This window comes from Phyllobates terribilis, unplaced genomic scaffold (assembly GCF_046119375.1).
Source record: "Phyllobates terribilis strain yellow unplaced genomic scaffold, ASM4611937v1 Scaffold_2__4_contigs__length_985480577, whole genome shotgun sequence".
NCBI lineage: Eukaryota > Metazoa > Chordata > Amphibia > Anura > Dendrobatidae > Phyllobates > Phyllobates terribilis.
In genome coordinates this window covers 809,642,204-809,864,852 of record NW_027362762.1, presented here as the reverse complement: position 1 = coordinate 809,864,852, position 222,649 = coordinate 809,642,204, and the positions used below count along the sequence as shown (strand labels likewise).

Here is a 222,649-nt window from a genome sequence, read left to right as displayed (position 1 = left end):
GACCCAAAACATACAACCAAGGCAACAAAGGAGTGGCTCAAAAAGAAGCACATTAAGGTCATGGAGTGGCCTAGCCAGTCTCCGGACCTTAATCCCATAGAAAACTTATGGAGGGAGTTGAAGCTCTAAGTTGCCAAGCAACAGCCTCAAAATCTGAATGATTTAGAGATGATCTGCAAAGAGGAGTGGACCAAAATTCCTCCTGACATGTGCGCAAACCTCATCAACTGCAAAAAACGTCTGACTGCTGTGCTTGCCAACAAGGGTTTTGCCACCAAGTATTAAGTGCTGTTTGCCAGAGGGATCAAATACTTATTTCTCACTGCAAAATGCAAATAAATGTACGGTATATAATTTATACAATGTGATTTTCTTGATTTTTTTGGGGGGATATTCTATCTCTCAATGTTAAAATTAACCTACCCTTAAAATTATAGACTGTTCATGTCTTTGTCAGTGGGCAAACTCACAAAAACAGCAAGGGATCAAATACTTATTTCCCCCACTGTATATAGTTCTGCCCAAAACAGTGCCATCTACACAGTGCCCACATTAGATGAGTGTCTTGTGGTAAGAAATATAGAGGGTCACATAGATACAGGGCTGCACGTTATGCTGTGAATGAAAATGGCAGTCAGATTGTCAGTGTTGTGTGTTCATATTCCAGTTTTCTATATCCACTTCTGGTGATTTTATCCATACACTATTAAAATGTTATTTGATTTATACTTGTGATACACACTTTTAATACAAATCAGAAACTGATCCTCACGTTTTACTATAGAACATAATTCTTTCTTGGACTGTGACATCTTCAATGTTTCAGGGTTTTTTTATTACTGTATTTGCATTTGTAATAAACTTAAGAATGACATTATTTTTGTGTGTGTACTTTTTTTTTTTTGTGGTTTTATAAATGGTATAATATATATGTAAATATATACCTGTGCATGACCACTGGCACTGACAGAGGGTCCAGAAGATCGCGCAGTCTGGTTACACTAACTCCTGCACTGATTAGAACTGCTTGGCCATCCTAATAAATAGTGCAGATTTTCTTTGTTCTGTCATTGCAAGGGTTAATCAGTTTAGTTGATCTCCTGGAGCTCTCCATCCTGAATTGCCTCAGCTGTTCTGTGTTTGCCACTCCCCTCTGGTATATATGCTCCCTACTGGTACTTGGGAATTGTCAGTGATAGTTTCAACTTCCTGGTTTGGTGGCGAAGGAGAGTTCTGAATTAGTAGCAGTCGGTTGGTGTAGTTTACAGAAGATATCTGTGTGTACTTGGTATTGTGTGTTTATCCTAATCCTCTCCCATTTGGTTCACCCCTCGATTTCCACTCTGTTGTGAGTGTATTTGTATGATTGTAGTTTTCTTTTATCCCTGTCTGTTTACCCCTGTCTGTCTGGTTAGTGATTCCAATACACACTTCGGTCTCACAAATAATAAAATCCTTATACTCACCTTTCCGGAGATGTCCCCCGCTGTAATCCTCTGATTGCTGACGCCGGGGAGAATGAGCCGCTCCAGCTGGAGCGGGGCCATGCACTGAGCGGAGCTCACTAAGTGACAGGACACCACTCCTGAGCTCAGCACAGCCCCAGGGCCCGCTCGCTGTAGCGGCTCATTTTCCCCAGCTCCTCGGCGTCAGTGGTCAGAGGATTACAGTGTGGGACATCTCCAGACATGTGAGTATAAGGATTTTATTATTTTATTCTTATTTTTACATATGGACACAGCAGAGTACTACTACTCCCAACATTGTTCCTTGCTCATGCTGATCACAGCGCGAGCAAGGGACAATAATGAGGGCAGCAGCGTTCAGCACCCGGCACTTGGGAACAGCGCTAACTGCACCGCTGATTCCCAGGCGCCGGTACATGTCACACTGATGACACATGGAGACATTTTGTGGACCGTGCGTGTAAAAAACGGACATGTCAGCGTGTGGAGTACAGGGACACACGGTCCATGGAAACACACTGACATGTGCACAGACCCATTCATTTGAATGGGTCTGCGTGTATCAGTGTCTCCAGTACGTGTGGAACCTGTCACCACACGTACTGGACACACTGACATGTGAAAGAGCCCTTAGTGGGGTTACGTGACAAAACTGCTGTGGTCTTACTGTGATCAAGTGAAAAAAGTGAACATGTCCTAATCATATTTTTTTCTGTGCCAGGATTTGTTGTGATTATAATGCATGACAATGTTCTGATAAATAGGCCCTGATTCATCAAGCAGTTTTTCTCGGGTAAAAAAAATTTCTGCAAAAATGTTGTAATGTTGTGTTTTTAGTCCAGTTCTGACTAGCTCTGTCAACTTTTTGAAAAGTGGGTGAATATTAGCTAGGAGGGGGTGGATGGTTGAGTGAGGCCAAATTTATGCCAAAGAATCGGCGTAAATTGCAGCAAAAATGTACTGCAGACTGCAGTCCCTGTTATATGATGGGTTTTCTCCAAGGAACTGCTCGCTTCAGGTCCTTCCACAACATTTTTATAGGATTAAGGTCAGGACTTTCACTTAGCCATTCCAAAACTTTGGACCCGATTCAATAAGACTGGTGTTTTGTATGCCAGTTTTAATGAAGGGCGTGTAGAAGTAAGATGCGCCTAATTCATTGGGAGGCACATTGTTGATCAGTGTCATCCTGACGGTAGACTCCAGAACATTAACATGAAAGAGGCCTTTAGTTGCTTAGAGGTTTACTTGGGTCCTCGGTGACTTCACGGTTATTATATGCCTTGCTCTTAGGCCTCTTTCACACGTCAGTGTCTCCGGAACGTGTGGTGACAGTTTTCCAGACGTACTGGAGACACTTGCACACACACGTAGACCCATTCAAACGAATGGGTCTGCGCACGTCAGTGTGTTTCCATGAACCGTGTGACCGTGGGCAAAACACGCTGACATGTCCGTTTTTTACAAGCAGCACGGGCTGCAAAACGTACTGTACACGTGCACACTGATGACACACGGATGACATCAGTGTGACACGTACCGGCGCCTAGGAATCAGCAGTACAGTTAGCACTGTTCCCAAGCACCGGGTGCTGCATTCATCTGCTGGCGCTGGGATCAGCCCAAGTAGCGGACAATGCTGAGAGTAGTATTCTGCCCCCTCTGTGTCCAGCAAGTGTAAAATAAGAATAAAATAAAAAAAATCATTATACTCACCTTTACACTTAATCCCCTGGAAACAAACCAAAAATAAAAAAGAACAATATCCCTCACCTGTCTGAAGTTGAAATAATCCAGTGTCCCATGCCGTAATCCATCTGACAGACATTTCTTCATCAGCGTGCGCAGTGGCTTGAGGCGACCGCACACGCTGAGGAGAATGACTCGCTGCAGTGAGTGGGCCCCTGAACTGCGGTGAGCTCAGTGAGCGGTGTCCTGTCACTCAGTGAGCTCAGCGCAGTTCAGGGGCCCACTCGCTGTAGCTGATATTATCAGGCTGGGAAGGTCCATAGTTATTGGGCTCTTACCAGCCTAAAAATAAAAGCCCACAGCCAGACTTGGTGCATCACATTAGAAGCGCCAATTCTAGCTCTTTGCCCGGCTCTTCCCGATTGCCCTGGTGTGGTGGCAATTGGGGTAATGGTAGTTGGGGTTGATGACAGCTGTAATTTGTCAAACTCACAGCTGGCATCAAACCCTGGGGTTAGTAATGGAGAGGGGCCATGATTTTCCCCTCACAATTCACTCTTCATATTACGGTGGCATCCTCCCCCTGCGCTCCCTTAAGATCCGTGTGCAAGACAGTGATCGGGGCCACAGTCTATGGACATGAGAAAATATGAGTTTTTATTCTTCAGGTTTAAGAACGTTCACAGTAATTGCAGCTTGAATGAAGGATTGAAAGTCAAACTTATTATAGACTGGGGCGGGGAACCTTTTTTCAGTGAAATATTCCTCCTGCTACCAAGTGATGTAAGAAAAGCTTCTAATAATGTGACTTGTCCCAAATCTTTCGTTCTCTGGGTGCAATATTAATATATTAGGTGCTATTTCAGTTTTAGGCTCCATAAACACCCAACTGCACACTGTGCAGCCGCAGCCATGTGTGTCAGTCTGGTCACAGAGCAGAAATCCTCGTTATCAGCAGCTTTCCGCCGCCCCTGAGCCGCCCTCTTTTCTATTGTATAGTACCTCGGCCAGTGGACTACATATCCCACAAGCCTTTTCCTTTGCAGCACGCCCAGTTCACGCTGCGGGGGCTTGTGGGGCTTGTAGTTTCTTGGGAGCGGATACAGAGCGCTCCGTATTTGGTGGTACATGAGGTACGTGCGGAGTGTCGCGAAGAGGTCAGGGGGCGGGGTTTATAGTGGAAGGATTGCGTCATCGGAGGGCGACTCCATCAGGAAGTGATTAGTGAGAAGTATGCGGAGGAGCGGTCCGGTGGTCAGCGCCCAGAGACCCCGAGCTGAGCTGCCGCTGTAGGGAGTGCAGAAGGTGAGTGCGGCCGCCATACTGCCGGCTGTAATGCACAGCTCTGTCTTTATGCTGTGTATATGTCTGTATGGCCATGACTATATACATATGAGCCCGGCATGGAAAGCCTTGTTTTGCATTAGATTCTGGGTGTTGCATGTGATGCATTGTTCTCCCCCTCATGTTGGATCCTCTTATAAGGGCTCGTTCACACTCTGTTTTTGCAGTGTTTTTTTTTCACTGTGCGTCTTTCTAGTAGTTGCAAAATAAATGTAATTCCCAAAACATCATCCACACTCTGCTTCTTATTCTCCCTGAGAGTGTAAACCATGAATGTGTTCTTCACGTCTGCGGCATTTGTCAGTGTTTCTGCAGCGATTTTTTTTTACCCGTTCAACTGAAGAAATATAAATACGCCGGTAATGCACTCCTGACGTGCAATGCACTTGTAATTCTCCCTGACAACACTGTTTTTCATGCATAAAACTGTAACAAAAAACGCAGCATGTGAACATAGCCTAATGCTGCATTGTGCTATTCCTTTTTTTTTTTCCTTAGAAACTTTATGAATTTATTGATGATGGTTTGTTACCAATCAATTGTGAAAGATGTGTCCGAACAAGTCAGCTCTGATTGGATAATGGCAACTCACCAAAAAGACATAAAAAATACTACAGTCTCAGTCTGACCATCACTGATGTAAACCAGACCCTGTGCACTTCATGTGTGTGACTGGAGCCCTATACAGCCTGATCTGTGTGCGTTTATAATTCTGGGCAAACACCCATCAGTATTTTACACCTGTGCGGTCTCCGCCTTTATTATAGGGGTCTGCTGCCTCCTATAAGTGCATTAATATTGTGCGTGGGTAAATGCGGTGGGGTTTTTTTTTTTTTGTCATAGGACATTCAATAGCACGCCGCAGCTGGTAACATCCAGTTGTCAATTTCTTAGGTGTAACTTTTATTTTTTTATTTGCATGTATTTAAAAATGTAAAAACAAAAAGTTTCACTAATTAACTTTTACCATCATTATATATTCACTGCACCATTAATAATTCATTGACACTGGGTCATTTCCACAGTTTAACTGTATTAAAGTCATGTTTACATGAATAATTGCTAATACGCTTGTTCTGGTCCCAAATACCGTGCGTTATTTTCATTTCGTCCCCTGTTTTCACAGAGCAATGTGCAGCCAATAACAATATTTATGCCTGATAATGAAATCACACAACAATGTAACAGTTTGCATGTGGATCAGATGGGTGTCAGCATGTTTACGCCGTCAGGTATTCTGGAACGAACGTTCCTAAATTCACCAAATATTTGCTCCTATTAATTAGTGTCGTTATTTATACAGTATGGTGAACGCCATGAAAACAAAATTCCTGACTTTATGTTTTTCACTGACCTTGTCTATCCTAAAAAGTTGTTGTAGGAAACTAAAAAAAAAAACAAAAACCTATAGCTTGCTGCAAAAAAGTAAATAGAAAGATAAAAACATTTTGGGCCTTTGAGTATGGTGAAAAAAGTCAAACGTTTTTTTTTTTTGGTTTTTTTTCATTTTAACTTCTCAAAACATAAACCGAACAGTACATGTAGTACTTATCCTGACCCATTTAGTAAAGTGACAAGGTCATTTCTGTCAAACCCTGAACAATATTAAAACTAAACTCAATAAAAAATGACAATTACTGTTTTTTTTTTTAATCTAATCCTATTTATTTTTTTAATGGAGCCATAAACTTTTCCCACAAAAGACAAACCCTCATGTAGTTGTGTCAATGTAAAAAAAAAAAAAGGTAAATGCTTCTCTCTTGGTAAGCAAGGATGAAAAATGATGGAAACGAAAGTTAAGAATTAAAAGTAAAATCAGAAAATGGCTGTAAGAGCAAGTGGTTAAAGCATACTTATTGTTTTCTAGATTGTTATAAGTCTGTGATTGGTGTACAGTTTTCCCATTGCCCTAATCTTACATTCTTAACCCTCAATGATGCACCTCAACCTGGATTTGAGGGCGTTCTTTTGTACAATTGTGGTTATTTCCCCACATACCACAGGTGAAATAAGTATTGAATACATCACCAATTTTCTTATCAAATAGATTTCTAAATGTTCTATTGACATGAAATTCTCACCAGATGTCAGTAACAACCCATCTAATCCTCACAGGCATAGAAATCAAACCATAGCTGTCCATAAATTAAATTGTGTAATAATCAGAAAGTACTAGTGTTGAGCAAACGTGCTTGTAGAAGGCGTTATCCGAGCGCGCTTGTGTGCTAAAAGAGTGTCTTCGGCGTGCTAGAAAAATGTTTGAGGCGCCGTAGCTGCGTGTCTCTCCGCAACACAAGCGAGATTGCCTGTTTGTTAGACAGCCGCAACACATGGAGGAATTGTCTAACAGCCGCGGCGATGCAAACATATTTTTCAAGCACGCTAAAGACTGTTCGCACACGAGCATGCTCAGATAACGCCTTATCCGAGCACGTTCGTTCAACACTAGAAATGATACAGGGAGAAAGTATTGAACACGCTTACTGAAATTTAATTAATACTTCGTACAAAAGTCTTTGGTGATGACCGCTTCAAGACGCCTTCTATATGGAGAAACTAGTTTCTATGTCTCAGAGCAATTACTCTTAGCAACTTAGAATGCAACTTTGACCGTTTTTCTATAGTTTTGAATTTTTTAGTTGGCTCCTGTTCACACTACTTTGGATGTACTGGTCATTTTCGCTATTTGTAAATACGCTTCTACATGCTTTAAAGGGGTATTCTCATTTCCAAGATCCTATCCCTATATGTAGTAGGTGGAATAGTAATATTAGCAAACACCTTCAATTAGAAATGTAGTATAGGTTTTCTGATTCGCTATGTGGCTTACTTCATGTGCAGACATTGCAGGACCCGTCTTACGTGTTGAGCGTGCATACAGGCCATGGAGGTTGAGTGCATTACTTATTGTTTTCTTTGAAACTATTGTACCTGGTGATTCCAGGTCTTTCTGTAGCTCTCCATCTCCAGCTTGGACATCTGTTCTGATAATTCTTTTCACTCCTATGTCTGAAACCTTGTGGGGAGCACCTGGTCGTGGCCGTTTTATGGTGAAATTATGTTCTTTCCACTTCTGGATTATAGCTCCTACAGTGCTCATTGCCACAATAAGGTTGCGCAGGTTTTGAGACGGCTCACTGGTTTACCCATCATGAGACGTTTCTTGTGTGACACCTTTTTATAGGCCATCAGTTGAACCAGCTGATATTTTTCACTAAATGGCGGGATTACTTTCTAATTACTGATAGATTTCAGCTGGTGTCATGACTTTCCATGGCTTTTCGCACCTCTTTCTTGTGTCCAATACTTTTCCCCTGTGTCATTTCTCATTATTACGCACAACTTAATTTCTGGACGTTTATGGTTTTATTTCTTTGCCTGTGTGGATGGGATGGGTTGTTACCGACATCTGGAGAGAACTTCATGTCATTAGCACCTTATAGAAATATATTTCATTAGAAAATTGGTGAAGTCTTCAATACTTATTTCACCCGCTGTACATCAATATAGTAAGTCTATGAATGTCATGTATGCAAAGACCCAGACCTTTCATCGGGAGCTCACACATTAGAGTCTGACCCCTTTACATGCCTAGTCCCTCAAATTTCAAAGGAAAAATGTCAAAACTTGCTGCTGTGCTCATAGTACTATAACCCCCCCCCCCCCATCATAATATTTGGAGCTTTTTTTGGTGTAGATTCTGGATTGGATCAGCCTAAAAAAACATTGTGTGTACAAACCCTAAAGCTATGTGCTGAAAAAGCACAAAATAAACGCTTTTTTTTTTTTTTACATATTCATAGTAATGTCAAAAGGAATTGCTGTACATATGATCAGTCTTCTCAGCTTCTTTTAACCACTTCCAGTTTTCAAAGACATGAAGCTTTTGAATGGACGACCGTTCCGTTCTTCAGGCAGCTTCCACTTGGAACTTGTTTGCTAAGTTATACAGAGAAGTGGGGGGAAAAAAACAGGGCTGTGGAGTCTGTAAACCCAACCTCCGACTCCTCAACTTCCCTGACCCGGACTCCTCAGCCCGGCCTCACTACTGAGCGTGTACATAAAGTGGAGCACAGATTCATCTCAACTAAAAGCAGAGATCCTCAGATCAGGAACAGAACAGACATTTGTAGGACATTTTTATAACTTTCCCAAATTCTTATGAAAAAATGTACAGCACATCCTGCATTGTACTACTGTACCCAATTTATTATATATTTTAAGAGTCTGTCCATGATTTTATACGGACTCTGACTCCACAGCTCTGGAAAAAAATGAATGCTAAAAAAAAGATGCTTTGGGAAAAATCATAGGCAGCATTTTCCTGCAGTGTTTTTAGCCTGAAGAACTAGTTGAATACACTGGTGTCTAAAAGACAACGTGAGCACCTACCCTAGGAGCTCAATCAAATTGGATGTGATTTCAAGACAACTCTTGGCCACTGTGTATTTGCAGAGGAAAATATTCAAATTCTTCTGTTCCTTCTCTTCTTGTACTACGCTGCTGCATTGCACAGATATTTACATATTGCGTTCCAAAAGCAACGCGATATCTCTGCTTTGTAGTCCAACTGGGTACTTCTTCAGTCTCCTTGGGGGACGCGCGCTTTCACCCTTCCCTCCCAGAAGCTGTCAGTCGCAGCTGAGCATCTAATCTAGCAGTCTTGACACTACCAAGGTGTGATTGGCAGCATCTGGAAGGGAGTGCGCAAGAAAACTCTGAAGAAACACCTACTTAAATTACAAGCAGATATTTCACAAATTGCACTCCAAAATGTTAATATCTCTGCAATTAAGCGTGCAGCGCATAGCAAAAGAAAATCGGGGGAGTGCAGTAATTTTTATAAGGTATTTAACTCAATTTTTTTGAGCAAGTCATAGGTCCACTTTAAAGGGAACCTGTCACCTCAGAAAACACTACACGCCTGCAGATTATAGGCTTAATTTGCAGGTAACCAGCATCACAATGCTGCCGTACTGAAAGTGCAGCTACCGGGAGAAAATGAACTTACTTCCTCCCTGGAGTCGCTGGCTTTGTCATGGGGCCTGCATGTGGTGGCTACGGTCACTGCTTACAGTACAGATCACTATACAGAGAGTGTCAGCTGTAGGCATGTCCCAGCACTTTGATGGACAGCCGGTTCTGCAGCACACCTGTGCACACGAACGGTCAGTCAAAGTGTCGGGACATGCTTGCAGCTGATGCTCACTCCCTGCATCCCCCATGACTGATTTTCCCAGGAGGAAATAAGTTAATTTTCTCCTAATGGTTGCACTTTCAGTAATCCAGTTGGGCAGCATTGTAATGCTATTTGCAGATTAAGCCTATATCTGTAGGTAATTTTCGGTAGGCATTTTCCAAGGTGACCGATTCCCTTTAAAGATTACCCATCACCCATCTAGGGCTGCCCTTTTTCTTTAATAAATCAGTGATCAGCCCCAGATTGATGATCTGTCTAATATAATCTAGTAACAAAATCCTTCAGAAGTGTCCCTAATGTTCCCCGATAAAGTCCAACTTTCTTGCAAAGTTGGGCCTGAATTTCCAGGTTGTAAGATCCTGGCATTCAGATATGGATCCCTCGACCCTCTGTGGCCGCTCCTGCAATGAGAACAAGATCTCATTCCTCCCAATGACTGAGTGCTGCCGCATACTTTATTAAGCTAGTACCGAATTGTAACTGCTGTAATGATGTTCAGTGACCGCTTTGTAAAGTACGCGAGAGCTCTCGGTCATTGGAAAGCGAGCGAGATCTAGCTCTTACTGTGAGAGCGGTGACAGAGGGATGTGGGATCCAACAACTCCGGCATTCGGGCCCAACTTTACAAGAAAGTCTGACCCATTCAGGCAACATTAGGGACATTTCTGTGTTTTGTCTAAATATATTCTAGCAAAAAAAAAAAACAAATCACCAAACTGGGGCTGAACACTGTTTTATTAGATGAAAAGGGCTGCTCGAGATTGGTGGTAGGTGCTCCTTAAATAAGGTGTGAAACAGCGTTTTTTCTTTGGGAGAGCCTGAAAGAATTCCATACAAAATCACAATTGCTTTTTAAGTTGCTTTTGCAATGAAAGCCTCATTCAGGGGGTTGTTAGATTTCAAAGATTATTACTCTTAGGCACAGGGATGTAAAAAAAAAAAAAAGTAGCTTTTATTCAACCAACTGCTCAAATCTCTGATCGGTTGCATCAGTGATGTCATGTCGATACCTCAGTGATTGGCTGCAGCCGATCGACAAACCTGGAGCAGCAGTTGTAGGCAGCACTGGACAGTGGGACGGTGAGTGAAAGCTCCATAATTTTTATTTTTTGCATCCTTGCTGTCTGTTTCCCATCAAAATGCATAGCAAACAAGGGAAAAGGCAAAATAAAGCAATAGACACCTCAGAATGCCCCTGTGTATTTTGCTATTGATACCTGCAGAAAAACACCCACTGTGTGCACGTGTCACTTAGAATTGTAGCCGAAAGTTTTATGGGTTTATCTTAATAATCCAAAATAAAAGGATCCTGATGATGCAGCCCTGATCCTCAGCGGTGCTTCCTGTCTTTGTTGACATTCTGCGGGTAAGAGACCTCTGCAGCAATTATGTGCCACACTGGTGGCATCGTGGCTCCCATCACGGAGCGGCGATGCCAGATAGTGCAGCATGTGATCACTGTGGCCACTTATTTGCTGCATGTAAGCAAAGACGGGGACAATCACTGGATTATGAGGGCAAAGCATAGGCTAGTACTGTGTCTTTAGTGTTTTTTTTTTTTCCAATATCCACTGATTGTAATGTTTGTACGTTGGACAATCCGCTTAAAGGAAATCTGTCAGCTGTTTTTTGCTATTTAATGTGAAAGCAGCATGGTATAGGGACAGGGAGCCTTATTCCAGGCACATAATAGGATAATAGGATGTGTGCTGTAGTTTCAAAGTTTCAATACAATCATTTTATCAGCAGGAGATTATCACTGCTGGACTAGGTGTCACATGCATTCCAGTCCAGCTAATCTGTGTATCCACGCCCCCACCACTGATTGGCTGCTTGCTGATGATGCACAGTGTACACAGGATGCTGCCAATCAGGGGTGTGGGCGGGGGTTATACACAGCTCAGCATTCTGAGCACTGCTACATCTACAACAGAGAAAACTGGAATTCTATTCACACAACACCAAGCAGTCCAGTAAGTGATTCATCCCTGCAATCAGGGTCTCTGGACCTACATCAGGCTGCTCTCAAATTACATGGCAAAAACCTGCTGACTGATTCCCTTTAACATAAAACTCTTCACAGGTATAGGATGAGATGACGCTGACATGTGAAATCCCCTTTAGTAAAAACTCCCTGGCCTTATTACTCTAAATAAATAATAATTGCTTCTAGTTCCTTATAAATAGGCTGGCATATCACTACAACACGCAGAAGCTCGGGTGCAGTATAGTAGTACATGACACATTTAGGTGAGAAATTTGCTAATTTTTAAGACCTTGTACACACAGGGGAAATGTGTGGCCTCAATTTGTCATTGTTTCTCCAGTTTTCTGGAGTAGTTTGCTCTCTGTTAATGTGCCTTATTGACTGTCCTTCAGTTTATTTTTATTTGTCCTCAACAACTTTGCTTATCCAGATGTTTTCAACAGATTCACAAATTGTGACTTCTACAAAATGTCACTTTTTTTTTATGTATCACACTCCAGTCTCTGCCTGAAGTAAGGTTTCTGGTGGGGTTTTTAATTTACAGCATTTTTTTTAAAGTTTGCAACATTTTGCACAAAAAATGTAATTAAAACAGTATTTTTGATTTTGCACCATATTCATGAACTATGTGCATTATTTTCGATAAATGCACCCAAAAACCCCCCAAAACCTGGCGGCTAATGCCACAAGACAAAAAGTAAAATGACTAATATTATTATTATTATTATTATTATTATTATTATTATTATTATTATTATTATTATTATTATTATTAATAATAATATTATATTATTATTAGTTGTGCTGATCCCATCAATGTGCAGGACAAGTGAGCTAGGGACCCCTTCAAGGGACAGAATAGTTATTCTTAGTCTCAGGCTGCCAATGTGGGATCTGCAGGTGTTATAATGTCTGGAGGGCAATAATCATTTGATCGCTGCAGATCTCATCAGCTGCCTGCAGTCGGGGACAGCTTTACTGACAATCTCCGCTGTTTGCTCCCATGTTCATTACTTTATCTGACTGTAACTTTGCACTTCTATATCGTTCTCCACCATAGTGCTCTGTGCCGCTGACTCTTTGCTGTGACTATGGTGGATTTTTGTTTTCTGAAAGATTAACTACTGTTCTTGTTACCCATAGGACCCAATCAGTGCGGTTACTATGAGCAAAATAGATAAATTCGTTTCTCACCACTTTTCCTGAGTCTGCCTATTATCCTGTTTTCTGCCAGCACTGAGGTCTGTGCAGTGTATTGGGGGATTACTAGTACAGGCGTTCCTCTCCACATCCCCCTATCATCATTACTGTATGTTCTCTGCTCCTGAGTAACTACTGCAGACCCCTTCAGAATATCCATGCACACAGGGCACATTGGTTTATATTAGGGCACCTGTTGGATACTCCTCACACCTTTTCCTATGTATATTCCTCACTTTCTCTGTTGTACATTTGCAGCTGCTGTTTCTGTGCTTGTGAATATATCTTATATGCTGCCATTGCCTTGTGCTTGTGTTCTCAGTGTTTAGTAAAAGCGTCTTTTTCATTATATATATTATATTATATATTTTTTTCTTTCCTTTTGTAGGTTTGTCTCTGATTGAATAAGACCACAAGACCACATTATGGTGAGTAACACTTTCTCACATTTTGCTTTCCCACATTTAAAGTAGTTATCCGAGACATTGGTTATTTTTTTCGTAGGGGGCGAAGGACTTTCTGATGGGTAGTTGTTAACTACCCGACTGTTCTTCCTACGACGATCTCTTCCAGATTAGGCAGTGATTTTCCTACTTTCTTTGACCTCATTTAGACAGAGCAGCTCCTTCTTTTCCGCTCTGCTCTGTTGATGGGGCATCACTGCCGACGTCCTGCTGATTGACAGCTGACTCCCCACCTTTAGGCAGTGAGGGGCCTGCTGTCAATCAGCATGACGTCACAGTGACTCTCCGCTGACAGCAGAGCACAAATGAAGGAGCTGCTCTGTGGATGTGACGTTCCCAGGAAGCAGGGGAATCGCTAGTAGGGGGGGCCGGTCCCGGTCTGCGCTGAGCTGGAATAGGTTTTTGCAGAACAGACAAGTAAATAGCAATTACCTGCCGGTAAGTTCTTGGCCCCATGCCAAAAAAATAAGCAAAGTCCCAGATAACCCCCTTTAATTGATAGGTACTTATCCTATTAATGGGAGATTCCTTTTCATGATCTCCTTGCTATTAGAGTGGAGGGTGCCATGCCGTACACTTATGGGTATTTCACTCAATGGAAACTATATATTGCTAGATTTCTCATATTGCATTGATTGCAAAAGTTATTTAAAATTTTTTTTTTACAATCTGTAATTATAATTTCTAGAATTGTCAGTCTGGGGGGGGGGGAGGGAGAAGGGTATCTTCTTTCTTTCCTCATTAACCATTATCCATGTTGCTTTTGCACCCTTTAGCATTGTCAAAATGTGGTAATTGAATCCTTGGAGGTCAAAACCCCTGTATTACCCCAGTATTTGTGCTAGTCCTGGGGTTTCCAGGCACTGTTTGTAGGAGATGGAGTGAGACTCCTTTTATATTGCCCTAAGAAAATCACCTCAGGACTGTGTGAGAAGGGTGAGGGAGCGTAAAAATCAAAGCGAAAAATATGCGAGATGGTTAAAGGAAACCTGTCCGTCAATCCATGCTGCCCAAACCACGGGCATCACTTTGCAGACAGGTATGTTTTTTTTCTGAAATGCTCCAACATTTCAGAAAAAAATTATTTTGAAGATTCAGTCGTCTTCTCCCTGTCCCTCTCCAGATCTCTTCCTTTTGTACACATGTAGGGGAGACCTGTCAGTCACCTATAGTGCGGCAGAAGCCGGCCAGTGACAACGCCGGACTTGTCTCATCTCTCCCTATAGTCCCTGGCAAGATGTTTAAACTTGATTTCACTGAAACATCAGAGCATTTCAGCGAGAAGCATACCTGGCTGCACGACTCTGACTCATGCTGCTCATGGTTTGGGTGTCATGTATCAGCTGACAGGTTCCCTTTTTAAAAGGGATTTTTCTAGTGACGCTTATAACCTATCCACAGAATAAGTAATATCTGATCACTGAGGGGCCCTTGTTTGACTCACAACCAAGAGCTAGTGTGCCACATTCCCTGTCCCTGCACAATGCATGGCCACATTTAAAAAGGAGTTTGATAGGAGCTACTCTTGGATGTGCCATATTTTTCGGACTATGAGATGCACCTTACTATAAAACGCACCCCAGGTTTAGACAGCAGAAAATAGGAAAAAACTTTTCCTATTAATTAAAACTTCCCTAGCGGTGCAAAGCGTAGGGGTCATTATCACTAATTTTAATGTACTAGCGTAGAATAGGGAGGTAATGGATCTATTGTTAGGGTCTCTCTGCAGTGTGTATTATACACACAGCTCTGTTGCATATAAATACATGCACGTGTAGACGCGCACAGCTCTGCCGCGTGATGACGTGTAGACGCGCACAGCTCTGCCGCGTGATGACGTGTAGACGCGCACAGCTCTGCCGCGTGATGACGTGTAGACGCGCACAGCTCTGCCGCGTGATGACGTGTAGACGCGCACAGCTCTGCCGCGTGATGACGTGTAGACGCGCACAGCTCTGCCGCGTGATGACGTGTAGACGCGCACAGCTCTGCCGCGTGATGACGTGTAGACGCGCACAGCTCTGCCGCGTGGTGACGTGTAGACGCGCACAGCTCTGCCGCGTGATGCCGTGTAGACGCGCACAGCTCTGCCGCGTGATGCCGTGTAGACGCGCACAGCTCTGCCGCGTGATGCCGTGTAGACGCGCACAGCTCTGCCGCGTGATGCCGTGTAGACGCGCACAGCTCTGCCGCGTCATGCCGTGTAGACGCCCTCCTTGCCCTGGAGACTGGTCAGTAAACGTGACACTGAACCGTAAGCTATAACATGACAAATCCCTCTGGTCTTGAGAATGGAGAGTATGCTTAGTAAGAAAAGTAAACTGCCAAATTGCTTGTGTTTACATCCGTTTTGCAATTTAAACCATTCATACACATTTCTTTCCATGGAACAGGTCATGGCAAACCTATTTTTTTTTTTTTAAATTAAACTTCAAGAATTGTGCTTTGAAATCGCAGACATTACGTCAGCTTTATATAATATTTGTCAATAGTAATGTGTAATGTTTGTTTTTTTTCTAATATCAATGCTTGTACAATTCAATGTTTACCAACCGTTGTACGTTTATTTAGCTATATTTAATTAGTTGAATGGTGAGTTTCCAGCTTCTGGTTCCTTCACAAGTTCTTAGTAAAGAAGGAGAACTAGTCACTCCATTTAAAAAAAACCAAAACGATTAACACGCACTAGGTTACTGACTATAAAGTAAATGGGACATATGAAAATGTAAGTAGTCAATAAACCCAACAATTCTGGGACTATCCCACTATTTGCTGCAGAGTTTTCTACAATCTGTGGATTGTGGTGCAGATTTGCATTTGAAAGTAGATTACTAATAAGAAGGCATTAATGTGCTTCTCATCTAAAATGACTTGGAGATGGCGTTTCACATAAACTCACCGGGCGAGATATTACATAACATGAGGAAAAAGTGCATAAACCAGACACTGTACAAGGTTAGGAGACATAATAGAGAGTAAGCAAATGTTTTTCACCTTTGTAATAGAAAGGGCAAGCACCCAAAGGAGACAAGTACAGTAACATATTAATCACGCTGCAACCTTGATTTGTCAGTCATTAACAAGCACCTTGCGGATCCTCTCATCTGCCACAATCCATGCACTATCTATAATGACCCGGCTGCTCACTTTGGGAGTTGTGCGCTGATACATAGATAAACTATTGCACTTTAATACATTGTGAAACGTGAGCTTCCCTTTGAATTGCATTGGCTTTTGCATTTTAATTGGTTACGTCTCCATTGTTTGTTTTTTTTACATCGTAGATACTTAAGTGTCCGACAACATGTTGCAAAGACCCTCTAAAGGGGATGTAGCAAGACCTCACATTACAGCTGTCAGTCACACAGCAGGTCTAAGGTTAATGCATTCTATGTCTGTACACTCGGTCTAAAGTACACCCCAGGAGCTTTTCCCATAAATGCGGTGCTCCGAACATTCACAACACTAAAGGCCCCGTCACACATAACGAGATCGCTAGCGAGATCGGTGATGAGTCACGTTTTGGTGACGCAATAGCGATCTCGCTAGCGATCTCGTTATGTCTGACAGGTAGCAACGATCAGGCCCCTGCTGTGAGATCGCTGATCGTTACAAAGCTTCCTGGACCATTCCTGGGTCGTTGCGCTCCCGCTGGGCAGTGTGCATCGCTGTATTTGACACCTTGTCAACGACCTCGCTAGCGATTCAGAACTGAGACACATTGAGGTGCATAAATTGGACTTTTCTGCGTTCATCGTCCCTGATTGGTGGTCGCTACTGCGTCCTTGTTTTTTCAGATCCCACCAGCGTTCTCCGGCTGTGACTCCACTTTGAACAAATCAGACATCTTTAGCGAGGTAGGTATTGTTTGGGGTCTCAAATGAGTTTCCATTTTTAATTCATTTATAGGACATCTACCAATTATCTGCTATCATTGCTCTTCAGGGAGGGAGGGAGGGCTTGGCTTCAATAGCGATCTCGTTAGCGATCTCGTTATGTGTGACCGGGCACCAGGACCGTTAAAATACTGGCAGCAGTTGTCGCGGCAGGTCTTCGCATCGTGGGTGTTTCTGCCATGTCCCACTGGTTGAAGGCCTGCAATTGCAGGATCGTTTGCACTTCATTCACCGAGCTCCACTTCCTCATTGGCTCGGTCCAGAGTCCACAAAGCCAGGCGGACAGTACGTAATTGCATCACGTCGACGAAGAAAGTTTTGAAGCGTGCAACAGGCCAAAAGAACAGTCTATTGATTTAAGCTTCATGTTAATTGGCGTATGAAAAACTCTGAAGCGGTTGGCCACGACAGCGTGTCAGAAAACGTGCTGTGTGGGTGTGTGTGCACGAGACCCCTAAAATATCTGCCCATGCAAAAGCATATATATACAGATAGAAGCCAAGCCCTCCCTCCCTCCCTGAAGAGCAATGATAGCAGATAATTAGTAGATGTCCTATAAATGAATTAAAAATGGAAACTCATTTGAGACCCCAAACAATACCTACTTCGCTAAAGATGTCTGATTTGTTCAAAGTGGAGTCACAGCCGGAGAACGCTGGTGGGATCTGAAAAAACAAGGACGCAGTAGCGACCACCAATCAGGGACGATGAACGCAGAAAAGTCCAATTTATGCACCTCAATGTGTCTCAGTTCTGAATCGCTAGCGAGGTCGTTGACAAGGTGTCAAATACAGCGATGCACACTGCCCAGCGGGAGCGCAACGACCTAGGAATGGTCCAGGAAGCTTTGTAACGATCAGCGATCTCACAGCAGGGGCCTGATCGTTGCTACCTGTTAGACATAACGAGATCGCTATTGCGTCACCAAACCGTGACTCATCAGCTATCTCGCTAGCGATCTCGTTATGTGTGACGGGGCCTTAAAGCTACAGATGGAGTGTAAAAATACATGGAACATTTTTGGACAATCTTTTTGCCCTACAGCAGACTGGGCATAGGGATGGGGAACCTGCTGCTGCACCCAGTTTTCTATTAACTATAATATTTAGATCTAGGACAGTGGAGTATGAGGGGGGTTATGGCAGATCCCTTCTGACAGATTTCTTTCAGTTTTAAAGAAGAGCTGTCAAATATGTACAGTATTTGCTCTTATTTCATTCCTACTGCTCCCCTGAGTATTCAGTTTTTTTTTTTTTTTTTAATAAATCCACCATATGGTTCATGAGATATTGGCCTTTTTATTTGGTGGCTCGCGGGGGTTCTCTGGGGGAGGGGGCGTGGCTCACGGGGGGGATTCTCTTGGTGGGGGTGTGGCTCGCAGGGGTTCTCTGGGGGAGGGGGCGTGGCTCACGGGGGATTCTCTTGGTGGGGGTGTGGCTCGCAGGGGTTCTCTGGGGGAGGGGGCGTGGCTCGGGGGGGTGTCTTTAGACTGCTTTGGTAAATACTATAAAACTTATATTGGCAGCACTAAGTATAAAGATCCAAATCTGGAAATGTATGGCAATTAAAAAAAAAAAAAAAAAAAAACTACTCCGGATCAGCAGGGATCAGATGAGAGTAAAAACTGGCAAATTCTCACCTGGTCCTCTTTAAGGCTTCATTCAAATATCAATGTTTTTTCATGTGTGCAAAAAAAATGGGATTGGTGTTTTTCACGTCTGGATAAATAAATGACAAAGCCTCTCCTATCCTTTGTCATGTAAAGCACAGACAGCACACTGATGGCGTCCATGTGTTGTAGGTGTTTTTCACGGACTCATAGACTTGTATTGGCCCTTGTCATTCGTGCTGCTGGATCGCTTGATGGTTTTTGCAACTGTACTTGGGGACACATTCAAAGTTTGCCCAATTTTTCGCACTGACTGACTTTCTTAAAGTAATGATGGCCACTTGTTTTTCTTTACTTAGCCACTTTTTTTTCTTGCCATAATACAAATTCTAACAGTCTATTCAGTAGGACTATCATCTGTGTATCCACCTGACCTCTGCACAACACAACTGATGGTCCCAACACCATTTATAAGGCAAGAAATCCCACTTATTAAACCTGACAGGGCACACCTGTGAAGTGAAAACCATTTCCGGTGACTACCTCTAGAAGCTCATCAAGAGAATGCCAAGAGTGTGCAAAGCAGTCATCAAAGGAAAAGGTGGCTACTTTGAAGAACCTAGAATATAAGACATATTTTCAGTTGTTTCACACTTTTTTGTTAAGTATATAATTCCACATGTGTTAATTCATAGTTTGATGCCTTCAGTGTGAATGTACAATTTTCATAGTCATGAAAATACAGAAAAATCTTTAAATGAGAAGGTGTGTCCAAACTTTTGGTCTGTACTGTATGTATATTTTTTTTAACGGGTATTCTTTTAATTTTCTGTACTTGTGTCTTTTTGGGGAGAGCATGAGCCGTAGTATTGTGAATTGTGAGGCCGCACCGCCTCCTGTAAACTTGCTGTGCAGGTTGCTGTATATAAACAGTAAAGTAATCTCCCTCCTAGAATTGAATGTACAGTATGTAAACATTCCTGTACATGACCCAACGTGAGAAGGGTGACTTTATATTAACCTCTGCACTGCTGCCTGCTCTGACATGAGATGGCTATCATGAGCTTCTCCTTTCGCACAATGACAGGAGTATGTGAGCGCTGAGGTTTCACCTATACTTAGTCACACAGCTATTTAATTGATGGTTGGGAGAATATCCTCTCTGGGTCCGGGTCCCAGCTGGTAGGAAGCTGGGCAGCTCGGGATATTGCAGGAATGTATTTCAGGTCTATGTCTGTAATTTTACTGGGTGTGTATCGACCTTGGTTGACATGAGCAGCCATCACAGGCAGGCGTTTCTCCACACTGCTTATCTGCGCTGGTTATGTAATCTTGATGATCACATGCGTTATGCCTTAGCCCCCACCCCTTCACAGGCTGCAAGACAAAATCAGAGGTTTTTGGTGGATTTGAAAAAAATAAATTAAAAAACTAACAGCATGAAATATGATAAAATAACAAAAAAGAGAAGAGCACCACTTTTGCTGCGATGGCCCCTGCTGGTCTTTTCCCTACCTCCCTGCAGTGATGACCTCAGATACATCCATGTGAGTGTGCAGCCAGTCACGAGCCTCAGCAGTGATGATGACATCAGATGCAGCCAGTCACGAGCCTCAGCAGTGATGATGACATCAGATGCAGCCAGTCACGAGCCTCAGCAGTGATGATGACATCAGATGCAGCCAGTCACGAGCCTCAGCAGTGATGATGACATCAGATGCAGCCAGTCACGAGCCTCAGCAGTGATGATGACATCAGATGCCGCCAGTCACGAGCCTCAGCAGTGATGATGACATCAGATGCAGCCAGTCACGAGCCTCAGCAGTGATGATGACATCAGATGCAGCCAGTCACGAGCCTCAGCAGTGATGATGACATCAGATGCAGCCAGTCACGAGCCTCAGCAGTGATGATGACATCAGATGCAGCCAGTCACGAGCCTCAGCAGTGATGATGACATCAGATGCAGCCAGTCACGAGCCTCAGCAGTGATGATGACATCAGATGCAGCCAGTCACGAGCCTCAGCAGTGATGATGACATCAGATGCAGCCAGTCACGAGCCTCAGCAGTGATGATGACATCAGATGCCGCCAGTCACGAGCCTCAGCAGTGATGATGACATCAGATGCAGCCAGTCACGAGCCTCAGCAGTGATGATGACATCAGATGCAGCCAGTCACGAGCCTCAGCAGTGATGATGACATCAGATGCAGCCAGTCACGAGCCTCAGCAGTGATGATGACATCAGATGCAGCCAGTCACGAGCCTCAGCAGTGATGATGACATCAGATGCAGCCAGTCACGAGCCTCAGCAGTGATGATGACATCAGATGCCGCCAGTCACGAGCCTCAGCAGTGATGATGACATCAGATGCAGCCAGTCACGAGCCTCAGCAGTGATGATGACATCAGATGCAGCCAGTCACGAGCCTCAGCAGTGATGATGACATCAGATGCAGCCAGTCACGAGCCTCAGCAGTGATGATGACATCAGATGCAGCCAGTCACGAGCCTCAGCAGTGATGATGACATCAGATGCAGCCAGTCACGAGCCTCAGCAGTGATGATGACATCAGATGCAGCCAGTCACGAGCCTCAGCAGTGATGATGACATCAGATGCCGCCAGTCACGAGCCTCAGCAGTGATGATGACATCAGATGCCGCCAGTCACGAGCCTCAGCAGTGATGATGACATCAGATGCCGCCAGTCACGAGCCTCAGCAGTGATGATGACATCAGATGCCGCCAGTCACGAGCCTCAGCAGTGATGATGACATCAGATGCCGCCAGTCACGAGCCTCAGCAGTGATGATGACATCAGATGCCGCCAGTCACGAGCCTCAGCAGTGATGATGACATCAGATGCCGCCAGTCACGAGCCTCAGCAGTGATGATGACATCAGATGCCGCCAGTCACGAGCCTCAGCAGTGATGATGACATCAGATGCCGCCAGTCACGAGCCTCAGCAGTGATGATGACATCAGATGCCGCCAGTCACGAGCCTCAGCAGTGATGATGACATCAGATGCCGCCAGTCACGAGCCTCAGCAGTGATGATGACATCAGATGCAGCCAGTCACGAGCCTCAGCAGTGATGATGACATCAGATGCAGCCAGTCACGAGCCTCAGCAGTGATGATGACATCAGATGCAGCCAGTCACGAGCCTCAGCAGTTATGCTAGCATTTTTGTCACACTACTGTAAGCCAGTGATTGGCTGCAGCAGTAGTGTGGCTGCACATGATTATTTTGCTGCAGGGAAGTAAAATGACAGTCGCTGTAAATGCTTCTTTATTGTGTGAAGGGTACAAAATGTTTGATTAGGGGAAAAAAGAGAACTGATCTCTAAATAAAGATGTTCTATTTAAAGGTTAGTGGCTCAAGTTTCAAACAATAATGCCTTTAAATCTCCTTTTTGCTGTTGGTGGCTATATGGTAATATAGCTCAGTATTTACTTCTTTTCTCATACTTGCTTTTTTCTAGGCTCCATTGCTTAGGCTTGGGACAGCCTAAAATCTCTTACTACAGTATGTAAATGTAAAAGGGGATATATGGTATCACCCCTATAGAACTCTACAATTGGGTCATGTAACATCTTGTTTTATAGATGTGTGCATCTTAATTTGGAAAAAATTTTCATTCTCTGTGAAACAAAATAAGGGATTTCCAGTAAAGGAGTCCTAACGTGCCTGGCACGCATGTGTCCTCCCATGTATCCTTGACCTCCAGTATTTTATGACTGTAAACAAGGATTGGCTTGATACAGTTATTAAACTTTACCTTCTCGAGATTACTCACACGAGTAATTATATCTAAAGAATGTGCTGTTTATAGAGAAATTGCACAAGGTGAAAAATCATTAGTGTGCACACCACTAATTGGATCAGTCTGTCGGTGGGGTACACGGCAGCATACTGACTAAAAATTTTGGGGTCTAAGCCTGGCATGAGGCTATGTTCATATGGTTCAATGGACCAGTCACACCCACAATTTGCTGATTTGCCTTCATGTAATGTATATGGACACAGATTGTTGTTCAACTGTAGCACAAATTCTGCAACCAATACCATTAGTTTTTAAAGGGGCTATCCACTACTTTGAAAGTTACACCACCCTGGGCCCATTCATTTTAAGAAATAATGAAAACCTACAATCTCCTCCCAGAACAACAACAGTCCTCCGCACTTGGTACTGTGTTCCCTGCAGTCTGTCATCAACATTTGGTGGAGGAGACTCATGTGGGTGTCCACATGTTTGTTAGCATTCCTTGATTCATTGTTATCAATGGAGATAAGCCAGTGCTGTGGAGTCTGTGTCGACTTTGGTGGAATCGTTATAAAATGGACCAACTTCTAAAATATATAATAAATTGGGTATAGTACTACAATGCAGGATGTGCTGTAAATGTTTTCATAAGATTTTGGGAAAGTTATGGAATGTCCTATAAATGTCTGTTCTATTCCTGATCTAAGGATCTCATCTTTTAGTTGAGATGAATCTGGGCTGCACTTTATGTACACGCTCAGTAGTGACCACCTCCTCTACAGATCAGAGGAAAAAGGCACTGGCAAGGAATGCCTGCTCTCATCTCAGAACTGCTAGAGTAAACAGGAACATTTTTATTTTATGTTCTAAATAGCTTGATTATTGTATCATAATTGTGATGAAAAACCTCAAATTTACCATATTAAAATGGTAACATATCACTTAAACATGAGCCATATATGAGGACGTCTGAGTCAGGGAAATTAAGGAATTGAAGGTATGGCTTGCTGACTCCACAGCCCTGCTGAATGCAGCTACTTTCCTTCTCCCTTTTGAGAACACATGTACACTCAGCTGAACACATACAGTACAGACCAAAAGTTTGGACACACCTTCTCATTTAAAGATTTTTCTGTATTTTCATGACTATGAAATTTGTACATTCACACTGAAGGCATCAAAACTATGAATTAACACATGTGGAATTATATACTTAACAAAAAAGTGTGAAACAACTGAAAATATGTCTTATATCCTAGGTTCTTCAAAGTAGCCACCTTTTGCTTTGATGACTGCTTTGCACACTCTTGGCATTCTCTTGATGAGCTTCAAGAGGTAGTCACCGGAAATGGTTTCACTTCACAGGTGTGCCCTGTCAGGTTTAAGAAGTGGGATTTCTTGCCTTATAAATGGGGTTGGGACCATCAGTTGTGTTGTGCAGAAGTCAGGTGGATACACAGCTGATGGTCCTACTGAATAGACTGTTAGCTGCTTTTTTCTTGCCATAATAGAAATTCTAAGTAAAGAAAAACGAGTGGCCATCATTACTTTAAGAAATGAAGGTCAGTCAGTGCGAAAAATTGGGAAAACTTTGAAAGTGTCCCCAAGTGCAGTTGCAAAAACCATCAAGCACTACAAAGAAACTGGCTCACATGAGGACCGTCCCAGGAAAGGAAGACCAAGAGTCACCTCTGCTTCTGAGGATAAGTTTATCCGAGTCACCAGCCACAGAAATCGCAGGTTAACAGCAGCTCAGATTAGAGACCAGGTCAATGCCACACAGAGTTCTAGCAGCAGACACATCTCTACAACAACTGTTAAGAGGAGACTTTGTGCAGAAGGCCTTCATGGTAAAATAGCTGCTAGGGAGCCACTGCTAAGGACAGGCAACAAGCAGAAGAGACTTGTTTGGGCTAAAGAACACAAGGAATGGACATTAGACCAGTGGAAATCTGTGCTTTGGTCTGATGAGTCCAAATTTGAGATCTTTGGTTCCAACCACCGTGTCTTTGTGCGACGCAGAAAAGGTGAACGGATGGACTCTACATGCCTGGTTCCCACCGTGAAGCATGGAGGAGGAGGTGTGATGGTGTGGGGGTGCTTTGCTGGTGACCCTGTTGGGGATTTATTCAAAATTGAAGGCATACTGAACCAGCATGGCTACCACAGCATCTTGCAGCGGCATGCTATTCCATCCGGTTTGCATTTAGTTGGTCCATCATTTATTTTTCAACAGGACAATAACCCCAAACACACCTCCAGGTTCTGTAAGGGCTATTTGACGAAGGAGAGTTATGGGGTGCTACGCCAGATGACCTGGCCTCCACAGTCACTAGACCTGAACCCAATCGAGATGGTTTGAGGTGAGCTGGACCGCAGAGTGAAGGCAAAAGGGCCAACAAGTGCTAAGCATCTCTGGGAACTCCTTCAAGATTGTTGGAAGACCATTTCCGGTGACTACCTCTTGAAGTTCATCAAGAGTGTGCAAAGGAGTCATCAAAGCAAAAGGTGGCTACTTTGAAGAACCTAGAATATAAGACATATTTTCAGTTGTTTCACACTTTTTTGTTAAGTATATAATTCCACATGTGTTAATTCATAGTTTTGATGCCTTCAGTGTGAATGTACAATTTTTCCCCTTCTCCCATGACAGCACCACCTGAGAGAGGGTATCCGCCCACCAAGGACAGGAACCTACTGAATAAAAAAGGCGGTACCTCTCCTCCGCATCAGTTTTTGGTTCCTGTCCCTGATGGGAGCCTCACCAGGTGGTACCTCACGTACCTGGATTATGGACGGTGCGGCCTGGAGGCCGTGGAAGCAGCAGATGGTCCCTGTTCCCAGCCCGTCTGGCTGCTGCCCGGGTCTGCGTGTGGGGAGGAGGTGCTGTTTTCCTTCGGATGCCTCCCCGCGTGCGCCGGGGCCTGCGGCCGGGTCTGCGCCTCGCAAAGATGAACTGAGCGCGCCGGCCGGCAGGTCTTCCGGGCTGCGCACATGGGGGTCGCGTCGCACCCTCTGACGGAGCGCGCCGGAAGTCCGGGCTGCGCACGCGCGGGGTGCTGACGCGCCCTATCACGGAGTGCGCCGGAAACCGGGTCTGCGCATGCGCGGGTGGGAAGCTGTCATCCCGCTGCAAGCGCGCCGGGTGCCACTGGGCTGCGCACGCGCAGAGGCAGGTGGATCTGCGGGTAGCGCGCCAGCTGGCTAAAAATTTTTTAAAAAAAAAGAAAAAGAGAGATGAGCACGCTGCCGGAAGGGGAGGAGCCTAAAGGAGGTGGAGCCCTACTGCTTTTAAGGATGGGGAGCAATCAGGATGGCGGTCTCTGCATCCCCGCCATGATGAATGAGGAACCGCAGTCACCTGGGCAGCAGCTGTCACCGCCACAGGAAGTACAGCAGCAGCCACAGCCATCAAAGCAGCGCAAGCAGCTCAAACAAATGGAACGGGAATCTTCCCATCGACAAAGTCACAGCAGTGAGGGGCGTACGAGTTCCGGCAAGACTGGTCAGAAAAGACTTCGTCAGTCCACCTCCGCCAGATGGGAGCCCTCATGTGAACGGCAACCACCGCCTCCGGAGGCGAAGAAATGTAGTGCTAAAAATAAAAACAGGGAGTGTGCTTTATGCAAAATCGGTCTTCCCACCTCCTATGCCAAAAACCTATGCTCAGACTGTATTCAGAAAACCATTGCAGAGGAGTCCCCCAGGTTTTCTTTAGAATTAAAGGATCTAATCCAGACAGAGGTCAGAGAGTCTTTAAGAGGCTTAACCTCACTCAAAAAGAAGAAGCAAAAACTAGTTTCTTCAGAATCAGAGGAATCAGTGGAGTCCCGTTTTACGAGAGAACTGCCTTCCTCCTCTAATCACTCCTCATCGTCATCGGAGTCTTCGGATGATAATGGGGGGGGCAGACCTTGTTTTTTGGTTGATAATACTGAGAGACTAGTTAAAGCCGTCAGAGGGACTATGGGTATTACCGATACCAAAGTGCCCAGAACAGTCCAGGATGTTATGTTCGGGGGCTTAGACCAAAGGAGGAGACGCTTATTCCCGGTCAATGACCGGATTAAATCTCTGATAGAAAGGGAATGGAAGAAACCGGAGAGGAAGGGTCAGCTGCCGTCATCCTCCAAGCGGAGGTAACCCTTTGAGGATGAGGATGCGGCTAAATGGGACAAAACCCCTAAGATTGACGTGGCCATTTCAAAATCTTCAAAAAAATCCACTCTGCCCTTTGAGGATTTAGGAGCCTTAAAAGACCCGCTGGATAAAAAAGCGGAGTCCTTCCTTAAGCAAACCTGGGAGTCGTCAGCAGGGGCCCTTAAACCGGCAGTAGCAGTGACCTGCACTGCTAGATCTATGATGATCTGGCTTCAACAATTGGAAGACCAGATCAGGGGGAATGTGTCCAGGGAGAAAATTCTATCAGACCTTCCTCTTGTGCAGGGAGCGGCTGCATTCCTGGCAGATGCATCGGCAGATTCAGTTAGGCTGGCTGCCCGGTCTGCAAACCTCTCTAATGCAGCCCGTAGGGCGCTATGGCTCAAGAGCTGGCCAGGAGATGTGCAGTCAAAGTCTAAACTGTGCTCAATCCCTTGTGAGGGGGACTTCTTGTTCGGCAAAGGTCTAGATGACATCCTAGATAAAGCCGCAGACAAAAAACATGGATTTCCCATGGTGTCTGGTTCCCGATTTAACAGTTCCTTTCGGAAGAGAAAATACAGCCGCAGTAAAGCTCCCAGAGACCAAGGTAGCTGGAAAGACCGAAAGCCGTATAACAGAGGCTTCATGTTTGGGAGTCCCTCCTCCGAGAATAAGAAAGCCCCTAAGTGACAGTTCCCCCCAGGTGGGAGGAAGATTGTCCCACTTCCTGCCTGCCTGGAAGAAAATTTCATCCAATTCTTGGATCTTAGGGATAATCAGGAGGGGGCTCACACTAGAGTTCAAGAGCAGGCCCAAGAACACTGTCAAAATATCAGCCCCCAGAGGTTTAGCGGAACAGATAGCCTTACAGCAGGAAGTTCTCTCTCTGCTCAGGAAAGGAGTTCTGGTGGAAACACCTGCACCCGAGCAAGGAAGAGGATTCTATTCGACCCTCTTCTTAATAAAGAAGCCGGACGGCTCCTTCAGGACCATTGCGAACTTAAAGAGACTGAACGACCATTTAATCTACAGGCCTTTCAAGATGGAAACAATAAAATCAGCCATAAAGATGTTATTTCCGGACTGTTTTATGTGCGTCCTCGATCTGAAGGACGCCTACTACCACGTCCCGATTTTGCCAGATCATCAACAGTTTCTAAGAGTAGCTGTACAATTCGGCAGGCACGTAAGGCATTTTCAGTTCGCAGCTCTTCCCTTTGGCATTTCCATGGCGCCGAGAGTCTTCACAAAAATCATTCTGGAGGTCACAGCGCACTTGAGGGAAAGAGATATTTTAGTCATCCCTTATCTGGACGATTTCTTAGTAGTGGGCAGATCAAGTCAACTCTGTGCTCTAGCCCTGGCGGACGTCATGGCCAGTCTAAGACGCCTAGGTTGGCTGTTAAATCTGGAGAAGTCAAGGCTGGAACCAAAGAGGGTTCAGTCTTTCCTGGGTCTCATTCTGGACTCTGAAAACCAAACCTGTCTTCTGCCAGAGGAAAAGAAACTGAAGATCAGATCCCTAACATCTCAGATTGTCAGCAATCCGACCATCACCCTGAGGAGTGCAATGTCTCTGTTGGGTACAATGACGTCTTGCATTCCGGCGGTTCAGTGGGCCTAGCACCATTCCAGATGTCTTCAACAGGAGATTCTGGCAGCGGACAGGCGGCTCAAAGGTCGCCTGAATGGGAAAATATCTCTTCCAGATGTTGTGATCAACTCCCTGGACTGGTGGACATCTCCGGTCAACCTATCTTTGGGGGTTCCTTGGACCTTCCAGGTGTCGGATACAATTACAACAGACGCAAGTGCGGAAGGTTGGGGAGCTCACCTAAGGAATCGTTCTGTACAAGGCCTCTGGTCGGACAGCGAGACAAGCCTCTCTTCCAACATGAAAGAGCTGTTGGCAGCCAGAAACGCGCTAAAAGAATTCAGTTCTGTTCTTCAGGGTCCTCACGTCAGGATAATGTCAGACAACAGATCAACAGTCGCCTACATCAATCATCAGGGGGGTACCAGGTCTCTCCCTCTGATGTTAATAGCGGATCAGATCTTCAGGTTTGCCGAGAGTCGGCTGGTTACGCTCTCGGCACTGCATATAAAAGGGGAAGAGAACATAAAGGCCGATTTCTTGAGTCGTCACATCTTGAAACAAGGAGAGTGGGAGTTGAATCCAGCCGTTTTTCAGCAGATTGTGGATCGGTGGGGACAGCCCCAGATAGATCTGTTTGCAAACAGACACAATCGGAAGACCGAAACCTTTTGCTCCCTGAATCCAAAAGAGGGGGCGTTTGCGGTGGACGCGCTGCAGATTCAGTGGGATTTCACTCTAGCTTATGCCTTTCCCCCTTTAGTACTGATCCCTACTATCCTGAGGAAGATCCGAGAGGAACGGGCGAGGGTTATATTGATCGCCCCGTTCTGGCCCAAGAGACCATGGTTCACTTGGATGAAGAGAATGTCCCAAGCAGATCCATGGGTTCTTCCGGACATCCCGGATCTCCTCAGGCAGGGCCCAGTCTGTCATCCCCAAAGAGCTGGCCTGCATTTGACGGCTTGGATTTTGAGAGGTCGCTATTGACGCAAAGGGGGTTTTCTCCAGATCTTGTTACTACCCTTCTAGCAAGTAGAAAGCCGATAACAACTAGAATCTATGGTAGAACCTGGGCTAAGTTCTTGTCTACCTCGGGTCAGTCTGCCAAAGGGAGGGTTCCTATTGAGGCCATACTAGAATTCCTCCAGAAGGGGTTAAACATGGGACTAGCTACCAGTACTCTTAAGGTACAGGTATCTGCTCTGGGGGCACTGTATAATTATGACTTTGCAGCAAATAGATGGATCATTAGATTTATTAAAGCCTGTCATAGATCCAGACCTATTCCTGTTCCAAGAATGCCTCCTTGGGACCTTAATTTAGTTCTGGAAGCATTAACCAAACCTCCCTTCGAGCCCTTAGAGAAGGTTTCAGAAAAAATCTTAACTTTAAAGACTGCGCTATTGGTGGCCCTGACATCAGCTCGTAGAGTCAGTGACTTACACGCACTATCCATTAACCATCCATTCACTCAAGTATGTATGGATAGAGTAATCTTAAGACCAGACCCGGCCTATCTTCCAAAGGTAGCCTCCAAGTTCCATAGGACGCAAGTAATCACTCTCCCTTCCTTCTGTCCTAATCCTAGGGATTCTGAGGAATATAAGCTTCACACCTTAGATGTTAGGAGGGTGTTAGTCCAGTATTTGGAAGTGACAAAAGCCTGGAGAAAGAGTGACGCTTTATTTATATCCTTTCAGGGGGCTAGGAAAGGACTTAAGGTTACAAGGGGGACCATAGCTAGATGGGTCAGGGATACTATTACCTTAGCCTACTCTTCTAGCAATCTGCCGGTTCCTGAGAACCTGAAGGCCCATTCCACCAGAGCGGTAGCTGCTTCCTGGGCTGAGAAGGCGGATGTGCCCATCGACATTATATGTAAGGCGGCAACTTGGTCATCCCCTGCTACATTTTACAAACATTACCGTCTTGACCTTTCCTCTTCTACTGATCTGTCCTTTGGTAGAAGGGTGTTGCAAGCGGTGATCCCTCCCTCTGGTATTTGATCTCTATAAATCTCTCAGGTGGTGCTGTCATGGGAGAAGGGGAAAAGATCCTAGTTACTTACCGGTAACGGGATTTTACAGAGCCCATGACAGCACCCTATTAATTCCCTCCCCTTTATCACTGTGGTGTGCACTTTTTTTTAAGGTGTTTAGTACATATGTTGAGGTGGTGGTTATGTATTAACCTGTCTTCGGAGGCCCTCTCATGCTCTGAAACAAAAAACTGATGCGGAGGAGAGGTACCGCCTTTTTTATTCAGTAGATTCCTGTCCTTGGTGGGCGGATACCCTCTCTCAGGTGGTGCTGTCATGGGCTCTGTAAAATCCCGTTACCGGTAAGTAACTAGGATCTTTCATAGTCATGAAAATACAGAAAAATCTTTAAATGAGAAGGTGTGTCCAAACTTTTGGTCTGTGCTGTACATGCGCACACACACTCACTCACTCACTCACTCACTCTTTGTCAGGGTTATGAAGCATTTGCTAATGTTAGGTAGCCTCTATGTATTTTGAGCTTAGATGAACAATTACAAGAGAAAAAAGGGATTTTTAAAATCATTTGTAATTAAGGAAGTAAATCAGGTGAAATTACTTTTGGAAATTCCATCCACCGAGGCCAATGTAAATGTGTATGTGGGAGTTTGTTCTGTAACCATGTAGGACTTCCTTATACATAAATTCTCTGAAATCCGCAGCTTAGGAAAGAGAAGATATTGAGACGCGGCTACCCTTTGTGTGTACTGTATATATGTTTTGGAGGTTCTCCAGTGTAGGAAAAAAGTTGAAACGGATTTCTTTCTGAAATTCTGTCATCTCATTGAAGCATACTTCCCTCAGTCTGTACCAGGGCCAAAATGGCTGTGAGACCCAAGGACCTTTTTAATTTTTGGGCATCTCCATTCAGTAAGTTTTTTAACTGGTGTGACATTTCTTCTCACTTTTTGAGTTTTGAAGTTTTTTTTTCATTCTTCTTTTTTTTTTTTTTTTTAAATGTTTTTTCTGATTTTATTTCATTTCTGATGATACAGACCCCTTTTAAAAGCGAATGCGTTTTCTGTACACATCCATGATATGGCTATTTGGAATAGCAAGGTTTTTTTGGCTCAGTTTATAGTTGAGTTTTGAAAGGCTTGTTATGATCACTGTGTTTAGATACAAACCTTGGACAGAACTATTCTTTTCAATAGAGTTGCAAGGTGTCACCTATTCATACTTGATTGCTGGGGGTCAACCTCAGGGACCATAAGTGATTTGGAGATCAGGGCTGTGAAGAGCTCCATCTCAAATGAAGCAGATCATTGTGCTTCATTTATCTCTACTTTTCTTATAGACAATGAGTGGATGGGCCAAACCTCAGACAATTCGTGTTCCATTGCTTTGGGATATTTTGACTGTATTCTACTGCATAATACCATGTTTTGCTGTGTCTGCCCTGCATGGAAGATTTTCTCTATCCCTAGCATAACTCTTGGGCCTTACTAAATGTCTGCCAGAATATTGTGTTCTTTTTAAAGGGAACATATGGTACAGTAAGGAAATTTTAATGTTTGCCTCTATATCTGCAGAATCCTAGATGAGTTCTGACCGATGGCTATAACATCACGTTGCAGACTCCTGGAATATATATATTTCAGGTCAATTAATTGAGCAAAGAAATAATTAGTATGCAGGGACTATTGTAGAAAAGCAAATGTCTTTACACTGACTTAATTCCTCATACTTTATTTTCTTTATATATACATACGGTATATCATGAATTGTATCTGTGTCCTGTGCTTGGCCGGTATATAAATGTGGTCCTTTAATGCTTCCTGTTTAAACCTAGCAGTTAATCTAGTTATGCTGAACCATGGTACTTCAAAAGATCTGACCAAAGGGACCGTTCCACCCAGTTTCTGTGTGGTAAGTTGATATAGTGGTATGTTTTGGGCACGGCTGTGGAGTCTGTGTCCATTTTGGTGGAGTTGGTATAAAATGGACCGACTCCTAAAATATATAATAAATTGGGTTCATTAATACATAAGAATTTGGGAAAGTTATGAAATGTCCTATAAATGTTTGTTCTATTCCTGATCTAAGGGTCTCGGATTTTAGTTGAGATTAATCTGTTCTCCAGCCTTAAAATAACTAGATCAGATTTGAGGTAATCTACAAGGGGCGTTCATTAAAATTTCCCCTGACCCACTTCCTGTGGACTGAGAGCAATGATACTTGGCACAGTTATTAGTCCTTCTCTACATAGGTGCCACCTAGGGACGCACACTTCTCCCATCTCTTTAAGCAACTGTAAACACCTCGCTTGTAGAAGTCGACAAGTTGCTCCAAAAGCCACATTGTGGCTTCAGAAATCAGAGTCTCATCATCTGGAAAATTCTTGCCTTTCAAAAATAACATCATTGTTAGAAAGAGGTGGAAGTCCGATGGTGCAAGGTTGAGTGAATAAGGGGGATGCGGTAGAATTTCAAAGTCACAGGAGCATGCTTCCATTTGGGCAACATGTGAGTTGTGAACTGGTGCATTGTCTTGCAGAAGGTGGACACCTTTGGTGAACATGCCACGTCTCTTGGTTTTGATGGCCTCCTGCAATATCCGCAGCAGTGAAGCATAGTATTCCCCAGTGATCATGGTACCCTTTGCTAGAAAATCCATCAATACTACTCCATGCTGGTCCCAAAATACTGTGAGCATGACCTTGCCTGCAGAGGGTTGGGCTCATGCCTTCTTTGGAGGTGGTGAGTCATGATGCTTCCATTGCATCAACTGGACTTTAGTTTCAGGATCATAGTGATGGACCCAGCTTTCATCCTGTTTGATCAGTCTGTTGAGAAAATCCTCCTGGTTTCCATGGCACATTGTCAATAGAGCCTGAGAGCATTCGACTCGTTCTTGCTTCTGGAAAGGTGCGAGCGGATACATTATGCATGTGAAGATGGTCTTGGATGATTTTTTTTCCACAGACTCCACACTAATCTTGACATTTTGGGCTAGATGGTGAATGGTTACGCGGAGATTTTCCAGAATGGCGACCTCCACTTGGTGGATGGTGTGTTCATCAATAGAGTGGGGTCGCCCTGGAATTGGAGCTGTTTGCACCAAAGTCCGACCACATTTCAGTTGACGATGCCAGTTCTTGACTACATCATATGATGGGGAATCATCACCATAAACCTCTTTCATCTCATTGAACGTCTCCTTTGGTGTGCGGCATTCCAAGTAAAGGAACTTGATGACTGCTCTGTATTCCACGGGTCCATTATCAAACCTCGCACCACTTCAGCACCTGTAAAATCAAGACCGTTATCAGTTCTGAGTTGCAAATTGGCACTTAACTTATAGAGACTTATATTATCACACATGTGAAGTTTCAGCGTCTTGTGATTAAATAAAAGTGGGTCAGGGGAAATCTTTAATGAGCGCCCCTCGTATGAAGGAGGATCTGATGCAGCCAATACCATTTCTCAGAACAAATTCATAGACTGCACAAATGTTCAGTATGTTTTTGTTGAAAATAGTTTTTTTTCCCCACTTATTGCATATTAATAAATTGGTTATTTATTAATATTGCATATTAATAAAGAGGTTTGTTGTATTCTAATATATTTTATGTTCTATCTTAATAGCTTGATTATTGTATCATAATGGTGATTAAAAGCCTGAGGTTGCCATTTTACTACAGTAAATATATCACTTAAACATGAGCCATGTATGAGGGAGTCAGGGAAATTGAGGAGTCGAAGGTTTGGCTCACCGACTCCACGGCCCTGGTTTTGGGCCATCTTATAAGTACCACCCTTCAGTGTTTTGATTTAGTACTAATAGTGCTTATAACTGTTTGCAAACTCCTATAGAGAACTGAATCCCACCAGGTGTGAGATCAGCTCGCTGTCACACAGGTAGAATCCAGAAGATAATTCTGTGCACGGATAGAGAATTGCTGTCAGACATGTATTGGAGGGCCTTTAGTGGTACTCTGAAAGATTATTAAAGGCCATCTATCTTTATTCCTCTAATGGGTTAACACCATGTAGTACCCATCATTACGTGCACATTTCAGACCTATGACGGGTAACTTCCTTTTTTACGTGTTTGATTTCAAGCATGGAGACTGTACAATGACTGAGGTTTGGCACTGTAAAAAAATATCCACATTAAAGTTTAATTAGATAAGCTGGTTGAAGTTGATTATAGGGGAGTGTCTACATGGACAGACCAGCGGCACAATATGACCACAGATCTGTAAACTTTTACCAATCAAGCGTCCTTTAGTAACCTATGCCTGTATATTCAGACCAAATAAATGATCGCTCAGTGCAATTTGCATCCAATATATTTGATCTTCCAGAAGACCATTCCACTAGAAGACTGTTATGATGTTCAGTTTTGACTGTTTGTCTGTATATACGTGTAATATAATCTTTTTTTAGGAGTAAACCAGAAAGTGTTAAAACTTTAAATTCCTCAAAGTACCCCTCTTATAGTCTGACAGCTTTACATGCCCTTGGCATTCTCTCATGGAGGTTCATCAGTTAATCACCTGGAATGGCTTTCAATTTACATGTATGTCTCATAAAGAGTTATTTTGTAGAATTGCCAACTTTCAGAAAGTGTGACCATCCGATGTGTTGGCGCACAGCTCCGTACAGTGTGGAGCCCTAGATCAGTGGAAATAAGTACTGTGGTCAAACTTGAGATTTTTGGTACCAATAGCCATGTCTTTGTAAGGCTCAGAAAAGGTGGGCGGATAGTTTCTACATTTCTGGTGCCCACCATGAAACATGAATGTTGTGGTAGCCATTCTCGGTAAGTGTGCCTGAAATTTGGAGTAAATTCCCAACAGTGTGTTGGTGTGGGGTTGCTTTTCTGGTGACACTGTTGGGAATTTACTCCAAATTTCAGGCACACTTACCGAGTATGGCTACCACAACATTATGCAGTGACATGCCATACCATCTGGTTTGCACTTACTGGGACCATTATTTGTTGCCACATGATCCTAAACACCTCTCCCAGCCGATGTAAAAGGGTATGTGGCCAAAAAGGAGAGGGATGGAGTACTGCGTCAAGGACTAGGCCTCCACAGTCACCCCACCTCAACCCATTTGAGATGGTTTGGACGTGTGGGACATGAGAGATGAGACCAAGTAGCCAACAAGTGCACAGCACTAGTGATGAGCGGGAGTACTTGTTTAACCCTTTCACCGAGCACGCTCGGGTGCTTACCGAGTGGCTTCGGCGTGCTCGTATATTATGTTCGAGTCCCTGCGTCTGCGTGATTTACAGCTGTAAGACAGCCTGAGCATGTGCAGGAATTACCTGTTAGGAACTTCAAGACTGTTGGAAAGACATTCCAGGTGACTATCTGATGAAGAAAATGCAAAGGGTATGTAAAGCTGTCAAAGTAAGAGGGATATTTTGATTTAACACACGATCTGGTTTGTGTTACACGTGTTTCTTCTTGTTTCCATATGTGTTCTATCGTGGTTTTGCCGATTTCAGTCTGAATTTAAAATATGCACATTCCAGTAAGAACAAGGAATACCATTGCATAAACAGGTGTGTCCAAACTTTTGACTGTGTGTATATATAATTTTGCGTGTGTGTGTATATAGCAGAAAGGTCTTATTTCTGAATTCCAGGGGTTCTCTTTACAGTTAATTTACACCTTTTTGTATGTAGCTCAGCCACAGTAGTATAGTAATAAAAACACTGTAAAATATCACACTAAAAAGGGAAATGTATGCATTGACTCACTCACTGGTTACCTATAAGTGCCATTTATGGGAAAAAATTCTAGACCATATACAAAAAACGTAGTGTATAGAATATATTATGTAAACAAATTAGAAATCGCAACATAAAGATGCAAAATTCGTGGAATTATGGTAATCACAGGATCGATAGACATGAAGATATGCAAATGATGAAAAAACAAATTGGAACAAAATTTTGAAAACATCAACTTTTTTTTTTTTTAAATAGTATAGAGTATTAGCTCCACACACACAAATATACGCACTTGCACATCTTGGCATGCGATCAGAGGTGAATAATGGTTGTCTGAGGAATGTTCTGTCATGGTAAATGCACTTGGAAAATCAAGATCCACAGCTGGCAGCGCCTTTGCAATTGCTGACCAATGACTTCCCAGATGTGCTCGATGGGACACTAGTCCAGAGATGCTGAAGCTATGATAGCATGCTTATGCCACAAGGGCTGCTCACAGTAGCACAAATATCATACAGACTAACATTGTTGTGTTGAAAAACTGATGCTTTCATTTTCCTTCATGAAGGGCTCTTCATGGCGTTAGCCATGTGGCCTTCAAACCAATCCTCAACTATAATTGTGTGCAAGACAAAAACAGAGCTCATTGTTGAAGCGGATAGACCTCCACCATTCCTGCCTTCATTGCCGTCTTGCCCTGTACCATGATGGTCTTTGAGAGCAGAGATGTGAGGTCATTGGAACATCTATGGGCGAATGTCTGGCTCGTAGCCCAATGTAATGCAAATGCTTGAAACTCTGATTTATATAGACACTGTTTGATGCCTTACTCTTGGTATGTGATATTTAATTTCATTTGCAGTACATAATGGATCACTATGTGCCATTGTTCCAATCTGATTAGTCCATGTGGGCAATTTCATGAGTAGACCTTAACGAGGGAACATCGCACCAGCCCTACTCATGGGATTATGCCGTGGGGTGGTATAATGTACAGTCGCTGGATCCCTCTAGACTTTATTCAAGACACACTTAACAGCTCGGCCTTTAATTGATTTGGGTGTGGAACCAGCCGTTCTTCCTTTCTCCAGAAGCCGTTTTTAGCATGACAACACCAGGCCGCCTGTTGCTTGTGCTATTGTGAACAGCCTGTGTGGCCTGAATGTGCCACCATGTCTTACAGCATCTCTGCTTGTCTCACATCAAGCACATCTGGGACATCACTGGTCAGCAATTGCAAAAGGAGCTGCCAGCAAAGGATGTTGATGATTTGCCCAAGCGCTGTAGAGCATTCATCATACAGCCATTAATAACCTCATTGATGGCAGCCAAGGGGTGTAAGTGCGTTGATTTCACTGCGTGGCGCTCATATTTGATTCTGAATAAATTAAGATGTTTTGCAAAAAAAAATAGTTTTTTTTGTTGTCATTTGCAAATTACCATGTATATTGATTCTGTATTTATTTTTTTCAGAACGCCACAGCTTTTTTCTTTGTGTTGCAATATCAATGTTGAGTGATGCATGATATATCCCACATACTGTCCTCAACATTGGAACTGCAAAGATAAATAGCAGTTTCTAGTTATTTTATATTTGTGCTCACTACTATAAAATAAATAAAAAAATGCTGTATTATAATTTAAAAAAATAGAGACAAAATGAATCTGATGCATGGAGGTTGGGAAATCGCTGCAAATGTGAAAGATGACCCATCATTGGCTTGGTGGACGTGTACATTAGTAGTGTGGCGTAATTCCTGACCTGTGGCCATAAGTGGTCACCATGTAGGTGTGGATCTCACCACGTCACATGTATGTGGTCACCTTGTAGAGACTGCAGATGGTATTGTACAGTGCGGTATGTGCTGGCCTCCATTTATCAACCTCTGGTTTAGGTAAAATGAGCAAGCATTTTCTGGATTCCTGAGCACCACCTTCCACATCTTAGCTCTGTTACCGTCTGTAGTTGTCAGTGTTCAGGCCTGGTTCCCCAGCAGATGGGAGGGGGTGTGTGTGCCTGACTCCATGCCAGAGGAGGAGGCATCAGGCAGCACAGACAGCTGAAGCACCTGCTCCTCCCTCCACCTCCTCCCTTTTCTGTGCGATGGAGAGTCTGCAGTGAGCTGGCTGTGGGTGCAGAAGCAGAAGAGGAGACGCGATGGTGACACCGGCCCAGCCCTTGTGTGCGAGCTGCGGCCGGACCGTGCAGCCCCTGTCAGCATGACTGAGCCTTCTCCGCGCCCCCACTGTTCGGTGCTCAGCTGCTTTGTGAGTCTGCTATTCTTCTACATGGTGGATATGTTCTGGGAGAGGGGTTGGTAGGCTGCTTCTGGAGTCCTGTACACCTTCTGAGTAAGATCTGACACTGGGACATGGCATTTATTGCACACACCCACAAAGATCCTTTAGACTTGGCGTCTTATAGCGACCAGGCCTCCGCTGCGTTCTGTAGTCAATAGTTTTTAACCACTCCCTTCAAGGGAAAACCCTGCTTTTAGACGTGCCTTTTGTTTGTGTGCCTATTGTATACGCCGGGGATCCCCATCATGCCCTGTAAAAGGGTGTGTGTAGACGTGATTGCCCATAGTCGCTGGTGGGCACCTTGGCCGTGGCGTGCGTGACAATGGAGGTAAATCTCTCAGCCGCTTCTTATATCCATTCCCAGGCATATTGTGTTCTGCTTGTTCATGATTGATTGAGCTGGAGAAAGTACGTATGGTTTTAGTGGTGCAGAGGTCTTACCTGTCTAGGCCCAGTGACAGCAAACCATCTGTCAGCCAAGTCCATCGTCACTTGGCAGGTTGCGCTGTTTGGACGTCGTCCGGATGGAAATGATTGCTCTGCAAACCTGTCACATTTCCACTAATTTACCAGGATATTTAACCTTCCATGGTATATGGAGAAATGTCCGGCTTTCTCATAGTGAGGAGGCTAATAAAGATCAGGAGAACTTCATTCCCCTCACTTTCCTAAGAGCCTATGGATCCACAGTTTCCATCCTTTCTCGTCTGATTTTGCAGGTCTACTTATAGGGAATCTATTGCATAGCCATGTAAATGCTGTAAATATACTAAACCTCTGACTTAATATTAGTAAGAATGTGAATGCTAGGGGTAGGACAGGATAATAAAACACCAAGATTATCAAGCATATCAAAATGTTCATTTTACTTGGTAAACTCCTCTATAATCGGGTTATTCATTTCATTAGTAGTAATCGTGCCCAAGCGATTGTCTGTGTCCTTTTCCCCCATCGCTTCTTCCATCACAATTTGTAACTAAAATAGGTATGACACCACAGCGTAGAGGAATGGGAAAAGGACTCCTGGGATTTCTTCCCATTGACTTTATGTGCGTAGCTATTGATTGAAAGTCGATTGAAGGAAATGCCCTCTTAGTATGATTTGTAGTTTGCATAGATTTTATCCCCGGATCTGGGATTTATTCCTAATGACCTGTTGGTATAATTCATGGATGAAAAGGCAACCTGCAGCACTTGTGCATTATATGTAACATACAGATCTTGTGCTTCACATCTGACTGATAAGATGGGTTTTACTTGTTAAAGGGAACAAGTGTCTTTATTCATGCTGCCCAAACTACGGTCAGCATGAATCAGTCTGGCTGCACGATTGCCGACATGTTTGTTTTACTCTAAAACGCCATGCTGGGCCATTGGGGGGAGACTAATGTGGTCCTAAGACAGATTCTCTCTGCCCTGCTTTAGGTGATTAAAAGGTCTTTCTGTGTATGTACATAGGGAGAGACCTGTCAATCACCTGGAGAGGGGCGAGGAGAGTCCCGTCCGGTACCACATCAGACTCCTCTCACCTCTGCCTACAGTCCCTGGACTGTTCACTAAACTTTATTTTCTCAAACACTGGAGCATTTCAGAGTAAACATACTTGTCTGCAATCGTACGGCCAGGATCTGATTCATGCTGCCTGTGGTTTGGGTACCATGAATTGACTGTCAAATTCTGTCTCATGCTGCATACAGTCTTGATGACCTATTCTTTGTAGACATCTTAAACTGTAATACACAAGACCCTGTAAGTTACGTATTCCTATTATGACTGGGGTAACACACTGACTTTGGCCGCAACAACTGTCGTGCAACCAAGTTCAGTGCAATAAGTGAATGTGGTCGAATTGCAACATTGAGGGTACTGCAACAAGCAAACTGTCTTGCTTGTCTTTGTAATTCAACCCAATTTACTTGTCTTGCGCTGGGATGTAGCAGCGCACTGAGTGAACCTTGGTCACACATCGTATGTTGCAGCCAAAGTCACCATGTAGCCCCAGCATTATACATATATGTCCCCTATTTTTCTAAGTATATTGGGATGAGCAGCTTTTCTTCGAGAGAAATGCTTTTTTGAACATCTTTATTTATCCAACGTCTGCTGCCTGAGCCATTCACCCTTCAATAGTTAGCTGCTGAAGGCTTGTTTGGCCGGCAGCTAATTCTCCTGCTTTCTCACACATGCATACTCTGCTACACTGAGCAGGCATGTCATTTCAGTAGGAAGAGGGGAGCAAGCTGATAACACACTTCTGCTGCCGGCTTATCTCTATGAGAACAAAGGACAAAGGGTAAGGCATGTTGAAATCCAACATGCCTGATCCTTTTTGTTTTTTCCCTTCTGCCATCATAAGATTCAGTATTTCCCCCGTGCGCATTAGATTTCCCTATTTAAATCATCTGGGTAAATGTTGGGACTGACACACTTAATGTGCATGGGAACCTTTTAGGTCTGTCAGCTGAAACAAATATAATTATTCTGATTGACTTGGATCTATCGGCTTCTATTCATTTATGTAGTAGCCAATCTGCAGGACCCGTCAGTGGCCAATAAACTGTTAAGTGAGCTGGGTTGTTCAGATCCGCAACCAGCCGCTGCATAGAACAGATCATTGTGGAGGTGCCAAGTGTGTGACACTCACACACTCACACACTCACACACACTCACACACTCTCACACACTCTCACACACTCTCACACACTCTCACACACTCTCACACACTCTCACACACTCTCACACACTCTCACACACTCTCACACACTCTCACACACTCTCACACACTCTCACACACTCTCACACACTCTCACACACTCTCACACACTCTCACACACTCTCACACACTCTCACACACTCTCACACACTCTCACACACTCTCACACACTCTCACACACTATACTCAGCTGTATTGTGTTTATAGAGCAAACTGTAATATTGTTCTTAAAGGAACATTAACGATACAGAAAATCCAAAAATTAAAATAAAAAATCCCCACAACAATATTTCCTTTTTTTTTGATCGATTGCTCTCATTGCAATTTTAATTAAGAAAAATATAATTAAATGTTAGCTTTCTGTCCATGCAGCTCTGCCATGTGTCCTCTTTCCATCTGCTCACTGTATAGCGCTCATACGCATTAGATACATGATAAAGGTCCAGCAGATCCCCTAATGTGGGATTGTGTCCTGACCCCTCTGATGGCACTTACCAGGATAAAGACGTGTTGGTTACAGTTCAGCATGTTCAATGCTTCTTTCACTCCTGATGATACTGATGTAAAATACTGAACGTGTGAACATGACGTAAGAATCGCTTGTTGACTGTACAGCAGGTCGCTTAGCGCTTGTTTACCTGCTTGTTTAGACAGGCAGAGTAATAATGGGAACAACACTATTGCTTACAGGGTCACTGCTCCCATATACTCTCTCAATGTTATCGGCAGCACATTGCCTGTTTACCTGTGGTGATGTGCTGTCAATTCTCATTTGTCAGGTGATCACTGGATTGAGTGTTCCTACAGATCCTCGTTTGATTATCTACCTATCCAAATGCACCATAAGCTTCATGCACTCAGCCATTACCCAGCAGAAAATAAGACAGAAATGTACCCCTTGGTTTTTTTCTGCTGGATTTCTAGACTATTCCAATATCCTTTAGATTGACAGTCGCTCTTCAACAGTTTATCTTTTGTTGACTCTGAAAGGAACATTAGACCTAGACGTGAATGACAAAATTAGTGACATACATTAAATCACTTGTATCACTCTTACCTTGCTTTTTTTTCAGGGTGAAGAACCCCCCAGTCTGGAATATATCCAAGCCAAGGATCTGTTCCCACCCAGGGAACTAGTGAAAGAGGAGGATAAGTTACAGGTGAGATTGTAGGATCTTGTTATCCCAACATATCGCACTGACCGCTGTAAGCACCAAAAAACTGCCTCCTGACTGTACATTGCCGATGCCCAGCACTTGTAAGCAGGGCTGTGGAGTCGGTGTCCATTTTGGTGGAGTCGGTATAATATAGACCGACTCCTAAAATATATAATAAATTGGGTACAGTAGCGCAATGCAGGATGTGCTGTAAATGTTTCCATAAGAATTTGGGAAAGTTATGAAATGTCCTATAAATGTCTGTTCTGTTCCTGATTTAAGGATCTGGGCTTTTAGTTGAGATGAATCTGTGCTCCACTTTATGTACTCGCTCAGTAGTGAGGCAGGGCTGTGGAGTCAGGAGTCAGGAAAAATGAGGAGTCAGAGGTTTGGCCTACCGACTCCACAGCCCTGCATGTAGGGGGCGCTCACGCTGGAAGCTCTAGTGATCAATATACAGTGTTAACCGCAGTGTAATAGTCATACTCCTTTATTACATTATGCCGCACTTTATCACACGTACACGTTCTGTGCATTTTCTTTCTTTTTCCTACTGGATCTGGTCATTTTTGGCTTCACGTGTCTGTACATGAGAGGAAATGAAAAACACCTCTGATTCCAGGATGACAGTCCTGCAGGAATCTGGGCTTAATGTCCCCCTTGTCGTTCACTTCTTCAGATGATAAATAACTGCGGTGGCTGTGCCGTGTCTTCCCAGCACATACATATACACATACATAGTACTGGACCAGAGAAACGAGGCGAGAAAAAAATGCTCTCCTTATACACCAATAAAATGTTGCTGTAATTATTTTGGCAATATAGAAAGAAAATTCTATTTTTGTTATTACCTGTTAGAATATGGATGATTTTCATAGCTGTAACCTGGATGGAGAGGTCTGTGCTTCGTGCTCCACCTTATAAAACGTTTTCTCCTCTACAGATCAGTTAATTTATGGCAAGGTAAGGCTCTGTGCACACAGCGTTATATTTGACGCATGTGCAGCAAATGCTCCATTCACCCATCAAAAGCCTGGTGTTCTTTTCACCTTCACTTGCATGGCGTACGTGGTAATGTCCTGCAGACTGCACTTCCCTATAGAAGGGACGTCTGCAAAAAATGTGTACATTGCACTGTTCTAGCTGCATAACTAATCCTATTTATAGGTGGCAAGTAGTGGTCGGGCATGACATAAGAGCAGTTTAATGTCGCTCTCCTACAGTTATACAGCCCTGTAGAGCAGTGTTACCACTGGCTCAGCCTGTCTGCACTCTCATGCCAGCAGCCAGGATCGCCCGTGCCAGCAGCTGATCTTGGCCTCACGTTGGAAGCTCGCCCCCCATTGACTACTAAACTTGGCTTGCTGATTCTATTGTTCGTCTCTAAGATAGAGAAGCCTGCTTGTGTGTCGTCGTCCCCCCTCCCCCCTTAGTTTTAGTTTCTTTAATTCCTATTTAGCTATAGAGAAGAACATGGCACTTGCATTTCATAAACGTGACCTCCCTATGACGAGTCTCTATGTACAGACAATGGCAGCATCTAATCATACATCTAACAAACTGCCTAGTTTATTATATACATTATATACATTTGTGAATAATAAAATATTGGCATGTAGCTGCACAGTGGCCCCCAGAGTCGATGCTACTGGCGCCCATGTACCCCAATCTGACACTGCCTGTATAGAAATGTGGTGCTGTTTCTAGCGGAAAACAGCTTTTGTATTTTCTAGTTTCATGCAGCCAGTTTAAAGGGAGTCTGTCGGCACAGAATGACTGTTCAAACCAAGCACAGGCGCTCAGTGCATCTTGGCAGGACCAAACATTTAAGTGCACCTTCCCACCTGCTTGTTTTTCATCTACCTCTCCCTTTGTATGGCTCTCTCGTAAGAGCTATCAATCAAAGACGATGGGGTGGATATAGATGGAAAACAAGCAGGTGGGAAGGTGTACTTAAATTGTTGGTCCCACCATGAAGCGACAAGCGGCTGTGGTTTGTTTGAACAGTCATTCTGTGCAGACAGTCCCTTTAAGCAAAATGGATGTCAAGTTGAGGGCAAAACTGTCCTTGGGTGTTTTAATAAAAGTAAATGCTTAAAACTTGGGATGCTGGGTAGCAAGTATGCTCATTGAGGAGAGGTGCTGTGGCATTTTATGTTAAAGTATAGTAAATTCAGTATAGTAGACTGAACATTGGAATAGCTTCTAACAATGTGATGGAGAGCACGCCATTGAGGCATTTGTGTGCTTTTATGCCAGTATCTCTTTAAAGGGCTTATCCGGGAAAATGAAAATGATATGCCAATGATCTTTTTACATAGAATAGTGTGACTTCTACGTACCGTATTATTCAGACTATAAGACGCACAGCACCATAAGACTCACCTAGGTTTTAGAGGAGGAAAATAGAAAAATAAATTTTAGCAAAAAATGTGGTCATGATGTACTGTTATGGGGGAGAGGGTCTGCTGCTGACATTGGTACTAGGGTAATGTCCCCCAATTCTGTTAATATCCTCCTTCCTGTTATACGTGGCCCCAATCCCCAATCCTGGTATGCATGGCACCCCTCATCCCCAATCCTGGTATGCATGGCACCCCTCATCCCCAATCCTGGTATGCATGGCACCCCTCATCCCCAATCCTGGTATGCTTGGCACCCCCCATCCCATGCTGCACACAAAAAAATAAACACCGCCGGAATAGTCACTGCTCCCCACGCCGGGACTGTGTGCTTGGGGAGCAATGACCATTCACTCTCCCTAATAGTGTGCACACTGTACCCGCAGCGCGGCTCCTGCAGCGGCCGGCGGTATGTGTGCCCGCTATTAAAGTTCATGAATATTCACTACAACCCATGGGAGTGGGTTGTAGTGAATATTCATAGACTTTAATAGCAAGCATACTGAATGCCGGCCGCTGCAGGAGCCGCGCTGCAGGTACAGTGTGAGTGCTATTAAGGAAAATTAATATTCACTGCTCTCCACGCCCATGGGCGTGGGGAGCAGTGAATATTCATTTTCTTTAGTAGTGGGCACAGTGTAGGCTGCAGCAGGTGGCTCCTGCCTCCTGTGCCCGCTGCTCCGCCACTGCCGCTCCCCCCCACCATCCACAGCCACCCATATACATTCGGTCTATAAGACGCACCCCCCACTTTCCTCCAAAATTTTGGAGGGAAAAAAGTTGTTTTATAGTCCGAAAAATACGGTATATATGTTGGTCCAATAGGATGCAGATTCCCTGTTTTGGTGACTTACATGTCACCTGAAGACTTAGTTCTTGCTGCCTTAACTACATGCTGACACCGGCCCACGTGGCCTGCTGTGTTGGCTCGTCATCAAAGTATGTGACTGCTAAGTAGATGGCACTGTGTGATGGGAGAGGAGACAAGCCAGCCCCCTTCTTCCACAGCATTTCCTGGTGTGTTTGGCCACAGACCTCCAGAGTGATGAGTGGGGGGTACGGGAGATGAGCCAGGAGATCAAGGTATGAGCAGACTTAGTTGTTGGTGTTGAAACTGCAAGTTTCCCTGAAAGCTTGAAATGGGGGTCCGGAAATTCACAAGTGACACAATTGTTTTTGTACTATACTATGTGTAAATGTGTTTACAAGTAATTGTAGGGGGGCAAGGGGCTTTTGGTCTTTGAATAGCAAAAAAACTGTCCTGTGTTCAAGGTCTTATTTATTTGGACTTTCGGTGTTACTGGCCCTTTACGCCGTTATGCTCGGCTTCCTGATCCAATCTGCTACAGTGTATTTTTATTCCAGGCCAGTTTATATTGTTAATTATTGATGAACACAAATGTCTTCTGCTGTGCCCGTACATTTATGGAGTAATTACCAACATAAAGATTCTCACTGACCACGATACAGCTCTGTGGTATGGAAATTGGGCACATGGACAGTGGGTGAAATAAACCAAACTGAAAGGGAGTCTTCTACTTCAGACAGACCCTATTTAGTAAGAATAGTCCTCTGCAGCACCATCATAGAGGGAACCCGGTATTGGGCAATACTTTTTGAAATTGTCAGATTATGAAAGAGGATGCAGAGTAGAATTGTCACTGGATAGTCTTTCGCATATATTATTGTTTCATGCATGTGTTCTAGCCGTGATTTTCATACGTAGAACACGTAACTGTTGGACATGTGAAGAGCCCCATAGACTATTTGTTTTTTTTTTCCCCCTTCCAGACCATGGGCCCGAATTGCTTACACTGATCTTGATGAGGGTGTGGTGGTGGAGTCAGACCCTACTGATTCATGAAGAGTTGCACGCCTCTTTGGGAATCTTGAGGGTCTGAGGAGTGGCATGCACCATTCCAGAAATCTTACTCCAATCAGATACTGGAGTGAGATTTCTGACGTTGGGAACACAACTCGTCCTGAATTTGACAACCTGTGGCATCTAACCCTTGCTGTCCCCCATCCCACCCTAATTCCACCTATTTTGGCAGCGTTGGGAAAAACTGGGCTGAAAACTGCAAAAATTGCAATATTTTGGAGCAACTGAGTCGTTCTCAAATTTTGTGACTTTTCACAGCTTTTATGGCAGAATTCTAGCGCGAAAGCTTTGATGAATAAAGCCCTGTGTGTCCACTTAAAAAATTCTGGAGACATGTCCGCTCTTTATCAATACCACAGGTGAAAATCACTCCTTCCGTTGTGTGGGTACATGAATGTGACTTATAGCAAAGAGATGGCATCAGTGTGTAATCCGGGTACGGTCTGTGATTAATGGTGCAATGTATAGGAGAAGATTTAGACTTTATCCACGCATCCTCATGCAATCACTGATGGTAAAAGCGGACACTGACCAAACACAGATTAAATTCTGATACAAAGCACTGATGACCATCAGACTGTCCTTTTTGTGTACGTGAAAAATCGCTGACATCTGAATGAGACTCTAAGGTGTGTACCTTGTAGTGCACCAGTCTTAAAAATGAAATGGGCACTTGTGCTGGAGTCAGATTTATTTTTTAATAAACTTTAATTCATACAAATTAAGAAAACTGCACATTTCTTTTGTTTTTAATTTATCAGTCTGTTGCACATTGATCTCTGTATTAACGCTGTGCTCACATTAAATTCTTCTCATCGTGTTCCTGGTGGCCTGATATGCTGTGAGGAAACAAAACGACAAGCCCATAAAAATATATGTTCATGAAACTAGTTGCCATCACCATGATCCATTGATGGATCAGTTCTACCACCAGGATTGACACTGCTAAATCTCCATGTTTGTGACTCTGTAGCGTCACCTCTCTTATTTTAGGCCAGGATAGTTACTGGCACACCCTTGACCCTACCAGTACCTCCCTCTGATTTCCACCTGTTTGGAGGGGGTCTGTTTTCTGTTGGTTTTACACTTGGATGCTGAGATGATACAAGGAGAGAATTTATAAAGTTCTGTACTCCACTTTACTGGCAAAAAATAATTGCAAAAATTTGGCTTTTTGTTCTTAATTTTCAGAAGCAACAAGAAAAGTGTACATTTTTTTTAGTGGAATTGGCGAGGCAAATTTACTAGAATTTAAGTCAGAAATTGGTGTAAATTATAATGTAAATCTACTGGTAGCTGGGGTAGATGCCCTATTCTACCAGGTCTACTAAGGAGCATATACCTCTTTAATTTGATGCATATTGGCACTCAATCAGGCGTGTGTTTCATAGTCTGCAATGTCATTGAGCAGCATTAATCTCCCGTCGAGTTGCATTTAAATATCATATAAATTGTGAAATTGTCTTTTTCTTAATATATGACAATTTATATGATATTTAAAAGGAACCTTTGTCCGATTCGGCTCCCTGGCAGCGGCTCCTAGTCACCCCACGCACACTGTCCCTGGCCGGCTTTGCAAAGTGTTTTCTCTGATACTCTGCTGCATTTTAGGGTAAAACATGAGTGTAATAAAGCAGCCGATGTCTGATTCATGCTGCCTGTATTTCGGTCTCATTAATCTATGGTCACGCTCCCTTTAATTTAGAGGCATAGCAGGGAACGCATTTAGTTGTGCGAATTGTTCCTCTCTTGCCCCTCACCATACCTTTGGTGATTATTACCTTTTATTGCCAGGACTGACTCAGTTGTAACAATGGAGTCCCTATGTTCTTTTCCACAGTGATATGGAACCCTTATCTATGACGTGCCTTTATTTATGTAGTAATCTATCCCATTGGTCAGGATTCACCACCCATTGAGATTACTAGACATTGTTGTGTTTCTTACTGTTTGGACAGATGGGTTCTCTACTACTGGACAACCAGGGCTGTGGAGTTGGAGTCTGTGTCCATTTTGGTGGAGTTGGTATAAAATACTCAGACTCCTAAAATATATAATAAATTGGGTACAGTAGTACAATGCAGGATGTGCTACAAATGTTTCCAGAATAATTTGGGAAAGTTATGAAATGTCCTATTTCTGATCTAAGGGTCTCGGCTTTTACTTGAGATGAATCTGTGCTGCACTTTATGTACACGCTCAGTAGTGAAGCAGTACTGTGGGGTTTGAGTTGGTCGTTTTGGCTTACCAACTCCACAGCCATGTAGACAACCCTTTATTTATTGTCCCAGTGTTCTGCATAAAGAAAAATGTATACTTTTAAACCATGTCACGTAACCACTGCAGCCAATCACCAGACCGTCACAGCCACTGCAAAAAGCGGTTTGGTGGGGGTTTTGAACCCCCTGATTCTGTCATCAATATCTAGGTAGTGGATGCCCACTTTAAAAGGAACTAGTGAAGTATGAGGTCTTATTCAGATAATAATTGGGCAGTTGCTACCTACAATAGGTAGTCGCTCTTATGAGAGTTTTCTTTCTGGAGAGCGTTAATTTGTATGTTTGCCCCATTAATCATTACCGATACAACTCCATACTTCACTAGTTTCCTTAAAGGGAAACTAGTGATCAGTCCTAGTACAAAAATAAGACGAATACCTGTTTTTGTAATAATCTGATCGGAGATTAAAGTGCCGAAAAATCAAGCTTTGAAGAAATATACAAATTAGCTTGAAAGTCCATTGGGGGTATGGTTGGTACACTCCATGTATTTTCACGCCTAATTTGCATGAAAACTTGATTCATCAGTGTTGACACTTTGTATTAATAAGATGGGTATCCTTTTCCCTGTTGTGGTAGGATTTATACAGCCATACAGAAATTCAGCAATAAGGTTGCCCTATCAGGTACCTTATGTGCATCCATCTGCCTAGCCCCTTCCCAAAATATAAGAAAAAATACTACATGGCCAAAAAATATAATGCAGCTTTTGTAAAGTGTCTAGAGAAATGTTAAGGTACTGAGGCCACCAAATTTATTACGACACAGGAGAGAAATTGGCAGCAATCTGCTCCCGCTATGATGAAGGCTGTTTTTGAATAAAGCTCTTTGACAGGGATGAAAATAAATCAGCTGCAGTTACTGGATGTGTCGTCTGAGCGAAACATCAGGATGGTATATGGTTCATGCAAATAAGAACGCCATGAAGCTGGAGCTGCTTGAATTAAAGATGGTCTGTGCAGAGCGCGGCAGTACATTATTAATCAGCTGAAATCATTTCTCTTTTGCGTGTAATTATGTTTCCTTTAGAGAGAATCTCTTTGTCGTCCAACTTTCTTTTTTTTTTTCCCTACCACCCAGGTACCTTTCCAAGTGCTGCCGGGCGAGAGCGTGGAGTATTTAGGAAGTGCAAATGATGCGGTCATAGCAGTCTCCAACTACAGGCTGCACATCAAGTTCAAGGACTCTGTCATCAATGTAAGTTATCGTCAGGGTGGAGGAGGCCCGTAAGGTTTAATTCAGATGCCACTAATTTGTGGCCAAAATTTTTGAATATGAAAATCGGAAACGCACAGATTTCTGCAGACCTCATTCCAATATTTGGGACAATCGCAAACACTTCTGCAACAAGTCTGCAGCTTGTGAATCCACCGTAATTGTCCAAGGGATAAAAATAACTTTGCAGCAAAAGGTTCTCAGTCTCTTCAGTAATTGCTCTTTGATTCGTATGTTGTCTATGGAATTCTGTTTCTCCAAATCCTTAGTAAATCGGGGCCATAGTTTGTTGACCCTTGCTTGACATTTGGATTAATGAATATTTAATGAGGTAATCCCATGAACAGCATATATCAACTTTCCAAAGGATTATACATTCCACCCCTCACCCACCGCCACCTCCCTTTCCCACCGATCACGAGATCAGAGGTTATAAAGTGCTCTGTATGAATGGTACAGTAGTGAGCATGTGCGACCACTGCTACACTTACTGTCTATAGGAGTGGTGGTCATGCATGCTCACCACTGGTCTGTTCACACAGGGGACTTTGGGGATCCCAAAGTTTGTACCCCCAGCAATCATGCCCTTATCGTCTATCCTGTTGATAGGTGGTGTATGATTTAGACCACCCTCTAATGAATAAACATTAGTGATGAGCGCAAGTGCTTTGTTACTTGAGTTTGCCTAAGGTGCTCGGATATGCAGAGTATCGCAGGTGCTCGATTGAGATGTTCAAGTCCCTGCGCCCACATGTTTCACCACTGTTAGACAGCCACAATTTGCCAGGCAATCCCCTAACGTTTTGTGGCTGTCTAACAGTGGTGAAACGTGGGCATGGGGACGTGAACATGTCATTCGAGCACCCGCGATACTCGGTGCATACCCGAGCACTTGCGCTCATCACTACTAAACATCATTTGATAAGGTTTTCATACTGGTTCTTTGCCTCTGATAAAGGGCTGCTTGCGTTTTTCTGCAGCCACAATATAGGGACTCTGCTTTCATTGATTTAGTATCCTTAGCTTGACCCTTTTTTAAGGAGTTTTTCTTATGAAGACCCCAGTGCACTAAAAGGTCACATAGACCTCAAAGGGAGGTCTCTGCTCAGGACACCCTCCTTAATGAGCCAGAATGGAGAGCCTCTCTAATACAATGGCGACTTCAGTCTGCTGCTTGAATAATTTGATGACCATTCAGATGACCATGTAATGCTACATTTCCTCAGTAGGGGGTGCTGCAGGGAAAATACCTGGCTGGCCTCGCAGGTGTGATCCACTCCATTATGAATGGGGTTTTTATCTTCTGGGACTTTATTTAGAGTGTGTCCTGTATATATTCAGGGCATCTATGTATTCCCTCATGTGTACCAGTCTCTTTAGGTTTGTATTCCTTCAGACAGGTATAGTCGTCTCCTCATACACAGTTAATAAATGACAATAAGTGAAAGGTGGGCTGCTTGTCATATAGATCATGTCTGATCCTGTACTACAGTGTTTCCAGAACTCCAGTCCTCACGGCCCCCAACAGATCACGTTTTCAGGATGTCCGTAGTATTGCCCAGGTGATGGAATTATCATCAAGACATCAGAAACTGTGCAATACTAAGGAAATCCTGAAACCGCCATCTGTGTGGGAGACACTGAACAGGATAGACCGTATATATGACACAATACTACATTTCTGATGTTTTTTTCCAGGTGCCTTTAAGGATGATTGAGACTGTGGAGAGTCGTGATATGTTCCAGCTGCAGATTATATGCAAGGACTCCAAAGTGGTCAGGTAAAGCTGGTTCTGTATCCTCTAGAATTTCCATTCTGCATGAAGTCTACAAGGCTGCTGTTACCTGCTGCTTTGTATCTAGATGCTCATGGTTTGTTGTCATGCATGTTCAGATGTTGAGTTTACGGAAATATTAGCGGCTTTCTCCTACTTCCAACACATGAGCTAAGTTTTATGCCGATACTAGTTTTTATAACACAGGACCCCACCTAGTGAATAGTGAAAACCCATTTCTGTGGGGTTCAGTACGTGCTGCTTAAATCCTCTTCAGCAGTCAGTATCCACTCAATGATTTCGGCAGGCAGCCACATTGATGTCCTTATTTGAAGGAGCCTTCCATCCATCATTTATCAGCAACCATTCTCTTGCCTGTGTCATTACCGCCAATAGACCTGTATAGGCCGGCCATGCACTTGCTTGGCCACCTCTCCATACAACTCCTCTCCTATTCCCATGCCTTCTGCATCATTCAGCAACTATTACAATAAAGAAGATTCTCATATTTTTTTAGATGTCACTTTTCCACCTTCAAACAATGTCAGGAGTGGCTAAAGAGGCTGAGCAGAGCCTCGGCTCGTCCAACCAAACAAGAAGATCTGTTTGCGTTTGCCTACCATGCCTGGTGTCAGGGGATCTGCACAGATGATGAAGAGCACAATGTCCACCTCTGTCGTCCAGGTGAGCTGCATCTCTGCTACTACAAGTTGGGGGAAATTGCTGTTGATGGCATTCAGGCAAGGGTATTTCCTTTTCATAGAATCCATTAGTTGTCCCGCTTTATGGAGAAAAATGTGTAAAAACTACTATGATATGATGAAGTGTCAAAGAAAAACAGCCTGCTTTGCTCTTTTCTATGGCGATCTAGCTGCAGGGCTACCGGTCTTTATTTACAAGGGGCTGGCACGAAATTGCTGAAGCTAATCTTGAGACTTAAGAAGTTGCGTGCCATATTACCAGCGATACTGCCTCAATGCCAGTTATATGGCACATGGCTGCTAAAGCCTACGATAAGTTGTAGTGGTCAAGTGCAGGCTACTTGTAGACTAAAACCAATGACCGCTTCTTCACTGAATGACCGGGGAGAGAGAGGACTAGATTTTATTCTATCACATCAGCGTTGGTCTTAGCAGTCGCAATAAAATCTGAAATCTCTACCACTGTAAAGGTCCATTATCTGTCTGGTGAGTCCCTCGTGTACAATGTTGTGATTGGCTTATTTTCAGGTGACCATGTGAAGGATCGCTTCCAGATGGAGCTGTTGCGGATGGGTTTTGATATGCAGAATGCCTGGCGAGTGTCTGACATCAACCACAACTACAAGTGAGGAATTACATCCATACATCATGCTTAGTTAAATGTTAACACTTTTTTTTCTCCCTATGTTTTGGCACATGTTACACCAATTTAATTTAGAGTGCTAACCCCCCTGTAATTATCATTGGCACCACGGAGGGGAAGGAATGTGCTGCAGGCTCAGACTCGCACATAAAGGGGACATTTAGGAAAAATGGTTAGGAGGAAAAGAAATGCTGTGGATTTTGGCAAAAGATCAATTTGCTGCGTGACATTTCGTTTAAACATCAGTATAAAAATCTGAATCTGATTGTTGCTGAAGTTTCCCTCCAGTTTGTTTATATTGGAAGCTTATATATATTTGTCCTCTGTATTAATAGACAGAAATGCTATATGCATCATGTAATCTATAGACCAGCACATACCTTTTTAAGAAATTGATGAATTGTACAGCCATACTTCCACGTAGCATAAGGGCGCTTTTGCCACGGAAAAAAAACACCGCTTTTTTTCTTCAGGATCAGCAGAGTGAATGAAATTTCTAAAACCTCAAGCACAGCTTTGTTTGTTTGTAGTGTATAGTATATGTAGTGTAGATTATTCGGACCAATATGTTTAACCAATGGTGATACATTTTTATTGATTGATCTTTAGACTGTGTCCAAGTTATCCACAGAAACTGCTGGTTCCCGTCTGGATCACGGACAAGGAGCTCGAGAATGTTTCTTCTTTCAGATCGTGGAAAAGGATTCCTGTCGTGGTGTACAGGTAAAACTAAAGGCCGCATCTTATTTGGAAGCCAAAACCAGGAGTGGAACAATCAGAGAAAAAGTAGAATAGAAACACGTCACCACTTCTGTATTATCACCTATGCCTGGTTTTGTCTTACAAATACTGAGGTAAAATGCTGACCGAATTCTGAACGTGTGAACGTGGCCTAACAGTCATGGTAAATCTGTGTGTAAGGAATAGTTCTCGTGAAAATGTTGATTATGTAATGACGTGTATCTTACTATTCGGCTTACCAGTGTAGAGAGACTTATTGAAAGTAGGTTGATGCTCAAGTTGCTGCTTGGTTTTTCCAGCTGTAGACACGGACCTTGCCACAGCTTACATGTCTAGCTGGACACTACTTTCCCTAGCAAAACTGGTGCTTGTAGCCAGGACAACTCCCTTCAAACTTTTTTAACCTTTTCGGGGAGATGTAGTTTTTTCTTTTTTTTTTTTTTAATCAATTACATTGATAATTGATTAAAGATTGATAAACAACTATCAATTATTACATTGAAAAATATTTATTATAAATATCAATGATATTTATCAATTTATTTCTCTATTGAGTGGAGTCTCTCTCCTGAGCTTTTGAAGAAGGAACCCCATGTTTTTGAGAGTTTCTGCTGAATAAAAAAACAAAACTTTTTGAACATTCCTTTAGATTCCCTTTTCCAGGGGCTATACAAGTGGATGGTCTTTGTTTATATAGCATCTTTTACAAAAAGTAAAGGAGGCAATAGTATTTCTCTACAATGTCATGTGAGTGAAGGGAATGTCCTTTATAAGTGTTTGACGACCATATCTAGTCCTCATACACCGTTACTTTGTCTTGTAGACATACAAGGACAGGCGCAGTGATTGCACGGTGTAGTCAACCAGAGATCAGCTGGTGGGGCTGGCGCAATGCCGATGATGAGTATCTGGTGACTTCCATAGCAAAGGCCTGTGCCCTGAATCCAGGCGGACGTGCTGCTGCTGCAAACTTCAGCAAAAGTAGCAATGATGGAAATGAAAATGGAGACACAGACTTTGGTAAGAAACTGAATTACGTTACCAACACCTAATTCTTCAGTTTTTTTTGCTATTGATGAAAGGTTGACAGCTTTGATTGCTCCTTACAGACTCTTCTCTTACTGCCTGTCCTGGTATTGAAGGGAGCGGGGCACCTCAGAAGCTCTTAATCCTGGATGCAAGATCTTACACTGCTGCTGTTGCAAACAGAGCCAAAGGTGGAGGCTGCGAGTGTGAAGGTAACTGAATGAAATAAATCTCTGCACTGGATAGGTTTAGATGGGTGAGCGAAGGCTCCTTTTTGAAGAGCTGAAGGCAATCATCCGACAAACAAAACACTTGTTCTTCCATTGATTTGGATCATTCTTGCCAGCACCATGTGCTGTGTACGTGCTGCCGATAACCAGGATATTCTACGTTCCTAGAACGATCAAATTAACAATTGTTCTTTGCACACAGAATTCTAATTTGCCTTTCTAAACAAGCCATAACAGGTTGAGTTATAGGAGCCATTTCTGATTGAGAGCTTGGTGTCTGGCGTCCATGCTTTGCAGAGAAGTGGCCATGCACAGTCACTCTCCATGGTGTCATTCAGACACTGCACAGCAGACTATATATTACGAGGAGACTTCTAAGTTCAGAGAAGGGTGGAGATGGCATGCTTCACAGGGAACACCCACGGAGCTCAGAGCTTGTAGTTATGTGAAAGAATGTCTATAACTAGAGAGAGGTAGGGGAAAATATATTTATGTAATTTGTGTGTGACATACCCATACACATACATTTATTACTAGCAAGTAAGGAATTCAGCACTCGAATTGCAGTGAATGAAAGCAAATTCTTTTTAATGGCAATCCAATTGGTTAACGCTTCGATCTTGGCAATTAGACCTTCTTCAGAACAATTGAATTTCTAACAGAACAGAAGGTGCTCGTAAGCTTTAAAGCTACATAATGGTTAGCTCTCAGTAGAACACTAGTTGTCTGATTAGCCAAAGTAATCTTATTATATTAAACAGTATTGAAGGTTTCCTGCAGACAACACTGGTTAATGTCCTACAAATCGGATACAGCTGAAACCCCTATTAGAACTGGGATGTGATAAAGTGGATATCCAGACATGTCTGGAAAATTCCCAGGATGTGTCAAGAATGGGGGTCACCCGGGTTGGGTTATAATTGCCTTAGCACTGCTCACTGCCAATAGAGATGTGAAGGAGACTGGATAACCCCTTTTTAAAGATCTTTTTTATTTTTGAACTTTTCTGCATTTTTACCTCATTTGAAAATATTAAAATGTATTATATTGTTCTTTTGCATTGTAGAGTACTATCCTAATTGTGAAGTTGCATTTATGGGAATGGCAAATATTCACTCCATCCGGAATAGCTTTCAGTATTTACGAGCCGTGTGCAACCAAGTGCCTGATCCAGGAAAGTAAGTTTTTCTTTTGGAATTTAGTTGTAATGTATTAGTGGAACTTTTTTTTTTTTTTTACTCTAGTCAATGGGGCGACCGTTAAATGACCACTGATTGGCAAATGTGTAGCTAATTGTTGGTCGTTTGATCGCCTGTTTAGACAGGCGGCTGCACTTCCCCTGCACTTCCGATCAGTAATAGATTGTGTGCATACAAGGTCATTGTTGAACCAGAGGTTTTTGTGGATAACTGCAATCGTAAAAAAAACATTTTTTTCCCAGGGAACAAGTGTTCTGCTTGTTCATTGGGTGACTGGCGGGCAGTTTAACCTGGCTGATTTTGATGAATCCGGCATTCCTAAGAACTTTCATTCACAATAATCGCCCAATGTAAATGCACCATAACTGCCCTCTGAACTGTAGGGGTAAACGTCTAATATTATATTCATCTTTTATTGTATGTTCTTAGCCAGTAGTCCATTAAATTTAAGACCTTAATCTTAGTAAATCCTAATCCACTTGATAAAAAAGGCTCCACTGCCCTATTGGCTCAAATCAACAGTTCCCTGCACTGTGGGCGGCCAAGGCAGATGAGGTTTTGTGGGGAAACGCCAGGACTGCGATGCATGCAGAGGATGGACATTAATTGAAAAGTGTTGTTTCCATTTAGACAGTAACATATAACCAGGACCATTTAAAGGCTAATTGACATGACTGCATACAGACTTTTTATTTCTGGGCCTCAAGTGCTGGCTGACGAGATCTCTTGACCCAAGTTAGTCTATAAGGTTGTTGATTTAGGTTGAAAGATCCATGGTCAGGCCAGGACTTGTGGCAGTAACTCGGGTGAGAAAATACAGCTGGTATGCAAAAGTGTAAATGTAGCCTAAAATTAAAGAGGTTGTCTACTGTTTTAACATTGATGACATATCTTTAGGATCGGTCATCAATGTCTGATCGCTGGGGGTGCGACACCCAGCACCACTACTGATCAGCTGTTCTCGGTGCCGGCGGCGGCCGGAAGTGCTGAGTTACAGAGCTGTTCCATCTGATAGTGGCCACTGCCATGTACTACACATTCACCCCTTTATTGATTTGAGTAGGTGGCAGATGTGCAGTACCCAACTGCACCCACTATCAGTAGGGGGAGTAGCTCTGTAACCGAGCACTTCCGGCCGACATTGATAACAGCTGATCGGCAGGGGGTGCCAAGTGTCACACATTCACCAATCAGATATTGATGACCTATCCCAAAGATAGGTCATCAATTTTAAAGTAGTGCACAACCTCTTTAAATTAGACTTTAACATATATATGGGTTTTTTATTTCCTCATGATCCTTAGCCTGATCATTTTTTCATTTCCATTGACTAATACCATTGTCCTGATCTTTCCCTCTCAAGATGACAGCTGTCTGATTGTGAGATCCTTTGTGTGTTTTGTAGCTGGCTATCAGCATTGGAAAGCACTAAGTGGCTGCAGCACCTCTCTGTCATGCTGAAAGCTGCCACTGTTGTGGCCAACGCAGTGGATCGAGAAGAGCGTCCGGTGCTGGTTCACTGCTCCGATGGCTGGGACAGGACCCCACAGATTGTATCCCTGGCAAAGCTTCTACTGGATCCATATTACCGAACACTGGAGGTGAGCCGTTTTGCCAACGCAGAAATATTTTAGTCTGCATTTTGCAGTGTTAATCATAGTAGGGGTTTTTGCCTGTTTTTTAGGGATTCCAGGTTTTGGTTGAGACAGACTGGCTAGATTATGGACATAAGTTTGGGGATCGTTGCGGTCATCAGGAAAATGCTGAAGATCAGAATGAGCAATGTCCGGTCTTCTTACAGTGGCTAGACTGCGTCCACCAGCTTCTCCATCAGTTTCCTTGTCACTTTGAATTCAACCATACCTTCTTGGTAATAAGTCACTTTGCATTAATCAATTTTTTTTCTTTAATAAATTAGCTTTTTTTTTTTTTTTTTTTTTTTTTCTTAATCAGTGCTCAGTAGGTATACTGAAGAAAAAAGTACCATTGGTTATTGTGAATTTTAGGTCAATTAAAATGTTTAGGTAAATTCTTTAGCAATGCCATGTTATGTGACCCCAGGTGAAGCTGGTGCAGCACACTTACTCGTGTCTCTACGGAACGTTCCTCTCCAACAATCCATGCGAGCGAGAGACGCGGAACATCTACAAAAGAACCTGCTCTGTTTGGTCCCTATTAAGAACTGGCAACAAGAACTTTCACAATCTACTCTACATGCCTGGCGGTGAGATGGTAAGTCTACTGCAGGAACATATGCTGAAAAAAATACGTATTTTATCCAAAAGCTACAGAAATTTCCCAGAATCCAGGCTCATCAGCAGGGTCACAGATCAGTCTGTTATTGCTATACTAATGTATCTAATGCTATGATTTAAATAGTGCAACTTCTCCGTTGAGCCTGGTCTATCCTGTGTGATGTTCTGCAGCTTAGCTGGCGTACCTGTGTTATGTGGGTTGCTGTGCTGTCTGTCTTTTTTGCACGTGTACCTATCTATAACGCTGGTGTCACTAAGCCCATCATGTTTCATACAGTGCTGATGCTGTCCTATAATCACATTCATACAGAGCTGCTATTAGTTATATCTACGCCTATAGTAATTTTAGACAGTACTAGTTATCCTGTTATCTAAGGCTAGGCTCCCATACTGAGCGCTTTTAGTGGGGGGTTCCATCCAACTTTCCAAAAATAGGTTTCAGAAGGAACCCCTGACAGAGGCAGCCACTATGACGAGACAGATGTCACTTTGGTCCCGATTCATTAAGACTGATGTTGTTCTTGAGAGTTTTAATGAGAAGGCCATTGTGGTGCAAGATGATGGATTCATTAAGAGGCTCACACCACGTAATGAATCGGGTGCATCTTATCATTAGTCAAGAACTGAACTAAGATTTCTGGCGTACGGTACGCCATTTCTGGTCAGGAATTAGATGCTTGAGGGTTGCCCTGCCCCCGTTCTGCCCATGCTCCGCTGGCCAGGACTGGCATGAAAACCCCAAAAATTGTAACCTTTTTCACAACTTCACATTGCACAAAAATTTTGCAACTTTTTAAAGTGAATTAAGCCATTTTTCTGGCATGAATACTTTGATGAATTAGGGCCTTAATTCTCTTTCTGGCCCTAGTTCCAGGGGAGCCAGTCTTTTTGGGAATGGTCTACCACACCTGAAAAGATGGGCACCACCACAACGGAGTATGTTGGCTCAGTCTGCTTCATTATTGTGATTACCTCTGTGGGGTTTATCCATCTGAATCATATTTTTGGGGGAATTTGAATGGAACACCTGATGCAGTTCAGTGTAGAGAACAGTATGAATGTGAACTGGTCCTGAGCCTGTGATGTTATACTGTATTCTGAGCAGGTCTACCATAGCCTCCTGTGTGATGCTTAGCTGGTGTACTGAAGTACATTATGCAAAGTACTGAGCAGCTGAACATATGTATCATCAACTGTGCTGGTGAACCGGTATATCTGAGCCTATTGTGTGATAATGTTTGATGCGTCTGGGTATCCAATCACATAATTTGACATTTGTTCTTCAAAGCCATGATCTAATCCCTTCTTAATGTGATACAGTGCAGAAGAAGCGCACTATATAGTACTGTCATATGTGATACAGGATCTTCTGGTTCTACTACCTGGCAGCGGCTTTACCCAGTAGATCAGCAATTTGCTTACAATTCGTTATGCTGTGCAAATGACTATCAGGTTTTTTTTTTTTGTTTTTTTTTTTCATTTCTCAATAAAGAATTTCTAGGATAGAAAATAACTTTTGTCTCCCAAAACTACAACAGTTTAATAGACTGCAGATTAGCTCTCCTCTAGAAAAACATATATATTTTTTGTCTGTCCTGTAAGTCGGTGTCTGGCCCATAAGAGGCTTAAAACATGACTAAGGGTCTATAGCCAAACCAGAGTTTAATTCACAAGTCCTGTTCCAAAGCCCTCGGGTGGGTTGGATGTTGAGTGTGGATCAAAGAAGTCGGCTTTAAGTTTTCAAGACTATTGACATCCGGAAGTGAAGGAGAAATATATAGATAAATCTACACAAACCATTTTTCCTTGTTGAACAATTACGGCTCAGTTCACACTCAAGAAACAAATCAAAATGAAATGCATTACCATTGAGAATTGCAAACTCTACTTATGCAGCACTGTTAGTCATTGGATTATGTGGCCTTGTTGGGTGTCTTGATATGAGCATTTCGAGGGCGGCTTTGATATGACCAAACTGTAAACATTCTTGTTCGGTAGGTTCTGCACCCAGTGTGTCACGTCCGGGCTCTTCAGCTCTGGACAGCGGTATACATTCCTACATCTTCACCTTGTATGCCTATTGATGATGGAATGGAGCTCTACCTTTCTCCAGCTTCTCAAGGACAAGACTTTAATTCTCGATCTCTAGATAGGTATTAAGATTTTACTACCTCCCACTGCTTTCAATTTAAATGTTCTTTAAATTGTGATTTATGCCTGCTATGTCACTCCACTCGTGCTGCCCACTTTCTGCTAAATTACACAGAGGGCATATAGGAGGGAAAAATCTTGTAATTACAGAATTAATTTTTACCATATAGGACCTGTATACACAAAACGGTAAGATTTCTTCTTGATCCTTTTTTATTTTTCATTTAATTCTTTGCCATTTTTTATTCATCCAAGTCATCAAACTTAAAGTACATAAGCTTCAGTCTTGTCATACACATGGCACTGCAGCTAAAGGGAATATTTTACCAAAAACCTTTCTTTTGCTGAGCTGTACTGCCCAGCACTCCGGTATGGCTGGGATGGGCCTCCCTACGCCTCTAGGCCCAAGTGCAGCTGAACCGGCTGCAGATATGTCCGCCCCTGTATAAATCCCTCGCCATTCTCAGACTGTTTAGTGTTGCAAAGATGAGGTGCCGGTGTACTTATGTGAACACTGTAGCCAATCACTGGTCTGGTCTCACTGGCATACAGCCTGAGGCCGGTGCTTGGCTGCTGTGGTCACTTGGGTAGACTGGGATGTCGTCATGGTTTTGGGAAGCACTAGCAAGTACTGGATCTGTTATAATTATATGGTATTACCCCTTTTGGGCCATTTTTTTGTGTTTTGGTCTCTGAAACCTTTAAATATTTGTTTTTTTGGGGAAAAAAATATATAATTTTTTTTTTCCTCAATAGGATACCCAAAACACGCTCAATGGACAATCTTATCACTGCTTGTGATAATGGGGGAATGCTGACACGCACGTCTAGTGACCCTAACTTAAATAATCATCAAGTTAGCTTGGACTCTCGATGCAGCAATGATGAGGGTAGTGATACCGAATGTCAGGGTCCTCTGCTGCAAGCCGCAGACCTAAAGACCAAGGAAGAAGAGGCACCTGATGATCAAAACGTCGGCGGAGGTGACAAAGAAAATATGCCAGAAGTCACTGAAGCCCATAACAATAATGAGGTGACGCTTCATGGTAATTCTTCAGTTACGGACTCTCCAGACTTGAAATATGATGGTGAAAAACCTGATTTGGAAAATGGCATAGATACCCAAGAGCAGACTATAACAATATCTATCTCTGACCAGGATCCTACCTTGACGAAACCTCCGTCTCCAAACTTAGCGGGTGACATGTATGTCAATACCTCCTATAGAGATTTGACTAAATCTATCAAGATGGTAAAGGAAACATGTAGGACTGATAGGAGAGCCATCTCCCAATTACCGAGAAATGAGATTTCTTTTCTTGCGTCTAACTGGGAGAGCTTACAAGGAATGATGAAATCTGTACCTGTTGGAGAAAGTGGACTCCAGCGTCACTTGTCATATGAGTACTCTACAAGAAGCCTTCATAGCAAGCATGGAAGACATCCGGCTGCCTCTAGAGATGCAGCAAAGATCCCCTACAACTTCCCTGCCTCAATGCACTGTTCTGGCCCCTCAATGAGAAGCTTTAGAGGGTCCATAGCATCTCATAACAGGCCTCGATTCTTTCCTTTGGTGTGTCCTTCTCCTGCACCTCTTGTATATCAAGATGATGATGGTTTACCAATTCCCAATGATGTTGTGCAGCAGCGCCTGAGACAGATGGAAGCCAGCTATAAGCAAGAGGTTGACCTGCTGCGGAGGCAGGTGTGGGAATTGCAGCTCCAGCTAGAAATTCGACAGTATTGTGCTCCACCTCCGGAACCTGAGGCAGATTATGAAGATGATTTTGTGAGTACTTCATAATCGGTCCACACTTGGACTTTTTTTTATTTATTTTTCTTTATTTGGATCTCTGCAAATTCACAGTATTTCTACAGCAAAATCAAGATATTGCATGTTGTGTTGTGGAGTTCTGAAAGATTTTACCCCATACGTTGTAGCATTTTAGGAACATAATGAGAATTCTGCAATTTTTAGAAAATCTACAGCAAGTTAAAGGGGTATTCCCATCTCCAAGATCCTATCCTCATATGTAGTAGGTGTAATAATAATATTAGCAAATACCTAAAATTAGAAATGTACAGTTTTTCTGACTTGCAATGTCACTTACCTATGTGCAGGGCAGTGCAGAACCTTAGGTATCCATGGTTACGACCACTAGCTAACGAACGGTCAGTGTATCGGTGGTCATAACTATTGATGTCTAAGCTATTGCAATGCCCTGCACATGGGGTAAGTGACATAGCAAATCAGAAAAACTATACAACATTTATAATTGGAGGTATTTGCTAATATTATTATTACACCTACTACACATTGGGATAGGATCTTGGAGATGGGAATACCATTTAATTGCTGTGTGGGAGAGTATTCTGTAAACTGTGGATTTGCCATGTAAATTCCACACAGCCAATGGGCAGCAATGTCCTGCTTCACCCGGTGGTTTTTGGTTTTTGCTTCTGCCTTTGTGCAGAATTTAGACGTAAACCCTTAATGAAAGGATCATATTTTCCATCGCCTCAGTGTGCAATCCACTTTAAAAATATATGTACCAAAAAACCTCCTTCATTGAGAGTGAAGGTGGATGTGGAGAAGACAAGGGATGTTTGGAAAAAGTCTTATGACTGTGTGCTGTATTTATCCAGTATATACAGGTGCATCTCACTAAATTAGAATATCATCAAAAAGTTAATTTATTTCAGTTCTTCAATACAAAAAGTGAAACTCGTATATTATATAGAGTCATTACAAACAGAGTGATGAGAGACACCAGACCCAACAATGCAGACGAGCTGAAGGCTGCTATCAAAGCAACCTGGGCTTCCATGACACCTCAGCAGTGCCACAGGCTGATCGCCTCCATGCCACGCCGCATTGATGCAGTAATTGATGCAAAAGGAGCCCCGACCAAGTATTGAGTGCATTTACTGAACATACATTTCAGTAGGTCAAAACATTTTGGATTTTAAAAACATTTTTCAAGCTGTTATAAAGTATTCTAATTTACTGAGATAATGACTTTTGTGTTTTCATTGGCTGTAATCCATAATCATCAACATTAACAGAAATAAACACTTGAAATAGATCACTCTGCTTGTAATGACTGTATATAATATGAGTTTCACTTTTTGAATTGAAGAACTGAAATAAATTAACTTTTTGATGATATTCTAATTTAGTGAGATGCACTTGTACATAATTTTCTTTCCTACATTTCCACGACTTTGTTATATCAAATGATATATCCTTTAACTATAAACTTTTTTGGTAACAGACTTGCGTAAAAGAATCAGACAGCAGCGATATAGATGACCTGTATTCTGATAAAAGTGAAGACCGACTATCGGAGACCAGTTGGGAACCAGTAGATAAGAAAGATACTGAGGTAACTATGTTTTGGGTTAATACTGATGTACACACCATAAAATTTAGTATGAAAACGAATATACCCCAAACCATTAGTTTAAAAGGGTATTCCCATCTCCAAGATCCTATCCCAATATGCAATGGGATTATTATTATTTACCTTCAATTGGAAATGTAGTATGCTTCTTCTGATTCGCTGTGTCTCTTACCCCATGTGCAAGGCATTGCAGTAGCTTAGATATCCATGGTTACGAGCACTAACTGTCACTATAGGAGTGGTCGTAACCATGGATACCTAAGCTACTACAATGCCCTGCAGAAGGGGTAAGCGACATAGCGAATCAGGAGAACTATACTAAACTTGTAATTGGAGGTAGATCTTGGAGATGGGATACCCCTTTAACTCTTCCTGATATGAGACTGAGGGAAAGAAGAAAAAAAAAAAGTAAATCTGCAAGTTGGCTTGTTGCGAATAACCTGTTCATCTGCATCAAAATGCTTATATGGATTTCAGCCCCTCGATGACGTACGTGTACATAACTCATGGGTTGCCGATGCATGGAGTGAGCTCAGGAGCCATGGCAGCCGGAAGCATACCGAAGGTCCCCCCTCACCCACCATCCATGCTTTATAAATTGCCTTTTCTTCTTTATACTGCAATAGTGAGTTATTGCAGTGTATAGAACAAGCGATCAAACAATTATAATTTTAAGTTCTCTAAGAGAATAAAAAGGTAAAAGTGGGGAAAATTATCACTACCTCTTATCTCAGATCAAAAATAAAGAATTAAAAATATTAACCCTTTTGGTATCGCCGCATCAAAAGTCTGATCTATGAAAATATCAAATTAACGTGCATGGTAAGCAATATAAAGGGAATGAAATGGCGAAACTGTCAGTTTTTTTTTTTTTGGTCATAGCACCATTCTCAAAAAATTCAATAAAAAATCATATATACCCCAAAATGGTATCCATAAAAAGTGATTTCACCACGTGAAAACACAAGCCATCATACAGGTCCCTCGGACAAAAAATAAAAGCTAGATGCCATTTTATTTTATTTTTTAAATGTTAGAATAAGAAAAAAAAATAAGTCTGGCTTGCTGAAATTATACAGACCTGAAGAATAATTTTGCCAGATAACTTTTTTTACTTCAAAATGGCTTAAAAAAACAACCTAAAAAACTATAGCATAATTGCAGTTTCTTTCAGTATGCTATATGGTAAAGTGAATGGTGTCATTTGAATCTACAACTCATCCCACCAAATAAAAAGAAAACCCCAAAAAATTCTCAAAGTAAATACAGGCACTTCCAAAAAGATTAAAAAAAAAAAAAAAACCTACAGAGAAAAAGAAGCAAAATGCCCACTTAAAGTGAATAATCTTGAAGCAAAAAAGAACAATACAAGACATATATAAAAGGAGATAAAATGCAGAGTAACTGCACCAATCCGAAAAATGTGCAACAAAGACCTTCACAAAAATATGTTGTATATAACGTGCCATAGTGCAAAACAATCTGCACCTTAATGAGTACAAAAGATGGGAGTACAGTATGGTATAAGGTAAAAGTTCATGGTATAAAGTGCAAATGCAAAAAAGGTATATTTTAATAATCCCCCAAAGCTAAAGTTGCCACAAAAATAAAGTGCAAATGCAAACATCATATCAAATCATCTGGAAAAAAATACCAAATATACAAAAATAATTCACCAGGTATGTGTATCCAGGTGAATAAAGTGCAGTGCAAATAAATAAATCCATTCATAATCAAGTGTACTCCTGGGTTAAAAGATCACATGTAGTGCTTCTAATGCGACGTTGTCTCCATGAGACCAAATGGTCATGTCAAAGAATAAGGCTCGAGGCATCACAACAATAAAAAAGCATTATACAGCACTAGAATGAAACAGTAGATCAAACAACATAATGCAAAATATAAAGCGAGATCAATAAATGAGACCTGAATGGCGAGGCATCTGATGTGTATGGGGGTCTCCTCACTCTTTGGAGAGATACATCGGCCATTTTTAATTTAAACACTTGATCCTTTTCTTCCCTGTGGAGGAAAACTGCTGCTTTTTTCCCCTTCTCCCATGACAGCACCACCTGAGAGAGGGTATCCGCCCACCAAGGACAGGAACCTACTGAATAAAAAGGCGGTACCTCTCCTCCACATCAGTTTTTGGTTCCTGTCCCTGATGGGAGCCTCACCAGGTGGTACCTCACGTACCTGGATTATGGACGGTGCGGCCTGGAGGCCGTGGAAGCAGCAGATGGTCCCTGTTCCCAGCCCGTCTGGCTGCTGCCCGGGTCTGCGTGTGGGGAGGAGGTGCTGTTTTCCTTTGGATGCCTCCCCGCGTGCGCCGGGGCCTGCGGCCGGGTCTGCGCCTCGCAAAGATGAACTGAGCGCGCCGGCCGGCAGGTCTTCCGGGCTGCGCACGTGGGGGTCGCGTCGCACCCTGTGACGGAGCGCGCCGGAAGTCCGGGCTGCGCACGCGCGGGGTGCTGATGCGCCCTATCACGGAGTGCGCCGGAAACCGGGTCTGCGCATGCGCGGGTGGGAAGCTGTCATCCCGCTGCAAGCGCGCCGGGTGCCGCTGGGCTGCGCACGCGCAGAGGCAGGTGGATCTGCGGGTAGCGCGCCAGCTGGCTAAAATTTTTTAAAAAAAAAAGAAAAAAGAAAAAGAGAGATGAGCACGCTGCCGGAAGGGGAGGAGCCTAAAGGAGGTGGAGCCCTACTGCTTTTAAGGATGGGGAGCAATCAGGATGGCGGTCTCTGCATCCCCGCCATGATGAATGAGGAACCGCAGTCACCTGGGCAGCAGCTGTCACCGCCACAGGAAGTACAGCAGCAGCCACAGCCATCAAAGCAGCGCAAGCAGCTCAAACAAATGGAACGGGAATCTTCCCATCGACAAAGTCACAGCAGTGAGGGGCGTACGAGTTCCGGCAAGACTGGTCAGAAAAGACTTCGTCAGTCCACCTCCGCCAGATGGGAGCCCTCATGTGAACGGCAACCACCGCCTCCGGAGGCGAAGAAGTGTAGTGCTAAAAATAAAAACAGGGAGTGTGCTTTATGCAAAATCGGTCTTCCCACCTCCTATGCCAAAAACCTATGCTCAGACTGTATTCAGAAAACCATTGCAGAGGAGTCCCCCAGGTTTTCTTTAGAATTAAAGGATCTAATCCAGACAGAGGTCAGAGAGTCTTTAAGAGGCTTAACCTCACTCAAAAAGAAGAAGCGAAAACTAGTTTCTTCAGAATCAGAGGAATCAGTGGAGTCCCGTTTTACGAGAGAACTGCCTTCCTCCTCTAATCACTCCTCATCGTCATCGGAGTCTTCGGCGGGGGCTTAGACCAAAGGAGGAGACGCTCATTCCCGGTCAATGACAGGATTAAATCTCTGATAGAAAGGGAATGGAAGAAACCGGAGAGGAAGGGTCAGCTGCCGTCATCCTCCAAGCGGAGGTACCCCTTTGAGGATGAGGCTAAATGGGACAAAACCCCTAAGATTGACGTGGCCATTTCAAAATCTTCAAAAAAATCCACTCTGCCCTTTTGAGGATTTAGGAGCCTTAAAAGACCCGCTGGATTAAAAAGCGGAGTCCTTCCTTAAGCAAACCTGGGAGTCGTCAGCAGGGGCCCTTAAACCGGCAGTAGCAGTGACCTGCACTGCTAGATCTATGATGATCTGGCTTCAACAATTGGAAGACCAGATCAGGGGGAATGTGTCCAGGGAGAAAATTCTATCAGACCTTCCTCTTGTGCAGGGAGCGGCTGCATTCCTGGCAGATGCATCGGCAGATTCAGTTAGGCTGGCTGCCCGGTCTGCAAACCTCTCTAATGCAGCCCGTAGGGCGCTATGGCTCAAGAGCTGGCCAGGAGATGTGCAGTCAAAGTCTAAACTGTGCTCAATCCCTTGTGAGGGGGACTTCTTGTTCGGCAAAGGTCTAGATGACATCCTAGATAAAGCCGCAGACAAAAAACATGGATTTCCCACGGTGTCTGGTTCCCGATTTAACAGTTCCTTTCGGAAGAGAAAATACAGCCGCAGTAAAGCCCCCAGAGACCAAGGTAGCTGGGAAGACCGAAAGCCGTATAGCAGAGGCTTCATGTTTGCGGGTCCCTCCTCCGAGAATAAGAAAGCCCCTAAGTGACAGTTCCCCCCAGGTGGGAGGAAGATTGTCCCACTTCCTGCCTGCCTGGAAGAAAATTTCATCCAATTCTTGGATCTTAGGGATAATCAGGAGGGGGCTCACACTAGAGTTCAAGAGCAGGCCCAAGAACACTGTCAAAATATCAGCCCCCAGAGGTTTAGCGGAACAGATAGCCTTACAGCAGGAAGTTCTCTCTCTGCTCAGGAAAGGAGTTCTGGTGGAAACACCTGCACCCGAGCAAGGAAGAGGATTCTATTCGACCCTCTTCCTAATAAAGAAGCCGGACGGCTCCTTCAGGACCATTGCGAACTTAAAGAGACTGAACGACCATTTAATCTACAGGCCTTTCAAGATGGAAACAATAAAATCAGCCATAAAGATGTTATTTCCGGACTGTTTTATGTGCGTCCTCGATCTGAAGGACGCCTACTACCACGTCCCGATTTTGCCAGATCATCAACAGTTTCTAAGAGTAGCTGTACAATTCGGCAGGCACGTAAGGCATTTTCAGTTCGCAGCTCTTCCCTTTGGCATTTCCATGGCGCCGAGAGTCTTCACAAAAATCATTCTGGAGGTCACAGCGCACTTGAGGGAAAGAGATATTTTAGTCATCCCTTATCTGGACGACTTCTTAGTAGTGGGCAGATCAAGTCAACTCTGTGCTCTAGCCCTGGCGGACGTCATGGCCAGTCTAAGACGCCTAGGTTGGCTGTTAAATCTGGAGAAGTCAAGGCTGGAACCAAAGAGGGTTCAGTCTTTCCTGGGTCTCATTCTGGACTCGGAAAACCAAACCTGTCTTCTGCCAGAGGAAAAGAAACTGAAGATTAGATCCCTAACATCTCAGATTGTCAGCAATCCGACCATCACCCTGAGGAGTGCAATGTCTCTGTTGGGTACAATGACGTCTTGCATTCCGGCGGTTCAGTGGGTCCAGCACCATTCCAGATGTCTTCAACAGGAGATTCTGGCTGCGGACAGGCGGCTCAAAGGTCGCCTGAATGGGAAAATATCTCTTCCAGATGTTGTGATCAACTCCCTGGACTGGTGGACATCTCCGGTCAACCTATCTTTGGGGGTTCCTTGGACCTTCCAGGTGTCGGATACAATTACAACAGACGCAAGTGCGGAAGGTTGGGGAGCTCACCTAAGGAATCGTTCTGTACAAGGCCTCTGGTCGGACAGCGAGACAAGCCTCTCTTCCAACATGAAAGAGCTGTTGGCAGCCAGAAACGCGCTAAAAGAATTCAGTTCTGTTCTTCAGGGTCCTCACGTCAGGATAATGTCAGACAACAGATCAACAGTCGCCTACATCAATCATCAGAGGGGTACCAGATCTCTCCCTCTGATGTTAATAGCGGATCAGATCTTCAGGTTTGCCGAGAGTCGGCTGGTTACGCTCTCGGCACTGCATATAAAAGGGGAAGAGAACATAAAGGCCGATTTCTTGAGTCGTCACATCTTGAAACTAGGAGAGTGGGAGTTGAATCCAGACGTTTTTCAGCAGATTGTGGATCGGTGGGGACAGCCCCAGATAGATCTGTTTGCAAACAGACACAATCGGAAGACCGAAACCTTTTGCTCCCTGAATCCAAAAGAGGGGGCGTTTGCAGTGGACGCGCTGCAGATTCAGTGGGATTTCACTCTAGCTTATGCCTTTCCCCCTTTAGTACTGATCCCTACTATCCTGAGGAAGATCCGAGAGGAACGGGCGAGGGTTATATTGATCGCCCCGTTCTGGCCCAAGAGACCATGGTTCACTTGGATGAAGAGAATGTCCCAAGCAGATCCATGGGTTCTTCCGGACATCCCGGATCTCCTCAGGCAGGGCCCAGTCTGTCATCCCCAAAGAGCGGGCCTGCATTTGACGGCTTGGATTTTGAGAGGTCGCTATTGACGCAAAGGGGGTTTTCTCCAGATCTTGTTACTACCCTTCTAGCAAGTAGAAAGCCGATAACAACTAGAATCTATGGTAGAACCTGGGCTAAGTTCTTGTCTACCTCGGGTCAGTCTGCCAAAGGGAGGGTTCCTATTGAGGCCATACTAGAATTCCTCCAGAAGGGGTTAAACATGGGGCTAGCCACCAGTACTCTTAAGGTACAGGTATTGGCTCTGGGGTCACTGTATAATTATGACTTGGCAGCAAATAGATGGATCATTAGATTTATTAAAGCCTGTCATAGATCCAGACCTATTCCTGTTCCAAGAATGCCTCCTTGGGACCTTAATTTAGTTCTGGAAGCATTAACCAAACCTCCCTTCGAGCCCTTAGAGAAGGTTTCAGAAAAAATCTTAACTTTAAAGACTGCGCTATTGGTGGCCCTGACATCAGCTCGTAGAGTCAGTGACTTACACGCACTATCCATTAACCATCCATTCACTCAAGTATGTATGAATAGAGTAATCTTAAGACCAGACCCGGCCTATCTTCCAAAGGTAGCCTCCAAGTTCCATAGGACGCAAGTAATCACTCTCCCTTCTTTCTATCCTAATCCTAGGGATTCTGAGGAATATAAGCTTCACACCTTAGATGTTAGGAGGGTGTTAGTCCAGTATTTGGAAGTGACAAAAGCCTGGAGAAAGAGTGACGCTTTATTTATATCCTTTCAGGGGGCTAGGAAAGGACTTAAGGTTACAAGGGGGACCATAGCTAGATGGGTCAGGGATACTATTACCTTAGCCTACTCTTCTAGCAATCTGCCGGTTCCTGAGAACCTGAAGGCCCATTCCACCAGAGCGGTAGCTGCTTCCTGGGCTGAGAAGGCGGATGTGCCCATCGACATTATATGTAAGGCGGCAACTTGGTCATCCCCTGCTACATTTTACAAACATTACCGTCTTGACCTTTCCTCTTCTACTGATCTGTCCTTTGGTAGAAGGGTGTTGCAAGCGGTGATCCCTCCCTCTGGTATTTAATCTCTGAATCTCTCAGGTGGTGCTGTCATGGGAGAAGGGGAAAAGATCCTAGTTACTTACCGGTAACGGGATTTTACAGAGCCCATGACAGCACCCTATTAATTCCCTCCCCTTTATCACTGTGGTGTGCACTTTTTTTAAGGTGTTTAGTACATATGTTGAGGTGGTGGTTATGTATTAACCTGTCTTCGGAGGCCCTCTCATGCTCTGAAACAAAAAACTGATGCGGAGGAGAGGTACCGCCTTTTTATTCAGTAGGTTCCTGTCCTTGGTGGGCGGATACCCTCTCTCAGGTGGTGCTGTCATGGGCTCTGTAAAATCCCGTTACCGGTAAGTAACTAGGATCTTTCCCTTTTCTCCTTTACAAACACATGAAAACTCAGCCGAGACAAGCGTTTGTGTGGAAAAGAGCTGTCAGCTAAACGCTTCTTTGGCCAACAGCTCATGTGTATAGATACCTTTAAGTTGATCTAACCTAACAATCTGGGTGTTTTTTCTTTTCACTAAAAGGTCACAAGGTGGGTACCCGATCATATGGCTTCACATTGTTTCAACTGTGACACTGAATTCTGGTTGGCCAAACGAAGACATCACTGCAGGTATGTTATGATATGCCCACATGGCGTTCCATCCACATTTGCTGATCCATGGAGGCTGAAAGCATAAATCAGAGATGAGTGCATCCCTGGTCCATGGTTCGTGTTGGTGTTCTCTGGCCGTAGACAGGAGCTGCATGAATTACCATACACTCTGGGATCCCAGGCTCGACTTGTGACAGTTTGGGTAACCATATGTGCGCCTTTCACTATACCGAGAACGTCGCACCAAGCCGGCAAATCCTACGCCACGCCGGGAAACCCGAAAGTTCAGGAAACTCATACAGCTCCTGTCCACGGTCAAAGAGCACTGACCTGGAGGATGGGCCTGGTTTGCACCAAAGCGATCTGCTCTTCAGAAATCCCTACTTAATCTGCTCTGAGAACCAGACTCCGATAGGAGGTGCTTCATAATATATCTTCTGTAAATTTGTTCATCTATCTCCCAAAGCACACAGTCATCCATTGCAACGTAGAGAAGTCTGATGGTTACAGGAGAGTTTTGTCGTGTGCCACTTTTTAACCATTCTTGATAAAAAAAAGAAAAAAAGCATATTTTATATGAATCTCTGGACGCAAAAAGTGGATTCAGACTAATCTCTGCCTGAGACTTTTAGTATCATCTGACCTGAGAAAAGTAAGGACTATAAGGCTCTTATCTCCTCTGTAGAGCCATTTTGTAATCCCTAGCATTATTTACAGCAGTGTGTCTAATCTTTAGTCCTTAAAGGGGTTATTCAAAACTATTTTATTTTTTTTTACTACGGGCTTAAGAACTAACAGGCAGGTAGTTGCTAAATACCTGCTTGTTCTGCCCGCTGCCGATCTCTGCCGGCTCAGAGCGGTCACAGACTGCCCCTGCCGGCGATTCTGCGGCTTCCACTGACGTCACGCCGACAGAGGATCTGATTCTCTTCCACTCTGCTCTGTTGACGCGGGGGGGTGACTGCCGATGTCATGCTACCTGTCAATCGGCATGATGTTAGCAGTCACGCCCTGACAACAGGGCTGCCCAGAAAAAGAAGTGACGTGATGACGTGAAGAAGCAGAATCGCCGGCAGAAATGGTCAGTGACTGCAATAAGCCGGGTACTTAGCAGCTACCTGCCAGTTAGTTCTTAGACCCATAGTAAAAAAGCATAAAGTAGTCTCAAAAATCCCTTTAAGTACTGCTCATACTTCTAGGCTAGGTCCACCTGTTATGCTGCCAAAAAAAACACACACACAAATGCTGAACAGCGTGTATTGCAAATGATGGCAGGTAAGCGTGCTGTCATCTGTAAAACCATGCCATTGTGATTTTTGCCTGCATTGCGGCAGTCCTCTCCTCTAGAGACCAGGCCGTTGCAAAGGATATGTATACCAAGCTTTTAGGTGTCGCCATTAAATTTCCTCCTAACAATGACTTTGCTCATTCTGCCCCAATCTGTACAGCAAAGCCGCTGAAATTATGTGCCTAGGTGGTTAGTGTGAAAACTGCAATATTTTAGGATTTTTCTATGGATCTTTGCATTAAATACAGTAAATATAATGCTCATTATTAAATTTAAATTGTACATTTATTTTAAGTAATTCTTTGATTTTTCTAGGAACTGCGGAAATGTGTTTTGCGCTGGCTGCTGTCACTTGAAGCTTCCAATTCCTGACCAACAGCTCTACGATCCGGTTTTAGTTTGCAATACTTGTTATGACCACATCCAAGTCAGTCGGGCTAGGGAACTTATGTCCCAGCAGCTAAAGAAACCGCTCACTGCAGCATCAAGCTGAGTGTCTGGCTTTAAGATCCTTCTTTAGTTCCTTGCAGCCAAGATGAAGATTTAAGAGAACGGCACGACTACTAAGTATGCCGGTGAACACCTCCTTCGGTTGTAAGCGACACACCGGCCTACCTTAGCATTACACTTCTGCACCAGAACAGGGTTGTTTCCCATATAAAGTGTAGGATTTGTGATGGTCTTTTCGGGTTCTCAGTTAGAAGATTATGGTATCCGATTACTCTTGGCATGGTTCTGGGGAAACTCCTTTTGTTGAGGAATTCTTTTAGGAATGTGGATAGACAATCTGGCTGCGGAAGAGCCCAGAGGTAAAAAGTGACAAGAATTCAAGCTGCATTTTTCTGTATATTTTTTTTTTTTTTTACTTTGTTTTTTTTTTTTTTATTTTATTTTAAGGTCTGTGTGTGCCGTATTGTTGTCCAGTGGAGATTTGGCCCTGCTGCCTTTTAATCTGGCGTAAACTAAAACCTGGTTAGAATGATCGGGATCATTTCATGCAGGGTTTACATGTAAATACTAGGTTCCGAGTGCTACAAAACTGTGAATATTAACCCTTTTCGTGGAGGAGTTTGCTGCAAATGGTAGTTTACCTCTTGCTGCTAAGGGTTTAATTGGAGTTTCTCCACTTGTATGTATCAGCTAAAGGGCACTTATATCCTATACTTGTATTTTCATCTGTGTCTGTAGACCTTTACTTTCTGTCTTTCTTGTCTTTGTCTCGAGTTAACTCTACCTTTTGTTAGACTCCTTAAAAACTTGATTCCTGAGTGGTTGAAGCGTCTCCTATAAGTCTTGGCTATTCTCTGGTTTCCGTTCGAGGGGCTTCACGTTAAATGCTGCTATTTGAATTTTTGTGCACTTAACCAGTGTAACCCAGACAAGGGATGAAATGATACCAAAAGGCTTTGTGATGCCAGAAATGGATATTATTGATATATTTTTTTGTTCTTAATCTGTGAAGTGCCACTTTGTTACATAAATCAGCCATGAGGTGTCATGTTGCTTCAGCGTTGTCGTGTAGATACTTGGTTCTTGCAAGCTTTTGGGATTTTTTTTAATTTATTTTATTTTTTTTTCCCCAGCAGTCGTAAAAAGCCATTGCCACTTTTGATGTTGTGGGCTTGGTCAAGGTGTGGAACCATTCTCCACTTTTGAAAAAGCCAGACAAAGATGTAGCAGAAAGATTTGCCGGCTTTGGAGTCCCTTTTTTTATGAAAGTAGTTTAGGTATGAACAACGCACTATGCCGTCTTTTGGGGACACCAGTCATGAGGTCGTTCCAGAAGCAACTTGTACAATAATTTCTATGCAGCGCCTATTTTACCAATCTGCTTTACATCCTTGGTACACTATGGTTCAGTGTAGTAGAAAATCTTGTTAGACAATATTGTCTCACCCGACTTGCATGTCTGCTTCCTGGGAGGAGAGAGATGAATGTTGGTACGATCACGCATTGAAAGAGGTATGCCGTTTTTATAGGCAACTGGTCACATTGAACATGTAGTCCTCTCTGTGGACCACAGCTTATAGGGGAGACAAGAAAATAGTCATCCTAATCACAGGCTGCATTCACATATTCAGTCCAGAAATCACGGTCCATGCAAAACGATGGTGAATTTCTCAACTCGAACTCAACAGCCTTATATCAGGCGTTCGGCTTAGGAGACCCCCCCCCCCCCAGCCACTCCGTACATAAAACATGGACTTTTGAATGTAGCCTAAGGAAGTTAATCACTGATAAGACCGCCCACTGGACTCCTAAGCCCAAAATGAGTTGGAATTAAATTGGAGAAAAAAAACTGACACAAGTTCTGTTTCCCACAAATCAATATATCCAATGTACTCTTCTTCTGCTCTATAAGCTACTATTCATAAATCGGACTGGATGTTCAATGTGACAAACTTCCTTCAGGAACTTGACAGCTGATACATGTTGCCCATTCAATGGACAGAATGCATCAGACACTGACTGCATGATCTCCGCCTGGTATGTTTGACTCTGGAACACTGTGGCCTTGTAGACTCGTCGGACAGTTGGGTCACTGGTGGCTTCTGTCCTCCCAACGCCCTGGATTGACAGGTCACTGACTACGTGTGCGTATAGGCAGAGACATGTCCATCCAGGTCAACGAAGAGGGGGCCCTCCGGAGACCCACCTGTCCAACTAGTTTATAGCACGGCTCAGTCCCCAGTGGCTATATAAGTATATGTTTCTCTGAAATGCCGCAGCATTTCAGGGACAAACCTACCTGGCTGAGATCACATAGCCAGGGCCGGGTACATGCTGCCTACAGATTGCTGTCAGGTTCCCTTTAACCTGGGTTTAATCCACTTAGATCCATGTAACCTTACTAGGAATAGTTGCGCAGGTTTTACATTCTTATTGCATATAAGAAATTGTGTAATTTTATCATACATGCAGTAAAGTATAGGCATGTAGCACAGCTGGCACCCTCATGAGGGGCACCGTGTCATTTCAAAACCATTCCTAACACATGAAGTCACAAGCTTGACACCGCTTACTAATATTATTCACTCTAAATGGCAGTCAGTAGATTAGAGGATCAGTTTGTTAGGAACTCTCAAAACCCACCATTGTTCGAAGGCTTCATTGCCCCAGCGCCTTTCACATTGCGTTCTGCTGTGTGTATACAAGGTTCTCTGGATCGAAAGTTTAACTGATGCCACTAAGTGGCATCTCGCTCGAAGGCTCCCATATAAAAGCGTATAACGCAGAGTATATACTTTTTTTTTTTTTATTATTATTATTGATGTCTCAATATAAAATAGTGCACTCTGCATTATACATACAGCAAAGGAAATGTACACATCTAGCTATTCAACATGTAGCGGCCAGTGAATAGGGCCTATGGATTTGTATAGGGCCTATGGATTTGTTTATTGCATCCACAGGAAGCTTTACTAAGGCAATTGTGAACAGTCAAAATGAGTTTCTTTGAACTTTTGTTCTAAAAAAAATAAAAATTGCCCCCTTTTGTTAGCTATCAGTAGCGTGTATACAGTGCATGCATTTATACGGATTGCTGTCTTCTGCCTCTCCCAACGCCACTCCTTTCCCCTTACGCACCATGTGACAACAGCTTTCTCTTGCCAGGTCACAGAATGGCCCATTCATTTGTTTCTTAATGTAAGTCTATAAGAGTCTTGTTCTGAGTCACTTACATAGATAAAGTGACTTCTGGTCCACACAGAAGACCCTGGTCACAGCTGCAGTCACATGGTGCCAGAGCCATGCAGGAAAAGGGAGAACACTGCAATTGACAAGTTCTTTAAAGCGGCACTGTATACATAATATTGATGGCTAACGGGAGGAGATAATTTACAAAAAAAAAAAAAAATTCTGGCGTGGTCCTTTTAAAGAATCACTGATACTTCTAGGCTCACCTTTTGGGCTTGAGACTTTATTTTATTTCCCAGCCACAAAATCCATTTTCATTTGCAAACAAAATAATGCAAGACGTGATGGAAAAGTTTCCGTTATTACTGCCTCATTTCAGAAGAACGTGTCATGTTCCCTTCCCAGGAGGATCTTTTATTGTGATGTGGAAATGTTCATGGAAAAATATTCCATATCTGTGTACTGTGGAAAAAATGCATTATGTATGTCTCCCCTGTCCCGCAAAACAGAGTGTTGGGAAGGGAAGCGGTTCAACAGGAATGCACCAGAACTAGAGCAATGTAAACCGATGGGTAATGCAAATAAAATGTTAATACTGACTATATCTCTGTAAGATATGTGTTCAACCTGATATGTGCTGTGACAATAAGACACTTCAAATAAAATAATTATACAGGTGATGGTCTTACTCATATTTTGTGTTCTGTCTGAAAATCTAATGCTAACACTGAATGTTGGGAATCTGCGTAAGGTCGGGCTTAGAGGGCCGGGTTCTACTCTGCTAAATTAGGTTCACAAACTGAGAAAGTGACTGGTCGTGCTCATCTGTATCACAAATGGGTGCAGAGAAATTGACTAGAACAATACATGCAGGCTTTTTTTTTTAAATAAAAACCTCTCCTATTCCCCAATGTTTTTTTTAATTAAAACCAAACACTGACAATCCTCTCTGCCCAGGTAATGTCCTCCATGGGGGAAAACTATGCATCAGCCGCTGCTCACCTCCTTCCCCTACCTGCACAATCAGTTATTATTGGTGGATTGTTATTTATTCTTATATTTTATCCTAATCCTGTAACATATCTAACATTCAATAAATTATTCCGGTCAATCATAATGTGACCAGATTTCACAAACTAAAACATTTCTTGGTCATTGGGAAAAAGATATATTGTGTTCATATTCTAAAATTAAAAAACATATTGTAGGGGGGTGGCCACTTTATCCTTACTTTGGAAGATGTGTTGGGTATATGATTGTCATTTACTAATGGGGTTAGTTTCAGGAAGATATTTTTTTTTTTTGCCGTGCTGTAGTCCAAATTACAATTCTTCACCCACACGGTCTAGCCACAAACTAATGACATTTTGCATTCTGATTGTTTTGTTTCTTTTCCAGAACTCATGGCAGCAAGAAATAAAAAATCACAAGTCACGTGATGCTTCTTCTGCTGTTATCGACTCTCCCTGAGGGACACGAAGGCTTGTGGGAAATGTAGTTTTCACCAGAGCTAAGCAGAGAGGCATCACAATCTTAAATGTTAAGGTATAAGAACACGACTGCCAGAAAGAAGTGGGAAATTGTGTGAATTCCCACCCCGCTTAAAAAAAAAAAAAAAAAAAAAAAAAAAACCCACTGTACTCATGCATATATATATATTTTTTTTTAATTTGATAAAGATGCATAATCACTTTAACGCCTGCAAAATATACTCATCATTGAAATTGCATGACCTTGTGAACATATGGGGTATTAGTATACTCTGGAGAAATTGCGCAACAAATTTTGGAGTCCATTTTCTCCAGAGTATACTAATACCCCATATGTTGTGAAAAACTACTGTGTGGACACATGGCAGGGCTCTTAAGGGAAGGAACACCATATGACTTTTGGAGCGCAAAATTGGCTGCAATACATAGTGGATGCCATGTCACGTTTGCAGAGCCTGTGTGTCAAAACAGTGGAAATCCTCGACAAGTGTCCCAATTTTGGAAACTATACCCCTCGAGGAATTTATCTAGAGGTGTAGTGAGTATTTTTAACCCTCAGGTGATTCATAGAATGGTATAACATTGGGCTGAGTAAATGAAAAAAATTTATTTTTTCCACTAAAATGTTGCTTTGGCCCCAAGTTTTTATTTTTCAAAAGGGCTAATAGAAAACGAACAGTAGAACTTGTTACGTGTGTCTGCCAATAACCCATATGTGGTCGAAAACTACTTTTGAGGTACAGTACAAAGCTCAGAAGGAAAGGAGCGCCATATTTTGTTGTTTTGGTTTGCGGATGCCATGTCACATTGGAAGACCCTCTGAGGTGCCAGAACAGTAGAACCGTCCTATAAGTGCAGTGATCATATTGACAGCACGGGGGTGTCACAGAATTTTATACCATTGGGCTGTGAAAAAATAATTACATTTTTACCACAAAAATTTTGTTTCAGCCCCAGATTTTACATTTTCCCACTGGGAAATGAGTAAAAATAGCACCAAAGTTTGTCACAATTCCAGCTGAACGCAGCAATAACCCCATATGTGGCAGTACAGTACTGCTTAGCCATGCGGCGAGGCTCGCGAGGGAAGGAGTACTATTTGACTCTTGGAGAACAGAATTTCTTAGAATAGTTTGCGGACTCAATGTACAGAGCCCCTAATTGCTAGAATAGCAGAATCCCCCCTCAAGTGACCCCATTTTGGAAATTACACTCTGGGAATTTATCTACAGGTGAAGTGCCGATTTTGACTCCATGAGTGTTTTCCAGAAACAAGAAGCAATGGATGCTGCTGAGTGAAAATTGAAAATCTGCCATTGTAGTGCCCATACATTGTAGTGCCCATACATTATGACTAGGGTTGAGCGAGTATGCTCTGGCCGAGCTCCGAGTATTTACAGCTGCTCGGTGATATGGTTGAATCGCTCCCGTGTACATGATTTGCGACTGACAGTTTTATTACATGTGAGGAATGTGTAAGAAATAGACATTCCTCATATGTAATAAAACTGTCAAACAGTTGCAAATCATGGACACGGGAGCGATTCAACCATATCACCGAGCAGCTGTAAATACTCGGAGCTCGGCCCGAGCATACTCGGCGAAAGGTTTAATAGAACATACTCGCTCAACACTATGACCAAATATCAAAAAACTGTCCGGCACTTCCAAACAGAAAAAGACGTGAACAGGTGCAAGCTAAGAGAGCCACTCTATATAACAAATTAAAACTGGACTCTGAAACGCTATAATATGTAAACATTGAGTATATGAAATTGGAGCTGCTTTACTGCTGTAGAAAACATGTTAAAAAATGAAGGTACTTAGCGCACAAATTGGCTTTTAGTATCATGTTATATTTAGGGTCCCAACAAAGGGGTACGCCTTGTCGCTGGCTGTTGGGCTCACACGAATTGGCCAATTTGTGCGCTAAGTACCTTCATTTTTTAACATGTTTTCTGAAGCAGTAAAGCAGTTCCAATTTCATATATTCAATGTTTACATATTATAGCGTTTCAGAGTGCAGTTTTAATTTGTTAGTTTTTCATACATTATGCCCAGCTCATGCTTCTGGAGACATGCACCTGTAAACTAAGGGGGCTCTCATTGCTACATTGACCCCTATATTTCCTTTAACAGATGACAGACATGAGTGGGGAGTTGTTTTTTTGTGGATTGAGTAGAAGCTTTTATTGGGAATATTTTATATAACATTTTGGATCACATTTATCCTGTCCTCTATGCTGAGCACTTATATCAGGGTTACCATCTAAATCTCTGAATAACGTCGTTCAGATGAAACCCCCGAGGGATTCAGTCACTATAATGAGGTAACAGAGTTACGCTGGTCTCCGTCTGGCCTCTGTTCAGCGTTGTGCTTCTTTTCGAAGGTTCACAAAACTGGCTGATGGCACTTTTATGCACACTTAAAAAGACAAGAAATGACGGACCGTAATGCAGACAGGGTCCAAAGTGTTTCCATCTGCCTCATAGGGAATCTTCCGTCTTCAGATTTACACGGAAAACCCCGGTATAAGCGCTCAGCGCAGGATAAATGTGAGCCGAGCCTTACTGCGGTCTTCGGGAGGCGGAATGAACAAATCAACAGCAGGTGAAGAATTTGTTTTATTCATATTTTACGCGGTTCCTCGAGCGGTATAAGTGATTGGACGACTTTATTCTTCGGGTCGGTGTGATTACAGCAATACCAGATTTATAATTTTTTTTTTTATGATTGCCTGTGGTCTAAAGACGATAAGACACTTTTTTTTGTTGCAAAAACTAGTTTTACATCACCATATTTTCAGAGCTATAATTTTTCCTTATTTCAGCCAACAGTCATGAGAGGGCTTGTTTTTTGCGGAACGAGTTGACGTTTTTATTGGTACCATTTTCGGTCACATGACATTTTTTTGATCGCTTTCTATTCTGATTTTTGGGAGTCAGAATGAACAAAAAACAGCAATTCAGGAATTATTTTTTTAAAATGCTGTTCACCGTGTGGTAAAATTGATAAGACAGTTTTATTCTTTGAGTTAGTACGATTACAGCAATACCACATTTATGTTGTATTTTTATGTTTTACCGCTTTTACACAATAATAAAAAAAGTAAAAAAAAAAGAATTGTTTTTACATCTGTATTCTGAGAGCTATAACTTTTTTATTCTCCACTGATGGAGCAGTATGGTGGCTTGTTTTTTTGCGAGACAACATGACTTTTTCAGCGATACCATTTTTATTTACATTCGAGTTTTTGATCGCTTTCTTCCTGCAGTATGATTAAAAAGCATCCTTTTTTGCCCCTTTTTTTTTCAGAGTTCTCTAATGTGACAGTTTTATAGATCGGGTCCTTCTGGACGTAGCAATACCAAATATGTGTACTTTATTTGTTTATTATATATCTCTAATCTCTTTTTATTACTTAAACATTTTATTTTTTACTTTTGTACCTTGTCCCAGAATGGGACATCAACTTTCCCTGCCATGATCTCTGATCTACTACCCTGCAATTTTCTTGCATTGCAGGGTATTAGAGCAGTCACTCGTACGCAGGAGGGAGGCATGTCAGGCCACCGTACCTGGGTGACCCCGCGGCCAATATTTGGCCCGGGGTCACCATGGAGATCGTCAGCACAACACAATTGCAAACGTGTTATGCCCATCGGAGCAGTGAGAGGGGGACCCCTCCCTCTTCAAGCTTGTTGATGCCACTGTCACTATTAACTGTGAAGCTGGTGTGATCATCGCACCGTACTCATATGGCGGTTTGCAGGTATGCACTTCCACAGCGCCGCACATGCACACCGCATGTCATGATAGAACTATTAGTCATGTTTAGAACTATTTCCTGGAAGTGATGACATGGTGTCCACAAAGTTCCAGTCTCCACATCCAGTTTATGTAGGATTACATGAAAAGTCAGAAGGATTTGCACAATCCTACATGCACAGAAGATCTGTTGTTAGTTTTCCATGATATTTGGAACAACCTCACTGCCGAGTTCCTTTATACACTGTTGCCAAGTGCAGCTGGAGGAACTGATGCGGTTTTGAAGCCAAAGGATGGTCACACCAAATGTTGATTTGATATAGATTTTTCTTTCATTCACTTTGCAATTTACTAATTGATAAAAAATAAATGATTACGGGTTTTGAAAGTTATTTTTAGTATCTTTACAACACCTGCTTAAAGCTTTTGCAGGATACTGTATATTCATTTACGTTGCTGTTAATCAGCCATAATAAATGTAACATTTTTCTCCTGAATTCTCTATGGATCTGTCAATCATCAGAACAGCATCATATGTGCAGCTAAATAACTTACTATGTTTGTTGGCAGGACACCGAATAAGTGAATAGATTGAAGTTTACATTCAGGGAAACAGATCTATTTCTAAGGCCACGGCCCCACTATCAGTATTTGGTCAGTATTTTTTCTCAGGAGTGGGAGCCAAAACCAGGAGTGGGTGATAAATGCAGAATTGGTGACTTGTTTCTATTATACCTTTCCTCTGATTGTTCCTCACCTGGTTTTGGCTCCAACGCCTGAGAAAAAATACTGACCAAATACTGATAGTGGAGCTGTGGCCAAACTGTGGGACAGGAGCTGTCTAATACTCAGTCACCAGGATAAGTGTCCCTTTTGCTCATGAAGACTTTGTGGTACATGCCATGTGCTTTCATCATATGGGCAGTTCTGGTGACCCTCTCGATAGAACATAAAGGTTTGTAATTCCCAGAGGGGCACAATGAGCTCACGCCACCCAATGGAAAAAATCATGAATTTTCAGATAGAAATAAATAAATGGTGTAAGAATAACAAAATATACAGAGTTGACCAGAAAAAAAAAGCAGAATCCTGTTTCCCTTGTTTATGTGCGTATTTCTTGGTCCGTGTACAGACTTCAATGTCCGGTCTGGCAGCAGGTTTCCTGACCCGAAGTTACAGCCTTATATATGTGGTTTGTATACGTACCGTGAAATACGCTTGTGTGAACCCGGCCTAAAACTCCTTTTTGCCGCCCATATTGACTAATCGAAGCTTAGCTTTCATTTTACCAGAGCTGTGTAAGAAGTTGTGAGGACCATTGTATCTTTCCCTGCCGATCTGCTGGTGCTATTTCCAAGGGTCCGTAATATGTGGGAGTCCACCTTGCTGTGTTAGACCTCCATCATCTCTCTTGATGTTGAGTCGATGTACACGCAGGCTTTTTTATAGAATCAAAGGACTCTTGCTGATCAGTTTCCAGACCTTCTCATCATAGCAGAAAACCTTATACATGGTTTGTTGTGCAAGTAGCAGAACACTGGTTGCGTGGCTGATGGTAACGAAAAATAGACCACCATGTGTGGTGTCACTTGTTATTATAAACATCCAGGAGAGAAATAGGAGAAGCTCAAGGAAACTGACGTGAAAATGATCCTTAAAGCTACATGTCAGAAGAGCACCATGCCGCTCTGCACTGAGGTCGCTTCACCTGAAACCTCCGCCTGTCAACCATGCAGTAGTTAATGGGAGAGAATAACCTGAAGTACATGACGTATTGCAGTCTGCTATTGGATAAGATTGTATGCAGCCATTTGAACCAATTGGGACACATCATGTCTTCTGGCAGTGGTTTTCTCTCACCAGTTGTGCTATTCACAAATCGGTTCTGGCATGCAGAAAATCACACAAACTGGCTACTAAAAGCCACTTCAGGAGCCCAAAAAACAGCACAAGGTGCGCGGCTATGGGTACTCCATTTATAGGTCCATCATTCTGTTCTAAAAATGTGACCACAGTAGTGTACATAGACATTTTGAACAATTCTATGCACAGTTCACTTAGCAGTCCAGCAATTTTTTTTAATAGTAAATCACCAGCAATATTCTACCTGTGCAATATGTTGCATCCTAGCTCCAATGCATCCATACATTTTTCTATTCTTCATTATGGGCCGCTGTGAATTGTAATCTCATGGCTGACATGACCAATGGTTCAGTAGGCGCTCCAATGTGTAGACAGGAAGTCCGTCTCTGACATCCTGTAAACTACAGAATTACGGCATCACCTGTCAAATAGTACCTGGATAGAAATATATCTACCCATAATGTATAGGTTGGCCAATGGTCTAAATGTGTAACCCAACACCCGTAGGTCACCAACGGTTCCCGAGTCCCAGTGCATTATAATAGATGATTAGTTGGCAATGGGAAGCCATCAACTTCAAGATATTGGAGGAAGTCTGAACACTGGTGGACGTACTATTGGTACAACCTGTGTGGCCGCACAGGGACACAAGAGATAGGGGGTCCAACTGCTACCTCCAAACAGAAGGCACAGGGATTCTCTTCTGAATGTATCTGTAGGGAATTTATCAAAACTGCTGCAGGCAGCTTAGTAAGTGATACATCACTGGAATCAGGGTCACTACCTCTACATAGTGCTGCTCTCACATGGGGTCGCAAAAACTTAGTGATAGATTCCCGTTAAAGCAGTTTTCCAGGCCAAATTTCAAATTAATCAGAGCGTTACCTTTGGAGATCCTAGCAGTGTGTTATAAACACACTTAAGATTCCAGTTGTATCACGTACCTGACAGCCATCGTGTGACCACTGGCTTACTGCTTTATCTTCTGCTTTGGAGAATTGAGTGAATCAGAAGAGAAATTGGTTGACACATGATTGCCAGAATGCCAGTTGCCCCTGGGTTTCACCTTCGGCAGTAGAAGAACATGCAGAAATTAAAAATCTCTCTCGATTTTTCTTTTTTAGCCACCTGAACCCAGTATAACATAACAGTAAGTACAGATATAGTCAGTTATGTTACTAATCCAGAGACTGCTGCAACCATAGCAAGGACTGCAGGGTATGCTCACTGCCATGAAAACTGCCTACCTGGCTGTGCATAACCAACAATTTGTTGTAGACTCACAGTTTGAGAAGTAAAGGCCTAGTTAATCGTGTCTTCCTAAAAAAGAAGATGCCACCCTTCTTAGCCATAAAGTGAAAGGGGTGCACCCAGTGGTAGGAGGCTCTAAATTCCCAAATATTGGAGAGAAGTAGCTGAAGTCTTCTCTTAAACCGGGCCAGACTAGAGACATGTAGAATGGATACATCCGACTTCTAAATCATCCACCCCCATGGGGCCATTGGACCAAGAATCCCACAAAATTAGTTGTTTGTAAGGGGCAAAAGTGCCGGGTTTTTCTGGAGCAACAACATGAGCCATCTGGTATCAATTACAAACTTGCTGTTAACAGACTTCTAAGAGTTTGTATTGAAGCTAGTCATAACACTACTAGATAGTCATCATTGACTCTCAGTTCTAGTAGGACCCAGGCGTATGTTGTTTCGCATGCCTTTATTCTCTTAATCATTCCAAGCTGGGGTCATAGACTGAGAATGAAAGGTTTCAATCTTTCTCCCAGGTGTTGACTCGCTCAGCAAGGGAGACTGTAGATGACTCTGTGGCTGTTGTTCTGGAGACCAGCGGTTCTATGTCTGTGCATTGCCAAAGTTGGAGGTGGCCATAGGGGTACAGGCTGGGTATAAGTACCTGGATACTGTGAGTAGGATTTAGTCCTGGAGGGTTCAGAAGTGGAATTCTGTCTGAAGTGTGCTTCTGGCCGCATACTTCCTGTAGCATACATCTTTACACCATCATAGCTGGGCCACACTGAACCATATTTTTGAGGCACATTCCCTAATTTCAAACAAAATTCATCAGTCCCTTTGTTTGCTGAAGAACATTTGCTGTTCAGAAAATTTCTGAATATTTTCACTATTAGAAATGTATTGCCGAAATCTGACCATCAGCCACTAGAGGGTGCTACAGTTTTGGTTCTTCAGCTATGTATTATCTGATCAAAGTAACTTTCTTCTACTGAAAAAGAAAATCTTTTACCTTTAAGGCTATGTGTGCACATTCAATAGGTTTCTCGCATGTTTTGCCGCGATTTTGTTGCTTTTTTTTCATGTGTTTTAGTACAGCAGTGAATGCTTTTTGGAGCTAAATAAAGATATTTGAAAAAAGAAACATGAGACATCACTTTAACCCTTGGATTACCGTCGGACCTGGGGTGAGTATATTGGCTAATTTAAATTATTAAAGAATGTGTCTGTTGTATTTCATAAAAGGGTTTTACTCTGTGTGTGTGTGTGTGTGTTTATTTAACTCTTTAATTAGTAATGAGGGTGTCCGGCTGACACCTCTTCATTACTAAAGCTAGGGTTAGGTGTCAGCCTAATCCCATTACTCCTAATGCAGCACTTGTTTTGTCAGCACATGCGGATCCACTGCATGTAATGACATTTCAAACGGTAAAAATCGGTCAAAACCTAGCATCTCCGCTACAGAAATTGACATGCTTCGGGTGAGTTTGGGTCCGTGCCCATAATTGGCAAATGCTGCTGGTTTGACGTTGTGTATTTATGCAGCATCAAACTTGCAGCGGCCAGATGTTACAACATAGTGGATGGGATTTCTAGAAATCCCATGTCCACTATGTGTGCATCTGAGGCTGCAGACACTGACATGCAGTGCATCTTTCAGGACCGCACCATGTCAAATTCTCTTGCGGAGTCGCTAGTCTTCGCAACAGAAATTTGACCACTAGAATACATTGAATGCGGTAAATCCACATGGTTCAGTGAACACATGCGGATTTACCTGCGTTCAATAGAACTCAACATTTTGGACGCAGCAAAAATATGCTGCGTCCAAAGCGCTGCTACGTCCGGATCGTGGGCACATAACCTTAAATTAAAAAAATGGCGTGGGTTCCCGCATCATTTTTATAACCCGCAGGGGGAAAGCCAACAACTGGGGGCTGATATTACTATCCGGGGAAGGGGCCATTAGCCAAAAATGTTCCCTGGCTATTAATAACAGCCCACAGCTGTTTGCTTAGCCTTTACTGGCTAGATTACAGAGGGACCCCAGAAAAAAAACTGACGTGGGGTCCCCCGATAAAATGTAACCAGCAAAGGCTTAGCAGACAGCTGCGGGCTGATATTAATAGCCAGGGTATGGGCCATGGATCCTGGCCCCCTCTGTGGCTACTAATATCTGCTCTCAGCCACCCTAGAAATGGCACATCCTTAAGATGCGCCAAATCTGGCGCTTAGCCTCCGCTCTTCCCACTTACCCTGGTGCAGAGCATCATGACATGAAGCCCTATTAGACGCCCCTATTACTAACCCCGTAGTAAAGTTTTTGAAATAAGGCCCGAATAAAGTCTTTTATTTTAAATAAAATTCCACACGGTTTTAATCATTAATTTGAAAATAAAAAACCCTATATACTCACCTAACGCCCATTCCGCTGAAGCCATTGTAATCTGTAAAAAAATAAAAATAAATAAAAAACAGCCATATCCCTCACCCGTCTGCCGTGATGACATAATCCAGTGTCCCACGATGATCTGGGTCACTTCTACAGCAGTCACCAGCGATCGCGCTCCTGTCCGTGTATAGAGTGTTGCCGGGTGATCCGATTGCTGTGGGACCCTCGTGATGACTGCGGTAGGTGAGTATAAAGTGTTTTTTTATTTTAATATTTTATTTTAACTTTTTTTTTGTTACACTGTACACAGACGCCAGCTGAGGAGACTATTTCTCCCCTCAGCCGCGTCTGCTCCCGCTATTATCAGTGAGAGCCGCCATAGGATGATGGGAGGAGTAGTCTGCTGCGGGCAATTCATTGTGCATTTTTGCCTCGTTTTGACTCATTGACTTGAATTGAGTCAGTCAAATATGCAGCAAATCCGCAAATATTTTTAGATCTGCATTTTTGCTACGGATTTGACTGACTCAATTGAAGTCAATGGGTGAAAAACGCTTCAAAAATGCACAATGAATTGACGTTTAAAGAATTAAACGCAATGACAATCCTGACAGGAAAATTCCTGATCATGTACACAGCACTTCAGGATTGTCATTGCAGTAGCTGGCACAAGGATTCCCTAGCGTTTGTGGCCCATTTGAGTGGAAAAAACACTGTGAAAATGCACCAAAAACACAGTGTGCACATAGCCTAATTTACGGGTAAGGGCAGAAGTCCAATATGAAATTTCACATTTAATGCTGCAGAGAACTGTTGGAAACGTATTCGCATGTAAACATCTAATAATAAAAAAGATAGTTTGATGTTTTTTGAAAAGTTTTTCAAAACGTCATTCAGATGTTAGTTAGGGCAGGATGTATGTGGATTTAGTTTTGGACAGAATCCAACTGAAAAATAACTTTGCCTCTGATGAAATCAGAGCCTTATGCACGTCTATCTTCTATCAAAGCTATGACCAAAACAGAACCACAAAACACTCAACACTGAAATTACAACATATACCGCGAAGGAAAAAATGCGATCAAAGCTACACAGCAGGTAGTTGATCATAAAATATAGCTTTTATTAAATATATGATTTAAAAAAGAATACATCACATAATATGGCAGAACAGTGCACAACGTACATAACAAAAATATCTTAAAATACCATCATGCTCAATGGACAAAGAAGTCCACACGTGAGGCGCCCACCAAAAATATATATAGTATAGACACTAGTGGTCCTGATCAACAGATCTCTAATGTATATGTCCAAGTAATGTATCATTGGTGGTCAGCTAGTGCTGCCCAACTGTATAGCAAGATACCCATGTCAGTGACCATATAATGTAAAAGTAAAGTCTACCTGGACAGAGGGCTGACAACAAGAGTGCTCACATGTGGACCACGCGTCCACCCCGACGCGCGTTTCGGCGTTACCTTCTTCAGGTAACGCCGAAACGCGCATCGGGGTGGACGCGTGGTCCACATGTGAGCACTCTTGTTGTCAGCCCTCTGTCCAGGTAGACTTTACTTTTACATTATATGGTCACTGACATGGGTATCTTGCTATACAGTTGGGCAGCACTAGCTGACCACCAATGATACACTACTTGGACATATACATTAGAGATCTGTTGATCAGGACCACTAGTGTCTATACTATATATATTTTTGGTGGGCGCCTCACGTGTGGACTTCTTTGTCCATTGAGCATGATGGTATTTTAAGATATTTTTGTTATGTACGTTGTGCACTGTTCTGCCATATTATGTGATGTATTCTTTTTTAAATCATATATTTAATAAAAGCTATATTTTATGATCAACTACCTGCTGTGTAGCTTTGATCGCATTTTTTCCTTCGCGGTATATGTATCATTAGCGATTTGCCTACAGTAAATGTCATTAGGTGCTAGCCATGGAGCTCTAATTATTAGTTAATATGCACCTGCTGAGAAACTTTGATTAACTGAAATTACAACAGCAGAGTTGTGGAATTATTATAATCACAGTATCGATAGACATGTTAATGATATGCAAAAAATGGTAACAAAAATTTTCTAAACATCTTCATTTTATTCAGTATCAAGTATGTGTACAGAATTTCTCGCATTGGCTTACAGGCAATGAAGTTATTAATGGTTGTCTGAGGAATGTTCTGCCATACTGAATGCACTTGGGCACACAAATCATCAAGATCCGCTGCCGGCAGCTCCCTTTGCAATTGCCAACCAATGACGTCTATTGCAAGACATCCATACCAGGCCTTGGTAGCATGTTTATGCCACACAGGCTGCGCTCAGTAGCTTGAGCAACATACAGCCTGGTGTTGTCATGTTGAAAAGTGGCTCCTGGGACACTTTGCAGAAATGGCTGTACCACTGGTATCACCACAAAGTGAATGTAATGCCAAGCTGAAGGTGTACCTGGAATGAAGATTACAGCAGTGCAGGTATTATACATGATGCCACCCAACACCATAAGCCAAGGAGTAGGAATGGTGTGATGTTCCCTTGTGAAAGATTCTTCATGGCCAGATAGATACCAAAGCCTGGAATGGTGCAATAGAGGCTGCAGCAGTGAGTCAAGCTCTTGCCTTGGATGCAATGATAGCCAGAGATTGGGTCTGGAGACCAAGTGGGCAATGCTAGGAAGAGACCTTTCCTCTGATTGACAGCCTTCTACACACACACACACACACACACACACACACACACACACACACACACACACACACACACACACACCTGCTACACAAAGTGAGCAGTGGTAGTAACACTTCCTGCCCCGCCCCAATGACTGGAAGCGATCGGCTGCAGGGAAGATATCAGTTCATTTTTTTCATGTAGCCACTGCTCCAGTTAACCATCCTAACATGATTTGAATGATATTTACCTGCAGATTAACCCTATATCTGCAGGTAAATAGCATGTGTTTACATGACAGGTTCCCTGTAACGCCCCCGTAAATATATGTTTGGATCAGCCAAGTGGATATGATTATTGCTATAGGGAGTTCATTGCCAAACACACCTGGGATTCCTTTTACAGGAAAACATGTATTCATGACTGTTACTGTAACACTAATGTAGGCGCCCCTCCATGTTTCCCCTTCCCCCTCCATGCAGGGACGCTGACATACCTCCCGGCCGCGCGGCGTGATCCCCAGCATGGATCCCTGCATTTCCTGGCAGCACAAGCTCCCCTGTTCTTAAACAGGCAGCGTGCGCACCTAAACCTTGTCCGTGTGGGACCAGTGCCTGAACCAGCTCCACTGGTCCTTGTGTAGCTAGTACCTGAACCTTCTCCCCTGGTCCGTGTGTGGCCAGAGCCTGCTCCCCTGGTTCTTGTGTGGCCAGTGCCTGAACCTGCTCCCCTGGCCTGTGTGTGGCCAGTGCCTGAACCCCAACACCTGGTCCTTGTGCAGCCGGCGCCTAAACCTGCTCCCCTGGTCTGTGTGTGGACAGTGCCTGAACCTGCTCCCCTCGTGCATGTGTGGCCAGTATCTGAATCCTGAAACTGCATCCAACGGTATCCAAACTCTGAAGCCGTTCCGTTAAAACCTGAACCTGTTCCCAAGACCCGTGTGTCTGAACGTGTATCTATCCTAGTACTCCGAGTTGTCCGGACTGTTATTCCAGTCTCCAAATCCAGCCCTGCTTGTGAATCTGTGTCAGTATCAGTCCTGCCCGAGGAGTAGTCTGAACGGAGCCTGAGTCCGGTCCATGCCTGTGTACCTGATCCCCGGATTCAGCAGCTGCAATGGAGGGGACTGCCTAGAAGTGGTACCTGGCAGCAACCTGCAGCTCAAGCCAGACTCCACCATCAGGAACTCCAGTGAACACCAGATAGCCGTTTAGCTACGCCCCTCCTAGGTAAGCCCAGCCCCGTGGCACAGTGGGTTCACGAACCACGAGCATGACCTGCATGAGTGACAGTTACAATACAACATATAAAGCTTCATTCACATTAGAGTGTTGCACGTCACTCAGCACTGCATCACTCACCACTCCTAGAAAACGTGTACATTCATTGCGGCAAATGTCTGTTTGGACTTCATTTGACTTTCTTGTGGTTGCCATTTATCTTTTTTTGCAGACACAATAGCCGACTCTGACCAAAACTAGGTCAAATGGAGTCCAAACGTTCATCTTTGAAATTAATGGACACGACACGTGAAAGCCACAAATAGAAATTGTACATGAAAAACTGAGGTCTGAATTAGGCCTAAGACTTATGGTTCCCACCACAGATGTAGCATAGTTGTGCTGCCTCAACGCACATAAGATTTTGACAATGAAATCTATCTGATATGTATGGCCAGCTTTATAAGAATTGCAAAACTAGTGCTTTTTAGTTTTGTTCCTAGACAGTAGTACTTTTTTACTATGTTAATGTATTTTGTGCATTTAGCCTCATCCTTGAGACAACATTTTATAACTAATCTGTACAGTGTGGTAAGAATATGAGTTGCACAATATGAGGGAAAAGGTGAGGGACCCAGGACAGGTTAAAGTAACACACACAAAGTATTTATTTGTGGGTGGAGGGTCAGAGGGTGTTTTTCGGCTGGCCAATCACTGTGTTTTTACTATGGTTTATACGTGAACTGTCTCCATCTAACTGTCCTCTGAGTTATCTGCAAACTGTCAGCGAGCAGTTAGAACATTTTACATAATGGTAAGTACTAACCTATAGGTTTAGCCATTTGATTACCCAGCTATAATTTTACTATATTTCAAAGTCCACCAAGTTACAATCTGTTCCCACCATATTTGACAAATATACTGTAAAATGTATGCAACTGTATGCCTATACATATGTACTGCTACATGTCTGCCATGACACCCAGGACACAAACTGAAACACAAGCAGAGCAGTTAATAAGCTGTATGGATGAAATCATGATTTAGAACACAGGACTGATATATAGGATATATTTCTTTCATATTCTGAACACTTGTAAGTAACCATATTGCTTTCATTGCATTGGATCAATTAATTGAAGTATTATAATAATTGAGGGATTTCACACGACTGCAGATTATACTTCCCATTCATAAATAACAAATGTGTGTGATTTTATCATTTGGAACATTTATTATATTTCACATACTGTACTATATCATCTACAACAGTAGAAATCTTTCTTGATTCACTTGACATACTTAGCAGGGTTGTCAATCAAAGACAAGTTGTGATCGGTGGGAGTCCAACGGCTGGGACCCATGTGGATCAACAGAACGCGGCACTTTCATTCCCATTAGAATGGAGCAACAGTGTGCATGCCTGACCGCCGCTCCATTCATTTCCTATGGGGCTGCTGTGCACTGAGCTCAGCTTTTTCCGGTAGCCCCATAAAGAATGAATGGCATTTGATCCCCATTGATCTGTAATTTATCACTATCCTATGATTAGGTAACAACTTATTTTCACTGGACAACCCATTTAACTTATAAAATCAAACAAGAGAAAAACAAAATGAGCATATATCCTATAGCAAGTAAATAAGTACATAGTATTAGTACATGTAAATAACATAAGGGTACATAGTTAACACTATTTTGATTTAAAAAAAAATGTAAAAGTCATCTCACCGCCGCAAGGTGTAAAGAATCAGGACGGTCCTATCCTGTCTCTAATATTAAAACCTCACCTTGTGTCAGCTGACCTCAATGTGAATGAGGACAGAGCAGGACAGGGTCCCGACTATGCGAACACCTGTCCATGGGAAGCGATATATATGAGAAAGGGGGGCCATGCCAATGTTTGTACAAAGTACAAGAAACTACAACAAAACCAAAGATTAAATCAGTCGTCATGTGTGGAGAAAGATGCGTGCTCAGCGTACGAGCCTGCATCAATGGGAGGGACACAACATATGACGTAAATGTACGTCAAAGGTCGTGAAGGGGTTTAGTAACTGAACATCCATCCTCAGGTATCCATCTGTATGGGCTGCAGAGAGGATCTGTAAGGAGCCCATACATTCTAGGCTCAACCACACACACACACACACACACACACACACAGACTCAGATAGACACAGAGACGATAGAGGACTTAACACCAATCTCTCTTATCTTCAGTCCTTCTGACTCCACAGGAACTATAGAGGACATCAAGGTCACATGATCATGATTTCACCAAAGGTCCTGAAGTCCTGCAGAGTACAAGACCTGTGGTGACATCACGGTCATAAGATCGTGATGTCACCAAAGGTCTTGAAGCAGTCTCCATATCAGAAGCTTCACTGATAATGCTGTTACCAGTGAAGCTCCTGCTGTAGATGCTGGGGCCCTTGAGGGAGTGGGGGCCCTGGGGAATAGCTCAGTCTGTGCTCCCCCCTAATGCTGGCCATGCAAGGATGTAACTATACCTGTGATACAATCTATTTTGGATAGCTCACAAGTCACAACTCCACTGGGGGTCCAGGCTCCTTGAACACCTAAATATGATCCTCGTATCAGACAAGTTACACTACCTCTTTGCCATCTATTTACTGTGTAAAAAAACTGCAATGTAAATTGACCATGGCTGCGAATTTGATATCTGCAGTCTGTGAATTTATGCTGAGAATATTATTGAAATGGGTGAAATGTTTGAATTTTGCCCCTATGGATTTTACTGCAGATTTTCTGCTGAGGGAGATCTCGAGGAGTACTAATAGCACCTTAAAATAAGTAAATGCAGCAACTTTATGTGAATTCCAAACATTGTATGAAGTCAGTGCCCCAATATTTACAGCAGTATATCTGTTCCTAATAACATCATATTGGATAGTGTGAAAGCTGCAGACAGTCCCGACTGATTTATTTTCATCTCAATCTTTTTTTTTTTATACAAACCATTCTTGCAATCCATTATAATCCAAACCTGGAAATAAAGCTCCCATTATGTTAACAGATCTAATTCCTTACATCTGACCATTGCTAAACTAATTGCACAAACACATTGCCCCCCATTGATCAAGACTAGCGGTTTGTTTCCCATTCTAGTCCTTTGGAGTGTGTTGTGCCAAATTCATTATGAAGTGCGCGCCTCCTAAAGACTTAGTCACATCTTTCAGCTGCCATGCGCCACTGCAAGAGATATACATTTGTCGGAATTTACGCCACTATTTTGGCATAAATTATGACTTCATCTGCCATGCTTGGCCATGCGCCCTCTCAGCTAAATCCTATTCACTTTTAAAAGATTTGCCAGCCATGGCCATGAAAGCGCCAAAAGTCACAGAATATTTATGTAGCATCTTGGTGGCATTTCAAGATGTTTAACATCAAAAAATAGAAAAAAAAAATCGCACTCGTCTCTTTAAAACTTCAGAACTTTAATGAAAAAGTTAAAACATCGGGTTGCAGGGATGAACAGAATGCAAGGAAGACATTTTTCCTCCTAGCATTCCGATCACCCCTGCAACCTGAAGTTTCGACTTTTTCAATAAAGTTCTGAAGTTTTAAAGAGACGATGAGTGCGATTTTTTTTTTTCTATTTTTTGACGTTATGCCACTTTTTTTCTGAATGCACCCGAAGTCTCTTAAAGGTCTGGTTCGTCTCGGCCTGTATTTCATAGTAGTGAGCAACAGATGGTGGCAGAACACACCTCCCCGACATATTTCAAGATGTTTTACATCACAAAACTGCTTGATAAATTGGGGCCATTATGCTACTATAGCCTATAAATCAAGCTACTTACCATCATTTGACTATAATACCAAGGGTTATTTTGCAGGTGGGCAAGTACATTTATGCTTGTAGGTTATGTTCAATGCATATTGTGTAATATATCTAACAACACCCCATACCCACTGGACACAATTAAGTGTCATTTATAATTCTTGTAAAGCTGAAAAAATGCTGATTTAGGATATTTAGTTGTTTGGTAAAAGACTCACATTCCCCCACGGAAATCTAGCATGTGGTCAATGCACTGAAGCACTTTAGGAGTCCTCTTCATTATAGTACCGAGTTTAGGAGTCCAGCGTATGCAAAACAGCTTAGCCAATCCACTTCCATCCTCTGATGGACCAAAGAGCGTGAGAAGGCCAACAAGACAGAGCCATGAATATTCAACAAGTGTGAAGGAGAAAAGGGTCAATGTGAGTTGAAAGGACACTGTGTTCATATATACAGCTTTGATAGTTTGTAAGATTCAAGGGAATACAGGAAAGTTCAGATTGAAAAATTTAATTTGTTCAGAATTGGCCTCTTTTCACCTACTCTACAACTACATTAGTTGGCGACATTTAACATGTTGACTGATTCGATTTAAAGGGATTTTCAATCTATAGAATCTACTAGAAAAAAAACTTCTTAAATAACAAATCCCTAATGTAGTATGAAATGTTTTTTTTTCTGAATAATGTATTGGACAATGTACTTGACTATGCTTTCCAATACAAATTGGTTTATTGTTGAGACAATATAAAAGAATTTACTCTCCTACACACAGTTCTGGCCAAAAGTATTGGCACCCCTGCAATTGTGTCAGATAATACTCAGTTTCTTCCTGAAAATGATTGCAATCACAAATTCTTTGGTATTATTATCTTCATTTAATTTGTCTTCAATGAAAAAACACAAAAAGAATTGTCCTAAAGCCAAATTGGATATAATTCCACACCAAACCTAAAAAAGGGGGTGGACAAAAGTATTGGCACCCTCAGCCTAATACTTGGTTGTACAACCTTTAGCCAAAATAACTGCGAACAACCGCTTCCGGTAACCATCAATGAGTTTCTTACAATGCTCTGCTGGAATTGTAGACCATTCTTCTTTGGCAAACTGCTCCAGGTCCCTGATATTTGAAGGGTGCCTTCTCCAAACTGCCATTTTGAGATCTCTCCACAGGTGTTCTATGGGATTCAGGTCTGGACTTATTGCTGGCCACCTTAGAAGTCTCCAGTGCTTTCTCTCAAACCATTTTATAGTGCTTTTGGAAGTGGGTTTTGGGTCATTGTCCTGCTGGAAGACCCATGACCTCTGAGGGAGACCCAGCTTTCTCACACTGGGCCCTACATTATGCTGCAAAATTTGTTGGTAGTCTTCAGACTTCATAATGCCATGCACACGGTCAAGCAGTCCAGTGCCAGAGGCAGCAAAGCAACCCCAAAACATCAGGGAACCTCCGCCATGTTTGACTGTAGGGACTGTGTTCTTTTCTTTGAATGCCTTTTTTTTCCTTTACACTTTATGTTGATGCTTTTTCCCAAAAAGCTCTACTTTTGTCTCATCTGACCAGAAAACATTCTTCCAAAAAGTTTTAGGCTTTCTCAGGTAAGTTTTGGCTTTTTTATGTCTTGGGGTAAGAAGTGGGGTCTTCCTGGATATCCTACCATACAGTCCCTTTTCATTCAGATGCCGACGGATAGTACAGGTTGACACTGTTGTACCCTCGGACTGCAGGGCAGCTTGAACTTGTTTGGATGTTAGTCCAGGTTCTTTATCCACCATCCGCACAATCTTGCATTGAAATCTCTCGTCAATTTTTCTTTTCCGTCCACATCTAGGGAGGTTAGCCACAGTGCCATGGGCTTTAACTTCTTGATGACACTGCGCACGGAAGACACAGGAACATTCAGGTCTTTGGAGATGGACTTGTAGCCTTGAGATTGCTCATGCTTACTCACAATTTGGTTTCTCAAGTCCTCAGACAGTTCTTTGGTCTTCTTTCTTTTCTCCATGCTCAATGTGGTACACACAAGGACACAGGACAGAGGTTGAGTCAACTTTAATCCATGTTAACTGGCTGCAAGTGTGATTTAGTTATTGCCAACACCTGTTAGGTGCCACAGGTAAGTTCCAGGTGCTGTTAATTACACGAATTAGAGAAGCATCGCATGATTTTTCAAACAGTGCCAATACTTTTGTCCACCCCCTTTTTTAGGTTTGGTGTGGAATTATATCCAATTTGGCTTCAGGACAATTCTTTTTGTGTTTTTTCATTGAAGACAAAGTAAATGAAGAGAATAATACCAAAGAATTTGTGATTGCAATCATTTTCAGGAAGAAACTGAGTATTATCTGACAGAATTGCAGGGGTGCCAATACTTTTGGCCACCACTGTATGTATCATTTTGAAAGCAACCCATGGTCAGGTACATCCAAAATCCATGTGTGCTCCCCATGCAAATATTCCTTGCATTTAATGCAACTGGTACTACACTGGGTCATAGATGATCAACTAATGGGTGGACAAGAATCTTCATTAGTACTATTTGCCATTATAAGTTTATAGTGCATAGAGTTGAAATCCTACTCTGAGTATGGGATCAAATAAGATGACTTTCCTTTTATACTGAAATCCTCAAAATAGGAACAATAATGTAGATTAATATGTAAAGTCACTAGAATCTGGAAGTAGAAAGTGATCCATAACTGGCAGCAGTGTGAGCGTTCTGCAGTCAGATGACAATTAAAAGTGCTTGGAGTTCTGTGCACAAAAGGAAATCTTCAAAGATGTTCAGAGTCTACTGTAATTTGTAGTGAGAGAGTTCCCTGAGCAGGACAGACTTCTGGGATACACACAAGGCACAGCTAGTATCTCCAGGCTCCCATTGAACAAGCACCATACCAAGAAAGCTTCATGCCACCATATATTATTACATGTACACCATAAAATGCATTCCGAAGATGAAATAATTTTGTCAACAAAAAAGTGCATCAAAAATAAAGCATGCACCAAGGAAAAAACTTCATATAAAGAATAGTGCATGAAATGTAATTACGTGATTCACCATAAGGCGATCAACACCACACTATGGAGTAGAAAATAATACTAAGAAAGGAAGAAAAAATTGATTATATCAAGTGAATAAGCCGACTTTTTCAGCACATTTTTTATGTTGAAACCCCCCCCCTTCCTCGGCTTATACTCGGGTATGTACTTATATATACTTATATACTGGCTGTGGGGGGGGGGGTTTCCGGCAGCGGAGGAGCAGTGCACAGGCAGTAGCCAGCTGCTGCAGCTACCACGTGTGCCCGCTGCTAAAGAAAATGAATATTCACTCTTCTCCATGCTCATGGGAGTGGAGAAGAGTGAATATTATTTTCTTTAATAGCGCAGTGTCAGCAGCGGCCACAGCTCCTGCAGCAACTCAGCGATCCTCTGTGCCCGCTATTAGAGAGAATGAATATTCATTCTTCTCCACGCCCATGGGTGTGGAGAAAAGTGAATATTCATTCTCTTTACTAGCAGGCACAGAGGATAGCACTACTGACTGCACTAATAGAGAAAATGACCATTCACTTTTCTCCACGTCCATAGTCCAGCGGTGGGGAGGAGTGAATACTCCGGCAGAACACCTCAGCATCTGAGGGCACATGGCAGTGACGTCATGCGCTGCTCAGATGCTGAGGTGAGCTGCAGGCAAAACAGAACGCAGCGCTGGAGCAGAGGGAAGGAAGGTGAGTATGAGTGTTTATTTTTTTCAAGTCTGCAGTGATGGGGGGTCATGTATATCAGGATAGGGGGGCCATGCATACCAGGATTTGGGATGATGGCGCCATGCATACCAGGATTGGGAATGAAGGGGCCATGCATACCAGGATTGGGAATGAAGGGGCCATGCATACCAGGATTGGGAATGATGGGGCCATGCATACCAGGATTGGGAATGATGGGGCCATGCATACCAGGATTGGGAATGATGGGGCCATGCATACCAGGATTGGGAATGATGGGGCCATGCATACCAGGATTGGGAATGATGGGGCCATGCATACCAGGATTGGGAATGATGGGGCCATGCATACCAGGATTGGGAATGATGGGGCCATGCATACCAGGATTGGGAATGATGGGGCCATGCATACCAGGATTGGGGATGATGGGGCCATGTATGCCAGGATTGGGGATGATGGGGCCATGTACAGTATGCCAGGACTGGGAATGAGGGGGCCATGCATACCAGGATTGGGGATGAGGGGGCAATGCATACCAGGATTGGGAATGATGGGGCCATGCATACCAGGATTGGGAATGATGGGGCCATGCATACCAGGATTGGGAATGAAGGGGCCATGCATACCAGGATTGGGAATGATGGGGCCATGCATACCAGGATTGGGAATGATGGGGCCATGCATACCAGGATTGGGAATGATGGGGCCATGCATACCAGGATTGGGGATGATGGGGCCATGTACAGTATGCCAGGACTGGGAATGAGGGGGCCATGCATACCAGGATTGGGGATGAGGGGGCAATGCTTACCAGGATTGGGGATGAGGGGGCCATGCATACCAGAATCGGGGATGAGAGGGCCATGCTTACCAGGATTAGGGATAAGTGGGCAATGCTTACCAGGATGGGGAAATTTACCAGTAGCTGCTGCATTTCCCACCCTTGGCTTATACTCGAGTCAATAAGTTTTCCCAGTTCTTTGTGGTAAAATTAGGTGCCTTGGCTTATATTCGGGTCGGCTTATACTCTAGTATATACGGGTAGTTAAAAAATCACATGTAAATCAAAAGACTAGTGTCTGAATATTGAAGCTCACGCATCAAACCTGATGTGTTTTTCACACACAGCTTTGTCAGAGGTACCTTATTTTCTTAATGCAATCAAGTTTTCTTTCCAGTAATTTTTTTTCTATTTCATATTGTGGTGTTGATCACCTTATGCTGAATAACGTGATTATATGTTTTCATGCGCTATGCTTTATATGAAGTAGGTTATACCCTGTTTAATTCTTCTGGTCTTGGCTCACCCACGTTTTCCTGTGTACCTGTATGTTTTTTAATTTGTCTTTTTTATATTTATGAATAAAATTTTATATACTTTTACAATAATTTCTGTCCCTTCCCCTTTTTTTTCTTAGTATATGCTGTAAGGAATGGTACTCACTTGGGTGTGTTGATTTATTGCTTCATAAGCAAAAGGATATTAAACAGCCTTCAGTGCAGGCAAAAACAAAGAAAACAGTCCATTAGACAAAGTCTCTGGTTAGCCAGTCCTGTGGTCACACAGACTGGATAGCATCCAGTACACTGGCTCAGTCTGGATCAATCACACAGGATGCCTTCACCCTCGATACACAGACCATGTGTCAAACAGACTCCATATTACCTTGTTAACCACAGCCAGAGGTGAGGTATGTGGGCAACCAGACCCACCCATCTCTCTGGCTACCCGTAAAACCTGGCCCAGATGCACCAAACAATCCTATTAGTGCTTACGTGCACTAGAGCAATATTCCAGGATTATATCACAGACGACAACCATCTCTGTGATACATACCTCCCATCAACTATGTGTCCGTTAGCTACCTTACATACCCCCCCTCCTTCTGCCTAAAGCCAAGGGGCTTGGCACCTTCTACTACTAGACAGGGGTTTCTTAAGAGGGCATCGGCATTACCATGCAGCTTCCCGGCTCTATGTTTCACATAGCAGCCGAAATCCTGTAGGGCTAAAAACCAGCGGGCGACCCTAGCATTTTTTCCCTTTTTCTCCCTCATCCGAGTGGGGCATGGTTGGATACCAATTTAAACTTTCATCTTAACAGATAGTACCATAAGTGTTCGCCACCCACTTTATGGCCAAGCATTCCTTTTCTATGATGGAATAATTATTTTCACATGTGGATAGCTTCCTACTTAGGTAAAGAATATGGTGCTTCTCCCCGTGTAGCTCCTGAGAAAGGACTGCTCCAAAACCGACATCTGAGGCGTCTGTCTGGAGTATAAATTCCCTCTTGAAGTCAGCGCAGCCAGAACAGGTTGCTTACACAAAGCCACTTTCAATTCTTGAAAGGCCATCTCCGCCTCTGCAGTCCATTTTGCCATTGCTGATTTTGTCCCCTTAAGGAGGTCAGTCAGGGGTGCGGCCGTTATGGCAAAGTTTGGGATGAATCTCCTGTAGTATCCCATGATTCCTAAAAAGGCTCTAACTTGCTTCTTGGAGAGCCGTCTCGGCCACTTTGATTTGGGGTTTGATCTCACCTCTACCTACTACATATCCCAGGTATTTGGCCTCTTCTTTCCCCATGGCACATTTTTTTGGATTTATCGAAAACCCCGCCTTCCTATGAGCATCAGTCCGGGCAGAAGATTACAATATCGTCCAGGTATGCCACAGTGTACTTCTTATGGGGTGCGAGGATCTAGTCCATGGCCCACTCGAAGGTGGCCGGTGTTCCCTGCAGTCCAAAAGGCATCCGGACATATTAGAAGCATCCGTCGGGCATAGAAAAAGCAGTCTTCTCCTTGGCTCCTGGTGACATGGGGATTTGCCAATAACCCTTCGTTAAATCTATGGTCGTTATGTATCTTGCTGACCCAAGTCTCTCGATCACCTCATCGTCATAGGGCATCAGATATGCGTCGAACTTGGAGACTTCATTCAACTTTCTATAATCGTTGCAGAATCTCCACTCGCCATCAGGTTTTGGAACCAGGACAATCGAGCTCGACCATCCACTCTTGGATTCCTCAATGACTCAGTTTCAACATACGACTCGCTTCCTTGGAGATCAGCTCTCGTCGGGCCTCTGGAATTCGATAGGGCTTCAAGTTCACCCACACATGGGGTTCTGTCAACACCTCGTGTTATATGACTTTTGTACACCCAGGCAATTCCAAGGACAGTTCCCTGTTCTAATGCAGCAATTCTCGACACTGCTGTCTTTGGGCCTTCGACAGTGTCTCCGCTATTGCGACTCCTCCCACCTTGCCTTCTGGCTGGCCCAGCAAGCACTGAGTTTCAACAGGCTCTTTGTCTTGCCATGGCTTGATGAGATTGACATGGTAGATCTGATATGGTTTACGTCTTCCTGGTTGATGAATCTTATAGTTCACTTCACAAAGCTTCTACACCACCTCATACGGCCCTTGCCACTTGGCCAAGAATTTACTCTCCACGGTAGGAATTAGCACAAGGACTCAGTCTCCAGGATTGAACTGCCTCATTCTGGCTGACCAGTTGTAGACCCTAGCTTGAGCCTAGTGCCTGGAGGAGATGTCCTTTTACGATGGGCATCACCTTTGCAATCCTCTCCTGCATCTGTACAACGTGCTCTATGACTTCGACTTCCCAGGTTTAATTTGCTATATCAAGGAGACCCCGTGGATGTCGACCATACAGAAGTTCAAATGGCGAGAACCCAGTAGAGGCCTGTGGAACCGCTCGGATAGAGAACAACAGATACGGCAGGAGACAGTCCCAGTCTCTACCGTCCTTTCCTATGGCCTTCCTCAGCATACGCTTCAGAGTTTTATTGAATCTTTCCACAAGGCCATCTATCTGAGGATGGTATACTGATGTTTTCAGTTGGGTGATTTGCAGGGCCTTACACAATTCCCTCATCACCTTACTCATAAAGGGTGTTCCTTGGTCAGTCAGGATCTCCCTTGGTAATCCTGTCTGGGAAAAAACGTGGGCCAATTCACGAGCTATACTTTTTCCCGAGGAGTTTCTCAGGGGAACCTCTTCAGGATAGCGTGTGGCATAGTCCAGGATGACCAATATATATGGATGCCCACGAGCAGATTTAACCAGAGGACCGACCAAGTCCATGGCAATTCTCTCAAATGGCACTTCAATGACGGGCAATGGCACGAGGGGACTTCAAAAGTGAGAGGTGGGGGCGGTTAGCTGGCATGTAGGACAGCACCAGCAATACTTTAAGATTTCCCAGTGACATCCGGGCCAATAGAACCTCTTCATGATCCGTTCCTGAGTTTTTTCCACTCCCAGATAGCTACCCAAGACATGTGAATGGGCCATTTCCAACACCTTCCATCTATAGGGCCCTGGTACCAATAATTTTTCCACAAGCTACTCCCTCACTTTCGTAACCCAATACAATAACTCTCAACTCAACATAAAATAGGGAAATCTTGTGTCAGACCCTGGCTCCTGCGCTATACCATTTATAGCTAACATTGTTAAATGCTTCCCTTAGCGTTAGGTCCCTATGCTAGAAGGACCCCAAATTTTCACCGGTCACCCCTAGCTCAGCAATGTCAGCCTAAGGGGACACTACCTCCTCATCCCCCACAAGGACACACTTCAGACTCTGGGTATGTTGATACTTTTTTAGGGCCAACCCATTTCTTATCCGAGCAACCGAGCCCTGATCACTTTCCCCACAGGTCCCAAAACAAACAAAAGTCCCGACCTATAATAATGGGGTGCAATAAGTCCTGGACGACGCACACCTCGTGGGACTCAGTACCTTGGGCCATTTCAATGTCCACTCTGGCAACCAGAAAGTCTTTAGCATCACCATGAATGCAGCGGACTCCAACCTTCTTCCCTGGGATCAGCTGGAGAGGAAGTGTGGCCCTCATGAGGGTCACCAAACTCCCTGAGTCGAGCAGTCCAGTTACTTGCCAACCATTTACCTTTAGGGTACAAGCTTGTGGCCCCTCGCTGGGTGGACAGTTGACACTGCAGGCCGGATATGCATAGTATAAACAGCAGCATCCCAGGCTACAGTCCATTAGCCCGGTGGTCAGGGGACAACGGGCGGCTATATGGCCTGGGTCGTGGCATTTCCAGCATGTAATATCTCCAGCAGGGACCTTTGGCATTACTTCCTCCACCCCTTTGGACCTTGGATGCCCCACACCAATTGTAAGGAATGGTACTCACTTGGGTGATTTATTGCTTCATAAGCAAAAGCAAAATAAACAGCCTTCAGTGCAGGCAAAAACAAAGAAAATAGTCCTTTAGACAAAGTCTCTGGTTAGCCAGTCCTGTGGTCACACAGGCTAGATAGCATCCAGTACACTGGCTCAGTCTGGATGAATCACTCAGGAGGCCTTCTCCCTCCATATACAGACCATGTGTCAAACAACCAACTCCATTTTACCTTGTTAACCACATCCAGAGGTGAGATATGTGGGCAGCCAGACCCACCCATCTCTCAGGCTTCCTGTAAAACCTGGCCCAGATGCACAAAACCATCCTCTTAGTGCTTACGTGCACTAGAGCAATATTCCAGGATTACATCACAGATGACAACCATCTCTGTGATACATATCTCCTATCAACTATGAGTCCGTTAGCTACCTTACAATGCATATATTATTAGAAGATATATGGGAAGAATTATTTATTTGTATAGTCAGATACTTCCGTCTAGTGTCATAATATCCCTTTGCATTTAATCTAATAAGACATTGCATGTCAATATTGCCCACTTATATCATTGCTGTTTTCTCAGTGGATATATAATAGTACACTATTATGGACTGATCACCTCACTGTTTTTCCAAGAATAATGAATTCTTCCAAAGAGTATAAAACTTTAAAATAAAAAAAGTATAATACTTTTCTCCTCCTGTGTACTAGTTAAAAAAATGAATAGAGATGTATATATTTTTATGTTGTTTTGTCTTTCAGACTTCTTACACTGACAAAGGGGAAAAGGTAATATGATTCATGAGAATACATTTGAAACGTAGAAATCTTTATGTAGACATTCATTTGTTTGTACATTTGTCAATGGTGGATCCATCATCATAGCCAAGCTATCTAAGTGACTTTTAGCATTGTCAAAGGATACTATTTTCCAAAAAGGCAGTTTTGTCATACTATAGGTGAACACATTTGTAGGTCACACAAAAGAGAACATATTTTAAGCCTGAAAAATGTCTGCAACCAAACAGCTATTTGTTGACATACCACATAGTACCTATCACTTTAAGGCCGCATTCACACTTTCAATATTTGGTCAGTATTTTATATCAGTATTTGTAAGCCAAAATCAGGAGTGGGCAAAAAAAATGCAGCCGTGGTGACGTGTTTATTTATTTTTTATTTATTTTACTCACTTATATAGCGCCATTAATTCCACAGCGCTTCACAGACAATATCAAATATTACAGACATGTTTCTATTATACTTTTCCTCTAATTGTTCAATACTGATGGAAAATACTGACCAAATACTGAATGTGTGAATGTGGTCTGTGGGTTGTACTGGTTCCAGTATAGGTAAAAAAAAAATAATCAGAGAATAGAGTTAGAGTTGCCTGATTGCAAAGTCAGCCAACATCGTCATGATAAATATGCAATGGCAACGGTTTAAAGGGGTTTTCACTAGAGATGAGCGAACTTGAACTGTAAAGTTCGGAGTTCATACCCTGAACTCAGAACACGGACTTCTCCTGGAACTCCGTTTTACAGTTCGGGAGGAGAGAGAGATTTTCCAGCTCCAAAGTTCGGGTCACCATTGAATTCTATAGGGTTCGGGTTCAGGTTCGGGTACAGTTCTGATACCTGAACCGAACTTTGGACTAAAGTTCGATTGAATCTGATGAGCCCGAACTTCCACGAGTCCGATCATCCCTAGTGTTCACAGTAAATACATTTATCACTTTTCCTCTAGACACCTTGTAAATGTGTGATTATTCAGGGTCTGACAACTAGGACCACGTACCCAACACAAAAATATCACTTTTGTAAATGGAGCAGCAGAGCACATGCTTGACCACCACGTCATTTACTTTTATTATATTGATGAATATGGCCAAACCATCAGTCTCATAAAAGTGCATGGAGCAATGGATACTTTAGGGCTCCATTATCATGATTGTTGGGGTCCCAGCAGTCAGACACTCAACATTACCAATCCTGTGGACAAGTGATCAATGTATTTTGTGGGTAAACCTCTTAAAAGTTCCAAAAGCAACCCCTTTCTCAGTGGGGGTTCTGTGCCAAACAACTAACCAGCTCTCTTGACAAACGGCCAAAGTACAATATTACATAGTGACTTTTCAGGTGAATGCCCTCCATGTAATACATGTGTATCACTATAAAACGGAGTTCCGGCCTTTTGAGGGAATACCAAGCAGAGGACTTTTCTCTAAGTCATCCTGTGAGATGAGTGGAAGGAGTGATGCTGTAATACATACAATAGCTTTACTCCTGCCACAATTGCCAAGATCCCAGTGGTCATGCGCTTCTGCACTGTGATCAGGAGCCTCCTCAGTGGGGTGATCTCTGCTCCCAGGGACATCATCGTCATCACTTTAAATATATGCAATTCATTTATGACAGCGACAAACAGAGAAGATAAAATAAAACATGAAAGATTTGAGAGGTAATTTTGCTTCTTGCCCCAAAATTTAACTCTCAAAAAAGAAACACTTGTGTTTTCGTTTGCCAAAATTGTAAAAACAAAAATTGTACCACAAGAGTTGCAAGACACAAGGCCGTGCCAACACCAGATTCAAAATGTTTTACAATACAAAATGCTAATCCCCAAATGGCCTGTTCATAGGGGTTATCCAGCACCATCCAGAGCCACTCTCTTCCACAATGGCAGTGAGTGGTGCCAATGACTTTACAACCTGCACACCTGCCGAAACGTGTGCACAATCGGCTGTTACCATACACATGTCCTGTTCATTAGACTAGGACACATGCACAGTACCTGCCGATCATGTCCGTATCTCGGAAGGTGTGCGGTTCATAAAGTCATCTTCCAATGTGGAAGTAGTCAACAAATATAATGTTTTATCTTGTAAGTAAATTGTACTAGTTTAAATGGAATTATATTTTTATGATTTTTCATACACTTTTTTTTATTTTTTTTATCAAGCATGAAAGAGGTCGCTTCCTAACCTTCCATCATCTTACCTTTTGGGTTGGAAATGCGAGACAGGTATGTTTAATACCATAACAGTGCAACATAGCACAAATTATACATCAATTATGCAGTAATACAATAACATTTTTATATATAATTACGGGCATCTCCTTATAGGCTGCATCCTTCTATTGTGATAAAATGGGATTTGAACCTTTTGCTTACAAAGGACTGGAGACTGGCAGTCGAGACTTGGTGTCTCATGTTGTGAAGCAGAACAAGGTAAGTTGTTCAAGACTATGCAAAAAATGCTGATCTGAACACAATGTATGCAGACATGCACGCACACACACAGTATGCATACACGCACACAGTATGCAGACATGCGCGCGCACACAGTATGCAGACATGCGCGCACACGGTACGCAGACGTGTGATCACACACGGTACTCATACATGCGATCACACTCACGGTACGCAGACATGTGATCGCACACACAGTACGCAGACATGCACGCGCACACACAGTACGCAGACATGCACCCACACACAGTACGCAGACATGCACCCACACACAGTACGCAGACATGCACCCACACACAGTACGCAGACATGCACCCACACACAGTACGCAGACATGCACCCACACACAGTACGCAGACATGCACCCACACACAGTACGCAGACATGCACACACACAGTACGCAGACATGCACCCACACACAGTACGCAGACATGCACCCACACACAGTACGCAGACATGCAATCACACACAGTACGCAGACATGCAATCACACACAGTACGCAGACATGCAATCACACACAGTACGCAGACATGCGATCACACACAGTACGCAGACATGCGATCACACACAGTACGCAGACATGCGATCACACACACAGTACGCAGACATGCGATCACACACACAGTACGCAGACATGCGATCACACACACAGTACGCAGACATGCGATCACACACACAGTACGCAGACATGCGATCACACACACAGTACGCAGACATGCGATCACACACACAGTACGCAGACATGCGATCACACACACAGTACGCAGACATGCGATCACACACACAGTACGCAGACATGCGATCACACACACAGTACGCAGACATGCGATCACACACACAGTACGCAGACATGCGATCACACACACACACACACGGTACGCAGACATGTGATCACACACACAGTACGCCGATATGCACGTGCACACACAGTACGCAGACATGCACACACACAAACACATACACAGATATGTACACATACAGGCATACACACATATTTGAACACATTCTTAAAAACACATAAAACAGACATAAATATATATACACAGTCATGCACACACACACAAGACACATTAGAAATATATTTAAAATGGGAATTGGGGAATCTGGCGACAAGCCTCACTTACCTGCCCCCGGCCTGTCTCCCGTTCAGCTGTGCAGGGCCGCTGGCATGTCTGATGGCCATCAGAGACATGGCCCTGGACCTTCAGGGGGGCTCGTTCACTGTCAGGGCCCTGAACCATCAGGGGGGCCTCCTCACCGTCGAGGCCCTGGACCATCAGGGGGGCCCCCTCGCTGTTGGGGCCCTGGACCATCAGGGGGGTCCCTCACCGTTGGGGCCCTGGACCATCAGGGGGGGACCCTTCACCGTCGGGGCCCTGGACCATCAGGGTGGTCCCCTCACCATCAAGGCCCTGGACCATCAGGGGGGTCCCCTCACCGTCTGGGTCCGGGCCGCTCCCCCAGCATCTGTACAGCCAGGACCTCACTCTAGCGCTGCAGCTTGTCTGCCGGCACTTCCCCAGACATAGCCGCGCTGTGTGTGGCTGTGTCTGCTAGTAATGACGCGGCAGGGGCGACATACAAGCACAATTAAAGGTGCAGTGTCACCCCTGCGTGTCATTACCACCATACACAGCCGCACAGCGCGCAGCTATGTCTGAGGAAGTGCCGGCAAGCTAGTTGCAGCCTGCAGCGCCGGCGGATCAGGGGGGCAGGAGCAGGGGGGGGCCGGATGCAAGGGTGGCGGGAACCCCGATGCAGGTACACGGTGCAGGCGACTGCTATGGGGCCCCCAGGCTCACGGGCCCCATAGCAGTCGCGTGGCCTGCCGCTATTGGCGGTACGCCACTGCGTGGAGGCCATGAGGACTGGAATTTGGGAAACTCTGCTTTATGCAGTTGTGCCACAAATATTGATGTTCTTTGTTATACGATTGTGAAGACCCGGGGTCTTCTGTGGGAATAATACTACTCAGACAACACAGGCTAAGGGTAAAACATTGTGGCAATACTTTATTGAACCACCAAATGGACAATAAAAATATAGAACAGTCCCAGCAAATACCCAAGATGGTGCAAAATTACACAGTCTCAGGCTGGTCCTACCATTTCGATTTTTTTTCTCTTTACTGTTTTTACCAATTGGGTTAATAAGTTTGATATTTTTTAATATGTTTTTATGTATTTTGTTGAAATAAAGAAATGGTATATTTTACTGAAATAGGAGTAATTTCTGTAGTTTGTGTTGTTGATCGCTATTCCCTAATACATGTAGGACCTTGTTGTGGGTTGCTTGATATTTTGATAGTTCAGACTTTTACAAACTCTGTGATTCCAAATATGTGTATTTTTTAATATTTTTAATGGAGGAAAAAGGGGTGATTCAAGTAATTTTTTATGTTTTTCTAATTTTTGTAATATTTTTTTTAATTTTGTTTTTTACTTTTTACTATATTTTGCAGTCCCCTTAGGGGACTTGAATGTGTGATCATCTGATCGCCTTACATTATGGTCTCCTATGAATGACCGCAACAGGCTAATCTTTATAGGAGCATCATCATGACAGGCACGGGGGTCTGTAGCAGACTTCTGGCTGTCAAAGCAACCCATCGGCGCCCTGCAATCGCATTACAAGGGGGCCAATGGGTGCATGAATTGGCACACCCCCAGGCTGTGCTCTGTGAATGCCTGTGTCAGATATTGACAGTGACATTTAACAGGTTAACAACAACGAGCTGTGCACCTGCGGCTATTAGAGAGAGATGATGGTTGAATAACATCACTATTATATGTCGGGAATGTAGCGGGGTTAATGTTCCATTTAAAACAATTTTAAAAATATGTTAAAAGGGTTTTCTTCTACAAAAGTCATGTAGCCACAGCCTAATTGTAAAAACAATTAGTGTCTCTACATGGAAGAATATGTTAATTAACTTATCGATACAAATACAAATCCAAGAAAACCTAAGACAGAAGTGGGTTCTTTCACTTGAGCTGGCATTAGACAAGAGATGCCGTATTTTTCGGACTATAAGACGCACCGGACCATAAGACGCACCTAGGTTTTAGAGGAGAAAAAAAAAATAAAAATTAAGCCCAAAATGTGTTCATGATGCACTTTTAAGGGGGAGTGGGTCTTCTGTTGACATTGGTATAGGGGTAATGTCCCCCAATTCTGACAATATCCCCCATCCTGGTATATATGCCCCCCCCCTTCTTTTTATACGTGGTCCCCATACCCATTCTGGTATGCCTGGCATCCCTCCATCCTGGTATGCATGGAACCCCTCCATTCTGGTATGCATGGCACCCCTCATCCCTATCCTGGTATGCATGGCACCCCTCATCCCTATCCTGGTATGCGTGGCACCCCTCATCCCTGTCCTGGTATGCGTGGCACCCCTCATCCCTATCCTGGTATGCGTGGCACCCCTCATCCCTATCCTGGTATGCGTGGCACCCCTCATCCCTATCCTGGTATGCGTGGCACCCCTAATTTCTATCCTGGTATGCATGGCACCCCTCATCCCTATCCTGGTATGCATAGTATAGATAGATTGTGGTCAAATTCGGGCGCCAGGAACTGGATAAAGACGACTGGAAGGATATTTAAAAGAAAACGTACCTCTTTATTCGACAATGTTATGCCCACAACGCGTTTCTACAGCGATCTGCTGCCTTCATCAGGTGGAATTACAAGGAAAAAGGTAAATTAGAGCACTTTTCTACAAAAAAGGAGGAACTAAGTGGGAGGATTTAAAAAATCAATCAATTCACCTTAACCCCTTGATTGCTATTCACCAAAAAGACAATGTGAATTAGCAATCAAGAGAACCAAAAGGGCCCTATAAAAACCAACAATAATACATTAAAATTATACTAATAACATAAAAAAAGAGACGATGGTAACAATCATGATAAAATATAATACTCAATCACAAAAATAATTAAAAATGTTAAAAAAGGAATAAAAGAACTCATTGATAAATCATACATGTAAGATTCTGACAACTTCACTTATTTATAATGCAGATAGTGCACATACATTACCTGCAAACGTTGTCAATCGCTAACTTTAACCCTTCAGGATATAATGTACCTAATTTGAAGATCCAAAAATGTTCTCTCTTCATAAGGTATTGATACCGATTCACCATATTTTCAGAAATTTGTTCCAAAATTGTCACTCTCAGATCACTCGGATCCTTCTGGTGAGTAGTCAAAAAATGTTTGGATACACTGTGCTGTAAATAACCATTCTTGATATTGGAACGATGTTTATTGAGGCGGGCATGCATTCTTTGTATAGTCCGGCCCACATATTGCAAACCACATCCACATTGTAACATGTAGATCACATAATCAGAATGGCAATTCACCCTACAAGAAATATAAAATTGCTCCCCCGTGGTCTGTGAGGTAAAAGAGGTGACACCATTAGTGATAGCCCTACAACATAAACATCCAGGGGATCCGCAGGCAAAACAGCCTATTTCTATCTGTTTTTGTTTCTCATATTTTTGTGTTGAGGCTATAGATTTCAGCGTCGTATTGCTGGGTGATATAAAGGACCTTAGATTCCGATTTTTTCTATAAATAATCCTAGGCTTATTTGGTAGGTGCTTATGTAGGATCGGGTCACCCAACAAGACACACCAATAACGATTTATCAATTTCTGTATGTTCATTCTAGATTTATTGAAAGTGGTCACTAGACTCCAATTTCTACATCGTGTGCTGGTGTTCTGACATTCCCGTTCAGAGACCTGTGCCAAACATGATTCTTGACTGAGCAGCTTAGTTCTTTTATACGCATCTCTAATCAGTTTCTTGGGGTATCCCTTCCTCAAAAACCTTTTTTGAAGAACATCAGCCTCATGGACAAAGTCACCATTGTGTGTGCAGTTTTTTCGTATACGCCAATACTGGCCATACGGAATGTTCTTAATCCACCTAGGAAGGTGGCCACTGTCAAATCTGAGATAACTATTCACGTCCACAGTTTTGAAATGAGTGGACGTGAAAAAATTCCCCATGTCATCCAGTTTCAACATAAGGTCAAGGAACTGTATGGAACTACATGACATGGATACGGAAAACTTGAGACCCCATGGGTTATGGTCCAAGGAAAAAAAGAAATCCCTGGCTGATTTCTCTGTACCCTCCCAAATAAAAATCAAGTCATCAATATAACGGCGGTAGAGTAAAATATGAGCCTGGGCTAAGGGTGAGGACGTGATAAACAAGGATTCAAAGAGTCCCATGAAGAGATTCACGTAGCTGGGAGCTACCCTCGTCCCCATGGCACAGCCCTTTATTTGCTTATAGAAATTGTCTTCAAACATAAATACATTATTATTTAATATGAATTCATGAAGGGTCATGAGAAAGGCATTTTAAATAGGACTGAAAAGAAATTTTTAGATATCCCCAGTTACCGGATTCCTGTTTTTTATTTCCTACCTAAGCTGCACAAGGATCCATGTAATCCACCTGGGCGTCCCATTATATCTGGGATTAATTCAATCACGTCCAACCTTTCCCACTTCATTGACCTGTTCCTCCAGAAATATGTGTGTGAATTGGAGTCTTATCGCAAAGATTCCACTTCCTTGATTACCATAATAAGGAACCTACCGTCTGTAAAAAATTGTATTCTCATCACAGCAGACGTTACGGCTCTCTATAGTAACATCGCCCATGATTTGGGAATAGGAGCAGTACGCCATTACTTGATGAAGGATAACAGCATCCCCCTTTCCCAAAAAGAACTCATTTTAAAATCAATTGAATTCATATTAAATAATAATGTATTTATGTTTGAAGACAATTTCTATAAGCAAATAAAGGGCTGTGCCATGGGGACGAGGGTAGCTCCCAGCTACGTGAATCTCTTCATGGAACTCTTTGAATCCTTGTTTATCACGTCCTCACCCTTAGCCCAGGCTCATATTTTACTCTACCGCCGTTATATTGATGACTTGATTTTTATTTGGGAGGGTACAGAGAAATCAGCCAGGGATTTCTTTTTTTCCTTGGACCATAACCCATGGGGTCTTAAGTTCTCCGTATCCATGTCATGTAGTTCCATACAGTTCCTTGACCTTATGTTGAAACTGGATGACATGGGGAATTTTTTCACGTCCACTCATTTCAAAACTGTGGACGTGAATAGTTATCTCAGATTTGACAGTGGCCACCTTCCTAGGTGGATTAAGAACATTCCGTATGGCCAGTATTGGCGTATACGAAAAAAACTGCACACACAATGGTGACTTTGTCCATGAGGCTGATGTTCTTCAAAAAAGGTTTTTGAGGAAAGGATACCCCAAGAAACTGATTAGAGATGCGTATAAAAGAACTAAGCTGCTCAGTCAAGAATCATGTTTGGCACAGGTCTCTGAACACCAGCACACGATGTAGAAATTGGAGTCTAGTGACCACTTTCAATAAATCTAGAATGAACATACAGAAATTGATAAATCGTTATTGGTGTGTCTTGTTGGGTGACCCGATCCTACATAAGCACCTACCAAATAAGCCTAGGATTATTTATAGAAAAAATCGGAATCTAAGGTCCTTTATATCACCCAGCAATACGACGCTGAAATCTATAGCCTCAACACAAAAATATGAGAAACAAAAACAGATAGAAATAGGCTGTTTTGCCTGCGGATCCCCTGGATGTTTATGTTGTAGGGCTATCACTAATGGTGTCACCTCTTTTACCTCACAGACCACGGGGGAGCAATTTTATATTTCTTGTAGGGTGAATTGCCATTCTGATTACGTGATCTACATGTTACAATGTGGATGTGGTTTGCAATATGTGGGCCGGACTATACAAAGAATGCATGCCCGCCTCAATAAACATCGTTCCAATATCAAGAATGGTTATTTACAGCACAGTGTATCCAACATTTTTTGACTACTCACCAGAAGGATCCGAGTGATCTGAGAGTGACAATTTTGGAACAAATTTCTGAAAATATGGTGAATCGGTATCAATACCTTATGAAGAGAGAACATTTTTGGATCTTCAAATTAGGTACATTATATCCTGAAGGGTTAAATTTAGCGATTGACAATGTTTGCAGGTAATGTATGTGCACTATCTGCATTATAAATAAGTGAAGTTGTCAGAATCTTACATGTATGATTTATCAATGAGTTCTTTTATTCCTTTTTTAACATTTTTAATTATTTTTGTGATTGAGTATTATATTTTATCATGATTGTTACCATCGTCTCTTTTTTTATGTTGTTGTTAGTATATTTTTAATGTATTATTGTTGGTTTTTATAGGGCCCTTTTGGTTCTCTTGATTGCTAATTCACATTGTCTTTTTGGTGAATAGCAATCAAGGGGTTAAGGTGAATTGATTGATTTTTTAAATCCTCCCACTTAGTTCCTCCTTTTTTGTATAAAAGTGCCCTAATTTACCTTTTTCCTTGTAATTCCACCTGATGAAGGCAGCAGATCGCTGTAGAAACGCGTTGTGGGCATAACATTGTCGAATAAAGAGGTACGTTTTCTTTTAAATATCCTTCCAGTCGTCTTTTTCCAGTTCCTGGCGCCCGAATTTGACCACAATCTATCTATACTATTTCTGCATTCCCCGAGGGGATTTGTGGCTCGGAGCTGCAGGGAACTGTATGTGCTCGCTGGAACCAGGACCTTGATGACGTCACCATCACGTGATTCATAGCCGGTACCACGTGACTGGCAGCAGACAGCGGTCATCAGAGGCCACGCACCATAAGCAGCAGCTACCACCTTGTATACCAGAGGCTTTCACACCTGGGTTGTGCGGTTTGCACAACCCCCCTAAGGTGAGCAGCCTACTATTATTTGCACAGCCAGTTCATTATCTATCAGGTTCACACAGGCACAGTGCTTCTCCCCCCCACCCTTTTTTGTTTTACATCCTGGTATGCATGGCACAGCAATCCCCATCCTGGTATGCATGGCACCGCAATCCCCATCCTGGTATGCATGGCACCCCTCATCCCTGTCATGGTCTGCGTGGCACCCCACATCCTTATCCTGGTATGCATGGCACCCCACATCCTTATCCTGGTATGCATGGCACCCCTCATCCCCAATCCTGGTATGCATGGCACCCCTGATCCCTATCCTGGTATGCATGGCACCCCTAATCTCTATCCTGGTATGCATGGCACCCCTAATCTCTATCCTGGTATGCATGGCACCCCTAATCCCTATCCTGGTATGCATGGCACCCCTAATCCCTATCCTGGTATGCATGGCACCCCTCATCCTTATCCTAGTATGCATGGTCCCCTCATCCTTATCCTATTATGCATGGTCCCCCTAATCCCCATCATGCTGCACATAAAAAAAATAAACACTCTTACTCACCTTTCTTCTCTCCTCCAGTGCTGCGTCCTGTCTGCCTGCACTGATCTCTCCATGTGAGCCACGCATGACGTCACAAGGAGAGAGTCACTGCTCCCCACACCGGGACTGTGTGCGCGGGGAGCAGTGACTTCACTCTCCTTCATAGCCATAACACAGTGTAGCCGCGCTGCGGCTCCAGCTGCTGACGGGCTATAGCGTGTGCCCACTTATTAAAGGGCATGAATATTCACCCCCTCCCAACGCCCATGGGCGTGGGGAGCAGTGAATATTCATTTTCTTTAGCAGCGGGGACAGTGTAGGCTGCAGCGGGCAGCTGCTGCCTCCTGTGCTCCGCTCCTCCACCGCTACCGCTCCCCCCACACCCCACATATATATACACTCACCCCAACATTTGGACTATAAGACGCACCCCCCATTTTCCTCCAAATTTTTGGAGGAAAAAGGTGCGTCTTATAGTCCGAAAAATACGGTAAGTGGCAGATACAACTGATGAATTTCTTCCCAGGCTCCACTACTGAACATGCCTATTCAGGTCAGCCGAAGGAACATGTTATTTCTATGGTGGGGTGTGTGGCACACTCTGTGCTTTTGTAGTCTATGGATATACTGCGCAATAAATCTGCTCCTAGCCATATAGTGTGAGGACATACAGAGCTCTCTATCTAAAACATCTCAGACTTTCTTTATTACTGGTGGTGCTCCCATATGAGTTTTTCTGTGACTTTATAAAATGTGAAATGTAAACCGTCATGAAAACACAAACTGATTCTTAGGATGTTCAAGGTCTGTCTTGAACAAGGAGATATATTCCTTCCCTGAAATCCTAAGTAAAGACCGTGGTTTTCAATGGCAAACAGAATGTACAACAAATAGATATATTTAAACTCTTAGTAAGGTACGACACAGAACTGAACAACATGTGGCTCATACAGCCATTTGGTAGCCAATTTGAGGCAAGAGAAAAATGCCATATCTGTGCCATATTGGAGGCTCAGACCATTGCCAGAAACCTCTGGTTTCGGTTCATCTCCCATTATAAGAAAGGATCCATCATCTTGAAATCCAACATACCCAACCTTTCTTTTCTGACATTTTCAGCCAAGTTTACTATATTTTGAGACATGGATAGGAAGTAGCATAGTCTTTTATATGTCATTCAGCATACAATAGATACAATTTTTTTAGTAAGGTAACAATGACTCCTTTGTATCCTGTGAAGCCCCCAGAGGTTCTACAAGCATACAGTGGAGCTTGAAAGTTTGTAAATCCTGCAGAATTTTCCATATTTCTCAATAAATTAGACCCAAAACTACAGATTTTCACAAAGTCCTAAAAACTGATTATGAAAACTAAATCAAACAAATGAGTCCAAAAAATGAAATGTGGTTATTTTTTAATTGAGGAAAATTATCCAATACCACATGTCTGTGAGTTGCAAAAGTATGTGAAATTTTAGGATTACCAATTTGAAAGTGAAATTAGAGTCTTGTATTTTCAATCTATTGGATGACAATCAGGTGTGAGTGGGTGACCTGTTTTATTTGAATAATCATGGATCTATCAAGGTCTGATATTCATAACACATTTGTGGAAGTGTATAATGACACGAACAAAATACATTTCTAAAGAACTCAGAGGAAGAATTGTTCATTCTCATCAGGCTGACAAAGGTTACTAAATCATCTCTAAAGAGTTTTGACTCCCTCAATCTACAGTCACACAGATTGTGTACAAATTGAGGAAATTCAAGACCAAGAGCGAGATCACTAAGGAACCTAAAGTAACCTCTAAGCAACTAAAGGCTTCTTTTACATTAGTACTAGATAATGTTAATGGATACTGGGACAAAGTTTTGTGTAAGAGACCAAAAGAAAATGTTTTTATTTAAATGAGAAGTGATCGCTTTGGAGAAGGAAAAACACTGCAGTAGAGCTAAAAACCTCATACAATATATTATCCACCTTGCTCATGGAGTGATGTTTGTGGGTCAACCACGCCTCAGGAGGGTAATAATTGTCTTGAATTTCCTCCATTTGTACACAATCAGTTTATGGATTGATGGAGTCTGAACTCTTTATAGATAGCTTTGTAAACTTTTCTTTTAAGAAAATGTCTTTTTTCCCCTCACCCATGACAGCACACCTGGAGAGAGGGATCCGCCCCACCAAGGACAGGAAACCATCTGAAATAAAAGGGCGGTACCTCTCCCTCGCTTCAGTTGGTTTCCTGTCCTTGATGGGGAACCTGTCTGGAAGAAAGAAGACTTACCTGGGGCTGTCCCGGTGTGGAAGAGCGGGTACTGGCCTGTGCACGGGGTTCAGTATCCCAGAAGCGCCGTCCGCAGCTTCCCCTGGGATTTCTGCGCCGAGCGGGCGCACGTGGTGAGGCAGGCTCAGTCCTCCCGTAGACCGCTGCACCGCCCTCCCCCTGCCGCTTCTGCCGGCCGCACAGTGACTTCCGGGTAGGACACGTCTGACGTCACGGCGCGGGGCACTCTGGGGGAGGCGTGCCAGATGACGTCAGGAGGTAGCGCCCGATCCAAGATGGCGGCGCCCTGTGAAGCGTTCCATGCCGGTTTTTTTTCGATGGAGCTCCGGCCTGGGAAGGGGGGAGGGCCCCATGAACCGGAGGAGGTGCTGGATGGCCCTATTTTAGGAGGAGGGGGTTATCCTGAAAGCGTGGTACGCTTCTGAAGCAGGGCTGACCAGGATAGCCAAGAGAAGCAGCTAACCCCCCCCCCCCCTCAGCACCGGAAGAAGCAGAGGGATGCCTCTCACACCGACAGCCGCTCGAGCAATCGCAGTGGCAGCCACAGGAGCAAGGTGTCAAGCGCCTCTGGTCCATCCAGAAAGGAATCATCGGTTCCGCTACAGCCTCCGAATCAGTTACCCGTTTGTGACTTCCAGGGGTGAGTGATCTTCGTGAATGTCACCTTTTAGTAATGGGAAGTCTCTTATGTGCTTCCTTTTATAGGAGCCTAAGAAGAGTAGCGCCAAGCAAGAGCACAGAATGTGTGCCCTATGCCAAACTTCCCTCCCCATAGATTGGCAAATGCCGCTTTGCCCGAACTGCGTTGCTAAAACTATAGCGGAAAATTCCCTGGATTTCGCATCTAATTTAAAGTCTATAGTCCACGTAGAGGTTCAGGGGTCCCTGAAGGGGTTGCTTAGAGGGAAGAAAAGATCCCATAGTGATGTCTCCTCCAACTCTGATTCCTCCCAGTCCGAGGATCTGTGGGAGTGATTCATCATCCTCTTCCTCATCGGATAACGGTAGACCCTGTTTTCCCATTGAGAGTACGGACAGACTGGTTAGAGCAGTCAGATCAACCATGGGTCTGGGGGAGGAGAAAGCATCCAAATCCCGGGAAGACATTATGTTTGTGGGCCTTGGAGAAAGAAAGAGGCGCTCCTTTCCGAGAGTGGAAGAGACCAGAAAGATCAGGGACCTTACACTCCTTCTCTAAAAGAAGGTACCCCTTCGAAGAGAAGGACTCTGAGCCTTGGGATAAGATCCCCAAAGTTGACGGGACTGTAGCCAGGTCGTCCAAAAAATCTTCCCTGCCCTTGGAGGACTCAGGCGTCCTAAAAGATGCCCTTGATAAAAAGGCTGACTCCTTTCTCAGTCATACTTGGGAAGCTGCAGCAGGAGGCCTGAAGCCAGCTGTAGCGGGCACCTGTGTGGCAAGATCCCTAATGGTGTGGCTCCAACAGTTGGAGGACCAGCTTAAGGATAAAAAGGTCTCTAGGGATAGAATCCTTTCAAATCTACCCCTAATGCAGGCAGCATCGGCCTTCCTGGCGGACTCTTCAGCAGACTCTGTCAGGCTTTCGGCTAGAGCAGCAGGTCTATCTAATGCTGCCAGACGGGCCTTGTGGCTCAAAGGTTGCCCAGGCGACCTACCGTCGAAGCATAAATTGTGTTCCTTCCCGTGTGATGGTAGACTCCTGTTTGGCCAAAAGTTGGAAGACCTTTTAGCAAAGGCAGGCGATAAAAACAAAGGGTTCCCAGGATTTTCAGGGGACTCAAAAAGGTTTGGTCTTCGGAGGAGGAAATTTAATCGGGGTCGCCCTCCAAGAGACAGGAGAAGATGGGAGACCAAGTCCAAAAAGGAGTCGGGCTATATGTTTGGGGGACCGTCCTCAAATACAAATAGATCCTCCCAATGACGCCATGCCGAAGGTTGGGGGGAGGTTTTTCCACTTTTTTCCAGCTTGGAAAGCAATTACAGCAAACCCCTGGATTTTGAACATTGTAAGTGGTGGCCTGAAGATACGGTTCAGCCAGATCCCTTGTCGGACCTTTGTGGTTACCCCCAAAAGGAAGATCCAGGAAGAACAGATAACACTGGAAGCAGAGATATTAGAGCTAGTAAGGAAACGAGTCCTTCTCGAAGGGCCGATACCACAAAGAGGGAAGGGATTTTATTCCCCTCTGTTCATGATAAAAAAAACAACGGGTCCCTAAGGACCATCATCAACCTCAGGAGTCTGAACCAGTTAATAGAAAATCAGACCTTCAAGATGGAATCAGTGGGCTCGGCAGTGAAGCTCTTACACCACAATTTGCTTTATGGCAGTAATAGACTTGAAGGACGCATATTATCACGTCCCAATTCATCCAGACTACCAGAAGTATCTGACAGTAGCCCTGTTCATTCAGGAAGAGCTGAGGCATTTTCAGTTTGCTGCCCTACCCCTTCGGCCTCTCCATAGCCCCAAGAATATTTACAAAATTAATAGCGGAAGTAACAGCCTTTCTAGGAATCAAGAACGTAGTAATCGTGCCCTATTTAAACGATTTCTTAATAGTAGGGAAATCAGAAGCCCACTGCTCCAGTCAACTTCTAGAAGTCGCGACAGTGTTGCATCAGCTAGGGTGGTTGGTAAATTCCCAAAAGTCAAAACTAACCCCCTCAAGGACTCAGACCTTCCTAGGACTAATTCTAGACTCTCATCTCCAAGCCTGCTTCATCCCAGAAGACAAGGTCCGCAATTTGCTCGTTTTAGTCTTGAAAGCCATGCGATCTCCAGTGATGTCTCTAAGAGAGGCAATGTCCCTCCTGGGCTCTATGACGGCCTGTCTCCCAGCAGTCAAATGGGCTCAGGGGCATATGAGACTTCTTCAGTGGAAGGTCCTGTCAGCGCAGAAGTCCTTCAACGGGCATTTAGAAAGCAAGTTCTCTCTCTCCCCAGAAGCTGTAGATTCCCTTTCGTGGTGGACAGACAGGGGAAATCTGACCTCAGGCGTACAGTGGTCCAGGCCAGTCGATCGGGTGATTACGACCGATGCGAGCAGTTCCGGATGGGGGGGGTCATCTGGCAGAGCTCTCAATACAGGGTCACTGGACATACCACGAGATGGGGGCATCCTCAAACAAAGGAGCTTTGGGCAGTAGAGAGATCCCCCATAGGCTTTCTTCCTCACATTCAGGGTCACCACGTCCAGGTCAGATCCGACAACCGAACATCAGTAGCCTATGTGAATCAGCAGGGGGGAACAAGATCACGCTCTCTGATGGCTGTGGCAGACAGAATCCTTCATCTGGCAGAGCGACACCTCCCATCCCTCAGTGCCCTTCACATAAAGGGGGTAGAAAAAGTAAAAGCAGACTTTCAGGGGGAATGGAGCTTGAACCCGGAGGTCTTCCAACAGATTGTCCAGTTATGGGGGCAGCCAGACATAGACCTGTTTGCCACAGGTGCAAACAGGAAGGTAGACAGATTCTGTTCCTTAAATCCAGCAGAAAGTCCCCATGCCGTGGATGCCCTCCAGATCCCTTGGAAGTTCAGGAAGGCCTATGCCTTTCCCCCGTTAGTAAGGTTCCAGTAGTGGTGAGGAAGATTTGGGAGGAAGGCGTAAGGGTAATTCTTATAGCCCCTTTTTGGCCCAAGAGGCCTTGGTTCTCCCTGATCCGACTAATGTCAGTTTCAGATCCCTGGGTTCTACCAGAGAGACCGGACCTTCTCATTCAGGGACCAGTATTCCACACCCAAGCCTGAGGTTTCCATCTTGCGGAATGGAATTTGAGAGGTCACTACTAAGTAGCAAGGGGTTTTCACCAGGGTTAGTCTCTACCTTGCTGGGTAGTAGGAAACCAATAACGACAAAAATTTATAACCGAGTCTGGAGTAAATTCCTAGAATTTATAGATACCCCATTATCAGACAAGCCTCCAATCAGGGGAATCTTGGAGTTTCTGCAAAAGGGGCGCGACCTAGGTCTAGCCACAGGGACTCAAAGTTCAGGTGTCGGCATTGGGGGCGCTCTATAATTGTAACTTGGCGGGGAACAGATGGGTCTCGAGGTTTATCAACTCCTGTGCCAGAGCCAGACCGGTTCGGTCCCTAAGAGTTCCTTCCTGGGACCTGAATTTGGTCTTGAATGCACTTACCAGTGACCCGTTCGAACCCCTACAGGATGTCTCTCCTAAGATCCTCACCCTTAAAACCATCCTCTTAGTGGCCTTAACGTCTACTCGTAGGGTGGGTGACCTGCAGGCCCTTTCGGTTAATCCTCCCTACACATAAATTTATGATGATAGTCACCTTGCGTCCAGATCCAGCATACCTTCCCAAAGTGGTATCTAGATTTCACTGTAACCAGGAGATTGTGCTTACCTCATTTTGCAGCAATCCTAAAAATCCAGGGGAAGTTAGATTCCATATCCTAGATGTTAGAAGATCACTACTACAGTACATTAACATGACTAGTGTATGGGGGAAGGACCATTCCTTGTCCCTGGCCTTTCAGGGGAATAGGAAGGGTCACAGGGTGTCCAAGGGTACCATTTCTAGGTGGCTTAGGGAGGCCATTTGTCTAGCATATACGTCCACAGGAGTTCCGGCCCCGGACAATGTCAGGGCTCATTCCACCAGAGCCGTCGCAACCTCCTGGGCGGAAAGGGCAGACATCTGAATCGATCAGATATGTAGAGATGCTACTTGGTTTACACCATCCACCTTCTTTAAACACTATCGGTTGGATCTGTCCTCCTCTGACCTTACCTTTGGGAGAAGGGTACTTCAGGCGGTGGTCCCTCCCTAGGGTGCTCATAATTCTCCAAAATTCTCTCCAGGTGTGCTGTCATGGGTGAGGGGAAAACACCACGGTTACTTACCGGTAGCTATTTTTTCCTGAGCCCATGACAGCACCCGTAGTTTTCCCTCCCTATTTTTTCTGTTTCTCACACCCTGGTGTGCACTGTTTTGGGTGTTATATATATATGTGTATATATATTGTAGGTGTTGGTTATATGCCTAACCTCTTTGGGAGGTCCTCTCAATGCTCTGTAAACAACTGAAGCGAGGGAGAGGTACCGCCCTTTTATTTCAGATGGTTTCCTGTCCTTGGTGGGGCGGATCCCTCTCTCCAGGTGTGCTGTCATGGGCTCAGGAAAAACCGGCTACCGGTAAGTAACCATGGTGTTTTTGTGCCATGGTGCACTTCCATAAACATGTGATGTGATGATCAGACTTTGATAAATGCCGGATCTTTAAATAAACAGGTTGCCCACTCACAGATTATTGTAATCCCATTGATTGAAAATACCAAACCCTAATATCACCTTCAATTTATCTACTAATGCTAAAATTGAACATACTTTGGCCACTCACATACATTTGTGATTGTCATTTTTTTTTTAATAATGAAAATAATCCAAAGTCCAATATTTTTTTACTCATTTCTTTTATTTGGTTCTGTTTATCTACTTATAGGACTTGTGTGAAAATCTGATGTAGTTTTAGATCAAATGTTAACAAGTTCACAAACTTTCATTACTGTATATGATTCTTTTGTAAGCCTAGTTTTTCAATGCATATGTATTTTTATTTATTTTATCTTTAATTTGCTTTCTTTCTACAGATATTTTTCATTTTTCAATCTCCGCTGAATCCAGGAAATCAAGGTAAGACTATTTAACGACGATCTGATCACATTTATTTATATGAAATGTATACCCTGTATGCGGAGTATTTTGCTATTATATCCATAAAAATAATATTCTCTACAGACTAAAGTGCACCACTAGTTTCTAAAAACACCAAGTAAGAAGGTTTGATTAGTAGGAAGTCATTTAAAAGGTCTGACTGCTTCTTGGAAAATTAAATTTTCCCATGGTTTTACTTTCTGCCCAAGCATACACTTGAGCTTATGAATGTTTGTAGTCTGCAAGAGGTCCACTCATATGATAGTGATCCACACCCACGGCCATGAAATAGTATTTAATATGCCAAAGGCTCAAGTTTACCATAGAGGTAGGGAGCTCTGAGAGAAGATTACCCCTCTATAACATCCATAGGTCCTAATAGTGTAACACAGCAGATGTCCTCTGAGTATGCTACCCTATTTCTTGTTGAGAAGACCCTAGAATTCAAAGTGCTTATTTGACAATCACATTACTTAAATGCTGATCTAAGGAAAAATACATAGAGAATTTAATGTCTGATTTTTTTTTATTTATGGTGAAAATCTTGCAATTTTCAAAATAGCTACTAAGTAGCATTGATGAAAAGCAATCCATGGGACCCAGTCCAGTAGCCATGTTGGTAATCTATGGTGGCTAGATGGAAGCTCTGAAAACCACCTGCTACCAGACGTGGATGCCAAGGGTAGGCAGGGATTGCATCCAGCTGTCACAGATTACTGTCGTGGTTGATGGACGGGGTCCTTCAAAACCATTCGCACCAACTCTACTACTAAGGGCTCTTTCAGATGTCCCTGATAATTGGTCCAATGTCGGATCGCAATGGACGGACTGGCCGCACATCTCCTGAGTTGAGCATAGAAATATATGAAGCTGTCACGCACGGGTCAGGAGATGTGCATTGCAATCTAACTGATTATCATGGACATCAGAAAGAGCCCTAAGTCTAGTATTTGTCTCACACTTCTGTTTTCTACAAAAGACTCTTCAGCAGTCACATTATCATCACAGACAGGGTTACAATGATGGGTAACACCCCCATACACAGAAGAGAAACAGGATTCACAATAGGTGATGTCACAGCTCACCTCCTTCCCCTCCCTTCACTATCACTTTTGCCCAGATGACAGCAAGTTCAGATAATGCTTTTATGCAAACAAACAGGGTCTAAGTCAGTCACTTGTGAATGCTGAAAAAACAGGAAGTAGGAGCATAATATTAGGCCTCGTGTCAAAATATCAAAAATTTCTTAGTAATATGAAAAAAATACATTTTACATTAAAAACAAATTTAAACAATAGGTCATTCTCTGATGACATTTTTTTTAAATGTTGCACCTGGAAAATACCATGCTGCCAAAAAGGGACCAATAAACTGCATCAATTGCATTAAAGCCTTACATGATTTGTATGTTGCCATTTTGACCAAGCCTTTAAAAACATATTTTGAAAACATCCACACAGATTTCTCCAATCTCCCAGATCCTCTCTGAAAATTGTTTAATTACTTACACATGATCCGGTGAAACTGCTACAGTTCAGTAAAACAAGTTTCTTTCCCGAAAAAGAAACTTATTAAAGAGCACCTGTCAGCAGGATTGTGCTTAGTAAACTACATACACTGTCAGGTGGGCGCCATTACACAGAGTAAAATGATACCTTTGTTGATGAAATCCATCCTGTGGTTCTTTTATAATCTCTCAGCGATCGAGAAATGCTACTGCGCAAGCGCGGGCGCCATATTGCTGCACCCAAATTCATTTTCCTAAAGCAAAATGGAGCCCACGCTTGCACAGTAGCATCTTAGCAACCAAAAGATGCTACTGCTCATGCATGGGCCACGGCGGCCATATTGGGGGATGTAAATTTTCACTTTTGAACAGAAATTGTTATGATCTGCAACATGTACTAAGGAAGATAGGGGAAAGCTGTCCCTACAGTAAGACTAAGCTGAATCCCTACGATGTAGCGGGCTGCCTGTTCCTAGTGAACAGACCTGCCTTAGTCCTCGGCTAGTCTGAACGAAGACCTATAGAATTAAAGGAGGGGTCCCTAAAAGAACTAAGGACTGGGACAAAAATGGGACACCTCCTAAACAGAAGTTGTTGCAGAACACAAAAAGACAAACTGACAAAAATGTACTAAAGGTCCCAGAGGACCAAGCGAACTTGACAGAGAAAGGCACCGAAGCACCAGGCTAGAGAAACAGTCAAACACTGAAGTCCAGCACAGCCAGAAGGGCGGTGCTGGAATATAAAGGCAGATGGTCACGTGACCGCAAAACACAAGATAGAAAAAACAAACATGAGGGTTCTAACAGTACCCCCTCTTTTATGAGGATCCTCCGGATCCTCCAGGCCCAGACCTATCCGGAAACCTCCTGTGGAAAGCTCTAACAAGCCTAGGAGCAGAGATATTATCCGTCCTTACCCAGGAGTTGTCTTTGGGACCGAAACCCTTCCAGGAGACAAGATACTGTAATCTCCCTCTATGCCATCTAGAATTCAAGATACGAGAAATTTCATATTCGCTGTCTTCACAACAGGAGGAACTGTGACAGTGGCGTCCCTATCAGATACATCAGTCTTTTTCAACAAGGAAACATGAAACACAGGATTAATCTTCCAGGAAGTAGGGACATCCAACCTAACAACAGATGGGTTAACAACCTGAAGCACTTTAAATGGACCCACAAACCTAGGACCCAGTTTTTTAGAGGGAATCCTCAACCACAGGTTCTTCGAGGCAACCAAACCATGTCTCCCACAGTAAACAAAACCTCTTTACGTTTCCTGTCAAAATACTTCTTGGACTTCTTGTTAGCCTCTTGAAGATTGCAACGTACAAAAAATGCAGGTGCATTGGTAAGACCAAAAGGCATCACCAGATTCTCAAAATGACCTACCAGAGTGTTAAAAGCAGTTTTCCATTCATCACCCTCCTTCACTCGTAACAAATGGTATGCTCCCCGGAGATCAATTTTGCAGAACCACTTGGCTCCCACTAACTGGTTAAACAAGTCAGGAATTAACGGCAATGGGTAGGAATTGCGTACGGTAATCTTATTAATTTCACGAAAATCCAGACATGGACGTAAACCGCCGTCCTTTTTTTTAACAAAGAAGAATCCAACTGCCACAGGCAACTTAGAAGGTCTAATGTGACCAGCAGCCAGGCTAGTCTCTATGTACTCCTCCAAGGCCTTTCTTTCAGGAATAGTCAGATTAAACTGCTTTGAGCAGGGGGTTGGACCAGATGACCCAGGAGGTCCCTTCCAACTCTACCATTCTATGATTCTATGATTCTATGATTCTATAAACAAGCGACTTTTGGGAAGAGTAGCACCCAGAACAAACTCAATGGCGCAATCCTAATCCCTATGAGGAGGTAAAACTTGTGACTCCTCCTCCGAAAAAACCCTACAAAATCTTGAATAGGTACCAGTAATTCCCCTTTTTCCACAGCCGCAATGCGACCATTACAACATTTATCATAGCACTTCGGACTCCAAGACTTAATCACATTAGTAGACCAGTCCAATAAATGATTGTGCAGTTTTAACCAAGTCAATCCTAGAACAACTGGAGAGGGCAAATTATCCAAAACAACAAAGTCCAAAATTTCTTGGTGAATTCCATTGATAGTGAGGGGAAATGCAGCAGTCTTGTGAGTAATACATTTCAAAGGAGTGTTATCAATTGCAACCACAGAAATAGGTGATGACAAAGGTTTGGATTTCAATTTAAGGTTTTCCAAAAACCCTTTATCAATCACATTAAGTGTTGAACCACAATCCACAAATACCTGAAATTCAATCAAATCTCCCTGCAGAGTAGTACTCCCAGAAAGAAATACTCCTGCAGAGCATAAACAAGCTATACGGGCGTAACTGACCTTTTTTTTTCTTTACTTAAACGACGCTCACAATACTTAATCAAATGGTCAGCTTTACCACAATAAAGACACAATCCCTCGGCGAACCTCCAGTCTCTTTCCTGAGATCGGAGTGACATCGCCCCAACCTCCATCGGTTTCCCGCCGTCAGAGCAGATTTTCTGGGGACTAGGAACTGACATTACAGGAGTCTTTACCTCATTGAGCCTGCACCTCAGTCTCCTGTCTATATGAACAGCTAACTGCATAGCATCCTGCAGAGTCTCAGGTGCAGGGAATGCAATTAGCAAATCCTTAACCCTTTCACTCAGACCAGCAAGAAATAAACATCTCAGCGCAGGATCATTCCACTTAACTTCTGAAGCCCATCTCCTGAAGTGTGTGCAATAATTTTCAACATCATCTGACCTCTGATTCAAATGTCTAAGTTCTGATTCAGCAGATGAGATTCGATCAGGATCGTCATATAATAGCCCCATAGCAGAAAAAAATTCTTCAACAGACCTTAACCACGGATCATTGGGCTGGAGAGAAAAGGCCCTCCCCTGTGGTTCATTGCGCAAAAGTGACATAATAAAACCAATGCGCTGTGATTTATTCCCAGAGGATCTTGGTCTCAAACGAAAATATAACAAACAAGCATTTTTAAAGGAAAAAAAATCTTGCTGTTTACCATAAAAAACATCAAGCAGTCCTACCTTGGGTTCGACAAAATGCGCTCCAGAACAGTTACTCACGTGTTGCTGGAGCTCGGCCACCTCCAGAGACAATCCCTGCAGGCGTTTAGCCAAATCCTGGACGGAAACCATACTGATCCCCGAATTATTTATTTCCTTTTTAGTTTTTTTTTTGGGGGCTGGACTTACTGTTATGATCTGCAACATGTACTAAGGAAGATAGGGGAAAGCTGTCCCTACAGTAACACTAAGCTGAATCCTTACGATGTAGCGGGCTGCCTGTTCCTAGTGAACATACCCGCCTTAGTCCTCGGCTAGTCTGAACGAAGACCTATAGAATTAAGGGAGGGGTCCCTAAAAGAACTAAGGACTGGGACAAAAATGGGACACCTCTTAAACAGAAGTTGTTGCAGAACACAAAAAGACAAACTGACAAAAATGTACTAAAGGTCCCAGAGGACCAAGCGAACTTGACAGAGAAAGGCACCGAAGCACCAGGCTAGAGAAACAGTCAAACACTGAAGTCCAGCACAGCCAGAAGGGCGGAGCTGGAATATAAAGGCAGATGGTCACGTGACCGCAGAACACAAGATAGAAAAAACAAACAGGAGGGTTCTAGCAGAAATTACACAGGCAATATTTAAAACAGTAGGCAGGTCACTGAAAGCACAGTGACCTGTCAGAGGCCAGAGATAGGCATACATAATGAGAGCACCAGTTACAGCCCCTCCCTAAAGTCCCGCCCCAGAGCACAAGCATTTCATTATGGCAGAACTGAAAATAAAGATTATAAAAAAAACATAGGATGGATTTCATCAACAAGGGTATCATTTTACTCAGTGTAACGGTGCCCACCTAACAGTGTATGTAGTTTACTGAGCACAATCCTGCTGACAGGTGCGCTTTAAGCTGTACAATAATTTTTCCCAGAAAAACTTTTAAAGGAGTTGGCCATTTAATCTTGTCAGTAACACTATCATGAAAGGCTGAAAGGTGCTTCTGTCCATAAGATGTCTGCTGGTGGAGGAGCAAAAATTGTATTGCAGCAGACATCACTGCACCAAGAACATGTCTGTTGTCAGGAAAAAAACTGCTTAAAATCTGTACATTTTTGTTGAATGTTTGTGTGGCGCCCCTGCGGGTCCAGTTGCCACAGAAGTACTGCATCTCAGCCAGAGATGTGGTACCCCACTCTCAGGTAAGGGGGGAGCACTACCCGGGACCCACACACTCACATCCAAAACTACACCACTCCTTCAGGGAAGGGCAAGATTGCTCCTAAGGGAGAGCACAGGCCCCCTGTCTGGAGGATCGAACTAAGTAGAGGGGATGGGTTGAGGAAGTAGTTTAAGGGAGCATTAAAGGAAGGACTGAAGGTAGAAGGGACCACAGAGTGACAGTAAGTGACGTGGGTCACATGACAGAGAATATAAAAGACAGGTAGAAAGATCTAGAAGCGGCCAGTAAGTGAGGACCGTTGAGGAGTAGGGTCCTAAGAGCAAGAGCGCAGTGAGAAGGGCTCCAGAGAGAGAAAGGATCTTAGGGGCACGGGAAGTGCGGAGTCCATCCGTGTGCCCAAGTTCACGCCGACCATGAAGAGATCAGGTCGCAGTAGGGAATCTGCCCCGGATTAGTGGAGGACTACAAGACTCGGCTAGCAAACTGGAGGTTGCGGTATCTCTATGTGCCGTAGCCAAAAACCACACACATTCGCTGAAAAAGTGGCTATATAGGGGACAGAGTGGATGTGGCCCGACAAGGCCAGCGGCCACTGGCTCGGGACACTGTGTGTGAGGCGCAGGGCAGGAGGGTGAGAGCCAGGGCAGAGAGACGACCCGGGAAGGTACACAAGAAAGGGGTCCCGATCAAGTGCACCCAAGTTATCTGAGAGTTGGCTGGATCACTTCCCCGGAGGACACAGGACTCGGTGGGCTGTTATAACCTGCTGGCAGTTGTAACGTGGAACACCATAAGAACTGTGAGTAAACACTTGAAGACTGCACCCCACTGTGTCCTTGACTTAATTGCTGCGTCACCTGCCTTGCACAACACCAACATCCAAAAATCTCCTATTTAACTGCCCTGGGGCCTAGGTCTACCCGTGGAGAGCTAAACCATCTCTGCTGCGTCACCAACAGCTCCAGTGGATCTGAGCAGCAGCATACCACGGGGGTGCGTCATTTGCTTGTGCTTTTGACATGTTTTTTGATGTTTTTTTCCCATTCAATTGAATGAGTTAAAAACGCTGCAAAAAACATTGAAAAAATTGACATTCTGCAGATTTAAAACGCCTTCAAATATGCAAGGAAAAAAATAAGCAGCATGAGTGTATGAGATTTCAGAAATATCATTCACCTTGTTGGCACTGTAAAATGCTTGTTCAAATGCAACGTGTGAACAAGCCCTGAAGGTACTATGTGCACACGTAGAGTATTTGCAGCAGATTATTCTCCACCAAAAAACAAAGTTTTGGCAGGAAAAAGAGTGCTCAAAATATGCAGGATTTTGACACCTTTTTTACTTGTTCTTATGTGTGTGTTTTATACATTTTTACTTGCCTTTTTCCATTAATTTGGATAAGTGAAAAGACATTGCAAAATGCTGAAACAATTGACACACTGCAGATTTAAAAAAGCGCTTTTTTATTGGTTCAAATCCACAAGGGTAAAATAAGCAGCTGAGTTTTCAGAAATCTCATTCACTTTGCTGGCACGGTAAAGTGCGTTTTTTACAGTTTAAAAACGGGCGAAAAAAAACCACTGCAAAAATGCAGCATGTGAACAAGCCCTAACTGATGGGTAGCCAAATTGCAAAAAGAGGAGTTACATTTTTGGCACTAATGAGGGTTAAAATTTGAAGGACTAATGTATATTAATAGCTGTACAGCAAATATTTAATATGTGATAAACATGCTAGATTGCACGCTTACTTTTTAGTTAATTAACATTGGCACAAATCAATCTAAAAAAAATCTATTCACCTAAGAATCTCTCTCCTGAGTAATCCATCTTTTCGGTAGGCTTTAAACATCTAGTCATGGACCGGATAACTGACCGTCAATTTAGGAATGTGACAAGGACTCGTACAGACGCGTTCTATGTGCATGATTTGTAGACTGATGTTCCATTGGCGATGATGAACATGAAACTTACAATGTAATTTATACTAACAGCCACCAAACTTCTTATACATATGATACTTTTTATCTTCATTATTCTCCAGAGATGGGCCAGCATTTAAACAAGCATGGAGATGGTGTAAAGGACGTAGCTTTTCAGGTTGAAGACTGTGAATTTTTGTTTCAGGTAAATGTATTTTTCTTATATGACTTTACATGATTTTCAGTGGTGTAACTTGAAGCTCGTGGGCTAACGCAAAACCTCTATCAGGATTCCCCGACTATATCAAGTGGGCCAATGGGACCTTTTGGGACCCAAGACTACAAGACCCAGGAGCAACTGAAACACTTACACCTACTCTGTGCAGGCTATACATTGCCACATACTAAGCCCACAGTGCCACGCTCTGTACATTTATGGTGCTGGAAGCCTGCTGTTCAGGACGAGAACTGTAAATGTGCAGCATAATGATACGTTGGGCACAAAATCAATCACCCAATGGCCTTCCATAAGAACAGCAGAAATTGGAGGAAAATCATTTATATGATATGGTCACTATTGACTATAGTATCTGAAGGGTTAAAACAAAGTGAAGGATAAACTTTCAAGAATAGGAACTTGTTGGTACTCACCAGCTCTTCTAATAGGCTGCCCAATGAAATTGTGTGCTAATTACTACTTATCCCAAGGCACTGTACTAGTGAAAAAAGGGTTTAAGTCATAACATGGAAAAAAAAACAAGTGTAATATACAGTTAGGTCCATATATATTTGGACAGAGACAACATTTTTCTAATTTTGGTTCTAGACATTACCACAATGAATTTTAAACAAAACAATTCAGATGCAGTTGAAGTTCAGACTTTCAGCTTTCATTTGAGGGTATCCACATTATAATTGGATGAAGGGTTTAGGAGTTTCAGCTCCTTAACATGAGCCACCCTGTTTTTAAAGGGACCCAAAGTAATTGGACAGATTAAATAATTGTAAATAAAATGTTCATTTCTAGTACTTGGTTGAAAACACTTTGTTGGCAATGACTGCCTGAAGTCTTGAACTCATGGACATCACCAGACACTGTGTTTCCTCCTTTTTGATGCTCTGCCAGGCCTTCACTGCGGTGGTTTTCAGTTGCTGTTTGTTGGCCTTTCTGTCTGAAGTTTAGTCTTTAACAAGTGAAATGCATGCTCAATTGGGTTGAGATCAGGTGACTGACTTGGCCATTCAAGAATATTCCACTTCTTTACTTTAATAAACTCTTGGGTTGCTTTGGCTTTATGTTTTGGGTCATTGTCCATCTGTAGTATGAAACGACGACCAATCAGTTTGGCTGCATTTGGCTGGATCTGAGCACACAGTATGGCTCTGAATACATCAGAATTCATTCGGCTGCTTCTGTCCTGTGTCACATCATCAATAAACACTAGTGACCCAGTGCCACTGGCAGCCATGCATGCCCAAGCCATCACACTGCCTCCGCCTTGTTTTACAGATGTGGTATGCTTTGGATAATGAGCTGTACCACGCCTTCGCCATACTTTTCGCTTTCCATCATTCTGGTAGAGGATGATCTTGGTTTCATCTGTCCAAAGAATGTTCTTCCAGAACTGTGCTGCCTTTTTTAGATGTTTTTTAGCAAAGTCCAGTCTAGCCTTTTTATTCTTGATGCTTATGAGTGTCTTGAACCGTGCAGTGAACCCTCTGTATTTACTTTCATACAGTCTTCTCTTTATGGTAGATTTGGATATTGATACGCCTACCTCCTGGAGAGTGTTGTTCACTTGGTTGGTTGTTGTGAAGGGGTTTCTCTTCACCATGGAGATTATTCTGTGATCATCCACCACTGTTGTCTTCCGTGTGCGCCCAGGTCTTTTTGCATTGATGAGTTCACCAGTGCTTTCTTTCTTTCTCAGGATGTACCAAACTGTAGATTTTGCCACTCCTAATATTGTAGCAATTTCTCGGATGGGTTTTTTCTGTTTTTGCAGCTTAAGGATGGCTTGTTTCACCTGCATGGAGAGCTCCTTTGACCGCATGTTTACTTCACAGCAAAACCTTCCAAATGCAAGCACCACACCTCAAATCAACTCCAGGCCTTTTATCTGCTTAATTGAGAATGACATAACGAAGGGATTGCCCACACCTGTCCATGAAATAGCCTTGGAGTCAATTGTCCAATTACTTTTGGTCCCTTTAAAAACAGGGTGGCACATGTTAAGGAGCTGAAACTCCTAAACCCTTCATCCAATTTTAATGTGGATGCCCTCAAATGAAAGCTGAAAGTCTGAACTTCAACTGCATCTGAATTGTTTTGTTTAAAATTCTTTGTGTTAATATCTAGAACCAAAATTAGAAAAATGTTGTCTCTGTCCAAATATATATGGACCTAACTGTACATGAGCAAAAAAGAAAGCTTTCGAGACGAGAGTACTCAGGTCTCTCTATAAGGCCTTGTATGTCTGATGAAGAGACCTGAGTAGTCTCGAAAGCTTGATGTTTATTACTATCTTTTCAGTTAGCCATTAAAAGGTATATTTTAATATTGTTCTATCTACTGGCTAGCACAGTACAAATATATATTTTTCCTGTATATACATGAGCCTAATAAATGATAGACTAGTAAAAAAGAAGTTAGGACCCTGCTTGCTGGAGCTTACAATCTATAATTGCTCATTTTCACATGGTCCATGTTTCATTGTTGCAACCAACAGTGCATTAGTTTCAATGTTAATACCAGACTCCAAATTCCGTTATCGTTAAATTTGAATTTCATAGCCATAATTATAAGGTTTATTCACCTGTTATAGTCATGTCATTTTTTTTTGGGGGGGGGGGGGGGAGTTATGATTTTCCCCTATTTTTAAACTTTGATGTATAAAAAAAGCTAACTAAAACTTGAAAGATTTAGGCCTTATTCAGATGTCCTATTTTCGCGTACGATTGCTATCCAAGATAGCACTCGTACCTGTGATAGTCTATGGGGCCATTCACATGTCTGATTTTACCTTGGGCTTAGTGATCCGCGGTCAAAATCGGCGACACGTCCAATTTTGATCCGAGGGTTGAATCAAAATCAACAATGCAAGTCAATGGGTTGGTGAAAAAAAATCGGACTGCACTCTGATGACAGTCTGATTCTATGATGAGAATTTTTATTTTTTAATTTTTATCACGTACGAGAAAATTGGATGACACCCATACCACACTCTGATCAGAATAATTGGTCTGATTTTCTCATACACGAAAAAAATTGGACATCTGAATGAGGCCTTAGGCTGCTTTCTTGTCGTTTTTTGCTGCAATCACGGTAAAAGCATCACATTTTTGCAATGACTTTTTGTCGCACTGCGGCCGTATCGTTACAGCAGCCTCAGTGGGTCTTGCTCACATTAGCTATATCTACTTGATTTAAATACGTGACCTCTGTAGTAATGAAAGCAGCTGTAATGTGAGACACGGGATCTGCAGTTAGTGTTTAATGTGAGAACAAACATGACGGTGCTTTGAAAGGCTGGCTTGTTTAATCTGAAAAAAAAAAAGATTGTTTGCTAAAGAGCAAAGTGCTGAGATCAGTGACATCACTGGCCAAATCAAATAAGCTAATGGAAGGAGGAGGAGGAGGAGGAGGACGTGCAGAGAAGAAACATGAAACGCTTATATGGCAAAGCCCGAGGTAGGAATGCAGCTCATTCTTTTACATTTGGAATGGTAAGAAAGTCTGTAAAATACCACAAAAATAACATCGATTTTAGACTTCAGATTAAAGAACTTAAGAAAAAAACGTAATGCTAATAAAGATGGTTGCAGCGGCGGAACACATCATATGTACCAATAGGCTCTGTGGATTTCTACGTTCTTCATTATCCTGTGTTTTGCTCCATCATATGAGCAGAATAAAAATGGTGGCAGTGCTGGATCTATCTAATGACAGAGCCATTGTCCATAATGGAATCTGTCACGGCATCCAACAATTTTCACAGCACTCTAAACACCGCCATATGTGAAACCACCATTAGGCCGGGGTAACATGAACGATGATTTTTTCATGCGAGAGAATTGGACCAATTGTGTCAGAGTTTGAGCCGAGTGTCAGTGCTCTGTGCTCCGGTCCTCTACATGACAGAATGGCAACACAGCTGCGGAGGCGACAGAGAAAGTAATTTCTCCATCTCTTCCGTTGCCAGCGTTCCTGGTAATCGGACTGCACTCGGATGACATCCAAACAATTATATATTTATAGCAAGTGACAGGTCCTCTTTAAAAAGAAGCAGTCAGTCGATTCATGCTGCCGAAACCACTGTAAAACTATCTACTCTAAAACAGTTTGGTGCTTCAGAGAGAGCTTAGTTTGAAGATCCGGCCCAGGGACCATAAGAATAGACATGACTAGTCCAGTGCCGGTTTCTCCGGGTGACGGACAAGTCTCTCCTTATGTACACAGATGGGAGAAACCTGTAATTCAATGAAAGGTGTAGAAAAAAAAACCGACAGGGGGTGGCACTGAATTAGTAATTTCTCTCCCTATGGTTCCAGGCCGGATCTTCAAACCACAGGTGCATCTCACTAAATTAGAATATCATCAAAAAGTTAATTTATTTCAGTTCTTCAATACAAAAAGTGAAACTCATATATTATATAGAGTCATTACAAACAGAGTGATCTATTTCAAGAATTATTCCTGTTAATGTTGATGATTTTGGCTTACAGACAATGAAAACACAAAAGTCATTATCTCCGTAAATTAGAATACTTTATAACAACAGCTTGAAAAAGGATTTTAAAATCTGAAATGTTGGCCTACTGAAATGTATGCTCAGTAAATGCACTCAGTACTTGGTCGGGGCTCCTTTTGCATCAATTACTGCATCAATGCGGTGTGGCATGGAGGCGATCAGCCTTTTGGACTGCTGAGGTGTTATGGAAGCCCAGGTTGCTTTGATAGCAGCCTTCAGCTCGTCTGCATTGTTGGGTCTGGTGTCTCTCATCTTCCTCTTGACAATACCCCATAGATTCTCTTACATACCCCATAGATTCTCTTACCCCATAGATTCTCTATGGGGTTAAGGTCAGGCGAGTTTGCTGGCCAATCAAGCACAGTGATACTGTTGTTTGTAAACCAGGTATTGGTACTTTTGGCAGTGTGGACCGGTGCCAAGTCCTGCTGGAGAATGAAATTTCCATCTCCAAAAAGCTTGTCAGCAGAGGGAAGCATGAAGTGCTCTAAAATTTCCTGGCAGACGACTGCGCTGACTTTGGTCTTGATAAAACACAGTGGACCTACACCAGCAGATGACATGGCTCCCCAAACCATCACTGATTGTGGAAACTTCACACTAGACCTCAAGCTGCTTGGATTGTGTGCCTCTCCACTCTTCCTCCAGACTCTGGGACCTTGATTTCCAAATGAAATGCAAAATTTACTTTGCATTTACTTAGTGTCAATGACTGCCTACCGGACATCTGTCAGTCAGCAGTCTTCCCCATGATTGTGGAGCCTACTGAAACAGACTAAAGGGACCTTTTTAAATGTTTAGGAAGCTTTTGCAGGTGTTTTTTGTTAATTATTCTAATTTACTGAATTAATGACATTTGTGTTTTCATTGGCTGTAAGTCATAATCATCAACATTAACAGAAATAAACACTTGAAATAGATCACTTTGTTTGTAATGACTCTATATAATATATCAGTTTCACTTTTTGTATTGAAGAACTGAAATAAATTAACTTTTTGATGATATTCTAATTTAGCGAGATGCATCTGTATGTTCTCTTTGAAATGCATTTCACAGTAAAACATATCTGACTGCAATAATGCAACCAGCACTTGATTCATGCTGCCTGTGGTTTGGGCAGCATGAATTGAGAGACAGGTTCCCTTTAAATGTGATAATTTACAAATCTCACTATTCTCAGACCTGGTTCTCATTTTTTTCTACAGGGCGAAAGGTCTTAAGATTGTAAAATCATTCTTTCTGTGTTGTATTTTCTTATTTGAATTGTAACATATATATTCATCATCACCCTACATAATCTCCGATTCTCATCCTGCTTAGTACATAAGGCCAATGTATTGCACTCAGTATGGCCATCACTAGGTAACTACAAGTCAAACATGTCAACTATTTTAAAGCATGTAAAGACCTAAAATAAATGATTACTCTAGCAATGTAAGGTTACCATGCACATTAGTCTAAAGTTTAAAACAGATTAATTCAACTAAAATAATCATCTGGCAAGTGAAGTTAAACATTAAGCAAACATTTTTTCCGGCCGATGACAGATTGGCAAAATTTGTGAAGAAGTTGGCAAGGTTTGAAATTTTCATCTAGTAGCAGTGACTAAACTATGAGAAAAAAAAATCTATCTGTTCCCAGAATGTTAACTAAAATGTTGTCACAAAGATCGATCACACTTGATATCATTTGGATCAAAATATTTTTCCAAAGATCCTGACAACTGTGATTGGTTCCTCGAATTATGCACATTACAGTGCTAGGGTTGTTAAAAACGTTCTTTTCATGATTATCTTGCAGTATAAACAGGCGGCCGATCACCTGCAGAACGAGCAAAACACTTGTTCATTGGGTGAAATTATCTTTTGTGCAGCGCCAAAAAAAATCATCATTCTCGGCGGTGTATCATCTTGTTTGAACAAGACTCACACTGCCAAGAATCACCATGGCAACCTATGTTCATTAAGCTATCTAGGGTAGATCGCTCAGTGTGCATTGTTTGCTTTTGTCTACCTATGTAAACAAGCATTCAAACGACCGCTGATCGGTAGACGTTTACCAATCGGCGGTCATATTGTGCCGCTGGTTGGACCATGTAAATGGACCTTAAGTTGTTGCCAGTGGCTTATCTGCCTGAAGAACAAAAAGGTCGGATGATTTGGCTCAACCGCCTGATCCTTATCTACCCTGATATCCGTCAAGGGACAGTTGGGAGGTGGCCAATCACAGTGGATGGTAGCCCAGTCCTGCTGAAATGGGCAGGTTCAGCAGACCTTTATTCAATGTGAATGAGGTCTCTACTTACCTTATTTAAACATCATTTTTGTGAATCACAGGGCTTTATTTTTGTTATTTTTTCTTATAGGAATTTATTTGGTCTTTTAGTTATTAGTCTTTAAAGGAGTTGAACAAGATTAGAAATCAAAGTTCGGCTAAGTGCCCACGATGCAGAAATGCTCCAGATTTTTCCTGAGAGTTTCTGCATCTCCCTGGCAGAAAAAACGCATGCGGATTGTACATGCGGATTGTACATGCGTTTTTCCTGCCAGGGACATGCGTAAGTGAAGAGTTTTTCACAAGCATTTCCGCATGGGGGTTGTCAAGCGCTTTCCAAGCGATTTTAGCATCATGCAACCGACATGGATTTATATAGTGTGACCAAGTTATAGTTGAAAAAAAGATTAAAAATGGTAAAAAAGTCACATGACTAAATGACGTCATGGCAGGTCCTTTTAGACCATCGCGAGCCATAGAAGAGACTGGACGCAGCAGAGAAAAGACCAGGGGCCATCAGAAGGTGAGTATAATGTATTTTTTTATTTAAATTCTTTTTTTTTTTTTTACAGGTACCATGGTACCCGGGTCTGGATGAGAGTCTCCTCTTCTCCAGACCCGGGTACCATACGCACATTGAACCGCTTAATATCCGCACGTGCACATGTAGTGATGCGGATATTAAGTGATTCAATGCAAGTTAATGGCGGCGAAAACGCTGTGTTTACGCAAAATAATTGGTAGTGCTGCGGATTTTTCCGCAATGATAATCCGCAGCGGAAATTTCCGCAGCATGTGCACAGCACATGCGGATTATCATTGGGGAACATGGCAGGCCTTCTACCAAGCGTTTTTTAAGCGTTTCTGCAGCGGAATTGCCGGTGCGGAAACTCTTAAAAAACGCATAGTGGGCACACAGCCTTAATGCAAGTGCAATACCAAACACAGCTATTTTTGCTAGCTTTGTTCAACCGCTTCAAAGGCTAGGTGCTAAAGATAAGAGAATCAATTCACAGGACTCTGGTCCAGCAGCCATGTCAGTATGCCAGATTGGAGCCCTGTGAACCACCTCCTACCTTCTAGCATCCCCGGGGCCCACAAATTAGAAGGGGCGCCAAGGATCCAGCAGGTAAGATATGGTTTTCAGGGCTCTCGTTCAGCATACACAGAATATTGACGTTGTCGCCAGACTGGGGTCCTGTGAATTTATGCTCTCATCAATACGGGGTGCACACCATGTTTGGACATTCTATTGCAACCGTCTGGAACAGTGCTTTCATTGTATTCCCCAAATATATGCACCTGAGTGCTCGCACAGATGCTTATGTCTAATGATTCCCATTTCTGCATTTTTTTTCCATTCAACTGTATTGAAAATCCACTCTGCTTTTTAATACAGTTGAGGCAAAGGTATACTGGCCAAATGTAAGCCAAAAGAAGACTGGTATATCTCTGACTAATGATAGCTATGCGCATTGTTAGATGTATCGTAAGTGCTGAAAATGAATCCTACGCATGGATTATACAATAAAGAGCAGTTTATGATGAGTACCACAACCACCCAAAGAGCCCCCCACTGAAGTAAATATGCTTTGATGTGTTTTCTATTACTTTGCATGCTATTCTTTACATCAAATCTTAAATAGACCTGTCAGATCTCCTAAACATTAGAAACCACCATTATAGTTATATATAAACTATAACGACATTTTAATGAAGCTTTTCAAGTTACAATTTAATGTTTCTGTATTTTATAAAATCATTTGTATTATGTAAATGAACCAGGACTAGTCTGTCAGGGCATTGCTTCCTCTAGACTAGCCCTGGCACAGATCCTCTAACCTTCCATCCACTGTTCTTCATGACAGGACCGCCGGAAATCTTGCACATGCGCATGACGTTCCGGAGGTACAACCTTGAAGTGGCTGTGTAAAGGATGTCAATCACACCCTACCTCATGGAAGGGCTGGCACATCGTCCATTCATGAGATTTCCAGTTGTCCTGCACACTGAAGTAAAGTGTATGGAAGATTAGAAGATCCAAGCCAGGTCTAGTCTGAATTTTGAGACTGACACAAATTTAGATTTTCCTTAAATTTGCCATTTCATTGTTTTAGATCTTTAGTTAGATGTTTCTATGGTATACTTAAGTACAATTAGAAGTATTTCATAAGTTTTCAAATTATACATAAAAAAATGTTTTGATTTGAGAGTCCTCAGTGGTTGATACCTTTTAATGGCTAACTGAAAAGATGGTAACAGGTTGCAAGCTTTCGAGACTACTCAGGCTTCTTCATCAAGCTAGTTTTTTCCTGTATCAAACTATACATTAAATTTATGAGAAGATTCAATATTTTCAGTGTAAACCCTTATTTTTCCTGGTCATGCAGGAGATCGGCTTCTGGGCCAAATCCTGACTCCATGTGCACATATCCTTAGATTGAAAAGCTTTATTGTAATGCTGCCATAAGTACATACTGTATATAACCATAGATTCGGTTCCCAACGCTTAAGGGACCTGGCAGGTTCCCTTTAAAAGTTTCCTTTATGAGGTCACCAAAAACAAATAGAATTTAACAAAAGTTTCTTTACGTTGCATATGGTTATAGAAGCAAGAGTTAAAAAAGACTAGTCAGATATTTTTTCAAACCACCCCTGACCTATCTCAGGAGCCCCAGGCTTCTGATGACACCACTTTCACTTCTACAGTTGTAGGAATTTCCATACAGTTGCTAAACAACAACAATTCTTTGTATCAAAGCGCATAAAGGTGTTCGTGAAAATACATACAACCAGTGTCAGTAAGGCTGGGGACAATTTTTACATTGTGTGACATCCATGCGCATCATACATTTACATTAAAAATGTACATGATCAAATAGAGTTTCCTAGGATATTTATGGAAATTTCTGCAACAAATCTGCCACATGTGAACACACCCTTAAACTTCATGACTCGCAGATGCTAACACTGGCACGAAGTTAGAGTGAATTGTGAAAAATTATTTAAAAATATGAAAGAAGCACTCCTCCCATCAAAGTTTTATCCTCTTAATATATTGCAATCATCACATTATATAGCACTGTATACTTACAATTGCTCATTTTGCCTTTCTACCCGGCTACTTCTTCTCTTTTCCATTAGGTCTATGACATCACGTGATTAAAAAATTACTAAAGGCCCCGTCACACTTAGCGACGCTGCAACGATCCCGACAACGATACGACCTGTCAGGGATCGTTGCTGCGTCGCTATGTGGTCGCTGGTGAGCTGTCAAACAGGCAGGCTCACCAACGATCAGGGGAGCAGCGATATCGTGGAAAAAATCTTTCCACGATGTCCTGCTCCTGGTTACCAGCCTGCTGAAGCAGGAGCAGGCTGGTAACTATGATAAACAGCGGTTTACTAGGGGCACACGCGCTCCTAGTAACCCGCTGTTTATCATGGTTACCACTCTGCTACGGTGAGCGGGAGGTTACCGCTCACTTTAGCAGGCTCGTAACCATGATAAACAGCGGGTTACTAAGTGCACGTGCGCCCCTAGTAACCCGATGTTTATCATGGTTACCAGCCTGGTCGCTGCTCCCGCTGGTCACACACAGCGATGTGTGCTGACCAGCGGGAGGGCAATGACCAAAAAAAGGTCCAGGACATTCTGCAGCGATCAGCGACCTAACAGCAGGGGCCTGATCACTGCAAAGTGTCACACATAGCGACATCGCTGGTGAGGTCGCTGTTGCGTCACCAAAACCGTGACACAGCAGCGATCTCGCTAGCGATCTCGCTATGTGAGACGGGGGCTTAACTGAATCCTTCTAAGCTCTATGTAGAAACAGGAGGTCTCTTTTCTCGGCACTGAATTTGGCTGGATCGCTGGAGTGCAGTTAACTTCTGACTAACTTCAGTGTTACTGTGCTGCTCCAAAACTGCAGAGGCAAAGCTGCCAATCTAGGCACATTTTGTGCAAGTCGCACAACAACTTTCACAATTTTTTTTTTAGGTTTTTGTCACACAACATTGTAAATGAAACTAAAATTTGGAGACCATTCCCACTTTTTAAATCACTTTTCAAATTTGGCAAATGATGAGAAAAGTTGTATTTTTTGGCACAAACTTGATGCATACTATTAAATGCGACTAGTGAGTAGATTGCTATGTCTATGCTGTAAAAAGGTGGTCGGGGCAGGTAGAACATGGCCTAGGTACTGTAGATGAGGCTGTAATATTTATTTACTACATTCAAAATAATTTCCAATCCTCACAGTCATACAAGCACCGTGCCTTTAGAATTCCCTACCATTTGTTTGGGGCTCCGGGCTTCTCATTGACATTTTCAGGATTTCTGTAATTGTATCTAGGTGAGATACTGTGATCCCCAGGGGTAGAGCACTTGTGCTTGTACCGTTGTGACAGACAACTATGGCTAACACAATGCTATGATAAAACCTTCATGATGTGGGGCAGTGAAGGAGCCTCAGGCAACCGCTCTACGCTGGACTTCACCATAAATAAGGAGACCCAAGTGTCAAGTGACTCCTGCCACCAGTCTGGCCTCTACAATGATTTACTAGTACTTGCTCTAGCTTTGCCCTTTTGATACATGTAATAATTTTTCAGAGCATTCTTCTCAGATTATATTTTATGACATTCTTCAATACTATTCTTGGGATCCCATGCTTTTTCTTCATTGATTCAATCTTTTTGCCTCTCCCTGGCTGCTACTATGTAACAAATGACCTAAAGAGTTATATATACAGTACAGACCAAAAGTTTGGACACACCTTCTCATTTAAAGATTTTTCTGTATTTTCATGACTATGAAACTTGTACATTCACACTGAAGGCATCAAAACTATGAATTAACACATGTGGAATTATATACTTAACAAAAAAGTGTGAAACAACTGAAAATATGTCATATTCTAGGTTCTTCAAAGTAGCCACCTTTTGCTTTGATGACTGCTTTGCACACTCTTGGCATTCTCTTGATGAGCTTCAAGAGGTAGTCACCGGAAATGGTCTTCCAACAATCTTGAAGGAGTTCCCAGAGATGCTTAGCACTTGTTGGCCCTTTTGCCTTCACTCTGCGGTCCAGCTCACCCCAAACCATCTCGATTGGGTTCAGGTCTGGTGACTGTGGAGGCCAGGTCATCTGGCGTAGCACCCCATCACTCTCCTTCTTGGTCAAATAGCCCTTACACAGCCTGGAGGTGTGTTTGGGGTCATTGTCCTGTTGAAAAATAAATGATGGTCCAACTAAACGCAAACCGGATGGAATAGCATGCCGCTGCAAGATGCTGTGGTAGCCATGCTGGTTCAGTATGCCTTCAATTTTGAATAAATCCCCAACAGTGTCACCAGCAAAGCACCCCCACACCATCACACCTCCTCCTCCATGCTTCACGGTGGGAACCAGGCATGTAGAGTCCATCCGTTCACCTTTTCTTCGTTGTACAAAGACACGGTGGTTGGAACCAAAGATCTCAAATTTGGACTCATCAGACCAAAGCACAGATTTCCACTGGTCTAATGTGCATTCCTTGTGTTCTTTAGCCCAAACAAGTCTCTTCTGCTTGTTGCCTGTCCTTAGCAGTGGTTTCCTAGCAGCTATTTTACCATGAAGGCCTGCTGCACAAAGTCTCCTCTTAACAGTTGTTGTAGAGATGTGTCTGCTGCTAGAACTCTGTGTGGCATTGACCTGGTCTCTAATCTGAGCTGCTGTTAACCTGCGATTTCTGAGGCTGGTGACTCGGATAAACTTATCCTCAGAAGCAGAGGTGACTCTTGGTCTTCCTTTCCTGGGGTGGTCCTCATGTGAGCCAGTTTCTTTGTAGCGCTTGATGGTTTTTGCAACTTCACTTGGGGACACTTTCAAAGTTTTCCCAATTTTTCGGACTGACTGACCTTAATTTCTTAAAGTAATGATGGCCACTCGTTTTTCTTTACTTAGCTGCTTTTTTCTTGCCATAATACAAATTCTAACAGTCTATTCAGTAGGACTATCAGCTGTGTATCCACCTCACTTCGGCACAACACAACTGATGGTCCCAACCCCATTTATAAGGCAAGAAATCCCACTTATTAAACCTGACAGGGACACCTGTGAAGTGAAAACCATTTCCGGTGACTACCTCTTGACGCTCATCAAGAGAATGCCAAAAGTGTGCAAAGCAGTCATCAAAGCAAAAGGTGGCTACTTTGAAGAACCTAGAATATAAGACATGTTTTCAGTTGTTTCACACTTTTTTGTTAAGTATATAACTCCACATGTGTTAATTCATAGTTTTGATGCCTTCAGTGTGAATGCACAATTTTCAAAGTCATGAAAATACAGAAAAATCTTTAAATGAGAAGGTGTCTCCAAACTTTTGGTCTGTACTGTATATATATATATATATATATATATATATATATATTTGTTGAGGAACTCTGCAAAACTTGTCAGATTTCCAAGGATTTGCATTCAACCGGACACTGCTGATTCCGAGCAGGTTCTATTGACTTTAAGGTATTGTCTATTGAGGTTCTGCTATTTTTGGGGCAAGAATAGTATTGGAGAGATATTTCAGGCCTCATTCAGACATCAGGGATTTTTCACATAGGAAAGAAAAAAAGGTCCAAGTCTCATCAATGATTTGGATCTGATTTTCATCGGTCTTTGATCTGAGTCAGTTTCTCCATCAGTGATTTTCACGTATGAAAAAATAAATTACAAAGCTTCTCTTATACATTGCAATGTTCATCCTGGACTTCATTCAGATTACACACTGATGCCATCCGCGTGCTGTTTATTTTCATGAACCCATAGACTTGTATACGTGACTTTCATCCGCAACGCCAATAAAAAACGAACACATGGTCCGCAAAAAACACAGACATGTGGACAGCCCCAGAGACTATAATGGGTACGTGTTCTATTATCTAAGAAAATCACGGATAAAACACGTATGTGAAAAAAAGACATCTGAATGTGGCGTAATGTGGTAAAAAAAAACCAGAACCCAATAACCCAAGTGTGAACAGCGCAGGTAAGATTAGGGATACAGATATGACTTTAGACTTTATTCCTTTTAATCTGTGTAATATTAACAGGGAACTACATGATAAGGTCATGTGACTCCTAAAATTACCCTTGACTCTAAAATAAATCAGGTACTCAGCTCATACACGGCTCTGATCTTTTGATAATGAACTACTGTAAGGTAATCAATATGATCCTGCCATATAACTAACAATGGACACTACCGGAGTATCACACATTTATATCCTACTCATTTCTGCTGGTTATAGTTTGAAATGAAGTTGTAGGAAACTGATTTTATAGCACACGTGTTCTAGTGTGGAAATGGTGCACGTGTACTGGGATTCTCCTTACCTGGTTTATTATCACGGGTATTGAACTAAATGGTTTTCACATTACTAACAATACATTATTGTGTCCACCAGATGGCAAGATAATGTAATATATTAGTTGTAAATCGCTTCAGCACGCTTCACTAGATCACACATAGTACAGGAGTCCTACCATGATTTTCAAAGTTAGGGCTCATTTAGGCAAGTCAATAATTGTGGTAAGAGCATTCCCAACTAACAGCCGGTCAAAACCAAACGAACTAGCAAAACACTTGTTTGTCGGGTGAGATGATTTTTAAACTGGCTTAAAAGTAATCACTCGGCAACACATCGCTGTGTAATCAGAATTTGTGCTGCTGATAAAATGATATTCTAAGAACACAGAACGATCTTATTAAATATCATGCCACGCGCTAATACGTTCATCGGCCAGTAAATGACCACAGACTGGTTTGTATATATTGTGCCGTGTAAACCCGCAACTAGAGATAATGTTAGCGTATATGTTAAAAATAGTTAAAGTACATCTGCTCTGTACATACATTTTTGCATGTGCTAAAGGTTCTGTACATGCCCATATATTTGTGCAGTAAGAGAAGCCATAGAGAAGGGGGGGGGGGTCTTTTTTTCTTCCAAGGGTCATTTAGATATGTCTAACATAATATGTGGACCGTACAAAATCATCACCATTAAAATTTGTCTTGCTTTATTTGGTCAATCATTTAAATAATTCACTGCTAATGTGACGGCTGGAACTGCTTCTCTTTGGTGAGACATGTGATGCGAGGTGGTATTGATAATGTTGCTATTAGCAAATGCTTTTCCAAGTTTACATTGCTCTGGAGCGCAGTCAACTATTTGCGATGATAAGTTGTAGCATATATTTCAATGTATGTCACCTCAAAGTGGGAAATTCATCACTGCTCACGTAACATTCATAGAACTCAAGTAGTGGGAGATCTCCTGTATACATCACATAAGATACACCGAGATGCTGTATATACATCATACAATATACATTGAGACTGCTGTATACATTACATAGGAGACTCTGCTGTATATACATCACAGACACTGACTACTGTATCCACTGTATAGGAGACACTGACACTGATTTATACAGATCACATAGGATACACATAGGATACACTGAGACTGCTGTATATACATCACATGGGATACACTGAGATTGATGTATATCACATAGGATACACTACGATTGCTGTATATACATCCCATAGGATACAGTGAGACTGGTGTGTACATTAGACAGGAGACACTGAGACTGCTGTAAATACATCACATAAGATACACTAAGTCTGCAGTATATGCATCACATAGGATACATAGTAGACAAAGACTGCTGTATATATATCACAGACACTGACTACTTTATGCATCGCACTGCTGTATACACATTACATAGGATGCACTGAGACTGCTCTATACATCACATAGGAAATACAAAGACTACTGTATATACATCACATAGGAAACACTGATACTGCTGTAAATGCATCACATAGGAGTGTCTCCTATGTGATGTATATACAGTAATACAGTAGTCTCAGTATTTCTTATGTGATGTATAGAACAGCCTCAGTGTATCCTATGTAATATGTATACAGCAGTGTCAGTGTCTCATATGCGATTTATACAGTAGTCAGTGTCTGTGATATATATACAGCAGTCTCTATGTCTACTATGTGATGTATAGCAGTGTATCAGTGTATCTTATGTGATGTATATACAGCAGTATCAGTGTCTTATGTGATGTATATATAGCAGTCTCAGAGTCTCCTATGTGATGCATATACAGCAGTCTCAGTGTCTCCTATGTGATGCATATACAGCAGTATCAGACAGACTGCTGTATATACATCACATAGGATACATAGAGACTGCTATAAATGCATTACATAAAAGGCACTGTGACTACTGTATACACATCACAAAGGAGACACTGATAGTACTGTGTATACATAACATAGGGGACACAGACTGATATACGTACATTTGATAGTATACGCTGCATCTGCTATATACTTCCCACAGAAGGCTGTGACACAACAAGAAACAAGGATTTATGACTGCAGCGCTAATTCCGCCCACAAAGTACATCCTGAAATTAACATTAACCAGCTTCAGGATGTAATCCAATGTTGCATGTGCTGCAGGGCTCAGTAGTGTACACTACGCATTCTGAAGTGCATGCTTCATGCGCGCAATCTAGGGAATAATTAAAGGGATGGTGGCTCAAGCACTGCGGCCCTCAGTCTGCCAAACCAGGGGAGGAGTCCTGAGGAGATAATTTGCATATTCCCACTGCATTTTGGGGTAAGTGAAGAGTCTCCGCGAGCTCAAAGAACACTGGATTTTGGCTGTTGGAGCTGAAAAGAGGACATCGGTAAACCACGCGCCGGTAGGCGCGCGCATTTTGAAACTTTTTTTTGAAGCTTTTTTCACTGTTTTCAGAACATTAACAGTAAGAACATGGAAGAGTCCAGGAGCCATTTGGTGAGCTGCATATCCTGCTACATGTTCACAGACTTGCCAGTGGAAAAGCCAAACTTCACATGCCAGAAATGCAAGCTTGTGTCCCTGTTGGAGGAAAAGTTGCGAAATCTAGAAGAGAGGTTAACTACCTTGAAAATCATTAAGGAAGGTGAAGAGTTCTTAGACAGAGCAGAATTATCTCTTCATGATTCAGAAAGAGAAGAAATTCGAACTGCACCTGACGAAACAGAGGAATGGAAGCATGTGACCCACAGAAGCAGGAGGATCGAGAGGCAGTCAGCACCCATACTGCTCAGGAACCAGTACCAGGCTCTCACGCAGGAGAACCATGAAGAAATACAGCAAAATAAGACTTTGCCAGCAATGAATAACCTTGTAAGCCCTCAGAATTCTCCTGGATGGAGAAAGAAGAATGTTGTGAAGAAAAAACGGAGAGTGGTGGTCATGGGGGATTCCCTGTTAAGAGGAACTGAGGCCGCTATCTGCAGACCAGACATAACCTCAAGAGAAATGTGCTGTCTTCCAGGAGCAAAAATTAAAGATGTGTCTGACAGGATATCAAGACTCTTCAGACCTACAGATCACTACCCATTCCTGCTAATACATGTGGGGACAAATGACACCGCAAGAAAGGACCTGGAAACCATCTGCAGTGACTTTGAAGACTTAGGCAAGAAAGTGAAAGAATTGGGAGCGCAGGTGGTCTTCTCATCCATCCTCCCAGTGGATGGCCATGGAACAATGAGGTGGAATAAGATTCTACAGGTGAACAACTGGCTACGTCGATGGTGCCGTCAACAAGGATTTGGATTTCTGGATCACGGAATGAATTACCTATACGATGGACTACTTGCTAGAGATGGGGTGCACCTTACGAAGACTGGAAAACATGTATTTGGAAGTCGCCTTGCTACACTCATCAGGAGAGCTTTAAACTAGAACAATGTGGGAAGGGAAGCAAAAGGCCAGAAAAAGCCATACAGCTGACAAATACTATTGAGATCTCTGCTACTGAAAGTGGAAAGGAAGAACAAAGACAAAACAATTTAAATAATAAAAATATGGGAGGAAGAGAAACCAATCACAAACTAAAATGTTTTTATACAAATGCACAAAGCATGGGCAACAAACAAGGAGAATTGGAACTACTAATGCAGGAAAAGAAATATGATGTCATTGGAATCACTGAAACTTGGTGGGACGATACACATGATTGGAATAAAAGGCTAAAAGGATACAACTTATTTGCAAGAAACAGACTTGATAAACGAGGAGGAGGTGTCGCATTGTATGTTAGAAAAGCGTATATCTGCACAGAGATTGAAGCTTCAGAGACTGGGAGTTCTGTGGAAACTGTTTGGGTAAGAATACAAGGAGAGAACAACGGAAAGGACACCATTGTAGGCATTTACTACAGGCCACCTGGGCAAGCTGAAGATATGGATGAACTCTTTATGTATCAAATGACCAAGTTCTCCAAAAAATATGACTTGGTGGTCATGGGAGATTTCAACTATCCAGACATTTGTTGGGAATCTCTCTCAAGTAAAACTAACAGGTCAAGCAAATTCTTATCCTCTCTTGCTGACAACTTTATCTTCCAAAAGGTAGGGGAGAAAACAAGGGGATCTGCTACTTTGGATCTAATCCTTATAAACAGGGAGGAAATGGTTGAGGAGGTAAAGGTGGCTGGGACCCTAGGAGGCAGCGATCATGCTATTATAGAATTTTGGATAACTAGAGGAGGAAGACATGTGAAGACTAAAACTTCAAGGTTAGATTTTAGAAAGGCAGATTTTAAGAGACTCAGAAAGAGAATAGGAGGGATCCAATGGCTGGATGTCCTTAAGGACAAAAATGTCCAGGAAGGATGGGAAATTTTTAAAAATGAGATTCTCAAAGCACAATCGTTAACAATCCCGAAAAGTAGGAAGAATGGGAAGCATTTAAGGAAACCAGGATGGATGAACACAGAACTTAAACACATGCTAAAAAGAAAGAAAGAAATGTTTATTAAATGGAAAGAGGGAGGCATATCTAAAGAAGATTATAATGCAGTCTGCAGATCCTGCAGGGCACGTATCATGTTAGCTAAAGCTGACAATGAATTAAGGCTTGCAAGAGATGTCAAAAGCAATAAAAAAGGATTTTGGGGGTATGTCAAAAGTAAAAGAAAAGTCAAAGATGCTATAGGATTTTTACAGGATGAAAATGGAGAAATGGTAAGAGAGGATGTTGAGAAGGCCGAACTTTTTAATTCCTATTTTGCATCTGTTTTCTCTCAGAAAGAAAATGTAACATCAACTGATCTTCACTGTCCTTTTAAAGGAATAGAGGAATCCAAGTTATCTGTAAACAGAAAGATTGTGAGGGAATATTTAGCTAACATAAATGAGTTCAAGTCTCCAGGTCCAGATGAATTACACCCCAGAGTACTGAAGGAGATCGTAGAAGAAATTTTAGAACCACTCTCCATAATCTTTGAAAATTCTTGGAGAACAGGAGAAGTCCCAAAAGACTGGAGAAGAGCAAATGTTGTTCCTATCTTCAAAAAGGGGAAGAAGGTGGACCCAGGGAACTAGAGGCCGGTGAGTCTGACTTCTATACCAGGAAAGATCTTTGAACAAATTATTAAACAACATGTATGTAAGTACCTGGATAAGAATGAAGTGATTAACCAGAGTCAGCATGGGTTTGTAACTAACAAGTCATGTCAGACTAACTTAATTTTCTTCTATGACAGAATCACTGACTGGGTGGATCAGGGAAATGCTGTTGATATAGTATATCTTGACTTCAGCAAAGCATTTGACAAAGTATCTCACACCATCCTTATTGAAAAAATGACCAAGTATGCAATGGACCAGGCAACTGTTAGGTGGATTCATAACTGGCTTAGTGATCGGACTCAAAGGGTGGTTGTAAATGGCTTCACATCCAGCTGGATGAATGTCTCAAGTGGGGTACCACAGGGCTCCGTCCTGGGACCTGTATTGTTCAACATCTTTATCAATGATTTAGATGAAGGAATTGAGGGTAAACTGATTAAATTTGCTGATGACACAAAGCTAGGAGGGATAGCTAATACTAGAGAAGAGAGAGAGAGGATTCAAAAAGACCTAAATAAACTGGAGCAGTGGGCAGCAACCAACAGAATGGTTTTTAACAGGGAAAAATGCAAGGTACTACATCTGGGCAATAAAAATGAAAAAAGCATATACAGAATGGGAGGAATAGAGCTAAGCAACAGTACATGCGAAAAAGACTTAGGTATACTAATAGATCATAGACTGAACATGAGTCAACAGTGTGATGCAGCAGCAAAAAAGGCAAATACAATTCTGGGATGTATTAACAGAAGCATACAGTCTAGATCACGTGAAGTCATTATCGGTCTTTACTCCTCTTTGGTCAGACCTCATCTGGAATACTGTGTACAGTTTTGGGCACCACATTTTAAAAAAGACATAGACAAACTGGAGCAAGTTCAGAGAAGAGCGACCAGAATGGTGACTGGTCTGCAAACCATGTCCTATGAGGAACGGTTGCAGGATTTGGGAATGTTTAGCTTGCAAAAAAGAAGACTGAGAGGAGACTTAATAGCTGTATACAAATATGTCAAGGGCTGTCACATTGTAGAAGGATCATCTTTATTCTCATTTGCACAAGGAAAGACTAGAAGCAATGGGATGAAACTAAATGGGAGGAGACATAGATTAGATATTAGAAAAAACTTTTTGACAGTTAGGGTGATTAATGAGTGGAACAGGCTGCCACGAGAGGTGGTGAGTTCCCCTTCAATGGACGTCTTCAAACAGAGGCTGGACAGACATCTGTCTGAGATGATTTAGTGAATCCTGCTTTGAGCAGGGGGTTGGACCAGATGACCCAGGAGGTCCCTTCCAACTCTACCATTCTATGATTCTATGATTCTATGAAAGGGCCAGAGCAAATTATGTAAATGGCCCATGAGTCAGAGGTTCCCCACCCTTGCCTTAGAGCATGACATTTGTTATTACTGATGGACATGACACCAGGAGTGCCAACTTTTGTACTCAGCTGTCCTTTTAGACATTTGCTTGGGAACCTCCTAGCCCCTTTGAACCAGGACTGCTTCCACTCAGTAGGACCTGGTTCGTCTATACATTTTATATAATCATTAATTTCAATGTCCATCATCTAATGCTATATCTCCAAGACATTGGTTGCTGTAGGGAAAATGTCTCACCCCATGTCCCTTCTCAGTAATAACAGCTGATCTGCGGGGTTTAGAGAAGCTGAACCTGCATCGGTCAGATTATCATTGTCATAGCTTTCATTTGAGAGAACCCTTTAAGTATTATAGACAACTGCTTTAAAAAAGACCTTTCACCACTCATGACAAGTCTGCTGTACTATACACTTGTATTCTCCATCAAATAATTCTAGAGCTTCTTTTCTTAAGAATCTGTAATGTGTCATTTCCCTATTATTCCTCTTGAAAATTATTATTAAATTGAAGCCTAGGTGTTATTAGTTGAGGGGGTGTCCTGATATAGTATTACATTATCCAATCAGTGCTGACAACGCCAGACTATGTGGAGAGACACCCTATTAACAATGGGAATGGTAACACCCAGTTGACAATTTATTCATTTATTCATTATTTTACAGCGGCATGGACCAATAAAGTTATTAGAAAAATTGACCCAGAATTGCTATTTCATGGGGAATAGAAGTATTTATTGATACAGACATGTCAGGAGAGCTTATAGGTCCCATTTAGATAAGTGATATAGGCATGGTACTCTACACATTAAATAGTTAGATGTAATAGCATAGTAAAGACACAATTTATAAAATTTGACCATCAAAAGAGAAATTGTATATTTCATCAAAATCCTAATGCTACTATTGTTTTTCATTGTCTATGAATATTACTTTTACATATACATACATATGTTCCATAATGATACAGTACATAGGATTCACATTTGTTAGTAGGTCAATCATTACCCATCTGCTTTTGGATACTGCTCTCCCCTAAATATTTTCCTTTTATACTGTGATGGCCATAGAATATTACCCTGCTACTATAGATCTATGTGTCAATGCTCCGGCGATGGCCAGGATTACTGTGCAACAGCAATGAGTAGTACAGCATCGGGCTAAACATTAAAAAGAGACATTTAATACACATCTTGTAAATATAGAAGAGTGACATACTGTCTGTAAATATGTCTCCATTAATTCTTATATACATACGTTACTGGAAAAATGACGTGTTAATAAGAGGTGGGAGGTGAGTCCTTACAATGACGTACTATGCAGGCAAGGACAGTCTGGTTTGTCATATGTCTCAAGGTTACAGCAATAGAAGGCCTCATTCACTTGCAATTTAGCTTTGTGTTTATTTATCCCATAGTTTAAAAATGCTAAATATTTGTGTTTGGAAAAGATGAAAAAAATTTGGTCCATCTGAATATTTTTTTTTTATATTATGGTCAGAACTGGATAAGAAAATAAGTTTTCATATAATAGCCTGTAAGCAGATTGAAAAATACATTAATTTTGGCACTTAGTGATCCAATCTGCTTAGCTTATCCATACGCAAACTGTATATAAATATACAATGGTGAGAAGTTTATTGGAGTAATGTTTTTCACTTTCTTATTTTGCACCAAATAATGAATCTTAATATAAAGAATGAAGCGGTTTCAACTAACAAGATCTGTTGTCACTTTTTGTGAAAAATATATAACGGAAAGAATGTGAAGGCTTCAGAGTTTTCCTATCAAAAGTAGCACAATAGCTGTGTCACGGGTTTACCGCGACAGAGAGGGGCCAGAAGACCACAGGGCCTGATTTCACATATTCCTGCACTGATTAGAAGCACTTCGCCATCGTATTAAACAATGTAGGAGTTTCTGCTGGCAGTGCAGGGGTTAATCTGTTCAATTGAGAGTCTCTGAACTTTTCTGCTTTGATGGTCTCAGCTGTTTAGTGTTGGCCACTCCCCTCAGCTATATATACCCGCCTCTGGCAATCAGGGATTGCCAGTGTTAGTTTTATACTGCCTGGTTCTGGAGTTGGAGGTGTTTATTGTTTGAGGAGGCGTTTGGTGTGTTAAAGACTGTTGCTTGGTGATTTGTCTGTGTGCATATCCTCATCCTCTCCTATTTGTTTTTTCCTTCCCTTTACTTCACCATGTTCCATTCTGTTGTTTGTGAGTGCATTTTTGCATGATTGGTATTTTAATTTATCCCTGTACGTGCTCTCTTGTTAGTCTGGTTTGTGTATTCTCATACACAACTACTCCCCACTTCCCTGGATAAGGGAGGGGACAGATAAGGGCTGATATGGAGCTCAGCAAGGCACGTGGCCCCAGCATCTTCATCATTAGACGTAATCCAGGAAGCAGGGATAGCTAGGGTGCCCCTAGCTTTAGGGATAGGGAAGGAGCCACTACCCTGGGATATCTAACAGTGTCGTGACAAGCTGGCACCAATTTGCACTCTTGCCAGAATGCCAGCACAGATGATACATCTTTTGCCTATTTTCGGCATCTTTTTCTATCTTCTTGTCTCTCCACTATACTTGTCTTGCAATAGTCGAGTTTTCTATAACATCAATGATTTTTTACTACTTACAAAATCATTCTTAAAAACAATTCAGTACATATAAAATCACATCAATAACAAAGTCATCCAGTCAACTCTGAGTTTCGCCCTAATGGCGTCTTCTGGGTCTCTGTCGGCACTGTGGGTGTGATTGATCCATGTATTATGCTACTTTGGGCATAAATAGAGGAGTCAGATAAGCCTGTAGACTGCACACATTCTTTTCCATACATATTTGACTAATTTAAATCGTAATTTAACTTATTTAACAGATTATACTGATATATTTATTTTCACTCTCTCCCCTGTAATTTTTATACATTATTTAAAAAAAAAAATATTGTACCCTAGGCAGATCGCAGATACCCTCACACCTCAAATGTATATTATATTTTAGTTGCTCAGCCTGTGGTTGGCCAGCAAAGTAATTTTTATATTCACGGTGTTGTATTTTTTATATATTTTGTACTGTCTTGTTTTTTTTTTTTATTACATCATACATTTTTTATATGTTTTCACATGCTTGTCTACATTAGACCCCTGGAATCTTTTTAACAGTGGACGACTTACAAAAACAGTGTGGGTCAAGTAAATCTTTGGCATGTCTGCCAAACCCTATCACCAATCCCCCATTTTTAAACCAGAGGAGAATGTTCATGCATATAAGCCAGGCACTTCTGGGCAACGCTGCCTGGATATAGCACCTTAATTCCACCTCCAGCCTTCCCATCTGTGTATAGAAAAAAAAAATCACTTAAGTATAAGGCGTCATCTCTGGCCAAATCTTGCAGTAGATTGACTTTAAATCAACTGCATTTCTATAACTGGACTTTACGACAAGAAGACATTATTTTTTCCTGCACTTTTCTAACTTTTTGAACCAAATGCCTGTCTGTTTAAAGAAAGCCAAGGAACAAGGAGCTGTCGTCATAAAAGAGCCTTGGATTGAAGAGGATGATGGCGGCAGAGTTAGATATGCAGTCCTACAGACGGTACGTTTTGACTCTCTTTAGGGCTGATTGAATTATCAGTTTCTTTTCTGACACCAGATATTATTGAGATCTACTGGTTGTTTTCCTTTTCCCCCAGGCTCCGCTTTGTCCAGTGATTAAACTCTATGGCTTTGATCACTGACTTTTCTCTGATGAGCCAGTTTTCCCTTCTGACAGTGACTGGGAGGGGGGACTTCATTTCACTTCCTAGGTGATTTGCCTGGAGCAAATTCTTTCTAGGAGTAATGATAGAACTGGTAGCTGTTGAATACACATGCTACTATTTCACTTTTTTTTCTCTTGCAGTATGGAGATACTACACATACCCTCGTTGAATACCTGGGGCCATATCAAGGTGTCTTCCTCCCAGGTTTTAAAAAGCCTCTGTACAGTGACCCACTGTTATCTTCATTGTGAGTGAGACTGTGGTAACATGTATAATATTACTAAAACAACACACAAAGATTCATACAAAACCATTAAAAGGCTTTCTCTGTACACACACAATACATGGATAATACCAGAATTATTAAGGTTTGTTACTTATGTCATGATTCATTTGTTATATAGAATAGAATTAGGATAAGAAGAGAAAATGTGATCAGTTAAAAAAAAACAATTATATTTCGATCCTGGTGCGTCCAGCACTGATACCCTTGTGGTCCCCACCAGTCTTTGGTACCTTCCTGGCAGTGAAGCTATAATGTACAAGCCAGTGGATCACTGATCAAGTACGTTGTGAGAACAGTAACTGGATGCAGGGGTCACTTGGATCCGCTTGATGTCTTTGTTCAAAATATTCAAGGGAAGTTCACAAAGACCAAGGGGAAGCACAGGAGCATCCGTGCTGGAGCTGCATGAGATTCAATAGGTGAATATTCATAGATTTTATTTGGGCATTTTTATATTACAGCATTTACCAAGAGCTATAAATAACATAATATTTGAATAATTTTTACAGAAAAAGGGGTTACCCATTTGGTTTGTCAATTATTTATAGTAAATTAAGTGGCTAAACAAATTTAATACAATTACATTTTTGGTCTGCTGATGGTCAAAACAAATGAAAAGGAACCATTCATTGTATTACAGGGAATCTGTCACCAGGTTTTTACTACCCCATCTGAGAGGAGCATTATGTAGAGGCAGAGACCCGGATTACAGCAATGTATCGCTTACTGGGCTGCTTGCTACCATATTGATAAAATCACTGTTTTATCTGCTGCAGATCTAGCAGTTCTCTAAATGCTGAGCTCTGTATAACCCCACCCACACCACTGATTGGCAGCATTCTGTGTACACTGTGCATAGGCAGAAATCTGCCAATCAGTGGTGGGGGTGGGGTTATACAGAGCTCATGAATATGGATGACTACATGGCACCAGGTTTACTAGTCCTTTAGTGATAATCTCCTGCTAATAAACCAATAATTTTGTAAAAATTATAGTAAGCAGCCCAGTAAGTGACACATCGCTGGAATCAGAGTCTCTATCTCTACATTATGCTGCTCTCATATTAGGTGGTAAAATCCTGCTGATAGATTTCTTTTAATCGCATATTACCTGTTCCATTAAACCTGTCATTTGTCATCATATTGCAACGCGAGTTAATTTTCTAGTCTTCAGACTATGATTTCAAATACATCAAAAAACAACACTGACATAATAAAGTCAGTATTTTCATAAAGTGTTTGCAATATCAGAAATATTGTATATGACATTAATGAATAATGTTTCTTTCTTCTTCTTACAGACCATCAGGTTGCCTGAACTTCATTGATCACATTGTAGGAAACCAGCCTGATAATGCAATGGAGCCCATTGTGAACTGGTAATGGAAAAAATGTAGCCAAGCTACAAAGGTCTCTCCATATTGCCATCCACTAATTCTGTAGCATAAAGGCATTGCTTATTTATAAAGTGTATCTTTAAATGGACTGTAACGGATTGGAGAAGCCTGGCTGTTTACTTCCAAAATCACTGCCACACTTTGCTACATGCTAAGGGCTCACTCACGCGAGTGTATAACAACGGCCGAGTGCTATCCGATGTTTTATCTGATACCACTTGGCCCAATGTTGTACAGTACTATGGGGCAGTGCAGATCTGCGATTTTTTTTTTCATGCCGATTTGGAGTGAGAAAAAAATTGCAGCATGATGCAAATGGCTCCCGAATTTGGATCACACGCACCCATTCAAGTTTATGTGTGTGTGTAAAACATTAGACTGTACTTGGATGTTATCTGAGTGCAGTCCGATATCCGCACACTCAGACAATAGAGAAGATGGAGAAATTAAGTTCTCCATCTTCACAACTGTGCTCCGATTTTCTCATGGTAGAAAATTGAAGCACAGTAAGATGACACTCGGCTCAAACTCTGACAGATAATCTGCCGAATTATCTCGCACGAGAAAATCTACGGCTTTCTGACTGCAGCCTAACAAGGTAGCTCAGTTCCACTGATGTGAATCGAGCTTAGCTGCAACACCACACAAAACCTGGGGACTGGCATAACAGCCATATTTTCCTTTATATCCCCCAGAAAACAAAAATTCTCCATAAACACAGTTGAATGATCACAATTCTAATATCACTTATTTAAAATGGCTTTTTACTCGAGATAGTGCCCTCTTTGGAAAGACAATGAATTCTAGAACTCAGCAGGCCCATCTAGATGTCATGTTGTCAGACAGCAAAGCTCCTGGGAACAAGTGCTGTCCGGTAACAAAGATCTGAAAACTCAGACACAATTTTTACAAACAATGTATTTTTTATCCCGTGCAAAACAATTCAAAATAAATTATGTAAGTAAGGACAGTGCCTTCAATAGCTGGAAGGTGAATGACCACTATCCTCATCAGTACCCCATTTATATGCTCACTGGGTTTAACCAAGTCTTCATGTTTTCAATAGGGATAGGCGAGTAACCCACTGCCAGACAACTTTGGCAGCAGCTTACTCAATCCTTCTTTTAACCGACATCATCTGTCAGAAGAGAGTAAGGGGGCCCCTGTAAAATTAAAGAAGGAATCCCAATAAAATTTGCATTGGCTAAACCTGTGTGAATGTATATGTAGTACAGATGTATTACTATATCCACCGACAGACGTCTTTTCTGGTGTTCAGCACCCCTTCAGTCCTCTTCTGAGTCATGTGGAGGAAAGTTGCTTTTACAATGTACACATGTGGATATAATTGTTCATACCCTTCCGTTAAAGTAAGAAATACCCACAATGGTCACTGAATTAACTTAAAAGTGACAATAGAAACTTTAAATTACTGAATATCAACTAATGAAAATCAGACATTGCATTGTGGCTCAACAGAAAAATGTTAAAAAAAACAAACTAATGAAATAGCCTGGACAAAAATGATGGTACTTGTAACTTAATATTTTGTTGACAATCTTTTGAGGCAATAACTGCAAACTGTCACGGCAGTAACCCACACACCTCCTCCATGCTGCCCTGCTCACCGTAGTCACTGCACTTCTTCTCCTTGTCTTAGACCTAGCAGGGTATATTTGCAGCAGCTCCTCCCACCACTCCTTGCCTGAACGTTGGTTCCTGGTTAGTTTGTCTACTAGTGTCCTGTGCTTATATGTATTGTTACTATTATCAACACAGCTGTTTACCCGTCTTGTCTGACCTTTCCGCTCCTGACTTAGGCTATGTGTATTGAACCTGTGCCGCCTGCTCTGACCTGACATCTTTGCCTTCCCCCTCCTGTACCTCTTACCCATGTCTCTGACCCTCCAGTTAGCTGCTACAGACCTGGGGACTGCCCTGGAGTGGTACCTGATTAGTGGCAGCCAAGCCTACCCTCACCACCAGAGGCTCTGGTGAATACCTAGCAGTCACTTAGTCACGCCCCTCTAGGGTAAATAATCGATTTCTGTAACTCTCAATGAGACTTCTGCACCTGTCAACATGTATTTTGGCCCACTTCTCCTGACCAAATTGCTCCCGCTATCTCAGGTCTGAAGAGTGCCTTCTCCAGACTACATTCTTCAGCTCATTCCATAGATGTTCAATAAGATTTAGATAAGAGCCATTTCAGAATAGTCCAATGCTTCGCTCTCAGACCAAGCTTTCTGACACTGAGCAGCATATTTTGCTCCAGAATGCCTTGATAGTTTTGATATTTTATTGTACCCTGAACAGATACAAGACACTCTGTTCCACAGTAGGTACAATATTGTTTTCTTTTGAAGCTTCATTTTTGTGTCTATGAACATAGAGCTGATGTGACTTTCCCAAAAGCCCCGGTTTTGTCTCATTTGTCAAAGGACATTCTCCCATAGTCTTTGAGGCTTGTCAATATGCATTTTGGCAAATTCCAATCTTGCTTTTTCATTATTTGCTTTCAACAGTGGTTTCCTCCCAGGTTGTGTTCCATGAAGTCCACTTTTGCCAAGACAGTGACAGATGATGCAATCTGACACTGATGCACCTTGACCTTGGTGTTCACCTCTAATCTCTTTGGAGGTTGTTATGAACTCCCTGGTTACCATTCATATCTGTCTCTTCAATTTGTCACCATTTTTACTCTTGTGGCCATGGCCACGGACATTGACTACAGTCCCATAGACCTTAAACTTCTCAATAATATATGCACCTTTATTATTATTATTATTTATTATTATAGCACCATTTATTCCATGGCACTTTACATGTGAAAAAGGGGTATACATAGCAGAAACACAATAATCTTGAACAAAAAGAGTTAGTGACTGGTACAGGAGGAGAGAGGACCCTGCCCGCGAAGGCTCACAATCTACAATCCACCTTTAGTAACATGAACATCAAGCTGTTTGGAGATGGTCTTATAGCCTTTACGCTTGACATGTTTGTCTATAATTTTCTTTTTAATCTCCCGAGACAACTCTATACTTAGCTTTCTTTGGTCCATGTTCAGTGTCGCACACACAGTGATACCAAACAGCATAGTGACTACTTTTCACCCTCTAAATAGACAGACTGACTGATTACAAGTTTGTAGACATCTGTGATACTAATTACAGAATACATCTTAGTTTAACATGTCCCTATGGTCGATTTATTTTCAATCATTCCTAGGGGTACCATCACTAGGGCAATTTCATTCATTTGGTTTTTTTTTTACATTCAAAAGTAATGTCTGATTTTCATTAGTTGATATTCAGTAAATTTAAATTGAAAATTACTTTTGTCAGTTTCAAGTTATTTCAGTGACCATTGAGGGGTTTTCTTACTTTAACAGAAAGGTATGAACAATTATGTCCATATGTTTAAGTCTATGAAATGTCAGAATGAGGCTCCATGAACTTACATAGTAATAGCAACTTCCAGCTTACACAAAACCCAGTATGAGTGGGCAAGTCCAAAAATTTGTCACGTAACCCAGAAGAGGACTGGTGAGGCATTAGACACACTGGAGAAGACTGCAGTCGTTGAGTATCTTAATTCACCTACACTACATTCCCATAGGTTTAGGCCATAAAAATTTTAATGCCAGTGCTTCTTTAATATAGAAAAATGCTTATTTTGATATTTGTTATATTTTTGAGGTATAGGGGATAACTCGCTGATTGCTTGGGATCCAACTACTGGGACCCCTGAGATCGGAGCTCTGTAACCACAAAAACTGGGTTTTGCTGTCCCATCCTCAATTGAGCAAAGCCTGGCCATGCACACTCCCGCTTCTCTCGGGATGGGGGTGCAGAGCCCAGATCTTGGCATCACTGGGTATCTAAACATCCTTCAAGAACAGCTTCCAATGATCCAGGAGCAATTTGGTGATGAACAATGCTTTTTCCAGTATAATTGAGTTCCATGTCACAAGGCGAAAGTAATAACTAAGTGGCTCAGTGAACAAAACATTGACATTTTGGTTGTATGGCCTGGAAACTCCCAAGATCTCAATCCCATTGAGAATCTGTGGTCAATCCTCAAAAAGCGGGTGAACAAACCAAAACACAGAAATAATTATGAACTCCATACACTAATTAGGCAAGAATGGTTTGTCATCAATCAGGATTTGGCCAAGAAGCCGATATCCAGCATGCCAGGGTGAATTGCAAAAGTCTTGAAAATCCATGTGATTGTGTTAAATCAAATGCCCCATCACTGGTGTTACTGATTGCATCATCTAGGGAAGTGTTCCCGAACTCCAGTCTTCAAGGCCCACCAACAGGTCATGTTTTCAGGATTTCCTTAGTATTGCACAGGCAATAATTCCATCACCTGTGTAATACTAAGGAAATCCTGAAAACATGACCTGTTGGTGGGCCTTGAGGACTGGAGTTGGGTAACACTGATCTAGGGCACATGTGTCAAACTCTGACCTGTGGGCCAAATCTGGCCCTCAGGGTCGTTATATTTGGCCCCCGACACCAGAACCACCTCCCCTATGTGGGGAAATTATTCTATATGGAGGACATTATTCTATATGGAGGACTATGTGAGGCCCATTTTACTGTTTGGAGGACTATGTGGGGCCCATTATTCTGTATGGAGGACTATGTGGGGCCCATTATTCTGTATGGAGGGTTATGTGGGGCCGATTATTGTGCATGGAGGGCTATGTGGGGCCCATTATTCTGTATGGAGGACTATGTGGGGCCCATTATTCTGTATGGAGGACTATGTGGGGGGCATTATACTGTATGGAGGACTATGTGGGGCCCATTATTCTGTATGGAAGACTATATGGGGCCCATTATTCTGTATGGAGGACTATGTGGGGCCCATTATAGTGTATGGAGGACTATGTGGGGCCCATTATAGTGTATGGAGGACTATGTGGGGCCCATTATTCTGTATGGAAGACTATGTGGGGCCCATTTTTCTGTATAGAAGACTATTTTGGGCTCATTATTCTGTATACTGGTTGGCCCGTAACTTTGTCCAAGTTTTTCATTTTGGCCCTCTGTGAGTTTAAGTTTGACATCCCTGCTCTAGGGGATTAAATTGCTGGAATCAGAGTAAATTTTTGATCCTGCCAATTGCAGGCAGGTGTCCACTAGATAACAAAGCTGACCCTTGCCGCATACACAGTGCAGTGGACTCATCTCTAGAGGGATTAAAGTGATTACATATTATTTATCATACTGAATAAAATAACACATATTTAAAAATAATCTATGTACTTTTAGGTATCAAAAGTGCCTGCTCTTCCACAGATTCTGGTCTGTAGATGACAAACAGATTCATACAGACTACAGTGCCCTGCGTTCAATTGTGGTGACAAATTATGAGGAGACTATAAAAATGCCAATAAATGAACCAGCTCCTGGGAAGAAAAAGTCACAGATACAGGTAACAAATGTTTGATGGCATGTCATTAGTGGGCTATTAACTGTTATCAGCCACATGTAAACAGCACAGCTCTATACAGAGAGTAATATAGTAAATAGTAGTTGATCTGCAGTACCCAGGAGCGGCCACTACGCTGGTGTACAGGGCTGTGCTCTTTTGGCTCCATATACCATTTACATTAGGCAGCCACTGGGGCTGATAACAGTTGACCAGCCGAGGTGTTAAACAGCCAACAATCTGAATTTCCATACAATACATATTATGGGAACAGTCCTTCAGCGAAAGAGAGGCTTTCTAGTAATTCATTAAAGTGACTGTCCACTCTTGAACATTATTTTGTTTTTATTTGTTACTATATACTAAATTCTCTGATGCTTGCCTTCCTAAAGAGTAACTACACCTTTTTTATTATTTTAATGTTGGATCTGTAATTTGCAAGTTTTTTTTATAGAATTAAAGAGATTTTGTCAGCAGATTTTTGCTATATAATCTGAGAGCAGCATAACATAGGGCAAGAAAGCCTAATTCCAGGGATGTGTCACTTACTGGGCTGCTTGGTGCAGTTTTAATAGAATTCCTGTTTTCTCTGATGGAGATGTAGCAGATTTAAAGCCTTACTGATGTTTTAATTTTTATTTCAGAAATCAATAGCACACATGAAAATAAATAACTTTGTAATATTTCTTATCAGAAAAATTTGCTTCTTTCTCTGTCAAAAATTGATCAGTCAGTATAAAAATTCTCAATTCTGAGGCAAAATCTGTATTCGGTGAAGACAGACTCTCCCATTCCTGAGATAGGAGATGGCAGCTGCTACTGATGAGATTCTATGTAGATGGGAGGGAGGAGCTCTACCTCCAGCGCCTCCTGTCTGCATAGAACTGTAGATGCAGAATTAAGCTGAACAACTGCATCTGGTGTATGTCAGCACAGAATGACTGTTCAAACCAAGTACAGCCGCTCGGTGCTTCATGGTGGGGCCAATCATTTATATACACCTTCCCACCTGCTGGTTTTCCCTCTATCTCCACCCCATTATTTGATTGACAGCTCTGATTTCATAGAGCTGGAGAAGGGAGGAGATAGAGGGGAAACCAGCAGGTGGGAAGGTGTATAATGATTGGCCCCGCCATGAAGCACCGAGCGCCTGGGCTTGGTTTGAACAGTCATTCTGTGCTGACAGAGTCCCTTTAAGCAAAGGAGAAGCCCTGTGTGTTCACTGCCTCCTAGCAGCCACAGTGCAGGAGTGCAGTAGCAGAGACTGCCCAACACTCTCACTGCAATTGTAGGATACCGAGCCAATGATAGCGCTATGCAGGAGCAGCCCTCGAGACTGGCGCACAGAAGGGGGCTGGTGATGGAGGCTTAGAGTGTTATTCTTAATATTTTTGAAATTACATATCCAGCATTAAAATGAAAGAAAAAAAAAGTTTACATTACTCTTTAATATATATTTATAGCTTTGTACTCCAGCTCCCAGCACAGTTTAAATGGATTTGTCCCTTAAGGAACATCTATATCATATTTACAGGATAAGACCTAATTATCTGATATATGTTTGACGCAAAGCTGAGACCCATATCTATCTGTAGAACTGGGCCAAAAGGCACACTGTAAGTAATGAAGAGGAGCCACACATACCTAGCTCTCTCCATTCATTTCTATGGGAGCTGCAAAAATGTCCCAGATTGGGAAACCATTGTAAGGCCACGGCCCCACTATCAGTATTTGGTCAGTATTTTTTCTCAGGAGTTGGAGCCAAAACCAGGTGAGGAACAATCAGAGAAAAGGTATAATAGAAACAAATCACCAATTCCGCATTTATCACCCACTCCTGGTTTTGGCTCCCACTCCTGAGAAAAATACTGACCGAATACTGATAGTGGGGCCATGGCCTAAGGGTTTGTTCCCTTGGAATCAGGGCTGTGGAGTCGGTAAGCCAAACCTCCGACTCCTCAATTTCCATGACTCCAACTCCATGACTCCGACTCCCTCATACATGGCTCATGGTTAAGTGATAAATTTACTGTAGCACAGATTCATCTCAGCTAAAAGTCTAGACCCTTAGATCAGGAATAGGACAGACATTTATAGGACATTTCATAACTTTCCCAAATTCTTATGAAAAACAATTCCCCACAAACTGCATTGTACTACTGCACCCAATTTATTATATATTTTAGGAGTTGGAGTCGGTCCATTTTATACCGACTCCGACTCCACCAAAATGGGCTCCGACTCCACAGCCCTGCTTGGAATGAATAATGGGTACCAGCAGAAAAACTCGATGTAGAATCCTTACGGAAACTGACCTATAGAATTAATTTCCGGGTACAGTGTCACTTAAAGGAGTTTTCCCACAAACGAAAGTTGATTATTATTATTCCAAGATCTATTAATTATAACTTCCACAATTGGATGTGTTTAAATAAAATATTCCTGTGCTGAGATAATCTTATAAATGTGCCTCTGCTGTGTGCTGTGTAATGGCTGTGTCTGACCGTGTATGGAACATGGTCTGATCATACCACAGCTCCTGGGCAGGGGAGGAAGCAAAAGAGTATACAGACAGGACAGCATGGGATCGCAGCGGATTCTTTTTGTGAGGTAAAGCATTTTCCTACCTTTTTTAAAACAATGTTTTACTTCAAAGAAAGAATCAGCTGATAAAAGAAGATATTCTTTTTAATATCAGGTGATAAAACTTTCAAGAATGATTACAAAGCAATTCTAACATGAATTTACAAAGCAAGTACACTGGCCCCATCACAACTAAGAGAAATACATAATATATGTAGTTTGTTTTCTGAAATATGGTGACAAATCCACTTTAAAAGGGGATGTCCAATAAAAAGAAGAAATTTTCACTTATCCATGGGACAGGTGACAACTTATAGATTGGTAGAGATAAAAACCACTTTGTCCCCCAGCAATCAGCAGAACGGGGCACTTGTATCCCCGGTAGAGCGCAGACGGCCTTTTAAATTGGACTGAGATCGGAATGCAGTGCATGGACTGGCCGGCGGCTCTCCCAACCGGAGCGTGACAGCTTCATGTATTTCTATGCAGCTGTCACGCTTGGGTCAGGAGAGCTGCCGGCCAGTCCGTGCACTGCATTTTGACCTCGACCGTATGAGTGGAGCAGCAGTTGACATGTTCGATCACTGCTCTATTCTTTGTCTATAAAGTTTGCTGGAGAAAGCGAAGAGCAATACTTGGCTGTCCTATAAAGAATGGAAAGGTGGTCAAGTATGCACACTGCTGCTCTATTTTAACAATGATAAAAGTTCCCTGTTTTGCCAATTTGTGGGAGTCCCCACAGTTTGACCCCCAAAGTAATTTTACTCCAGCTGAAGCCCTAGATTCCCTTTTCATTGCACCCACAAAATATGATGCCAACAAAAGAGCCCCACAAACACTGTATAATACCCCACAGTGAATTCCTCCACAGTACTCCCCCACACGCACATGATGACCCTACTGTACCTCACCTCAACTCCTCTGCCAAACTATGGTGACCCCAACACAGTATGATCCTCCAACTGTGACCCCCACACAGCTCTCCATACAGTGTAATGGGTCTACATACAGGATAATGGCCCCACACCTCTCCACAATGTATAATGGCCCCCATTAGCCCTCCAAACAGTATAATGGCCCCCACTCAAAACTTCACATTGTATAATTGCTTGCATACAGTATAAAGGCTCCCACCTAGCACTCCAAATATTATAATAGAGCCCACATAGCCCTCCAAAAATTATAATGGCCACCACACTGCCCTCCAAATATTCAAATAGCCCTCACATAGCCTTCCATTTAGTATAATGGGCCCCACATAGACCTCCATATACTAGTATATGCACCACATTACCTTCCATATAGTATAATGCACCCCATAGTCCTCCATATAGTATACTGCACTCCCCATAGTCCTCCATAGAGTATACTGCACTCTCCATAGACCTATATAGAGTAAACTGCACTCCCCATAGCCCTCCATTGAGTACACTGCACTCCCCATAGAGTATAATGCACTCCCCATAGTCCTCCATAGACTATAATTCACTCCCCATAGTCCTCCATACAGTATAATGCAATCCCCATAGTCCTCCATGAAGTATAATGCACTCCTCAGTCCTCCGTAGAGTATAATGTACTCCCCATAGTCCTCTATAGAGTACATTGCACTCCCCATAGTCCTCCATAGAGTATAATGCACTCCCAATAGTCATCCATAGACTATAATGCACTCCCCATAGTCATCCATAGAGTATAATGCACTACCCATAGTCCTCCAAAGAGTATAATGCACTCCCCATAGTCACCCATACAGTATAATGCACTCCCCAGTCCTCCATAGAGAATAATTCACTCCCCATAGTCCTCCACAGAGTATAATGCACTCCCCATAGTCGTTCAGAGTATACTACACTCTTCATAGAGTGTAATGCACTCCCCATAGTCCTCCATAGAGTATAATGCACTCCCCATAGTCGTTCAGAGTATACTGCACTCTTCATAGTGTAATGCACTCCCCATAGTCCTCCAAAGAGTATAATGCACTCCCCATAGTCGTTCAGAGTATACTGCACTCTTCATAGAGTGTAATGCACTCCCCATAGTCCTCCATAGAGTATAATGCACTTCCCATAGTCGTTCACAGAGTATACTGCACTCTCCATAGTGTAATGCACTCCCCATAGCCCTCCAGAGTATAATGCACTCCCCATAGTCCTCCATAGAGTATAATGAACTCCCCATAGTCCTCCATAGAGTATAATGCACCCCCTGTAGTCCTCCATAGAGTATAATGCACTCCCCATATCCCCATCCTATCCAGGATTCTGATACAGTTGAACATGTGATGATGGGCTGGCACTGGGCCCCCCGGCTTATGGGCACCATAGCGGCTGCATGGCCTGCCGCCATTGTCAGAATGCCACTGCTTCAATGGAAATGTTGGCTGGCTGCGACTATAGCGGTTTGTCAGCAACGCCTGTAGCAGGGCTGCATTCTGAAAGAGGTCGTCTCTGATGATGTATATATAGTTCTGGGGCCAGACGAGGTTTGCTTACATCTTCTTGTCCACCCAGCAGTCTCCATTAACGCTCATCATACACCAAATCCAGAATATACTGTGGATTTATTAAAGCTTTAGTATGTTTGTATATGTGTAAATACACATTTGCGTTCTTTTATCCATAAATACCTTAATTTTGTATCCAAATTTCATGGATACATGAAAGGTGTTTATTATGAAACAATTAGTTATAAAGCTATTGTTCTTACATAATTGTAAATGATAAGTACTGAGTAATTTGCACTTTCTTTCAGGAATATGTGGACTACTATGGTGGTGCTGGTGTACAGCACATTGCTCTGAACACTTCCGATATCATCAAAGCAGTGAGTAATTCAGACAGATTTCCAGAAAGCAGCGAGGGAGGGGCGAGTCTTCGGCTTTGATCTCCTTGCTGTTTGGCTAAGAGGGTGGTGTGTTTGTATATGCGAGTCTGTGCATGAATGCCTGCATAAGTTGCGAGACATGAATGCTATGGATATTTTGCCTCCTTTTTGTTATGGAGAATTTAATATTAATGAACTTGTGAGCATGAAGACATATTTATGAGTTGTGAAAATGAGCTTACAACATTCGTAATTTTCATAATTCATTAGTACATAAATGACTGTCAATATCCAGTACTGCACCCACTATATACAGTATATTACAGCTTTTTACTAATTGTTTTCAAATAGTCTAAAATACACAAATAATATACTTAAAATGAGTGATTCTTACCCATTGCGACAGCATCAGTCTCGTTTATGGACACTTCACTCTTATGACTTGGCTAACATAATGACACAATACCTGCCCACCATGGTGAAGGTTTATCTATAGTTATTGCCCTCTGAAGACCCTAAAAGTAACACACCATGTGATATAAGAGCTGCCCGCTGTGGTGATGTTTCACCATCATTAATGCCTGCTGGGGAAATGGATGACATGCTATCACCCAAAGTTGTTATCAAAGGGAATGTGTCAGTAGAACAACCCTTCCAAGCCGTCTATATGGGCATGTAGATCATAGAAAGGTGACTAAAACGATACCTTGGTATCTGCGATCCGGTGTCTTATTCCAGAGAAATCCAGGTTTTTCTTAATATCTAAGTGAGCGGATAAGATCTATAGGCCGGACACGGATCTCCCTGAGAATCTGCCTCCTGAGCTTATTTTAAATGAAGGTGGGCATTACCAGTGTGAGACATGTAGATCAGGAGAGCAGACTGTCAGTCATTACATGTCTCACACTAGTAATGCTCCTTTTTCATCTAAACTATGCTCTGGAGGCAGATTCTTAGGGAGATCCATGTCCAGCCCATATATCTTAACAGCTCATTTACATGTTAAGAAAAATGTTGATTAGTCTGGAATAAAACATCGGATCACAGATATCAAGGTATCATTTCACTGTACATGCCCAAATAGACGGCTTAGGAGTGTTAATCCTACAGACACATACCATTAAAAGAGGACCTATCACTGCCTGAAAAAAAGATTAGTTAGGGCAGATAAGTGATTTTCACAAGCTCTTTGATTCTGCCGCTTTTCCATTTATGCTGCATCATTCCATTAAAGAGATATTCACCTTTGTCGCTTATGTAGTGTGACAGAATTGTCAGTTCAGGGATTTTTACAAGCTAATTTACTCAATTATTTTAAGCAAGTGATAGGTCCTTTTTAAAGGGAATGTGTCACCCCCTGGGTGATATCAGACCTCTACTATGGCCATACAGGGTATAGAAAAGTAAATCCATACTTACCTGTATGGCATTGTAGATGTCTGATTGCAGAGAAATCTGGTTTTATAAAGTCTGTTTTCCAGAGGCTTGGCGTCCTGGGGACGCCAAGCAAACCCCTCCTATCTGCTTACTATTCCCCTAAATCGCCGCGTCTGTACTAAATTACCATATTCACCCCTCCCCTGGACGTCACAGGGCCCTGTGACAGGCCCTGTGACGTGCCCTGCTCTGCCTCCCCTCCCGCACATGCGCAAAGTGCCGCTCCTGTGGAGTGTGTTTTGTTTCCCTCTGGCCCCGTTTGGCTGCGTACTGCGCCACAGCCTTGTATTGCACAAGCGATGGTGAGTCACTGAGACTTCCGCTCCACTGGCAGTACGCAGCCAAACGGGGCCGGAGGGAAACAAAGCGCCGTATGCGCGGGAGGGGAGGCAGAGCAGGGCACATCACAGGCCCTGTGACGTGTAGGGGAGGGGGGAATATGGTAATTTAGCACAGAGGCGGCAATTTAGGGGAAGAGTAAGCAGATAGGAGAGATTCGCTTGGAGTCCCCCGGACGCCAAGCCTCTGGAAAACAGACTTTATAAAACCAGATTTCTCTGCAATCAGACCTCTGCTATGGGCCATACAGGTAAGTATAGATTTACTGTTCTATACCCTGTATGGCCATAGTAAACGTCTGATATCGCCCAGCGGGGTGATACATTCCCTTTAAGAAGTGCCACAAGGATTGGTCTGAACCAGTAAGGTGATATTTTTTATTTATTTTATTTTTATTTATTTTACTCATTTACAGTAGTGTTCAAAATAATAGCAGTCCAATATGACTAACCAGATTAATCACTGTTTTTGGTATAAATTATATTACCACATGTCAAACAATTTACTAGTTGGTGCAGTAGATTCTAAGAAAACAAACAGACTCCACATTCATGATCTACATGTTTTTGAGTCTGTGTATTTGAATAATTGATTGTAAGGGGGGGGGGGGGTGTTCAAAATAATAGGAGTGTGAAATTCAATTAGTGAGGTCAATCATTCTGTGAAGAAACAGGTGTGAATCAGGTGGCCCTTATTTAAGGGTGAAGCCAGCACATGTTGTACATGCATTTCTCCTTGAAAGCCTGAGAAATATGGGTCATTCGAGACATTGTTCAGAAGAACAGCGTACTTTGATTAAAAAGTTGATTGGAGAGGGTAAAACTTATAAAGAAGTATAGACAAAGATAGGCTGTTCAGCTAAAATGATCTCCAGTGCTTTAAAATGGAAAGCAAAACCAGAGAGACGTGGAAGAAATCGGACTACCATTCAAATGGATCAAAGAATAGCCAGAATGGCAAAGGCTCAGCCAATGATCAGCGACAGTCTCAAGTTACCTGTGAGTACTGTGATAGTTAGAAGACGCCTGTGTGAAGCTAATATCTTAGTAAGAAGTTCCCGCAAAGTCCCACTGTTAAAAAAAAGACAATGAAAGAAATGGAGAAATATTTTGTGGACTGATGAAAGTAAAATTGTTCTTTTTGGGTCCAACGGCCGCAGACAGTTCATCAGACGACCCGCAAACTCTGCATTCAAGCCACAGTACACTCTGAAGACAGTGAAGCATGGTGGTACAAGCATCATGATATGGGCATGTTTCTCTTACTATGGTGCCGGACCTATTTATCACATACCAGGGATCATGGACCAGTTTGCATATGTTAAAATACTTGAAGAGGTCATGTAGCCTTACGCTGAAGAGGATATGCCCTTGAAATGGGTGTTTCAACAAAACAACGACGCTAAACACACCAGTAAATGAGCAAAATCTTGGTTCCAGTCCAACAAAATTGAGGTTATGGAGTGGCCAGCCCAATCCCCGGCCCTTAATCCAATAAAACACTTGTGTGGTGACATCAAAAATGCCATTTCTGAGGCAAAGCCAACAAATACCAAAATATTGTGGGATGTAGTCAAAACATCCTGGGCTGGAATAACAGTTGACAGGTGCCAGAAGTTGGTTGACCTTATGCCACATAGATGTGAAGCAGTTCTAAAAAACTATGGCATACAACTAAATATTAGGTTAGCGATTCACAGAAATGCTAAATCCTCAAAAAAAGTACATATTGTGAGTTTGTAAAGACAGATGCAGACACTGCTATTTTTTTGAACAGCCCAATGTTCATTTTTTGTTATTTTCTGTAAAGTAGTTAAAAGTTATATACATCCTCTTCATGTTTTCATGTTTTGAATTAGAAAACAGTGTGCAATGTTCCCAATGCATGGAAATAAAAACTAGTATAAAGATTTTGTGCTTAACATGTTTTTGAACACACTGCTATTATTTTGAACACTACTGTATAGAGTACCATTAATTCCACAGCGCTTTACAGACATTACCCGCACTGTCCCCATTGGGGCTCACAATCTAAATTCCTTATTAGTATGTCTTTGGAGTGTGCGGGGAAACCCATGCAAACACGAGGAGAACATACAAGCTCCTTGCAGATGTTGTCCTTGGTGGGATTTGATCCAGGACCCCGGCACTGCAAGGTTGCAGTGCTAACACTGAGCCACCATGCTGCCCATTTTGATAATTATTATTTTTGTATTTTAAGCCATTAAAAAAAAAAACATTTTTAAAACTCAAAATGTAGATTACCCCTTCAACCAAGGTGGCGGTAACAGAGATTCTTCCCTGTGGGTGTTTACTTTCTCCCCTCTATACTTCCCAATCATGAGAAGGCAGTGTTTTAAAGGTGAAAAGAAGCAAATGTCCATAGAGAAGGTCAAAACAGGCATTTTCAGCGTGATCTGTTGAGATTTGATGTGTCTCACTTGACCATGCTGACAACTCCTCACTCCTGTCACTTCTTGTCATTACAGTGTCAGGAGAAGAGCATCAGCGTGGATTGCAGTGAGGATCATCGTGGGAGCAGCGATTGTCACGTACATCACTCGGAGAATAAGGAGATATATAGTATGCTCCAATACATGTAGTAGTGCCAGAGCATTGTATGTGACAAATTCTGCTCCCATGATGATACTCACTACTCTGGTGCTCCGCGTTACAGCTCTCATTCCATGCCAAGCAACAAGGGTGAGGAAATCTCATCATGGTCAAATTAGACATCAATTCTCCCCAGATCATGTGTTTTTGACACAGCTGATTCTTTTTGTAAGGTAAAACTTTCCCTGCCTGTTTTAACTCAAAGAAAGAATCAGCTGTGATCCCGTGTTGTCCAGTCTGTATACTCTTTTGCTTCCTCCCCTCCCCAGGAGATGTGGTATGATCAGACCATGTCCCTGTACGGTCAGACACAGTCATTACACAGTACACAGCAGGGGCACATTTATAAGATTATCCCAGCACAGGAGTATCGCTGTGATGTCATTGCTGCAACCTGTACACAATCACAGGAGCAGCGGTGAGACGCAGCATTAGCTGCCAGGAATGTAACAGCTCAGTTTATTTCACTTTTCCTCCCTGTGCCTCTGGAGTGACAAGCTTTGAAAGGGGACAACCCATTTAAGATGTTGACACAATAATTTAATTCTTATAATTAGTATCACATTTCTGACGTTTATTTTTAAAGGTAAAGAATCTGAAATCACGAGGAATGCAATTTCTTTCTGCACCGGACACTTATTATGATGAGCTGAGAAAAAATTTGAAAAGTGCCAAGATCACTGTGAAGGAAGATATTAGTGTGCTGCAGGTATATATTTGTAATAAAAAAGAGCAGAGGAAAGGAAAAAGGGTAATAAGCCAATTATTAATGTAAAAAAAGAACCATTATTTAATAAACACAACAATGCATTGTGCCGAAACACGCGTTGGGGCTGGCGTCATTCCAGCAGCAGAGGACAATTATGGGTATGTGGTTTACAAGTTGACCTATTATCACTGTTGTTTTTACTTTTGTTAGCTATATATTTATTTCTGTTATTACTTTTTGTTATTTTACTTTTGATACCTATATATATATATATATATATATATATATATATATATATATACACAGTACAGACCAAAAGTTTGGACACACCTTCTCATTTAAAGATTTTTTTTTTGTATTTTCATGACTATGAAAATCAAAACTATGAATTAACAAATGTGGAATTGTATACTTAACAAAAAAGTGTGAAACAACTGAAAATATGTCTTATATTCTGGGTTCTTCAAGGTAGCCACCTTTTGCTTTGATGACTGCTTTGCACACTTGGCATTCTCTTGATGAGCTTCAAGAGGTAGTCACCGGAAATGGTTTTCACTTCACAGGTGTGCCCTGTCAGGTTTAATAACTGGGATTTCTTGCCTTATAAATGGGGTAGGGACCATCAGTTGTGTTGTGAAGAAGTCTGGTGGATACACAGCTGATAGTCCTACTGAATAGACTGTTAGCTGCTCTTTTCTTGCCATAATACAAATTCTAAGTAAAGAAAAACGAGTGGCCATCATTACTTTAAGAAATGAAGGTCAGTCAGTCCGAAAAATTGGGAAAACTTTGAAAGTGTCCCCAAGTGCAGTTGCAAAAACCATCAAGCGCTACAAAGAAACTGGCTCACATGAGGACCGCCCCAGGAAAGGAAGACCAAGAGTCACCTCTGCTTCTGAGGATAAGTTTATCCAAGTCATCAGCCTCAGAAATCGCAGGTTAACAGCAGCTCAGATTAGAGACCAGGTCAATGCCACACAGAGTTCTAGCAGCAGACACATCTCTACAACAACTGTTAAGAAGAGACTTTGTGCAGCAGGCCTTCATGGTAAAATAGATGCTAGGTAACCACTGCTAAGGACAGGCAACAAGCAGAAGAGACTTGTTTGGGCTAAAGAACACAAGGAATGGACATTAGACCAGTGGAAATCTGTGCTTTGGTCTGATGAGTCCAAATTTCAGATCTTTGGTTCCAACCACCGTGTCTCTGTGCAACGCAGAAAAGGTGAACGGATGGACTGCTAAGCCAGATGACTTGGCCTCCACAGTCACCAGACCTGAACCCAATCGAGATGGTTTGGGGTGAGCTGGACCGCAGAGTGAAGGCAAAAGGGCCAACAAGTGCTAAGCATCTCTGGGAACTCCTTCAAGATTGTTGGAAGACCATTTCAGGTGACTACCTCTTGAAGCTCATCAAGAGAATGGCAAGAGTGTGCAAAGCAGTCAAAGCAAAAGGTGGCTACTTTGAAGAACCTAGAATATAAGACATATTTTCAGTTGTTTCACACTTTTTTGTTAAGTATATAATTCCACATGTGTTAATTCATAGTTTTGATGCCTTCACCGTGAATGTACAATTGAGTCATGAAAATACAGAAAAATCTTTAAATGAGAAGGTGTGTCCAAACTTTTGGTCTGTACTGTATATATATATATATATATATATATATATATATATATATATATATATATATATATGTATATATCTATCTATACACATATACACTGACCGTAGTCAGTATATGTCTTACTATGTGCTCTCTCCTGCTGTTGATGACATCAAATTTTTTACTGTTGTACTCATTTTGAGTACTTCATTTTTGAGACTATGATTGTTTTTATTAAATACTCTTTTTTCTACAAGGATAATTGTCTTGGGCTTATTAGCATTTTTTTCCTTTCCTAAGCTCTTTTATGTTCACTTATTGGTTTATTATTATTATGCTTTTCTTATATAGCACTATCATATTCCGCATACATTATCATCCACTGTCACCTTATTATCACCTATCAGTATGTCTTTGGATGTGGGAGGAAACCAGAGTACGAGGAAACCCACGCAAACATGGGGACAGCAAACAAACTCCTTGCAGATGTTGTCCTTAGTGGGATTTGAACCCAGGATCTCAGCACTGCAAAGCAACAGTGCTAACCATTGAGCCACCTATTTGCCCTATACTCAGTCCTTTATTATATACCCTCAACCATATGTCACCAGACTTTATATTATTTTTCTTTTACAGGGTATTTTCTTGTGAGTTTATTTGATTTATTTATTGTAATAAAAAAGGCAATGTATTGCAAGTACAGGCGAATATAGAACTATGAGAAGCAAGATTTAGCTGTGTAATCAAACATTTGGCTATATCCAGAATGTACTGACATTGAAAGATGGGCAAATACAGTGGCATGTAAAAGTTTGGACACCCCTGGTCAAAATTACTGTAAGGCTATGTGCCCACGACGCAGAAATGTTCCGGATTTTTCCTGAGCGTTTCTGCATCTCCCTGGCAGAAAAAACGCATGCGGATTGTCCATGCAGATTGTCCATGCGGATTGTACATGTGGATTGTACATGCGGATTGTACATGCGTTTTCCTGCCAGGGACATGCGGATGTGAAGCGTTCTTCACATGCATTTCCGCATGTGGGTTGTCAAGCGCTTTCTAAGCGATTTTAGCATCACTTGGAAAGTGCTTGACAACTTGGTCACACTATAAATCCATGCCGTTTGCATGGATTTATATAGTGTGACTGTAAAGAATGGTAAAAAAAAAAAAAAAAATCTATACTGACCTTCTGATGGCCCCCGGAGTCTTTATCCGATGTGTCTCGGCTTGCCGGCAGCTCGCGGTACACTAAAGGACCTGCCGAAGTCAGCGTTCGCGTGACCCGTCACATGACTAAATGACGTCACGGCAGGTCCTTTTCAGACCATCGCGAGTTGCCGGCCAGCCAGGACGCATCGCTATGGACACCGGGGGCCATTAGAAGGTAAGTATAATATTTATTTTTTATTTTATTCTTTTTTTTTACAGGTACTATGCAGATGCAGTGATGCGGATTCCATGCGCTCCAATGCAAGTAAATGGCGGCGGAAATGCCACGTTTACGCAAAATAATTGGTAGTGCTGCAGATGTTGGGGAACATGGCAGACCTTCTACCAAGCATTTTTTAAGCATTTCTGCAGCGGAATTGCCGCTGCGGAAATGCTTAAAAAAACGCATAGTGGGCACACAGCCTTATTGTGAATAGTTAAGCAAGCTGAAGATGAAATGATCTTTAAAAGGCCTAAAGTTAAAGATGACACATTTCCTTTGTATTTTAGACAAAAGTAAAAAATATATTGTCATTGTTTACATTTTAAAAATTACAAAAAGGAAAATGGTCCGATGCAAAAGTTTGGGCACCCTTGGAGATTTGTGTGGTCAGATAACTTTGGCCAAGGTTTCAGACCTTAATTCGCCTGTTAGGGTTATGGCTTGTTCACTATCATTGTTAGGAAAGACCAGATGATGCAAATTTCCCAGCTTTATAAAAACCCAGCTTCCTCTAACCTTGTGCCAAAAATCAACAGCCATGGGTTCTTCTAAGCAGCTGCCTAACACTTTGAAAATGAAAATGGTGGAGGCCCGTAAAGTAGTAGAAGTCTATAAGAAGATAGCAAAGCATTTTCAAGTTGCCCTTTCCTCAGTTCGAAATATAATTAATAAATGGCAGTTAACAGGAACAAGAAAGGTCAAGAAAAGGTCTGGAAGACCAAGCAAAATTTCAGTGAGAGCTGCTCATAAGATTAATAAAGAGGCAAATCAGAACCCCGTCTTGACTGCAAAAGATCTTCAGAAAGACTTAGATTCTGGAGTTGTGGTACATTGTTCTATTGTTCAAAGACACCTGAACAAATATGGCCTTCATGAAAGAGTCATCAGAAGAAAACCTCTCCTGGGTCCTCAATATAAAATTCAGCGTCAGAAGTATGCAAAAGAACATCTAAACAAGCCTGATGCATTTTGGAAACAAGTCCTCTGGACCGATGAGGTTAAGATAGAACTCTTTGGCCACAATGATCAAAGGTATGTGTGGAGAAAAAAGGGCACAGAATTTCAGGAAAAGACAATCTCGCCAACAATTAAGCATGGAGGTGGATCAATCATGCTTTGGGGTTGTGTTGCAGCCAATGACACGGGGAACATTTCACGGGTAGAGGGAAGTATGGATTCAATGAAATTTCAACAAATTCTTGATGCAAACATAACACCATCTGTAAAACAGCTGACGTTGAAAAGAGGATGACTTCTACAAATGGATAATGATCCTAAACACAAGTCAAAATCCACAATAAACTACCTCAAAAGGCGCAAGCTGGGGTTTTGCAATGGCCCTCAAAGTCCCCTGATCTAAACATAATTGAAAATCTGTGGCTAGACCTCAAAATAGCAGTGCATGCAAGATGACACAGGAATCTCACAGAACTGGAAGAATTTTGCAAGGAAGAATGGATGAAAATCCCTCAAACAAAAATGTAAAGACTCTTGACTGACTACAAAAAGCGTTTACAAGCTGTGATACTTTCAAAAGGGAGTGTTACTAGGTAATAACCATGCAGGGTGCCCAAACTTTTGCCTTAGGCCATTTTCCTTTTTGTAATTTTTAAAATGTAAAAGATGAAAATATATATATAGTTTTTTGCCTAAAATACAAATGAAATGTGTCATCTTTAACTTTAGGCTTTTTAGAGATCATTTCATCTTCAACTTGATAACTGTTCACAATAAAAGTAATTTTGACCAGGGGTGCCCAAACTTTTACATGCCACTGTATGTGAATGTGATTTATACAAAGATTTATAAAAATGAAATATTTTCTTGAGGAAATATCATTCTACTCATTTACAAAACATACATTTGTTTTGAACAAGCTGTCCCTCCATCATCATTTGTTCACCTACTCAATTTTATAATTGACAGCTTGAAGAGGAGATGCGGGAAGACAAAAAAGAATTAAGGATGATGTTTTACAATTTTTCATTTTTTTTTTTCATAAAACACAATCTAGAAATTAAATATTTTACACTGGAACACTGAGACACAAGTTTCAACATAGACATTTAGACTATTTACACATAGGAACACAAATATACTATAAGACATACCATAACCTAGTGATGGATAATTAAATAGTTGAACACTATAAGGCTGTAACGCTGTGTGCACATGTTGCATTTTTGCTGCATTTTTTTCAGCGCAGATTTGTCACAAAACCTGAAGGGATTCCTGATGCCAGCAAAGTGAATGAGAATCCCGAAGTCTCATGCACATGTGCATGCTTATTTGCAGGGCTGTGGAGTCGGTAAGCCAAACCGCCAACTCCTCAATTTGCATGACATAAACTCCACGACTCCGACTCCCTCATACATGGCTCATGTTTAAGTGATAAATTTACTGTAGCACAGATTCATCTCAGCTAAAAGTCTAGACCCTTAGATGAAGAATAGGACAGACATCTATAGGACATTTCATAACTTTCCCAAATTCTTATGAAAAAATATTCCCCACAAACTGCATTGAACTACTGTACCCAATGTATCAGATATTTTAGGAGTTGGAGTCGGTCCATTTTATACCGACTCCGATTCCACCAAAATGGACATTGACTCCGACTCCACAGCCCTGCTTATTTGTGACTTGCAGATTTAAATCTGCAGTATGTCAATTCTTTCAGCGTTTTTGCTGCAGATTTCTCCCATAATAATGAATGGGGAAAAATCTGTACCAAAAATGTGGCAAAAATGTGTGTTTTTCAGCTGCGTTTTTACTGCCAAGAGATGCAGAAATTTCTCCACTAAATACTTAACGTTTGCACATACCCTTGGTCCTAGCATAAACTAAAATACTGGCCTAATGCCCAGTACATCAAACAAAAGGACATAGTAAAAGCCAAGATATGTACTGGGGTATGGTACAGGTACCCCTATACGCTGAGATTACCCTAATGTGTATTAGGTTCTGTCTGCATCCAGTTATTCACAGGATAGAGCCGCATGACAGGCTCAAGATAGATTTAAAATACACCAACCCAACTCTCTGTTGCTTTCATTATTTCAGGAGCTAAAAATTTTGGTTGACTATGATGACAATGGCTATCTTCTTCAAATCTTCACCAAGCCGGCGCAGGACAGACCGACCCTCTTCCTAGAAGTTATACAGAGATACAACCATTATGTGAGTCACTTTACAAATGTATATTTCCCTATATTTATAGTTTGTATTTCCAATAATATGGATGCAATTCTATCCTAATTCTAACCTCAGCCAGCGATCATGCATTTGCATTCATTGCCTGACCTGCACAAAGTAGATGAAAGCTAAAGGATAATTGTCCACTATGGTTTTAGTGTATAATTGCACCTTTGAAGAATGTCTCTAATCACTGTTAGGGCTATTTACTACCATTGCTCGAAGACAGAAATATGACCAAAGAGAACCATAGAAACCAATCATGGAAAAGCTTGAAACTTTAGAAATATATATATAAGTCAGACAGCTGATTTGAAACCTACAATTTGGCTAATATGTTTTAAATATTGCAAAAGATTTAGTGCATAGATGAGTAAACTTTATACGGACCTGTCATGGCAATCATCCAGCCCCATCTAAGAGCAACACATGAGAGGACACACTAAGAATAATGATGTGTAATATATGTGTGTGTATATATATATATATATATATATTACATACAGTGGGAGAAATAATTGTTTGATCCCTTGCTGTTTTTGTAAGTTTGCCCACTGACAAAGACATGAACAGTCTATAATTTTAAGGGTAGGTTAATTTTAACATTGAGAGATAGAATATCCCCCCAAAAAAATCAAGAAAATCACATTGTATAAATTAGATACATTATTTTGCATTTTGCAGTGAGAAATAAGTATTTGATCCCCTACAAACCATTGAGTTCTGGCTCCTACAGACCAGTTAGGCGCTCCTAATCAACTCGTTATCTGCATTAAAGACAGCTGTCTCACATAGTCACCTGTATAAAAGACTCCTGTCCACAGACTCAATTAATCAGTCAGACTCTAACCTCTACAACATGGGCAAGACCAAAGAGCTTTCTAAGGATGTCAGGGACAAGATCATAGACCTGCACAAAGCTGGAATGGGCTACAAAACCATAAGCAAGACTTTAGGTGAGAAGGAGACAACTGTTGGTACAATAGTAAGAAAATGGAAGAAATACAAAATGACTGTGAATCGGCATCGATCTGGGGCCTCATGCAAAATCTCACCTCGTGGGTATCCTTGACTATGAAGAAGGTAAGAGATCATCCTAAAACTACACGGGGGGAACTTGTTAATGATCTCAAGCAGCTGTGACCACAGTCACCAAGAATACCATTGGTAACACATTACGCCTTAAAGGTTTAAAATCCTGTAGTGCCCGCAAGGTCCCCCTACTCAAGAAGGCACATGTGCAGGCCCGTCTGATGTTTGCCAATGAATACCTGGATGATTCTGTGAGTTATTGGGAGAAGGTGCTGTGGTCAGATGAAAGAAAAATTTAGCTCTTTGGCATTAACTCAACTCATCGTGTTTGGAGGAAGAAGGATGAGTACAGCCCTAAAAACATCGTCCCAATCGTGAAGCATGGTGGGGGAATCATTATACTTTGGGGGTGCTTTTCTGCAAAGGGGACATGACGACTGCACCGTACTGAAGGGAAGATAGTTGGGGTCATGTATCGCAAGATTTTGGCCAACAACCTCCTTCCCTCAGTAATAGCATTGAAGATGGGTCGTGGCTGGGTCTTCCAGCAAGACAATGACCCAAAACAGCCAAGGCAACAAAGGAGTGGCTCAAAAAGAATCACAGTAAGGTCATGGAGTGGCCTAGCCAGTCTCCAGACCTTAATCCCATGGAAAACTTATGGAGGGAATTGAAGCTCCGAGTTGCCAAGCGACAGCCTCAAAATCTTAATGATTTAGAGATGATCTGCAAAGAGGAGTGGACCAAAATACCTCCTGACGTGCGCAAACCTCCTCCTCAACCAGAAAAGACGTCTGCCTGCTGTGCTTGCCAACAAGGGTTTTGCCACCAAGTATTAAGTGTTGTTTGCCAGAGGGATCAAATACTTATTTCTCACTGCAAATAATTTATCTAATTTATACAATGTGATTTTCTTGAATTTTTTGGGATATTCTATCTCTCAATGTTAAAATTAACCTACCCTTAAAATTATAGACTGTTCATGTCTTTTGTCAGTGGGCAAACTTACAAAAACAGCAAGGGATCAAATACTTATTTCCCCCACTGTATATACAGTACAGACCAAAAGTTTGGACACACCTTCTCATTTAAAGATTTTTCTGTATTTTCATGACTTTGAGAATTGTACATTAACACTAAAGGCATCAAAACTATGAATTAACACATGTGGAATTATATACTTAACAAAAAAAGTGTGAAACAACTGAAAATATGTCTTATATTCTAGGTTCTTCAAAGTAGCCACCTTTTGCTTTGATGACTGCTTTGCACACTCTTGGCATTCTCTTGATGAGCTTCAAGAAGTAGTCACCGGAAATGGTCTTCCCACAATCTTGAAGGAGTTCCCAGAGATGCTTAGCACTTGATGGCCCTTTTGCCTTCACTCTGCAGTCCAGCTCACCCCAAACCATTTCGATTGGGTTCAGGTCTGGTGACTGTGGAGGCCAGGTCATCTGGCGTAGCACCCCATCACTCTCCTTCTTGGTCAAATAGCCCTTACACAGCCTGGAGGTGTGTTTGGGGTCATTGTCCTGTTGAAAAATAAATGATGGTCCAACTAAACGCAAACCGGATGGAATAGCATGACGCTACAAGATGCTGTGGTAGCCATGCTGGTTCAGTATGCCTTCAATTTTGAATAAATCCCCAACAGTGTCACGAGCAAAGCACCCCCACACCATCACACCTCCTCCTCCATGCTTCACGGTGGGAACCAGGCATGTAGAGTCCATCCGTTCACCTTTTCTGCGTCGCACAAAGACACGGTGGTTGGAACCAAAAATCTCAAATTTGGACTCATCAGACCAAAGCACAGATTTCCACTGGTCTAATGTCCATTCCTCGTGTTCTTTAGCCCAAACAAGTCTCTTCTGCTTGTTGCCTGTCCTTAGCAGTGGTTTCCTAGCAGCTATTTTACCATGAAGGCCTGCTGCACAAAGTCTCCTCTTAACAGTTGTTGTAGAGATGTGTCTGCTGCTAGAACTCTGTGTGGCATTGACCTGGTCGCTAATCTGAGCTGCTGTTAACCTGCGATTTCTGAGGCTGGAGACTCGGATAAACTTATCCTCAGAAGCAGAGGTGACTCTTGGTCTTCCTTTCCTGGGGCGGTCCTCATGTGAGCCAGTTTCTTTGTAGCACTTGATGGTTTTTGCAACTGCACTTGGGGACACTTTCAAAGTTTGCCCAATTTTTCGCACTGACTGACCTTCATTTCTTAAAGTAATGATGGCCACTCGTTTTTCTTTACTTAGAATTTGTATTATGGCAAGAAAAAAGCAGCTAACAGTCTATTCAGTAGGACTATCAGCTGTGTATCCACCAGACTTCTGCACAACACAACTGATGGTCCCAACCCCATTTAGAAGGCAAGAAATCTCACTTATTAAACCTGACAGGGCACACCTGTGAAGTGAAAACCATTTAAGGTGACTACCTCTTGAAGCTCATCAAGAGAATGCCAAGAGTGTGCAAAGCAGTCATGAAAGCAAAAGGTGGCTATTTTGAAGAACCTAGAATATAAGACATATTTTCAGTTGTTTCACACTTTTTTGTTAAGTATATAATTCCACATGTGTTAATTCATAGTTTTGATGCCTTCAGTGTGAATGTACAATTTTCAAAGTCATGAAAATGCAGAAAAATCTTTAAATGAGGTGTGTCCAAACTTTTGGTCTGTACTGTATATATAAATATAATTACTTATCTTTTCTAGCAGATTTACTTGTCTGTTCCAGACGGTTTTTCTGTATAATACATATACAGAGTAGGTGTCAATCATTGTGGATGGCTGGGGAGGCATCCCTCTGGACTTGTACTGATGACAAGTGCTTGCAAACATTCACATATTGTGAGGAGTCAGCTCTGGGGTAGACGCAGGTTCACATAGGAATGCAGTCCGCAGCTTCAAAAACAAACTGGTGGTTTATTAAGTGTCCATAAACCAGTCAGGAAAACAAAACATAACAGCCTCTTCCTGGCACAAAAAGGTATAACGGAACAAAAACTCCAAAATAACCAGTCCATACAGCACAGCCTCAGCCGTTTAAATAAAGTGCTTTTCTCTGCCTCCAGCAGAATCTGAGCAGCACATGCAAGGCTTGCTCACCTTGCACAACACACTGAGACAGGCTCAGCTGTCTTAAATCAGGCCGTCCAAGACCTGGACTGGAGATAAGTGAGCAGCTGATCTCCCCCAGCTTTCAGCTGCTCGTAAAACCCAGCGATATAATCCGGGTCCATTAACTACCTCTCAGCACTGTGTGTGCTGGAGCCTGCTTTTCCGACTCCTACATCACCAAGGCTTGGCACCTTGGGGACACATACCTCCCTTCCACGACCTGTCCAGCTGCAACCTTACAATATATATATTTTTTGTTGTATCTTTTTGATATACCGCCAATATAGAAATATAATAAGCCTGTCTGAAAAAAATCCTTAAAGGAGCTGTCAGATCTCAGAAGTTAAATCTGTAGTAACTATGTAACTGCAGACTGCTGAATTATGACAGTGTGTGGTGCGCACACTGTCAGGCTTCCCCTGTATTTCCCCTGCGAGTGGAAGGTCAAGTGATTTGACATGACAGTCAAGGGGGATGAGACTAGTCGGCACTTGACCGCAAGTGATCAAATCACATAGAATCATAGAATGTTAAGAGTTGGAAGGGACCTCCATGGTCATCATGTCCAACCCCCTGCTCAATGCAGGATTCACTAAACTATCTCAGATAGATGTCTGTCCAGCCTGTTTGAAGACTTCCATTGAAGGAGAACTCACCACCTCTCGTGGCCGCCTGTTCCACTCCGCAATCTCCCTCACTGTCAATTTTTTTTTCAGATATCTAATCTGTATCTTCTCCCTTTCAGTTTCATTCCATTGTTTCTCGTGTTTCCATGAGAAATGAGAATAAGGATAATCTCTCTATACTGTGACATCCTTTCAGATATTTATTAAGTCTCCTCTGAGTCTTCTTTTTTGCAAGCTAAACAGTCCCAGATCCTTTAACTGTTCCTCATAGGACATAGTTTGCAGTCCGCTCACCATTCTTGTCGCTCTTCTCTGAACTTGCTCCAGTTTTTCGATGTCTTTTTTTAAAATGTTCTGCCCAGAACTGGACACAGTATTCCAGGTGAGGCCTGACCAAGGAGTAGTAGAGGGGGATAATTACTTCCCGTGATCTAGACTGTATGATTCTCTTAATACATCCCAGAATGCGGTTTGCCTTTTTTTGCTGCTGCATCACATACAAGTAGTCAAGTGACAGCACACCCGCATGGGGAATACATGTCCATCTTGACAGTGTGCTCATCACACACCATCATAAATTGGCAGTCTGCACTCACATAGAGAACCGTAGTCTTTTCTTCTGAGAGTGGACAACCCCTTTAATTGGAAATTTCCAATGCTAGGTAACAACTCTATTTTCCACACTGTCTGGTAGAACCAGAAAATAAACAGACCTCCAAAGCTTTTCATGAAGAGGGCTTAAAAATTACACTGGGAATCATTTTAAATAGAGAACTTATTTGATATTACAAGGGCAAAAGCAGAGATAGGCTCTTAGGTTGGGCACTACATTTTGTAACATAGTAAATTAACAATTTAACAGTGATTATTAGTGATGAGCAAGCATGCTCGTTACTTGAGATTTATGAGCATGCTCGGATGTTTTCCAAGTATCTTCTGCGTGCTCGAATGCGAGCACGCCGCAAATACTCGGTGAGCACCTGAGCATGCTCGCCGAAATGGTTAACAGAGCACGCTCGTTCATCACTAGTGATTATACATTAGGCCTATTATGTAATAGGCATAAAAAATCCACAACAATATTTTGTACCTATATCAGGCTTGAAGACATTGCCTCAGGAAAACCGGCCTTTCCAGATTAAAGCTGCTGCTATTGAAGCCGCCATCAGTAGCTAGATCAATAAGTAGGACACATAGACAAGGTTTATCTTTGTGAGAACACTCTTTAGCGCCATCCTCGATACATTTACAGCACTGGAGCCAAATGCAGAACTTACATCGATGTCAGCTGAAAATCAAAGCAGTCAATTTACTGCAGCAGCCACAATAAGATAACTGTGATCACATCCGGTTAACCACTCAAGAGTCTACGGTTAATAGTTACTGCGGCCTCTAAGCAGTTAAACAGAGGGAGTCTGCTCCCTCTGTCACCTTACTTGTGCACAATTTCCTCTAACTGGAACACATTTCTGAATAATCTTTGACCTTTTGAATGTTGTTACATTGTACACTGTTCTGGTGAATAGAATAGTACAGTTTTCCTGTTTTTACTGAAGATGTTTGCAAGCTAAAAAAGATAATTGCATAATTGGGTTGCTGTGCCCTTTTCTTATACATGTTATGAATATGGTGTAGGAGAGCACCGACTGCACAAACCTGTGGGTCATTGATTTTGAATTGTGTAGGAAGGTCTTAACGCTTCAGTTCCACACCAATAGGCACAATGCACTTCAATACAGATGTACTGCAGTGTATTGCTGAAACAATCAAGAACTCACATGCTCAAGTCCTGCAATTGGGATAAGATAAAAAAAAGTTAAAGAAGCTTGATAAATGGGTCCTGAGTGATACGGGCTGATACGTCACAGACATATCAATAAGAAACTGACAACTTTGCTTTCATAGTGCAGCCATCTTTTGTTGTTCATAAAAAATATAGATTCTTCTTTTCAGTAGCATTGTGAATATTATGTTGATATTATTTGTACAATATCGCTTACTAGCGAAGATGCATTAGGAGGGAGTTATGCACACAATATTGAAGTGTCCATGCAACCAATCAGGTCACTAAAATTAGGCTAGGTTTAGATAATGGAATAGAAAAATAGAAATCCAAACACTAGTGTGAACACAGCCTTAATTTTCAAGCTGGTTTTGCAAAAATTACAGTTCAAATCTGATGCTATGCTGATTCGATACTATGGGCAACAGTGAGTTTTGCTAAACATTGTATATGGACTGCCAAGTTGAAGGTTCAGAAACTTCTGACCAGCGCCTGCTTTGCTATTTAATATTACCTGTATTCTCTTGTCTCTGGGAAAAGTTTGAGGTCCAAGCTCACACTCACTCAGTGTACACTTCTGACACGATCAATAGACATTTTAATGATATGCAATTGTTTAAAATAATGTAAACAAAGTTTTCATCTAAATTTATTCGGTATCGAGTATAAACACCAAAAACAGAAATACACGCACTTACACTCCCTGGTATGTTATCAATGAGGTTATTAATGGTTGTCTGAGGAATGTTCTGCTACGCTGAATGCACTTAGGCACACAAATCATCAATATCCGCTGCTGGCAGCTCCCTTTGCAATTACCAACCATTGACGTCCCAGAGGTGCTTGATGCCAGACAAGTCCAAAGATGTTGCAGGCCATGGTAGCACTTTTTTGGCCATGGAGGCTGCTCACAGTAGCACAATGTGGTAGGCCATTATCATGTTGAAAAACGGCTCGTTGGCTTCATGACCAAATCAATGCTACGCCAAGCTATTAGTCTACCTGGAATGAAGACTAGAGGGGCCTGGCTATTTTACTTTACGCCACCCCACATCATAATCCCGCAAGAAAAAACAGTTCAATGTTTCCTTGTGAAAGCTTCTTCATGGCATTGGCCATGTGGTCTCCAGACCAATCTCCATCTATCAGTGCATCCAGGACTCATCGCTGAATAGGATAGACCTCTATTCCAGCCTCCATTGCTTTGCACCATCATAGCCTTTGAGAGCGGAGGCATAAGGTCAAGGAAACACATGTAGCTGGTTGTCTGGCTTGTAGACTAATGTCGTAATGGTTTGTGTAAACACTATTTGACGCCTTGGGCTTCATATGTGATGTTCAATTTCACATTCAGTAAAAAATTACCTACTACGCACAACGCTTTGTATCTGAGGAGATGTGGGCAATTCCATGAAGAGTCCTTAATGAGGAAACATCGCACCGATTCATTCTTCTAATCTAATGATCCATCCATGCAGAGGTTTACCTCTGTGCACCTTTTCATAAAATTTTGTTTGTTGAACAGTGCTGACATCTTGGCCTAAGAGCGATGTGATCTGCCAGAGTGAAAAATCAAGGTTTCTAAGTTCGAGGATTCCGTCCATCTTGGTGTTACAAGAAGAGTATATATACAATAGAGAGCCCCAGCACAGCTTATACAATAAACCTGCATGCATAATTTGTATACATATAGTCAATTGTATTGATTTTATTTATTTTGCAGGGATTTGGAGCGGGTAACTTCAAATCTCTGTTTGAAGCAATAGAAGCAGATCAAGACGCCAGGGGAAATCTTACCGTCTACACTGAAAATGGAGAACCTCAGGCGTTTAATTGAAGAAACACAATCTGGAATAGATGTCAATATTCTTCCTTTTCTGTGTAAACAATGAAATACCTTACACCTGAGTCATCAGAGATCATAAAGCGTACTCTCTTTATGTCCCCATAATATTACTATACTCTGACATCTCAGTGTTTTCATAGAAATAGTGGATCCCACAGTAACAAATTGAAGTATTTTATTTTTTGGGGGATTGTTAATGTTTTCCTATGTTAACACTAGGCTCAAAGAAGACTTAGACAGGGAGAACACACTAACTCCTTGCAGATGTTGTAATTGATGGTATATGAACCTAGGAGCCCAGCAATGCAAAGCAACAGTGCTAACTACCGAGCCACCATTCCTATAGACCGTAAGCCTGCAAGGACAGGGCTCTCTCCTTTCTGTACCAGTCTGTCATTGTTAGTTTCTTCACCATATCTTATATTTGCATCTTGTATGTAACCTCTTCTCATGTACAGCACCATGGAATCATTGGTTCTCCAAAAATAAATACTAATAATAAACTTTTTCTTCTAGTGGACCACTGAAAATTTTAGGCCATGTCACCACATGCAAAAAAAAAAGCAGGTGTCCACATCAAAATACGCAATAGCAATCTGCTCTGATTATTGTATTTTTGCTGTGTTTTTGAAGCAGTAATTCTATAATGTGTTTTTAGTGCAGAAATGCTGGGATTCTGCACTTCGCAAAATCCTGATGACAGGTTCAATTTAAGTAACCTACAGGCACTGTCAGGTTAGCGCGGTTACACTGATTAAAATGATACCTGGGTTGAAGAAATCCATCTTGTTATTGTTGAGTAATCAGTGTTTGCAGTTTGGAGTTAATGATATGCCCGTGCTCCGGAGCAGCCTGTGGGCGAGTCTTTATTTGGTGCTCTGGCCTTATCGTAATCAGTTTTTAATACAGATTTTCTGTTAAGTCTTGCTCTCTTTTAATCTTGTACTGACCTTAAGAATTTCAAAATCCCATTCTTCCAGTTTTACATCTGCTACAATGCACAAAGCCAGAACATGCTCCATACAGACACTTGAAAGGGATTGTTTAGCACTATTCTCTTGTGGGTGTGAAAAGATGCTATACATGCTGTGCATGACACATGCCAAAGCAATATGCAATTTGCCTCTTCAGAGAGGAAGAGGATTTGAACTCTATAGCGCCACCTGTTGGAAGCAGCAATCCTACAAGTCCTACATGTAACTAACTATCCTAAGTCATATTACAAGGCTTGTTAAAGAGTCGATAGTGACTTGTAGGATTGCTGTTTCCAACAGGTGGCGCTATAGAGTTCAAGTCCTTTTCCTCTCTGAAGAGGCAATTCGCATATTAAATTTCCCAGAGGAGCATTGCACGGCGAATAATCCTCCTTACATTGGCATGCCAGAGGCGGTATGTCACTCTCCACAAGGAGAAACGTACCCCCTTAGACCACATGCCAAAGCAGTCGTTCAATGCCTTACAAGTATCATGCCATTTTGCCTCATAAGAGTATAAACCTGTGCCTGTCATACACATGTCCTGCATAGGCAACATACTGAGCTAACAGATTCATCTTAAAGCAACATATTGAAAAGTTACCCAAATGATATGAAACTAAAAGAGTAATATAAAAGATACAGATGAGAAAAAATATGCAGATCTGCACTGCCTCATTGAATAACATTTTCTTGCATTGCACTCGTCCGATTTACACACTAGTGTGAGCGAGCACATGCCGTGAAGGTTTGAAGAATTCATAAAAATCACAGTAATACAAGTGTGTATGCATATATATATTTACACACATATACACCATCATTTTATTATATACAGTGTTTAATATAAATTAGTCCACCCCCTTTGAACAGTAAAATTTTAATCATTATCTCACTGAACACAAGAACAATTTTCAAAATATTGACACAACGGAGTTTCACAGAACATTTTTTTAAGCCATAACATGAAAATAAAGTTAATAATATAACTTTCACTATAAGATCTTCAGTTTTACTCAAATTAGTTGATGCAAAAGTGAAGACATCCCACATCAAAAACTACTACATCTAGTATTTTGTATGACCTCCATAATTTTTAAGGACAGCGCCAAGTCTTCTATATGGAATGAACAAGTTGGTGACATATTGCAACATCTATTGTTTTCCATTCTTCAAGAACGACCTCTTTTAGAGCCTGGATGTTGGATAGAGAGTGATGGTAAACTTGTCTCTTCTGAATTCCCCATAGGTGTTTCAGTTGGGTTCAGATCAGGACATGTACTTGGCCAGTGAATCACTTTCATTCTATTCTTCCTCAGAAATGCACAAATACTTCTCTTTCAATTGCAAAAGTGCACGTCTACCAATGGCACGGTGTGATGGTAGCATTTTCTCTTTCAATATAGAGCAGTACATCTGTGAATACATTATACCATCAACGAAATGTAGCTCCCTGACACCAGCAGCCCCGCGTAAGGACAATGGCACCCCATGATTCATTGTAGGCACCATGCATTTTTCTAAATGCATGATGCCTACAATGAAACAAGCTGCTGGCATTGTCCTTATGTGGCGCTCCAGAAGTGCTGCTGGTGTCAGGCAGATGACATCTGGGTGACAGCGTGGCAAATCAGGGTTGTTCATGGGCGGAGCCAATTTTTTGGCATGAACAAGCCGGAACCCCGAACACAAACCCAAATTTGAAACGCCGAACAAATTCGCTCAACACTAGTCAGGAGCTACATTTCATTGATGGTATGTTGAATTGACAGATGTATTATATTTTGTGTTGTTCCGATACACACAAAGGAACTAACCATGTGTATAACAAAACTTATGTAATTGGAATAATTTTCTGGGATAAATACTTCATTTTCTGGAACAATTTCAATGGTGCCAACACTTTCGGTCATGACTAAGCCATTAGTGCATAACAATTAACATACTGTGTACAATTTTGGACTCCAGTGTATAACAAGAACATAGCTGAACTAGAGCGGGTACAGCAAAGAGTGACCACAGTTATTAAGGGAACTGGTGGACTGCAGCACGAAGACAGGTTATCAAACTTGAAGTTATTCAGTACAGAAAAACGAAGGCTTAGGGACGATCTTTTTTCAATATACAGGTATATGAATGTTTCTAATGATCTTTTTTACACCTAGGCCTGCTAAGGTGACAAGGGGGCATTATCTACATCCAGAGAAGGGGATTTACCGTATTTTTCGGACTATGAGGGCTCGCTCCCACTTGCAATTAAATCGGACAAATGCAATACAATTAGAAATCGGATTGCATTCGTACCAATTTAATCCTATGCTTGTGTTTTCAATGGCGTTTTTTTTTTTCATGCTCAAATCGGATTGCAATCGGACGGAAAAAAAAACATATGATGCGATTCCATCCGCAAATTGGATCACACGCACCCATATAAGCCTATGGGTGCGTGTGAAACATCACACTGCACTCGGATATAACCCCAGTGCAGTGCAATTCCCGCCGACGCTGTTAACAGAAAAGATGGAAAAAATAATTTCTCTGTCTCCTCCGCAACTCTGCTGCGATCCTCTCATGCGAGAGGATCAGAGCACAGACACTCGGCTCACGCTCGCAGCAGAGCAGGAGCCGAGTGTCATTAGCATATCACATCGGATGCTATTCGCTATTGGGACTCTGGCCCAAGACGCACCTTAGTATAAGATGCATCCCAGGTTTATACAGCAGAAAATTGAAGAAAAATTTTTCCTATTAGTTAAAACTTCCCTGGTGGTGTAAAGTCAAAGGATCATTATCAAAAATTTTAATGTACTAGTATAGAATAGGGAAGTAATAAATCTATTGTTAGTATTTCTCTGTAGTGTGTTATACACACACAGCTCTGCTACATGCATTCTATATGTACATATATAGCTATACACAGCTCTGCTACATGTACATTTACAGACACACACAGCTCTGCTACATGTATTTACGAACACACACAGCTGATACCCATTTACCACCCACTCCTGAGAAAAAATACTGACCAAATACTGATAGTGGGGCCATGGCCTTACAGTGCTGCTCACTATTATTGGCACCCTTTCATTTTTTTCCACTAGTTCCTCAGGATTTTTTAACTAGTGGTCCAAAGTAATCCAATAAAACATTTTTCAAGTTCCATATTGCAATTTCAAAGAGGAAACAGCATGTTCAACAATAAAGGCACCCCTAATTAATACCTGGTTGCACACCCTTTGGCATTTATGACAGCCTCCAAACGTTTCTTGTAGCCATCTATAAGCTTCTTACACTTCCCATCTGGAATTTTCTCCCACTCTTCCTTTGCAGTTTGTTCAAGCTCTTGAATGTTTTCAGGGTTCTTTTTCCCAATGGCAGATTTCAGCTCACCCCAAAGATTTTCAATGGGACTGAGGCCAGGACTCATTGCTGGCCACTTTAGAACAGTCCATTTTTCTTTTTCAACCATTCCTGTGTACCTTTGGATTTGTGCTTTGGGTCACTGTCTTCCTGGAGGACCCATGATCGTTGACTCAAACCAAGTTTTCTTACACTGGGTAGGACATTTCACTCTAAATTCTCTTTATAATTCTCTGAATTCATTATTCCTGTGATATGGTCAAGGCCTCCAGTACCAGATGCAGCGAAGCAACCCCACAGCATTATGGATCCTCCACCATGCTTAACTGTTGGTAAGGTGTCCTTTTTTTTTTTATAAGCTTCATTGCGCTGTTTGTAAACGAGCTGTTGCTTTGCATTGCCAAAAAGCTCTATTTTTGTTTCATCTGTCCCCAGAACATTTCCCCAGAAGGATTATGGTTTGTCAAGGTACTCTTTGGCAAAGATCAGTCGTCCTTTTGTATGTCTTTTCTTCAGCAATAGTTTCTTCCTTGGCCTTCACCCATAAAACTCTGCTTGGTTTAGTGTGTGGCATATGGTATTTGTTGAAACCACGACCCCAGACTGTTCCAGGTTGGCCTTCGGGTCTTTGACGTGGTGTTTTTTTCCACCATTCGCACCAACCTTCAAAAGACATCTCTTGTCAATTTTCCTCTTTCCCCCACGTCCAGGGAGGTTCTTGACGGTTCCATGCTTTGCAAACTTCTTAATAATATTGTGCACTGTTGAAACTGGGATACCAAGGTCTTTGGAGGTGGACTTATACCCTTTGGAAGTCTTGTGTTTGCTAATAATAGCAGTTCTGATGTGTTCTCAGACAGCTCCTTTGTCTTCACCATTGTGACAAAGGAACAGGGCCTACCATGTGGCTTTTTAAAACACTGAATCATTCATTGGCTAATTCATGTCACATGGGCACCGACAACTAATCACAGCTGAATGTGATTTACCACAGGAAAGACAAAATGTGTTTCCATACTAAATTAATGTAAAGAGTGCCAATACCAGTGTCACAGCAAGCTTTAGGTTTTTCTATTTTTGCCTCCCATTGTTTTTTTGTTTTCAATTATTGTTTATCATTTCCTCTTTTGTATTTAACATGAGTGCTCTATACAAAAAACGGTTTCCACTTGATTCATTTTTTTCAGGAGATATTCCACATTATGTATTTAAACTTCATGGGTGCCAATAACGATGAGCAGGACTGTACACACACACACACACACACACACACACACACACACACACACACACACACACACACACACACACACACACACACAGCTCTGCTACATGCTAATTTACACACACAGCTCTGCTATATGTATACGGTATTTGCAGACATACACAGCTTAGCTACATGCACTTTTACACACACACACACACAGCTCTGCTACATGCACATTTGCGCACACAGCTCTACTACATGTGCATTTACACTTACACACACACTACACATTTCCACATGTTGCAGTTCCTGATAGGACTTGAACTGTATCTGCTCGAGCTGAGCAGCTGAAGGACCTTCTACTCGATTAACTCAAGGACCTTTCAGGTCATTTGATCAGTCACATGACCCGAAAAGGTTCTTGAGTTATTCTGGTGGAAGGTCCTTCAGATGCTCAGCTCCTGGAGCCGCCGTTCAGGTCTCGGTACGCTTCCTCTCCTGTTTTGCACCGATCACACAGATCAATGTCAGACAGGAGGAGACACAGCAGCTCTCTCTGTGATCGGGAAGGATGTGCTGTCAGCATTCTTCTCCTTCACAGGATGCTGCCTCTGGCTTTTAAGACGTACACATTTTTAGCAAGGGGTTTTCTTATTAAAAAGTGCATCTTATAGTCTGAAAAATACGGTAATCATAATCACAGACGCAGATTCTTTACTTTAAGAGCAATGAGACTATGGAATTTTCTGTCACATTATGTTGCAATGAATGATTTACCAAACAAGTTCAAGGAGGACCTGGATGCTTTTCTTGAAAAATATATTACAGGCTATGGATACTAGATTCTGTGATGGGACGATAATCCGGGGAGTTAGTCTATTTACCATATGTGGAGTTGGGAATTTTTATCCCTATTATGGATCAATTAGCATCTGCCACATGGGGCTTTTGCCTTCCTCTGGATCAGCATGTTAGAGTATAGGTTGAACTCGGTGGATTTAGGTCTACCTTCAACCTTAAAAAACTATGAACGTATAAGTTGAATTTACCCAGTTGCTTGGGTTGGGTTTCTATAAATCAAATAAGACTATTTTGATTTGAGCATACCTCATGATGCACTCTGTCTTATGTGATAAATTTCCAAAACTTCCAAAAACTACACCTGACGATGATTGAAAAAATACAATATGGCATTGCGATTAACTTTTCTATCAATATTCACCATCATTCAGTGTCCTTTTTTTTTCAAAATTAACTATCATAAATAGCTACCAACAGTCAGAAACCGTTATAATAAGTTTGGGGTCAGGTTTAGGTTGGGTTTACACAGCCACTCCATCAAGCAGTTTGCTCTGGAGGCAGATTCTCATGCAGATCAGCGTCCGGTCCATGGATGTTATCAGGTCATTTACATATTAGGAAACAGCTCAGACCTCTTCAGGATCAATAATAAAGACCTACCTGTTTTCGCTGCATGTACATGGCAGGGTAATTGATTTTTGATGACAGGAAATAAATGCATTCCCTGGGGATTGCCCAGTTATGTGATCACACAGTATAATGCATGCACCATTTACAGCAGGCTATCCAAATCACTCAAGGGGTGGGTGATTGGGGTCGGTATACCCAACATTTTCCGACTTTTTAAGAAGTCGCAGTTGATGAATCAGGCAAACACACCTGAAAACCCCAAATCACACCTACAAAGAACAATATAAAAGAAAACAGAAAAACCATACTAAGAAAACTTAAAAAAAGGTGTAAAATTAAAAGAAGAATAAGGTGAAAATGAAAAACAGGCGAAAAACACCAAAAAGTAAACAAACAAAAAAAATATGCAAATGTAATAATGAATTGGGCGCTATATTTTATGTCAGATTTGCAGATCAATCACAAGTAATATGTATTCCTTGTGGCACTGCCTCTTATTACTGGGCATGTTGTTCTTGCTTTATAGCTGAAGGCCCATAGAACAGAAAGCTTATTATAAATTCTTTCTGATTACTATTTTATGCACTACAATCCCCAAAGATAAGTGCACACAACATTTTTTAGACCCTGGTGTACCCACTAAGTATTTCAAGCAATAGACACTTTTGGACAAAGCTGACGGTGTTTTTCCTGAAGCATATCGTTTGGGGTCTTTTTGGTGTTTTTTTTATGTGGATTTGCCACCAGTGGTTTTTGTTTTTTTTCATAACTGCATATATAAATTAGTGAACAGAACCTAAGATCAAAACAAAATGAGCAAATACCCTTTAGTAATTAAACATAGGGTACTTAGTTTACATTGTTTTGATCAAAAAAAGCATAAAAGCCATCCCACTGTGACAAGGTGTACTCCAATGGGACAGTACCTAACTCTTGTAGTTCACCTCACTATATGTCAGCAGACATAAAAATAAATAAGGGCAGCGCAGGACCGGGTCCCGACTGTGTGTTTTTACATTGCAGTGCATATATTGTTTTTAGCATTTTTTCAGAGCTTGAAAAATATGTCGTATCCTTGTGGTGATCGGCTGTCTCAGAATATAGAAGCTATACGTTATACAAGAAGCATGTCTGGAAGCTGGAGACTGTAAACCACAGAGGATAATGGAGAAGAACTATTTTATCCTTAAACTTATAACACTAAAATAATAGCAGCTGTCTGTAATCGCTATTGTAAATAGCAGGGTGTGGGTTGTGGTCTGGAAAATATGTGTATTGTGTCCTCGCTGCTATAGACAGCAGGAAAAAGTCAGTGAAAGCCACTGCCAAGATTCACAATGCTTTCAAAGGACCGACTATATTGTCTAAGGACTACCGAGTCTTAGACAATATAGAAGGAATCACAGACTGAAAACACTGTGCGTGCTAAGGAGAACTATAGAAACTGGCAGCAAGTGTGTCCTAGAGTCCCATTCACAATGCTTTTTGTTCTGAATTCAACTTTGTCATAGGGACATCATATCCACATTAATATTCGAGATCCAGAATGACATTTCTGAAGCTGGCTGGTATGTGGAAGATGGTTTGCATCTGTACAAGTGCATATTGCCAGACTTCAGGACATGAGGTTTTCCCACTTGTGACACTTGGAGTGCATTAGCTTCAGTCTTTAGAGCCTGCTCGCACTATTATATAATGCTTTTAGTTGGGTGTCACAGACCTGGAAATATCCATTGTAACCCAAGGGACCTATGTTTGTGGTTTAAAGCATCATTAAAGGGCTATTTCTATTTTTATACATTATCATCTATCTGTGGGATAGCTGATAACATGTTGATTGAACCCCTACAAATCCCAAGAATGGAGCTCTGAAATGCCCATCCGAATACAGCAATTGATGAACATACACACTACCACTAATAATGGACCCAAGATAGCTGAATAGAGAGTGGATGGAACGGTGGGTGGTGTGTATGCTCAACAATGCTCCATTCACACGGGGCATTCACAAAGCCCTCTTCTCGGGATCAGTAGGTGGACCCCATACCGATCAGCAAGTTCTCTCTTATCTTGAGAATAGGTAAAAACATCTAAAAATGGGAAAAGCCATCCAATTTTTAAAAATAAATAATACAATCAGCAACAAATACTGAAAAAGAAACACAAAATAGTGTCCATACGTGTGCAGTAGCTAAGCCATGCTGCTGGAGGAAAAATAAATTTACCTGCAGCAATATGGCCGCCGCCGCCCACGCTTGGCAAGTAGAATTTCTCGGGTACAGAGAGATGCTACTGCGCATGCGCTGGCATCCATATTCAGGGATGTAAATTTCAATGTGACAAAGAAATTACAAAGTCATATGTAAAATAGTAGTCACTGAAAGCACGGTGACCTGTCACAAGGCACAGATAGGAATACATGAATACAGAAGCAGAGCACCAGAGCACCAGAGCACATGCATATCATTATGGCAGAACTGAAAATAAAGATTATAAAAGAACCACTGGACAGATTTCATCAACAAAGGTATCATTGTACTCATTGTAACGGTGCCCACCTGACAGTGTATGTGGTTTACTAAGCACAATCCTGCTGACAGGTGCTCTTTAAGCATTTCAAGGTAAGGAGACTTTTAAGCCACAATGCTCCTCTGGGAAATATGCAAGAAGAGGACTAGAGCTCTAATGCCACCTATAGGAAGTAGCAATCCTTAAAGTCAGTATCGACCTTCATGGATGAAATGGCTGCAGGTCTCCTGACTCAACCTTGACAGCCTCATAGGCATAATAATCTTTTTATTTACATAGTGTCAACATATTCTGCAGTGCTTTACAATTCAGACAATTTTACAGACATTATCATCACTGCCCCCATTGGGGCTCACAATCTACATTCCCTATCAGTATGTCTTTGGAGTGTGGGAGGAAACCCAAGCAAACACGGGGAGAACATACAAACTCCTTGCAGATGTTGTCCTTGGTGGGATTTGAACCCAGGACCCCAGCACTGCAAGGATACACTGCTATCCACTGAGCCATCGTGCTGCATATGGCCAGTCTGTACATCATGGATGGTACACAGACCATGTTTCCCTGATGTCTGAATGAGGCTTAAAGGGAACCTGTCACCATGAAAATGCAATTCAATCTGCAGGTGCCATGTTACAGAGCAAGGTGAGAGGAGTAGACTGAGCTATAGTTTTGTGAGAAAGATTCAGTATAGCCTGTGTTTTCATCATTTACTCCTCTGCTCTGTCTGGGGTTTTCAGTCCAGTGGGCGGGCCTATCAGTGACTGACAGCTACTTCTGTATGCACACTTATTCAAAGAAAGCTGTCAGTCACTGATTGGGTCCAGTGGGCGGGCCTATCAGTGACTGACAGCTTTCTTTGAATAAGTGTGCATACAGAAGTAGCTGTCAGTCACTGATAGGCCCGCCCACTGGACCCAAAATCCCAGAAAGAGCAGAGGAGTAAATGATGAAAACACAGGATATACTGAATCTTTCTCACAAAACCATGTATCAATCTGCTCAGCTCCCCCTGTGTATAACATGGTGCCAGCAGACTGGACTGAATCTTCATGGTGACAGGTTCTCTTTAAAGCTGACAGGCATCATTTTATACCTATCCTCTGGCAGGGCCCAACAGGAGCACTAAGATGGCTGCTATGGGCACCATTATCAGTCCTTCAGATACCATGAGAATCCACTGTTGTAACAAGATTGTGGGGTTGTCAGCTAATGAGCTGACACAAAGAGAAAGTTGCTATGGACTGGAGCAACTGTGGGGTTAAACTGTGGGGATGGCAAAGTGTCACTTTCAAAGCGACCAAAGATCAGATAATCTCTGAGGAAACTGGAAATAAGGCTGCTTTTAAGCATCACCAGCAAATCTTATAGTGCAAGTATAACATATTCCTATGCCCACATAACCCCCAGAGACCAAAAGAGCACGGTCCTGTATAGTTTTCTTTTCATGCTGTACAGAATAGCACAGTCTCTTGCACTAATCCATAAAGAGGCACTCCGTAAAACATTTACTGAAGATATACATTTTTTTTAAACATGGGAGCCAATGGGCGTTGAATGCAAGGCCACACTGGAACTGAAACTCAGCCCTGGCATTGAGAGCGCACAGGCCCATCCAGTGCGTGGTGAATGTGAAACAATTTCGTGCACTTGTGGGTTATAGCTGATTTGGGTATACACTGTGTGCAGAATTATTAGGCAAGTTGTATTTTAGAGGATTATTTTTATTATTGATCAACAACTATGTTGTCAATCAACTCAAAAGACTCATAAATATCCAAGCTTAATATTTTTGGAAGTTGGAGTGGTTTTTTTTTTAGATTTGGCTATTTTAGGAGGATATCTGTTTGTGCAGGTAACTATTACTGTGCAGAATTATTAGGCAACTTAATAAAAACCAAATATAATCCCATCTCACTTGTTTATTTTCACCAGGTAAACCAATATCAGTGCACAAAATTTAGAAATAAACATTTCTGACATGCAATAACAAAAACAAAAAAAATTAGTGATCAATATAGCCACCTTTCTTTATGATGACACTCAGCAGCCTTCCATCCATAGATTCTGTCAGTTGCTTGATCTGTTTTCGATCAACATTGCGTGCAGCAGCCACCACAGCCTCCCAGACACTGTTCCGAGAGGTGTACTGTTTTCCCTCCCTGCAGATCTCACATTTTATGATGGACCACAGGTTCTCTATGGGGTTCAGATCAGGTGAACAAGGGGGCCATGTCATTATTTTTTCTTCTTTTAGACCTTTACTGGCCAGCCACATTGTGGAGTAGTTGGATGCATGTGATGGAGCATTGTCCTGCATGAAAATCATGTTTTTCTTGAAACGATACCGACTTCTTCCTATACCACTGCTTGAAGAAGTTGTCTTCCAGAAACTGGCAGTAGGTTTGGGAGTTGAGCTTCACTCCATCCTCAACCCGAAAAGGTCCCACAAGTTCATCTTTGATGATACCAGCACATACCAGTACCCCACCTCCACCTTGCTGGCGTCTGAGTCGGAGTGGAGCTCTCTGCCCTTTCCTGATCCAGCCTCTGGCCCATCCATCTGGCCCATCAAGAGTCACTCTCATTTCATCAGTCCATAAAACCTTTGAAAAATCAGTCTTAAGATATTTCTTGGCCCATTCTTGACGTTTTATCTTATGTTTCTTGTTCAAAGGTGGTCGTTTTTCAGCCTTCATTACCTTGGCCATGCCCCTGAGTATCGCACACCTTGTGCTTTTTGATACTCCAGTAACGTTGCAGCTCTGAAATATGGCAAAACTGGTGGTGAATGGCATCTTGGCAGCTTCACGCTTGATTTTCCTCAATTCATGGGCAGTTATTTTGTGCCTTTTTTGGCCAACACGCTTCTTACGACCCTGTTGGCTATTTGCCATGAAAAGCTTGATTATTCGGTGATTACGCTTCAAAAGTTTGGAAATTTCAAGACTGCTGCATCCCTCTGCAAGACATCTCACAATTTTGGACTTTTCAGAGCCCGTCAAATCTCTCTTATGACCCATTTTGCCAAAGGAAAGGAAGTTGCCTAATAATTAAGCACAGCTCATATAGGGTGTTGATGTCATTAGTCAACACCCCTCCTCATTACAGAGATGCACATCACCAGATTTACTTAATTGGTAGTTGGCTCTCAAGCCTATGCAGCTTGGAGTAGAACAACATGTATAAAAAGTATCATGTCATCAAAATACTCATTTGCCTAATAATTCTGCACACAGTGTATGCAGGGCCGGCATCAGCACCCGGGTAAGTGCCGAGGCCCTGGACCATCGGGGGGGGCCCACTCACCGTCGGGTCTGGGCCGCTTCCCCAGAATCTGTGCAGAAAGGCTGCCGCTGTTTGAGTGCTGTCACTTCTCCAGACATGGCCGCGTGCAGTGCGCTGTGTCTGGTAGTGATGACGCAGCAGAGGCGACACGGTGCCTTTAATTGTGCTTGTGTGTCGCTCCAGTGGCGTCATTACTACCGGACACAGCCGCACAGCGCATGGCCATGTCAGGTAAAATGCCAGCAATCAAGCAGCGCCAGAGGCCCAGCACAGATGCTAGGGGAGCAGCCTTGGCCCCGACGGTGAGTAAGTCCCCCTGATGGTCGAGGGCCCCGACGGCGAGTGGGCCTCCCTGATGGTCCAGGGCCCCAACAGCGAGTGGGCCTCCCTGATGGTCCAGGGCCCCAACAGCGAGTGGGCCTCCCTGATGGTCCAGGACCCCGACGGTGAGTGGGCCTCCCTGATGGTCCAGGGCCCCAACAGTGAGGGAGCCCCCCTGATGGTCCAAGGCCATGTCTGTGATGGCCATCAAACACACGCCGGTGGCCCTGCACAGCCATGTGCCCGAGGAGCTGGACGGGACACAGGCCGGGGCCGGTTGAGCGAGGCTTGTTACCAGCTTCCCCAATACCCATATTAAAAATATTTCTTGTGTGTGTGTGCGCTATGTTTGATAGCACAAAAAAAAGTGAATGAGATGTCTGGAATCTCATAGAAAAGCAGATTATTTTTTCCTTGCAGATTTGAAGCAGTTTCATGTCTGCAGCGTCGGTTCTTTCAGCATTTTTGCAGCAGTTTTCACCCAGTCTAAAGAACACTAAAAAATCTCATAAAAAAGCAGCAGTATTAAGGCAATTTTCCTGCCAAGAGACATTTTTTGGTGCAGAAATGTCTGCAGCAAATACTTATTATGTGCACATATCATTTCATTACCAGTAAACATTGCAGACTATGGGCTCTAATCTTTACTACAAACTGACTTCAGCAATTATCTTGGACAGGAGAAAGGTGCATCATCTAGATTGTGAGCCTCAATGGGGACAGTGCCGATATTGTCTGTGAAGCACTGTGGAATTAATGGCGCTATATAAGTGAGTAAAATAAAATAAATATATTTACACCGGCCGACTGCATCCTTATAACAGCTTTCCACCGCTTTGTCAAGTAACTGCAAGTATGGGATTTGCACAGTTGCAGTTACATGCTGAATAGATTCTCATCATCTTCTCTCAATGTTCTGCTGAGTAAAGCAGATGACAATCTCGTCAGAACATGACAATTTAGCACAAATCACAATCCTGCAAAGACATGACAACCACTCCAACCGGCAAGCAGAGCCGAATCCTAACATTATGTATACTGCACACTGTCAGTTATTTTGTAAGCTGTACTGCTTGCTGACAGTTTCCTTTGGGGTGAAAACCCCCATTAACGGCTGTGGTCAGCCAGGGTAAATGCGCCTTAAAGAGAACCTGTCAGCAAGTAAACATATGGCTGTGATGGCGCTCTAATACTGATTACATTGATATCTTTGGTGAAGAAATCCGCTTTGTTGTTTCTCTTTAATCACCATGTGAGGTTCTCTGCTAATGAGACTTCGGTGTACAGGGGCCGGACTCTTTAACTGGTCAGTTTTCCATAGACTTCATTGTTAAAAAAAATGGATCGAGTTGAAACCAGTTTTTTTCAGCCGGATAAAACAGTTCTCTCTGCACAACGATTTTGTTATCGGATCGCTGCTGGATCCGTTCTATCTGATGATTACTGCACATGTGAGCATAGCCTTACTTTAGGGAGTCTTGCTTTTTCTCTCCTTGGGCCATCATGTTCTTATCTCCTCACTGTTTGGACTCGCTGAGCTCATTCTAGAGGTCATTAGACTCGATATCTTTTTTTAAAAGAATAGTTACAATATGTCTGAGAATAGCCATTATTCCCTTTCTTTCTTGCTTATATTTTATGTTATATAGAATTCCTCAGTATATTTATGTCATCCCCATTACCTTTTTCAACTCTCCTTACAAGTAAGTTTTTTGTTAGCTAAAACATGGTAGTAAGTAGCACATTAGACACGTCTATAATGGTAGTGTTTTATCACTGCATATTTCAGGGTTATGTGCTCCTGAGGACTAATTAGTGCGGCCTCCCTCAGGCGAAACCTGGTTGTGACCTCGTATAATATGGGGCTAGCCGGTCTCACCTACCAGTTTGGGTCACAGACACTTTTTCTGTTTACTTTAATGCTTTACTCATTGTTTATTATGTTTACACCCCAAATCCCTCTGAATCCGGGAGATCAAACCTATGAAAGCAATTCATGAATGATCATAACCCCTCTATGAAGGTAATTATCATCTTAATATTTGCGAGACAGAAAAAAAGCATGCGGATTGTACATGTGTTTTTCCTGCCAGGGACAAGTGGAAGTGAAGCGTTCTTCATATGCATTTCCGCATGTGGGTTGACAAGTGCTTTCCAGGCGATTTTAGCATCACTTGGAAAGTGCTTGACAACTTGGTCACACTATATAAATCCATGCAACCGGCATATAGTGTGACCAAGTTAATAGTTGAAAAAAAGATTAAAAATAAAAACATTATACTCACCTTCTGATGGCCTCCGGTCTTTTCTCCTCTGCGTGCGGTCTCTTGTGGTGGTCTGAAAGGACCTGCCATGACGTCATTTAGTCATGTGACGTCATGGCAGGTCCTTTTAGACCATCGCGAGCCGTACAAGAGACCGGACGCAGCGGAGAAAAGACAGGGGGCCATCAGAAGGTGAGTATACTGTATTTTTTTATTTTAATTCTTTTTTTTATTTTTTACAGGTACCATGGTACCCGGGTCTAGAGGAGAGTCTCCTCTTCTCCAGACCCGGGTACCATCTGCACATTGAATCGCTTAATATCCGCATGTGCACATGTAGTCATGCGGATATTATGCGATTCAATGCAAGTCAATGGCGGCGAAAACGCCGCGATTATGCAAAATAATTGGTAGTGCTGTGGATTTTTCAGCAATGATAATCTGCAGCGGAAATATCCGCAGCATGTGCACAGCACATGCGGATTATCATTGGGGAACATGGCAGACCTTCTACCAAGTGTTTTTTAAGCGTTTCTGCAGCGGAATTGCCGATGTGGAAACGCTTAAAAAACACATAGTGGGCACACAGCCTTACTTAGACTAAAGCTTTAATCACCTTGTGATTAACATTGGTGTGACAAGCTGGTCCTGTGAGCCCTGGTCCGACTCCGTCCACTTCTGTGATAAGCAGCTCACTGTCTATAGCTATGTGCATGAGTCTGGTGTGAGCGATGTTAGCTGTGTTGTGGGTGGGGTTAGCTTTCTCAGCTCTGCTGCATTGCTAAATCTAAAAACTCTGATTGTGTCAGAACTGCAGCACCCAGTACACTAAGTGATACATCGTTGGACTAAAGGTCTCTTTTCCTACATGTTGCCGCTCTCAGATAAAATAGCAAAAAACTGCTGACAGATTCCCTTTAGGTAAAATTGATTTTAACTCTGCAGCTGTTCTGAATCTAAAAGTAATGGATAAAATAATAAATAAAAGGGAGTGGTCCAGCTCACCCAAGATGAACTAGTCAGCGAATCCTCAGCTCGGATGAAATACAAAATATATTGCAAAAGGATTTGGAAAAGATTTCTGCAAGGGCAAACAGGTGGGAGATGAAGTTTAATGTTAATAAATGTAGAGTAATGCACCACAATGAGAGTAATCGTACTGCTGCATATAGAACAGGAGAAGGACTTGGGTATTCAAATTACAAGTAAACTGAGCAGCAGTACTCAATGTCAGGCAGCAGCTGCAAAAGCAAACAAGATTTTAGGGTGTATGAAAGGAGAGATAAAATCCTGTTATCCAAATGTATTATTGCCCCTCTATAAATCCCTTGTAAGGCCACATCTTGGATATGAGACCCAATTTTGGCTCCACATTTTAAAAAATATATTTGGAATTTAGAGTCAGTTCAAATGCAGAAACTAATTATTACATTACAAGATTTCATTTATATGTATAACTACATACAGTACAGACCAAAAATTTGGACACACCTTCTCATTTAAAGATTTATCTGTATTTTCATGACTATGAAAATTGTACATTCACACTGAAGGCATCAAAACTATGAATTAACACATGTGGAATTATATAATTAACAAAAAAAAAGTGTGAAACAACTGAAAATATTTAATAAGTGGGATTTCTTGCCTTATAAATGGGGTTGGGACCATCAGTTGTGTTGTGCGGAAGTCAGGTGGATACACAGCTGATAGTCCTACTGAATAGACTGTTAGAATTTGTATTATGGCAAGAAAAAAGCAGCTAAGTAAAGAAAAACGAGTGGCCATCATTGCTTTAAGAAATGAAGGTCAGTCAGTCCGAAAAATTGGGAAAACTTTGAAAGTGTCCCCAAGTGCAGTTGCAAAAACCATCAAGCGCTACAAAGAAACTGGCTCACATGAGGACGGCCCCAGGAAAGGAAGACCAAGAGTCACCTCTGCTTCTGAGGATAAGTTTATCCGAGTCACCAGCCTCAGAAACCGCAAGTTAACAGCAGCTCAGATTAGAGACCAGGTCAATGCCACACAGAGTTCTAGCAGCAGACACATCTCTACAACAACTGTTAAGAGGAAACTTTGTGCAGCAGGCCTTCATGGTAAAATAGCTGCTAGGAAACCACTGCTAAGGACAGGCAACAAGCAGAAGAGACTTGTTTGGGCTAAAGAACACAAGGAATGGACATTAGACCAGTGGAAATCTGTGCTTTGGTCTGATGAGTCCAAATTTGAGATCTTTGGTTCCAACCACCATGTCTTTGTGCGACGCAGAAAATGTGAACACATGGACTCTACATGCCTGGTTCCCACAGTGAAGCATGGAGGAGGAGGTGTGATGGTGTGGGGGTGCTTTGCTGGTGACACTGTTGGGGATTTATTCAAAATTGAAGGCATACTGAACCAGCATGGCTACCACAGCATCTTGCATGCTATTCCATCCGGTATGCGTTTAGTTGGACCATCATTTATTTTTCAACAGGACAATGACCCCAAACACACCTCCAGGCTGTGTAAGGGCTATTTAACCAAGAAGGAGAGTGATGGGGTGCTACGCCAGATGACCTGGCCTCCACAGTCACCAGACCTGAACCCAATCGAGATGGTTTGGGATGAGCTGGACCGCAGAGTGAAGGCAAAAGGGCCAACAAGTGCTAAGCATCTCTGGAACCTCCTTTAAGATTGTTGGAAGACCATTTCCGGTGACTACCTCTTGCAGCTCATCAAGAGAATGCCAAGAGTGTGCAAAGAAGTCATCAAAGCAAAAGGTGGCTACTTTGAAGAACCTAGAATATAAGACATATTTTCAGTTGTTTCACACTTTTTTTGTTAAGTATATAATTCCACATGTGTTAATTCATAGTTTTGATGCCTTCAATGTGAATGTACAATTTTCATAGTCATGAAAATACAGAAAAATCTTTAAATGAGAAGGTGTGTCCAAACTTTTGGTCTGTACTGTATGTGGTATAACTACAAAGGGTAATGGAACATTTGTTACATGTTGAGGAAAGTCAATTCTGGCAGCTGGATAGGAAAGGGTTCTTTGCAGTTAGAGCAGTCAGACTGTGGCATGCCGACCACAAGAGGTAGTAATGGCCGACACTATAACAGCATTTAATAAAGGTCTGGATACTTTTTAACAAAACTTGACATTGTGAATTATATATAATCTAGCAATAGAAAATGTATAACTTTGAAGATATCTTGAACTTCATAGCCCTAGGTCTTTTTTTAACCTATATAAATATGTAACTAAGTACAATGTACATTAGAAAAATGCAATTACCTAAAATATTATTTTACAAGAAATTTCCTTTTAATTTTTTATTTGTAAAATGCTAGTTATAAGCTAAATCTCCGCATCTAAAAAGTGCAAAACACTCCTGAAACACTTGCACGTTTAATCTGTATTTCTTATGGTGCCTAAGGGAAACCATAATGATAAGAAACCTACTTGTTAAAAAGTGCAGTTATTAGACTCTATAATAAAAGCAAATTACCAATGATGAAAGAGTTAACACTTGGGTCCTGCATCAGTAATAGCCCCTCCAGTAACCATGACAACTGTTATGAGGTGATAAACAAGTGTCATAAAGAAGATTCCATAAAAGAAGGGCATGCTGCCACAATCAACGTCATTACTGGTGCGCATGAGGACCTTGAGCTTGACCACCCCACGTAATGTGCCAACCTTGGTGTAATTTGGAGGTTCTAGCAGGGAAAGGGGTTGTCTGCTTTAGACGCCCCCAGGGGATGGGAAGGTAATGGATGTGGGTCCTCAGCACAGGATCCCATTCTGTTACGCACAGCGGAGAGACCCTATACACAGAGCAGCTCTCCTTTGGGAGTTCATGAACGGATCTGACTTTAATGGGTGATAAATTGGAAGGGATGAGGAGAAAGGGGGTATTTATCCTATTAGGGGTTATCCATAACATACAACCCCAATAACCAAGTGTCCGACTTCTTGAGAGTCGTACATGGATATGTAAGGGAGGAATGGTTCATCCACCTGGACTATCAGATCAACCAAATTGGGTCTAGCAATCAATATGGTGACAGATATTTGAGCAAGATCTCTCTCACATCGAGTTTATCACATTTATAGTCTGTATTTGTTATGTCGTTCTCTGTAAATCTAGTAAAATGTACAAATTGTAAAACTCGGCAGTTACAGCTGTTATATATCGGTACTAACTCTCTAAGCCCGAGGGAAGGGCAATCCTCCAGACATGGTTCCCTAGAGGTTTCCTCCACAGGGGGTTTTCCTCTCCTGAGTGCTGGAGGGTGACTCTTCGTGAGACGGGGGTTGTGCTATTTTCGGTGTCATGTAAATTTAAATAAAGTTGAGAACGTTTGACACCTAATTGCAATGCTTCGTGTATTTATTTTGCGTGCTTCTGTCTGATTCATTTTATTTGGGAGTTGGGGTCCATCACACATCACTGAATCATACATCTGGACATCTGCTGGCCGGAGTTTTCCCCAGGGGTTGTCCCTGCTCTAGGGAGCATGATGGAGCAGAGAAGACAAGCATTACAGCACAGCACCTGCAAGTGTGCACTCATCCTAAGGACTTATATTACAGCAGAATTACAAGCAGCTTCCTCGCCTCATTCACACAGTGAGTATTTTGGGCAGTAATTTATATCAGTATTTGTAAGCTAAAAACCAGAGAGGAAAAAACAGAGAAAAATAATAACTGAAACACTTTCACCTCTTCTGTGTTTTGGATTCATTCCTGGCATCTGTTAACAAATCCTGATGCAAAATATCACCATGTAAAAGTGCCCTAAATGCTTACTGACTGATGTGACAGTGTGAGTTGCAGTGAAGCAGCCGAGGTTACAAGCGTTAGAGTTTTCCGATTTCAAAAATCCCTGTGCCCCGGTTGCAGTTTTAAAAACAAACAAACTGTACTTTCCTCACCCTCCCCAGGACAGACTGCGCAGCATATGATCACTTCTATGATAACGGTCCCCCTATCCTCACCTCACTTACAACCAGCTACTGAATCTGAGTATGAGACGCACTCATTTAGGATAAGTTCTGCTGCATATGTGCATGAAAAAAAAACATATTACAGCGTATTACAGTACCAGCAAAGAAGATGAAGTATATTATCAAAAAGGCAAAAAAAAAATCAGCTCACCCATAAGAAGATCCGCTGCACGGAGACTTGTAATGCGGCGAGAGGTAGGCAGAAGCAAAAAACACTGATCCCGCATCAGAATCTTCTATTAAAGCCATACTTTATTGTGCAAAACTAGAGAAAGGAAGTCACAACTTCATCGCTAAAAACCATTAAAAAATTATGCAAACGCATTTCAGACGACTGTCTTAATCGCTGCATGTTTTTGCTTCTGACATGTATGTAAATCTCACGCCCCTGGGCCTTTCTTAACACTAAAGAATTTGAAATGCATTGAGTTTATGAAATCTGCAGCGTCACTTTCTCTTGCGGTTAATATTATTTATTATTCTTATATTGCCATTTATTCTATGGCACTTTACAGGTGAAAAAGGGTATACATAATACAAAACAAGTACAATAACCTTGAACAATACAAGTCATCGACTGGTACCGGAGGAGAGAGGACCCTGCCCGCGAGGGCTCACAGTCTATAAGTTCAGCATCCTGTGTGCAGTGATGCATGGGTGCAAAAATGACTGCACGACCCAATCAAGAGGAGATATAACTGTGTTTTCTGGTGTAGGGGCTGAAAAAAACTTTGGGGTATGATTATGAATCTTATTTAATTTTGGGGTGTGATGCACTACTTAGGTTAGAGGTGCGACCTTTAAAAAAAGAAGTCCTCTCGTCTCCCTGCATGTCTCTCCTGCACCTCAGATAGACCGCTGCATCTGATTGTCCAGAACACTATGAAATAAAGGACCTTTTAGCCAAAGGACTTGGTGAGTGTTGCTATTCATTTTTCTACTTGTTGCATAGATGCCATACTTTAGCCTTTGCACCACCATTATTCTCCATCACCACTGCTGTTGTTCAAAAATATAAATATAACAAAGTGGTGCCTGAAGATTTTTTCCATTCTCCTGTTGGATTTAAAAAATGAAGGACATACAGTCATAGGTGGATTATAATGAGGGCAATCTGGGCTACCACCCAGGGCCCCGAACCTCCAGGGGGCCCGGGGCTCCGGGGTGTCTATCGCCAGATTGCCCTCATTATATGTGTGGCGCCGTGGCAGATACCGGCAGACAGTAGCGGTGGGGGCCCCGGACCGCTCCCCCAGCAGCGGCGCACGGCCGCTGCTTCTTCTTCGGCCGGGCCAGCACTGCAGCAGTTAACTTCCCTGTGCTGGCCCGGTCGCGTCACTGCTAGGAGACACGGCCCTGTGCGCGGCCGTGTCTCCTAGCTGTGACGTCACGCAGTGCGCAGCCGGCCTGCAGTGCTGCACCGGAAAATAGCAGGAGGACTGGAGCCGAGTCGGGGGATGGTGAGTGTGTGTGTGTGAGTGAGTGTGAGTATGTGTGCAGGCAGATATCATTGTGTGATGTCTGTTTATATGTATTTTTGTGTTTCAAATGTGTTTATGCGTGTATGTATAAGTCTGTATATGTTTGTGTGTGTGCGTGACTGTGTGCGTGACAGCGTGCGGCCTCCTGCTGAGTATAGATGGCGCCGTACGGCCTCCTGCTGTCTCTGGGGGGGGGCGCCGTGCGGCCTCCCACTGTGTATAGATGGTGCCGTGCGGCCTCCCGCTGTGTATAGATGGTGCAATGCGGCCTCCCGCTGTGTATAGATGGCGCCATGCGGCCTCCCGCTTTGTATAGATGGCGCCATGCGGCCTCCCGCTGTGTATAGATGGCGTCGTGTGCTTCATATTGAGTCATACAATTAATGTAAGGCTATGTGCCCACGATGCAGAAAAGCTCCGGATTTTTTTTGAGCGTTTCTGCATCTCCCTGGCAGAAAAAACGCATGCGGATTGTGCATGCGGATTGTACATGCGTCTTTCCTGCCAGGGACTTGGGGATGTGAAGCGTTCTTCACATGCATTTCCGCATGCGGGTTGACAAGCGCTTTCCAAGCGATTTTAGCACCACTTGGAAAGTGCTTGACAACTTGGTCACACTATATAAATCCATGCAACCGGCATGGATTTATATAGTGTGACCGTAAAAGAATGGTAAAAAATAAATATATAATCACCTTCTGATGGCCTGCCGACGTCACATGACTAAATGACGTCACGGCAGGTCCTTTTCAGACCATCGCGAGCTGCCGGCAAGCCAGGACGCATCGGATAAAGCCACCGGGGGCCATCAGAAGGTAAGTATAATATTTATTTTTTATTTTATTCTTTTTTCACAGGTTCTATGGTACCCGGGTCCGGAGGAGAGTCTCCTCTTCTCCAGACCCGGGTACCATCCGCACATTGAAACGCATGGATTCTGCATGTACAGATGCAGTGATGCGGATTCCATGTGTTCCAATGGAAGTCAATGGCGGCGAAAGCGCCGCGCTTCCGCAAAATAATTGGTAGTGCTGCGTATTTTTCCACAATGATAATCCGCAGTGGAAATTTCCGCAGCATGTGCACAGGACATGCGGATTATCATTGGGGAACATGGCAGACCTTCTACCAAGCGTTTTTTAAGCGTTTCTGCAGCGGAATTGCCGCTGCGGAAACGCTTAAAAAACGCATAGTGGGCACACAGCCTAAAAAAAATTATTATAATTAATATTGTGCCAAATTAATTTCACGTGAACTATCACATGATCTATCACAGGGGGGCGGGGGGGGGGCTTTTAAACTGCCTGGGGCCCTTGCTACTCTTAATCCACCCCTGCATACAGTATATTAATAATAAAGTAGCGGGGCTACCGGGACACTAAACATCAGGAAAGCAAATTTCCATCTGCTAATAGAAGATCTGGATACTGGTCAATGTGCTTGAAAATAAAAATACACAGAGCAAATGGGACACTTTTATAAGCAACTTGAATAGGACCTGTGCACAATATATACACTATGGGAATGAACAAGCTAGAAATAGGAGTAAACCTCTAAGACTAAATAGAGCTGTAGGGTCACAATAAATGACAAAAAGAAAACGTTTAGAGAGGGCTCGCTGTCACTTGCGATTAAATCGGACGAATGCAATCCGATAAAAAAAAAAAATCGGATTGCATTTGAGCCAATTTAATCCTATGATAGTGTGCTCAGTGGCATTCCCCCCCACCCCCATCTCCGATCAGATTGCGATAGGGCTGAAAAAAATTCGCAGCATGGTGCGATTGCATGTTGGATTCGGATCACACGCACCCATATAAGCCTCTGGGAGAGTGTGAAACATCGCTCTGCACTCGGATTTATCAGAGTGCAGTGCGGATAACACCTTGGGTTGCCGATAGATGCTACTGCACAAGGACGGCCGGTGGTGCCATATTGCTGCAGACAAATTTTTTTTCCTCCAGCAAAATGGCGCCGCTAGCGGCGTTTGCGCGGTAGGATCCATCGGCAAGCAAAAGATGCTACTGCGCATGCGTTAGTGGCGGGGCATTTTGCTGCATGTAAATTTCTTAATTTCAACCACAGAATTACACATGCAGGATTTAAAATAGGAGGCAGGTCAGTGACGCCATAGTGACCTGTCAGAAGGCATACACTGGAATACATAAGCACAGCACCCAAAGCATGAGAATATCATTATCTCAAATCTGAAAATAAAGATTAAAAACGAACCACAGGATGGATTTCATCAACCAAAGTATCATATTAATCAGTGTAATGTTGCCCACCTGACAGTGTATGTGGTTTACTGAGCACAATCTTGCTCACAGGTGCGCTTTAAAGCAAGTGGATAGGGATAAGGCATTAAATAATTATAGAAAAAATAAATAAATCAGTATTAATAAATCAGTATTCTGCACCTGTGTTACCTCCTTCTAACAAAAGGGGCTTGCTGCATCCTGTTGTATATTTTCCTTGAACATCTTGGCTGGTAACTACCATTACCTTTTTGCTATTTTCGAAAGTAACAATAATCCAAAATCATTCTTCAATTAAATAAACAGTAAGAAACTCAATGATAGTGTTGGTGGAAGAGGATGAGGGAAAAGCCAATCTACTAAACGCCTCTTTACAGTATGTACACAAGAAAATCCCATGACACATGACATGATCAGGGATACCATAAATTTTCCATTAAAGGGGTTGTCCGGTCAAAAGTGATAAGTCTGCAGTCACTCTGTGTGACTGCAAATTTATCAATCCCCTCCCCGCGCAGGCAGAGTGACTGCAGACTTATCACTTTTGACTGGACAACCCCTTTAAGTGTCACCGGCTTAACCCAGCAGGAAGTACAGCGCAGCCTCAAAATCACTTAAGTAGACAAAAGACCTGCATGACATACAGCCCCAAGTATTGTAGGAGTTAAAGAGGCACTCCTCCCATCAAAGGTTTTATCCTCTTAATATATTGCAGTCATCATATTATATAGCACTGTGTACTTCCAATTGCTCATTTTGCTCTTCTACCCAGCTAATTCTTCTGTTTTCCATTAGGTCTATGAATAAAAGCTGACTTACTGAATCGTTCTAAGCTCTTTGTAGAAACAGGTCAATTTTCTCTGCACAAGTCATGAGTCACTGCAAAAGTCTATGGAGGGGAGGGTGAGCAGCTGAGTCAGAAGTTGAAGAGGGGAATGAGTCATGCAAGGACAAGAGACTTCCTGTTTCTACAAAAATCAGAGAAAAGAGAATAATTAACTAGGTAGTAACTGGTAGAAAGGCAAAATGAGCAATTGTAAGTACACAGTGGTATATAATATGATAACTACAATATATTAAGAGGATAAAAACTTTGATGGGAGTGCTTCTTTAAGTACCATGATAGACAGACCACTATTTCTAATATTCAAGAATTCAATTATAACAGGGTCTGAATCACAGGACTGCCGCTGTCACGGCGGTAACTCGCATGCCTCCTCAGTGCCGCCCTACTCACCGCTGTCACAACGTGGCTTCTCTTCGTGTCAGGCTGGTTTTGACTCTTGCAGTACTGCTGCATAGGAATCTGCTTCCATTTGGTTTTAGGGGGACGTGACCGGTCTCTGTAGGTGCAAGTGTGTTTTGTTTCTCCCGTTGTTAACCCGGCTCGTATACCGGTCCTATCTGACCTCTCCGCTCCGGACCTCAGCTACGTATCCCGAACCTGAGCTGCTGGCCCCGACCTCAGACCATCTGACCTTGTCCATGTCTTTTGCCCTCCAATACATGGTACCCGCTCCTCTAACCCTCCAATCTGCTGCTGCTGGAGTGGTTCCACCAAGGACAACATCTGTAAGGAGTCCTGTATCTTCTCCCGTGCCTGCGAGGGTTTCCTCCGGTTTCCTCGCACATTCCAAAGACATACTGATGGGGAATTTAGATTGTGAGCCCCATTCGTGACAGTGCCCATAATGTCTGTAAAGTGCTGTGGAATTAATGGCGCTATATAACTGAGTAAAATGAATAATAAATAAATTACAGCTGCATAGCAAATGTGGTACCAATATTCGAGAAGGGGAAAACATCTGAGCCTGGAATTTATAGGCCGGTAAGTTTAGCCTCTACTGTGGGAAACATCTTTGAGGGTTTTCTCAGAGGTTCTATCCTGGACTATCTTAATAAGAATAAGCTAATTTCCCAATATTGACGTATATTTATGAGGGATCTGTCTTTCAAACTAATCTGATCAGATTCTATGAGGAGGTAAGCACTAGATTGGACCAGGGAAACACAGTGGATATTGTCTATCTGGACTTTTCAAAGGTATTTGATACGGTGCCGCACAAAAGGTTTGCTATCTCATCCTTCTTCTCTGCTCGATTTCTAAAACTTAACATGTACAAAACAGAATTCATCAACTTTTTCCCATCTCAACTCCCCCAACAGACCTATCCATCAAAGTAAATGGCTGCTCACTCTCCCCAGTCCCACAAGCTCGCTGCCTTGGGATAACCGTTGACTCTGCTCTCTCATTCAAACCACATATCCAAGCCCTTTCCACTTCCTGCTGACTCCAACTCAAAAATACTTCCCAGATCTGTACATTCCTTAACCAAGAATCTGCAAAAACACCAGTGCACGCCCTCATCATCTCCCGCCTTGACTACTGCAACCTCCTGCTCTGTTGGCTCCCTTCGAACACTCTTGCACCCCTCCAATGTATCCTAAACTCTGCAGCCCAACTAATCCACTTGTGTCCCCGCTATTCCCCGATCTTTCCTCTTTGCCAATCCCTTCCTTGGCTCCCCATTGTCCAAAGACTCCAGTTCAGAACCCGTAAGTATGACATACAAAGCCATCCACAACCTGTCTCCTCCATACATCTGTGACCTAGTCTCCTGGTACTTACCCGCACGCAACCTCCGATCCTCACAAGATCTCCTTCTCTACTCGCCTCTTATCTCCTCTTACCATAATCGCATACAAGATTTCTCCTGTGCATCCCCCCTACTCTGGAACTCTCTACCCCAACACATCAGACTCTCGCCTACTGTGGAAACCTTCAAAGGGAACCTGAAGACCCACCTCTTCCGTTAAGCCTACAACCTGCAGTAACCCCCGCTCCACCATACCGCTGCACGACCAGCTCTACCATCACCTACTTGTACTTGTTTTTATTATGTATACCCCTTTCACATGTAAAGCGCCATGAAATAAATGACGCTATAAAAATAAAATGAGAGCAATGGGACCAGGGGAAAAGTGATAGGAAACAGAAGGTGGTTATTAATGAAACACACTCAGATTGGGTCACAGTTAACAGTGGGGTGCCACAGGGGTCAATAATGGTAGGGACAGATATATCGTCAATGCAGAACAGAGGACAAGCATTTCACCTAACACGTCCTCCCGCACACTGGGAAAAAGTCCTTCTCACCAGCAGGACTGAGGAAGGTTCCTGCACTAACGTGCTGCTGCTCTTCAGTGTGTGGAAGCTTCGTACCTCAGCCTGCTCCTGCGAGGCTGGCTGGCAGTAGGTAATGATCATGCTGACTGGCTGAGGCGTCATCTCCTCTTTCATGTACATAACGTGAATGTAAGGAAAAGAAGGTCATGTGGGAGGAGGGGTGCAGTGTTGCTTCCTCCACAGCAGAAGATACCTGGAGACTCCAAGTGACAGAGTGGCCCAGTGCAGGTACCAGCCCATCTGGCTTCATCTGCTCATTGAGCTTGTACTGAATAATCATACTCACTTATATAGCACCATTAATTCCACAGCACTTTACAGACATCAGCATCAAAGTCTCCATTGGGGCTCCCAATCTAAATTCATTATCATTATTTCTTTGAAATGTGGGAGGAATTGGAGGAAACCCACACAAACACAGGGAGAATATACAAACTCCTTGCAGATGTTGTCCTTGGTGGGATTTGAACCCAGGATGCCAGTGCAGCAAAGCAAGAATGCTAACCACTAAGCCACCGTGCTGCTAGAGGTTGCTTGTAATGCCAGGACTGCATGACACTGTATTTCTACTTTTATGTTCCAAGTCTTATTTCTGAGGAGACCTCTAAGCTTTTATCATCCGGTATAACACTACAGCAGAAGGTTAGGGTCGGTATAATTGATGGCAGGTAACTAAAGATTAAAATTAAATGTTGATCTATTATGGCCATTACTCTGTAGTAAGGGCCGCGTCCTGAGAACTTTTACTGATTGCTTAAATGAAGGAGCAGAATGCCTAAGAAACACTCATTTCTCACATGTAGTAAAGCTGTCAAACAGTCGCAATTCATGCGGGAGTGATTCAAACATAACACCGAGAACGCTGAAGATACTCGGAAAACACCTGAGCATGCTCGTAAATCTCGAGTAACGAACATGCTCGCTCATCACTAGTAAATACTGTACCATAAGGGAAAAAAAATGAAAACATCAGAATTGCTTTTTTGGGGTTGCTGCCTCTCCCCTTACTTGATATAAAAACAATGAATGTATGCCCCTTGCAATAAGTAGACTTTTTTTTCATTAAAAAAGCGTAAAAACCATCCCACCGCGACAAGTTGTACCCAACCATCCGGACCCTTACTCTAGTGACCCACCTCACTATTTGTCAGCAAGTCTCAAAGTGGCTGGGAGAAGAGCAGGACCTAGAGCGGGCTGACACCTGCCTGTGGAAAGCAAAATAGACAAGGTGCACAGCCCAAAGGTTATATTTGTCTGTTAGTGGCCACAGTGTGAATGTGCACCTACATATTACACTTATACAGTGGGGAAAATAAGTATTTGATACACTGAGGATTTTACAAGTTTTCCCACCTACAAAGAATGGAGAGGTCTGTAATTTTTATCGTAGATACACTTCACCTGTGAGAGACAGAATCTAAAAAAAAAAATCACATTGTATGATTTTTACATAATTAATTAGAATTTTATTGCATGAAATAAGTATTTAATACAATAGAAAAACATAACTAAATATTTGGTACAGAAACCTTTGTTTGCAATTACAGCAGTCAGACGTTTCCTGTAGTTCTTGACCAAGTTTGCACACACTGCAGCAGGGACTTTGGCCCACTCCTCCATACAGATCTTCTCCAGATCTTTCAGGTTTCGGGGATGTCACTGGGCAACATTGACTTTCAGCTCCTTCAAAAGATTTTCTATTGGGTTCGGGTCTGGAGACTGGGAAGGCCACTCCAGGATCTTGAAATGCTTCTTACGGAGCCACTCCTTAGTTGTCCTGGCTGTGTGTTTCGGGTCATTGTCATGTTGGAAGACCCAGTCACAACCCATCTTCAGTGCTCTTACTGAGGGAAGAAGGTTATTGGCCAAAATCTTGCGAAAAATGACCCATCCATCCTCCCTTCAATATGGTGCAGACGTCCTGTCCCATTTTCAGAAAAGCAAAGTATGATGTTTCCTCCACCATGCTTCACAGTTGGGACAGTGTTCTTGAGGTTGTACTCATCCTTCGTATTCCTCCAAACACTGCGAGTGGAGTTGATACCAAAAAGTTCTATTTTGGTCTCACCTGATCATATGACCTTAACCCATGCCTCCTCTGGATCATACAGATGGTCATTGGCGAACTTCAAATGGGCCTGGACATGTGCTAGCGTGAGCAGGGTGACCTTGCATTCCCTGTAGGATTTTAATCCATGACAGCGTAGTGTGTTACTATCGGTAATATTTGAGACTGCTGTTCCAGCTCTTCAGGTCATTGACCGGGTCCTCCCATGTAGTTCTGGGCTCATTACTGACCCTTCTCAGAATCAATCTTACCCCAGGAGAGATCCTGCATGGAGCCCCTGACTGAGAAAGATTGACAGTCATCTTTTGTTTCTTCCATTTTCTAATAATTCTGCCAATAGTTGTTGCCTTCCCACTAAGCTGTTTGCCTATTGTCCTGTAGCTCATCCCAGCCTTGTGCAGGTCTACAATTCTGTCCCTGGTGTCCTTAGACAGATCTTTGGTTTTGGCCATGGTGGAGAGGTTGAAGTGTGATTGATTGTGTGGACATGTGTCTTTTATACAGGTAACAAGTTCAAACAGCTGCAATTAATACAGATAATGAGTGCAGAGTAGGAGAAAAACTAACAGGTCTGTGAGAGCCAGAATTCTTGCTGGTTGGTAGGCGATCAAATACCATATTTTTCGGACCATAAGACGCACTTTTTTCCCCCCAAATTTAGGAGGAAAATGGGGGGTGCGTCTTATGGTCCGAAAATAACTTACCGGTGGTGGTAGAGTGGGATCGGCGACGGCAGCAGCAGAAGAGGTATCTGCCTGGGAGCCAGGGTCTTGTCTTGCTGTGAGCGGCTTCCGATGTGCGCGGCCATCTTTCTGAAGCTGATCTGCAGGAAAATGGCCGCCGGAGCCGATGCATACGCTCTGCCACGCCGGTGGCCATTTTCCTGTAGATCACAGCTTCAGAAAGATGGCTGCGCACCGAAAGCCGCTCATGCCGCTCTGCCACACTCACAGCAAGACACAGACTCCGGTACTAGGCCCCAGGGTCGCAACCACCACTCACCCAAGCCCCCAGAGCCAGCAACCATTCACCCAGCGCCAGCCACCACTCACCCAGGCACCCATGCCCCCAGGGCCAGCCACCACTCATCTAGGCACCCAGGCCCCAAGCGCTTGCCACCAGGTGCCCAGCCCACCAGCACCAGGCGCCCAGGCCACCAGCGTCAGGCACCCAGTGCAAGCCACCAGCGCCAGGCCCGGCTTCCTGAAGGACCCTGCCTCCTGTGACCCCCGCTCCACCGCACCTCCAGGTAAGATACCTATTCAGACTATAAGACGGACCCCCATCTTATCAAAAAAAATTTTTTTCCTATTTTCCACCCCAAAATTTGGGGTGCGTCTTATGGTTCGGTGCGTCTTATAGTATGAAAAATAATGTACTTATTTCATGCAATAAAATGCAATTTAATTATATAAAAATCATACAAATGCGATTTTCTGGATTTTTTTTTTAGATTCTGTCTCTCACAGTTGAAGTGTATCTACGATAAAAATTACAGACGTCTCCATTCTTTGTAGGTGGGAAAACGTGCAAAATCGACAGTGTATCAAATACTTATTTCCCCCACTGTATATACAAGTGTGCTGGCCCTGTGCCCCTACATATTACACTTACACATACAGGTATGCTGGCCCTGGTTTTCGGTTTCCCTCCCCTTACTTGTTGCGCAAAAAAACCCAATTCCTCACACATACCACTGAAAAATATGTTATGGGTTTAGGAAAATGGCGACACAACACCTTTTTTTTAACCAGTAAAATAAGACCTGTTAAGTATCACCACACCCATGTGACCTGGATGATCATGTTACTGGGTCATTTTTACCACATATTGAACACTTAAAAAATAAAAATGTCAGAATGCAGTTTTTTCACCATTTCACCCCACTTGGGATTTTTTTTTGCCATTTTTTCATGACAATGGACGGTAAAGAGAACAAGCCTGCACACGGCTATGTCTGTGGAGAAAAAAATTAATAAAAAAAGATGGCTCTTGGAAGAAGGGGAGAAAAGGATAAAAACTAGCTGTATCCCTGAAGTTTATTTAGCCTTTAATATTCTACAGATGAATATAGCAGCGTGGGTCAGGCAGATAAAGAGCAGTAAGGAAGCCCCTTGTACAGCAGTGTGGACCAGGCAGGTACAGAGCAGTAAGGAAGCCCCTTGTACAGAAAGTGGACCAGGCAGATACAGAGCAGTAAGGAAGCCCCTTGTACAGCAGTGTGGACCAGGCACATACAGAGCAGTAAGGAAGCCCCTTGTACAGAAGGTGGACCAGGCAGGTACAGAGCAGTAAGGAAGCCCCTTGCACAGCAGTATGGGCCAGGCAGATACAGAGCAGTAAGGAAGCCCCTTGTACAGCAGTGTGGGCCAGGCAGATACAGAGCAGTAAGGAAGCCCCTTGTACAGCAGTGTGGGCCAGGCAGATACAGAGCAGTAAGGAAGCCCCTTGTACTGCAGTGTGGGCCAGGCAGGTACAGAGCAGTAAGGAAGCCCCTTGTACTGCAGTGTGGGCCAGGCAGATACAGAGCAGTAAGGAAGCCCCTTGTACTGCAGTGTGGGCCAGGCAGGTACAGAGCAGTAAGGAAGCCCCTTGTACTGCAATGTGGGCCAGGCAGATACAGAGCAGTAAGGAAGCCCCTTGTACTGCAGTATGGGCCAGGCAGGTACAGAGCAGTAAGGAAGCCCCTTGTACAGCAGCGTGGGCCAGGCAGGTACAGAGCAGTAAGGAAGCCCCTTGTATAGCAGTGTGGGCCAGGCAGATACAGAGCAGTAAGGAAGCCCCTTGTACTGCAGTGTGGGCCAGGCAGGTACAGAGCAGTAAAGAAGCCCCTTGTACAGCAGTGTGGGCCAGGCAGGTACAGAGCAGTAAGGAAGCCCCTTGTACTGCAGTATGGGCCAGGCAGGTACAGAGCAGTAAGGAAGCCCCTTGTACTGCAGTGTGGGCCAGGCAGGTACAGAGCAGTAAGGAAGCCCCTTGTACAGCAGTGTGAGCCAGGCAGATACAGAGCAGTAAGGAAGCCCCTTGTACAGCAGTGTGGGCCAGGCAGGTACAGAGCAGTAAGGAAGCCCCTTGTACAGCAGTGTGGGCCAGGCAGATACAGAGCAGTAAGGAAGCCCCTTGTACAGCATTGTGGACCAGGCAGATACAGAGCAGTAAGGAAGCCCCTTGTACAGCAGTGTGGGCCAGGCAGGTACAGAACATTGGAGTCAACCGCCTTCCAATGTGTAATGTAATGGGGCTGCAGTAGCTAATTACATAGCTGCTTTTATTTGTTAAGGCATGGTAAGATATGTAACAAATGATCCTATTGGCTGTTTCCTCTTTGCACTGCTGCTCTTAGTGCCCGCGGCTATACTTGCATGCCGCCTTCTTCCATTAGCGCCGCTTCTCCCCGAGGTGCTGAGGCGGCAGCACGCCCGGTTCTCCTTATCAAGCCTTCATCAGCCGGGGCCCGCAGTCCTCCACATGAGCGCCGCCATCACTGTCCAGTGCAGCGGCCACGTGACTCCGCGCAAGGATCCGCACGCGGCAAAACTCGAAGCCTGATTGGTCAGAGTTTTGAATTGTAAATGCGCAGTTCGGGAGCGTCGGTGATAACGGTTCTAAGGAGATCAGAGAACGGGAGAGGCCGGAGAGAAGCCAGAGGGGCAGACTGTGCACTGTAGTCAGATCCGGTTATATTAGTTGTCAGTGTGACCTCATATTGACCCCTGCCCAGATCGGTGCCATCATACTGACCACGGCCCAGATCGGTGCCATCATACTGACCACGGCCCAGATCGGTGCCATCACACTGACCACTGCCCAGATCGGTGCCATCATACTGACCCCTGCCCAGATCGGTGCCATCATACTGACCCCTGCCCAGATCGGTGCCATCATACTGACCCCTGCCCAGATCGGTGCCATCATACTGACCCCTGCCCAGATCGGTGCCATCATACTGACCCCTGCCCAGATCGGTGCCATCACACTGACCACTGCCCAGATCGGTGCCATCATACTGACCCCTGCCCAGATCGGTGCCATCATACTGACCCCTGCCCAGATCGTGCCATCATACTGACCACTGCCCAGATCGTGCCATCATACTGACCCCTGCCCAGATCGTGCCATCATACTGACCCCTGCCCAGATCGGTGCCATCACACTGACCACTGCCCAGATCGGTGCCATCATACTGACCCCTGCCCAGATCGGTGCCATCATACTGACCCCTGCCCAGATCGTGCCATCATACTGACCACTGCCCAGATCGTGCCATCATACTGACCCCTGCCCAGATCGTGCCATCATACTGACCCCTGCCCAGATCGGTGCCATCATACTGACCCCTGCCCAGATCGTGCCATCATACTGACCCCTGCCCAGATCGGTGCCATCATACTGACCCCTGCCCAGATCGTGCCATCATACTGACCACTGCCTAGATCGGTGCCATCATACTGACCCCTGCCCAGATCGGTGCCATCATACTGACCACGGCCCAGATCGGTGCCATCATACTGACCCCTGCCCATATCGGTGCCATCATACTGACCCCTGCCCAGATCAGTGTCATCATACTGACCACTGTCCAGATCATACAATTAAGGGTGTAATTGTATAATCCAGGTCTGAGATCTTGTGGATCCTATTTGATCTAATACTTTTTACCCTATAGATCACACATAGGTCATAGTTTTGCGCATGTGCAGATCACACTTGAGGTCATATGCTATCCATGTTATATAATACTCATGTTACATCATAGTTACATGCGAGGTCATTTAGGTCACATATAAGTTTTTACCTTAGAGGCTCCACCCATAGAGTATAAACACGAGGTCGGATCTACAGATTACATGTTACATTGTATTTACATGTGAAGTTGTTATCACATGCTATAAATTAACACGAGAGGTTATACAGCTGAGGTCATACATATGAAATCATAGACAGGTCATACAGGTGACAATACCCGAAAGGTCATACAGATGAGGACATATATGTGAGGTCAAACACAAGAGT

The 222,649-nt window shown here is 42.6% G+C and overlaps 2 protein-coding genes across 5 annotated transcripts; both read left to right on the top strand.

The window, feature by feature from the left end:
* Positions 1 to 4,305: 4,305 nt before the first annotated feature.
* Positions 4,306 to 77,381, top strand: MTMR4 (myotubularin related protein 4). Of its 3 annotated transcripts, XM_073667581.1 has the most exons (19): positions 4,306 to 4,459; positions 13,274 to 13,313; positions 42,181 to 42,267; positions 49,908 to 50,024; positions 51,741 to 51,823; positions 52,335 to 52,501; positions 53,047 to 53,143; positions 53,771 to 53,884; positions 54,726 to 54,922; positions 55,012 to 55,140; positions 56,225 to 56,336; positions 57,763 to 57,958; positions 58,042 to 58,227; positions 58,419 to 58,589; positions 60,611 to 60,765; positions 61,520 to 62,552; positions 64,039 to 64,149; positions 71,714 to 71,802; positions 73,388 to 77,381. In XM_073667581.1, exons 2-19 carry the CDS (start codon positions 13,311 to 13,313, stop codon positions 73,563 to 73,565), a joined length of 3,225 nt encoding a protein of 1,074 aa, XP_073523682.1. In that variant the 5' UTR covers positions 4,306 to 4,459; positions 13,274 to 13,310; the 3' UTR covers positions 73,566 to 77,381. The 3 variants fall into 3 exon arrangements, with proteins under 3 accessions (XP_073523682.1, XP_073523680.1, XP_073523681.1); XM_073667579.1 differs by lacking the exons at positions 4,306 to 4,459; positions 13,274 to 13,313 and adding an exon at positions 38,151 to 38,361; XM_073667580.1 differs by lacking the exons at positions 4,306 to 4,459; positions 13,274 to 13,313 and adding an exon at positions 38,651 to 38,722.
* Positions 77,382 to 92,069: 14,688 nt separating this feature from the next.
* Positions 92,070 to 188,790, top strand: LOC141230226 (4-hydroxyphenylpyruvate dioxygenase). Of its 2 annotated transcripts, XM_073667577.1 has the most exons (14): positions 92,070 to 92,191; positions 104,864 to 104,890; positions 107,066 to 107,128; positions 107,231 to 107,335; positions 123,606 to 123,648; positions 131,459 to 131,541; positions 155,734 to 155,823; positions 156,130 to 156,236; positions 157,576 to 157,653; positions 162,960 to 163,122; positions 168,460 to 168,531; positions 173,506 to 173,628; positions 179,734 to 179,850; positions 188,148 to 188,790. In XM_073667577.1, exons 1-14 carry the CDS (start codon positions 92,189 to 92,191, stop codon positions 188,259 to 188,261), a joined length of 1,188 nt encoding a protein of 395 aa, XP_073523678.1. In that variant the 5' UTR covers positions 92,070 to 92,188; the 3' UTR covers positions 188,262 to 188,790. The 2 variants fall into 2 exon arrangements, with proteins under 2 accessions (XP_073523678.1, XP_073523679.1); XM_073667578.1 differs by lacking the exon at positions 155,734 to 155,823.
* The last annotated feature ends 33,859 nt before the right edge of the window (positions 188,791 to 222,649 follow it).

Bases quoted from the DNA above. Each gene is read 5' to 3' on its own strand.
- MTMR4 (XM_073667579.1), top strand. From the start codon at position 38,314: ATGACTGAGCCTTCTCCGCGCCCCCACTGTTCGGTGCTCAGCTGCTTT. The intron at 60,766-61,519 runs GTATTAAGATTT...TTTCCTCAATAG, and splicing joins AATTCTCGATCTCTAGATAG to GATACCCAAAACACGCTCAA. The intron at 64,150-71,713 runs GTAACTATGTTT...TTTCACTAAAAG, and splicing joins TAGATAAGAAAGATACTGAG to GTCACAAGGTGGGTACCCGA.
- LOC141230226 (XM_073667577.1), top strand. The intron at 107,336-123,605 runs GTAAGTTGTTCA...TTCTTTCTACAG, and splicing joins ATGTTGTGAAGCAGAACAAG to ATATTTTTCATTTTTCAATC. The intron at 156,237-157,575 runs GTGAGTGAGACT...TTCTTCTTACAG, and splicing joins GACCCACTGTTATCTTCATT to ACCATCAGGTTGCCTGAACT.